This window comes from Symphalangus syndactylus, chromosome 21 (assembly GCF_028878055.3).
Source record: "Symphalangus syndactylus isolate Jambi chromosome 21, NHGRI_mSymSyn1-v2.1_pri, whole genome shotgun sequence".
Classification (NCBI taxonomy): domain Eukaryota; kingdom Metazoa; phylum Chordata; class Mammalia; order Primates; family Hylobatidae; genus Symphalangus; species Symphalangus syndactylus.
Window position 1 is genome coordinate 37,746,418 of NC_072443.2, and position 265,778 is coordinate 38,012,195.

General features: G+C 39.7%; 4 protein-coding genes and 3 pseudogenes across 22 annotated transcripts; 5 read left to right on the top strand and 2 right to left on the bottom strand.

Annotated features, from left to right (window-relative positions):
* Positions 1-449: 449 nt before the first annotated feature.
* Positions 450-72,656, top strand: GRAMD1C (GRAM domain containing 1C). Of its 3 annotated transcripts, XM_055259824.2 has the most exons (15): positions 450-555; positions 1,142-1,237; positions 7,700-7,780; positions 25,883-25,998; positions 29,028-29,160; positions 33,836-33,998; positions 40,802-40,939; positions 55,767-55,885; positions 58,555-58,697; positions 59,473-59,576; positions 61,299-61,475; positions 63,104-63,161; positions 64,907-65,017; positions 65,262-65,367; positions 70,548-72,656. In XM_055259824.2, the coding sequence occupies exons 2-15, from the start codon at positions 1,172-1,174 to the stop codon at positions 70,626-70,628; spliced, it is 1,596 nt and encodes a 531-aa protein (XP_055115799.1). In that variant the 5' UTR covers positions 450-555; positions 1,142-1,171; the 3' UTR covers positions 70,629-72,656. The 3 variants fall into 3 exon arrangements, with proteins under 3 accessions (XP_055115799.1, XP_055115800.1, XP_055115801.1); XM_055259825.2 differs by lacking the exons at positions 450-555; positions 1,142-1,237; positions 7,700-7,780 and adding an exon at positions 15,595-15,868; XM_055259826.2 differs by lacking the exons at positions 450-555; positions 1,142-1,237; positions 7,700-7,780 and adding an exon at positions 22,515-22,677.
* On the top strand, positions 9,847-11,644 carry LOC129471353 (CTD nuclear envelope phosphatase 1-like; annotated as a pseudogene).
* On the top strand, positions 44,207-45,272 carry LOC129471352 (vacuolar protein sorting-associated protein 26A-like; annotated as a pseudogene).
* An 829-nt stretch (positions 72,657-73,485) lies between the features above and the next one.
* Positions 73,486-88,645, top strand: ZDHHC23 (zinc finger DHHC-type palmitoyltransferase 23). Of its 8 annotated transcripts, none has more exons than XM_055259008.2 (6): positions 73,486-73,663; positions 74,263-74,432; positions 79,199-79,909; positions 81,886-82,053; positions 84,031-84,206; positions 85,184-88,645. In XM_055259008.2, the coding sequence occupies exons 2-6, from the start codon at positions 74,272-74,274 to the stop codon at positions 85,204-85,206; spliced, it is 1,239 nt and encodes a 412-aa protein (XP_055114983.1). In that variant the 5' UTR covers positions 73,486-73,663; positions 74,263-74,271; the 3' UTR covers positions 85,207-88,645. The 8 variants fall into 8 exon arrangements, with proteins under 8 accessions (XP_055114983.1, XP_055114979.1, XP_063486176.1 ...); XM_063630106.1 differs by adding an exon at positions 74,157-74,203 and having other exon boundaries at positions 73,530-73,663; positions 74,281-74,432; positions 84,031-88,645; XM_063630107.1 differs by having other exon boundaries at positions 73,594-73,663; positions 74,238-74,432.
* Positions 88,646-89,815: 1,170 nt separating this feature from the next.
* On the bottom strand, positions 89,816-197,334 carry CCDC191 (coiled-coil domain containing 191). Of its 9 annotated transcripts, XM_055259000.2 has the most exons (17): positions 197,098-197,326; positions 194,329-194,367; positions 187,445-187,586; positions 183,559-183,702; positions 177,919-178,097; positions 176,239-176,462; positions 172,959-173,112; positions 160,012-160,202; positions 151,288-151,537; positions 139,964-140,418; positions 139,092-139,201; positions 136,909-136,991; positions 136,050-136,151; positions 106,295-106,438; positions 104,528-104,680; positions 103,847-103,992; positions 89,816-91,022 (listed from the first exon to the last, which is right to left on the bottom strand). In XM_055259000.2, exons 1-17 carry the CDS (start codon positions 197,185-197,187, stop codon positions 90,824-90,826), a joined length of 2,805 nt encoding a protein of 934 aa, XP_055114975.1. In that variant the 5' UTR covers positions 197,188-197,326; the 3' UTR covers positions 89,816-90,823. The 9 variants fall into 9 exon arrangements, with proteins under 9 accessions (XP_055114975.1, XP_055114976.1, XP_063486148.1 ...); XM_055259001.2 differs by lacking the exon at positions 194,329-194,367 and having other exon boundaries at positions 197,098-197,258; XM_063630078.1 differs by lacking the exon at positions 103,847-103,992 and having other exon boundaries at positions 197,098-197,258.
* A 61-nt stretch (positions 197,335-197,395) lies between these two features.
* Positions 197,396-229,362, top strand: QTRT2 (queuine tRNA-ribosyltransferase accessory subunit 2). 2 transcript variants are annotated; one of them, XM_063630104.1, is made up of 10 exons: positions 197,455-197,584; positions 206,645-206,865; positions 207,639-207,694; positions 209,401-209,477; positions 212,048-212,260; positions 218,102-218,301; positions 221,268-221,419; positions 222,735-222,869; positions 224,023-224,140; positions 226,965-229,362. In XM_063630104.1, the coding sequence occupies exons 1-10, from the start codon at positions 197,570-197,572 to the stop codon at positions 227,194-227,196; spliced, it is 1,419 nt and encodes a 472-aa protein (XP_063486174.1). In that variant the 5' UTR covers positions 197,455-197,569; the 3' UTR covers positions 227,197-229,362. The 2 variants fall into 2 exon arrangements, with proteins under 2 accessions (XP_055115534.1, XP_063486174.1); XM_055259559.2 differs by lacking the exon at positions 222,735-222,869 and having other exon boundaries at positions 197,396-197,584.
* A 14,445-nt stretch (positions 229,363-243,807) lies between these two features.
* Positions 243,808-244,302, bottom strand: LOC129471126 (histone H2B type 1-K-like; annotated as a pseudogene).
* Positions 244,303-265,778: the final 21,476 nt, after the last annotated feature.

The window sequence follows — 265,778 nt, forward strand, 5'->3', positions numbered from 1 at the left end:
GTTCCTCAAATGTGCTGTGTTTCTTTCTACCAAGAGGCCTTTGCATGTGCTGTTCCCTTATGATCCTCCTGACCCTTTATTGATCTTTTCATGTTAAAGATCAGTTTTTTTTAGGAGAATCCTTCTTGATACACACTCTCTGCCCTGCCCTCCTCATACGTGCATATGCTCTCATAGCTCTCTCTACACTTGGGTCATTATCATATTTATTTTTGTATTTGTTTATTTTCTGCCTTCCCTGTACCTTGTGTTCCATGAAGGCAAGAGCCATTTCTGCTAATCCTAGTACACAGCAAAATATCTGACATATGGTGTCTAAAGTATATGAAGGAAGGAATGAATGAACCAATGAACAAAAAGTGATGACTTTCCATCTGTTGAAATATAGTATAAGGTCTATTAATTTCTCAGATTTTTATGAATAAGCTGTATCTTATTTTTGTGTACGTAGATTATGCTTGTGCTCTTCAGAGGGACATTTTGCTTCAGGGATGACTATACCTTTCAGAAAACTGGCTATGTTTCTATAGCAACATCTTCAGATGGGAAACTACAGTGAGACATTTTGCATTTGATTTGGTGATACAAATAATTGCATAGAGATATATACAGTTCTTCCAAAAACTGTACTTTAGATGATTCCAAAGTAAATTTATATATATATATATATTTGTGCATCTAAACTAGTGTGCATGTAAATACAAACGTGTTGTATATATAAGTGTATAATATATTTTTCTGATTTAATACATTGAGCTCCAGTATAGTTAGAGAAAGATATTTTAATTGAAAAAAAAGCTCGAACATATATCTTAATGGCTGCCAAAGCCATGTCTTAAGTGACAGACTGTCTGATTTTTGTTTGTTTGTTAATGTGGAACATGAACACCCACATGTCTTTTCAAACTTTGTACTAATGTTAGATATAGGAGTTGTTGGGGGAGAATACTGCAGGGCAAACTGCTTACCCTGTTTTTCTCAGAGAATACAAGCGTGTACTTATTAACTCCTTCAGGTTGAAAAACCTGAAGAATATTCAACTGCAGAGTTGAATATTCTGGATTAGATTGATGGGATACTTGGCATTTTGTATTGTGTATGTTTCTGAAAAATACATTAAAAAATTCTTTTGTGTGTTTAGATTTGTATTGCTTTAAAGAATATAACTTTCATGACCAAGGAGAAAACTGCTCGACTCATCCCAAATGCTATCCAGATAGTTACAGAAAGTGAAAAGGTGAAAAACTTTTCTATCTTTGTTATATTACATAATGTGAAGAAAATCTGCCTCATACTCACCATCAGTGTTGGGAAATTAGGCAGTTCTTCCTGGAGTTAGGAATATCTGATACACATATGTTTAATACTAGAATTCTGTATGTAGTTATATTAGTGGTTAACTTTAAATGACTGCTGACATTTTTTGTACTTTATAGTTTACAGATAACTTTCACTCATATTTTTCATTTCTAGGCAGGGTAACATTAGCACAATGTCCTTATTTCTAAATACTCTAATAATCCTACGAGTATTTTTCAGTCAGTAATAACTGCACAATAGCAACTAATAAAAAATGCTCCTGGTGAACAGAGATTTGGATAGCATACACATAAACACTAACCACTGTATTCTTTTTTTAAAAAATGGCAATTATCTTTAACTGACATAATTTTTGTTCACCTACAATATCTGCCATTTCTTAGTGGGGATATATCAAGAATATTTCTTAACCACCTGTAAAATCGGTTAGGGCCCTGTGTGAGAGACATTAGAAGTGTAGTGATGAGAAAGAAAAAGAAGAAAGAAGGAGAGGAAGGAAAGAAAGAAAAAAAAGGAAAGAGAAAAAAAGGAGAAGTAGGGAGGGAGAAAAAGAGACAGGGAGAGTTTTGGGGGAGGAGGGGAGAGAGAATTAGTACTGTGATATTAAATCTTTGTAATTATACCTTTTAATCTTGTGGCGATTCTTCTAAATTCACTTTAAATTTTATCTTATTCTTTTTTTAGAGATGGGGTCTTGCCATGTTGCACAGGCTAGCCTCGAGCATTTGGGGTCATGCGATCCTCCAACCTTAGCTTCCCAAGTAGCTCGGACTTCTAGTGTGCACCACTGAGCCTGGCTATTTTTATTTTTAAACAGTCTTATCCCTACAGAACACTTCCAAATGCAGTACAAAGAGCTTTTGCTCCTGCACTAATTGAGAATAAATTCTCACCTTGATCCTCCATCACCTTAGATATTCTGGCATGTACTTCCAGCAAAGACATTTTTCTATATAACCACAATATAATTCAACATCAAAAAATTAACACTGATCTGTTACCGCCATTCAGTTCTTAGATCCCATTCAATTTCCATAACTATCCCAATAATATCCTTTATAGCAAACAGACTCAGTTCAGGATTACACATTACATTTAGTTATCATGCTCTTTAATTTCCTGGAAGAGCTTCTTAGTCTTTTCTTGACTTTTATGTCCTTGATACTTTTAAAGATTACAGGTCAGTTATTTTGTAGGATATCCCTCAATTTGTGTTTGTCTGATGTTCCCTTGTGATTAAATTTAGGTTGTGTAATTTTGGAAGAAATACATGGAAATGACGCTCTGCTCTCACCACTGCATCCTATCAGATGGCACATGATTTTAACTTCTACCATTACTGGTGATATTTACTTTGAACATTCGATTAAGGTGGTGTCTGCAGACTTTACTATAATCTATTTTCCTTTGTAGTAATAAGTATTTTGGGGAAAGGCTTTTTTTTTTCAGAGACTGAGTTTTGTTTTTATTGACCAGGCTCAAGTGCAATGGGGCAATCTTCACTTACCGCAACCTCCGCCTCCTGGGTTCAAGCGATTCCCCTGCCTCAGCCTCCCAAGTAGCTGAGATTACAGGCATGCGCCACCATGCCCAGCTTATTTTTTTTGTATTTTTAGCAGAGCTGGGGTTTCACTATTTTGGTCAGGCTGGTCTTGAACTCCTGACCTCAGGCGATCCGCTCACCTTGGCCTCCCAAAGTGCTGGGATTACAGGCGTGAGCCACCACGCCCCGCCTGGGGAAAGGTATTTTGAAACTATGCAGATATACCATTCTTACCATACTTTGAATTTATTCATTCATTTACTTATGTCAGTATGAACTGGTGATTTCTTATCTTATTCAATGAATTATAAGCCATTACTATCATTATTTATTTTGGTGCTCACATTGTCCCAAATTTGGCCAGTGGGAGCCCCTTCAAGCTGGCTCTAGTATCCTTTTGAATATTCTCAGTGTGTTTGAGCATTTACCTATTTTTTTGGCCCAAGATGTTTCAGGCTTTCCCTCCCCCAGCCCTGGGATCAACCACTTCTCCAAGGAGTCCTAGTTTCTTTTAGGAGAGACTGAAAGAAGCCAGTGTGTTCATTGCTATGGGGTTGGGGGAGGGGTATCACTATTTTCAAACCCTTTAAGGGGGTATAATAATGGTGTACATTAACTGTATATGATCACACACACATATGCATAATGCATACACATATATACACTCACTTATACATCTATTTATCCATCTATCCATCCATCCATCCATCTAAAACATAAATTCACATCTGGACCTCCAAGTCCCATCTAACACCACAGAGTTTATTTTTGTTTTCTTCCTTTCCATATTTGTAACTCCCTTCCCTGGCTGTGAGAAACCAGGCTCCCATTATCCTTAATATAGTTACTTATTTAACCACTGGGCCTTTGTATAACCAATCTTCATGTCCACTGCCACCTCTGTCCCACATGGATGCCTCATTGCCTGAGTTGGTTTCTGACACTTAGAATCAGGTTGCTGCCCATCACACCATGACACAGATGCTCTCATCATGTAAAAATTCTCGGCCGGGTGCAGTGGCTCACACCTGTAATCCCAGCACTTTGGGAGGCTGAGGCGGGCGGATCACGAGGTCGGGAGTTCAAGACCAGCCTGGCCAATATGGTGAAACCCCGTCTCTACTAAAAATACAAAAATTAGCTGGGCATGGTGGTGTGCACCTGTAATCCCAGCTATTCAGGAGGCAGAGGCAGAAGAATCGCTTGAACCTGGGAGGTGGAGGTTGCAGTGAGCCAAGACCGTGTCGCTGCACTCCAGCCTGGGCGACAGAGTGAGACTCCGTCTCAAAAACCAGCCAACCAACCGACTCTCTTTATCCTGCTTAGGCTGATACTCCATGCCAAGTTGCTTTACCCTCTGCCAGATTGCCCTCTACAGGGACACGCTTTGTTCCCTGCTTGTGCCAGTTTGTCACTATGTGTGGTTGCTGTCCCCACCCTGCTCAGGCTCTGATACTCCAGCACAAGACCACCTTCATGAGCTCTATAACACTATGCTGCCCTCACCTGCTCTGGTTCTGACATGTCATTGTGGGGCATGCTCATTTGTGGCCACTCTTCACCATGTTTGGTCTTTGACACTTGACACCACACACAAAGCTACCCCTTTACGTGGTCACCCTCCTTGAGCTCTGACTCGTGCTCCTCCTCCATACTTTTTTCACCCCATTCTTGTTCTAATACAGTTCTCCATGTCATCCACATATGTGGAGGCCCTTACTCATTTGGGCTCTGACACTCCACACAGGGGATGACCTCTTCCTTTTTTTTTTTTTTTTTTTTTTTTGAGAGACAGAGTTTCACTCTTGTCAACCAGGCTGGAGTGCAATGGCATGATCTCGGCTCACTGCAACCTCCACCTCCCGGGTTCAAGCAATTCTCCTGCCTCAGCCTCCCAAGTAGCTCAGATTACAGATGCCTGCCACCACGCCTGACTAATTTTTGTATTTTTAGTAGAGACGGGGTTTCACCATGTTGGCCAGGCTGGTCTTGAACTCCTGAGCTCAGGTGATCTGCCTGCCTCAGCCGCCCAAAGTGTTGGGATTACTGGCATGAGCCACTGCGCCCGGCTGGCCTCTTCATTCTTATCTGGTTTTAACCCTCTGCTTTAGGCTACTTTTTTAACCTCTCTTGCCTGCCACACTCCTAGTGTGGATGCCTACTTTTCTCTTTTCCACCAATAGCTTTAGGGCTGAACTGTTTAGGAAGGAAAGAGGAAGACTTAAATATTCTTAGTTTTACAATTAATACATAATATGCCTTTTCATTTTTTTAACAAAATCATCAAACAGTTTCAAAACTAACATCTTCATTCCATACCCATAATCCCCAATTCCATTTTCTTTCTAGAGGCAAATGCTATCAGTTTGGTATATATCTTTTCAGACTTCCTTTCTTTGTATTTACATACAGGTATGCATATATAAATGTATAGTTTTGCTCTTTTTTAAAAAAAGTAAATGTAATCTTACATGTGTTGTTCATTGGCTCTCCTTTTTTTAAAAAAAACAACATTATCTCTTGTCGTTGTAGGTCTGCACATGTAGATAGACCCACCTCTTTTTTAAAAAATGCTGTATGGTGTTTCATAGAATGGATATACCGTGATTTCCTTTACAATTAGTTTCCTTCTAATATTTTGTTATTACAAACAGTGCTGCAGTGAACAGCCTGACCATGCCCTCTTATGCTCATGTGTGACTGTTTCTCACATATGTATTGGAATTTCAGGATCAAGCATTTAAATTTTAATAATGACAATAAGTCAGCATTTACTGAACAGTTACTGTTATCTAGACACTGCTTTAAGCTCTTTACATATATTTTCATATTTAATTCTTATAAAGATCCACTATGATAATTATTCTCATTTTGCAGATGAGAAAACTAAAGAAAAGAAAAGTGAGCCAATTCACAGTACTAACAATAGGTGATAGAACAAGAATGTGAACCCAGTTCACTTAATTGCAGAGACCCTGGTCTTAGCTTCCTCACTATGTTAACTCAATGATTTCATTTTTTCATCATCATGGTAAAAAATTCTGTACTACTAAATATTCACCCCTTTTATGTACTCTATGACTAAAGGAAGGCTAATCATAGAAATTTTAGTTGTTTTGGGTTCTAGAATATGTTCTATGCCGCAGCGATTTAGAGGTATCATTACCCAGAACTCTTCCCAAACTCATAAGAAGGCTATTATTGAATCAAGATTTATTTAATTTAATTTATTTATTTATTATTTTTGTCTGAGATGGAGTCTCGCTCTGTCGCCCAGGCTGGAGTGCAGTGGCGCGATCTTAGCTTGCTGCAACCTTCGCCTCCCGGGTTCAAGCGATTCTCCAGCCTCAGCCTCCCGAGAAGTTGGGACTACAGGCATATGCCACCACCATGCCAGGCTAATTTTTGTATTTTTAGTAGGGATCGGGTTTCACCATGTTGGCCAGGCTGGCCTTGAGCTCCTGACCTCAGGTGATCCACCCACCTCGGCCTCCCGAAATGCTGGGATTACAGGCATGAGCCACCATGCCCAGCCAAATCAAGATTTATTAATATGTTTTTGAAGTTGGATATCTAGCAAGGAATAAAAGAAAGGTAGTAATTTATGTAGATTATCCAGAAAGTTGGGCGTTTTAAGGAGTTGGGAATGTGGTAGTTGTGCATGAGAGTGGATAAAGTTAATACTAAGCTATATAGTACAAGAAGTGGGAATTAGCAAGCATAACACAGTGGTGAAAATGAGATAGACTCGGAGATTTTTAAAATCTATATATCTGAACACAGGGTTGTAAGGTTATTATAATTAGGCAAAACAATTTGGCCTGAGAAAAGGGAATAGGGAACAGCAAGTATTGATTGTTAGATCACATATTATATATATAATTCTATTTGGAAGAGATCCTGCATATATCTTCTTTGTAAAAAGTTTTGCTTTATGAATAATGTATAGCAAAGTTTCAATTTAATGAATTAGAAAATAGCACTCCAAAGTCTTTCTATGAAAAGCATTAGCATCCAAAATATTATTTGTTTGATATTTTACTTAATAAAATAACTTAATCCAGCATAGAACTGAGCTTTCTCCTTCTTAAGGATAACTGCTGAGCCATGAAAGGTCATTAACTAGGGAATTGGAAGAGATAAAACACTGAGAAGACTGTATGTAGTGCTGTCTTATTGCATATTCTTATAAAAGCCTATTTTAAAATATGACTTTGCAAAAATCATTTAAATAAAAATGTAGAATTATAGATTGAAACATGCTACTTTTCTCTTATAGCATTCAAAGAAAAGTGCAGTGTTAGCATGGGTACTTTATAATTAGCAGAGAGAGGTATTTCTGGAGTTTTTAGAAGACCAGGAAAACTGATATAATTAAAAATTAAGATCCTTAAATCTATCCCTGAAGTCCACATGTATTTTTTTCTTATTCCTTTGTGTATACTTGGCTCAAGTGGCAGCCAATTCATATCTCTTTGCAAGGTTCAGAATAAAATAAAGTTTTCATTTTTTCATAATTTTATTTAGATTGATTTCCACAGTTAAACTGATAAACATAAATAGCTACCTATTTCAAGTCCCCATTGCTAGTAAATACTGACAAAATTGTGTTTATTGGAAGATACAATTTGTAAAGACACCTTGTTCATATAGCAACTACCTGTGTTTCTTCTATTATAACAAGAAGTTAAATAAAAATAAAAATAGTATACAAAGTAGGCAGTGTTGACCTACTAGTTTGTTTTAACCATAAGCAAGTCCCCATAGACCTTCATGACAAATAATCTCCTCTTATTTTCCATGACACTAAAATTGTCCTATTATTTTTCTTTGCAGTTTTTCTTCACATCTTTTGGTGCCAGGGATAGAAGTTACCTCAGTATCTTTAGGTTGTGGCAGAATGTATTATTAGATAAGGTAAGTGTTCATACCAGAGGCAGTTGCTTATTTTAAGAACCTCCTAGTGTATTTGTGAATTGAAGAGCTCCTTCTTATTTTTCTTAACTAAATTTGACTAGATAATTGAAATTCTAAGTAGAAACTTCAATCAAAGCAAGATCTATAGTTACAAATTGAGATGTTAATTATAATCCCCAGGATAATCACCAAGAAAATAAATAAAAATAAAAAATAAAAAAAAGCAAAGGAATTAAAATGATACACTAGAAAATATGTTTTTAACACATAGGAAGGCAGTAATGGTGGCGCACAGGGACAAAGATGACACAGGACATATAGAAAACAAACAGCAAAATAGCCATTAAACATAAGTGGATTAAACACTGCAACCAAAAGGCAGAGATAGGCAGAATGAAAAAGTACATGAACCAAGCCAGGCACAGTGTCTCATACCTGTAATCTTAGCACTTTGGGAGTCTGGGGTGAGTGGATTGTCTGGGTAACACGGCAAAACCCTGTCCTACAAAAAATACAAAAATTAGCTGGGTGTGGTGATGCTTACCTGTAGTCCCAGCTACTTGGGAGGCTGAGGTGGGAGGATCACCTGAGCCCGGGAGGTTGAGGCTGTGGTGAGCCATGATCGTGCCACGGCACTCCAGCCCAGGTGACAGAGTGAGATCCTGTTTCAAAAAAAAAAAACAAAAACCATGATCCATCTTATATGCTGTATATAAGAGACAAATTAGATTCAAAGGCACAAATAGATTGAAAGTAAAAGGAAGAAATATGATACACCATGCAAACAGTAACCAAAACAGAAGTGAATGTAGTAATATCAGACAAAATAGACTTTAAGACAAAAATTATTAGAGACAAGGAAGAATAAAGGGTCAATTCATCTGGAATTCATAACAATCATAAACATATATAGACCTTGTACAGAGCCCCAAAATATTTAAAGCAAAAGTTGGCAGAATTGAAGGGAAACAGACAATTCAACAGTAAAACTTGGGGCTGTGTGTGGTGGCTCATGCCTGTAATCCCAGCACTTTGGGAGACTGAGGCAGGCGGATAGCTTGAGTCCAGGAGTTCAGGGCCAGCCTGGGTAACATGGCGAAACGCCATCTCTATTTATTTAATATATAATTAGCAAAAAATGTTGGAGAATTCAATACCCTACTTTCAATGATAGAACAACTAGACAGAAGACCAACAAGGAAATGTAAGACTTGAACACCACTATAGACTAACTAAAAGACATCTATGATGCACTCCACCAAACAGTAGCAGAATATATATATATCCTTTTCACGTGCACATGAAACATTCTCCAGAATAGACGATATGCTAGGTTATAAAACAAGTGTCAGTACATTTAACAGTACTGAAATAATACTAAATACGTTCTCTGAGCACAATGGCATGAAATTAGAAATAAATAACAGAAGGACATTTGGAAAATTCACAGAAAGTGGAAATTAAACAGAATACTTGTAAATAACCAACGGGTGAAAGAAGAAATCATGAGGGAAATTAGCAAATACTTTGAGTTAGAGGAAAACAACAAAATATACCAAAACCTATGGGATGCAGCTAAAGCAGTATTTAGAAGGAAATTTATAACTGTAAACATCTATATTAAAAAAGAATGATAGTGAATCAATAACCTATATTTCTGCCTTAAGAAATTAGAGGCCGGGTGCGGTGGCTCATGCCTGTAATCCCAGCACTTTGGTAGGCCAAGGCGGGTGGATCACGAGGTCAGGAGATCGAGACCATCCTGGCTAACATGTGTTATGGTGAAACCCCGTCTCTACTAAAAATACAAAAAATTAGCCGGGCGTGGTGGCGGGCACCTGTAGTCCCAGCTACTTGGGAGGCTGAGGCAGGAGAAGAAAGGCATGAACCCGGGAGGCGGAGCTTGCAGTGAGCCGAGATCACGCCACGGCACTCCAGCCTGGGCGACAGAGTGAGACTCCGTCTCAAAAAAAAATTAAAGGCGCAGCGGGCCACTCTCCGCTTCCCCCCTCTTCCCCTCCCCCTCCCTTTTCCCTTCCTCCCTTTTGCCTATCCCCCTCCCCCACAGCCCCCTCCCCTAATTATCCTTCCCCTTCCCTCCTGGTCTCGGAGGACCCCATCCTAGCCCGACGTGTCTCGGCCCGCAAACTCCCCGAAGCCGTCGGTGCCACTCCCAGCCCCTGTGGGCCCCCGCGGGCTGCCCACCCCTGTCCCCCAGCTCCCCGTTCCGCTGGGCTTTCCCCTCGCCAGGGGTGGCTTTCTGAACCGCGCGCTCCGTGCCCCTCTCTGCAGCCTCTCCTGCCACTCGGGGCCCCCGTTCCCCCTCCCGTCGGCGGGGGGCTGCCCCCGAGGGGCTGGCGGAGCTGGACCGCGGAGGCCCCGGGGCCGGTGGTGCTGGGGTCATCGGCATGATGTGGACGCAGTGTCTGCTGGGGCTGCGCACTTTCATGGCCTTTGCCGCCAAGCTCTGGAGCTTCTTCATTTACCTTTTGCGGAGGCAGATCCGTATGGTAATTCAGTACCAAACTGTTCGATATGATATCCTCCCGTTATCTCCTGTGTCCCGGCATCGGCTAGCCCAGGTGAAGTGGAAGATCCTGGTGCTGGATCTGGATGAAACACTTATTCACTCCCACCATGATGGGGTCCTGAGGCCCACAGTCCGGCCTGGTACGCCTCCTGACTTCATCCTCAAGGTGGTAATGGACAAACATCCTGTCTGGTTTTTTGTACATAAGAGGCCTCGTGTGGATTTCTTCCTGGAAGTGGTGAGCCAGTGGTACGAGCTGGTCGTGTTTACAGCAAGCATGGAGATCTATGGCTCTGCTGTGGCAGGTAAACTGGACAATAGCAGAAGCATTCTTAAGAGGAGATATTACAGACAGCACTGCACTTTGGAGTTGGGCAGCTAAATCAAGGACCTCTCTGTGGTCCACAGTGACCTCTCCAGCATTGTGATCCTGGATAACTCCCCAGGGGCTTACAGGAGCCATCCAGACAATGCCATCCCCATCAAATCCTGGTTCAGTGACCCCAGTGACATAGCCCTTCTCAAACTGCTCCCGATGCTGGATGCCCTCAGGTTCACCGCTGATGTTCGGTCCGTGCTGAGCCGAAACCTTCACCAACATCGGCTCTGGTGACAGCTGCTCCCCCTCCACCTGAGTTGGAGTAGGGGGGACAGGGAGGGCGAGCTCTTGGGATGCCATCTGATGCACTGACCAATGTGAGGACTGCCTGGGCAAGGTCTGCCCCTCCCACCCCTCTCTGCCCTGGGAGCCCTACACTCCACCTGGAGTCTGGATGGACACATAGGCCGGGGGCTCTGAAGCAGCCTCACTCTTAACTTCGTGTTCACACTGCGTGGAAACCCCAGATTGGGACACGGGCAGAAGCCCAGGAGAGCCGAATCAGCGTTTGTGAAGAGGCAGGACTGGCCAGAGTGACAGACATACGGTGATCCAGGAGGCTCAAAGAGAAGCCAAGTCAACTTTGTTGTGATTTGATTTTTTTAAAAAACTCTTGTACAAAACTGATCTAATTCTTCACTCCTGCTCCAGGGGCTGGGCTGTGGGTGGATACTGGGATTTTGGGCCACTGGATTTTCCCTAAATTTGTTCCCCCTTTACTCTCCTTCTATTTTTCTCTCCTTAGACTCCCTCAGACCTATAACCAGCTTTGTGTCCTTTTTCCTTTCCTCTCTTTTAAACCATGCATTATAACTTTGAAAAAAAAAAAAGGAAATTAGAAAAAGGACAGCAAACTAAATGCAAAGCAAGAAGAAGCAAGGAAATAATAAAGATTATAACAGAAATGAATGAAATAAAGAATAGAAAAATAGACAACAGAACCAAAAGTTGTTTCTTTTTTTTTTTTTGAGACGGAGTCTCACTCTGTCACCAGGCTAGAGTGCTGTGGCCCGATCTCGGCTCACTGCAACCTCCAACTCCCTGGTTCAAGGGATTCTCCTGCCTCAGCCTCCCAAGTAGCTGGGATTATAGGCATGCGCCACCACGCCCAGCTAATTTTTGTATTTTTAGTAGAGATGGGGTTTCACCATATTGGCCAGGATGGTCTCGATCTCCTGATCTCGTGATCCGCCTGCCTTGGCCTCCCAAAGTACTGGGATTACAGGCATGAGCCACCGCTCCCGGCCTTTTTGTTTTTTTTGAGACGGAGTCTCACTCTGTCGCCCAGGCTGGAGTACAGTGGTGGCGCGATCTCAGCTCACCACAACCTCTCTCTCACAGGTGCAAGCGATTCTCCTGCCTCAGCCTCCCAAGTAGCTGGGACTACAGGCACCCGCCACCACGCCCAGCTAATTTTTGGTATTTTTAGTAGAGGTGGGGTTTCACCATATTGGTCAGGCTGGCCGCTAACTCCTGACCTCAGGTGTTTCACCCACCTTGGCCTCCCAAAGTGCTGGGATTACAGGTGTGAACCACCGCACCCAGCCAACAGAACCAAAAGTTGCTTCTTTATAAAAAATGAGGCTGGGCGCCATGGCTCATGCCTGTAATCCTAGCACTTTGGGAGGCCGAGGTGGGTGGGTCACGAGGTCAGGAGATTGAGACCATCCTGGCTAACATGGTGAAACCCTGTCTCTACTAAAAATACAAAAAATTAGCTGGGCATGGTGGCGGGCACCTGTAGTCCCAGCTACTCGGGAGGCTGAGGCAGGAGAATGGCATGAACCTGGGAGGTGGAGCTTGCAGTGAGCCAAGATCACACCACTGCACTCCAGCCTAGGTGAAAGTGCGAGATTCCGTCTCCAAAAAATAAAAAAAAGAAAAAAGAAAATTGACAAACCTTTAGCTAGATCAACCAAGAAAAAAAAGAAGATTAAAACTGTAAAATTCAGGACTGAAAGTGGTGACGATACTACTAACCTTATAAAAATAAGAAAATTATAAGGAAATATTATGAATAATTGTATGCCAACAAATTATTTACCCTAAATGAAATGGATAAGTACTTAGAAAGTCACAAACTACAAAAACTGACTCAAGTAGAAATAGAGAATTTGAATAGACCTATAACAAGAAAAGAGATTGAATTAATGATAAAGAACCTACCACAAAGAAAAGCCCAGGCCCAGGTGGCGTCATTGGTGAACGAACTGTTTACAGTAGAATTAACACCAGTGCTTCACCTAGTATTCTAAAAATAGAGGGAACACTTCACAACTTGATCTATGAGTACAGTATTACCTTGATACCAAAACCAGACATCACCACAAGAAAACTCTGGACCAGTATCCCTTATGAACAATGACACAAAAATCCTCAACAAAATATTAGCAAACCAAATCCAGCAACATATAAAAAGGTTATATACCATTATCAAGTAGAATTTATACAAGTTGAACTCAAAGCAGAGAGTAAAGTGGTAGTTGGCAGGAGTAGGAAGAAATGGGGAGATGTTGGTTAAAGGATACAAAGTTTCATTTATGCAAGATGAATGAGTACTGGAGATCAAATGTGCACCATGCTGACTACAGTTGACAATACTGTGTTGTATACTTGAAATTTGCTAGGAGAGTAGATCTTAAGTTTTTTCACCAGTACAAAAAAAGAAAGAAGGCAAGCAAATGATAACTATATGAGGTAATGGATATGTTAATTAACCTGATTGTGGCGACCACAATGTATATGCATATCAAAACATCAAGTTGTATACCTTAAATATGTACCATTCCTATTTGTTAATTATACTTCAGTAAAGCTGAAAAAAAATTTTTTTTAAATGCAAATGCTGTTGAGGATGTGGAGAAAGTGGATCCCTCAAGTACATTGTTGGAAAGATTGTAAAATGATGCAGCCGCTTTGAAAAACAGTTTGGCAGCTCCTCAAAATGTTTACCATAGATCTGTTCTTACAAAAACTTGTACCCCAACGTTCATAGCAGCATTTATTATTCATAATAGCCAAAAAGTAGAAACAATCCAAATGTCCATCAAGTGATTAATGTATAAATAAAATGTATGGCCTGGTGTGGTGGCTCATGCCAGTCATCCCAGACTTTGGGAGGCTGAGGTGGACAGGTCACCTGAGGTTGGGAGTTCGAGACCAGCCTGACCAATATGGAGGAAACCCCATCTATACTAAAAATACAAATTAGCCGGGCACGGTGGCACATGCCTGTAATCCCAGCTACTCAGGAGGCTGAAGCAGGAGAATCACTTGAACCCGGGAGGCAGAGATTGCAGTGAGCCGAAATCGTGCCATTGCACTCCAGCCTGGGCAGTAAGAGCAAAACTCCATCTAAAAAAAAAGTATATCCACACAATAGAATATCATTCAGTAATAAAATGTAGTGAAGTACTGATACATGCTACAACGTGGATGAGCCTTGAAAACATAATGCTAAGTGAAAGACGCCAGTCACAAAAGAACACATGCTGTAGGATTCTGTTCTTATGAAATGTTTAGAATAGGCAATTTCATAGAAATAGAAATAGTAAAGTTATTGCCAGGAGCAGGGAGTAATGAGAAGTGACAGCTGATGGAGTCAGGTATCTTTCTGGGTTGACAACATGTCCTGAAATTAGCAGTGATGGTTGTTTAACTTTGGATATGTGAAAACTGCCTGAATTGTACACGTAGAGGGATGAATTTTCTGGTATGTGAATTATAGCACAGTAAAGCTGCTATTAAAAGAAATGGTTTAAGGGGAACAGTAGAGATTTCCCGTGGATAAGAAGCCTCTTTTTTTTTTTTTTTTCGAGATGGAGTTTTGCTCTTATTGCCCAGGCTAGAGTGCAATGGCGATCTTGGCTCACCGCAACCTCTGTCTCCTAGGTTCAAGTGATTCTCCTGCGTCAGCCTCCCAAGTAGCTGAGATTACAGGCATGCGCCACCATGCTCGGCTAATTTTGTATTTTTAGTAGAGACAGGGTTTCTCCATGTTGGTCAGGCTGGTCTTGAACTCCCGACTTCAGGTGATCTGCCTGCCTCGGCCTCCCAAAGTACCGGGATTACTGGTGTGAGCCTCCGCCCAGCCAAGAAAGGTTCTTTCTTTGAAGCTGGCAAGTGGGAACTTAGCCTCCTCTCCTCCCTACTCCCCAGCTAAGCACCTCCCTGAAGTGGACACATTTTGGCCTCCAGAGCTCTTTATGTTGAATGGCCTTTTGAACTCAATGGCTGAGGACAGGCTCTCCTAAGCAGTGCCCAACTCAAATGCTTTCACTTTGCTGGAGTGGGGACCCTTGGAGAAGTAGCCTACAAGTCTGAGATGGGGAGGGGGCAGAGGAGAAAAGCAGGTGTGGGTGAGGGGGCTTGCCAAGCCCAGTCTCTCTGACCCATGGTAAGGGAATAGAAGTGACTAGCTTGGAAGCCCCAAGTCCAAGCCCCTGCTGAATGTCTCTGGGTGTTTGGGTGTCCTGCTTCACCAGAGCCACATGCCCTTGCTCCTGTCCTGGGTGATGCTCACAGGACAGGTCCACGGGCAGCAGGTCCTACAGCACACGGCATCTACTACAAGGGCGTGGGGCAATGCATAGCTGTGTGCTGCTCTCAACTCAGCTCTACACTGCCCTTCCAGGTTGCACTTTGGCAAGGAAGCCTCCTTCACCCACTGCAGGCCGGTCACTTTCAGATTCATTGTCATTACCGTGGGGTGCTCTATTCTAGCACTGGCTGAAAACTCCAGTGTTGCCATAGGGACCTGCCTATCCCACCCCTAAATACCAACTTGTTGAGTGCTCAGAATCCATGAGGTGCATTCTCATTCTAGCAAGGTACCAGCGACTTATCACAGCCTATGCTTGGTTATATACTGTATCGAATGTCCTTTCAAAATCACATTCGTGCTTATCACACACATGTGAGTTGGGATATGTCCTTATAAAAACAAATATCTCCAGGGAAGTGACAAAGTTCAGGTTTACAGATGAGCCAAGGGAGAAACTGAGTTCTTCACTTTAATGAAGAAGAAAGCTCTCTGAAGTGAGAAGAAGAAAGGGAATTCCAGGATACTGGAGGCCACCCACCATAGCCAAGAAACACTGCATTTACTGGCTGAAAGTAAAATTTACCCACTTTGAAAAGATCCTGATATTATCTGTGTTTCTAATGCATACACACGGAGGTATCACTATCTTCACAGTAGTTATACCTTTTAAATATTTGGATCATTTGGTTATCTTTAATGTTGAATATGCAATTCTATTTCAAGTGGACACTGTATTCTCATTTTAATAAACAGAATGGTGTCCGTTTCTGCTCTACAAGAAGACAAAAATGTTTAAGCGTATATTATGTATTAACCATTACACAGAACTTGAAGGTGAGATCTCAGTTTCAAAACTATCCTAAATGGAATTTTAAGCACTGTAGAGTTCAACCAGAACAATTTTTACCATGTTAATATCTATAATAACAATAACAGCAGCTCCCATTTATGCAGTATTAGGTGCCAGGCACAGTGCTAGGTATAGTCTTGGTGTTATCTGTAATTTTGTAAGCCTCAGTTCCCTTTTAGTTTTTTAAAGTCATAAAGCCACATTGGTTAGATTTCTTGATCTTGTGTAATACTCTTAAAAAAAGATAAAAAACCCTCCTAAAATTTATAGCATAACTACAAAATTCTATTAAAAAACTTTATAAGTAATTTGAATAATACATTTAATATATATTAAAAATATTTTTGGCCAAGCATGGTGACTCATGCTTGTAATCCCAGCACTTCGGGAGGCTGAGGTGGGAGGATTGCTTGAGGCCACTTCAAGACCAGCCTGGGCAACATAGAGAGACCCCATTTCTAAAAAAAAAAAGTTAAAAAAAATGAGGTAGGTGTGGTGGTGCATGCCTGTAGTCCCAGCTACACAGAAGGCTGAGGTAGTAGGATCACTTGAGCCCAGGAGGTTGAGGCTGCAGTGAGCTGTGACCGTGACACTGCACTCCAGCCTGGTTGATAGAGTGAGACGCTTTCTCAAAAAAGAAAAATTAAGTTCAGAGTATTATATTTGTGTTGCATGTAATTGTGGAATCTAAGTAAAAGTAATTATGTGTTTCTTCTGCTTACTTCTTGCATGAGAAGGCCTTTAAAAAAGCAAATTAATCTAGAAAGTAGATTTTTTATTAAAGTACTATAAAATGATAGTAAAATTATGTTTGTGTGCATTTGTTTTATTTATTTTTCCAGTAAAATAAATCCACAAGACTGAAAGACTTGGAGCCAAATATGTTGTCTTTGAAAAAGAATGTTTTTAAAAGAACCATCTTTTTCTCTTCATAAGACTACTTTGGGCCAGGTGCAGTGCTCACCCCTGTAATCCTAGCACTTTGGGAGGCTGAGGTGGGCTGATCACTTGAGGTTAGGAGTTTGAGACCAGCCTGGCCAACGTGGTGAAACCCTGTCTCTACTAAAAATACAAAAATCAGCTGCGTGTGGTGGCAGCACTTGTAGTCCCAGCTACTCGGGAGGCTGAGGCAGGAGAATTGCTTGAACCTGGGAGGTGGAGGTTGCAGTGAGCTGAGATGGTGCCACTGCATTCCAGCCTGGGCAACAGAGCAAGACTCCATCTCAAAACAAAACAAAATAAAAATAAAAAACTACTTTGATACATTGCTCCAGAAAGGACAGTTTATTTCTAATATTTGACCTGGCGAAACTTAAGTCATCCATGTTTAGACATGAGTTTAAATTGTCACTACAATCATTCGTGACATAATTTATAGCACTTCAGCTTAGTTTGCAGGCTGTGAGTTTAGCTCCCATTCTCTATACAGAACATTGAATATCTGGGGATTTGTGGGGCCAGAGGACAATGGCAGCGCCATTCTTTAATACAAACAATTGATGTTTTCTTGGTCTTTGTAAAGAACTGTGCAGTCATAGTTCAAGATAAGTTTTAGGCCCTTCCCACTCCACTCCTCAGCTCTTTTTCTTCATTTGTGCCAGCCCCCATCCGTGTTCTATACCAGAGCCAAGCACAGTCCTGCTTTGTTTTTGTATGGTCTGCACACAATGACTAGTTTTACATTTTTAAATGGCTGAAAAAAATCAAAAGAATAATATTTCATGACATGTGGCAATTATATGAAATTCAAATTTCAGTGTCCATAAATAAAGTTTTATTGGAACACAGCCATGCTCATTTGTTTATGTATTTCTATGGCTGCCTTTCACACTACAACAGCAGAGTTGAGTAGTTGTGACAGAGACCATATGGCCCAAAAAGCCTAAAATATTTACTATATGGCCCTTTACAGAAACAGTTTGTCGAACCCTGAACAGTACTACAGCCAAAGTTATCTTTTTTTAAAAAAAAAAAAAGCTTGCTTATTTTTGCTTCCTGCTTAATACCCATTGCCCTTGGAATAAAAATCTAAAAATCCCTATAGGGACCACATAATCAAGACCCTTCCCACCTCTCCACCCACATCTTAATATACCCTCTCATTCTTGTCATCTTAAATGTTCTGCTGTTTTTTTTTTTTTTTTTAGTAGGTCTTCAAATGTTCTTTCTGCCAGGAAGTTGTGACCCTCTTATTCTCCACTCTAGTTCTCATTAATAAACCTGAAGTCAGGTTCATTCTTTTCGTTTCCTATAACGTTTTGTATTTCTATAATATGCATTACAGTTACAATTCTTTGTTCTATTTCTGTTCTCCTTGCTTAACTATAAATCCCTTGAAGACAAGGACCATGTCTGTCTTGTTCACTGTTGTATGTCCACTGACAAGTTCAGTCTTTACCACATAGCTGGTTTGGTATACAGTTTGGTTTACCAAGTACAGTCTGAAACTGTCTGGGTTTAGGCCTTTGTCAAAGTAAACATTGCGCTTCTCTTACTCTCAAAAGTGTGCCAGTTTGGACAATAAATTATACATTACGTGTAACAGATGCTCAATAAATACTTTTTGAATGACTCAATTTGGTAGAACTTCAATGATTTGGAGTCCAAATAATTACTACTGTTAACAAGATATTATAAATTCTCTTAGTTCAAGGAAAAGGCAAAGGATAGGGGGAAAACACAGACATTTCTGAAATATTTCAGAAACAGCATTCAGGGCACACCCTAAATTCAATGTATATTTAATTCAATTTCTTTAACCTTCAATATGTACAGTGAGAACATATGATTATCTTGAAACACTAAAGCATCCTCAGTTGCCAAAAGAAATGTTATTTTCTATATACTTGAATTACTAAGAAAATAGGGTTCATATGTAAGGTTATCAGTAGTAACAAGGGTTAAAATTTAAAAGATTTTTTAAATTAAGGCTCAATTAATTATTTCATATTCCTATTGATATTCTTGTATTTATTGCATTTAGGATTACAGATATTAGTAATATAGGCAGGATGTATGCAGAAAATTTACTTTTGTACTGTTGCTTTTTTTTTTTTTTTGAAACAGAGTCTTGCTCTGTCGCCCAGGCTGGAGTGGAATGGCATGATCTCGGCTCACTGCAACCTCCGCCTCCTAGGTTCAAGCGATTCTCCTGCCTCAGCCTCCTGAGTAGCTGGGATTACAGGTGCTTGCCACCACACCCAGCTAATTTTTGTATTTTTCATAGAGGCGGAGTTTCACCATGTTGGCCAGGCTGGTCTCGAACGCCTGACTTCAGGTGATCCGCCTGCCTTGGCCCCCCAAAGTGCTGGGATTACAGACGTGAGCTACCACGCCTGGCCTGTACTGTTTTTATCTTAGCAAGGTAATAGTGGTCTCTCTTGCCAGCACATGGGGGCTATGGGGAGGCTAGCTCTCCTTGGAAATTTAAGAGTATATTCTGAAAGTGAATATTTCAATCCAGAGTCTAATAGAGCAGAAATCTGTACTTATTTTGAATTTTAAGGCTTAAAGAGACAGAATGGCTTTTCATCTTACTCCCAAATAGCAGAAGAAGATAGCATATGTTAGATTCAGGGGTAAAGTAATGAGGGGAGCTTTTTAAATGTATACAGATGTATGCTGTCTAAATTCTGATACATGTCACTCTAGCTTCTATTTTGGGAATCACTAACTAGAAGGTTGACACAGAAGGGTGTGCTATTCCTCAGGTGTGTTGGGGAAGAAGGATTTAAAACAGTTGATTGAAAGTATCAGTGTATAAAAAGAAAGAATATATCGGTCTGAAGAGGACTTGGTCAGACTTAGGCCAAGAACTTAGGAGAGAAAAGTAGAGTTGCAGAGGCAGACTCATCAGTAGAGAACCGTATGGAGATGGGACAGAGATGAATCATCATGCCCCACCAAGGTCACAGTAAATTGTCCCTTAAAGCTGTCTACTTTTGCTCTGATTCCATGCTTGTTGTGCCACGTTCTGATTTCTAATCTGACTTCCAAGGTATTCAGGTGTTCTGGGCGATAGAAGAAAAGATTTCTGATGATCAGAAAGGAATCTTCCCCACTGTGCATTAGTGTATTTCCAACTGAGCTAGTATCAGCTTGTGAGTGTGGCTTATTTAAGTTGGCCTCCCTGAGCCAACTCTAGAATAGTGACAGCTCTGAGGCTTTTCTCTAAATAGTGGTCAGTTTACAAAGCCGATGTCAGCCACTGAGACCTTTTGGAGGAGTGTCATCCAGCTTTCTCCTTTAGCCTGCACAACATTATCAAATCCCCTTGTTCTTCCTTATGTCACTCCCTGAAGATCATTCCTTTTGGAGTTACTGGAATTCCAAAAGTTTTCCAGTAGTGCTATCAATCTAATAAATGCAACATTCAGACCTACCTGGAAAAAAAATGAATGTGAAATTGGTAACTATTTGTCACGTTTGCTATGTAATAGCATGGCAGTATAGAAGTGTTTGTATTATATCATTCCCTCTTTTTTACCTTCTTGGTTGTTGGAACTCCTCTACCTATTTTCCCTTGGTCAGTGAGCCACACCGCCTTCTACCCAGTCACCCAAGCCAGAAACCTGGATGTATCCTGTTTCTTGCCTCTTTGCCAGCCAGCCATGTCTAGTTGGTCACCGAGGTCATCATCATTTCTAGCTTGAACCATTACCAATGTCCTCTAATCTCTTTTTAACACCTGATCTGTCTTTGAGGTTGATGTCAAATAGTAGTGTTTTAAAATCATGTCTTTTAAAATCATAATTCTGAACTCGTTACTTTTCTATATGAAACAACTGGGTGGCTTTTGATATTTTGACAATGTAAAATCCATATTCTTTGGCATGGCGTACAAGGCTCTTCTTGACCTGGCTGCTTCCTCTTTCCCCACTGTATCTCCTCTCCCTGCCTCAGTCTCATGATACACACATGCTCAAGTGATGGGGAACTGGTTTGGCAAGCTGCATCATTCCTCTGGATGCTTGCATTTGACATACATGTGTTCATCCTGTGCTCGTCTTACTTGACCTTTCGGCAGCGTTCGACACCACTGTATACTCCCTCCATTTTGAAATACTTTCTTCCCTTGCCTTTCATGACATTCTTTCTGGAATCTTCTCTTACCTTTCTGGTGTTTCCCTGAATCTTTTTTTGCTGGCCACTCCTCTATTTTCTCTTTGTGTGTTGGGCTTTCCTGAGGCTCAGTTCTAGGTTCTGTTTTTCCCTCTGAAGCCTACTAAATTTAGCTCTGCCCTACATAGCAGTGGTTTGGTATAAGGATTTTTATATTTAGCAAAAATGTGTATAAATATCAAATTGTGGTACAGTTAATGTATATTTTTCTCATAGCTATTTGTTCACTATCGTAAATATATTTGGCTACAATTTTAGTCAATGAGAACTACCATAATAGGCTAAAAGCACTGCCTTTTAGACGGTGGAAGCTGCCCCCATAGTGGGCTTTCTTCATTTGAATGAGTAGTATTTTCAGCATCACTCTACCCTGCCTCATTCTGCCATTATAAAATGATGAGATTTTAGCATCCCTCAAAAGGTTGATCCTTGGAGTTCATCAAGTAGCCTTCGATCTGTTTACACCCATCACTAAATTAAATGGAATGACTAGGTAGAAATTAGGGCAAATTTTGATTCTTTATTTAGAAGAAAAATTTTCTTCTGAGAAATAAATAGGAATTAGTAGATGAAACTGTACTGTTTATTATAGTCCAGATCACTGCCAGGGAATTATTCTAAATACACCAAAGTCAGAAATATTTTCAAAGAAAAGAATTACTGAGTAATCAAAATGTTGCCTTAAACCTTTCAGTGATGAGAGATGTGCTGGGTGCTTAGCAGAATTGTTCCACCTGAACAGCTGGCTCTTCCTGCTATTTCCTTACGTTACATTTACAGCACTCAGAGATAGAATCTTTGGTTGTCATAGAGGATTAATGCAAGAGTCTGACAGGACTACTACATCAGTACTGGAGAAGTGGTATATGAAGAAGTAATCATGACATTCCCAGAATTGCCTAGAAATTACTAGCATGGAGAAGAAAAGTTAACCTGTAATATAGTTAATTTTAAAGATGAGATTAAAATAATATTGCAGTAGCTGTTTTACATCAATTTAGCATAAGCAAGATATTTTTACTTTAATTTTGTTTTTTCTAATCTATGCGTAGAACAGAGAAAATTAGGAACTGTCCCTTTAATAAAACCCTGTTTACCTATCTTCTTCTTGTAGGAGTGGCTTAGGAACCTGTACAGTGAGGTATAACTTCCAATTCTGCATTCTGACCTGCAATCTTGGAAAGAGTGCTGGTACTACAACCAGGAAGTGGCAGATAATGTGCTTTAAACTACATTAGAAAAGCTTCTCGTAGCAAAATTGAGAGATTGAAGCAGTGATTATTTTTACATTGTTGTCATTAAATATTTGGAGCTCTGCTGTGCATAGAGACGGCAACATACTTAGAATACACAGCTTTCTGGGCCAGAAATTGATCTTCTGACTTTTGAGCCTTATCTGATTGCTGCTTGGTTCATCTTTATTTTGTTAAACTACTCTGTAGGCTGAAAGGGAGAGACTCTCCTTGGTTTGCAGGTGGGTGGTCAGCTTGTGTTTAAAATTTAAGTTGTTTTTGAAGACTGCTAAGGTAGATTGTTTTTGCTTCTGATTATTGAAAGAATTATGAATATCAGGCTGGGCATATGTTTGAATGTTTGAATGTTCAACATGGCTGTAAATAACCGCATTTTTATGAAAACTGGACAACTTTGTAGAAAACATCATTTTTAACAAATTGGCAAATCTACAAGATGGTGAATTAAATGAGTTCTATTTTGTTTTCCATTAACCTGTTATATATATATATTAAATTACTAGCTTGAAAAGTATATTGCGAATTACCCTGCTATTAACTTCCTGCTAGTATTTAATACAATATTTAAAACATTTATGTAGTCAAATAAAATTACATTTTTGTTGTTATTATTTTACTAATAAGTTTCATTTCTTTTGCTGTTAGGAAGCTGCCTGAGTATTCATCATTGGTTTATCTTTTTGCTTTAGTCTGCCTTTGGAATAGTTTGATATCTATTATTTAAGAAAAGTTTTTATAAAAGATTAATCTTACATAAGTATATTGAAATATTGCTTGCTTCTTATTATAAAGTTAACCATCCTAGTATAACACTAAAATATTTCAAAGATAATTTCTTTGGAAGAATGAGTTAATTAGTAGTGTGAGTTATTATTGTGAAAAAAAGTTCGCAAATGACTCATTTGGAGTGAAAGTCAGAAAATAAATGTGTATGTTCCTTTAATATCAAGGACAGTGGTTTCTTAATTTTCTCTACCACTAATGGTCCTTTTTATGTTTTTTTCTGTGGACACTGTGCTTCCAAGACTTTGTCTACCAAATAAGGGGTATACATTAAATAATAAATATTAAAACATCACTACTTGTTAGATATATATTATTTCCAGTGAGAATTTATCAGCCTGTGTTTTCCATTGTAGGTTAATATAGTTCAGCTCAAAACAGAGGCTTGCCATTTCACTTAACTTGAATAGCTTTGTTTTAGATAACTAATTGGATATTTTTGACTTTTTGAAATATTATCTGATGATAATATCTGAATTTTCATCATCTGCTCTTGTGGAATCCTGGTAATCTGGGCACAGCAGATTGGGAACTAGTGGTCTAAAGTGCAGACATTTTGTTCTTAATATCTTTGAAGGTCTATGAAATGTAATGAAGGTCATCTAGTATAACATAACAAACAAAGATGCCATAGTTACTAGACAGAGAAGAAAAAAGGAAGAAGAAAAAGGAAGTGGTATTTGTTGTAGGGAACATTGGGGAGGAATTCAAGGCATCTGTGTTTTGGCCCCATCAAGTCTATATTTATCTCTACTATTTCTCAACTTAAAATTTTTACTTCGGTTAGGCTGATAGACTACTGACTTCAAAACAAATGTTACTTATGTTCATGTATTTATTCTGTATTTTTAGTTGGTTTCCGTCTCTTCAACTTTTCCCATTTCTCCATTCCCCTATATTCTTCCTTTAGTTCAGCTGAAAACACTCTCCAATGTGAAGCTTTATCTGATCACACTAATCCACAGTCCTATTTCCTTCCTTTAGACGTTCATATCATGTTGACTCTACCAGTACTTTAGTGCATGATCATATTATATCTTGTCATATAACTTAAGAACATCCCATGTCTCTTCAACTATATTATAAGTTGTTTGAGGGCCAGGAGCTTAACTTCTACATTATGTTTTTATGTTTATTCTCCTTAGCATCTAGTGCAGTAATGCACATTTGTTAGGTACTAAATAAATATCTGTTGAATGAATGAGAGAGATTATCTTACTAACAATTGCTTCAAGCATTATGCTACTTCCTTACACCTTGCTTAAGCATGTAATTAACTATCTGTAATGTTTTTAGACATCAGACCATTGGTTATCATAATATTGTTATTTAATTTTATTTTTCAACTGGAGGCCATTATCCTAAATCATAATAATACTGTTTTTGTTTTGCTAGGTAATGTGTGAGTTTGTTGTATTTGATGATTTCAAAATGGATATGCTGCCTACAAAGAAAGAACAAGCTGGACTTTACTAAAGATAAATTGAAGGAAATATTCTGAAGTCCAGACTGTTGCCTTTTATATATTAGGAAAATTAATTTAAAATTTATTGATATATAAGATTTTAAAGTGGTTAAAATATTCAGATACATTATGGATTAAGAGGACAGGTTCTGAGCTGACAGGACTGAACGGTGATTCAGTGGTCATGGTAGACTGGTTAGATTGCAGAACTAAACTGAAGATCAGAGGCTGGGCACCGTGGCTCACATCTATAATACCAGCATTTTGGGAGGCCGAGGAGGGTGGATCACTTGAGGTCAGGAGTTCCAGACCAGCCTGGCCAACATGGTGAAACCCCATCTCTACTAAAAATACAAAAATTAAGTGGGTGTGGTGGTGCACACCTGTAATCCCAGCCACTCGGGAGGCTGAGGTAGGAGAATCGCTTGAACCTGGGAGGTGAAGGTTGCAGTGAGCTGAGATCGCACCACTGCACTCCAGCCTGGGTGGCACAGTGAGACTCCATCTCAAAAACAAGCAAACAAACTGCAGATCAGTAATTACCAGAAAGCATGAACAAATTATTATTATTATTATTAGTTTGAGATGGAGTCTTGCTCTGTCACCCAGGCTGGAGTGCAGTGGCACAATCTTGGCTCACTGCAACCTCCACCTACCAGATTCAATCGATTCTCCTGCCTCAGCCTCCTGAGTAGCTGAGACTATAAGTGTGCACCACCACGCCCAGCCAATTTTTGTATTATTATTTTTTTTTTTAGTGGAGACCAGGTTTCACCATGTTGGCCAGGATGGTCTCGATCTCTTGACCTCGTGATCTGCCCTCCTCAGCCTCCCAAAGTGCTGGGATTACAGGCGTGAGCCACTGCGCCTGGCCTGAACAAATTATTTTACAGAAAGAAAATTTAAAACATTTTTAACTTCCCATTTACAGTAGTTATTATAATATGTACTTTAAAATCATTTTATCTATTCCTTTTGTGAACTCTGTCAGATAGCTTTTATTAACCCATTTTTCTAGGTATGGAAAATGGAGGTACAGAAAGGTCAAATAACTACCAAAGCCACATATCTAGTCTTTGCACAACAGGTCATTTTGACTTCAAAACTCATGTTTTGAATCACTGTGATATTATATTTTACATTTTCCAATGCTCAGTGTAATTTTTCTGTCATTTTAGAGCCTGACTAGACAAGAATTCTGGCAACTGCTCCAGCAGAACTATGGCACTGAGCTAGGTTTAAATGCTGAGGAGATGGAAAACTTGTCACTGTCGATTGAGAATGTGCAGCCAAGGTACAGCAAAATGTTTTGAAATGTCAAAGTTTATCGATTATTAGTCAAAGCAGAATTATTTTACATTAGACTAATTCTGAATTTCTAGTAATTTATCTTTGGCTGCCATTTGCCCCTCTGTTCTCTGTGGTGGAATGGGGTGAAAGGTGGGGACAGAGAATAGTTTGCTAAATAGGTAAAGCACATATGAGATATATAAGGAAATGTTAGCTATGTCACTTAGAGTATACTTATAAAAGTCTGGTTTTAGTAAGCCTGTTTATTAAGGATCTGGAGAAGTACCTAGTGAAATCTCTGAGTTTATAGATGACAGCAAAGTAAATTATACGGTAGGTGTTTTGAAGGATACAATAATATGATTTTTCCTTAGGAATTCCCTAACATAGTGCTTAGCATGTTGTTGGCACTCCATAAATATTGAATACATTAATGGAAGGAGCATATAGCCTATGGTGGAATGCAAATAATTGTAGAACAAGGTAGGTAATGGTAAGAGCCATAACAGAGTAACAGATAATGTGATAAAGAAATTAAGAGTACAGAGGGACTATTTTTGACTGATGAGGATTCATTTAGGAGAGTGGACATTTTTATTAACCTCTACAAGTAAAAGTGCATTATGTCTAATGGAAATTGAGGCTGTTAGCAATAAAAACAATTAAGGAGAATACATTAAAATTCTATAGCAAACATTATGCTGAGTGAAAAAAGCCAGTCACAAAAGGCCATATATTGTATGATTCCATGTATGTGAAGTGGAGTCTAGAATTGGTAAATTTATAGAGACAGAAAGTAGATGGTAGTTGCCAGGAGCTGATAGGAAGGGAGAATGGGGAGTGACTGCAAGTGGGGACAGCGTTTCTTTGTTGGGGTGATGACAATGTTCTACAATTAGTTAGTGGTGATGGTTGCCCAACTCTGTAACCCACTGAACTGTACACTTTACATGAAGTGAATTTTGTGGTATGTGGATTATATCTTAAAAGCTGTTATTTAGAAATTCTATAGCAAATCTTAAAATGGAAATATTTTGAAAGTCTCAATGTATGTGCAGAAATTTTACTCATCTAGGTAATCTACTTATGCTGATCCAATTTATATCTTTTCAGCTTAGCATCAATATTTTATAGGCTTTTTTACATGGTTGTACATGTATATTTTATTAGCTTTCTGTAAAGTTAAAAATTTCCATTGTATTGCTTTCCTTGAGAAGTTTAGTAGCCTCTTGCCAGCTCTGGATTTGGATAGAAAAGCAATTACTCTAATGCAAAGAGCCTTGGATTATGGTAAACAGGATCTGGATCTTAGTTAGGGTCACCAAACAGCCCAGCAACCTCAGGCTGATCTTTTCATTTTTTTGATTCTCAGTTTGCTCGGCTATGAAATGAGACAGCTGAACTAGATTATCTTTCAGGTCCTTGCCAACTTGAAAAGTTTCTAGTCTTTGAGGAAAGAAAGAATATTTTTGACTAGCTGCTGTTTTCTTCTTCTGGTGATTGAATGCTTTCTTTTTTTTTTTTTTTTTTTTTTTTGAGACGGAGTCTCACTCTGTCACCCAGGCTGGAGCGCAGTGGTGCGATCTTGGCTCACTGCAACCTCCACCTCCTGGGTTCAAGCGATTCTCCTGCCTCAGCCTCCTGAGTAGCTGGGATTATGGTGCCCACCACCACGCCTGGCTACGTTTTGTATTTTCAGTAGAGATGGGGTTTTGCCATGTTGATGAGGCTGGTCTTGAACTCCTGACCTTAAGTGATCCCACCTGCCTCGGCCTCCCAAAGTGCTGGGATTACAGGTGTCAGCCACTGTGCCTGGCCTGAATGCTTTCTTTTTTTCTTTTCTTTTCTTTCTTTTCTTTTCTTTTTTTTTTTGGAGATGGAGTCTCACTCTGTCACCAGGCTGGAGTGCAGTGGCGTGATCTTGGCTCACTGCAACCTCTGCCTCCCGGGTTCAAGCAAGTCTCCTGCCTCAGCCTCCCAAGTAGCTGAGACTTCGGGTGTGTGCCACCATGCCCAGCTAATTTTTGCTTTTTTTTTTTTTTTTTTTTAGCCCAGATGGCATTTCACCATGTTGGCCAGGATGGTCTCGATCCCTTGATCTCATGATCAGCCCGCCTTGGCCTCCCAAAGTGTTGAGATTACAGGCGTGAACAATCATGCCCGGCCTGCCTGAATGCTTTCTAAGAAAGTGTGTGGCAGGATCCTCATTCTCTCTTCTACTTCTTTTCCTGTTCTTCAGTCTCTGAAAGAAGCATATCTGTTTCAAACCTTTATTTCCTCAGTTCTTCCATCTTCTTCCTCTTTATTTGCAATCTCTCCTTCTTTCTTCCTCCTCCTTTCCTCTCTATTTTTCCACATCTCACGTCCATCCTGTTGAGCACTGGAAATTAGATCAGTTGTGCTCCCATTGTATTTAATAGGTTTTCCTTTCTTTTTGCTCCTTGAGAAAGGGAAAGCAGATCCCAGGACATTTATTATAGTCTTGGCCATATGATCATTTGACAGCTGTTTCTTAAACCTTGTTCTTAGGGCTGGGAAGAGTGAGGAGGCAGGAGTGGCCAATGGGCTTAGGCTCAGACATCTTGAGCGTCCGCTTCTGGGAGGGCTTCACCATTTCAGCTGAGACTGAGTCAGAAGGAAGGAGATACAAAACTGCCTTCTTGTGCAGTCTAGTATCTAACTCAAACATCTACTCTGTACCTGTCCAAGCTTTGTGGTTGTACACAAATGAAATTTAAAGGAGCAATTTTCATTTGATTAGTTACTGTTACGGCCATTTGTACTTCGTTAACTTTTTAATGTTTTTGAGATTTATAGAATCTCATGTGAGTGTATCTTGTTTTCAGAAATGATATCAACTTGCATGTAATTTAAGAAGATAGCCTTGTTAAAAGTAAACAATTATTTGTTATATTACAGTAATCCATTTATTATCAAACTGTTTTATCATAGGAAATGACCTCAATAAGGAGGCCAAATCATTTATTTGTGTGGAGGTGACCTTATATTTCTATAATGATGTGTTTCTTACAGAAGTCCAGGAAGAAGCAGCTTGGATGACTCTGGGGAGAGAGATGAAAAATTATCCAAGTCAATCAGTTTTACCAGTGAATCAATTAGTCGGGTTTCAGAAACAGAGTCATTCGATGGAAATTCATCAAAAGGAGTTAGTATATGATATCCCTTTTAAAATATATCTGGTACTGTCATGTCCTAATCAGAATACAAGATAAATAAGGATACAGTATACAAAATGTTAAAAATAAGATATCAGGCTCCTACCTTATTTTAGGAAAAAAGTTTAAAGTCTGTTAAGTAGCAGAGATTATGTTGGAAAATATGTGGTTTTGTTCAGAGCTATATAAAAAGCAGAGCTACCAAGCAGTTTTACCTGGGCATCAGTCTGTAGGGGGATAAATATCATTAAAAGAATAATAAGATGGAGAAATTTGTAAGTAGCAGAATTTTCCCCAGGGTAAGTACTGTGTGTGCTGCAAAGAATCTCTTTTCTTTTTTTTTTTCTTTCTTTCACAGAAGGGAACAGCATGGAGAAAGAATCTGTTTTGAAGGGAGAGATGAGCCCCTGAGCAGCATGCTTGAGGAACAATAGCTGCTTTTTAAGCTTTTTAAGCAGGCAGGTCCAGTTAACTACTAGGCATTATACTCAATTACTTAGTTTCTTCCTTTATTTTCTCAAGTATCATTGTAAGCACATCAGTTTTTTGTTTTTAGTTTTTTGGTTTTTTTCGAGACAAGTCTCGCCCTGTTGCCCAGGCTGGAGTGCAATGGCATGATCTCGGGTCACTGTAATCCAATTGCTTGAATTGGGTTCAAACAATTCTCCTGCCTCAGCCTCCCAAGTAGCTGAGATTACACGCACGTGCCACCACGCCTGGGTAATTTTTTGTATCTTTCGTAGAGATGGGGTTTCATCATGTTGGCTAGGCTGGTCTCGAATCCCTGACCTCATGATCCACCCGCCTTGGCCTCTCAAAGTGCTGGGATCACAGGCATGAGCCACCATGCCCGGCCAACACTTCAGTTTTTTATTCCAATGTGCTTCAATCACTTGCAGTCATTATTTGATTCTCAGTTTGCTCCCTCTGCCAATGGGAGCCCCTTCAAGTTGGTTCCTTTGGCCTTTTGAAATGACAAGTATCTTAATGATGTCTTTTCTTTCTGGCGCAACAATATCTTCTAAGCACATTTTGTATGTTTTCTGCCCCAGACCATTTTCTTAATGAGCCATAGATTTTCTTAGTGAAGAATGGTATTTAGAGACCATATTCTGAGTATGAGGAGTGCTCCTATTGCAGAGCTTTTGTTCTGCTGATTGGGGATGCATGTTTGGGGGCAGAGCTGAATTCCTTTATTTAGAGCAGGGCTTTGGCTTCACATCTTACATCTGCCACTTGCTAACTGTATAAGTTAATTACTTAACCTTTTCTCAACTGTAAAGTGAGGATTATACTTTATAAGGTCTTTTTAAATAAGAGTTAAATGAATTAGTATATATGAAAATGCAGTCATGCTCTGTATAATGTTTTGGTCAGTGATGGACTGCATATGTGGTGGTGGTCTCATAACTTTTTTTTTTTGATACAGAGTTTTGCTCTTGTTGCCCAGGCTGGAGTGCAGTGGTGTGATCTCAGCTCACTGCAGCCTCCGCCTCCCGGGTTCAAGCAATTCTCCTGGCTCAGCCTCCTGAGTAGCTGGGATTACAGGCCTCCGTCACTGTGCCTGGCTAATTTTTAATATTTTTAGTAGAGATGGGGTTTCCCATGTTGGCCAGGCTGGTCTTGAACGCCTAAACTCAGGTGATCCACCTGCCTAAGCCTCCCAAAGTGCTGGGATTACAAGTGTGAGCCACTGCGACCAGCCAGTCCCATAACATTTTAAGGGAGCTGAAAAATTCCTTTGCCTAGTGAGGTACCATCATAACATGGTAATGCAATACGTTGCTCACATATTTGTGGTGATGCTGGTGTAAACAAACCTGTGCTGCCAGGCCTATAAAGGTATAGCACATACAATTATATAAGTACATAATACTTGATAATAAAATAATAAATCATGATTTTAGAGTATAGTCTTTCTACTTCTATATACAAAAAAAGAGTTAACTTTGAAACAGCCTCAGCCAGGTCCTTCAGGCTGAATTCCAGAAGAAAATATTGTTATCATAGGAGATGACAGCTCCATGCATGTTATTCTCGCTGAAGACCTTCTAGTGGTACAAAATGTGAAGGTGGAAGCAGTGATATTCATGATTCTGATCCTGTGTAGGCCTAGGCTAACGTGTTTGTGTCTTAATTTTTAACAAAAAAAGTATAAAAATAACAAAATAAGAAAAAATTAAAAATAGAAAAAAGCTTTTAGAATAAGTATATAAAGAAAGAAAATATTTTTGTACAGCTGTCCAGTGTGTTTGTGGTTTAACCTAAGTATTTTTACAAGAGTCAAAAAGTTTTAAAAAATTTCAAAGTTCATAAAATAAAAATGTTACAGTGAGCTAAGCTTAATTTATTATTGAAAAAACAAATTTTTTTTTGTAAATCTATTGTAGCCTAAGTGTACAATGTTTATAAAGTCTGCAGTAGGGTTCAGTAATGTCCCAGGCCTTCACATTCACTCACTACTCACTCACTGACTCACCCAGAACAACAGAACTCAGTCCTGTAAGCTCCATTCATGGTACAAACAGGTGTACCATTTTCTAAATCTTTTGTACCATGTTTTTACTGTACTTTTGCTATGTTTACATATGTTTAGATACACAAGTACTTCCCACTGTGTTACACTGCCTACAGTATTCAGTAGAGTAACATGCTGTCCAGGTTTATAGACCAGGAGCAATAAGCTATACCATATAGCCTAGGTGTGTAGTAAGCTATACCATCTAAATTTGTTAAGTACACTCTATGACATTGGCACAACAGTAAAATCACCTAATGATACATTTCTCGTAATATATCCCTGTCATCAAAGCAATGTATGACTGTACTTAGAATAGTTTCTAGCACACATTAAGTATCCAATAACCATAAGCTGTTATAATTGAAGGTGAATCTGCCTGTGATCAGTAATGATCCTTTTCCAGCCCTCTCCAAGGAACTTCCAGTATCTCCTCTGAGTAAATGTTGGAAAAACATTGAATGAAAAGATATTTATGTGGAAGGCCAGCATGTTATCAACTTGTTTTTACCAGTCATGCATCTACCTTAGCCTGGTTTTGTGTTTTGGGTTTTTTGCAAAACTTATTCATCTAGAGACCCTTAGTGACTTACTACTGGTGCAAGGGAAGTGAATAACTTAATGCTTTAAGATCGATCATACATTCATTGGTGTTCAGTATAGATGTTTTCAGGTTACGAAATACAAGTAGTATAGAAGTTTAGCCCTTTTTTTTTTCTGTTTGCCTTCAAGAGCCATATGATGAGATTCTCAGATATCTACAAGTATCGTATGTCACTTGCTTTGCCTCATTTTCACTTCTAACAAAGTTGGAAATAACAAAAAGTCAAAAATAACTTTTTTCCAAGAAAATATGTTAAGTTATAGAATTAATACTCTTTGTAAAACTTCATGAAATACAGTAGAGTATACAAAGAAAAGTCATCCAGATACCAACCACTGAAAGATAGTGACTCTTACTTTTCCTATAAATATCTATCTGTATTCTTTATAGTAGGAAATAGAACTTAATTTGCAACAAGAGGAGAAGTGTAAGTGTGGAGCTGTAGAGAAATGTACTCTACTTAGCATCTGTTAAGGGGTCCCTGGTTTAGCTAAATAGGCACGTTGCTTTGTAGTGTGGAACTCCCAAATAAATCAAGTCTTGATTTTAGCAATAATCTCTGCTTGAAGAATCAATCTTCTGACTAGGGTAATATAATCCTTTAATAAATTGTGTCCTGGGTCCCAGTTGTTATTCTGCTATCTGGGTGGCCAGTGGAAACCTGTATCCTCCCTGGAGCTGATTCTGCTACTTAGTGCTTCTCAAGGATCTCATGGGACAGGAAGTAAAGTGCTCTCTTTCATCTGTGTACATACAGAAAATGCAAGAAAATATTCTGCTGTATAGTTTATATAGACTTTTTGTACTATTCCACTAAGTCTGATTATAATACAGTACTATTTTACTTGAATACTAACATAGCAATAGCATCATACTTTAATGCCTAACATTAAATTTATTGTAGAGATGACATCTTCTTTATTAAACCATCCCAGAAAGTATAGATAGCATCATATATTAAATACATTTTAATGCCTAATCTCCTAGTCCCTTTGCAGCAAAGCCAATTGTGTTTTTATGAGTTTGCTATGAAATTAATTTGTTTTAATCTTCTCTCTCCCACTGTACTCATATGTGACTTTTATCTCTCCATTTTCTTTCCATTTCCCCGTTAGGTCTTGAGAGATGGGTGAGTTTTCTTCCTTGAGATGATGGGGCAGGCACTGGCTGGGGAAGCTAACTGGGTTTGGTTCTTCTCCCTTGTCTACCCTGAAGAATGGATTGTTCTATTATTTTTGTCGTTTGTCCCCTTTCCCTTCTCCATAAGTGATTTACATGATCGGTGAAGCTCTTTTTATGTGATGTTTTTCATAAACTTGTTTATTATTGTGTAGGATGACTTTAGAATGGTATATATTATTTACTCATATTTTGTGGACTGACATTTAATAGCATTGGAAATGTGATGCAAGTATAACAAACAAAATGCTGTAAATATTCTTCAAAGCGCAATATTTCTAAGTATCTTTAATATTAAAGTTCTCACTGCAAAATCTAAGCTAAATCTGTGTTTTATTTTGAAACTGGATTGTTTACCTTTTAGGGATTAGGCAAAGAGGAGTCCCAAAATGAGAAACAGACCAAAAAGAGTCTCTTACCAACTTTGGAAAAGAAGTTAACTAGAGTGCCATCAAAGTCACTGGACTTGAATAAAAATGAGTATCTTTCTCTGGACAAAAGCAGCACTTCAGATTCTGTTGATGAAGGTAAATAATTTCTTATGAATTTTATTAAAATTTCAGTTATGTCTTTTTATGTTTATCTTTGTAATAGGGGTGTGCAGATTGAGAATTTAGTTTCATTAGACACAGTCTCACCCTATAAAGAACCAAAAAAAGAATGGGAGCTTATAGAAAATAGGAGAAAGAGGCTGTTAAATCTAACGTATCCCACTGTCTTCAGAAGCCTGGAATCTGAAAAGCTTCTTTGCATTTAGCTTCTAAATGTGGTGTTAATAAAAATCTGTATGCCCATTCTATATACCAGGCAGTGTAATATGCTCACACGTCATAGGTAGAGTGACATATTATTTCATTTAGGCTATCCCTCATTTTCCTGGTAGGGAAAATAAGACCTACAGGAGCTAAATCTAAAATCACGCAGCTAGTTAACGATGCAGAACTTGAGTTAATGACCAGGTGACTCCATCCAGTTTTCTTTTTACTTTACTTCAATACTGCCCGAGTTATTTTCTCTTTTCCTCCTTTTAAAAAAAGACGCCTTAGCAAGGTTTTTCTAAACTTGTTTTGTATATAATTATGAAAGCAAGTAGTTATGGCAGGGATGCATTCTCACATGAATATTAATTTAAATTATTGGGTAGCCTCCAAAAGGAGATAAAGAAGATTCTCAAAAATTCTGGAAAGGAAACCTTTCTCTCTGTAAATGATTTCTTAAAAAGTGTACTTATCAATGTTACTCAGAACAATACTCAAATTTCTTTGTGTGAAGATGCAAGCTTTTGACTGTGGTTATATTTCAGCATAACGAGCTCAGTTTTTGAAAGCAAGAGCATGGAAAGTTCATCATAATTGTTCATGACTTTGATTTGTTTTTACTGTAGTCAATTTCCATTTAATTCTAAAAATTTCCATTTGACTTTAATTCACTTTCAGAGGAACATTCTATATTTGAAATTTATTACAAAGATAAATGATAATAATATTCCATATGGCATTAAAAAAAACTTATTTGGCTGGGCACAGTGGCTCACGCCTGTAATCCCACCACTTTGGGAGGCCGAGGCGGGTGGATCACACGGTCAGGAGTTCAAGACTAGTCTGGTCAACGTAGTGAAACCCTGTCTCTACTAAAAATACAAAAAATTAGCCGGGTGTGGTTGTGTGTGCCTGTAATCCCAGCTACTCGGGAGGCTGAGGCAGGAGAATCTCATGCACCCAGGAGGCAGAGGTTGCAGTGAGCCAAGATCGTGCCACTGCACTCCAGCCTGGGTGACAGTGCAAGACTCCATCTCAAAAAACAAAACAAAACAGAAAATTTACTTGGTTTTAGAGGGCCAACAGCGATTAAGCTTAATCCTAATATGATGATAAAGAGAATCATGACCCAAAGGCCTTCTGAATTTCAAGAGTATTATATTCTAGATGTTTTTCACATTTTGTATTGTAATCCATTTTGTTTTGTATTGTAATCCACGTGTACATGGGATCTAGAGTGGGCTCAACAAATAGCAGTCCTTCTTGACCACCCTGGTGGTAACAAAATTGGGAAAGAAAATGAAGAGCAAGTCAGATAGAGGCCAAAATATCACCTTTTATACTAATAGTAACAAAGTCAGCGGATGTGGGTATGTGTGAAAGATAAGTTGGCTGCTGATGGAGCTGAAGTATGAGGTAGACTTACCTATCAATCACAGGCAATGTTCAACCTCCTCCCCAACTGGAGGGACGATCCCCCCTGGAGGAGAACCAGCTTCTGTGGGCACCTAGATAAAGAGAGAAGGACAGAGGTGTGCCAAGCATACCCAGCATACTCCTTCCACATTTTCTAACTGTATTAGTAGCTCAGGCTGCCATAACAAAATACTACAGATTGGGTAGCTTAAACAACAGAAATTTATTTCATATAATTCTGGAGGATAGAAACCCCAGATCAAGGTTTGGCAGAGTTGGTTTCTGGTGAGAGCTGTCTTCCTGGCTTGCCACCTTCTCACTGTGTCCGCACATAGCCTTTCCTTAGCACATGCTCATGGATAGAGGAGCAAAGTGTGAGGGAGGAGCAGAGCAGGGAACAACAGAGACACACACACACACACACACACACACACACACACACACACACACACGAGAGAGAGAGAGAGAGAGCATACATGAGCAAACTCGCTGGTATTTTTTTTTTTTTTCTTTTTGAGACAGAGTCTGGCTCTGTCTCCCAGGCTGGAGTGCAGTGGTGTGATCTTGGCTCACTGCAATCTCTGCCTCCCGGGTTCAAGCGATTCTTGTGCCTCAGCCTCTGGAACACCTGGAGTAGCTGGGATTACAAACATGCACCACCACGCCCAGCTAATTTTTTGTAATTTTAGTAAACAGGGGGTTTCCTCATATTGACCAGGGTGGTCTTGAACTCCTGGCCTCAACTGATCCTTTAGCCTCGGCCTCCCAGAGTGTTTGGTGTCTCTTCTTATAAGGACACTAATTCTACCAGATCTGGGACCCACCTTATTTAACTTAATTCTTTCTTTTTCTTTCCTACCTTCCTTCCTTTCTCCCTTTCTTTCTTTCTTTCTTTCTTTCTTTCTTTCTTTCTTTCTTTCTTTCTTTCTTTCTTTCTTTCTTTCTTTCTTTCTTTTCCTTTCTTTCTTTTCTTTCTCTTTCTCTTTCTTTTCCTTCCTTCCTTCCTTCCTTCCTGCCTAACTTACTTCCCTCCCTCTCTCCCTCCCTTCCTTCCTTCCCTCCCTCCCTCCCTTCCTTCTCTCCCTCCCTCCCTCCCCTCCCTCCCTCCCTTCCTTCCCTCCCTCCTTCCCTCCCTTCCTTCCTTCCTTCCTTTTCTTTCTTTTCTTTCTTTTTTTTGAGATGGTGTCTTGCTCTGTCCCCCAGGCTGGAGTGCAGTGTGGCGATCTCGGCTCACTGCAACCTCCGCCTCCTGGGTTCACACCATTCTCTTGCCTCAGCCTCCCGAGTAGCTGGGACTACAGGTGCCCACCACCATGCCCAGCTAATTTTTTGTATTTTTAGTAGAGATGGAGTTTCACCATGTTAGCCAGGATGGTCTTGATCTCCTGACCTCGTGATCAGCCCGCCTCGGCCTCCCAAAGTGCTGGGACTACAGGCAAGAGCACCTGGCCAATTAACTTAATTACTTTCTTTAGAGGCCCCATATACAAATACAGCCACACCAGGAGTTAGGGCTTTAACAGAATAATTTGCAGCGAGACAAACATTCAGTCCATAACAATAATCTACTTCCTATGGTTAGAGTGAGTTAAAGGGGTAGAGAGAAGCTGGGAATTACCCTAATTGGGCACCTTTAACTCAGAAGGGTTGAAGAAGAGACATCTCCACTGCATTATATATAATACCCAGCACACAATAATATTGTGTTAGTCAGTGTGAGCCCATTTCCCAACCATTTTATGTAGATGTAAGTTTACTATATTAATGTGTTTTCCTTAATATAAAATTTAATTTTTTAAAACGTATTTTAAAAACTTACAAAATATAGATTGTGTGTGTTATACTGCTTTTAGGTTTGAGAAAGATAAAAGATTTTGGTTTTTCTTGGTTAAGCACGGTGGTCATGCCCGTAATCCCAGTACTTGGAGAGGCCAAGGTGGGAGGATTGCTTGGGCCAGGAGTTTGAGACCAGTCTGGGCAAGACTCACCTCTACAAAAAACAGAAAATTATCTGGGCATGGTGGTGCCTGCCTGTAGTCCTACGTGGGAGGCTGAAGCAGGAGCATCACTTGAGCCCCAGGAGGTCAAGGCTGCAGTGAGCTATGATCACACCATTGCACTCTAGCCTGGGCGACAAAAGAGCCAGATCCTAGCTCTTCAAAAAATAAAAAATAAAAAATAAAAACAAGATTTAATACTTTTTATGTTTCAGTTTTGAGGATAGATGTTATAGACACTATGATTGTGTTACTTTCTTGTAACCATCAATAGGAGAGAGAAAGGGAAAGACAGAGAAAGAAAAAGCAAAAAATGTAATAAAAGTAGTTGTTTAAAGGAAAATTTAGTACAAGTTACTTGAGGCTTGTTGTCATACTTATTAAGTAGGCATTTTAAGGACTCTTTTTCTTAAAATTGTAAGATCCTTGCCATTGAAGTCAGTTTAGTGGGAGACGTTTGGAAAGATGAAGGGTAGCATAGCGACTGCTTTATTAGTGTCCTTACCATTCTTGCTTTAGTATGCAGCTGGGCATGGATTAGTCGTACAGTTTACATGAATTTAGGACTTTAGGAAGATCTACTCTGGCCCCCAGTGGCCAAATAGGTAAGTAGCACCAAAACCAGGATTTTTGTTTTCTCTTTCTCACCTGCTTCTTTTGTAAGAATGGTCCTTCCAAAGTAGTTTCAGCTGGATGTGGTGGCTGGCGCTTATAATCCCAGCATTTTGGAAGGCTGAGCCAGGTGGGTCACCTGAGGTCAAGAGTTCGAGACCAGTCTGGCCAATGTGATGAAAGCCTATCTCTACTAAAAATACAAAAATTAGCCGGGTGTGGTGGCACACACTTTTAATGCCAAGAGTGAGACTCTGTCTCCAAAAAAAAAAAAAAAAAAAAAAAAAAGAATCCTATAAAAGTAACTTATAAGTTGCATAAAGATAACAATAAAACGGATAAAAATTGTACATATCTAGAAATAAAGAATAATAGTGTATAGATTCATTATTGCACATGAGCTCTGATCACACTTTGCTCCTTGCAAAGGCAGTTTGGCTTTATAGCAGTAAGAAGGTATATGTAACATTCAGACCTCTGCTTGGGGAGTTTTATTTAAAGTGTCTGGTGATTTTTTTCTTATTAGATTATCATTAGATAACAAATCAAGTGCTCCTACTGGTTTCCCTAAGCACATTCCAAAATCTTGGACTTGTCATATGTATTAAATGGGTAAAATAATGAATCTGTTTTTTTACTTTTTTAAAGTTGTGAAGTTATGAAGACGGTTGAAGTCAATGAACTGAAGTGACAATTGAAAAGGTCACAAAAAGTAAACCATCCCAGGAGATTGGTGATGTGTGTGTGGGTTTAGAGGGAGTGAGGGAGATTGCAGATCACTTTAAACCAAACATCATTTTATTTAGTGATAGTATGTTGATCTACTATAGTGAGCAGGAGAAAGATAACAAGTCAATAAATCAATAAAAGTATAACTACAAGTCAGGATAGGTTCTGTGAAGGAAATGAACAAGATCAACAGAATCACCTTTAGTTGTTTTCTTCCTTTGTGAATATTTGAATTATTTTTACAGTGAACATATAATAATTCTATGTCAGAAAAAGCTGTTTCCCAGGCCTAATTGGAAAGTTACCTCACAAAGCTTAGCAAAATTGCCTAGTTTTATGATTCATTTCTACGCTGAAGGAGCCATTATTTGAAATTGCAGTAAATAATTTTTGCCTACATAGAGTATTGTTGAAGGGAGAAGCAAATCAATATCTATCTGATATCCATAAGCCCTTTATGCCTCCATCAAAATAGGGAGACACCAATCATTCAATGAGGGATAAATAGCAGTAGCTGGGGATGAAGCCAGAGCTAGAAGAGTTTTTCTGATCCATAGACTATTGCCCTTTGATTTAACCTGACTAATATTGACAGATGCTTTACCCAGATCATTCTTAGAGCTTGATTTCTGAAACATGGGGAGCTTTTGTAGCAATTTTTATTCTGTATCGACGGGGCATCATCCTTGGTCCTGAAATCATTTCAGGACCAATCCTGGTCCTGAAATCATTACAATTTCATATTGGATTGCTTTATGTTACTTGCTCTATTATGCCAGGCTTCTGTTCCTAGGTTTTTTTTTTCTTTTCTTTTCTGTTTGGTTCTTCTAAGTTAAATTCCATCTGGAGGTATAAAATAGATGTTAAGTTTGTGTGCTCTGGAGCTGGAGAGGGTTCAAATTCCAGGTCAGTCACTCACTAGCCATGGAGCCTCGGCAATTATTTCTGTGATTCTGTTTCCTCATCTGGAAATAATGATGATAATACCACTTAGCTCATAGCATTGCATTGAGAATAAGATGAGTCAATACTTGTAAGGTATGTAGCACAATGTCTAACATACAGTAAGCACTATGTGAGTATGGGCTATTTTATATAATATTTCCAGGGCATATGAGAATAGGTGAGCAAGATATTGCTTCTTCATTTGTCACTAGTAGTTTTCAACATCATTATGATTATCAAATTCCCAGAAAAAATGTAATATTTCATTGGGCATTATTTAGCTTTGATGAATACTTTTCAGAAGGATTTCTTAGTTCTTTTAATGTGTGGTGTTGCAAATAGGTTGTGATTACAGTCATTCTTGTCTTTGGGTAGTGAACATTAAGTCAAGTTGAAACATTATTCAGGCTGATAAGCTAAGTGTAGCAGATATTATAGTCATTGATAAATTAATATTTACTGAGTAAATATTAGAGGTAGAAGTTGCTAATTTCTATGTTAGATACTATCTTATGTGTCTCTATATTGTCCTTGTCCCTTTTGAAATATTATTTTGAGTGACATATTATGGCCGTTTGATATCATTCAAGTTAAATATTTCTGTATCTTTTGAGTTTTGACAGTTGAAATATTGATTATATGTAGTTTAGTTAACTATATATTGTTATGCATAGTTATAGGTCATACATATGTATATATTTAATTCCGATTTGGAGTTTTAATAGTGTCCTGGAATGTTCTCCTCATTGTAATCATATTTAAAAATGATTTTATGCACAAAATAAAAAAAGAAAACCCCACAAAACCCTCTAAAGCCTTAAAATAATCTTTCTTTGATTTATTCTCTTTTGGTGTGTGTTTCTGTTTTTCCAGAAAATGTTCCTGAGAAAGATCTTCATGGAAGACTTTTTATCAACCGTATTTTTCATATCAGTGCTGACAGAATGTTTGAATTGCTCTTTACCAGTTCACGCTTTATGCAGAAATTTGCCAGTTCTAGAAATATAATAGGTTAGTCCTTGTGTTCTTACCTAATGATAAATTTGGGAGAATGCTATTATTCTTAGAAGGTTGAGCATACATAAACTGATTTATGTTGTGAGGAGGAAGAATTAGACATGCTTTGATTTTATTTTGACAGTATATAAACTGATATTCAAATGTTTGGTTAAATTCACATGTGAACAGTATAATTATTTAATTAGGCACATGCTTCCAACAATTAAGTTAAGACCTTTTGAAAACTAAAAGTGTATTTATTCATTAAGTTACCAATTCAGTTAGGTTGAACTCAATTCAAAATGGTTTCATGTGAAACAACTGAATTTTGGTGGAGTGTAAATTGCAACAACCACTTTGCCAAAAGGCTTGGCAGTAACTACTAAAGGTATGAATTCTCTGTGACTCAGCAGTTCCACTCCTAGGTATACATTCATCAGAAATGGGTACATTTGTACTCTGAATGATGTACTACAGTGTTCATAGCAACATTATTTATGATGGTCCCAAACTCAAAACAGTTCAAGTGTCCATCAGTAATAGAATGGATGAATAGATTGTGTATATTCCCACAAAAGAATCCTATATAACAATGAAAAAAATACAAAGTACTGATACTTGTAACAATATGAGTAGAACTCACAGATACAATGTTGAGCAAAAGAATCCAGATATGAAAGAGTACATGCTATATAATTTCTTTGTATAAAGATAAAAACCAGGCTGAACAAATTTATAGACATAAAGTCAGCATGGTGGTTACTGTTGTGGAGAGTCAGGTAGGTACAGACTGGGAGGGAGCTTTTGGGATGCTGGTTTAAGTTCTATATCCTGATCGGAGTGGTGGTACATGTATGTATCCCCTTTGTGCAAATCATGGAGCTGTACACTTGAGATTGCAGTATCTATGGACTACTTCAAAGAAAATATATTTTAACAAGTTGCATTTAAGAAACTGGTTAAATTTCTTAATTGGAAATTAATGGTTTAATCCTCATAAGAAGAATTTCATTGATTATGTGTTAAAAAGTTTGATTTTGGGGATGGGTATGGTGGCTCATGCCTGTAATCCCAGCACTTTGGGGGGTTGAGGCGGGTGAATTGCTCGAGCCCAGGAGTTTGAGACCAGCCTGGACCCATCTCTACCAAAAAATACAAAAATTAGCTGGGCATGGTGGTGCACCCCTGTAGTCTCAGCTACTTGGGAGGCTGAGGTGGGAGGGTCTCTTGAGCCTGGGAGTTGGAGGTTGCAGTGAGCTGAGACTGTGCCACTGCACTCCAGCCTGAGTGATAGATTGAGACTCTGTCTCAAAATAAATAAATAAATAAATAAATAAATAAATAAATAAATAAAGTTTGAAACTGAATTTATCCTAAATGTTTTAGATATTTTATTAACTTTGGGAACGCATGATTTAGCCTGCTACATAAAATTAGAATGCAGCAGCAGCAAAGATTCATATAAAGTGAGTCATTTGACATAGTCAAAGAGAAAGTTATTCTATAGTCAATTTTATTTATTTATTTATTTGAGACAGAGTTTTGCTGTGTCACCCAGGCTGGAGTGAAGAGGTGTGATCTCGGCTCACTGCAACCTCTGCCTGCCAGGTTCAAGCGATTCTTGTGCCTCAGCCTCCTGAGTAGCTGGGATTACAGGCATGCGCCACCACGCCTGGATAATTTTTGTATTTTTTTAGTAGAGGGGTTTTGCCGTGTTGGCCATGCTGGTCTCAAACTCCTGGGCTCAAGCAATCTACCCACCTCAGCCTCCCAAAGTACTAGGATTACAGGAATGAGTCACTGCACCCAGCTGCAATTTAGTTTATAATCTAAGTACTTTATTAACCATTAGATATTATTCCTTTATTTGAAACTTTTATGTAAACATAATTTTTTTTTTTTTTTTTTTGAGACAGGGTCTCGCTCTGTCACCCAGGCTGGAGTGCTATGGTGCAATCTCGGCTCACTGCAACCTCCACCTCCTGGGCTCATGCTTGGCTTTTTGTTTGTTTGTTTGTTTTATTTTTGATAGAGACAGGGTCTTGCTGTGTTGCTCCAGGCCAGTCTCAAACTCCTGAGCTCAGGTGATCCACCTGCCTTGGCCTCCCAAAGAGCTGGGATTATGGGCGTGAGCCACCGTGCCTGGCCTAAACATAATTATATATTCATAGATGATATCATTGTTATGAATACTAGGAACCAAAATCAATTTTATTCTTATTATTGATGGTAGAGTAGCAAAGAGATTGCAATCAGTAGCTATTGTCTTGTGATTATATTATGAGTTTTGTAATTTTAAAAAATTGTTTTCTGTTCTTCCAGTTTTGAAAATGTGGGATGCCTGAGATATAAATCTTCCTCTTTACTCAGTAGCTAATATTTAACTTATTATATTTCTTCTGTATCTATTTTGTATTTACTTGTTAGTCATTTCTACCTAGAGAACTTGGTATTTCAGAAGAACTGGATACATTATTTCTCTGAATTTTTTGAGAGAATACCTGTTAATGTTACACTGCCATTTTTATGGCTGAAAAGACCCAGGAGGAATTAGGACATTGTTCTATGCTGGTGATAAATGAAGTTTGTTTTTTGAAAAACAAGTGCATTTGTTTTCTCATATATCTGGCTTCAATATCAATGATTATATCGACTGTCTAATGTTATAAATGGCTTTGCAAAGCAAAGGCTTCCAGCTAATTCTAAATCTAAGCAGTTATAAGTATGTTGCTGGCGAGACCTAGAATTAGTCAGAAGTTTTACTACAGAAGAGAATCTGATCATGACTGCAAAGCATACTGCTATCCTCTGACTTGTTACCTGGTAATCAAAGTTGTATTTCTTTCCTTTTTTGAGACAAGGTCTTGCTCTGTTGCTCAGGCTGGAGTGCAGTGGCGCAATCACAGTTCACTGTAGCCTCGACCTCCTGGCTCAAGTGCTCCTCCTACCTCAGCCTCAGTAGCTGGGACCACAGGTGTGCACCACAATACCCGGCCAATTTTAAAACATTTTTAATAGAGACAAGCGTCTCCCTATGTTGCCCAGGCTGGTCTTGAACTCCTGGCCTCAAATGATCCTCCCACGTCAGCCTCCCAAAGTGCTGGGCAAATGTGAGCTACCACACCTAGGCTGGTATTTCTTGAGATCGAGTTTCAAAGGCTTCTTTTTAAAAATATTAAGAATTTAATGATTTTTAAAAATAATCAATTATTTGTGGATTAAATCTAATTCCAGCACTCAAATGACTACCACTGGATCTAAATTTTCCAATTTGGGGGTCCTGAGCAGAAGGAGCTGGGGCTGAGAGTTCTCCTGAGTGAAGAGGAGTAAAGTAGGGGGGATGTAGTGGCCATGCTGACAATGAGTTTTCTTGAAGGCTTTTTTGGTCCAATTTGTGAGATCGATATTGTCTTTAATGATGGGGAAGCCAGGAAAATGACAGAAATGAAAACTGAAGATGGCAAAGTAGAAAAACACCATCTCTTTATAATGGAGAATCTGTTTCAGGTAAGGTAAACGTAGCCTTTAAGCAACCTGGATAGAGGCTGGAGCACCAAGGAATTAGAATTGAATTTGTAGGTCAAATGGAACTTTACAATGACAAGAGTAATGCTCATGAATTTATAAACCTAATGAAAGAACTAGCCTTACTTGGAGAACTGACTCAGAGAAGAAGTTATGATTCTGTATTTATGCAAGTTGAAAAGCCATATGCATCTGACATCGGTGCCAATGTTCACTTGAGGAATTTTCTTAAAGTGACAATAGTGAGAAGACTGACAGATTTAGTAAAAGAATATGATCTTACTGTTCACCAGCTTGCCACCTGTCCTGATGTTAACAACTGTATTAAGATAGAAGTGGGCATTGAAGATTGTCTACATATATAATTTGAATATAATAAGTCAAAGTATCATTTAAAGCATGTAATTGTTGGAAAAATTTACTTCTTAGTAGTAAGAATAAAAGTACAACATATGGAGTTACAACTGATCAAAAAAGAGATCACAGGAATTGGACCCAGTACCACAGCAGAAACAGAAACAATCACCAAATATGAAATAATAGATGGTGCACCAGTAAAAGGTGAATCAATTCCAATGAGACTATTTTTAGTGGGATATGACCCTACTCCAACAATCAGAGAGATGTGAACAAAAAAGTTTCAGTAAGGTACTTTATGAATTTAGTGTTTGTTGATGAGGAAGACTGAAGGTACTTCAAACAGCAGGAGATCATTTTATGAAGAAAAGCTCCTGAAAAACTGAGGAAACAGAGAAAAAACTTTCACCAGTGATTTGAATCTCCACAATCGCAGGCATCTGCTGAACAGCCTGAAATGTGAACTGAATAGGAGACCAAAAAAAAAAAAAACAAAAAATTCCTGTAAACATTGAGTTAAGTTCAGCAGGTTGAAGATGGTTGCAGCTGTAGAGGGGAGAAAGACCAAAACTCCATATATATTAGTCTTCCTTTATCTTACAGTGCTGCATTTATTTTATGGTATAATGAAATGTTCTTCTTGTATATACATTTTAAAAAATGCTCTCTTTGAAACACTGGAACTTGCTTAAACTGCCTTTTTTTTTACTTCACACTTTGATGATAAGCACTCAGATATGCATCAGCATAAGCATTAAAAATTTTCAGGTGAGAAAAATAAATAAAATTAGGGGGTCTTTTTTTTTATTTTTTTTTTGAGACATAGTCACGCTCTGGTTGCCCAGGCTAGAGTGCATTGGTGCGATCTCGGCTTACTGCAACCTCCGCCTCCTGGGTTCAAGTGATTCTCCTGCTTCAGCCTCCTGAGTAGCTAGGATTACAGGTGCCCACCACCACACCCAGCTAATTTTTTTTGTATTTTTAGTAGAGATGGGGTTTCACCATGTTGGCCAGGCTGGTCTCGAACTGTTGACCTCAGGTGATCCACCTGCCTCGGCCTCCCAAGGTGCTGGGACTACAGCGTGACCCACCGCACCTGGCCAAAATTAGGGGGTCTTTTAAATCTATGTTCTTTTAAATCATTGTTGACAGTTATATGACACTACTTTTTAAATGTTTTTGATCTTTTAGTTTCAAGGGTACATGTGCAGATTTGTTATACAGGTAAATTGTGTGTCATAGGAGTTTGGTGTACAGATTAACTCGTGACCCAAGTAATAAGCACAGTACCCAATAGGTAGTTTTCAGTCCTTACCCTCCTTCCACCCTCCACCCTTAAGTAGGCTCTAGTGTCTACTGTTCCCTTCTTTGTAGCCATGTGTACTCAATGTTTATCTCCCACTTGTAAGTGAAAACATGTGGTATTTAGTTTTCTGTTCCTGCAGTAGTTCGCTCAGGATAATGGCCTCTAGCTCCATACATGTTGCTGCAAAGGGCATGACCTTGTTCTTTTTTATGACTGCATACTATCCCATGGTGTATATGTACCATATTTTCTTTATCCATTCTACCATTGATGGGCATCTAGGTTGATTGCATGTCTTTACTATTGTGAATAGTGCTGTGATGAACATTATTGTGCATTGCATGTCTTTACTATTGTGAATAGTGCTGCGATGAATATACTTGTGCATGTGTCTTTATGGTAGAACAATTTACATTCCTGTGGGTAGATACCCAGTAATGGGATTCCCAGGTCAAATGATAGTCTGTTTTAAGTTCTTTGAGAAGTTGCCAAACTGCTTTCCACAATGGCTGAACTAATTTACACTCCCAGCCACAGTGTACAAGCATTCCTTTTTCTCTGCAACCTCACTAGCATCTGTTATTTTTTGACTTTTTAATAATAGCCATTCTGTCTGGTGTGAGATACTATCTCACTGTGGTTTGATTTGCATTTCTCTAGTGATTAGGGATGTTGAACATTTTTTCATATGCTTGCTGGCCAGATATATGTCTTCTTTTGAAAAGTGTCTGTTCATATCCCTTGCCCACTTTTTTATTGGGTTATTTGGTTTTTTGCTTATTAATTTCTTTAAGCTCCTTATAGATTCTGGATGTTAGAGCATTTTCAGACACATAGTTTGTAATTATTTTCTCCCATTCTGTAGGTTGTCCATTTACTCTCTTGATAGTTTCTTTTGCTGTGCAGACACTCTTTAGTTTAATTATGTCCCATTTGTCAATTTTTTTTGTTATTGCAATTGCTTTTGGTGTCTTCATCATGAAATCTTTGCTAGGGCCTATGTCCAGAATGGTATTTTCTAAATTTTCTCTCTTTTTTTTGTTCTTTTTCGAGACAGGGTCTCACTCTGTCACCCAGGCTGGAGTGCAGTGGCGCAAACATAGCTTACTGCAGCCTCAACCTCCTGGACTCAAGCAATTCTCCTGCCTCAGCCCCCCAAGTAGCTGGACTATAGGTGCACACTACTACACCTGGCTAATTTTTGAATTTTTTTGTAGAGATGAGGTTTCACCATCTTGCCCAGGCTGGTCTTGAACTCCTGAGCTCAAGTGATCCGCCTGCCTCAGTCTCCTAGACTGCTGAGATTACAGGTGTGAACCACCACGCCCTGTCATTCCTAAATTTTCTTCAAGGGTTTTATAGTTTTAAGTTTTACATTTAAGTCTTTAATCCATCTTGAGCTGATTTTTATATATGATGTAAGGAAGGGGGCTAGTTTCAATCTTCTGCATATGGCTAGCCAGTTATCCCAACACCATTTATTGAATAGGGAGTCCTTTTCCCATTGCTTGTTTTTGTCAACTTTGTCAAAGACCAGATGGTTGTAGGTGTGTGGCTTTATTTCTGGGCTCTCTATTCTGTTCTATTGGTCTATGTGTCTGTTTTCATACCAGTACCATGTTGTTTTGGTTACGGTCGTCTTATAGTTTAGCTTGGAGTTCGGTATTGTGATGCCTCCAGCTTCGTTCTTTTTGCTTAGGATCGCTTTGGCTATTGGGCTCTTTTTTGGTTCCATATGAATTTTAGAATAGTTTTTTCCTAATTCTGTGAAGAATGTCATTGGTAGTTTGAGAGGAATAGCATTGAATCTATAAATTGCTTTGGGCAGTATGAACATTTTAACAATATTGATTCTTCCTATCACGAGCATGGAATGTTTTTCCATTTGTGTCATCTCTGATTTATTTGAGCAATATTTTATAATTCTTGTTGTAGAGATCTTTCACCTTCCTGGTTAACTGTAATAGCTATTTTACTTTTTTTTTCTTTTGCTATAATGAATGGGATTGTGGTCTTGACTTGGCCCTCAGCTTGGACGTTGCTGGGTATAGAAATACTATTGATTTTTGTATCCTGAAATTTTGCTGAAGTTGCTTATCAGATCTAGGAGCTTTTGGGCAGACTATGGGGTTTTCTAGGTATAAAAATCGTATCTTCTGCAAATAGATATAGTTTGACTTCCTGTTTGGATGCCTTTTATTTCTTTCCCTTGCCTGATTGTTCTGGTTAGGAATTCCAGTACTATGTTGAATAGAAGTGGTGAGAGTGGGCATCCTTGTTTTGTTCCAGTTCTCAAGGGGAATTGTTCCAGCTTTTGCCTATTCAGTATGATGTTGGCTGTGGGGTTTGTCATAGGTGACTCTTATTATTTTGAGGTATGTGCCTTCAGTGCCTGGTTTGTTGAGGATTTTTAACATGAACAGATGTTGAATTGTATTGAAAGCCTTTCCTGCATCTATTGAGATGATCATGTGGTTTTTGTTTTAAGTTCTGTTTATGTGATGAATCACACTTACTGATTTGCATATGTTGAACCAACCTTGCATCCCAGGAATAAAGCCTACTTGATTGTAGTGAATTAGCTTTTTGATGTGCTGCTGGATTCAGTTTGCTAGTATTTTGTTGAGGATTTTTGCATCAATACTCATCAAACATATTGGCCTAAGGTTTTCTTTTTTTGTTTTTTCTCTGCCAGGTTTTGGTATCAGAATGATGCTGAATGATGCTGGCCTCATAGAATGAGTTAGGGAGAAGTTCTTCCTCCTCAATTTTTTTTGAATAGTTTCAGTAGGAGTGGTACCAACTCTTCTTTACATGTCTGGTAGAATTTGGCTGTGAATCCATGTGGTCCTGGGCTTTTTTTGGTTGATAGGTTTTTAATTACTGGTTCAATTTTCTAACTCATTCTTGGTCTGTACAGGGTTTTAATTTCTTCCTGGCTCAATCTTGGGAGGTTTTATATTTCCAGAAATTTATCCATTTCTTCTAGGTTTTCTAGTTTTTGTGCATAGAGGTGTTCATAATAGTCTCTGGGTGTTGTTTTTTTTTTTTCTGTGGGGTCGGTGGTAATGTTCCCTTTGTCGTTTCTGATTGTGTTTATTTGGATCTTCTCTTTTAAATTAGTCTAGCTAGTGGTCTATTAATCTTATTTATTCTTTCAAAGAGCCAACTTATGGTTTCATTGATCTTTTGTATGGTTTTTCACATCTCAGTTTCATTCTGTTTAGCTCTAATTTTGGTTATTTCTTGTCTTCTGCTAGCTTTGGGGTTGATTTGCTCTAGTTCCTCTAGGTGTGATGTTAGATTGTTATTTCCAGATCTTTCTAACTGTTTCATGTGGATGTTTAGCACTATAAACTTTTAACACTGCTTTAGCTGTGTCCCAGAGATTCTGGTAATTTCTGTCTTTGTTTCATTAGTTTCAAAGAATTTCTTGAGTTCTGCCTTAATTTCATTGTTTACTCAGAAGTCATCAGGAGCAGGTTGTTTAATTTCCATGTAAGTGTATGATTTTTAGTGATCTTCTTAGTATTGATTTCTATTGTTATTGCACTGTGGTCCGAGAGTGTGATTAATATAATTTCGGGTTTTTTGTATTTGCTGAGAATTGTTTAATGGCTGATTGTGTGGTCAATTTTTAGAGTATGTGCCAGGTGCAAATGAGAAGAACATATATTCTGCTGTTTTGGGTTGGAGAGCTCTGTAGATGTCTGCTAGGTCCATTTGGTTAAGTGTCAAGTTCAGGTCACAACTATCTTTGTTAGTTTTCTACCTCAGTGATCTGTCTAATACTGTTAATGGGGTGTTGAAGTCTCCCACTGTTATTGTGTGGTTATCTAAGTCTCTTTGTAGGTCTCTGAGAACTTGTTTCATGAGCTTGGATGCTCCAGTGTTGATTGCATATATACTTGGGATAGTTAAGTCTTCATGTTGAATTGAATGCTTTATCTTTATGTAATGCCCTTATTTGTCTTTTTAAATCATTGTTGGTTTAAGGTCTGTTTTGTCTGAAATTAGAATAGCAATCTCTGCTTTTTTTGTTTTTCATTTGCTTGCCAGATTTTTCTCCACCCCTTTACATTGAGCCTATGGATGCCATTGCATGTGAGATGGGTCTCCTAAAGACAGCATACAGTTGTCTGGGCACGGTGGCTCACGCCTGTAATCCCAGCACTTTGGGAGGCCAAGGCAGGTGGATGACGAGGTCAGGAGATCAAGACCATCCTGGCTAACACGGTGAAAACCCGTCTCTACTAAAAATACAAAAAGTTAGCCAGGCATGGTGGCACGTGCCTGTAGTCCCAGCTACTCAGGAGGCTGAGACAGGAGAATTGCTTGAACTCAGGAGCTGAGATCATGCCACTGCACTCCAGCCTGGGTGACAGAGCAACACTGTGTCTCAAAAAACAAACAAACAAACAAACAAACAAACAGCATACAGTTGGGTCTTATTTATCCGACTTTCCACTGCCTTTTAATTGGGGCATTAAGCCTGTTTACATTCAAGGTTAATATTGATATATGTGGATTTGATCTTGTCATTGTGTTGTTAGCTGGTTATTTTGCAGACTTGATTGTGTATTTGCTTTATAGTGTCAATGGTCTACGTGCTTAAGTGTGTTTTTGTGGCGGCTGCTAACAGTCTTTCATTTCCATGTTTAGTACCACCTTGAAGACCTCTTGTAAGGCAGGTAATGAATTCCCTTAGCATTTGCTTGTCTGAAAATGATCTTATTTCTCCTTCACTTATGAAACTTAGTTTGGCTGGATATGAAATTCTTGGTCTCAGTTTCTTTAAGAATGTTGAATATAGGCCCTCAAGCCCTCAAATATAGAGTTTCTGCTGTTAGCCTGATAGGATTCCCTTTGTAGGTGGCCTGCCCCTTCCCTCTAGCTACCTTTAATATTTTTTGTTTCACGTTGACGTTGGAGAATCTGATGACTAAGTATCTTGGGGATGGTTGTCTTGTATGTATCTCATAGGGGTTCACTGCATTTCCTGCATTTGAATGTTGGCCTCTCTAGTGAGGTTGGGGAAGTTTTTGTGGATGATATTTTCAAATATGTTTTCCAAGTTGCTTGTTTTCTATCCCTGTCTTTCAGGGATGCCAGTGAGGCATAGATTTGGTCTCTTTACATAATCCCATGTTTCTCAGAGGTTTTGTTCTTTTTTATTCTTTTTTCTTTATTTTTGTCTCAGTTAATTTGGAGAACAAGCCCTGTGAGATTCTTTTCTCAGCTCGGTCTATTCTGCTGTTAATACTTGCAATTTGTATTATGAAATTTTTAGAGTGAGTTTTTCAGCGCTATCAGATCAGTATGATTCTTTCTTAAGATGGCCATTTTGTCTTTCAGCTCTTGTATCATTTTATTGTATTCCTTAGATTTCTTGGATTGGGTTTTGAGTTTCTCCTGAATTTCAATGATTTTCATTCCTATCTATATTCTGAATTCTATGTCTGTAATTTCAGCCTGGTTAAGAACCATTGCTGGGGAACTGTTATAATTGTTTGGAGGTAGGAAGACACTCCAGCTTTTTGAGTTGCTAGAGTTCTTGCACTGGTTCTCATCTGTATGGACTGATGTTCCTTTAATCTTTAAAGTTGCTGTCTTTTGGATGGGGTTTTTTTGCTTTGATGCCTGTGGGGGTTTGATTGTGGAATAAGGTGGGTTCAGTTGACCGTCTTCACTTCTGGAAGATTTCAGGGGGCCCAGGCTCAGCTCAGAACTCCTGGACTATGTGTTCTAACTGTGGGGGGCTAGAGTTAGAACACATAGTTTTGTGTGTCCCCAGCTTTGTTCTCTGGCCCTTCAAGGTTAGAAATATGTTGCACTGGAGGGGTGGAGGTGTTCCTGGTCCACTGGCCACAATACTCCAGTGGGGTTGCTGGCCAAAGCAATTCACTGGGGTGGTGGCAGTGGGATCTGTGCTGCTCATGAATGCCAGCAGCCATGATGGCATGGTGGGGTGCTTGTGCATTGGCTGGGGCAGGGGCTCTGGTGGGAACCCTTTGTTTTCATGGGTGTCACCTTTGTTTTCACAGGTGTATACTGGCAAAATATTTTGGTGTTATGTTTTGGGCTGTGATCTAGTAGGTAGTGTTTAAGAGTATTAGCCGGCAGATAGGCTCTTAATTCTGCAGCACAACTCATTTGTGTTTTGGCATGGTTGGTAGTAGTGCTCTGGGGTGCAAAGGGACAGTGATGACCCCCTACCCTGGTCGGCTCTTGGGCCTTGGAGGAGCCCCCTTTGACTGGCTCTGTGCTCACATTTCTTTTGTTGGGGGTTTTGGACCATGGGGCTCTTTTAAGCAGGTGCCATGGTTGGCAGACAGGCCATATGCTTGCCAGGTCAACCGTGCAGCAAGAATTACACTCTGCCCCTCCACTGGCTTGCAAACCTGGGCATCTCACTCTCTCAGTGATCTGACAGGGAGGGCTTCTCCCTCCTTGGACATCATTCAGGCCTGCATGTCCTGCTCAGCTAGGAGCTGTGGGACTGGATGTGGTCACCTATTCTGCTGTCTGGGTACTTCCTAGGGGAACACAGGGTTATGCCTGCCCACATAGTTGAGGCAGAAGTGAGGCCACTGGGCTGGACACTTTAGCAGACATGGCCTATCTGGCTACCAGCAGCAGGGGTGGGTGGGAGTCACCTACCCTGCTATCAGGGTGTTTCCTGGGGCAACAGGAAGCTGTGGCTGCCAGCTGAGTTCAGGCAGAAGTGGGACTGTTGGGCTCAAGGCTAGCACCAAGTCTTGTCTGGCAAGGCAGAGTGAAGCAATCTTACTGCTCCCAGGCAGGACCGTGACCTCTATTGGGGATATGGTACTGGTGTCATTCCGTTCCAGGGACCAAGGCTTGTAGAGGTCCCTATGGACTTCAGAGTTGTCGCCGCAGAAACTCTGGGTGGCTCTCTGCCTCAGTTTAGAAGTGTTGGGGTGGGGCCAGGGGAACCAGGGGAATTCTCCCATTACTAGTCTAACACAGGTCCCTGTGTACAATCCTCCAGGGAGCTCTCACTCACTCATCCTTTCCCATATTGAGGAGTTTTTCCTGGCTCCGTGCCGATCCCAGAGGGGCCGCTGCCCAGCTTTGCTCCTCTCTGCCCTCTGTGTCCCCTTGCTGCCTGGATGGATTCTGACATGGTTTCTTAGATGATCAGCTAGTAGGGTCAGTGTTCACCAACCCTGTTGTTTCCTGTTTGTGAGAGCAGCACACACGAGCAGCTTCTAGTTCACCATCTTGACCTAACCCCCGACACTACCTTTAATTAAAGCTCAGTTTTAAGTCTTTTTACCCAACTTTTACATTTAAAAATATGTAAAGCTTCAGAAAAATTGCATGAATAGTATAATAACATCCATATACCACTTGCCTAGATTCATCAGTTTTTAAATTATGGCAAAATGTACATAAGATAAAATTTACCATTTAACCATTTTTAAGTGGACAGTTCAGTGGCATTAAGCACATTCACGTTATTGTGCAACCATTGCCACCATCCATCTTCAGAACTTTTTAATCTTTCCAAACTGAAATGCTATACCTGTTAAATGATAACGCTCCATTTCTTCCATTCTTGATGATCACCATTCTATTTTCTGTCTCTGTGAATTTGACTACTCGAGGTGCCTTGTGTAAGTGGAATAATACAATGTTTGTCCTTCTGTGACAGACTTAATACACTTAGCATAATGCCTTCCAGGTTCATCCACACTGGGGCATGTATCAGAATGTATTCCTTTTTTAAAGCTGAATAATATTCCATTGCATGCATATACCACATTTTGTTTATCCGTTCATCCATTAATGACATCTGGGTTGTTTACACATGTTAGCTATTGTAAATAATGCCACCATGAGCATTGACATACAACTATCTGTTCAGGTCCCTGCTTCCGGTTCTTTTGGGTATATACCTAGAAATGGAATTGCTACATCATATAGTAATTCAATCTTTACTTTTTTGAGGAGTGGCCATACTATTTTCCATACTGACTGTATCATTTTACATTTCCACAAGCAATGTACAAAGTTTCCAATTTATCCACATCCTTGCCAACACTTATTATTATTTATAATAGCTATCCTAATGGGCATGAACGTTCACCAATTTTAAAACTTTATTACATCAAAGGATTTTTAAAATTCTGCAGTTCCTGCCTTTTATATATCAAAGCGGTTCATGTGTCCTTTTGCATACTAGCCATTTTTCCTACAATTCATTTGAGGTTTTTTTACATTATGATAAGCTTTACTTAGGTATTGGAGGATTGACTATTCCAAGATGATGTTAATTAGGTGATGCTCTGGTAAGCAATACTCAGTAGACCTTATTGGTAACATTGCTGAAACTACAAAGGTAACATTCATGGGAAGACAAATACTTTTGATTTATCCTTGTTGATAGTTGCTTCATTGAGTAGTGTGCAGTTTTAACAGCAGAATTAAATTACATCTTTAAATTTTATTTCTGATTAACAATAGATTGTTTGTATCATTTTCCTGAAACAGGCTGACATATGACCAAAGTAATCTTCTGAAAAGTAATTTATAATTAGTTGTATATCTTCTTTTATATATACCTAAATAAATCATTTTACAGAAAATCCTGGATGATAGACTCTATGGTTTGTGATTTTGCCTTTTTAATTTAGTTATAAGATTTTGCCAGATACTCAAAAGGCAATTTCAGGATCCCTCATTAAATCCTCAGATCTAGCAATATAAAAGAAGTTGAGTAAAATTGGCTGTATTCTAAAGCCTCACTTCCTTCCTTTGATGGTGAGTATAATGGAGTTAGATAAAGGCTCCTATGCTTTAGGATATTGGTGAATAGTAGTCAAACATACTGGTACTTGCCTAAGTCGATTTGTGCTAGGGTATTAGGTGATATAATCATGTCTTTGAATAGAGTTTTTAATGCTTTTATTTATACTTTTTAAGTTTTTGGCTTCCATGAAATGACCTTCACTGTGTTCTAGAACTATATTTCTGTTCAAGTGTGTATTTAATCACTATATTGTCCCTAAGCAAATAAAAGAGAATTTTTACCAGGATCTTGCTATAAACATAGAGATATGATCTTATAGTCTTCTTAAGACAGATTATATAATCATTTATGTTCCATTGCCTTACCATGACTAAAGATTTTAGCAGACAAGCCACTGACATTACATGATTTCTCATAATGTTGACATAATTTCTATGTAAGTTGATATCAAGGTCATATAGTTTCATAATGACAAAAATATTTTAAAGTTTTGTCCTCAATGATGGGAATGTTAAAGTGTTGTTCCGTCTCTGATAAAGCTGGCATCGTTACTTCTCTTCATAGGTACTGAGGACTTTAAAAGGAAGCTTACAGATGAAACAACTTTTAATTTTATCTTCTAATAAAAGGAAAAAGGATATTAATAAACAATTTAGAAATAAATGGATCAGAGATAGGGAATATGCCACATTTAAGGAGAGTGCTTAACATTTAATCTCTCTTTTCTTTAATGTTAAACTTATAATACCCAGTTATAAGGAAGTTAGCACTAGTCAAAATAGAAATTTTAATAATTCAGAAACTCCTTTGATTTCATTTAAAGTCATACTGTTTAAGTTTCTAGAACTAACTCATTTTGTATTTGTTGTTGTTAGATGTAGTATCTACCCCTTGGACTGCAGAACTTGGAGGTGATCAGCTGAGAACCATGACCTACACTATAGTCCTTAATAGTCCACTTACTGGAAAATGCACTGCTGCCACTGAAAAGCAGGTATGTCTGCTTTGTCAGTGTCCAGAAGAGTCATGTGTGGGGGAAGAGAGAAGATGCCTATTATAGTTCACCAATTTACAAGACAGTTTCAATAAACAAATGGCAAGAAAAAAGGGAGGAGAAACTGTTACAGGTTAAAAGAGACTTAAAAGGCATGTGAATCATATCAACCCACTCCTAATTCAAACAAACCACTTGTTAAAAGATATTTATGAGATTTCAGGAATTGTTTTTTATGTATAGTAATGGTATTACAGCTGTGTATTAAAGAAAATAATATTTATTTTAAAAGGGATATATGGAAGAATCCATAAAGAGATATAGTGAAGTATTTATGGATGACATTATATTGATGTCTAGGATTTCCTTTAGAAGTCATCTAGCTGGGCAGAGGATGGTGGTAGGGGCAGGGAATATGGGATGGAGGACAAAGGAAGCAAGACTGGGCAGGAGTTAGTGTTGCTGAAGCTAGTTGATGAGCTCCTGAGGGTCATTATACTTCATTTCTACTCTTTCATATATTCAAATGTTTTTTTTTTTTTTTTTGAGACAAGTCTCAGCTGTTGCCCAGGCTGGAGTGCAGTGGCATAACCTTGGCTCACTGCAAGCTCCGCCTCCCAGGTTCAAGTGATTCTCCTGTCTCAGCCTCCTGAGTAGCTGGGATTACAGGCGCATGCCACCATGCCCGGCTAATTTTTGTATTTTTAGTAGAGACGGGGTTTCACCATGTTGGTCGGGCTGGTCTTGAACTCCTGAACTCATGATCTGCCTGCCTCAGCCTCCCAAAGAAAATATTTTTTTAAAAAGAATACCAGGCCAGTTGTGGTGGCTCATCCCTGGAATACTAGCACTTTGAGAGGCCCAGGTGGGAGGATCACTTGAGACCGTGAGTTTGAGATCAGACTGTGCAACACAGTGACACTTTGTCTTTACAAAAAATAAAATTAACCAGGCATGATGGTGTGTGCCTGTGATCCCACCTACTCGGGAGGCTGAGGCAGGAGGATCGCTTGAGCCCAGGAGTTTGAGGTTACAGCAAGCTATGATATAGCTACTGCACTCTAGCCTGGGCAACAGAGCTAGACCCTGTCTCAAAAATAAAAAAATAAAAATAAAAAAAAAAGACAGAAAAAGGAACACTACTGAAATCTGCTTTACAGAATTGTTTCAAGAGTTAGGGCCCAAATAACTAGATGGCTGCTTTGATACATGGGAAGAGATTGAGTTTTTGAAATTAAATAGTGTATGAGCTATTTAACGCTCTTTATCTGTGACCAGAGTGGCAATGTCTTACAGTGGAGTGTGTGTTTACCCAATTTGTGTTGAGGTATCTGATTTGCAAGTAGTCTGAAAACATCTCTTAACATCTGAACTAGTTGTGCTCTTATAGTTTTGTCCATTATCATTAAAAAGAACGTATTTCCATACCTTTAAAAAATTCTTAAAAGATTATCAAATGTAAGAAAAGTCTGGTATTTTGGTATTGGGGTGGTCTTTGAAAACTTTGGAACCCCCCACCCCCTTAGAGGATAGGTAGAAAAGGTATGGTTAAAATGAGAAAGGTTTGGCCAATGACAATTTAAAATCCTGTTTAGGAAAAGCAGTGTTTTGTTTGGTTACTACCCTCCTTGACGTTTTTGGTGAAGGGTGGTTTTGTTGAACTTTGATTAATTTTGAGGTGGGATCCTTACTTCATTCAATTGATTTTTGAATTGTTCACCTAACAGGAGCACTTAAAACTCTATAAACTTATAATACACATAAAGAGATTATATGGTTTGTCCTCACGCCCAAAAGAAAAAATAATTTGACAATGAAATAAATGACACAGGGGCAGCAAATATGATTTCTGTAAGTCCCTTTCTCTCTTTAAGAGATGCAGTTTCACTCTGTCGCTCAGGCTGGAGTGTAGTAGTGCAATCATAGTTCACTGCAACCTCAAACTCCTGGGCTCGAATGATCTTCCTACCTCATTCTCCCAAGTAGCTAGGACTACAGGCATGTGCCACCAAGCCCAACTAATACTTTCTTCCTTCTTTCTTTCTTTCTTTTTTTTTTGAGACAGAGTCTTGCTGTGTCTCCCAGGCTGGAGCACAGTGAGGCGATCTTGCTCACTGCAACCTCCGCCTCCTGGGTTCAAGTGATTCTCCTGCCTCAGCCTCCCCCCGAGTTGCTGGGATCTACAGGCATGTGCCACCACACCTGGCTAATTTTTGTATATTTAGGAGAGACGGAGTTTTTCCATATTGGCCAGGCTGGTCTTGAACTCCTGGCCACAAATGATCCTCCCACATCAGCTTCCCAAAGTGTTAGGATTACAGGCGTGAGCCACTGCATCTGGCCTAATTTTTTATTTAAAAAATTTTTCTCTGTAGAGGCTGGGTGTTTTTATATTGGCCAGGCTGGTCCCGAATTCCTGACTTTAAGCGATTCTCCCACCTCGGCCACCCAAAGCGCTGGGATTACAGGCATGAGCCACCATACCCGGCCCTCTTTTTCTCAACTTATAGACAACAGAGTCAGCATGTAGGCTCTTTTAGCTTTCTATATAGGTTTCTCATGTCTTTTGTAATTTTTGAGAAGGAATCCTAGTATACATGTTCTAAATTGGCAAGAAGATTCATATATTAACCATATACATACAAACATTTTTTATCTTACTTTTGCAGACACTGTATAAAGACAGTCGGGAAGCACGATTTTATTTGGTAGATTCAGAAGTACTGACACATGATGTCCCCTACCATGATTACTTCTATACCGTGAACACATACTGTATCATCCGATCTTCAAAACAGAAATGCAGGCTAAGGTGAGCTGCTGTAAATGAGTGTGTTAGGATAGGCTAGATTATATCCTGGTAATTTATTAATCCTGAATTCTTAGTAGTAGCTTTACACAACAGTTTTATTTCTTGCTTAAATTACATTTCCAACAAGGGTGAGCAGAGGGGTGGGGCTTCTCACCTAAGGCCCCTGCTTGATGAAGGCTTTGACATCCGGAGCTACGTGATCCAGAATATGTGTTGTTTCAGTTGCCACAGGAAGAGAAAGCTGTAGAACTGTGTTCACAATCCATTGACCAGAACCAGTCATGTGACCTTGTTTAATGGCAAAGGGGCTGGGAGTTTTGGGGAAGTGCTCAGTGAGCAGTTAATTGGCTCTGCTGCAGTGGGAAATGAGAAATGTTGGTGCATTACAGAGAGTGATGGGCCATCATGTACTTGGCCTACTCTGGTTAATGTAGTTACTTTCACCTAGTGTATGACCACTAGAGATTTTTTATACAAGGAATTTAGAAAATTTAGTATTTATTTTGAGCCTTCATTGCTATTTAGATAAATAAAATTTAGGGCTAGAGAAAGGAAATAAGTAAAATGGCAAGTACTTAGAAGGAAAATTTGATGAAATTATTAGCGGCACACATTAATTTTTTAAATAAAAGTTATCAATGAACGCATTTTCTTTTATGATATTAATGACTTTGAATCTTTTTGACTTTCCACTGAATACAATCTTACATTTAATTGTAACATGAATATAACTAAAGTCTGCTCTTTAAATATTCTTTCCTTCTTATTCTACTAGAGTTTCCACAGATTTGAAATACAGAAAACAGCCATGGGGCCTTGTCAAATCTTTAATTGAAAAGAATTCCTGGAGTTCTTTGGAGGACTATTTCAAACAGCTTGGTTTGTAAATTTTTTTATTTATCTATTTTTGTAAAGATGGGATTTATTAACAAAATGGATTGATTCTTCATTTGGATTCATAACAGGAAACTGGTCAATGATGTTGGAACGACTCCCATGAAAGTGGTTCCCCCTGTTCCACTTTTTCTGCCACTCAGGGACTTTCAAAACTTTTAATTTTCATTGGTCAAACACTTAATTTATTTTTTATTTTTTATTTTTTTTTGAGATGGAGTCTTGCTTTGTCGCCCAGGCTGGAGTGCAGTGGTGTGATCTTGGCTCACTGCAACCTCCACCTCGTGAGTTCAAAAAATTTTCCTGCCTCAGCTTCCCAACTAGCTGGGACTACAGGCGCGTGCCACCATGCCCGGCTAATTTTTGTATTATTAATAGAGACGAGGTTTCACCATGTTGGTCAAGCTGGTCTGGAACTCCTGACCTCCTGATCCGCCCGCCCAGCCTTCCAAAGTGCTGGGATTATAGGTGTGAGGCACCACCGTGCCTGGCCGAACAAACACTTACATAATGCTTATTATATCCCAGGCATATATAATAAAGTTCTATGTGCTTTACAGATATTAACTCATTTCATACTCAGAACAACAAGGTATAATTATTATTTTTCATTTTATTAAAAAAGAAAATTGAAACACAGAGAGATTAAGTAAGTTTTATCAAGATCACACAGTTAAGAGCTCTCATACCCCTTTGCCTCTGTAAGGAGCCAAGGAGACTGACTGCATAACCTGATCATAGATATACACCTGTGCTGTCTAAGCTCTGGGGAGTCCTTGGGGCTACCTTCCTTATCAGATGCAGCTTTCCTGGGCTTATGCAGGCCCACTTGGCAATGGTAGTACGTACATGTATGGATTTGGTGGAGATGGGTACTAGAGACTGACTAGGGAAAACGATACGGTGGTTCTGTTTGGATATTTCTTAACATATACATGGGAGAAATATATATATATATACACACACGTGTGTGTGTATATATACGTGTGTGTATATATATACATACACATACACAAGCATAATTTAAGTTTAGTTGAAGAAAAGCTGGTGGTCAGTCAACTCAAGGTAATTTAAGGCTTATCATCTAGTTTGCTGAAAATTTTCCTTGCCTTTCTTCCTTCTCTATTTCATTATTAAATTCTTCATCAGGAGCAGAGAAAAATGAAACTCAAAAATTAGTTTGGCCACTGAATAATTTTCTAATAAAAATTCTGGCAGAGGAAAAGTTTGAAACAAATGCCAAAAATGAGGTTTTTAGGTTGTTTACAGATTTTCTTTGTGGGTGCTTTCTTTCTTGCAAACCCTTGTTGAAAATTAGAACTAGTATATGCTACTCCTTCCTGTAAGGTTGAGAAGTACCATAATCTGTCTTTGAAATCTTTCTAATGATCCAGTGTAAGTGGGTAGCCTGTTGTTTCCATAACTGAAATTATTACATTAATATGTATTAATAACATAGCACATGGCAAATTTGCTCTGATGAGCCCATCATTTATTAATACACATTCTTCCTGGAATAATGAAACCTCATTGTGGGGTCATTGTACTCTCTAAAGCTTTTCATTAAGTGTAAAATTTGAATTTAGGTCATAAGAACCTAAGGATTTCGTTAAAGAAAATTATCAAAAATAACCACCAAAAACCGTTGTATCTTATAGTCGAGGAGCTTTCCCCACTATCTAAAGATTGTTTTTTTTTTTTTCTTAGAATCAGATTTGTTAATTGAAGAATCTATACTAAATCAGGCCGTTGAAGACCCCGGAAAACTTACTGGCCTACGAAGGAGAAGGCGAACATTCAACCGAACAGCAGAAACAGTTCCTAAACTTCCTTCTCAGCATTCCTCTGGAGATGTGGGCTTAGGTGCCAAAGGGGATATTACAGGTAGTTGTCACCTGGTAAACAGAGATGAAAGATTTTTACTTTAGTTATATGAAGCAGAATGTGCCTCTTGTTTGTAAGATATGTCAGGAGGTCTCCTTTTCTTCCCTCCTTTTTTGATAATGTTTATCAAACTCTGATTTCCTTTAAGATAACTAATATATAAGTATAAATGAGCAGTTGCAAAATGGCAAGCATATAACCAATATATTTTATTTGGCACACGTGTCATTTTAAAAATTGGACATTAAACTTTTTATTTATTTATTTTTTCCAGATAGGGTCTCGTTCTGTTGCCCATGTTGTAAGTGGCACAATCATGGCTCAGTGTAACCTCAAGCTCCTGGGCTCAAGTGAACCTCTTGCCTCAGCCTCCCGAGTAGCTGAGATTACAGGTGTGCACCACCACACCTGGCTAAAATTGGACCTTTTTATATAAAAACTCAGATCTGACAGCCCAGCACTGAAATCCCTTCATGGCAGCAGTTGGTTGGAGCATAGTAGTACCTGCCCTGTTAGATTGAGTGTGCCCCAGCTTGCCACAGCCCCCACCACAATCACCACCCTGCCAACTTCTGAACCACTTTGCTCATTTATTTGCTGCCTAGCATTTATAGACATTCAATTTCTACGTTTGAGTGTACTGCTGTCTTAATCCTTATATACTGTCAGGGCCAGCCCAGCAAAATTGCAAAGATAAAATTTGACTTTTACTATCTTCATTCTCAATTTTGAACACATCTTACTTTTAATAACTGCTATTCCCTTCCTCTCAGAGGTATAAAACTGTCATAACTTGTCATCCTCTTACATTATCAGATCTTCCTTTGAGGCTTGTAGCTTAGTGTGACTATGTTTATCCACTATTTAAGATTAATGGTTCTTTAATTTTGGAATTTAAAAGTTTGGGTAACAATGAATAGGTGATAATGTTTTGTTTTGTTTTGTTTTTTAACGAGGGAAGCATTTTATGTAAGCCCAGTTCACATATTATTTGGAGAGATATTTGCTTGTTGATTATTAGCTACTTAGCTATCAAGCACGTTGTATTGAATTGCTTATTTAATTTTAGAGTAATTTGCAATATAGGCCAAATTTTAAGGAGTGCTGAAAGTTTTCTCTTTGTAGATTTGTTTCATATGACTCAGGATGTCAGAAACAAAAAAAGGGGTGCAGGGAATTTACCCTAAATCACTTTTGTCTTTACAAATAATTTTTAAAAGTTCTTTTTCAGTTCTTTTCAAATGAGTATTAAATTTCTGTCAGTTGAGGGCCAGGTGCGGTGGCTCATGCCTGTAATCCCAGTACTTTGAAAGGCCAAGGCGGGTGGATCACCTGAGGTCAGGAGTTCGAGACCAGCCTGACCAACATGGAGAAACCCCGTCTCTACTAAAAATACAAAAATTAGCTGGGCGTGGTGGCACATGCCTGTAATCCCAGCTTCTCAGGAGGCTGAGGCAGGAAAATTGCTTGAACCCGGGAGGCAGAGGTTGCGGTGAGCTGAGATCCTGCCATTGTACTCCAGCCTGGGCAACAAGAGCGAAACTCCATCTCAGAAAAAAAAAAAAAGAATTGGATCAGTTGTAATCACAATTCTCATTCTAATGCAGCCTTTTTCTTGTGATCTACAGGAAAGGAAAAGGAAATGGAAAACTATAACATCACTCTTATTGTGGTAATGAGTATTTTGTAAGTATTTGTTGTGAATGCTTATTTTGCTTGAGTCAGCATTTATCTTTAGTTTCCAAAAGACTTTGTATTTATATATTATTGTGTAGAAATTGCCACTATTTGGCTATTGCCGGCCTACAAAAATAGCAATTTTATAGGTTTCAGATTTTTAGCTTTATATATGATTTTCAGAAGAATTGTTAAATTTGAGGAAATACAAAGTACTCATTCAACAAATGTTTTTATTTTTTAGCTAATCTGATTAATTTCTACCATTACAGGTTTTTATGGGAAGTTCCATAAATTTAAAGGGAATATTTATATATACATGCTGGGGAAGTGCCAATACTACTATTTTACTCTATTTTACTGGACAAATGGTTCTTACATAACTGCTGTGCCTAAGAATCACTTGGGGTGCTTGCTAAAATGCAGATTTCTCGACCCCTGTCTCAGAGATTGATTCACTAATTCTTGAGTAGGCATCAGGAATCAGTATTTTAAAACATACACCCCAGGTTATTCTGATGCAAGTGATATGAGCATTACATGGTGAAAAATACTGGGACAAGGTCTGAATCCCAGGGTATTCTACAGGAGTCCACTCAGCCAGTCATATTTAGAATACTAATATCTACATGGCTCTGTATGAATCTTGAGGCACTCTGTTAGATTTAATTGAATTGGTTCTGACTTAGTGATATATTGAAGGTGATACTTTTTTGGATTGGAGCTTCAATATTAGCTTTTTTTTGTCTAATTATAGATTTCAGAACATAGAAGATGTTTGTTGTTCCTTTGGGCTTTATGGAAGATTTTTATGTTCTGCTTAAATCAGTTTTCTACGACAGTTCTGAATAGCAAATATTATAGGTGTTCTTTTGCATTACTTTACAGAAAATGTTTACTCAAAAGTTGGAATATTAATCTCTATACTATTTTCAATGCCATAATAACTTCAAAGATTGGATTTTCTTGCTACTATCTTAAGTTTTTAAAAATAAATCTTCTTGATGGGTAAAAGTGAATAAAGGCAAGTTAATATTTTAATAGAAAAAGTAAAGAGATATGATGCCACCTATATATTTGCATATATATATATATATATATATGGTATGTAACCATTCACTTGAAAGGCTGCTGTGAAAACCAATACATTAAGTTCATTTAGCATGTAATATTTTACATATGACACCATTAATGTATATTTGGGACTTGATACTTCCTTTGTGCAAGATGAACTAGGATAATTTTTGCTGAATGGTAATTTTTTTTTTTTTTTTGCTGACTTCCACTGGGAATAAGAGGTACATCATGCTCTACCTGAGATCAGCTCCATATTGATCTTCATTTCCTTTTTTGAAAGGCAGCATTATGAGTGTGTAATTGCCTAAGCCAAAGGCACCCAAAAATAGATCCTAAAAGCTTATCTGGTAGATTTCAAAGCTGGTGGTCTCACATCAACACTGACTAGTATTCCTAGCAGAGGGGAGAGATGTCACAGACACCCCAAACCTGTGAGTTAGGATTATTCAAGGATTTGTATTGTCACTCTAATTACCTTCCATCTTTTCCTCAGCCTCCACTTAATACTTACAAGTAATTATTTCATATAGTAAAATAGGGATAATTGATTTAAATAATAACAACAATGAAAAACAGTGTAGACAATATACATTTTTGAAGCTTTTGCATGTATATTCTGCATTAGCAATGCTTTAGGTTGGAAAAGTGTGGATTAACATATAATTTGCTCTGCCTAGTGTGTTGTTATTAGTTTTGTTGAATGTGACACTGTTTCTGAAGCTGTCAAAGATAGAACATGCTGCTCAGTCCTTTTACCGTGTCCGCCTCCAAGAAGAGAAATCTTTAAAGTAAGTCTTTTTCCCCCTGACCTGTATTCACCATATTATTTCAATAATTCTTTAGTTGCAGAAAACTTAATTTCAGTTTCAGAGATTGTGGTCTGCTAACTATCTTGTAGCCATAAACAGCCTGTTTTTGGTTTGTTTAATTTTGTGTTTTGTTTGCAAATTTATGGGGCTCTGATGATTTCTGGAAATGAAAAAAAGATCAGAAGCAATTCTTCAGATTTTGAAGATGGCATTTTTCTTTCAGTTTAGCCTCTGATATGGTGTCAAGGGCAGAAACTATTCAGAAGAATAAAGACCAGGCCCATCGTTTAAAGGGAGTGCTCCGAGACTCCATAGTGATGCTTGAACAGGTAGGCAACTTGATACATCACAGTACTTAGTACCTTCATCCCAGTATGAATCAGTTGCTCTTCTGTGTATGAGAGAATATTTACCCTACTATCGTTTGAAAAAATCCCCCTGCTAGAGCCAACTACCCCTGCCAGTCTCTATTATGCAAGGGTATTACGTTTATTATGTAGTCACTTTTGTTTATTTATTTATTTACAAAATGGGAGTATACAATATACACTGTTGTATATCCTCTTTTTTCAATCAGTAATATATTCCGACGATGTTTCCATATCAGCGTGTATACATCTACTTCATTTTTATTGATCCTTCTAAATAAAATTTGATGCATAATATTAAGCTCTTTTTATAGGAATGGTAGCTATTACATACACTGTCCATTATTTTACTTTTATCTATTAACCATATATCTTGGAGATACTTCCACCTCAGTATATAAAGCACTCCCCCTTAACAGCTGCATAAGATTCAACTATATAAATGTACCATAATTATCTTACTAGTATTTTTACCACTATTGCCAATTATCTTTACAGACATTTAATATTTACAGACATTTAATCCCCTAATTTTCTGTTTATAAATCTCTCAGAATCTTTGTTCACGTAGGTACTCCATTGATGAGGCCTTCTGATGGCTCCAGTCAGGTCCAGTGGCCCTCTATGCCTGGTGCACAGTTATCATCCTGGGGTTCCTATTGTCTGTGTGTGTCTTCTGTTTTCTATATCCTATGTTTTCCTTTCTTAGTTTACTTCTTCCTTTAATGGAGCACATCCAACAGTAGCTTCCTGAGAAAGAGAATTTGGAGGTAAATATTTTAAGAGTTAACCTAACTGAAAATTTTTCATTCTACTTTTTCTCTTGCTTATAAATGGTTTGGTGAGAACTTTGAAGGCATTGCTCCATTATCTTTTGGTTCCAGTATTGCTATTGAGAATTCTGAGGCCATTATCACTCTTGATTCTTTAATCTGGAAACTTATGCCTATAATTCTGGAAGTTTTCTTGAGTCATATAGTTGATTATTTCCTCCCCTCATTTTCTCTCTCCTGACCTTCTACAACTCCTGTTATTCAGATGTCAGCCTTCTGTTGGATGGGTTATGTAATATTCTTACCTTTTCTTTCCATCTCTTAGTCTTTTTGTTCTACTTCTGGGATATTTTATCAATTTTATCTTCAAATTCTTCCATTGAGTTTTTTAGTTTTTGCTAACAAATTTTCAATTTCAAAGAGCTATCATTTTTCTGAATGATTTCTTTTCTTTGTGGTGTTGCAATTTTTTTTTTTTTTTTTTTTTTGAGATGGAATCTCGCTCTGTTGCCCAGTCTGGAGTGCAGTGGCACAATCTCAGCTCACCACCACCTCTGCCTCCCAAGTTCAAGTGATTCTCCTGCCTCAGCCTCCTGAGTAGCTGGGATTACAGGCGCGTGCCACCATGCCTGGCTAATTTTTGTATTTTCAGTAGAGACGGGGTTTCGCCATGTTGGCCAGGCTGGTCTTGAGCTCCTGACCTCAGGTGATCCACTCACTTTGGCCTCCCAAAGTGTTGGGATTAAAGGCATGGGCCACTGTGCCCGACCATCTTTTTTGTTTTTGTTTTTGTTTTTTGAGACAAGAGTCTTACTCTGTCACCCAGCTGGAGTGCAGTGGCATGAACACGGCTCACTGTAGCCTTGACCTCCTGGGCTCAAGCAAACCTCCCAACTCACCCTCCCGTAGCTGGAACTTCAGGCATGAGACACCATGCCCAGCTAATTTTTGCAGTTTTTGTAGAGACAAGGTTTTGCCATGTTGCCCAGTCTGGTCTGAAACTCCTGGGCTCAACAGATCTGCCTGCCTTGGCCTCCCAAAGTGTTGGGATTGCAGGCATGAGCCACTGCCCCCAGCTGCAATTTTTTTTTTTTAATGGCTACAATATCTTTATCTCTCTGAAGATATTACTGATAGTTAACATTTTAAAAATCTTCTTCTGGCATACTCATTTTCCATCAAGATCTTCCCCCATTTTAATTTCTATCTTTAAGGTTAGAGGATTTCTTTAGTGTTTGGTAGCCCTTGATTATCTTCTTGTGTGGATCTGAAGCTCTTAACATATGGATTGGGCTGGTGTACCCCAAACTTCTCTGTAGATCTGGCTGGGCTCTTGGCTGATAAATCCTGGTATCAGCACCTTTGGGTCAGTGTCCACAGAGAAGACTCCTCCAGTCTCCAACCTGGTGGATTTAGGGCTGGCTGCAGCATTTTAGGAGCTGAGCGGAAGAGGGATAGGGGAAGGAAAGGCAGAAAGGATGGTCCCAGGATTCAGTACATACATTTTCATGTATTACCCTTGTTTCTGGTATGTACTGCTATCCTTAACAATGCCTTGGTGTCCCTCAAGCCAGGCAGCCAGAGACCCTCTGTTTTATCCTGCACAGAATATAAAATTCCAGGCTTCTGCCTAGGTAGTAGGAAAGGTCAGATGCCAAAAGTTTCATGCAGTCCTTCTTTTGGCCCTTCCTCTTTATTCTCACTTCCAGAGATTCCTGGTCATTAACACCTGAGCCTTTTGAGGATTCTTTGGGGTTAATTTTGTTGGTTCTCAGCGTTCCCTACTTTTACTTTAGGATTCAGCTTTTCCAGGCCTGCTAAGTCATCCGTCTGCTTTCCAGTTTCCAAAGTTGCATTGCTGTTGTCTCCTTTTCTGTTCTCTTTGCCCTTATAGCTTTATGCCTTTTAAAAAATCTCTTTATTAGTGGGGTTTGAGGGAGCAAAGTTGGATGTGTGTATTTATTCCACTAATTCACTCTTCAGCTCACTCCTGCCTGTTGTTCTTCCCCCATGGTTTCCCCAACTAATATTGCTTGAGCGAAGGTCCCCAGTGACATCTGGCTGGTGAAAAGTATATATCTTTTTTCAGTCTTCATCCTACGGTGTCAGCATTTGACAGAGCTAAACACTTCTTTCTTGAAATGTATCTAATCTTGCTTTCTTTAAAACCATTAAAAAAATATTTTTGTGATATAATTCACATACAGTAAAAGTTTTTATTCACAAGGTTGTGCAACCATCATCACTATCTAATTCCAGAGCATTTTCATAACCCCACAAGAAAATCTGTACACATTAGTAGTTACTTCCCATCCCTCACTCCCCTTGACCCCTGGCACCCACTAATCTAATTTCCATTACTATGGGTGTGCCTATTCTGGACATGTTATATAAATGGAATAATACAATATGTGGTCTATTGAGATTGGCTTCTTTCACTTAGAAAAATGTAAAACTAATTTTTGCTCATTAAAAACATCTCCTTGGGAATGGTGTGAACCCCGGGAGGCGGAGCTTGCAGTGAGCCGAGATTGCGCCACTGCACTCCAGCCTGGGCGACAGAGCGAGACTCCGTCTCAAAAAAAAAAAAAAAAAAAACATCTCCTTGGCCAGGCGCAGCGGCTCACACCTGTAATCCTAGCACTTTGGGAGGCCCAGGCGGGTGGATTGCCTGAGCTCAGGAGTTTGAGACCAGCCCGGGCAACTTGGTGAAACCCCGTCTCTACTAAAATACAAAAAATTAGCCAAGGGTGGTAGCAGGTGCCTGTAGTCCCTGCTACTCGGGAGGCTGAGGCAGGAGAATTGCTTGAACCCAGGAGGCGGAGGTTGCAGTGAGCTGAAATCATGCTACTGCACTCCAGCCTGGGCAAAAGAGCGAGACTTTGTCTCCAAAAAATAAAAATAAATAAAAAATAAAAATATCTCCTCTGCCTGACTTCTTCCTGGCCCAAATGCTCCAGGGCTCTGTTAGATTCTCTTCCCTTCTCTATTATTACTCTCCCTTTAGGTGATCTTATTCACACCCCTAACTTTAAATAACTACATGTTCCAATGACTCCTATCTTACTCCATTTGTGCTACTGTAACAAAATCCTGGAGACTAGGTAATTTATAAAGAACAGAAATTTATTGCTCACAGTTCTGGAGGCTGAGGAGTCCAAGATTAAGGTTCTGGCATGTTTGGTGTCCACCTGGCAGAAGGGACTGAAGGACAAAAAAGGGGACTATTTAGTTCCCTGAAGCTCTTTTATAAGAGCACTAATCCATTCATAAGAGCCGTCATGACCTAATTACCTCCCAGAGGCCACGTCTCTTCATGCTGTTGTACTGGGAATTCAGTTTGAATGTGAATTTTGAAGGGGACACAAATGTTCAGGCAGCAGCAACTCCCAAGTCCGTATCTCTCACCTCTACCTGAGCTCTAGACTTATATAGTCACTTGCCTACTCAGCATCTTCACCTGGATGACTAACGGGATTCCCAAACTGATTATGTCCAAAACAGAAGTCAATTTTCCTCTAATCCAAAACCTAATTCTCTAGTGGGTCTCACTTCAGAAAATGATGCTACCATCCACCAGCTGCTCAAGTAAAAAACTTAATAAAATATCTAAGTATATATTTATGTATGTGATTATTTGTTTTATTAATAGTTCTGGATCCCTGACTAGTCTGTAAGCTCCATGAAGGACAGGACGGTGCCTATTTGGTTCTCCATTGTATATCCAGTGCTTAGAACACTGCCCAACATGTGATAGGCAAGCAACAAATATTTGTTGAATGAATGAATACAAAAAAAGAGTAAGAATTCCTGCTCTTGAGTTGCACACAATTTTCTTGGAGAAATGAGATGTCCAGGTGTATTGTTAATGACAAAAATTACAAAATTCAGTGTCAAAGTGTTAAGTAGTAAGGATAATGCTTTGGGAGTTTATAGGTAGAATGACTGGGGAAAACTACATGAAGAGTGAATATGAGTAAGTTTTAGGTGAAGAATTTGAGGATGAGAGCATGCAAAGGCACTGAAGCAGACTTGAGTGTTTAGGGGATAGTGAGGAGACCACTGCAACTTCAGAAACCTTTTAGGAAAACGAGTCTGTCACTACGCTTAATTTGATTAATGGACCTACTGGGAGGTAGACTATGTAGCAGTAGGAAGAAGTACAATACTCCAGCAAATGGAAAGAACTCTGTAGCAATCATACTGATAGATACCCCAAAGAATCAGGTATTTTGTATTTTACGTTTTATTCGGGCACCAGTATAAACAAAACTATATTGTCACTGTAAATTTTGGGCATAAAAAATAGAAATTTTCAAATCTGATTAGAAAAATTAATCTGATTTTGAAAATTAATTTTGTTTACAGCTGAAGAGCTCACTCATTATGCTACAGAAAACGTTTGATCTACTAAATAAGAATAAGACTGGCATGGCTGTTGAAAGCTAGTGATCTGAAGGACTAAAACCGCAGAGATACTTGGAACTAAAAGAAAATACCTGGAAGAAAACCAGATGAATGAAGGATTTTGGCACAAAACATTTCTATGTTTTTTCATTATTGAGATTTCTAATATGAACACTTCTTTCAGTAACATTTATTTGATAATTAGTTTCTGCTAGCCTTAAGAATCCATCCTGTCACTTCTTATAGATATTTTTAAGCTGTGAATTTCTTCAGTGAACCATGAAATATATTGTAGAACTGAATTTCTCTGATACAAAAAGAAAATGACACACCCTGAATTGAGTGGTATGGTCTCATTTCTACAGTGAAGTCTGATGCTTTGTTAGCACAGAATCAGTACATGTCCAATAGGCTGCTTTCATAACTGAGATAAGACCAAGAGGATAAACAGGACAATATAAGAAGAAACCTCTATGTCATTACTGATTTTAAAGGTTCTGTTTTCAGGCATGTAACATTTCCAGGTTTGTGTACTGTAAATATTATAATGTCTTCATTTATTTAGCATGCAAATTTAATCGTCAAACTTTTTGAATCTGCATGTTGATGATGATTATCAGAAAGGGTCTTCTGCCATGTTGTATCTTTATGAAAGAAATAGTTGTTTTTTCTTTTTTTTTTTTTTTTGAGACGGAGTCTCGCTCTGTCACCCAGGCTGGAATGCAGTGGCGCAATCTCGGCTCACTGCAAGCTCCGCCTCCCGGGTTCACGCCATTCTCCTGCCTCAGCCTCTCCAAGTAGCTGGGACTACAGGCGCCCGCCACCACGCCCGGCTAATTTTTTTGTATTTTTAGTAGAGACGGGGTTTCACCGTGGTCTCGATCTCCTGACCTCGTGATCCGCCCGCCTCGGCCTCCCAAAGTGCTGGGATTACAAGCGTGAGCCACCGCGCCCGGCCAGTTGTTTTTTCTTAAGGTAACTATCAGAGGTGGGATTATCTTGCCTCCTCACTTAAGATACCAACAGTCAAAAGAAAGAACCATCCTCTGAGTTTTAAAAACCAGAAGGTTATGTTAAAATCTGGGCATTTAGTGACAGATCAGATGCATACTTGAACTAAGGTTGGCTTCAGCTTAGCAGTCTTTCATGATGGAAGTGACCCATCTGGTTGAAAATAATTTGTGTATTTTCAGTAACCATGTATGGCTTCCTTCTTTATGTATGTGTGTGACTTGTTTTGGTTGGTAAGTTATAAGCCAGACATAGACTTTAGCTCTGTAATAAAAACTTCTGGGGCACGTATGTCCTAGTACAAGTGTACTGACTCTGAAGTTGTAACTCAGATAAAGCTTTGGCTCTTTCAAAAAGTTTTTATGCATATGTGTCTCCATGCAAGTGGCTCATTAAAATAAGAACTTTGTAAACTGACTTGAAATCAGATATTTTTTCGAGAGTTAGGGAAAGTTGAAGTGTTTTACTGTTTTGTCTCTTGAGCCCTTTCTCTGGGGAAAAAATACATATCCATCTATCTATCTATCTATCTATCTATCTATCTCTCTATCTATCTATCTATCTATAAAATGTATATACATTCTTACTGTTTGAACAACTATTGCCTTTAATTAAATGTTTCATTTTCCCCCAGAGTCCCCAAAGCCACATGGCATTATTATAGTCATTTTTGAGATGCCTGTAGAGAATGAAAGTATTGACTCTGTTAGAGGGAAAATGGGTTTCTCTGGGTGAATTCCAACTAAGCATACCTAGGGGTATCAGTGAACCTACCTGGGTTTGTTTTGCTTTGGTAAGGATTTATGTAGTGTCTGGTTGTGAGCAAGAATGAGTGGATTATAAACTTGAAGATTTCTCTGTTAAAGTCACAAAAATGATCGACAAACAATATTTTTGTGATGTTTCTTTAAAAGTTGTATTTTATGACACACTTCAAGGAAGAGTACCAAAGTAAGTTGCTTTATAAATTAAGACTAAATTCGTATGGATGCAGAATTCAATTAATAAAATTTGAGCCTGTTATGTAAATTGAATATCAATAAAATTAAAAATTTCTGAGTTGTAGTTTTTCTTCTTTTTCTACTTAAAAACAAAACTACAAAGCCTGTGGTAGTGAAACGTGTACATGGGCCTACACTCTTTAAAGAAATTTTGTGCAATAATAAAACCCAGAAAGGACTCTCATCTCAGAGCAGTTTCATCTCAAATACGCAGACGACTGGAACAAAAGTACTAGCGAGGCCTACTGGTCCAATGTAAAGGCTGCTAGCCAGAAGTCATGAAAACGAACAGGTTGCTAAATGAACAGATCCGGCAGCAGTGATGGGCCTTTAAGAGAAGGTCAGCGAAATTGGGGGAGGTACTTGGATAACATTTTGCGGTGGAGAGCTCCCCCACCGCCTGTTGCCGGAGACTGAATGAAGGCTGGCCGCTCCACGGTCTCACGTAGTTCGGAAATCCTCCGGGTTCCCGGGTTTCCCGTATTTCCGTCTCCGCACCTCGCCCGCACCCCGGGGCTCCGGAGGCTGTCCCACCGACGCGCCGCCCGCAGGCACCGGCGGCGCCCGGCTGCCGCCTCTGGGGCGGGGCGGGGCGTGGCGTGGCGGGGCAGGCCGGAGGTGCGGGACCCGCCTTCTGCCCCTGCCTCCTGGATGCGCTCTCGGGAGCCGATTTTCCCCTTCCCCGCGCCAGAGCGGCGGGCCAGGAGGAGGAGCCTCACCCGCGGGGGGGCGTCGGCGCACGTGCGGACAGGCGGGGAACCCCGGCGCCGGGGGCGGGGCACCCGGAAGCGCGCGTGGACCTGGCGCACCGAGCCGGGCGGGCGGAGTGGAGGTTGGGACGGCGCGGGGAGGCGGGCGCGCCGCCCGGGCCGCGGCGGGCTGTGGTCACAGGTGGGCGGCTGCGGCGAGGGAGCGGCCGAGCGGAGCCCGGGTCCCGGAGACTCCTGCCGTCACGCCCGGGGCTCCGCGTAGCCGACTTCGGGAGACGCGTCTGTGCCTCCGGGGAAGCCAACCCACCTCCCCTCCGCCTCTTTGGCTGCAGTTGCACCTCCGGCCAGAGGGCAGGTAACTTCCCTTCCAAGGTCATTCTCCTGGCGGGGTGGTGCGCGAGGCCCGCCCACGTCCTCCGGATTGGCGGGGGCGGGAGAGGCGCACCCCGCAAGGGGCCCGACCAGTTGGGCTGGACGGCGACCCCTGAGCACTGCCAGGGAGCGTGGTGTGTCAGCCGGTGCCAGCGGGCATATGCTTCGCCTTTCCCTGCAGCCCCGAGGCTGTTTCCACCAGCGCCCAGGCTTGGAGCGGAGACCGCTCGGCCCTCCCAGCCTGCACCCGCAGGTGAGCGCAACCGCCCGCGCCCCGGCTGTCCCGGACGCGTGGTCGGCTGTCGCCATAGGAACGGCTGGTGCCCAGACGGCGCCTGCTCAGGCTGGGAAGGGGCGGTGAAGGCAGCTCAGAGCTCCAAGAACCCTGGAGCCCCCTGTGTGGCCAGGCGGAGCCACAGAAGCCTGATGAAAACGGGACCCCCTCCCCCTCTCTCCTCTCATTTTTGATTGCTCAGGCGTTGCAGGTTAAGCAGAGAGAGCGGCGTGGATCTGTTTACGAGATGTAAGTTGTGTTCTTTCCACCTTTACCTTCTGAGGGCTTCTTACGCCTCATGGTGACAGGTGCAAATCATGACACAGAAGGGCAGTATGAAGCCTGTGAAGAAAAAGAAAACCGAAGAACCTGAATTGGAGCCCCTGTGCTGCTGCGAGTACATAGATCGGAATGGGGAAAAGAACCACGTGGCTACTTGTTTGTGTGATTGTCAAGATCTGGATGAAGGGTGTGATCGGTAAGAACAGAGCATTTCTTGACGCTGGCCCCATCACCCTTCTGAGAACTGCCATGTGTACTTTCAGCCTAGCCACCCAGAATGCTAGAATTTGCTCTTGATTCTATTTCCAAGCATCTAAAATGAGAGTTGGCTTCTATGTCAGGTGTGAGGATTTTATAAAGATGGATTACGCAGTAGTGCACAGCTGTCTGTCTGCTCTGTTTTATAGGATATTATTTTTCGTTTAAAGAGAGATGAGGGAGAGAACTGGCAGTTTAAAGGGATAGTAGGCAAGTTAGTATAAAATAAAATGCAAGCCAGCAGAATCTGTAAGTTTAAAATGAACACAATAGTTCCAGAAAGTTCCTGCCTTCTCAGAGGTCTCAGCATTTAGAGACTGACTACTTGGGACTGGGTGGCACCTGACCACAGAGGGCCTTGTGGGTTGAAATTTAATTTTCCTGCTGTTAGTACTGGTCTTGCCCCTTGTTTCTGGGGAGGAATGCCAGCCAGAAGGCATGTATCTCCCCCTGGATTCACAGTTTTCAGTGTGACCAGCAACACTGTCTTGATTGATCATACTGTATTTGGCTTTTATTTTCCAAGTGATGGAAATTACTATCCAAAAAGAGAATTTTTAACATCACTGAAAAAATTTGGTGTCAGACAGTGAATAATCTGGTTTTAATCCATTTTCTGAGTAATTATATATTTAAAAATCATTGTCAATGGAAGTCATAATGTGGGAAGGATAGAGATGTTGGAAACATGCTTTTCCCATTAATAATTATTTCTGGTTAAAAAAGTCATTGCACCTGCCAATTTGTTGACTTAGAGCTTGGTACATTAATACAGCCATGAAAAGCATTCCCTGGGGTCTGCACTCTAGTACCAGCCTTGACTCTTAAAAACTCAGTGAACCCTTTGTCATTCTTACTTGACAGTGTACTGTGTAGTCTTTTTTATGGATGTCTTTGAATGTAGGTTCTTTAGATTTAGTCTAAAATCTATACTGAGAAAATAGAGCACTTTGCACTAATGAGTGGAGAAATGATGCTGTTTCCATAACCACCATCACTCAAGACCGCAGCTCTTCCATTAACCTTGCTAACTCTTCCTCCCTCCTAGCCCTGGAGACCTGGGATGTCCCCTGAGGCATCTCCTCTGCTCTCTCTGTACCCCTCTCCTCTGTGTTTCCACCGTGCCTGCCACTCTGTATGATTCCCAACTAGTTATCTCCCACTCACCTCCAAGTTCTAGTCTTACCTTTAAAAATTGTCTAAAATCAAAGTTACCTTTCCTTAAAGTCTACCTTTTCTTACTAGCCTGTCTTAATTTGTTCAGGCTGCTATGATAAAATAAATACCTGAGACTGGGTAATTTGTAAACAATATACATCTATTGCTCACAGTTCTAGAGGCTCAAAAATCCAAGATCAAGGCACTGGCAGATTCAGTGTCTGGTGAGGGCCCTTTTCTTCATAGATGACACCTTCTTGGTGTGTTATGACATGGCAGAAGGGGTGAATAAACTCCTAGGGCTCTATTATAAGGGCACTAGTCTCATTCATGAGGGCTATGCCTTCATGACCTAATCACCTCCTTAAGGTCTCACCTCTGAATACTATTGCATTGGGAATGAGGTTTCAACATAATGAACTTTGGAGGGACACAGATACTTCCTGGCTCCCTAAAATTTATGTCCTTCTCACATGCAAAATAGATTCATTTCATCCTAATAGCCCCAAAAGTCTTAGCTCATCCCAGTGTCAATTCAGAAGTCTAAGTCCAGAGTCTGATCTGAATATCATCATCCAAATCAGATATGGATGAGTTTCAAGATACGTTTCATCCTGAGACAAGTTCTCCTCCACCTGTGAGCCTGTGAAATCAAACAAGTTAGGTGCTTCCACAATACAATGGTAGGACATGCATAGACTAGACATTCGCATTCCAAAAGGGAACAATAGGAAGAAAGGCGTGTTAGTGACAGGTCCTAACCCAGTGGGGCAAACAATGTTAAGCCTTAATAAGGCTTGAGAATAATCTTGGACTTGATGTCCTGCCTTCTGGACACACTGGGTTGGAGGTTGGGCCCCCAAGGCTCTGGGTGTCCCTGCCACCACAGCTTTGTTGCGCACAGCCCACACTGCAGCTCTCATGGGTTGGAGTGCCTACAGCTGCCTACAGGTACCTCCAGCTCTCCCAGGCTGGAGTTGTATGCTAGTGGCTCTACGGGGCTCTTGGGGGTGACCCTGTCCCCACAGCTCCAAGTAGGCATTGCCTCAGTGGGGTCTCTCTGTAGTGGCCCCACCACACTCACAGCTCCACTGGGCAGTGCCCTAGTGGAGGCTCTCTATGGTGGCCCCACCCCTGTGGCAGTCCTCTGCCTCAGCCCCGAGTCTCTCCAGGGCATCCTTTGAAATCTAGGTGGAGGCAGCCAGGCCTCTACAGCTCTTACACTCTGGATGCCTGCAGCATTCGCACCCTGTGGATGCCACCAAGGTTTACCACCTATGCCCTTCAGAGGGGTGGCCTCTATGGCATACCTAGGCCCAGTGGAGCCACACCTGGAGCTGCCGTGGAGCATGCACCAGAATGTAGGGGGCAGAGACTTCAGATGGCACTCAGCAGTACAACCTGAAGCCCCATGGGTGCCCTGGGCCCTCTTATGAAACCGTCTGCCCTCAAAGTCCTGGCACTTCAGGCTTGTGGTGGGAGCAGCAGCCCCAAGGATCTCCGAATGCCTTCAGGGTCCTTCCATTGTCTTGATGACTGGCACGGGGCTAATCCATACTGATCTCATCCACATCCTTGCTGCTCTCTCCCAAACATGCTTTCTCATTTGTTACAATATAGACAGGCTGAGAATTTTCCAAATTTTTGTTTTACTCCCCTTTTGATTATGAGTTTTGTCTTTAAATTATTTCTCTCTTTGGCCGGGCGCGGTGACTCACGCCTGTAATCCCAGCACTTTGGGAGGCCCAGGCGGGCGGATCACCTGAGGTCAGGAGTTTGAGACCAGCCTGACCAACATGGAGAAACCCTGTCTCTACTAAAAATACAAAATTAGCCAGGCGTGGTGGTGCATGCCTGTAATCTCAGCTACTCAGGAGGCTGAAGTAGGAGAATCGCTTGAACTCCGGAGGTGGAGGTTGCGGTGAGCCGAGATCGCGCCATTGCACTCCAGCCTGGGCAACAAGAGCAAAACTGTCTCAAAAAAAAAAAAAAAAAAAATTTCTCTCTTGCATTTTACCCTAAGCATTTATGAGAAGGCATGCAGCACCCTGAACACTTTGCTTAGAGATTTCTACTGCCAAATATTCAGTTTTATCACTCTTGAGTTCTACTTTCTACCAAACAATAGGACACAAACACAATTCCACTGAGTTCTTTTCCTCTTTATAAGTGGCCAGGATCACCTTTCTTCTAGTTTCCAATAACATGTTTGTCACTTCCATCTGAGATCTTATGAGAATGGCTTTTACTCTCCATATTTCTGCGAGCCTTCTGTTCATTACCTCTTAGGGATTCTCGAAGATTGAGGCTTTCTCTGCAGCTCTCCTCTTCTACCAGAATCACCCTTGATAGTTTGTTCAGATAGTCTAGGATTTTTCCCAGCATGCACTTCCACACTCTTCTAACCTCTACCCATTACCCGGTTCCACAACTGCATCCACATTTTTAGGTATCTATTGTAGCAACATCCTACTTCTCAGTACCAATTTCTGTCCTAGTCTGTTCAGGCTGCTATAACAAAATAACTTAGGCTGGGTAATTTATAAACAATGGATATTTACTGCTCACAGTTCTGGAGGCTGTGAAGTCCAAGATCAAGGCAGCAGCAGATTCAGTGTCTGGTGAGGTCTCCTCAGCTTCATAGATGGCACCTTCTTGCTGTGTCCTCACATGGTGGAAGGAGCAAACAGGCTCCCTTGGATCTCTTTTTTAGAGGCATTAATTCCACTCATCAGGGCTTTGCTCTCATGACCTAATACCCTCCTAAAGGCCCCATCTCTTAATACTCTTGCATTGGGGATTGGGTTTCAGCGTATGAATTTTGGGGGCATAAACATTTAGAACATAGCATAGCCTAAGTGTGCAAAACAGTCAACAAATATTCCGTTCACCAAGTTAAGTGATTTGACTCATACTAGTTTGATCTCCATTCTTCTCTATGTAGCCTCGTCCTTGCAGGACTAGTCTACTCCCTGGGCTCATGCCAGGTATGTGCTGCACACATTTCTTTCCACTGGAAGGCCTGCCTTCCTCCCTCTCCATTCATACACATGCTAGCTGGACATCAAGGTTGAGCCCAGATCCCACCTTTTCCACAAAGACCCCTCTGAAGACTCCACCCAGAAGTATTGACGCTCGTCTGAGCACTCCTTATAATGTCTGATCACAAGAGTTCATTGATTATTGCTGCTTTGTCACTTACCTAATCCTTCTTGAATTCCCATGTTGTCCTCACAACTGGATTGTGATTTGTTTTGAGATTCTTATGACTACAGGTCATAAGATGTAAACATTACTTGCAGCATGTGTCTATACCTATGTATTTGTTTAGGGGAGAAATAATCTTGACTTTAAGTTTTTAGACATCTTGTTCCTATTTTAAAAAATGACGTGAATCTGAAAAGCTTAGTTTATTAGTAAGGAGGTAAAATGCTTGGTCTTTGGTAGCTTTTATCGTTTATCCCGCTGTTTGGCATTCAGTGTTCTGTAGCTTTTAATTCAACAAACCCACATAAAGCCCCTCCTCTTTGTGCTTTTTCTGAATAGATGGATTACATGTAAATCTTTACAGCCAGAGACTTGTGAAAGAATCATGGATACAATTTCTGATCGCCTCCGAATTCCTTGGCTTAGGGGAGCCAAAAAAGTGAACATCAGCATCATCCCTCCACTTGTCCTGCTGCCTGTCTTCCTTCATGTGGCTTCCTGGCATTTCCTCCTGGGGGTGGTGGTTTTGACTTCCCTTCCTGTGCTGGCACTGTGGTACTACTACCTCACTCACAGAAGGAAAGAACAGACCCTGTTTTTCCTGAGCCTTGGACTGTTCTCACTGGGCTACATGTACTATGTGTTCCTGCAGGAAGTGGTCCCCAAAGGGCGTGTGGGTCCCGTTCAGCTGGCTGTTCTTACCTGCGGGTTATTTCTGATACTCTTAGCCTTGCACAGAGCCAAGAAGAATCCAGGCTACCTCAGCAATCTAGCAAGCAGTGACAGATCTCTAAGCAGCAGCCAGCTGGAGTGCCTGAATAGAAAAGGGCAGGAGAAGACCAAAGCGTTCCCTGGGGCAGACATGTCGGGCAGTCTCAACAATCGCACAACAAAGGATGACCCCAAGGGCTCCTCCAGGATGCCGGCTGGAAGCCCCACCAAAGCGAAGGAGGACTGGTGTGCCAAGTGCCAGCTGGTGCGACCAGCCCGGGCATGGCACTGCCGGATATGTGGCATCTGTGTGAGGAGAATGGATCATCATTGTGTCTGGTATGTTGGAAACATTTGGAGACTTGGAAAGTGTAAATTCATGTAAAACTCTGTAGTTACATTTGATCTTCCTTTGTGCTATCCAAAAATTTCTCTCCTTCCCAGCTTTACACCTTGTAGATATTTGTGGGTTGTTGTGATGTTCCCACTTAGTCATCAGTTTTTCGAGTTTCACAAATTTAGTTCCTTCAGTCATTTCCTGAAGGAGAATAACAGAAAACTTGTGGGGTTTTTTTTTCTCAATTTTCTTTTGAACAACTCCTCATTTATCTTCTCCTTTCTAATAGGGAAATATCTACAGTTGAATGATTTTTTAAAAAAGAATTGATCAGAAACAGTATAAGCATATTTCCCTGTGCTATTCCTTTTTAAACATAAAGCTCAAGAAAGTGTACCCCTATTTTTAGGTGACTCTTTTGTCCCCTTGCCATACATACTTAATCGTTTTTTGATGCTACTGATGATTTCCACTTAACATTATTGAATCGAGGCCTTACCAGATAAACTCTCTATTTGATTATTTGCAGAGAAATGGGCTTTTGTACCTGCCAGTTGGCCAGTAACAAACGAAGGTACATAAGGATCCGTAAAATATGAAGTGCAATGTTTAAAGATAATGTTGCAGCTTCACTAAATACATCTAAACTAAAGGGACTATAATTAATTCAGATATGAATGCTGTAAGTAGCATGTTTGCAGGTTTATTGCTCTTCAGACAGTCGTGATCAATGAATTATGCTTTTCGTGTCTAGGATTCTGGTCCTGTAGCATACCTCCTCCTCAGAAGGGGATGCAGGAGAGGGTGAGGGTGCAGAAAAGGCTGAGAGGCATCGGCGTGGGCCTCAAGTGTATGGCTCAAGTGCAGGGCAGCTCTTTTCTGGGTCCGTGTCTTTAGAAGTAAACAGGTGTTTTCATTTTTAGATATTCTACTTCTATGTCTTTACTTATTCGTGAGTGCGTGCGTGTGTGTGTGTGTGTTCCATTTACAAATGCTGGTTTGCAGAGGGCTGTGTGTGTGTCTGTGTGTGTGTGTGTGTTCCATTTACAAATGCTGGTTTGCAGAAGGCTCACCTAACAGCAGATATGTGCCCACCAGAACATCCTGATGTGCAGTGGGTAGAAGGCACTCCCTCTACGTTCTGCCCCACAAATGGCCATGACACAGAACTGTTTTTACCTGCCAAAGAGCCTGCATGTTATCAAGTTGTTCTTCCCCCTGCACTATGTTTCTAACCTCTTTGGATCTTTATATTACTCTTCATATATTTAACATGAATTTTCCCATACTCTGTAATACTTCTGATTTAGCATTTTTAAGTTTTCATAATTCTATTTATCTCCCTTTCTTTAACATGGTAAGGACAATGTTAGATCTCCATAGCCGGGTAATATTGATATTTAGGAAGATTTGTCAGCCAGGTTCTGCTTTTTACTTAGTCTTGTCCTTAAACTGACGATATGATTCCACTTTGCGAAGAGCAGAGAATATAAGACTGCATTCCTCAGGGTGCAAGTTTTTAATTCCCTAAAATTGAAAAATAAGAGAACTTCTTAATAACTGGAACTTAACATTTCCCTATTTAAAACCTTGTCTTGGCTGGGCGCAGTGGCTCATGCCTGTAATCCCAACCCTTTGGGAGGCTAAGGTGGGTGGATCATGAGGTTAGGAGTTCAAGACCAGCCTGGCCAACATGGTGAAACCCCGTCTCTACTCAAAATACAAAAATTAGTTGGGCATGGTGGCGTGTGCCTGTAATCCCAGCTACTTGGGAGGCTGAGGCAGGAGAATAACTTAACTGGGACCCGAGAGGCAGAGGTTGCAGTGAGTCGAGATCACGCCACTGCACTCTAGCCTGAGCTACAGGGCAAGACTCCGTCTCCAGAAAAAAAAAAAAAGCTTTCTTGTTTATTATGTAAGTTATATTGAGGACTCTTAAAAATGTGTTTGCTTTTTTATTTCTCTGTGCTGTTTTGAGGATAAATAGCTGCGTTGGAGAATCAAATCATCAAGCATTTATACTTGCCCTTTTGATCTTCTTGCTCACCTCGGTGTATGGGATCACACTGACCTTGGACACCATTTGTAGAGATAGAAGTGTCTTCACAGCTCTTTTCTATTGTCCTGGAGTTTATGCAAATTACAGGTGAGCAGTGGGTACCATAGTATGGAGGCCCCCTGGGAAGTAATGGGTGTTGCCATTGACAGGGACTGTTACTACTCGTTTAGGAGTTCTCAACCAAAACATAGGCCAGGCTATGGGAATGCTGGGTATCCCTGAAATTGCCAACAAAATTGTGCATTGGTGATGTGTGTTTTTCTAGGGTGCTGTTAAAAGGATTGTTGACCTTTAAAAAGTAATCCCAGCACTTTGGGAGGCGGAGGCGGGCAGATCACGAGGTCAGGAGATCGAGACCATCCTGGCTAACACAGTGAAACCCTGTCTCTACTAAAAAATACAAAAAAAAAAAAAAAAAAAAAAAAAATAAGTGAAGATCTAGGTCTCTACAAACAGGACCAGGCCTCATCAGGAACTTCCAGAGTCAAATGACCACTCATAGGCTCAAAGTAGCAACAGTGAAACTAAAGAAACAAAAACTAGCAGCCCCAGGGCACATATGTGCCTGTTTTGTCATAATGATCAGAAACCTTCTAACTTTACTGCTGCTTTCTGATGCTTTTTAGTCCAATCTTAATTTACTGCTTCTGACCCTTTTGAGATGTGCTCAGCATCTCTATAACCTTGCTTTTCTTTCTAACCTCTCTTGGTTTTTCCTGTTCTACTTTCTTTCTTTTTTTAATCACCACTGATGATTACTGTGATATGTAGGTCAAAATTTCCTTAGGCCCCTTTATAGATTGTGAAGATTTCCAGGCCATGGCAAAAGCTGGGATTCTTCAGCTTCGGCCTCAGCGCCCCCTCCCTGAATGCCGGGGCCCCCCTCTGCCCATGCTCTTTATTCCCTTCCCTTCATCATCGTCTCTGACATAAGTGCTCTGTGGTATCTATGGTTTGGCCCTTTTCTTTCTTCTCACTCTTCATTTTCAGAACAATCCTTGCTTTCTCTAGAAAGTATCCCTTTGCAGCATTTGTTTTTAATAGCCTGTGGACAGATCTCCCCATTGTCATCCTAGAACCAGACACCTGTGGGCATTATTAGAATAGATCGGTCTTCCTCAGAGTAAGTTTCCTTCCTCACTGTGTGGAGAGTGTCTCCAGCATGTGAAATTCTCTGCTAACGCTGCAGGTGAGGCCTGTCCTGAAGCACAGCATGTCTGTGCACTCGGTGGGGAGGCGAGGGAACCAAGGAATACAGTCCTGCCATTGCTTCTCACCCTACTCTGTGCAGGCGATTCACAGCACCTCATCTTTTTGGTTAGGTCCTTGGATTTAATAGTCTTTGAGGTCCCTTCAGCTTTACAAATGAAGATTCTGAATGAACTTATTTCCAACTAACTCTTAATTCGCGAATGTTTGAAAATCATCAAATGGCAGAGGCTAACTGGCAGCCTGTTTTATTAGTGAGCCTGAGAGGAGCTTCCCTGCCTTGTGTGATTGTGTTGGGCTTTAGGAGGGTGAATTTGGAATGTTGCGGTGTTCCTACGTCCAAGTAAGCACAGGGCTGCTGGTGTTGGGAGTCGTCCATCGTCTTTTCATTCCTCAGCACTGGACTGGAAAGAATGGAGATTGGTAACGTTAGCACTGTTCCTCAGCATCCACCTGCAGCTTCCTAGAAGACATTTATAGCAATCCCTTGGTGCCTTTGTTTTCTCATGAGTTAGACATAATTTACGAATTATTTGTTTATTTAACAAACAGCTGTTGAACACTGTTACGTCAGGCAGTGTGCTGGGTATGTGGAGGGTACAAAATGCGAAAAACAGTCCCTGCTATTCTAGTGTAATATACTAGAAAATAGGCACCAGTAATTATAGAATAAACACACACATTCTCCTACTTAAGCAGGTTATTGGCATTCTGAGTATCTTCCAGTTCGGAGGGTTGGGGAAGATGCCAAAGTCTTTAGTAATAAGTAAAAAAATGTGTAAAACGTGAGAATGATGACAGTTTTCTGAATGTGACAAAAATGGCAGCCCTGACCGGCCTTTTCCCCTCTCCCAGCTCGGCTCTGTCCTTCACCTGTGTGTGGTACTCTGTGATCATCACAGCAGGCATGGCCTACATCTTCCTGATCCAGCTGATCAACATCAGCTACAATGTGACTGAGCGGGAAGTCCAGCAGGCCCTCCGACAGAAGACTGGGCGCCGGCTCCTCTGCGGGCTCATCGTGGACACAGGCCAGTACAATAGGGGCTTCCTGCGGAACTGGCACCAGTTCTCCACCCTGGGCACACGTGCATTCCACCACCCTGCTGAGGACATTGTCTGAAGTGCCTTCTGTGTGGCTCTCTGAGGGATGATGGCTCCTCCTTCCGTCTCCCTTCCATTTTACACTTCAGTGTCCATTTTTATCCCCAGTTTCTTAAAGGCATTATAGGGCCATGCTCAGGTTTAGAGACTGGAGTGGGAAGAAGTTAATTTTTCTGACGCCACAACTTAAGAGACTTTTATACTGAAGCAGTAAAAGTAGAGCCATTCCTTTCCAGTCACCTTTTTAATGGACTCAGTTGCCTGAACTTGAGAAGGATGTGGATTGCTAATGCACAAATTGATAGAAGCAATTCCCATCCATTAGTATGGGGGAAAGAGTTTTGGATTAGGATAGTTTATAGTCCCTCTTTGATTCTTAATAGCCATGTGACCCCTAGTTGAGTCACTTTCCCAAGTCTCAGGGTCATCTGCAAAGTGGGGGACTGATGCCTGCCCTGGCTACCTCACAGAGCCGTCATGAGGGTCACGTGAGGGATGATGGATGTGGAAAGCACTAAAAAACAACTCAAGCACCATGGAAATACAAAGTATTAGGAAAATATTATTATGGAAGAAAAACGTTTATTAGAATATTGAAGCCAATATTATTAGGGTAATCAGTTTTCAGCATATACCATGTTGTACAGTTATGAGAATTTCTCCTTCTTAAGTATTAGACATGAACTACTCAGAGAAGATGACCAGCTGGATTGACGCTAAGTTGTCTGATCTTGAAAAGACAGTTGACAACAGTTATAAAGATAATTATTGCTAGTGTAATGTACAGTGGCCATGAGTTTAGGTGATGAGTTCTTCTATTTATTTTTTATAAATTCTGCTTGGGTTTCTTATAAATAACTCCAATAGGCATTCATGTGTTTTTCCTCTTCCCATGTTTCACCAGGTAAGGTGCTAGCACACTTGTGACTGTGGCTGGAAGAGGAGAACAGACACTCCTGTGGGGATGCTTTACTCTCTTTTCTGGTAGGAAGGCTGAGTAACATCAAGGGCTCGATTATTTTCTTCATGTATTTCAAATGCTGTCAGTTATAGCACTAAATTGTGAAAATCAGCCTTCTGGCATTCACATTATTCCGGTATGAACTTTGAGGAGTTGAGTGACATCTTCCCACTTAACTTGCACATTAATTCTCAATTACCCCTCCCTAAATAGCAGTATCTCACTAGGAGAGAAGAAACAGGGTATATGTGGTTTCCACTGTTAATGGATTACTGTTCTTCCCTGGCTCTTCCGACAATAACAAGTTGTTTCTTTAATCATTTCTTAAAACCGAAAATGTATAAAAGATTAAATATGTACAATGGGTTGTTCTGCTGTAGAATTAAGATGAGGGAATTTCAGATGAGGAAAATACCCTTTTGAAATGTTGGTTTTGTACATGTACTGTTTTGCAATCCCAAAGATAATTCATGACTCCTTAAATTTGCCTTGGCTTATAGCTTAACATAGGGAAAATATTGCCAGCATTTTCAGTCATTCTGTGCATGCTGCTTTAGGCAAGAGATGTATATTTGTCGAGAGGAAATATTGCTACTTCCTGCACTTCCACCCTCTGCAGCCAGCACCATCCGTACTGTTGCCATTAATTGGAGCTGTCCTTAAGATGGTCACCATATTATTCAGGCTGTCGTCATTTTCCCCAGAGATGGTTTGTTTAACGAATGATAGGCTCTGTGCCTGGGGATGTTAGCAGACTCTGGGGTTTGTACGGTGATGCCTTCTCCCTGGCCCAGAGCTGAATATTCACCTAGAATTAAAGTTGGATTTGATATAACAAATTTCTTTCTATACAGGTTTTAGATAAGAGAGAGAGTAATAATGTCAAGGATAGCCTATGTGGGCAGAAATTGGTAGTCATGCTTTTGAATGTCAGCTGTAGAGCCAACTCTGATTATCTAGCCATTGATCATACAAATTCATAGAAACATTAGTATAGTCAGGAATTTTATCTTCTTGCCAAATTGTTCACAACATCTCAATGTAATGTGATGTGATGAAGATGAGTAGTACAAAGAGACCAAAGTCATTTGGGAGAATTAGGAATGATGACAATTTTTTTTTAACAACTTACCTCTAGTAGGGTTACTGGGATGAGCCAACTCAGCTTCCTTCCCATGGATAGGAAGGGACTCTGTATATTATTCAGGTTTATTGGCACGAAGATACTTATTTTAAGTTCCTTGAGAACCCATGATGGACAGTTTACAGAATGCTTAAACCCATCAAAAGATCAGTGATTTTGTGTGGGAAAAGCCTTCCCAGGCGTCTGTACCGAAAGGAGGAGCAAACGAGGGGCTAATCCTTGAGCAGTGTTCTGTAGGCTCTGTGACATCTTTGGTTTATAGGATTTTGGAGCCTTTTATGATCTGGAACTATTTGAGGGGTTTCATTATAGGCCTTGGTTCTCTCCAAAGGCCAGATGAGTTTATTGTGGAATCTTTGAAAGGACAAGGCCTCTGTGAATGAATCAGTCCCAGGGAAGCATTTGGTGGTGGCGGCAGTGGAGGATTGCCCTGTGAACCTGTAAATCAGCAGTCTCTTGGGCAGAGGAGCAAGCCCCTCGAACATGATTTCAAACAAGCAGATCCTCTTCTTTCATCTCACGTCCTCAGTCTCTGTTAACGAACATACTGGATGTGGAGTTTAATAAATTACCTACTATCATCTGGCCACTTAGATTATTATCACACCACTATGGACTGTTCCTGGGGGGAGAGGAATAGACCGATTTGAAAGATTCAAGGGAGAAAGAGTTAAGGATCAGGATTGCATGAAAGAGGAAAATCCTTCAATATTTAAAATGTTTCTTACGATACCCACAGAGTACTTTTATGGTTCCAGCCGAGCGTTCCTGAAATGAACTGACCATTAACAGCGCCTCTTTGATAGGTTACCCTGATGCTGCTAAAGTAAAGCCTTAAGTGTGTTTTTGGGACAACGTGCTGCTTATTTCACCTCAGCCACATATGTGTTTGTGTTTAGGATATTGTAAGTCTTTGCTATCTAGGTAGTGTTTTCCTTGGTGAATGAAGTCATTGTTGTCTTCAAGTGTACCATCTGCCTAGCAAAAAATTGCTACAAACTTCCTCTTATGCAGTAGTCCTTGGTACTTCTAATATTTTTAGCAAGAGACAATTTTCTGTACTAGAATCTTCCACTGCCAGAAAACACAGTGCCAGTAAGGTTCTACATACTACTGACCATCTGCTTAATAGACATGTATTTCCTTTGAGTAGGACATTAGCTTTTTATTATAAAGCTCAACTAGTATAAGCAAAAATACAACATCTAGAAGCACAGTTTTAGCCAGGATGTTTAAAAATTAGTTTTGTGAGACTTAAGGGTCTTTTTAACCTAGGTAAGTTTATATGACCTAATTTCATTGTAGCCATATTCTGGTACCTTCCATTTTGAAAAGTAGAGGTTTCTTAAGCAAGCAATGGGATAATAAGAGACTTTTCCTGAGGCACCTGTTTGGAATCTGGTTTTCTCAGCAGCAGCTTGACATGTGCACCCTTTTGTATTAAACACTGCAAAGGTGATGCAGGGGAGCAGGAAAGCCATGCTAAACTCACTACTGAGTACAATTCAGTATGTTCCTGTGGATGTTTGCTGTGACTAATATAAATTTCTTGCAGAATCAGCTACACTTAATTATGTTGCTGATAGACAAGCATCCACGCTTCAGCTGGCACTAAGTGTTTTCATTGTAGGATCAGCAGCAGGTTAAAGACTGAACGGTTAGTGGAGACAAATGTCTTAGAGGCTGTGCGATGTCTAGGTCGGGCTTGTGACTCATTAGTGGCCTAGCCTTCTTGATGGCACCTTGAAAGTGAACTTCTAGAAATTTACATTTAAAAGGCAAAGCTTTAAAAGCAGAGCTAGTCTATTCTAGTTATTGATGCAACTAAAATTCTGTATTTCTTAAGATGGAGCCACTGACGAGATGTCCCATTATAGAGCCTGCAATCTCAGCTCATTGTGATCCTAATGGTCCGGGTGATTGGATGGTTTCAGTTGTTAGGGATTTTGAGTTTTTCATTTTATTGCATATCTGGGTTGGATGTTAGACTAAAGGAAACCCAGGAATATTTACCTGGTGTTACATTTAATATTTAACGTCTAGCAACATCAAGGGGGATTTCTGAAGCCAACTCCGGAGGAGGCTGTGGGCTGCACATTTTGCACTGTTTTTATATACTTGTATTCATATCCTCTTATCACCTCAGACTCAGACACAAGGCCTTTTACATGGAAATTTTACAAATTACTGCCATTTATGTAAAATAATGTCCTGTGACCAAGTTGTTTAAATGGAAAATAAAGTGCTTTCTTTAAGGAAAATAGCTGGTGTTTCTTGGAGTGGCTCCTGAAGTCTTCTGATTTCCGAAAACCCTGCATTATAGCTGTGCTGCCTCTGTGGCTCCCTCGATGTCCCTATCCTGTGGCCCTGTCCCTAGCCCTAAACTGTTATGTTGCCGGTGGCAATTTCTTCAGTTTTGTGGGTCAGGGATACTGCTTGTTGGGGCATTATGTTAACAGTAACATTTTGAAACATACCTTCATGATAGTCCAGCAAAAAACAGCATCAAAACTATTTCCATTGTATCTCTTTAGAAGGCTCTGTATTCGGTAAAAAGTCTAGCTGGCTCCATCGGAATATGGGCTGCTAAAGACTCAATTTCTAGTTGATGTTTGAGGTGAGGCAAAAGTAAGCTAAGATAGAAAACTTAAGCTTCGTGGGATTTATTTATGCTCCTGGCATGTTGACTTAAGGAAGTCAACCTTTCCTTATGTACAGGCTTGGCATTTAAAGAAAACTGGTGGCTGGGTGTGGTGGCTCACCCCTGTAATCTCAGCACTTTGGGAGGCTGAGAGGATCACTTGAGCCCAGGAGTTCAAGACTAGCCTGGGCAACATGGCAAAACTCCATCTCTACGAAAAAAAAAAAAAAAAAAGTTAGCTGGGCATGTAATCCCAGCTATCTGAGAGGCTGAGGTGGGAGGATCGCCTGAGTCTGAGAGGTCCAGGCTTCAGTAAGCCATAATCAGGCCACTGTACCTCCAGCCTGAAGTACAGTGACAGAGTGAGACCCTGTCTCAAAACAAAAAAAACACAAAACAAACAAAATAATAAAATTGGTATTTCATTTCCGGGTGCTAATATCAGCCAATATTTTGTAAATGTACTGTAGTTAGGTTTAAACTGTTAGTGATTTTGATGGAAAGTAAGTGATGTATTATGAATTACTTTTAGTTACATTTTCTTTAGTGGCCATTAATCTTGAAAAACACAGGTTTTTCTTTTTTCTTTTTTTTTTTTTTTTTAATGACAACTGTATAATCCTATTAAAGGAAAAGCTGTGTGGGAACAGGCGTATCGTAGAAGAAATAAAGTTCAATTCAAGGTGTTTGGTCCTATCACACATCCTCCATGACAAAAGTATCTTAAGTCATGTAGCAGGTGGTACAGCTAGATATCCTTTCTAGGAAGTACGAGACAATAACAAGAATATTCACTTAAAAAACCACAGAATTTTATTTTGTCAACTCAAATTTTCAGCACACCAAATAAGGGTAATCATCTCAGGACTGCACAGGACTTTCTCATTTTACAATATGCATTTCTGGACTACTTGAATTTGTTATAATACATGTGTATTTTATAATGAAAAATTATTTTTCTAGCAGGTAATTCTCTAACACAATTCACAGAAGAGAGTATTGTATCAGTCTTTATAGCACCTTAAAAATGAAAACATTCTTTGAATTCAAGATAGGTATCTCAATATCTAGATCAAACTGAGCTGAGCACTAGAAGACAAACTGAGTTTATTATTCAGCGGTTACAGTTGGGAGCATGAACAGATAATGAATTGCTGGACTGTCATGATAGTTATTACCTTTTGGAATTTCCTTCATGCTTATCAAGGTGCATCTCTGGTGCCTCAGTTTCTCTGAAATCAGGATAAGCTGCTATCCTCTGCAGCAGCTGTGTAGAGAACCTTTTCATATACATAGTCTGCCTTCAGGTGGTTAAAATGGACAAGGTCTGGTAGGGTGCCTGTCGCTGATGCTAATGTACTAGAAGACTGAGTGCCTTGGTCTCCTTTCCTTTTCTAAGTACTCACTACTTTTTATTTCTATTTAATTAAGGTCACGTTTATCAACAACTCATGTTAAGCTATATGGACACATTTTTCTTCACAGCTCAGTCAGGCAAACACTTGTCCTTTTTAAAGTTTACTATGCTAAAAATATATAGGATATATTTGAACAGAGGATCTCTAGAATGTTCCTTTGGATGATCCCACTGTGATAAATGCTATAGTGAATGACTAGCAATCCAGGAAAAGTCAAAGAAGGGAATAAAAATTCTCAAAATAATTCCTTTGATCTAAGAAGTAGCTCGTAGAGAATAAACCAGGTGTATGTATGTACGTGTGTGGGTGGGTGGAGATAACACACATACAGACTAGTCGAGCTTCCTGTCCTAAATATTACACTAATCTGGCTCATTGGTTCACCAAAGACTTGTCTTACTCGAGGACCAAGTATCTGATTGCTGGTATAGCTCATGGTCCCTTCCAGGCATCTGGAAGTCTGGAAGAATTTCAACTACCTTCCTACGAAGTTGCTGTCGCCTTTCTTCTTTTACTCTTTCCTCTTTCATAAATTTTACAAACTTCTTCCATGTCCGAAATGTGATCCAGAGGATCCTCCTTTAAGAATAAAGAAAGAAAAAAGTGAAATGCTGAGAAAAAGTTGGCTTTCCATCTGTAGCACATTAAGAACTTTATAAAAATAATTCTTATGTTAATAAAATGCTGTATAAAAGGTGTGGAAATCACAATTGGGATTATGACAGTGTGAAATGCTGTGAAGAAAATAAAGCAACAAAAGGGAATGAGAGTGACTGATAGGTTATTTTTATTTGTATTTTATTTATTTTCTTTGAGGCAAGAGTCTTGCTCTGTCACCTAGGCTAGAGTGCAGTGGTGCAATCTTGGCTCACTGCAACCTCTGCCTCCTGGGTTCAAACGATTCTTGTGCCTCAGCCTCCCAAGTAGCTGGGATTACAGGTGCCCACCACCATGCCTGGCTAATTTTTTTTTTTGTATTTTTATTGGAGACAGGGTTTCACCATGTTGGCCAGGCTGGTCTTGAACTCCTGGCCTCAAGTGATCTGCCTGCCTCGGCCTCCCAAAGTGCTGCGATTACAGGTGTGGGCCACTGTGCCTGGCCAGTTATTTTTATTTTTGATTGAGTGGTCAAGGAAACTGTCTGAGGTGGTGACATTTGAGCAGAGCACCAAATGGCTTCCAGTAATGCAAGCTACGAGGCACACTCCTGAGTTGATCTGATTACAGCATACATATTGTACCCATGCCAGGACCAGTGATGCTGGCAAGGGATTCAGAAACCACAACCCTCAACGCAAAAATGATGGAAAATTGCATGCAGAATGTGCCAAAGTTACAGGCATTGAGGCCTCAGTGCATAGACATATTTTAAAAGCCTGCTGGTAACCTCACCTCCAACAGCAGCAATAACAACAAAGAACCAGTCTTGGAATATTAGTTGAGAAAAAATACCCTAACATCAGGTTCTGGAAACATGGTATGGAAGACTGCTTGTTTGAGTGTCTCCGCTGTCACAGGGAGGCATGCAATGGCCTTTTAGGATTTATTAGTGTCCACCACAGCTGAACACTAGGGGCATCAAGGTAAGCCAGGTACCGTCTGCCCCAGGAGAGGCTGAAACAGGTGACCAGAGTTTCCACATAGTGGGAAGGTACAGCAGTGGAGAGCAGCACAGAGGAATGCCCAGTCCGGTGGTGAGGAGCAGACGTTTTTGAAGATGATGTCTGAACTGAATTTTTGTCAGGCAAAAGGCTTTCCTAGAGGAGTGCACATCTTGAGTAAAGGCAAAGAAGCAAGAATAGCATGCTGTGCTGTGTGTGGAGTTACAGTGTTGAAACGAAGTGCAGAGTAGTTAAGCTTGTATTTTCACAACTATAGGCAGAGATGGGATTTGTTCTGGCCTCTTGACCATCTGAGGAAGTCCCAGAATGTACATCAGTCCTCATTAATTTTATGGCTGTTGGTTAATATTTTTGATAATGTTGATTTTTGTTGGTGGAGGTACTGCTTTAAAAAAAGGCATGGCTGGGTGCGGTGAGTCACACCTGTAATCCTGGCAATTTGGGAGGCCGAGGCAGGTGGCTCATTTGAGGTCAGGAGTTCAAGATCAGCCTGGCCAACATGGTGAAACCCTGTCTCTACTAAAAATACAAAAATTAGCCCGGCATGGTGGCGGGTGCCTGTAATCCCAGCTACTTGGGAGGCTGAGGCACGAGAATCACTTGAACCTGGGAGGTGGAGGTTGCAGTGAGCCAAGATCAAGCCATGGCATTCCAGCCCGGGTAACAGAGTGAGACTCCGTCTCCAAAAAAAAAAAAAAAAAAAGAAAGAAAAAAGAAAAAAAAAGGCTCCAAGGAATGGATTTGCTTCATTGCTTGCTTTTATCCATTCAGTCCACCATTTACAGCTTCCTGTGCTCAGCTGTGGGCACACTCCCAGTCCTTGACCCTGTCTCCCGTTTTCAGCCATTCACTTCTCTCTTCTGGCTACACTCCTGTTTTCTGACTTCTGCATTTTAGCTCCTGCTGTTCTACCCTAACTGAAAAATGTTCTCCCCTTTGGGTGAAATCTTCCTAGATCATCCTTGCCTACATTTCTCTTTCTTTCCCTGAACTCCTAAAACATATTCATGATCACTGGTTTGGCACTTAATAGCATATCTATAGCTATCTTTTTATATTTTTATTGATACATAATATACATATTTAGGGGGTACATGTAATTTTATGCATTCTTATAATGTGTAAAGATCAAATCAGGGCATTTGGGATATCCATCACCTTAAATATTTATCTTTTATTTACCATGGGGACATTCAAGTTACTCTCTTCTGGTTATTTTGAAATGTACAATAGGTTATTATTAACTATAGTCACCCTACTGATCTATTGAACATTAGGCCTTATTGCTTCTATCTAACTGTATATTGTACCCATTAATCAACCTCTCTTCATCCACCTCCCAACCTCTACCCTTTCCAGCCTCTGGTAACCACCAATCTATTCTCTATCTTCATGAGATTCACATTTTTAGCTCTCCCACATGAGTAAGAACATGTGGTATTTGTCTTTCTGTGCTTGACTTATTTCACTTAACACAGTAACCTCCACTTCTATCCATGTTGCTGCAAATGACAGGATTTCATTCTTTTTCATTACTAATATTCCATTTTGTGTATATACCATATTTATGCATTTATCTACTTATGGGTGCTTAGGTTGATTCCATATTTTGGCTATTGTGAACAGTGCTGTAATAATCACGGACATGCAAATATCTCTTGGATATACTGATTTCCTTTCTTTTGGAGATACACCTATTAGTGGAATTGCTGGATCATATGATAGTTCTAATTTTAGTTTTTTCAGGAATCTCCATTCTGTTCTCCATAGTGGCTGTACTAATTTACATTCCCACCAACAGTGTATGAGGGTTTCCCTTTCTCCATATCCTCACCAGCATCTGTTATTCACTGTCTTTGATAAAAGCCATTTTACTGGTATAAAATGATAGCGCATTGTGGTTTTGATTTGGATTTCTCTGATAATTAGTGATGCTGAGCATTTTATCATACACTTTTTGGCCATTTGTATGTCTTTTGAGAAATGTCTATTTAGATCTTTCCCCTCACCTCTTTTTTTTTTTTTAGACGGGGCTTCACTCTGTCGCCCGGGCTGGACTGTAGCAGTGTGATGTTGGCTCACTTCTACCTTCACCTCCTGGACTCAAGAGATTCTTTACACCTCAGCCTCCCGAGTAGCTGGGACTATTGGCACATGTCATGATTCCTGGCTAATTTTTGTTTTTTTTCGTTTTTTTTTTTTTTTTTTTCTTGGTAGAGATGGGGTTTTGCCATGTTGCCCAGGCTGGTCTTGAACTCCTTGATTCAAACTATCCACCCACCTTAGCCTCCCGAAGTGTTGGGATTATAGGTGTGAGCCACTATAATGGCCTTGCCCATTTTTAAATTGGATTATTTGTTTTTTTGCTATTGAGTTGTTTGAGTTCCTTACATATTCTGGTTATTAATCCCTTGTCAGATGGCATTTTAGTCCACTTGTGTTGCTATAAAGGAATACCTGAGGCTGGGTAATTTATTTTAAAAAAGAGGTTTATTTGACTTGCAGTTTTGCCAGCTGTACAAGAAGTATGGCACTAGCATCTGTTTCTAGTGAGGACTTCAGGCTGCTTCCACTCATGATGGAAGGGGAGCTGTCATGTGCAGAGATCCAATGGCAAGAGAGGAAAGCAAAGAAAAAGGGGGAGGGAGGTGCCAGGTTCTTTTTAACAGCCAGCTCTTTGGTAACTAATAGAGTGAGAATGCACTTATTTACAGAGGATGGCATTAAGCAATCCATCTCCATGACCCAAATACCTCCCATTAGACTCCACTTCCGTCCAATGTTGAGAATCAGATTTCAACATGAGGTGTAGGGGACAAACATCCAAACTATACAGACAGTTTGCAAATACTCTCATTCTGTGGGTTATCTCTTCACTTGATTGTTTCTTTTGCTGTGCAGAAACTTTTTAGCTTGATGTAATCCCAGTTGTCTATTTTTGCTCCGGTTGTCTGTGCTTTTGAGGTCTTACACAAAAAATCTTTGGCCAGACCAATGGTCTTGGAGCATTGTCTCAATGTTTTCCTCTAGTAGTTTCATAGTTTCTGGACTTAGATTTAAATCTATAACCCATTTGGATTTGATTTTTGTGTATGGTGATATTGTGTATCATTCTTCTGCATATAGTTATCCTGTTTTTCCAGCACCATTTATTAAAAGACTGTCCTTTCCCCATTTTATGTTCTTGGCACTTTCGTCAAAGATGAGTTGGTTGTAAATGTGTGGATTTAAATCTGGGTTCTCTATTCTATGTCATTGATCTATATGCCTGTTTTTATGCCAGTACCAAGCTGTTTTGGTTACTATAGCTTTGTAGTAAATTTTGAAGTCACGTAGTGTGATACCTAGAGCTTTGTTCTTTTTGCTCAGTGTTGCTTTGGCTATTCAGGGTCTTCTGTGGTTTCATATAAATACTAGGAATTTTTTTTCTATTTCCATGAAGAATGTTGTTGGTATTTTGATAGAGATTGCATTGAATCTGTAAATTGCTTTGGGTAGTATTGCTATCTTAACTGTAATAAGTCTTCCAGTACAGGAGCATGGCATATCTTTCTATGTGTTTGTGTCCTTTTCAATTTCTTTCCTCTGTGTTTTATAGTTTTCAATATATAGCTCTTTCACTTCCTTGGTTAAATTGGTTCCCAGGTATTTTATTTTCTTCATAGCTAATTAAGGTGAGATTGTTTTCTTGATTTCTTTTTCAGATTGTTCACTGTTGGTGTATATATTAATAAATGCTACTGATTTTTGAATGTTGATTTTGTATTCTGCAACTTTACTGAATTTATCAGATCTAACAGTTTTTTTTTGGTGGAGTCTTTAGGTTTTTCTAAGTATAAGATCATGTTATCCATAAACAAGGCTAATTTGGCTTCTTCCTTTTCAGTTTGGATATATATTTTTTAAGACAGTTTCTCTGTCACCCAGGCTGGTCTTGAACTCTTGGCCTCAAGTGATCCTTCCATACTGGCCTCCCAAAGCCCTGGGATTATAGCCATGAGCCATCACATCTGGCCTGGATGCCCTTTATTTTTTTCTCTTGTCTAACTGCTCTGGCAAGGACTTGCAGTATTATATTGAATAAAAGTGCTGAAAGTGGGCATTTTGGTCCTGGCTAGGATGTTGAATTTTTTTTTTATTATACTTCAAGTTTTAGGGTACATGTGTACAACATACAGGTTTGTTACATATGTATACATGTGCCATGTTGGTGTGCTGCACCCATTAACTCGTCATTTAACATTAGGTATATCTCCTAATGCTATCCCTCCCCCCTACCCCCACCCCACAACAGTCCCCGGAGTGTGATGTTCCCCTTCCTGTGTCCATGTGTTCCCATTGTTCAGTTCCCACCTATGAGTGAGAACATGCGGTGTTTGGTTTTTTGTCCTTGCGATAGTTTGCTAAGAATGATGGTTTCCAGCTTCATCCATGTCCCTACAAAGGACATGAACTCATCATTTTTTATGGCTGCATAGTATTCCATGGTGTATATGTGCCACATTTTCTTAATCCAGTCTATCACTGTTGGACATTTGGGTTGGTTCCAAGTCTTTGCTATTGTGAATAGTGCCGCAGTAAACATACGTGTGCATGTGTCTTTATAACAGCATGATTTATAATCCTTTGGGTATATACCCAGTAATGGGATGGCTGGGTCAAATGGTATTTCTAGTTCTAGATCCCTGAAGAATCGCCACACTGACTTCCACAATGGTTGAACTAGTTTACAGTCCCATCAACAGTGTAAAAGTGTTCCTATTTCTCCATATCCTCTCCAGCACCTGTTGTTTCCTGACTTTTTAATGATCACCATTCTAACTGGTGTGAGATGGTATCTCACTGTGGTTTTGATTTGCATTTCTCTGATGGCCAGTGATGATGAGCATTTTTTCATGTGTCTTTTGACTGCATAAATGTCTTCTTTTGAGAAGTGTCTCTTCATACAGGATGTTGAATTTTATTGAATGCCTTTTTTTGACATCTCTTGAAATAATTATATGGTTTTTGTTCTTGGTTCTGTTAATGTGATGTATCATGTTTATTGATTTGCATAAGTTGAACCATCCTTGGATCCCTGGGATGAATCCCACTTGATCATGGTGAATGTGCTTTTCAACGTGTTATTGAATTTGGTTTGCCAGTAGTTGGTTGAAGATTTTGCATTTATGTTCATCAGGGATATGTAGTTCTCTTTTTTCTTACCATGTCCTTGTTTGGTTTTGGTATCAGGCTAATGCTGGCCTGATAGAATAAGTATGGAAGTATTCCCTTCTCTTCAATTTTTTTTTTTTTTTTTGAAGAAATTGAGTAGAATTTGTATTAGTTCTTCTTTAAAGGTTTGGTACAATTTAGCAGTTTGAAGCCATTAGGTCCTGGGCTTTTCTTTGAGGTGAGACTTTTTAATTACAGCTTTAATCTCATTACTCATTAGTGGTTTGTTGAGGTTTTCTGTTTCTTCATTGTTCAATCTTGGTAGGTTGTATCTGTCCAGAAATTTATCCATTTCTTCTGTGTTTTCCAGTTTATTGATGTGTAGGTGTTCATAATAGTCTCTAGTGATTCTTTGTATTTTTGATTTCTTGGTTGTTATGTCTCCTTTTTCATTTCTGATTTTGAGTCAAAAAAGTCTCAATTTCATTTATTTCTGCTTAGATTTATATTATTTCCTTTCTTCTAATAATTTGGGGTTTGGTTTGTTCTTGCTTTTCTATATTTCCTTGAGGAGCATAGTTAACTTATTTTTTTGAAGTCTCTCAGCTTTTTTGATGTAAGTGTTTATTGCTATAAACTTCTCTCTTAAAAGAAGTTACTGCTTTTACTGTAACCCATAGATTTTGATCTATGGTATTTCCATTTTCATTGGTTTCAAGAAATTTTTAAATTTTTTCTTAATTTCTTCATTGACCCATTGGTTGTTCAGAAGCATGTTGTTTAATTTCCTTGTATCTGTGTGGCTTCTGAAATTCCTCTTACTGATTCCTAATTTTATTCTGTTGTGGTCAGAAAAGATACTTGATACGATTTCTGTTTTTTGAATTTGTTGAGAGTTGTTTTGTGGCCTAAGATATGGTCTTATTATGGAGGATGTTCCATGTGCTGATAAAAAGAATGTGTATTCTTCAACAGTTGGATAAAATGTTCTTTAAATGTCAGACCTATTTGGCCTGGTTTCTGGTTTAACTTTGATGTTTCCTTGCTGATTTTCTTTCTGGATAATTTGTCCACTACTGAGAGTGGCGGGTTGAAGTCCCCTATGATTGTATTGCAGCTATCTCTCCCTTTATTGTTTGCTTTATATACTTGGGTGCTTGATGTTGAGTGAACAGATATTTATAATTGTTATATCCTCTTGCTGAATTGACCTCTTTATCATTATATAATGACCTTTTTTATTTCTCTGTATAGTCTTTGACTTGTAATCAGTTTTATCTGATGTAAGTATAGCTATTCCTGCTGTGTTTTTGGTTTCCACTTGCTTGGAATGTCTTTTTCTATCTCTTTCAGTCTATGTATGTCTTTATAGGTGAAGTAGGTGTCTTATAGGCAGCATATAGTTGGATGTTGTTTCTTTATCCATCAGCCACTCTATGTCTTTTAATTGGAGAACTGAGTCCATTTATATTCAGTTATTGATAAGTAAGGACTTACTATGGCAATTTTTTTTCCTTGTTTGCTGGTTGTTTTGTAACTCCTATCTTCCTTTCTTACTGTTTTCCCTTGTGGCAAAACAATTTTCTCAGGTAGTATGTTTTAATTTGTTGCCTTTTCTTTTTAGAAATCCCCCGACATTTTGACTTTTTCTTGTTTTAGTTTCTATGTTTTATATTACCTCTTAGCAGGCTGCTGTAGCTATTATTGTTTTTGCTAGATTTGTCTTTTTAGCTTCATACTAGAGTTATGAGTTGATTACACACCACAATTACAGTATTAGAGTATTCTGGGTTTGTTCATGTAGTTAATTTTATCAGTAGGTTTTCTACTGTCAACTGTTTTCTTTTTGTGTTAGTGTTTTTTTCTTTCAGATTGAAGAACTCCCTTTAACATTTCTTGTAAGATGGGTCTGGTGGTGGTGAATTCTCTCAGCATTTGTTTTTCTGAGAAAAACTTTCTCTATCCTTCATATTTGAAAGATGGCTTTGCTGGATACAGTATTCTTGGATGGCATTTTTTTTTTCTTTTTTTTCTTTCAGCACTTTGAAAATCTCATCCTGTTCTCTCCTGGCCTGTACAGTTTCTGCTGAGAAGTCTGTTGCCAGATGAATTGGAGCTTCATTATATGTTATTTGCCTCTTTTCTCCTATTGCTTTTAGGATCCTCTTTGTCCTTGACGTTTGAGAGTTTAGGTCAAATCTGTTTAGTGTTCTCTGACTTTCCTATACCTGGATATGTCTTTCTCAAGTTTTGGAAAGTTTCCTATTTTTATTTCTTTGGATAAGCTTTCTACCCCTTGGTCTCATTCAAGTCCCACTTCAACACCAATAATTTTTAGATATGATCTTCTGAGGTAATTTTCTATATCTTGTAGGCTGTCTTCATTCCTTTCCTTTCTTTTTTCTTTTCTCTTCTGATAGCGTATTTTCAAGTGGCTTGTCTTTGGGCTCACTAATTCTTTTTTGCTTGATCCATTTGGCTGTTGAAAACATCTAATGATTTTTCAGTTCAGCAAATATATTTCTCAGTTCCAAGATTTGTTTGGCTTTTCAAATCTTTGTTAAATTTATCTGAAAAATTTCGGAATTGCTTTTCTTTGTTATCTTGAAGATCACTGGGTTTCCTTAAAACTGCTATTTTGAGTGTTGGTTAGAGTTTACATATTGCCTTCTCATTAGGGTTAGTCGTCACTGGTTCCTTGCTTTGTCAATTTGGGAAGGTCATGGTTCCCCATTTGCTGGTTTTTTTTCTGTTTTTTTTTTTGTTTGTTTGTTTGTTTGTTTTTTTGGAGATGGAGTCTTGCTCAAGCGCCTAGGCTGGAGTGCAGTGGCACGATCTCAGCTCACTGCAACCTCCACCTCCCAGGTTCAAGCCATTCTCCTGCCTCAGGCTTCCGAGTAGCTGGGACTACAGACGCACACGACCACGCCTGGCTAATTTTTGTATTTTTAGTAGAGATGGGGTTTCACCATGTTGGTCAGGCTGGTGTCGAATTCCTGACCTCAGGTGATCCGCCCACCTTGGCCTCCCAAAGTGCTAGGATGACAGGTGCCCACCATGCCTGGGCAACTCGCTGTTGTTTCTTGTGGATATATGTCTATGCCTTTGCACTAAAGGATTATTTATTTATTTCAGTCTTCTCTGTCTGGCTTGTTTGGTTTTCAGTGGGTATGTTTGATTAGAGATTGTAATTTACCTGTTTAATTTCTTTTTTGTTCTCCTGCTGTGTGGCTGCCTCCTTTTTGGCACTAGATGGTGCTTTAAGCCCTGGTTCATCTTGGCTGTAGTAAACCTTTCTCTAGCTCTCTCAATCTCTTTCTCTCTAATCTTTTATGTTTTCTACCAAATTATGAGCACCAGAGGCCATGTTATTAGGTATTTTTTTATGCTTGGCAAATATGTCTTGATAATTACATGTGGGTATATTGTACAATAAGTATGATTTAGGTCACCAAAGTAAGGGTTCTTAAACTGGGTCCCATAAACTCCTTGACATTTTGTGTAAAGTTGTATGTTATATGCATATATGCATTTTCTGGGGTGTAGGTCTGTGACTTTCATTACTACCTACTTCATGTTCATACTGTGGTTAAGAACTATGGTTACAAGACAGTATCAGACATATTATAAATACTCACCTAGCTCAGCTAGATTTATAAAATTACCTGGAAGTCATACAGGTATAGATATGTAAGATTACAAGTTACGTTCTTATTGAGAATCATCTTTCTCGATGTTATTGCAGCTTAAAGGTCAGGCCTAAGACCAATAGATGTCTCTCTTTCCTTTCATACACAGCTCTTCTATATGGTATTCTTTCATTCATATAAAATTGAATATGAACTTTGAATATCAAGTTTTTAATGTTAAAGCCCCTTTTAAAGACTGGTGACCTTAAATATTAGTGTCATTCCTGCAATAAAGTTCATCTATTCATACATTTACCAAATATTTACTCTGTTACCTATGTACTGAGCACTGTCATATACTGAGAACACAGTAATGAGCAAGATGTGGTGCTTCCACTCTGTTTAACATGTAAACAGTAAATTATATACTTTCAGAGTGTCTTAAGTGCTGTGAAGGAAGTAGGGCAGTTTAATGGATAGACAGTGATGCAAGAAGGGTGGTTAAGGAGGTGACATTTAAGCAGAGAGCTAAATGATGAGATCAGGTTATGTGAAAGCTCTGAAGCAGAAGTGAGCTTTGTTTGTCTGAGGAACATTATAGAAGGCCAGTGGGGCCAGAACATGGGAAACAAAAAGCAAAGTGGGAAGAGATGAAATCACAGCAATGCTTTTATATCAAGTAGGCATTGGCTGAGAATTTGGTTCTTGTTGATTGCATGGATTCCTACACTGATTTCATAACTTCAAATCCTAAATAGGATGACTATCTTACTATTTTATAGTCTAAAAATGAGGCCAGGCATGATGGCTCACACCTGTAATCCTAGCACTTTGGAAGGCCGAGGTGGGCAGATTCCTTGAGGCCAGAGTTCGAGATCAGCCTAGGCAGCATGGTAAAAAACCCTGTCTCTGCTAAAAATACAAAAATTAGCTGGGCATGGCAGTACATGCCTTTAATCCCAGCTACTTGGGAGGCTGAGGCATGAGAATCGCTTGAACCCAGGAGGTGGAGGTTGCAGTGAGCTGAGATCCTAGTACTGCACTCCAGCCTGGGTGACAGAGTAAGACTTTGTCTCAGGGTAAAAAAAAAAAACCACACACACAAAAACAAAAAAGACGAGGGAGAATTAATTAGAAAAACGGGGAGGAAGACTGATGTAGCAAGAAGAGAATATTTTAGGGTCAAAAAACCTAATTTGGAGTTCAGGGAGCAACCTTTTGTTATCTGTATACCTTGACAGTTCACCTACCTGCCTGTTGCTTATTTCTTTGCCTGAAAAATGGAAATAATAACATCTCCCCACACCCAAGTTATTACTGCTATCATCAATCAGATGAGATGGTTTGTGCAAAAGCCCCAAATGAATCTCTCAGCCTGTACACAGTGGCTGAGAAACAGAAAGAAAACAGGCAGGCAAAAAGGATGTTTAATAATAATATATTCACAATGACACTAAACTAAAAAAAAAAAAAAAGGTTAGTTATTATTTTGGGCCAAGCAGTGCATTGAGTGAGTTACTACCGTACCCTGTTTAGTCTTCACAGCAATCCATAAGATAGGTTCTGTTGCTATCCTCATTTTATGAGAGAGGAACAGGGAGGCTTTGAAAGGTTATTTGTTCAGGGTCACATAGATATTGAGTCCTAAACTTCAAACTCTAAAGCTCAATCATTTATTCAAAGGGAAATCCTCTGAATACCCTCACTTATTGCTTATTTGTTTTAATTTAGACAAAACTATAATCAACTTGCTTATCTGTTTTCCACTAATTTCCACTGATTTCCAGTATCTGTGAATTAAACAAGGACAAACAGGTTTTGTTGGAGATAGGCACCCTCATGGCAATAAGATAGGATACACTATTAGAAGGAACAGAAATAAACACCCATGCACAGACATGCAAATAAAAAGAAAACAGCACCAGTCAACATGGTGAAACCCTGTTTCTACTAAAAATACAAAAATTAGCCGGGTGTGGTGGTGTGTGCCTGTAATCCTAGCTACTTGGGGGGCTGAGGCACGAGAATCACTTGAACCCAGGAGGCAGAGGTTGCAGTATCATGCCACTGCACTCCAGCCTGGGCAACAGAGTAATGTTGAGAAAAAGGGCATTTTTCTACACCCACACAACAGTCTTCATACCTCAAAAAAGCTGGAGGCATCACTGAATACACCCGGCACACTAACTGATGCTCATAATGACACCAAATCACCACTCTTAAAGGGAAGTGCATAATGAGATTAAGAACATTCTGTCCAAATGCTTAAAATTAGAAAACAAATATAAAACTTACTTATACAGAATACCTTATTTCTCAAAGACAACTAGATTAAAACATAACCGTATTTTAAATATTAATATGGCACATAGTATGATTCCATATATATAAAGTTCCAAACCAGGAAAAACTACAGTATTGAAGGCTGCATACTTAGGAGAAAAGTAAAAAGAAAAGGAAATGTTCATTGTAAACGTCAGGAGAGTAGTTTAAGAGAGACTTGGGAAGGAGCCTGTGCGACAGCAGTGTTCAACGTTTTGACCTCGGTGGTAACAAAGGGTGTCCACTTTACAGTCATTTGTTAAGCTGTATTTGTATGATTTAAGCACTTTTCTATATTTGTCATACATTTCACAATAAATAATTTTGAAAGAGAAACTGAACTTAAAACTATATATGACTGACTAACAAAGAATACAGTACTTTTGCTTAGGTGTGTTTCATATAGGTCACATCATTTTATTCTCTTGGCAATTTCTGTGAGGTAGAAAGGGCAGGCCTCCTCCTCCTCCCCCTTCTCTTTTTAAAGATGGGAACCCTGGAGTCCCAGGGGGTTTATTACATTGCTGGTGAGCTGGGACTCCCACCCCTGCCTGGTGTTTCCCTGCTCTCCTAGCCCCCAGCTCATCTCTGCAGACACATTGTAGGAGCAGAATATATTGCTGAGCAATTGTGAAGTCAGTCAGAGAGTGAATTTTCCTCACTATCAAAACCTCACCTGTCACTGTGCTCCGCTGCAATCTCATGCTTGCCCTGAGAATCGATCTTCACCTCCCTGACCATATTAAACCAGGCCCTGAAAATCTTCTTCTGAAGAAAATGTACACAAAATTTTCTTACTTCTTCCTGAAGATCAATCATGTACTGGGGATGAAGACAGAAATAAAAGTGAGACCAAAAATATCAGTTGACAAAGAATTAGAGCAAATAAACAGCACAAAAGACAGACAGAATTGAAACAGAAATGAAACAAAAGAAACAAATGACACGAGACACACAAAGAAAAGGATAACCTGGCAGCCAAGAAAATATCCTCTATAATGTATCCTAAAAATGGTAACAAAACACATGAATATAAACAGTTAGAAGATTGAAGGGGTTTCTAAATCACTTGAGCACTGTGAGACAAGAAACAAGAAATGAATATAAAAACAAAAGCTGATGGAATGATAACTTACGGTTTATACACACTCTGTGAAACAAACGCATGCTTAGGATTTTACACTAATAAAACATTGATTTGCCATTTTCACATTTATTTCAAAGCAGTGAATGGGATTGACTACTCTTTTGTTCTTGAAAAAACATAATGACCCTAGACATTCTGGATTCTATTTAGTTTTCTTAAATAGGATTGAGCAATGAGATGTATTTAAGGTACCCTTCCCTATGTCCTTACCTGTAGCCAGCTCCGGATGACTCTCTTAAGCAGTATTTGGGAATAAAATTGATTAGCCTGGGCCATCTTTTTAGCCAGACTTTCCTGACTACGCTGGAACCAGGTCAGCAGATATTTCCTCTGCAGGAACAAAGAGTAATGTTCTTCTGCCACCTGGACAATTTTTTAAATGAGAAATATTATTCCTTAAATTTTAAATCATTTAAACAAACATATCACCTTTGGAAATAATGCTATAAAACACATTTAGGCAGTTGGTAGAGAATAATCTGAAGGTACATGCAGCCTGTGTCCTAAAAGCTTTGACTGTTGACCTATTCTGTGGAGGTTATAGATTCACATCATGCATGGCCTTTCAATGCCAGCTCCCTGAAGACCACAGTTATTTGCTGGTTATGGAAATGGAACAACCAACCTCTAAGCCATTACTTCACTTCCCCTGAGTTTTGGAGTGGGTAGCTGGCAACATTCTCAATTTGCTCTCCTGGAGCTTGGACAGCAACTCCACAACAAACCTCTCTTTCTCATGTCTTAACCACTGTCTAATTGAGGAAATGCCAATACTTCAATTAGTGTTGTGGAATCAGCTGTCACCAGCATTGAAATTTAGACATTATCAATAAACCACAAAACCATCTGATAGAAAATAACATGAATAATTTAATGTCTTTTCAACTGAGTATCATTCTATCAAAATAAACATACAAATCAGAATTTATAGATTTTTAAAAGTAACATATTCTTTTAAGAGGCAGGAGGGGAAAAGCCTTCTCTCTTAGTCCTCTCCAAACAGTGACACATTTTTCTAAGCCTTGTCTAGATATCTGGCACTGTGAATGTGATTGATTCAAGTGAGTCTCTTGGTAGTCATATTTATTGGCCAAAATGACCACCATGGAGGTCTCTGTGGCACCTGAGATTTCTGCCTGTCCTGGACTCAGCAGCCTGAGAGCCAAAAGATGAGATGACATTTTATCTATTTTGAATTTTTAATCATTTAGTTGCATGCACTGGATAAATGTTAGAGAAATTTTAGAAATTTCCATGGTGTCTGATTTCATATATCTCTCTGCAGTAGAGTGAATTACTGTTCTAATAGAATTATACACCCATACCCTTTGCAATGTGATTTCACAGTTCCTCCCTGTAGAGTGGATGGAGCTCCTTCTCTCCTCAATGACTTTGAGCTTGGCCCTATGATTTGCTTTGGCCAATGGAATGTGGACATAATACAAGCAGTGGGTTTACATAATTTGGTTTGGCCTTTTGTAGCTCTGACAGTTGCCAGGTGAAAAGCATGCCCTGAGTAGCTGCTGTAACCAGAATGAGAGGCTTAGGGAGAGACCTGAACTCAATCCACAACTGGCCCACAGACATACGAGTGAGAAATAAATACTCGAGCTGTAAGCCGCTGATATTTGGGGGTTGTTATGCAACTTTATCACAGGCAGAAACCTGACTAATGTACCTTATGGTAATAACTTTTCCCTTACTCAAACTGAGAGAAGCTTCTATTCATCTTACCTTGGGGGGATCTCTAATAAAACATTTCCTCTGATTTTTTCCAACCTATTCAATTACAAAAGTCCTTCTCTACCTTAGAAGACCAAATCAAAAATTGTATCCAGAACAAATATACACATTCAATTAATTTATCTTTCTGGCTTTAAATCACCAAACCCCACCCTCCCCCAAGCTTAACTGGGCATCTATGCTATTTGGAAAAGTCCATTTTCTACTCTAGGGGATAACAGTGGGACACTGCACCTGGATGTTTTGTTTGCTTTGCATTCTCAATCTCTTCCAAGGCTCTAGACCTTTTTTCCTTAGCAAGACCCTTTCATAATGTTCTTTGGCTATTGCTTCCAGCTGCTGGTTCCTCTTAATTCTCTTCTGCTTCTCAAGTTCTTTCTGGAAAAGATTAGAAAGCAAAATGCTATGATCAAAAAACGAATGAATTTCATTTCAATGAAAAGCTAATGATTTAATTTGAACAGGTAACCATTGAATGGTGTGTTAATCATGATAACAGAGCTCTGGATAATAGGGCTTTTTCTTTTTTTTTTTGGATTTTTTATTTTTGCACACAAAACAATAAACATTTTCTAAAAGTACATACAAACAAAAAGATGCATATCAAACATATTAGGAAGGTTGCACATGGGAAGACGGGGAATAGAAATGGGGGGTGGGAATTAAAGAAAATAAATGAGAGAGGGACTTTGTATGGATCCATGATAATAACTCAATCCTCTATTTGACAAAGAAGGAGGAGAAGGAAGAGGAAGAAAAAGAAAGTGGGATAAAGGATCAGAAAGGGAGGAAAATAGAAAAAATTAGAGTATGACTCCAGGGTAGACCTGTTTTGTTGTTGCTGGGTTGGTTGGTTGGTTGGTTTGTCTGTTCTATTTTTCGTATGTTTCGCCATGTTGGCCAGGCGGGTCTCGAACTCCTAGCCTCAAGTGATCAACCCGCCCTGGCCTCCCAGAGTACTGGGACTACAGGCGTGAGCCACCACGTCCAGCCCCCACATTGCTTCTGGCCTCTGTGGTAGACCTCCTGGAAGGGGCGGCCGGGCAGAGGCGCTCCCCACATCCCAGACGGGGTGGCCGGGCAGAGGTGCTCCTCACTTCCCAGACGGGGCGGCCGGGCAGAGACGCTCCTCACTTCCTAGACGGGGTGGTGGCTGGGCAGAGGGGCTCCTCACTTCCCAGACAGGGCAGCCGGGCAGAGGCGCTCCTCACTTCCCAGACAGGGCAGCTGGGCAGAGGCGCTCCTCGCTTCCCAGACGGGGCAGCCGGGCAGAGGCGCTCCTCACTTCTTCCCAGACGGGGCGGCCGGGCAGAGGCGCTCCTCACTTCTTCCCAGACGGGGTGGCCGGGCAGAGGTGCTCCTCACTTCCCAGACGGGGCGGCCAGGCAGAGGCGCTCCTTACTTCCTAGACGGGGTGGCGGCCGGGCAGAGTCGCTCCTCACATCCCAGACGATGGGAGGCCGGGCAGAGGCGCTCCTCACATCCCAGACGATGGACGGCCAGGGAGAGACGTTCCTCACTTCCCAGACAGGGTGGCGGCTGGGCAGAGGCGCTCCTCACCTCCCAGACGGGGCGGCCGGCAGAGGAGCTTCTCACAACCCAGACGATGGGCGGCCAGGCAGACACGCTCCCTACCTCCCAGATGGGGCGCGGCCCGGCAAAGGCTGCAATCCCAGCACCCTGGGAGGCCAAGGCAGGCGGCTCGGAGGCGGAGGCTGCAGCCAGCCAAGACCACGCCACCGCACTCCAGCCCGGGCAACACCGAGCACCAAGTGAGCGAGACTCGGTCTGCAGTCCCAGCACCTCTGGAGGCCGAGGCGGGCAGACCACTCGAGGTCAGGAGCTGGAGACCAGCCTGGCCGATATGGCGAAACCACGCCTCCAGCCAAAGGAGAAAAACCAGGGAGGGGTGGTGGCGCGCGCCGGCAATCCCAGGCAGCCCGCAGGCCGAGGCAGGAGAATCACGGGAGCCGGAAGCACTCCAGCCGACTGTACTCCAGCCTGGGCCACGGAAGGAAGGAGGGAAGGAGGGAGGGAGGGAGGGAGGGAGGGAGGGAGGGAAGGAAGGAAGGAAGGAAGGAAGGAGCTTTTTCTTTAAAAAAAAAAAATAAATAATTCTGCTAAGAGGGTCAGGAGAAGCTGGTCATGAGTCTACAAGAATCAGGGCTATGCATATTCTTGGATTTATTCAGTTCACAGAAATAATTTACCTCTCACCAAGTTACTAAAAGGTAAAACATCTAGTTAGGAGAGCAATCAGGATTTTTCCCCTCATTATATGAAAAACCCAGCCATGCAGCCACTTCATTTAAACTATGGGATAGAGATTTAATGATACTCCATTAAAAGTCTAGAAGAATATTCTTACTACTATTTTTCTTTTTAAGTGAAGAACAGTAAGTCCAGAGGCAAGTTAAAGATAGTTGATCATCATTAAGCTATCTTCCCTCTTCTAAGAAGGAAAAAGATGAACTATTCCTGGTAATACACTGAGAAAAGACACTCCATGACCCTCAAAGAACTGCACCCCTCAGGGGTGTGACCAAGAAAGATGACAAAAACTTAATGATCGACCCTATAGATATCATTATTTCCTTTATTTCCTTTTTCTCTTTTAATAAAAATAGCTTATTGTAAAGGTAAGAGAAAAAGAAATCTACCCAGAAAGGGTGAGTGGGAGCAAGTGACACCTGCCGTGAAAGACACAAGAGCAACAAAGACTGAAGACTGCTTTCATAGTTGTCATCTTTGCAGCATAAATACAAAAACATTTAAGCTGATTTCCTTTACTTCATATGATTTCACATCAGGAAAAGGGCAGTGGTGAACTGGCTGATCCTGACAAGCTACTTAATGTGCCTGAGCCTTCTGTGAGAGAAACATTAGAGAGAGAGCAGCAATGGAACATTTCTAATATGGAAGGAAGAATTGCTCTAATTTTCCAGTACAAACTACCTATTTCTGTATAAGCTCTGAAAAATAAAATGTCCATATTCTCTTAGGCATTAAACCAAAATAAGCTTTATACTCTTTATTCCAGGCACTTGAGATACTTGTTGAATGAAATGGCCAGAGAGAAAATTTACAACAATTTTCTCATGCATAGTAAGAGGAAGCTGAGGGTTAAGTGGGGAGGAAAACAGAAACTGACCCTTTCACATCCACTGAAATGTCAGTGTAGCATTAAGGCAGCAGCTGCTTCTTGCAGACAGACATCTAACGCAGATAATAACCTTTGGAGAAGCCCTCAGGCTCAGACAAAAGAACCTGTTCCCATGCACAGATAAGTTATGGTGTAACTACCCTCCTAGAATAATAACTATTGCTGGTGTTATCGGCTCCAAAAGGAAAATTATTTTCAGGTGAATTGTGGGGAAAACCAGACTTTTTCAAAGTCTATACTTCCATGGAAAAATATAAAGAAAAACGTGAGTTCTGCTTGAGTCAAAATGTATTCTTATACAGCAATTTAATTCAAATATGTATCTCCTCCGTCTATTAAGCGTTCCTCAATAGAACTGGTTTTATTTCATTAATATTACCGCATTTTCAATTTCCTTGTATATAAAATGTCTTTAATAGCACCTGCATCCATGATTTACTGTGAGGATTACATGATATCATGCCGTTTTGAGATGGCACTTATAGTGGGGATCTATGTAGCTAGGGTTTCATAGAACACAGATCACTGAGGCTAAAAAGGGATATAAAATCTGGGCTTCTTTCTGAAATAAATGTGTAGCTTTGTCAGCTAGTATGCTTTAGGAGAAAAGCCAGAAATTACAGCTATGTTAAAAAAAAAGTACAGGGCAATTGACACTGCCCCAAAACTCTTGGCCTTCTGTCCCTTGTACGCTACTCTCCCTTTGTGCTTTAGAATATATTCCTGCTTACCCACTCCTGTAATTTATACTCTGCTCTTCTGCATCATGAATTTCTCCCTCACTACTGGATTATTCCCATCAGTATGCAAATATGTGCCAGTATCTCCCCTCTTCAAAACAAAAACAAAACAAAACAAAAACAAAACAAAAACAGAAACAAAAAATAACTAACAACCATGAGTATAGATGCAGATCTCTTTCTCATGAGCTCCGCATCTATCTCTGATCTCATGAGATCCGCATCTGTACTCATGGTCTCTAGTTCCTCACCTCTTCTCTCCTCAGCCCACAAGAATGAGGCTCCTTTCCTAGCACACCACTGAGAGCCCTGTTGTCTAGGTCATGAATGCTTGCTGGGCTTCCAAATCAAAGAATCACTTATCCGTGCTACTTTTAATTGAACTCGGTAGCATTCAGCCAAATTCACCACTCCCACCACTCCCCTAACAGAAATACTTCTTTCTCTTGGTGTTTTGATTCTCACTAGCTCCTTATCCTCTGAATAGCTATTTATAGGCCTTAGGACTTGATCTTGGACTCTTATTTCTACTCTATCCAGACAATCTCCCAAGTTGATTACAGCTACTTCCAGAGCATTATAAACATTGACTTGTTTTTCACTTCCATACAGTCTTGTTGTCCAGGCTTATATACCCAAGCACATATCTGACATGTTCATTTGGATGTCTAATAGGTATCTCACATTTAACACGCCCCCACTAGACACTGTGGAGGCTGCCTCAACATCCAGGAGCTCAAATATCACCTCCTCAGAGAGGTATTTCCCATACTGCTTCCACCAACTATACCACTCTCTCCCTACCTCTTTAGTCACTACTTTGATTATTGGCCTGTTTTCCCCAACTAGCATAGAAGCTTTCAGATGGCAGGGCTGTTATCTGTCTTCTTCATTGCTACATTCTAACATCTACGTAAATAAATGCTTTACAGATATTTGTTCAGTGTGCAAATATGCTTGATAAGCAATTATGGAAAACTTTAAATCTTGCCTTGTCTTCTCTGATGAAATTATTTTTTCAGCCACAAACTTCAACTGTCCATCAATCAGAAGTATGTATAGCCATAAAAGTTATTGCCTGTTAAGTATAAGCATTTAATAAACATAGAGGGGGGTGTTAAGAAGAGGTTAGATTTTTATTTTCAGAAGGTCACTGTGTGAAACCTCTGAGTGGCCACCTTCCTGTGGCACCCAACATGCTCTTCTGGCAGGGTCATGGGGACACTAAGCTGTAGCCATGTCTTGCCTCTGTACCACCTCTTGCTGAATATAGAGGACAGGTTGGTCATGTGGGCTTATCCCTGAGGAATTCTTCCAGTTCCTTTATCTAAAATGGTGTCATAGCACCCTATACACACATAACTGGGCTTATCTCATAGTATCTCTCCAAAGAAATATATATGATTCCCCCAGAGATTTTCTTTATCATATCAACAGTAGGGTTTTTTATCTACGTCATTAGAAAACATGGTACCTCTGTTGGACAATTTGCTGGTACACTCAATGAGCAAAAAAACCTGTCCAAATAGAAGAGGTTAGGCAGAGTTCAACCAAACACATCTAGGATGCAAATGATTCAGAGAAGTCTCAGAAGGCACTTGTTCAGAAGTGCCACTATCTTTTTGATATCCAGAGGAATAATACTCCTATGGCCTTGGAGGTTGCTTACTGGGAAAAGCTGTATAAAGCATATAAGGAAGTAAAGAATTGCTTGGCAGAACTTGATGCGTAAAAAGGAATAAGACCCATGAAAATCTGAGTGGAGAAGCACAATGTATAGAGCCTCTTTGTCCAGAAGGAAAAGAAGACAATTGCCATGTGCATTTTATATCTAAAGTTGTCCTAAAAGAAGGCTCAAGTATAGCCAGCCTATAGATGCACCTATCTCAATTTAGATAGCTCTAGTCGACTAATGAAATGGAAACTAGTCTATGTGACAAAATCTTCTTATCTATTGCTATGAACTGCAGCTTCTAAAAGGAAAATGTTTGGGCTTGGTATAGTGAGAGAAATAAAATGATCTCTTGGTCAGTAATGTATTTTTCACCATTCCTGTTCTGCATAAGCAGTTTTCTTCCAACAAGGAAAAAGCTGGTCATGCAACAAAGTAATGACTTTTTGTGAACTGATCAGAGATCTCAAGCTACCCCCAAATTTGGAGAGACAGGCATCTTCAGGGAAGCACAGGACCTAAGCATTTGTTTACCTGAGGCAGAAGCCACTGGATACCATATGAGTGAGTAAGACAATTAAACTAGAAATTTTGATGAACTGATGGAGGCAGAGAGTGAGTGGGCCAGCATGAGAAGGTTGAAGCTCCTGGGGATCACAGTCATGGGGGTGCTTCTCATCCCTTTGCAGGCTTTTCTTATTAGAACCCCACCAGGCTCTCACAGAGATCATGGAGAATCCACAGAAAGTTCGCACCATGGTTCTGGCTGGGGAGAGGCACAACAGCAACTGCAAAATCCTCCCAGAGCATTCTTCCTTAGGAAACAAAAGGTTTATCTGTCCTAGCAACCACCCCAGTGCACTGGTAGAATAGCACTGCATCTGAGGGAAGGGCATTCAGGGGATTCTGCCCAGACAAGTCCTCCCTACCTCACATAGGGGTTGGGGAAGCCTTATTCTCCAGAGGGAAGGTCTTTAAGGTCACAGACTGAGACAGTGGTGGATACCCACTGCAGATAAAAGGAAAAAGGGAGGAGAAAAAAGTTCTACCACTGGAGTAGGAACATAAATTATCTGAGTGCTTAAAGCTGTGCATTCCAAACACTGAGACTTAATCAGAGCAGAGAATGCTCCCCATCGTCCACACCCTATCACCACACTTATATAAGCTTCCAATAATAATAGTGGATTACAACTGGGAGAGCTGTAAACAACAGATTCTCTCTGGGGAGCAGCACAAAAGGAAGACCCAAAACCAAAAGAAGAAGCAAAAACAAATTCACTAGAAGACATTAAAGTCTCTGATGTCTACAGCACACAGCAACAGACCTCAACAGCGGTGACCACGGCAACAACAAGCTTCAAACATAGCCCAATTCCTGGCTAAATTAATACAAATCTCCACACTCTAGGCCAATGTGTTGCAGTTTCTATTGCCCTGAACAACAGGTCTGGCCTTCAACAAAAAAATGCAAGGCATACCCAAAGACAAGAAATAAATACACCCTGAAAAGATGAGGCAATCATCAGAACAAGGCTCAGATATGACAGAGATGTTGGAACTATCAGGGAATTTTAAATAACTTCCAAAAATAATGTTAAATGTTTTAATGGAAAAGGTAGACATCATTCCAGATCAGATAGGTAATTTTAACAGAGACATGGAAACTATAAAAAAAATTCAAAATAAAAATGCTAGAAATTTTTAAACACATGGTAATAGAGATAAAGAGGCACTTCAACTGGCTTACTGCTAGAAGATACAGCCAATGAAAGAAACAGCTAACCTGACAATAGGGCAATGGAAATTACACAAACTGAAAGGCAAAAAGAGTGAAAAACATAATAGTGCATCTGAGAGCTGTGGGACAATATGAAACAATATAACACTGGCATAACAAATCCCATAAGGAAAAGAAAAAGAATGGGGCAAGCGAAATAATTTGAAGAAATAATGGTCAAACATATTCCAAAATCAATAACAAAACACAAAATCATATATCCAAGAAGCTTAAGACCACTAAAGCCAAGACCAAACCAACCAACCAACAAACCAACCAACCAACCATACCTAGATATATCATATTCAAACTGCTAAAAATCAAAGACAAAGTCTTGAAGGTAGCTAAAGGGAAAGGCCCACATTACCTACTGTCACGGACTGAATGCTTGTGTCCCCCTAAAATTACTATGTTGAAGCCCTAACCCCTAGTGTGGCTGTATTTGAACACAGGGCCACTCAAGAAAAAAAGATTTTAATCCAGTTTTATCAATAATCACTTTAAAGTTAATGGGTTAAACATAATAGTTAAAAGACTAAGATTATCAGATTAGATGCTAAATCAAGACACAGCTATACGATGTCTATAAGACATTCAATTTTATAAGACATATATGTAAGTCTTTTTTTTTTTTTTTTTTGAGATGGAGTCTCGCTCTGTTGCCCAGGCTGGAGTGCAGTGGCTCGATCTCGGCTCACTGCAAGCTCCGCCTCCCAGGTTCATGCCATTATCCGGCCTCAGCCTCCCAAGTAGCTGGGACTACAGGCACCCGCCACCACACCCAGCTAATTTTTTTGTATTTTTTTAGTAGAGACAGGGTTTCACTGTGTTAGCCAGGATGGTCTCGATCTCCTGACCTCGTGATCCGCCTGCCTCGGCCTCCCAAAGTGCTGATATTACAGGCATGAGCCACTGCCCCTGGCCATGTAAGTCTTTTTAAACATACATGCACCTAAGAACAAACCTTCAAAGTACATGAGGCAAAACCAGATAGATATGAAAGGAGAAATAAATGCCCAAGTTTAGTTAGAAACTTCAATATTCCTACCCATGAGCATGGAATGTTCTTCCATTTGTTTGTATACTCTTTTATTTCATTGAGCAGTGGTTTGTAGTTCTTCTTGAAGAGGTCCTTCACATCCCTTGTAAGTTGGATTCCTAGGTATTTTATTCTCTTTGAAGCAATTGTAAATGGGAGTTCACTCGTGATTTGGCTCTCTGTTTGTCTGTGATTGGTGTACAAGAATGCTTGTGATTTTTGTACATTGATTTTGTATCCTGAGACTTTGCTGAAGTTGCTTATCAGCTTGAGGAGATTTTGGGCTGAGACGATGGGGTTTTCTAGATATACAATCATGCCATCTGCAAACAGGGACAATTTGACTTCCTCTTTTCCTAATTGAATACCCTTTATTTCTTTCTCCTGCCTGATTGCCCTGGCCAGAACTTCCAACATTATGTTGAATAGGAGTGGTGAGAGAGGGCATCCCTGTCTTGTGCCCGTTTTCAAAGGGAATGCTTCCAGTTTTTGCCCATTCAGTATGATATTGGCTGTGGGTTTGTCATAGATAGCTCTTATTATTTTGAGATAAGTCCCATCAATACCTAATTTATTGAGAGTTTTTAGCATGAAGGGTTGTTGAATTTTGTCAAAGGCCTTTTCTGCATCTATTGAGATAATCATGTGGTTTTTGTCTTTGGTTCTGTTTATATGCTGGATTACAATTATTGATTTGAATCAATATCGTGAAAATGGCCATACTGCCCAATGTAATTTATAGATTCAGTGCCATCCCCATCAAGTTACCAATGACTTTCTTCACAGAATTGGAAAAAACTACTTTAAAGTTCATATGGAACCAAAAAAGAGCCCGCATCGCCAAGTCAATCCTAAGCCAAAAGAACAAAGCTGGAGGCACCACGCTACCTGACTTCAAACTATACTACAAGGCTACAGTAACCAAAACAGCATGGTACTGGTACCAAAGCAGAGATATAGACCAATGGAACAGAACAGAGCCCTCAGAAATAATGCCACGTATCTACAACTATCTGATCTTTGACAAACCTGACAAAAACAAGCAATGGGGAAAGGATTCCCTATTTAATAAATGGTGCTGGGAAAACTGGCTAGCCATATATAGAAAGCTGAAACTGGATCCCTTCCTTACACCTTATACAAAAATTAATTCAAGATGGATTAAAGACTTAAATGTTAGACCTAAAACCATAAAAACCCTAGAAGAAAACCTAGGCAATACCATTCAGGACATAGGCATGGGCAAGGACTTCATGTCTAAAACACCAAAAGCAATGGCAACAAAAGCCAAAATTGACAAATGGGATCTAATTAAACTAAAGAGCTTCTGCACAGCAAAAGAAACTACCATCAGAGTGAACAGGCAACCTACAGAATGGGAGAAAATTTTCGCAACCTACTCATCTGACAAAGGGCTAATATCCGGAATCTACAATGAACTCAAACAAATTTACAAGAAAAAAACAAACCCCATGAAAAAGTGGGCAAAGCATATGAACAGACACTTCTCTAAAGAAGACATTTATGCAGCCAAAAAACACATGAAAAAATGCTCATCATCACTGGCCATCAGAGAAATGCAAATCAAAACCACAGTGAGATACCATCTCATACCAGTTAGAATGGCGATCATTAAAAAGTCAGGAAACAACAGGTGCTGGAGAGGATGTGGAGAAATAGGAACACTTTTACACTGTAGGTGGGACTGTAAACTAGTTCAACCATTGTGGAAGTCAGTGTGGCGATTCCTCAGGGATCTAGAACTAGAAATACCATTTGACCCAGCCATCCCATTACTGGGTATATACCCAAAGGATTATAAATCATGCTGTTATAAAGACACATGCACACGTATGTTTATTGCGGCACTATTCACAATAGCAAAGACTTGGAACCAACCCAAATGTCCAACAGTGATAGACTGGATTAAGAAAATGTGGCACATATACACCATGGAATACTATGCAGCCATAAAAAAGGATGAGTTCATGTCCTTTGTAGGGACATGGATGAAACTGGAAATCATCATTCTCAGCAAACTATCACCAGGACAAAAAATCAAACACCGCATGTTCTCACTCATAGGTGGGAACTGAACAATGAGAACACATGGACACAGTAAGTGGAACATCACACACCAGGGCCTGTTGTGGGGTGGGGGGAAGGGGGAGGGATAGCATTAGGAGATATATCTACTGCTAAATGACGAGTTAATGGGTGTAGCACACCAACATGGCACATGTATACATATGTAACAAATCTGCATGTTGTGCACATGTACCCTAAAACTTAAAGTATAATCATAATAAAATTAAAAAAAAAAAGAAACTTCAATATTCCTCTCTCAATAACTGATAGAAGCAGGCACAAAATCAGTAAGAATACAGATATAGATACAGTAAGACACAGTAAGACACACTCAAATAATGTGACTTGGCATTTCTACAGCAGACCAATGGCAGCTTAGTACTGTAGTATTATACATATTCTTCTCAGGTGCACATGGAACATTCACTGAGATAGACAATATTCTGGGTCATAAAGCAAAACTTTACAATTTCATGCAGTGTACATTCTTGGAACATAAGGAAATTAAACTAGAAATTAAAACTAGAAATTAAACTAGTAGAAAGTTATCTGAAAGTCCTCAAATATTTAAAATTTAAAGAATAAACTTCTTAATAACCCATGGGACAATGAGGACATCTCAAGGGAAATTAAAAATATTTTGAACTAAATAAAGATAAAAATATCAAAATATGATAAACAAGTAAAAGAGAGATGGAAATTTACAGCAGTAAATTCACATACTAGAAAAGGAGAGGCCAGGGGTGGAGCCAAGATGGCCGAATAGGAACAGCTCCGGTCTCCAGCTCCCAGCCCCAGCGACACAGAAGACGGGTGATTTCTGCATTTCTGCTTGAGGTACCGGTTTCATCTCACTAGGGAGTGCCTAACAGTGGGTTCAGGACAGTCGGTGAAGCGCACTGTGCGCGAGCCGAAGCAGGGTGAGGCATTGCCTCACTCGGGAAGCGCAAGGGGTCAGGGAGTTCCCTTTCCTAGTCAAAGAAAGGGGAAACAGACGGCACCTGGAATATCGGGTCAGTCCCATCCTAATACTGCGCTTTTCCAACGGGCCTGGAAAACGGCACACTAGGAGATTGTGTCCCGCACCTGGCTCGGAGGGTCCTATGCCCACAGAGTCTTGCTGATTGCTAGCACAGCAGTCTGAGATCACGCTGCAAGGTGGCAACGAGGCTGGGGGAGGGGCGCCCGCCATTGCCCAGGCTTGCTTAGGTAAACAAAGCAGCCAGGAAGCTCGAACTGGGTGGAGCCCACCACAGCTCAAGGAGGCCTGCCTGCCTCTGTAGGCTCCACCTCTGGGGGCAGGGCACAGACAACCAAAAACTCAGTGAGAACCTCCACAGCCTTAAATGTCCCTGTCTGACTGACAGCTTTGAAGAGAGTAGTGGTTCTCCCAGCACGCAGCTGGAGATCTGAGAACGGACAGACTGCCTCCTAAAGTGGGTCCCTCACCCCTGAGCAGCCTAACTGGGAGGCACCCCCCCAGTAGGGACAGACTGACACCTCATTCAACCGGGTACTCCTCTGAGACAAAACTTTCAGAGGAACTATCAGACAGCTGAATTTGTGGTCTCACGAAAATCCGCTGTTCTGCAGCCACCGGTGCTGACACCCAGCCAAACAGGGTCTGGAGTGGACCTCTAGTAAACTCCAACAGTCCTGCAGCTGAGGGTCTTGTCTGGTAGAAGGAAAATTAACAAACAGAAAGGACATCCACACCAAAAACCCATCTGTACATCACCATCATCGAAGACAAAAAGTAGACAAAACCACAAAGATGGGGAAAAAACAGACCAAAAAAACTGGAAACTCTAAAAAACAGAGCACCTCTCCTCCTCCAAAGGAACGCAGTTCCTCACCAGCAACGGAACAAAGCTGGATGGAGGATGACTTTGATGAGTTGAGAGAAGAAGGCTTCAGACGATCAAACTACTCTGAGCTACGAGAGGAAATTCAAAACAATAGCAAAGAAGTTAAAAACTTTGAAAAAAAATTAGAAGAATGGATAACTAGAATAACCAATGGAGAGAAGGGCTTAAAGGAGATGATGGAGCTGAAAGCCAAGTTTCGAGAACTACGCGAAGAATGCAGAAGCCTCAGTAGCAGATGCGATCAACTGGAAGAAAGGGTATCGCTGATAGAAGATGAAATGAATGAAATGAAGAGAGAAGGGAAGTTTAGAGAAAAAAGAATAAAAAGAAATGAACAAAGCCTCCAAGAAATTTGGGACTATGTGAAAAGACCAAACCTACGTCTGATTGGTGTACCTGAAAATAATGGGGAGAATGGAACCAAGTTGGAAAACACTCTGCAAGATATTATCCAGGAGAACTTCCCCAATCTAGCAAGGCAGGCCAGCATTCAGATTCAGGAAATACAGAGAACGCCACAAAGATACTGCTCGAGAAGGGCAACTCCAAGACACAGAATTGTCAGATTCACCAAAGTTGAAATGAAGGAAAAAATGTTAAGGGCAGCCAGAGAGAAAGGTCGGGTTACCCACAAAGGGAAGCCCATCAGACTAACAGCTGATCTCTCAGCAGAAACTCTACAAGCCAGAAGAGAGTGGGGGCCGACATTCAACAGTCGTAAAGAAAAGAATTTTCAACCCAGAATTTCCTATCCCGCCAAACTAAGCTTCATAAGTGAAGGAGAAATAAAATACTTTACAGACAAGCAAACGCTGAGTGATTTTGTCACCACCAGGCCTGTCCTGAAAGAGCTCCTGAAGGAAGCACTAAACATGGAAAGGAACAATCGGTACCAGCCCCTGCAAAAACATGCCAAATTGTAAAGACCATCGAGGCTAGGAAGAAACTATAGCAACTAACGAGCAAAATAACCAACTAACATCATAATGACAGGATCAGATTCACACATAACAATATTCACGTTAAATGTAAATGGGCTAAATGCTCCAATCAAAAGACACAGACTGGCAAACTGGATAAGGAGTCAGGACCCATCAGTGTGCTGTATTCAGGAAACCCATCTCACGTGCAGAGACACACATAGACTCAAAATAAAGGGATGGAGGAAGATCTATCAAGCAACTGGAAAACAAAAAAAGGCAGGGGTTGCAATCCTAGTCTCTGATAAAATAGACTTTAAACCAACAAAGATCAAAAGAGATAAAGAAGGCCATTACATAATGGTAAAGGGATCAATTCAACAAGAAGAGCTAACTATCCTAAATATATATGCACCCAACACAGGAGCACCCAGATTCATAAAGCAAGTCCTCAGTGACCTACAAAGGGACTTAAACTCCCACACAATAATAATGGGAGATTTTAACACCCCACTGTCAGCATTAGACAGATCAACGAGACAGAAAATTAACAAGGATATCCAGGAATTGAACTCAGCTCTACATAAAGTGGACCTAATAGACATCTACAGAACTCTCCACCCCAAATCAACAGAATATACATTTTTTTCAGCACCACACCACACCTATTCCAAAATTGACCACATAGTTGGAAGTAAAGCTCTTCTCAGCAAATGTAAAAGAACAGAGATTATAACAAACTGTCTCTCAGACCACAGTGCAATCAAACTAGAACTCAGGATTAAGAAACTCAGTCAAAACCGCTCAACTACATGGAAACTGAACAACCTGCTCCTGAATGACTATTGGGTACATAATGAAATGAAGGCAGAAATAAAGATGTTCTTTGAAACCAACGAGAACAAAGACACAACATACCAGAATCTCTGGGACACGTTCAAAGCAGTGTGTAGAGGGAAATTTATAGCACTAAATGCCCACAAGAGAAAGCAGGAAAGATCCAAAATTGACACCCTAACATCACAATTAAAAGAACTAGAAAAGCAAGAGCAAACACATTCAAAAGCTAGCAGAAGGCTAGAAATAACTAAAATCAGAGCAGAACTGAAGGAAATAGAGACACAAAAAACCCTTCAAAAAATTAATGAATCCAGGAGCTGGTTTTTTGAAAAGATCAACAAAATTGATCGACCGCTAGCAAGACTAATAAAGAAGAAAAGAGAGAAGAATCAAATAGATGCAATAAAAAACGAAAAAGGGGATATCACCACCGATCCCACAGAAATACAATCTACCATCAGAGAATACTACAAACACCTCTATGCAAATAAACTAGAAAATCTAGAAGAAATGGATAAATTCCTCGACAAATACACCCTCCCAAGACTAAACCAGGAAGAAGTTGAATCTCTGAATAGACCAATAACAGGTTCTGAAATTGTGGCAATAATCAATAGCTTACCAACCAAAAAGAGTCCAGGACCTGATGGATTCACAGCTGAATTCTACCAGAGGTACAAGGAGGAACTGGTACCATTCCTTCTGAAACTATTCCAATCTATAGAAAAAGAGGGAATCCTCCCTAACACATTTTACGAAGCCAGCATCGTCCTGATACCAAAACCTGGCAGAGACATAACCAAAAAAGAGAATTTCAGACCAATATCCTTGATGAACATTGATGCAAAAATCCTCAATAAAATACTGGCAAACCGAATCCAGCAGCACATCAAAAAGCTTATCCACCATGATCAAGTGGGCTTCATCCCTGGGATGCAAGGCTGGTTCAACATACGCAAATCAATAAATGTAATCCAGCATATAAACAGAACCAAAGACAAAAACCACATGATTATCTCAATAGATGCAGAAAAGGCCTTTGACAAAATTCAACAACCCTTCATGGTAAAAACTCTCAATAAATTAGGTATTGATGGGATGTATCTCAAAATAATAAGAGCTATCTACAACAAACCCACAGCCAATATCATACTGAATGGGCAAAAACTGGAAGCATTCCCTCTGAAAACTGGCACAAGACAGGGATGCCCTCTCTCACCGCTCCTATTCAACATAGTGCTGGAAGTTCTGGCCAGAGCAATCAGGCAGGAGAAGGAAATAAAGGGTATTCAATTAGGAAAAGAGGAAGTCAAATTGTCCCTGTTTGCAGATGACATGATTGTATATCTAGAAAACCCCGTTGTCTCAGCCCAAAATCTCCTTAAGCTGATTAGCAACTTCAGCAAAGTCTCAGGATACAAAATTAATGTACAAAAATCACAAGCATTCTTGTACACCAATCACAGACAAACAGAGAGCCAAATCATGAGTGAACTCCCATTCACAATTGCTTCAAAGAGAATAAAATACCTAGGAATCCAACTTACAAGGGATGTGAAGGACCTCTTCAAGGAGAACTACAAACCACTGCTCAATGAAATAAAAGAAGATACAAACAAATGGAAGAACATTCCATGCTCATGGGTTGGAAGAATCAATATCGTGAAAATGGCCATACTGCCCAAGGTAATTTATAGATTCAATGCCATCCCCATCAAGCTACCAATGACTTTCTTCACAGAATTGGAAAAAACTACTTTAAAGTTCATATGGAACCAAAAAAGAGCCCGCATCGCCAAGTCAATCCTAAGCCAAAAGAACAAAGCTGGAGGCATCATGCTACCTGACTTTAAACTCTACTACAAGGCTACAGTAACCAAAACAGCATGGTACTGGTACCACAACAGAGACATAGATCAATGGAACAGAACAGAGCCCTCAGAAATGATGCCGCATAGCTACAACTATCTGATCTTTGACAAACCTGACAAAAACAAGAAATGGGGAAAGGATTCCCTGTTTAATAAATGGTGCTGGGAAAACTGGCTAGCCATATGTAGAAAGCTGCAACTGGATCCCTTCCTTACACCTTATACAAAAATTAATTCAAGATGGATTAAAGACTTATATGTTAGACCTAAAACCATTAAAATCCTACAAGAAAACCTAGGCAATACCATTCAGGACATAGGCGTGGGCAAGGACTTCATGTCTAAAACACCAAAAGCAATGGCAACAAAAGCCAAAATCGACAAATGGGATCTCATTAAACTAAAGAGCTTCTGCACAGCAAAAGAAACTATCATCAGAGTGAACAGGCAACCTACACGACGGGAGAAAATTTTTGCAACCTACTCATCTGACAAAGGGCTAATATCCAGAATCTACAATGAACTCAAACAAATTTACAAGAAAAAAACAAACAACCCCATCAAAAAGTGGGCAGAGGACATGAACAGACACTTCTCAAAAGAAGACATTTATGCAGCCAAAAAACACATGAAGAAATGCTCATCATCACTGGCCATCAGAGAAATGCAAATCAAAACCACAGTGAGATACCATCTCACACCAGTTAGAATGGCCATCATTAAAAAATCAGGAAACAACAGGTGCTGGAGAGGATGTGGAGAAATAGGAACACTTTTACACTGTTGGTGGGACTGTAAACTAGTTCAACCATTGTGGAAGTCAGTGTGGCGATTCCTCAGGGATCTAGAACTGGAAATACCATTTGACCCAGCCATCCCATTACTGGGTATATACCCAAAGGACTATAAATCATGCTGCTATAAAGACACATGCACACGTATGTTTATTGCGGCACTATTCACAATAGCAAAGAGTTGGAACCAACCCAAATGTCCAACAACGATAGACTGGATTAAGAAAATGTGGCACATATACACCATGGAATACTATGCAGCCATAAAAAATGATGAGTTCGTGTCCTTTGTAGGGACATGGATGAAACTGGAAAACATCATTCTCAGTAAACTATTGCAAGGACAAAAAACCAAACACCGCATGTTCTCACTCATAGGTGGGAATTGAACAATGAGAACTCATGGACACAGGAAGGGGAACATCACGCTCCGGGGACTGTTGTGGGGTGGGGGGAGGGGGGAGGGACAGCATTAGGAGATACACCTAATGCTAAATGACGAGTTAATGGGTGCAGGAAATCAACATGGCACATGGATACATATGTAACAAACCTGCACATTGTGCACATGTACCCTAAAACCCTAAAGTATAATAAAAAATAAAAAATAAAAAAAAATAAAAATAATTTAAAAAAAAAAAAAAAAAAAAAGAAAAGGAGAGGCCAGGCATGGTGGCTCATGCCTGTAATCTTACTACTTTGGGAGGCCAAGGCGGGAGGATCTCTTGAGACCAGGAACTTAAGACCAGCCTGGACAACATAGTGAGACCCCCATCTCTACAAAAAATTTAAAAAATTAGTTGGACATGGTGGTGCATGCCTGTAGTCTCAGCTACTCAGGAGGCTGCGGTGAGAGGATTGCTTGAGCCCAGGAGTTTGAGGTTATAGTGAGCTATGATCACACCACTGCATTCCTGCCTGGGCAACAGAACAAGGCCTCGTCTCTAAAGAAAGAAAGAAAGAAAAAGAGAAAGATCTGAAATCAATAATTGAAGTTTATATCTTAGGAAACTAGAAGAAGAGAACAAAATCTTAAGGAAGGAGGAGGACAGAAATAAAAATTAAAGCAGAAATCAATGAAATTGAAAAGAGGAAAACAACAAAGAAAACCAGTGAAACCAAAAGTTAGTTTTTGAAAAGAAATAAAATTGATAAAACTGATATCCAGTTAAACTAGGAAAGAGAGAAGATATATATCATCAATATCAAAATTTAAAGAGCAGACATCAATACTGATCTCATAGATATTAAAAAGGTCGTAAGAGAATACTATGACCTCTATTCCAAAAGACTTGAAAACTTAGATTAAATGCTCAAATTTCCTGAAATATACAAACTACCAAGTTTTACTCAAGAAGAAAAAAAGAACTGAATAGCTCAATATCTATTAAAGAAATAGAATATGTTATTTTAAATCATTTTAAAAAAGAAAACTCCGGGTAAGGGATAAAAGACTATAAATTAGGTTCCGTGTATATTGCTCAGGTGATGGGTGCACCTAAACCTCACATATCCCCACCAAAGAATTTACTCATGTAACCAAATACCACCTGTTCCCCCAAAACCTACAGAAATAAAAAAATTAATATAAAATAATAAAAAAAGAAAACTCCAGGCCCAGTGGTTTCACCAGTGAATTCTACCAAACATTTTAGAGAGAAATAACACCAACTTTACATACTCTCTTTCAAAAAATAAAAAAGGGTATACTTCCCCCATTTTATGAGGCTAACCATTATCCTAATACCACAACAAGACAAACATAATATAAAAAGAAGGAAATGCAGGCTGGGTGTAGTGGTGCATGCTTAGAATCCCAGCTACTCAGGAGGCTGGGGCAAGATAATTTGAACCCAAGTGTTCAAGACTAGCCTGCACAACATAGTGAGAAAGCACCTCAAAAAAAAAAAAAAAGGCCAGATGTGGTGGCTCATGCCTGTAATCCCAGCACTTTGAGAGATTGAGGTGGGCGGATCACAAGGTTAAAAGTTCAAGGCCAGCCTGGCCAACATGGTGAAACCCCGTCTTTACTAAAAATACAAAAATTAGCTGGGTGTGGTGGCGCATGCCTCTAATCCCAGCTACTCAGGAGGCCAAGGCAGGAGAATCACTTGAACCCAGGAGGTGGAGGTTACAGTGAGCTGAGATCGCGCCACTGCACTCCAGCCTGGGCAACAGAGTGAGACTCCATCAAAAAAAAAAAAAAAAAAAAACAAACAAACCCCCCAAAAACCAAATTCTTAACAAAATACCAGCACATGAAATCTAACAATATATAAAAATAACACACATGACCAACTGGAGTTCATCTCAGGAAGGCAAGGATAATTTTACATTGGAAAACCAATTAATGTAGTTTACTGTATTAGTAGAGGAATTAAGAAAACTGCATGATCATATCAAAGATGCAGAAAAAGCTTTCAGTGAAATTTGTAATAAACACTCTCAGCAATCTAGGAATAAATGAAAATTTCCTTCATGTAATAAAAGGCATTCATGAAAAACCTACAGCAAACATCATACTTAATGGTGAGATACTGAATGCTTTCCCCCTAGATCTGAAACAAGGCAAGGATGTCTTCTCTCACCATGCCCATTCCATCTCATATTGGAAGTCCTAACTAATGCAATAAGGCAAGATAAATAAGTAAAAGGCATGCAGATTGGAAAGGAAGAAATAATATTGCATTTATTAGTAGACAACCTGTTTACCTAGAATATTCCAAATAATTTATAAAAATACTTCTGGAACCAAAAAGTGAGTTTAGCAAGATTGCAGGATACAACATCAACATACTAAAATGAATTATGTTCCCATATTAGCAATGAATAAATGGAATATGAAAGTTTAAAAAAAACATGATTTATAATAGTTCCCCAAAAATGCAGTAGTTAGGTACAAATCTAACAAAATATAAGATGTGAGGAAAGCTATAAAACAATGATGAAAGAAATCAAAGATATAAATAAATGGAGAAAAGACATCAGCAAGATGGTGGAATAGCAGCTTTCTACCATCATATCCCCACAGAAGCACTGATTTTGACAAGTACCCATGGATGAGTGTACCTTTGTGGAAGTCCGGAAGTCCAGCAGTGAAGTTCCAGCACATCACTGGACACACTGAAGAAGGTAAGAATAGTTTCACTTTATCTAGGTCACCCCTCCCCCAATGCAGCATAGTTTAATGCCAAGAGAGACCCCCACAGCCTGTGATTCCTCCCATGGAGGAAAGTGAGAGGAGAGCGAGTAAGCATTCAGCTCCCTCAGCTGTGTAGGATGCTGCCCAAGAGGCCCACTTCTTTCTTACCTTACCCAGATTACTGAGGTAATCAGCATAGCTGAGTGGTTCGAGGAGGCTGGGAACAGAGAAGAAAGGCCACAGACCTTACTAACCAATAAACAACCAAATGAAGAAAGGCCACAGACCCTATAACCAATAAACAACCAAATGAAGAAAGGCCACAGACCCTATAACCAATAAACAAACAAATAAGGAGATTGAATGAGTAATTTAAAAATCTAACAAAGAAAAACCCAGGACTTCATTGGTGAATTGTATCAAACATTTAAACGGGGACTGTTGTGGGGTGGGGGAAGGGGGGAGGGATAGCATTAGGAGATATACCTAATGCTAAATGACGAGTTAATGGGTGCAGCACACCAACATGGCACATGTATACATCTGTAACAAACCTGCACGTTGTGCACATGTACCCTAAAACTTAAAGTATAATAATAATAAAAAAAAGAATTAATGCCAATTCTTTTCAAACTCTTCCAACAAAACTGAAGAGAAAGGAACACTTCCACACTCATTTTATGAGGCCAGCATTCCCCTGATACTAAAGGCAGACAAGGATACTACAAAAAAAATTATAGGCCAATATACCTGATGAACATAAATGCAAAAATCCTGAACAAAATAGTAGCAACCTCCTTGAACCCGGGAGGTGGAGGTTACAGTGAGCTGAGATCACGCCATTGCACTCCAGCCTGGGCAACAGAGTGAGACTCCATCAAAAAGAAAAAAAGAAAAACAAACCCCCCAAAAACCAAATTCTTAACAAAATACCAGCACATGAAATCTAACAATATAACAATATATAAAAATAACACACCATGACCAAGTGGAGTTCATCTCAGGAAGGCAAAGATAATTTTACATTGGAAAACCAATCAATGTAGTTTACCGTATTAGTAGAGGAATTAAGAAAACTACATGATCATATCAAAGATGCGGAAAAAGCTTTCAGTACACTATGATCAAGTAAGAGTTATCCCTAGGATGCAAGGATGGTTCAATATGCACAAATCAATAAATGTGATATACCATATTAACATAATGAAGGATAAAAATAATATGATCATCTCAACAGATGCAGAAAAGCATTTGACAAAACTCAACATCCTTGCATGATAAAAAAAAATTTCAGTAGGCTGGGTCACCCCTGTGACCCAGGTGTGGTGGCTCATGCCTGTAATCCAGCACTTTGAGAGGCTGAGGCAGGAGGATCACTTGAGCCCAGGAGTTTGGGACCAGCCTGGGTAACATAGTGACACCTGGACTCTATGATTCATACGGAAAGTCAAATGAACTAGAATAGCCAAAACATTCTGAAGAAGAAAAATAGAGTAGCAGAATTCACAATGCCTATAAAGCTACAGTAATCAAAGACAGTATTACTTGCAAAGGAATAGACATAAAGAAACAACAGAAAAGAACAGAGAGCCCAGAAATAGATCCACACAATATGGTCAACTGATTTTTGGCAAAGGTATAAAAATAATTTAATGGAGAAAAGATAGTCTTCTCAACAAATGATACTGGAACAACTGAAAGTCTATATAAAAAATAAATTACAGTATACCTCACAACTTATATTAAAATTAACTCCAAATGGGCTGGGCATGGTGGCTCATGCCTATAATCCCAGTACTGCACTTTGGGAGGCTGAGGTGGATGGATCACTTGAGGTCAGGAGTTTGAGACCAGCCTGGACAACCTGGTGAAGCTACGTCTCTACTAAAAATACAAAAATTAGCTGGGCATGGTGGCGTGTGCCTGTAGTCTCAGCTACTTGGGAGGCTGAGGTGGGAGAATCGCTTGAACCTGGGAGGTGGAAGTTGCAGTGAGCCGAGATCGTGCCACTGCACTCCAGCCTGGGTGACAGTGAGACCCTGTCTCAGAAAAAAAAAAGAAAAGAAAAAAAAAATTAACTCCAAATAGACCACAGACCTAAATATAAAATGTAAAACTTTGTGGAGGAAAAACTGAAAATCTGAATGACTTTGAGTTTGGTGATTAGTTCTGGATACAACACCAACAGCACAATCCATGAAAGAAAAAAGTGGTAAGGTTGACTTTATTAAAATTTAACACTTTCCTCTGTGAAAGACATTGTTAAGTGAATTAAAGTACAAGCCTTAGACTGGAAGAAAATATTTGCAAATCACATATCTAACAAAGGACTTGGTCCAGAATGTATGAAGAACTTTTGAAACCCAACAATAAGTAAACAAAAAATGGACAAAAGATCTGAACAGATACTTCATCATAGAAGATATATGGATATCAAGTAAAGATATGAAAGGATTCTTAGCATTATTTGTTGTTAGGGAAATGCAAATAAACACCACAATGATATATTACTACACACCTATTAGAACATATTAAACCCCCCAAACTGATAATGCAAATGCTGATGAGGATGTGCAACAAAAAGACCTTTCATTTATCGTTGGTAGGAACACAAAATGGTGCAGCCTCTTTGGAATAGAATTTGGCAATTACCTATAAACTTAAACATTGACTTACCACACTACCTAGCAATCACATTCCTAAGTATTTACCTAAGTGAATTGAAAACTTAAAAAATTAAATTTTTTTTTTTTTTTTTTTTTAGAAACAAGGTCTTGCTTTGTCAATCAGGCTGGAGTGCAGTAGCAAAATAATAGCTCACTGCAACTTCGAACTCCTGAGCTCAAGGATCCTCCCACCTCAGCCTCCCAAGTAGCTGGGACTACAGGTGCATGCCACCACACCTGGCTAATTTCTTTTATTTTGTAGAGACAAGGTCTCACTATGTTGCCCAGGCTGGTATCAACTTGGGCTCAAGAAATCCTCCCATCTCAGCCTTCCAAAGTGCTGGGATTACAGGTGTGAACACCTGACTGAACTGAAAACTTACGAGTCCAAACAAAAACCTGTATGTAAATGTTTCTAGCAACTTTATTCATAATTGCCAGAAACTGGAAGCAATATCAACAGAGGAATAGATAACTTCCATATGCAGATGAAATTCTATTGGAATACTATTTGATGATAAAAAGGACCGAGCTTTTGACTCCTGCAACAAAATGGATGAATCATACATGCATTTTACCAAGTGAAAAAAGCAACACTGTATGAATCCACTGATATGACTTCTGGAAAAGGCAAAACACATAGGGATAGAAAACAAATCCGTGTTTGCCAGGGGTTAGGGGCTGGCGGATGTCCCACTGGGTACAATGTTCAGTATTTGAGTGATGGGTACACTAAAGCCCAGACTTCAGCACTCCACAATACATCCATGTAACAAAACTGCATTTATACCCCCTAAATCTATAAAAATTAAAAAATGAGGGGTATACAGAGGAAGTTGTACCATGAAGGAACTGCTTTTTATAATACTCTGCATTTGTTAAAAGCCATAGCACTGTACATTACCAAGAGTGAACTTTAAAGTAGAAAAACAACAAAATCAACCAGAATGTCAGGGATTCCAGGATGGAATGTACCCTGTGACAAATGAATCTGACTGTATTAAAAACAAATGACAAAACTGTACTCAAGGAGCTGGGGAAAATAGGTGCTGACCTAGGGAAAAATAGGAGCTGACCTAAGTAACCTAAAACTTATTTTAGTAGAATGATTTGTATTGCTTTGGGTATATACCTAGTAATGGGACTGCTGGGTCAAATGGTATTTCTGGTTCTAGATCCTTGAGGAATCGCCACCACTGTCTTCCACAATGGTTGAACTAGTTTATGTTCCCACCATCGGTGTAAAAGTGTTCCTATTTCTCCACAGTCTCACCAGCATCTATTGTTTCTTGACTTTACTAATCGCTATTCTGACTAGCGTGAGATGGAATCTCATTGTGGTTTTGATTTGCATTTCTCTAATGATCAGTGATGATGAGCTTTTTTTTTCATATGTTTTTTGGCTGCATAAATGTCTTATTTTGAGAAGTGTCTGTTCATATCCTTTGCCCACTTTTTGATGCAACTGTTTGTTTTTTTCTTGTACATTTAAGTTCTTTATAGATTTCGGATATTAGACCTTTGTCAGATGGATAGATTGCAAAAATTTTCTCCCTTTCTGTAGGTTCCTGTTCACTTTTATGATAGTTTCTTTTGCTGTGCAGAAGCTCTTTAGTTTAATTAGATCCCATTTGTCAATTTTGGCTTTTGTTGCAATTGCTTTTGGTGTCTTTGCCCATGCCTATATCCTGAATGGTATTGCCTAAATTTTCTTCTAGGGTTTTTATGGTTTTGGGTTTTACATTTAAATCTTTAATCCATCTTGAGTTAATTTTTGTATAAGGTGTAAGGAAGGGGTCCAGTTTCAGTTGTCTGCATAGGCTAGTCAGTTTTCCAAGCACCATTTATTAAATAGGGAATCCTTTCCCCATTGCTTGTTTTTATCAGGTTTGTTAAAGATCAGATGGTTGTAGATGTGTGGTGTTACTTCTGAGGTCTCTGTTCTGTTCCATTGGTCTACATGTCTGTTTTAGTACTAGCACCATGCTGTTTTGGTTACTGTAGCCTTGTAGTATAGTTTGAAGTCGGGTAGGATGATGCCTCCAGCTAAAGACTCATGTACATATATATTTATTGCAGCACTATTTACAATAGCAAAGACTTGGAACCAAAACAAATAACCGTCAATGATAGACTGGATAAAGAAAATGTGGTACATATACACCATGGAATGCTATGCAGCCATAAGAAAGAATGAGATTATGTCCTTTGCAGGGACATGGATGAAGCTGGAAGCCATCATCCTCGGCAAACTAATACAGGAACAGAAAACCAAAAACTGCATGTTCTCACTCATAAGTGGGAGTTGAACAATGAGAACACATGGACACAGGGAGAGGAACAACACACACTGGGGCCTGTCGGGGGATGGGGAGCAAGGGGAGAGAGAGCATTAGGACAAATACCTAATGCATGCCGGGCTTAAAACCTAGATGATGGGTTGATAGGGGGTTGATAGGTGCAGCAAACCACCATGGCACATGTATAACTATGTAACAAACCTGCATGTTCTGCACATGTATCCTGGATTTTAATTGGAAACCATAAGGTTAAAGATAAATGGAACTGTACATAAACACTGTACTGTATTTGGTAATTTTTTTCTCGTTGGGGTTTGGGTAATCAGTTCTGAAACTGCTTTACATCTATCCTGGGGTTGAACAAATAAGTAAATAGATGAATTGTGGGAGCCAGGTTTCATGCTGTCAGAGGGCATTTACAAATAAGCAAGAAGGGAAGCATAGGATAAACCCTCTAGTGCTGGATTAGAGCCAGAAACATCATTATGAACTCATATTTAGGTAGAGTTACACATACATATATGTACATATACACACAGAGATGGATAGATACAGAATGATTACAGATAGGTATGTATACATAGCATAGCATACATATATTACCTACCTCCAACTGCCAAGGTCCTAGAATTAGTGACACCCCAGTAGCAATTAGACCCTCAGTACTTAGATCTTGCTTTCCAAATACCATTTATAACTAAGAACCCTCAGAGAAATGGCTTATTCATGAGGGCAGGGCAATGAAAAAATAAAAGATGAATACCATCAGAAAGTAAAGTGCCCAAAAAACACAAAATAACGGGGGCATGTCAAAGGGACAATAGGAGCCAACCTTGAAGAGCTCCCAGTGGCCAAAGCTGAAACAATTTGAGCAACAAAATAAATAACATAGTGTTTTTAATAACCCAAAGTATAAAATAAACATACAGTCATATGCTACATAATGATATTTGGGTCAATGAAAAACTGAATGTATCAAGGTGGCCCTATAAGGTTATAATGGAGCTGAAAAATTCCTATTGCCCAGTGATACTATGGCTGTTCTAATTCATAGTGCCACACACTACTCAAGCAGTTGTGGTAAAGCTAGTATAAACAAACTTACTGTGCTGCCAGTCATATAAAAGTGGCCGGGCGCGGTGGCTCAAGCCTGTAATCCCAGCACTTTGGGAGGCCGAGGCGGGCGGATCACGAGGTCAGGAGATCGAGACCATCCTGGCTAACACGGTGAAACCCCATCTCTACTAAAAATACAAAAAATTAGCCAGGCGTGTTGGCGGGTGCCTGTAGTCCCAGCTACTCGGGAGGCTGAGGCAGGAGAATGGCGTGAACCCAGGAGGCGGAGCTTGCAATGGGCCGAGATCGCGCCACTGCACTCCAGCCTGGGGGACAGAGAAAGACTTCGTCTCAAAAAAAAAAAAAAAAAAAAAAGTATAGCATATACAATTATGTGAAGTACATAATACTTGAGAACGACACTATACTTTTTATCATTATTTTAGATTGTACTCCTTATTAAAAAAAAAGTTGGCTGGGTGTGGTAGCTCATGCCTATAATCCCAGCACTTTGAGAGGCCGAGGCAGGCGGATCACCTGACGTCAGGAGTTCGAGACCAGCCTGACCCACATAGAGAAACCCCGTCTCTACTAAAAATACAAAAATTAGCCAGGCGTGGTGGTGCATGACTGTAATCCCAGCTACTCGGGAGGCTGAGGAAGAAGAATCACTTGAACTCGGGAGGCGGAGGTTGCAGTGAGCTGAGATCGCACCACTGCACACCAGCCTGGGCAACAAGAGTGAAACTCTGCCTCAAAAAAAAAAAAAAAAAAAAAAAAAGTTAACTATAAAACAGCCTCAGGCAGGTCCTTCAAGAGGTATTCAAGAAGAAAGCATCGCTATCATAGGAGATGACAGCTCCACCGGTGTTATTGCCCTTGAAGACCTTTCAGTGGAACAAACTGTGGAGGTGGAAGACTGTGATACTGATGATCCTGACCCCCTGAGATAGCCCAATGGGCTCATAAACAAAATGGCCATGGTGGCAGAAATAGAGGTTATGCATGGGCTCAGGAACATGGACTTCCATGGGCTCAGGAACATGGACTTCCACTCACCAGCTGACCTGGCTAAAGGCACTGCCGAGTACCCAATCTGCCAGCAGCAGAGACTAACAATGAGTCCCTGATGTGGCACCATTCCCCAGGGTGGTCAGGAAGCTACCCGGTGGCAGGTTAATTACAGTGAGCTGCTTCCATTAAGGAAGGGATAATAGTTTGTTTTTACTGGAACAGACACTCTATCTAGATATGGATTTGCTTTCCCTGCATGCAATGATTCTACTAAAACTACCATCTGTGGACTTACAGATGCACTTTATCTACTGTCATAGTATTCCACACACCATTGCTTCTGACCAAAGAACTCATTTCACAGCAAAGAAGTATAGCAATGGGCCCATGCTCATGGAATTCACTGGCCTTACTATGTTCCCTACCATCCAGAACCAGGTGGATTGATCGAACAATGGAATAGCCCTTTGAAGACTTAGTTATAGCACCAGCTAGGTGGCAATACCTTGCATGGCTGGGGAAGGTTCTTCAGAAGTCCGTACATGCTCTTAATCAGTATCCAATACATGGCATGGTTTTGCTGATAGCCAGGATTCAAGGGCCCAGGAATCAAGGGATGCAAATGAGAATGGTACACTATTACCCCTAGTAATACCACTAGCAAAATTCTGGCTTACTGTTCCCACGACTTTATGCTTTACTAGCCTAGAGGTCTTAGTTCCAGAGGGAAGAATGCTTTTACCAAGAGACATAATGATTCCACTTAACTGCAAGTTGACTGCTACCTGGCCACTTTGGGCTCCTTGTGTCACTGAATCAACAGGCAAAGAAGGGAGTTATGGGGCTAGCTTGGGGTGACTGATCCTTCCTGCCAAGGGGAAACTGAACTACTACTCTACATGAAGGTAAGGAAGAATACATTTGGAATACAGGAGATTTGTTAGGGTGTCTCTTAGTATTAACATTGTCCTGTAATTAGAGTAAATGAAAAACTACAACCTAATCCAGGCAGGACTATGAATGTTGCTGTGACTTTAGGAATGAAGGTTTGGGTCACCTGTTGGGTAGGGAATCACAAGCAGCTGAGGTGCTTGCTGAAGGCAAGGGGAATATGGAGGGGTAGTGGAAGAAGGTATTTATAAATACCAGTTATGACCATGTAACCAGTTGTAGAAACAAAAACTGTAAGTGTCATGAGTATTTTCTCATTTTGCTATGAATACATTTGTGCATTTTCTTTCCTCTTATTCTTTTATAATGTAACTTTCTATCATAGTATTTAAGTTGCTAATATTATATCATTTATGCTATTTAAGTTATTTAAGTATTTAAGTTATGGGATATCATGGAGAAGAGTAAATATCACACAAGGACTTTACTTCCTCTTCTAAGGAATGGTTTAGTATGTTTTTAGTTGTATGCTGGATAGTTGTATCATGTTAGGTGGAATTATGATCATGCTATTGTCTTTATTTGCAGATTAACTATGGTTTAAGGAGATATGCATGGGTGCCGTGTTGACAAGGGGTGGACTTGTGATGGCTAATTTTATGTGTCAACTTGACTATACCAAGGGGTGCTAGATTAAACATTATTTTTGGATGTGTCCTTAAGGATGTCTCTCGATAAGATTAGCATTTGAGTTGGTGGCCTTAGTAAAGTAGATTGCCCTCACTAATGTTGGTGGGCATTATCCAATCTGCTGAGAGCCTGAATAGAACTTTCAAAAAGGAGGAGGAAGGAAGAATTTGCCCCATTTTGCTTCCTGCCTCCCATCTGGAGCTGGGATATTGGTATTCTCTTGCTCTTTGACTGAGATTTATGCCATCAACTCCCCTGATTCTGAGCCTTCAGACTTGAACTGGAATTACACCACTGGGTTTCTTGGGTCTCCAGATGGCAGATGGCAGATCATGAGACTTCTCAGCTTCCATAATTGTGTGAGCCAGTTTCTCAAAATAAGTCTCCCTCTGTCTATATGTCCTGCTGGTTCTCTTTTTCTGGAGAATCCTGACTAATACAATTCTCTATTCAAATTTCCTTTTCATGAAAATGCCTCTAATTTCTCCAAATTCTTCATGAAACATACCTTATATGACTTTCTTGATCTCTCTCTCTCTCTTTTTTTCTTAGAGATGGTCTTACTTTGCTGCCCAGGTTGGAGTTCAGTGGCACAATGACAGCTCACTGCTGCCTCGAACTCCTGGGCTCAAGGATTACTCCTGCCTTAGCCTCCCAAGTAGCTGGTGATTATAGGCAGGTGTCACTGCGCCCAGAGGATTAAAATTTTTTTGGTTGAGACAGGGTCTTACCATCTTGCCCAGGCTAGTCTCAAACTCCTGGGCTCAAGCAATCCTCCCACCTCAGCCTCCCAAAAGTGCTGGGATTACAGGTGTGAGCCACCACATCTGGCCCCCTGATCTCTTTTGGTCTATGTAGCGCATGATGGCAAATACTCTACAACAGTGTCTCTGACAGGTTTGTATTTTTAGGCCTTATCTTCCCAAGCAGAATTTAATAACCTTAGAGTAAGAGCTTTTTCTCTTATTTCTTCTGTGTGTATTATCACTTCTTCTTCCATTTGTTCATTCATTTATTCACTCATTAAACACAAATCTGCTGGGTGCCAATACAATAGTGAACAACACCAGACTGTTCCCTTAACTCTTACAGAGATTACAGTTTAGTTGGGGATGTAGAAATGAATAAAACAGCCATAAAACAAATGCACAATGATAAGTGTCAATAATGTTCTGAAGGGAAGATACTTGATGAGAGTCCACAAAGGGGTACCCAACCTAATTCTGAGTGGAGAGGAGGGTGGGCAGGGCAGGAAAGGCTAATCTGGACAAAGTTCTGTTTTAGCTGAGATCTGAAGAATGAGTAGCTTTTCACAAAATAAGATAGAGAAAAGAAGTGAGGGTGAGAGAAGAGTATTCCAGATAGAAGTTCTGGGTTAAAGAAGGTGCACAGGGCCACAGTATCACACACAGCAAGCCTCAAGATACAGGGACTGACCAAATAGACAATACTAACCATTTTCTTCAGTCTCTTCTCTTCTCGTTTTCTTTCAAGCTGTGCCTCCTTTTCTTCTGCCTCCCTTTTCTGACGTTCCTCCTCTTGGGCCTTTAACTGGGCCTGATTGAGATTAGAACGCAGAAAAATCAGAACCCTCAATTTGAACAGAAATGTGATCTTTTATGTTTAGGATAGTCAAGTGTCTACCAAAGTGCCTGTCCTATCTCTAGAAGAAGTCTGCACTTTGTGATAAAAGTAGAAAAGTCAATCAACCTGTCATCAGTTATGTAACTTAAAAGTTTCTACAGAAGAATCTTTTTCTACTTGAGAAGGTAAGACTGATCATAAATAAGATCACCAATTTTTCATTAAAAAATGATTACTTTTTAGTTCTTACTGTCATCTGTGAAAAACTAACTCCAAGTTAGAAACAGTTTAGGGGGAAAAAGGTTTTCTTTCATTTCACCAGAAAACCCCCAATTGTTGGAAATGTTTATTTTTTCTTGGTAGTTACAAAATTTACTTCAGATAGTCTAGGTCAAAACTTTGGAAAATAAGAACTATCCCCCTTTGCAAATTCAGTAGGTCAGACATCTACCTATAATACACTAATCTTGGTTATGTGTAAATCTTCTAATGTGCTGGCTCTCATCAACTTTTATAACATTTTCTTCCTGCTGTGTTAATGATGTTGATGTTTCTGTCCCCCTTATTTTCCTAAAACTGTCACAGAATTCAGGCCAGTAGGCCAAAAAACCATTTCCAAAGTTGATGTAACTCTATTGTCTCAAGAGTTCTGAAAAAGCAAGGTTTCATTTTTTAAGAAAGACCTAGACAAATCCTTTTTTTGACTCAGTTTGCATTTTGAATCTATTACCAATTTTTCTTCTTGTTGTTTTTTCTTCTTCTCTGCCAAGATCCGCCTACGTTCAGCTCGTTGAATTGCTCTCTCTTCCATAGCTAGAAAATAGTAACAGAGTTCTAATATCTTTTATATTGAAAAAATATGAGGAACACTGCAAGAGAAATATCTCCATTTCATAGTAAAATTTAGTGTTATTATTAGGGTTTTCTTGTAAGTTGAATGTTCACAATCTCAGAAAATATATAGAGATAAATAGAACTTATATATGCTACAGGTTAAAGACCTACTATCCCATCCTCAGCAATGAGGAACAATTTATAAATTAATTATTTTGTTTACATTTTTATTAAAATAATTGTTTACTGATTTATAATGTGCCTTGATGATAGACTTTTAGTATATGAAACTCAGAAACCAGAATTCTAATTTGATTATATGTTTGATGAATGCAGAAAACTTTAATTATATCTAACAAGTACTTTGAGAGTAGAATTGTTCCTCAAATCCTATTGAATCTGTTAATTTTTCTTAAGTCACTGTATATATATCTGTATATATAAGAACAACAACAAACAAACTAAAGTTTGGGGTCACGATGAATATATTTGAATCTAGTTTTAAGGCCTGGATATACAGATGGGCAGGAAATGGAATTGTACCAGGCATTTGGAGAACTGGCATCTGAACGAATTTGAGTGTCAGACTCCTGTTCTTGACAGTCTAATAAATATCGATCCAAAAGAAACAAATGTGCAAGATGGCCTGATAATATGACTCTATAATCAGTTGGGGCTTTCATAGGAAGGGGGGCATGGATGGGAGGAGTATCAAGTTCTGCTTACCTAAGTCAGCCAATAGTTACTTTCAGTTCCTTGTGCCATATTTTAGAGGAAAGAATTTAAGTCCAAGTTTTAAGAATTAATAAACAAAAAACTCACCAGGCTATTTCTTACAGATATTAAGTGTCTGCTGTGCTGAAAAAGAATGGCAGTGCCACAGATGGCGAGAGTGAAATTGTCTCTAAGAAGGCAGAAATAGATTAGGGGATTAAAGTAAGGGACCCCTAAGAAGCAGAGTCTCTGGTAATATGCCCTTTGCCCATCTTTTCTAGATCTAATCATTAAAAGACTACTTGAAAGTAGACTGGGCTTCTGAAATAGGTAACTGCTTGACCAAACAATAATTTTAAAAAAATAATCACACTTAACCGGGCATTTCCTGACCAAGCTTAATGATAGGCAAAGACAGCATAAATTGCTGTCCTGGCAGATAGTTAATGCAAAGACTGCCAATTTCTTCATTAATAGGAATTGACTACAGGCACAGCATCTTTCATTTGTAATTACTTGTTAAACCAGCAATCTTGTCACAGGTAAAAAATCAAATTTACAAACCACAATATAATTGTCAAAGTGCCGACCACCACATGCAAACATATGTACAGTGAAGGACTAAGCATATAGTAAAAACAATTAGCAGATTCACTAGGTGGGTTCTGAAGAATGCTTCTATTCGTATAGTTTAGTTTAAATAAGGGTTTCTGGCCAGATGCAGTGGTTCATGCCTATAATCCCAACACTTAGGGAGGTTGAGGTGGGAGGACTGCTTGAGGCCAGGAGTTTGAGACCAGCCTGGACAACACAGGAAGACCCTGCCTGTACCAAATAAATAAATAAGTGTCTCTAGGTACATCAAAAATGTTAGCAAATTAAGATATCTGGTTTGTAGGTTTTATTACTAAAATCCTATCAAGTTATAACATTATAAAATGATATAACTTATCTTGGATTACTGTAAACTGATCAAATTTGAACATTAACAAAGTACGATGACAGGTGACCTTTATCAGTGTTTGTCCTTGGCAGTTACTCAGAGTTTTCTCATTTGTGTAATTATCCCTTTTTTTTTCACAATCCAAATCTCAAATTACAGAAAAATGATACACCTTTCAGCTATGTTTTTTTGTGTGTGTGTTGGCTGAGAATGCCAAAAAGGTTGGCAAAAGGGGCAGGAAAAAAGTAGTGGGGCTCTCTGGTGTACTCCACTCCTCACATGTCTACCGTTCTGAGATTTTTGATGTCAGGTTCTGCCAAGTCTCAAAACCTCAAGAGTTGCCAGAATTCAGTACCAGTGTACACATTCTACTCTAGGAGAGAAGGTAACAACCACCAAGGCCACCACCGAGACAGCCCTGCCTTTTAGTATGGGATGCGGTGTCATCAATTGCTTTGGTTTCCTTTTGAGTCCAGAAACAGAATTTCGGGAGTCACTTCTGCCTTCAGTCCCAGGGGAAGCAACAGGTGAACTAGGGAAAAAATAAAGGAAAAGAATTTAGACTACTAACCAGTTTCCTTCAAAGTCCTTTGACCTGAGATGCTCAAAGCCTTTTACAGACCTTAATGAATCCCTACTCTCTGAGATAACTACATATTATATCCACTCCATAAATGTGTGTAATGAGGTATGGAAAGGTTGTGTGATCGGCATGAGTCTACACAGTGAGTCAGGTACTCTAACTCCCATCCTAATGCTTCAAATCCATAGGTGTCACCACATCTTATCCTACCATTTACCACATACAATGAGTATGTCTCAAGCACATATGAAACCATCTTACATGGCTTTTGAGAAACTTGGGCTTTTATTTGAGGCTCAAAGATGTTTTGTTTTATCCCTAACAACTACAAATTTAAGCTAGGAAATAAGCCAGCCCAGGGGCTGTTCCATGTGGACCTGATGTTGTCTGACTTGGCTTCTCAGCACTTAACATAGCTAGAAACCCAGAAATAGAGCAAGATAGCATTTTTCTCTTTAACTGGCATAGTAACAGAGATCCTCAAAGGCAGCCATGACCCAAATGCTAACTGTATAACTGGATCCTTACAGGCATCCTTGACTATCTATGCCTGTCATATGCTAGTCATAACATAGGCTTCTTTGCTTTGAGAGCGCAAAATCAAGGAAAAGGAAAGATCATGGAGCTCAGAAGCAGGGCAAAGAAGCTCAGGATCCCAAAGTGAAAAACCCCTTAAAATGAGTCCAGAGAGTTCTGATAGAACAGATATACTTCACAAGCATCTGGCAAGTTCTTGGTTCCTCTTCTCTGGGCTTTGACAGCAGGTGGCTCTGTGCGTCTGTGACTGCTGAGGCACGCTCTGCTGCCCACTGAGCCTCTGCCAGCCGCTGGTTTTTCTTCAGCTCGATAATTGTTTTCTGCTGTTCCTGAAGTTTCTTCTTTTGCTTCTCAATCAGCTGTTGCTGGAAGACATGGCGGCTGTGGAAATGACCCAAGCAAAGTGGTTCTGCTTTCTGGCTGGTAGTTCCGAGTGTCTCATTGCTGCCAGGCTGTTGAGAGGGTTCAGCACCCAGGGTCTTGTGCTGCTTATTGCCAGGTGCACTCAAAGAGACATTCTGAAGGGAACCCTGCAAGTTGCCTGTTGTTGTTCTTCCTAGGGGAGGACTGAGCATACAACCACTGCTTCCCAAGGGAGGCTTTTCCCACAAAGGGGGCACAGCAGTCTCCTGAGAGAGAGAAACATGTTATAGCTCAACTATTTAAAGGACTGTGCTGATGAAATCCAACATTCATGAGGTCAGTATTGTTTTGTTTAATGGCACAACTGCCATGTATTGCAGGTAAAGGTGGTCTGTGCTCCTGGCCTGGCTACCTCAGAAGCCACCACTCTTAAAACATGCATTGCTGCTCACCATGAAAACTGGGAGAGTGGCCGGCTGTGGTGGCTCACGCCTGTAATCCCAGCACGTTGGGAGGCCGAGGTGGGCAGATCACTTGAGGTCAGGAGATTGAGACCAGCCTGGCCAACATGGTGAAACCCTGTCTCTACTAAAGGTACAAAAGTTGGCCGGGCATGGTGGTACGCACCTGTAATCCCAGCTACTCGGGAGGCTGAAGCAGGAGAATCACTTGAACCCGGGAAGCGGAGGTTGCAGTGGGCCGAGATCGTGCTACTGCACTCCAGCCTGGGCAACACAGCGAGACTCTGGCTCAAAGAAAAGAAAACTGGGAGAGTGGCTACAGCTGTATGAACCATTGCCACGGGCCAGGACATTCGCAATAGCAAAAATGTTGTCTTATAAATTTCTAATTTGGACAGTTCATTTGTGAATTAGGCAAGGTTACTCCAGTTATATATATATATAAAAAACAGGAATTTAATATGCATAAATTGACTCTGAATTTTAGTGGAAATTTGAAGATATTGTGGCAAAGGATATATTCTTTCTCAAGAATGTTTGAAAGCCAAAGAATATCTTTACAAATGAATAATATATCTCTGTTCTTTCAATGCCTCTCCTGACACTAGTAAATTAATCATATCCCATAGTATAGGATATTTATTTATTTCAGCATCAAGGTCCCATTAAAGCCTAGCTAACCGTCTCCAGCTATTCCTGAACTATCTATGGGTGGGAAATATTTGGAAGGTCACGATCATTGGGCAAATATCTGCATTACATAAGAATAATGTTACCTAATAATATTTTGTATTAGCATATCACTAGTTTTCAAAGCTTTATTACATAAATCCCATTTAATAGACTGAGGTACCATAATCAATTACAAGTTCTATACAGAGGGGAAGGAAACAAGAATTTTTATTCAGAAACAGCTATCTTGGCCAAAATAATGTCTTATTAAAATGTCTCTTCTAGAATGGTTTGATTCCATGTTCTAAGGTCTAAGTTTTTGATTCTGCCATCTGCAGTGGCTTAAAGAGAAAAATGCTATGAGCTATCTAAATATTAGAAGCTTCTTGTTCTAACAGGACGCCATCCTTAGGGCGTGAAAAATATTTTTCACGATTATAGAAATGCTTTCCATAGACTCAACTGAAATGAAAGATGTGATATATGGAAACTCTGACATGTTAAACACTTTTAAAAGTAACCTTTTATTTCAGTAATGTCAGTGAACACTTATTCATGAGAACACCTGCTTAAGCAATTTAGCATCAAGCAGGGTATATGTTTTAGGTTCTTTTAAACTTGGTAGTAATGACACCTTATTAACCTAGCAAGACTGTGTCAAAGCCCTGAGTAAAGCGACAGGATTTCTTTTGGATCATGGTAACTTTTTAACTTGAAAATAAAGAACATGAAGGAAACGCTTAGTGGTACAGATTGTACTTAATAGAGCAGGAGTGAATGGTCTGACTTAATTAGAGAAAATCACCTATTAGCTAACTGATAATTTTGGAAAAATTCAAGGTACAGTTTGTGTGTTCTTAGTACATGAGTTTCTATGACTGTATAATTAATGAGCATCTAACTAAAGATTTTATATTTTCACTTGTTCATGTTTTGCTGTACACTCTGGAAAAAGATTAGTTTACTTAGTCTCTACAGGGTCTATTGTAGCCCTCTATTATCATTTGCTCCATTTTTAACAATACTATCCTTTTTTGATAAAGTCTTTTGTTCTTGATTTCAGAGATTTGGAGGCTTTTGTTACCTTGAGTCTAAATATATATATATATACACACACACATATATATATATACACACATATATGTGTATATATATGTATATATATGTGTGTGTGTATATATATATATAGTAATTTTTCTGTTTTGCACAGGTAAAAAATACTTTCTGCTGACTTTTTTTTTTCATTTAAGAACAGTGGCACTTTGTAAGGTAAAAGGTTCCATACAGCTGTTTCTTAAGATAGAAGTCTGTCTTGGGTCTCAATGGAGACAAAATTATCTGCCATAAAGGTAAATACATTGCCCAGGGGAAGGGACCAAAATGTTATACATAAGTCCCAACAAGCATCTTCCTGATCCCCCCTTTCTGAGAGAATAAGCTTAAATTAAAACCAGCCTACTTGCTAGCAATAATTAGGGTAAAAAGCAAGGCTGGGGACCCTCCAGTGCACAATTTAATTTCACATGTCTGAATTAAGTACTTAACAGCATTATGTGGAGGGTGGAGGTGAGGGGGTAGAAGATCTTCTCCACAAGGTTTTCTAAACATGACAAGAGCAGTGATAAAAGAAGAAGCCGACAGGATTGACTTTATAAAAACTTAACAACTGTGTATAGTACCAAACACCATAACTAAACCAAAAAGATAAATGACAAAATGGAAAAAATGTTTGCAATATATAATAATAAAAGCATCAATAGTCTTAAAATATAAAGAACTCTTATAAATAAGAGAAAGATATCAAATAGAAAAATGGACAAAGGGCATGAAGAGACAAGTCACTATATATCTGTATCTTTCTACATCCATATATAGATATATATACAGTCATGCATTGCTGAATAATGGGGATTTGTTCTGAGAAATAGGTGATTTTGTTGTGTAAGCACTGTACAGTGTACTTATACAAACAAGGATGGTATAGTCTACTGCACATCTAGGCTATATGGTATAGCCAATTGCCCCTAGTCTACAAACCAGGGCAGGATGTTACTGTACGGAATACTGTAGGCAACTGTAACACATGGGAAGTATTTGCATATCTAAACATAGAAAAGGTACAGTAAAAACAGTATACAAGATAAAAAATGGTACATCTGTATGGGGGCACTTACCCTGATTGGCACTTGCAGGACTGGAAGTTGCTCTGGATGAATGAATGTGAAGGCCTAGGACATTATTATACACTAGTGCAGACTTCACAGACATTGTATACTTAGGCTACACTAAATTTATTAGAATTTTTTTCTTCAGTGATGAATTAACCCTAGCTTACTGTAACTTTCTATTTTATAAACTTTTAAATTATTAACTTTTTGACTCTTTTATAAAGTAACAGCTTAGTAGCTGGGATTACGGGGTGGAGCCAAGATGGCCGAATAGGAACAGCTCCGGTCTCCAGCTCCCAGCCCCAGCGACACAGAAGACGGGTGATTTCTGCATTTCTGCTTGAGGTACCGGTTTCATCTCACTAGGGAGTGCCTAACAGTGGGTTCAGGACAGTCGGTGAAGCGCACTGTGCGCGAGCCGAAGCAGGGCGAGGCATTGCCTCACTCGGGAAGCACAAGGGGTCAGGGAGTTCCCTTTCCTAGTCAAAGAAAGGGGAAACAGACGGCACCTGGAATATCGGGTCAGTCCCGTCCTAATACTGCGCTTTTCCAACGGGCCTGGAAAACGGCACACTAGGAGATTGTGTCCCGCACCTGGCTCGGAGGGTCCTATGCCCACAGAGTCTTGCTGATTGCTAGCACAGCAGTCTGAGATCACCCTGCAAGGCGGCAACGAGGCTGGGGGAGGGGCGCCCGCCATTGCCCAGGCTTGCTTAGGTAAACAAAGCAGCCAGGAAGCTCGAACTGGGTGGAGCCCACCACAGCTCAAGGAGGCCTGCCTGCCTCTGTAGGCTCCACCTCTGGGGGCAGGGCACAGACAACCAAAAAGTCAGCGAGAACCTCCACAGCCTTAAATGTCCCTGTCTGACTGACAGCTTTGAAGAGAGTAGTGGTTCTCCCAGCACGCAGCTGGTGATCTGAGAACGGACAGACTGCCTCCTAAAGTGGGTCCCTCACCCCTGAGCAGCCTAACTGGGAGGCACCCCCCCAGTGGGACAGACTGACACCTCATTCAACCGGGTACTCCTCTGAGACAAAACTTTCAGAGGAACTATCAGACAGCTGAATTTGTGGTCTCACGAAAATCCGCCGTTCTGCAGCCACCGGTGCTGACACCCAGCCAAACAGGGTCTGGAGTGGACCTCTAGTAAACTCCAACAGACCTGCAGCTGAGGGTCTTGTCTGGTAGAAGGAAAATTAACAAACAGAAAGGACATCCACACCAAAAACCCATCTGTACATCACCATCATCGAAGACAAAAAGTAGACAAAACCACAAAGATGGGGAAAAAACAGACCAAAAAAACTGGAAACTCTAAAAAACAGAGCACCTCTCCTCCTCCAAAGGAACGCAGTTCCTCACCAGCAACGGAACAAAGCTGGATGGAGGATGACTTTGATGAGTTGAGAGAAGAAGGCTTCAGACGATCAAACTACTCTGAGCTACGAGAGGAAATTCAAAACAATAGCAAAGAAGTTAAAAACTTTGAAAAAAAATTAGAAGAATGGATAACTAGAATAACCAATGGAGAGAAGGGCTTAAAGGAGATGATGGAGCTGAAAGCCAAGTTTCGAGAACTACGCGAAGAATGCAGAAGCCTCAGTAGCAGATGCGATCAACTGGAAGAAAGGGTATCGCTGATAGAAGATGAAATGAATGAAATGAAGAGAGAAGGGAAGTTTAGAGAAAAAAGAATAAAAAGAAATGAACAAAGCCTCCAAGAAATTTGGGACTATGTGAAAAGACCAAACCTACGTCTGATTGGTGTACCTGAAAATAATGGGGAGAATGGAACCAAGTTGGAAAACACTCTGCAAGATATTATCCAGGAGAACTTCCCCAATCTAGCAAGGCAGGCCAGCATTCAGATTCAGGAAATACAGAGAACGCCACAAAGATACTGCTCGAGAAGGGCAACTCCAAGACACAGAATTGTCAGATTCACCAAAGTTGAAATGAAGGAAAAAATGTTAAGGGCAGCCAGAGAGAAAGGTCGGGTTACCCACAAAGGGAAGCCCATCAGACTAACAGCTGATCTCTCAGCAGAAACTCTACAAGCCAGAAGAGAGTGGGGGCCGATATTCAACATTCTTAAAGAAAAGAATTTTCAACCCAGAATTTCCTATCCCGCCAAACTAAGCTTCATAAGTGAAGGAGAAATAAAATACTTTACAGACAAGCAAACGCTGAGTGATTTTGTCACCACCAGGCCTGCCCTAAAAGAGCTCCTGAAAGAAGCACTAAACATGGAAAGGAACAACCGGTACCAGCCCCTGCAAAAACATGCCAAATTGTAAAGACCATCGAGGCTAGGAAGAAACTATAGCAACTAACAAGCAAAATAACCAACTAACATCATGACAGGATCAGATTCACACGTAACAATATTCACGTTAAATGTAAATGGGCTAAATGCTCCAATCAAAAGACACAGACTGGCAAACTGGATAAGGAGTCAGGACCCATCAGTGTGCTGTATTCAGGAAACCCATCTCACGTGCAGAGACACACATAGACTCAAAATAAAGGGATGGAGGAAGATCTATCAAGCAACTGGAAAACAAAAAAAGGCAGGGGTTGCAATCCTAGTCTCTGATAAAATAGACTTTAAACCAACAAAGATCAAAAGAGACAAAGAAGGCCATTACATAATGGTAAAGGGATCAATTCAACAAGAAGAGCTAACTATCCTAAATATATATGCACCCAACACAGGAGCACCCAGATTCATAAAGCAAGTCCTCAGTGACCTACAAAGGGACTTAAACTCCCACACAATAATAATGGGAGATTTTAACACCCCACTGTCAGCATTAGACAGATCAACGAGACAGAAAGTTAACAAGGATATCCAGGAATTGAACTCAGCTCTACATAAAGTGGACCTAATAGACATCTACAGAACTCTCCACCCCAAATCAACAGAATATACATTTTTTTCAGCACCACACCACACCTATTCCAAAATTGACCACATAGTTGGAAGTAAAGCTCTTCTCAGCAAATGTAAAAGAACAGAGATTATAACAAACTGTCTCTCAGACCACAGTGCAATCAAACTAGAACTCAGGATTAAGAAACTCACTCAAAACCGCTCAACTACATGGAAACTGAACAACCTGCTCCTGAATGACTATTGGGTACATAATGAAATGAAGGCAGAAATAAAGATGTTCTTTGAAACCAACGAGAAAAAGACACAACATACCAGAATCTCTGGGACACGTTCAAAGCAGTGTGTAGAGGGAAATTTATAGCACTAAATGCCCACAAGAGAAAGCAGGAAAGATCCAAAATTGACACCCTAACATCACAATTAAAAGAACTAGAAAAGCAAGAGCAAACACATTCAAAAGCTAGCAGAAGGCTAGAAATAACTAAAATCAGAGCAGAACTGAAGGAAATAGAGACACAAAAAACCCTTCAAAAAATTAATGAATCTAGGAGCTGGTTTTTTGAAAAGATCAACAAAATTGATGGACCGCTAGCAAGACTAATAAAGAAGAAAAGAGAGAATAATCAAATAGATGCAATAAAAAACGAAAAAGGGGATATCACCACCGATCCCACAGAAATACAATCTACCATCAGAGAATACTACAAACACCTCTATGCAAATAAACTAGAAAATCTAGAAGAAATGGATAAATTCCTCGACAAATACACCCTCCCAAGACTAAACCAGGAAGAAGTTGAATCTCTGAATAGACCAATAACAGGTTCTGAAATTGTGGCAATAATCAATAGCTTACCAACCAAAAAGAGTCCAGGACCTGATGGATTCACAGCTGAATTCTACCAGAGGTACAAGGAGGAACTGGTACCATTCCTTCTGAAACTATTATAATCGATAGAAAAAGAGGGAATCCTCCCTAACACATTTTACGAAGCCAGCATCGTCCTGATACCAAAACCTGGCAGAGACATAACCAAAAAAGAGAATTTCAGACCAATATCCTTGATGAACATTGATGCAAAAATCCTCAATAAAATACTGGCAAACCGAATCCAGCAGCACATCAAAAAGCTTATCCACCATGATCAAGTGGGCTTCATCCCTGGGATGCAAGGCTGGTTCAACATACGCAAATCAATAAATGTAATCCAGCATATAAACAGAACCAAAGACAAAAACCACATGATTATCTCAATAGATGCAGAAAAGGCCTTTGACAAAATTCAACAACCCTTCATGCTAAAAACTCTCAATAAATTAGGTATTGATGGGACGTATCTCAAAATAATAAGAGCTATCTACAACAAACCCACAGCCAATATCATACTGAATGGGCAAAAACTGGAAGCATTCCCTCTGAAAACTGGCACAAGACAGGGATGCCCTCTCTCACCGCTACTATTCAACATAGTGCTGGAAGTTCTGGCCAGAGCAATCAGGCAGGAGAAGGAAATAAAGGGTATTCAATTAGGAAAAGAGGAAGTCAAATTGTCCCTGTTTGCAGATGACATGATTGTATATCTAGAAAACCCCATTGTCTCAGCCCAAAATCTCCTTAAGCTGATTAGCAACTTCAGCAAAGTCTCAGGATACAAAATTAATGTACAAAAATCACAAGCATTCTTGTACACCAATAACAGACAAACAGAGAGCCAAATCATGAGTGAACTCCCATTCACAATTGCTTCAAAGAGAATAAAATACCTAGGAATCCAACTTACCAGGGATGTGAAGGACCTCTTCAAGGAGAACTACAAACCACTGCTCAATGAAATAAAAGAGGATACAAACAAATGGAAGAACATTCCATGCTCATGGGTTGGAAGAATCAATATCGTGAAAATGGCCATACTGCCCAAGGTAATTTATAGATTCAATGCCATCCCCATCAAGCTACCAATGACTTTCTTCACAGAATTGGAAAAAACTACTTTAAAGTTCATATGGAACCAAAAAAGAGCCCGCATCGCCAAGTCAATCCTAAGCCAAAAGAACAAAGCTGGAGGCATCACGCTACCCGACTTTAAACTCTACTACAAGGCTACAGTAACCAAAACAGCATGGTACTGGTACCACAACAGAGACATAGATCAATGGAACAGAACAGAGCCCTCAGAAATGATGCCGCATAGCTACAACTATCTGATCTTTGACAAACCTGACAAAAACAAGAAATGGGGAAAGGATTCCCTATTTAATAAATGGTGCTGGGAAAACTGGCTAGCCATATGTAGAAAGCTGCAACTGGATCCCTTCCTTACACCTTATACAAAAATTAATTCAAGATGGATTAAAGACTTATATGTTAGACCTAAAACCATTAAAATCCTACAAGAAAACCTAGGCAATACCATTCAGGACATAGGCGTGGGCAAGGACTTCATGTCTAAAACACCAAAAGCAATGGCAACAAAAGCCAAAATCGACAAATGGGATCTCATTAAACTAAAGAGCTTCTGCACAGCAAAAGAAACTATCATCAGAGTGAACAGGCAACCTACACAATGGGAGAAAATGTTTGCAACCTACTCATCTGACAAAGGGCTAATATCCAGAATCTACAATGAACTCAAACAAATTTACAAGAAAAAAACAAACAACCCCATCAAAAAGTGGGCAGAGGACATGAACAGACACTTCTCAAAAGAAGACATTTATGCAGCCAAAAAACACATGAAGAAATGCTCATCATCACTGGCCATCAGAGAAATGCAAATCAAAACCACAGTGAGATACCATCTCACACCAGTTAGAATGGCCATCATTAAAAAATCAGGAAACAACAGGTGCTGGAGAGGATGTGGAGAAATAGGAACACTTTTACACTGTTGGTGGGACTGTAAACTAGTTCAACCATTGTGGAAGTCAGTGTGGCGATTCCTCAGGGATCTCGAACTAGAAATACCATTTGACCCAGCCATCCCATTACTGGGTATATACCCAAAGGACTATAAATCATGCTGCTATAAAGACACATGCACACGTATGTTTATTGCGGCACTATTCACAATAGCAAAGAGTTGGAACCAACCCAAATGTCCAACAACGATAGACTGGATTAAGAAAATGTGGCACATATACACCATGGAATACTATGCAGCCATAAAAAATGATGAGTTCGTGTCCTTTGTAGGGACATGGATGAAACTGGAAAACATCATTCTCAGTAAACTATCGCAAGGACAAAAAACCAAACACCGCATGTTCTCACTCATAGGTGGGAATTGAACAATGAGAACTCATGGACACAGGAAGGGGAACATCACGCTCCGGGGACTGTTGTGGGGTGGGGGGAGGGGGGAGGGACAGCATTAGGAGATACACCTAATGCTAAATGACGAATTAATGGGTGCAGGAAATCAACATGGCACATGGATACATATGTAACAAACCTGCACATTGTGCACATGTACCCTAAAACCCTAAAGTATAATGAAAAAAAAAAAAAAAATTAACAGCTTAAAACACAAACATTGCACAGCTGTACAAAAATATTTTCCTTCTTTATATACTTATTCCATAAGCTTTTTTTCTATTTTTAAAGTGGTTGTTTTTTAAAAAAATTTTAAAACACATTTTTGTTAAAAACTAAGATACAAACACACATATTAGCCTAGAACTACACAGGGTCAAGATATCAAGAAGTCACTAAGCAAGAGGAACTTTTCAGCTCCATTATAATCTTATGGGACCACCACTGTGCATGTGGTCAGTCATTCGCCAAAACATTGCTATGTGGTGCACAAGTGTATATTCAATATAAAAATGTTTAACCTTACTAGTAATCAAAGAAATACAAATGTTGAAGCAATAATAAAATGAAAATAGAACATGCATTCCATTTTTAGGTATTATCCTAAGTAAAGCATTATGTATATGTACAGATTTAGCTACTAGGATGTTCACTGAAGCATTGTTTACAATGGAGGAAAACTGGAAACAACTTAAATTCCAGTAATAGAGGAGCTAAACAAATTCCAGCTTATGGTTCATTACAGAATATCATGTAGCCATTACAAAATGGTGGCACAGAATACTAGTCCTCAGACAGGGTATATATATTACGTCCACTTGCGGAACTTAAAAAAAAAGAGGTGCCCCACAACCAAAAATTCTGTTTTAGTAGATGTGATTCTGAGGTATACTCTCAGTTGAGAACTACTATTGCAGAAGTGTATGTAATGACAGAAAATGCTCATGTTATATTGTGAAAACGCAATTTTTTTTTTTAGAAAAACAGTAAGTATTAGTATTAAGAAGAAAAAAAACATGGCCTTCCTTTTCCTGAATTTTGGCAGACTAGAGTTCCTCAATGGCCTGACTAAAGAAAACTTAAAAGCTAAATAAAATATTGAGATAAATTTGCATATGCTTAAAGACTAGATGGCTATACTTTAACATGTTATTAGTGATTATCTACAGATGACAGAATTATAGGATGTTTTTCTCTGTGATTTTCTATCAAATTGCTACAATTAGTACATATGACTTTTCTGATTAGAAAAAGAAAAATTTTAAATTTCCCCTCTTGTAAGTCACAAACTCATTTAGAAAGGAAATGTCTGATGATCACAAAGAGGAGTTCAAGTTATAGACAGTGCCTTACCTGTCTGTTCCTAAACGAATATTTCACTTAGTTGTTTTAAATGCCCTTTCAATATTAAATCCCTACTAACTTCCAATGATGCCAAAGTTTATATATGATTATAAAAAGAAGATTCAATTCACGGAAATAAACACTGCCTGAAAGGTAGTGCATTGAGGCAGCTCTAATCTTTCGATAGCCTAGACGAGGCAATCTGACAATGACTGACATACCAGCTATAAAAGCACAAACCTCAAATGCAAGTGTTTACTAAGCAGGAAAAACAACGTACCTGTCCATTTCTTACTGGTGGACCCACCATGGCTGTTGCCTCCTCGGGTAGACTGATGCCTGATGACCCACTGGCACTGAGTTTCCCCAGTGATGCTGCCTTCAGCAGTGCATCCATCTTCTTCCTAGTTTCCTCTTTTGTGAGAGCCAGCTCTCTCTTCAGGAGCTCGGCGCCATGCCAATGCTGCCATTCTGTAAAGCAGTGTCGGAGAACTTGTTTCCGGTTATACTCAGTGGCCAGTTGTTGTTTTCTAAGCAACAAAGCACTTCCATTAAAATAAACCATTTACAGTTTGTTAATTGATAATATGAATAAAACATAAGTCCAAAAAGGTTCTAGAAATGCTCCATCTTAGCTCTCGCTTAACATTTTATATTAAGCTAAATGAAATTGCTTTATAAATTCCCCAGTGCAAAGGATCTCCTCATAGAAGGTGTCAGCACTTCAACAGATTACCTTCAAGAAGAAAGAGGAACTGTTCTGTTCTCTCATGTCACAAGGGCATGTTACATTTTTTTGATTACCATAGTTTCTGAAAGCTTTTGGAGGGGAAAGAGCAAAAAGAAGAGGTACATAAGTAACGACTTTAAAAAGATGAATGCATGAGGGAGAGAGAGGTTCAGCTATGCACGAAAATTTTAAAAAGACAGGTTTAGGAGAAAGAGAAAGCAACACAATTATAACACTTAACAAGTTAAATTGTCAATAATTTAAGTAAAAGGCTCACAAAAATCAAAGTAAAACTCTGAGGATTGATCTTGCGCAAGAAGAACTGGTCAGGGAAAGGACTGCTAAAGAGAAGGACTCATTTACCAAACCCTTGAACTGAATGCATGTCTGCCCCAAGAAGGTACTTGCTAAGCACTAGATGTGTGAAGGGCAAAGGCAAGGCCCCTGGTCTCATGGAACTCATTTATTTTCTAGACCTTCCTAAGGAAGAGCTCACTTTGATTCCTGGAAACTTTATAAATGTTAGGGAATATGACTGAGGGGAGGTTGGGATGTGGTGTTACTGCCAGCCACATTTTCTTCCCAATGGGAATCTCCATTAGGAGATTTGGTGGCAGTCAGTTGAGAATTCAAACATAGAGGTCTTAGATCTATCTATAAGTGAATGGTTATTATCCTGAAGAAGTTAGCTGTGAGTGTGGAACTTATATGTGGTATCAGGGATCAGCTTTGAGGTTCAAAATATAATACTGTTTAGACACACACTGGATTGTATCTTGGAAAGGTGACTCATATAAGTTCTCCATCATACTGTTTGCATATCCATTTCTGTTAAACATACATAATGCTTAACTCTCCTCATGGACTCTTTGGGGTCATATCAAGCAAATCATGAAGTTCTTAACTCAGTGAGTCAGGAGACCATTTCTACAGTTCTTAAATGTTCATATGACTTTTAAACCTTTTTTTGACTGCAACCTACAGTAAGAAAAAATGTCACATTGTGACTCAATATACAAGTATATGTGTGTGTGTGTTTGTGTGTGTGTGTGTAAAAGTTTCACCAAATATTTACCCTCACCACAACAGATATACTCTGATATTTCTAATCTATTCTATATTTCTTTTAAAAATAAGCAACCCTGCTAACAGCATATTTCATTATATTTAATTGTTTCCATCTAATGCATTGATAGGTACTCAATAAATACTTAGAAATTCACTTACTGATGGTTTTTGTAATAAAAGTATAATATAGGTGGTAATAAATATTTACATATGTTTTACTTTTATGAAAACAAATATCTGAGACTGAATAATCTTGAAATAAAAATTTTAGAAGAAATAACAATAAATCAGATAGCAACACAGATAAGAACAAAGCTCCAAAAATCAGTGTATAAATAGTGAACAAAAAAACCCTGTAACATTTTATTCAAGTGAGTAAAAATCATAAATTTCTACAGGATAGAAGATGTACATTGCTGTGTCTGATTAATGTGAAATTCAATTTCCATCAATCTGCTCTGGAAGGAGGAGTGTAAAATTTACCTGATGTATTAATTTCCTATTTTTACAGCACTAACAGCCAAAAGCAGCACTGGGGTTTTGACTGTCAAGGAGATTATTTGGGCACTATGAAAAGTCAAGGAGAAAAACACTTCTGTAAATATAACAAGACTAAAAAAGTAAGAAAATGAGTAAAAAAAATGCATGTTCAATATAGGGCTTAAAGCCCACTCTATAATGGTTGTGTGGGGATATGAAAATGTAGTTGGCCAGGCGCAGTGGCTGATGCCTGTAATTGCAGGAATTTGGGAGGCTGAGGTGAGCGGATCACTTGAGCCCAGGAGTTTGAGACTTGGGCCACATAGTGAAACTTCATCCCTACAAAAAATATAAAAATTAGCTGGGCGTGGTGGTGAGTGCCTGTAGTCCCAGCTACTTGGGAGGCTGAAGTGGGAGGATCACCTGAGCCTGGGAAGTGGAAATTGCAGTGAGCCGAGATTGTGCCACTGCACTCCAGCCTGGGCAACAGAGTGAGACCCTGTGTCACAGAAAAAAAAAAAAAAAGTAAAAAAGAAAAAACAGAAAATGTAGTTACAATATCTGTATTTGTGGTTTGAGGCAGAAAGGAGAAGCACAGAAGCTAGAGATCCAGAGACAAGGATAGTTCCACTACTGTTCTCTTGCACCTCACTTCAGTAGAGTGACAATGTTGCACATAAGCCAATTTCTATACTTTCTAAAAGGTAACACTAAAACATAAATATTTCTAAAAGTGAAAAATCACTTGAATTTCTTAAACCTTAGTCAGATGCAACTTACTCTGGTATGCTCACCTAAAGAAATGGTTTCAGACATAGGTGCCAGATAATCATAAATGGAAGGGCAGAGTTCCCTTATGAAACATAGCCTATCCCAATTTCCTTGCAATCTGAAATCAGGGAATTTCTAGCCAGAGTATATAAATTGATCATCACAATGATATATAACTGCATGCATAGAAAAGCAGTCTCTGCTTATCAAAGAATATAAAATACAAAAGGTTTGAATAGGAATTTAAGTATGAACCTTGCTGCCCAGGATGAACACTCAATGATACTGGGTGACTGGTGCATGTTTTGGAACTTACAAGTCAGAAGAAGAATGCTAACTAGATATGGGACACTGGGACAGCAATTGAGTTTCTCAGCCCCAGATTCATCCTCAAAAACAGTGTCAGTAAGCCCTATTATGCTGCCTATCCTACAAGAGTTTTTTTCTGAGAATCAATTCAATTTAAAACAACCCTGAAAATATAGAATAAAATTGACATGTAAGGTAATACCCGCTGTCTTAGGACAAGACTACTAGATATCTGCAACATGTCTTGAACGTTTTAAAAGCAAATGAAAAATGATACATAATCACAAGCTGGTGATCTGATTGAGTGCTGTAATCTGATGCAGAACATAAAAAAGCAGTGACATGAACAGTGACATTTGGGATGAGCAGGTTCAGCAGGAATAGGAATGAATAAGCTCATGCATTCAATAATGTGCCAGGTACCCCCAGGGACAAAATGGAAGATAAAAAGTGTTTTAAAAAGTTTTAAAGTTTTTATTCTTCTTATTATTATTATTATACTTTAAGTTTTAGGGTACATGTGCACAATGTGCAGGTTTGTTACATATGTATCCATGTGCCATGTTGGTGTGCTGCACCCATTAACTCGTCATTTAGCATTAGGTATATCTCCTAATGCTGTCCCTCCCACCTCTCCCCACCCCACAACAGTCCCCAGAGTGTGATGTTCTCCTTCCTGTGTCCATGTGTTCTCATTGTTCAATTCCCACCTATGAGTGAGAACATGTGGTGTTTGGTTTTTTGTCCTTGCAATAGTTTACTGAGAATGATGGTTTCCAGTTTCATCCATGTCCCTACAAAGGACATGAACTCATCCTTTTTTATGGCTGCATAGTATTCCATGGTGTATATGTGCCACATTTTCGTAATCCAGTCTATTGTTGATGGACATTTGGGTTGGTTCCAAGTCTTTGCTATTGTGAATAGTGCCGCAATAAACATACGTGTGCATGTGTCTTTATAGCAGCATGATTTATAGTCCTTTGGGTATATACCCAGTAATGAAATGGCTGGGTCAAATGGTATTTCTAGTTCTAGATCCCTGAGGAATCGCCACACTGACTTCCACAATGGTTGAACTAGTTTACAGTCCCACCAACAGTGTAAAAGTGTTCCTATTTCTCCACATCCTCTCCAGCACCTGTTGTTTCCTGACTTTTTAATGATCACCATTCTAACTGGTGTGGGATGGTATCTCATTGTGGTTTTGATTTGCATTTCTCTGATGGCCAGTGACGATGAGCATTTTTTCATGTGTTTTTTGGCTGCATAAATGTCTTCTTTTGAGACGTGTCTGTTCATGTCAGCCAGGCTATGAAAGCCTTGTCCTCTGCCTCTGTGGTAGAGAGATCAGGAGCTTTACCAGGTGAAGATACCATGCGGCTTCTGGCTGCTCACCTGCATACCCACGTGAGCAGAGGGGACAATTGAACATGATTAACAGGCACACTCCGTAAATGATTTCCAAAAGAACACTGAAATCCAGAGTACTGGAAATGAGAATATCTGACGGCCTATTTTCAATTCAGCCTCACTTCTCCTCCCCACCTCCAGGTGAGCCTGGCGTGTTCACCCTGACCTGTTCCTACACAAGCCTGCCTAGCCACATTCTGCCTCTTTCAGAAGGTGGGGCCCATGAATTTCTATTTCTAGAAGGCTCCCCAGGGGATCATAATGAAGGTGGGACCCATGAATTTCTATTTCTAGAAAGCTCCCCAGGGGATCATAATGAAGGATATCATTCATGTGTATATCACTCCTAAGTATTTATCTTATGGTGTCTTCTGTTGCAATTGTGTTAAATATTTGGGTACAATTTTAACTTCCCCATTTAGATAAAAAAACTCCTAGAAGGCAATAATGTTTAATATTTTTGTTCCCCCATCCTATCCCCAGGACTTAGGAGAGGATCTAGTATACAGTAAACATCAGTAAAGCTGGTTGACTGAATGAATTTATCCCAATCAAACAGTATGAATGAATGAACGAACAAACGAATGAGATGGTCTGAAGAATGCCAAAGGGCCAGTTTTTCTCACTGGCCTGCCACAGTACCCTCAAATCTCTGTCACTCCCACTTTGGGCACTGTTTCCAGACAGTGCCTGTTAAAACAAACAAACAAAAATGTCCCAGGAGGGATAACATATCAAGTGAGAATTACAGTAACAAAGAACGAAGGGCTTGAGGGACAAAGGGAAGAGATAAAAGCATGTTCCAGGAAAGGCCCAGAGCACTGGTGCAAGAGAGGGCAGGATTAAAGGCTGTGGAGGTTAATACAGAGAAGGGCAGAGATGCGCTCCAGGAAAGAATTGAGAAATCTGGGAAGCGGGGCTCAGGGACGACTGGCAGAAGATTTTTAAAAAATTTTTATTTTAATTTATCCATAGTTATTGGGGTAGAGGTGGTATTCACTTACATGAGTAAGTTTTTAAGTAGTGATTTGTGAGATTTTGGTGCAGATGTTGAAAACAAACCCTGTTTCTTTCCAATTTTGTCTGGGGCTAGCTGTAAATGTAGACAGAAAGGGGGAGAGGAGGAATGGAAGATCTGGAACCAACTTTCAGAAATGAACACACTAAGGAAATTGAATATACAGTTCAAATTTCAATACCACCATGTCAAAGGGTCTAATTTAGTGTGTGTACTAGAATTTTGTTGTATTACTAAGTGAATCCTCAGGGTTTGGAAATATTTGTTCATGTTGAAGCTGCGTCACAATATTGTTAGGAAATTTTATAACATTATTACCATAACTTCTTTTAAAATAATAAAGATGAACAAAAATAGAGTAACCACAATTCCTATTAGGAAAAGCAAGATGCATTTTTAGAAGAGATAAGTGGATGAATCCTTGGATTGCGAGTGAGACTCAGCACAGGCTCAACAAGGAAAGATGGTTGCTAAATTATGAATACTAAAAAGAGAGAGATTTGTGGTTGCTTCAGGGAGAAAGTGGGAAGAACAGAAAGAAAATGGGGGAAAGAAAAAAGCCCACAAGTCTGGGCCCTTCATGGCGGACAGGCCAGTGAGCGGAAATTCGAGGTGGCAAACACACACGTCAGTGAGGGGAGCTAGAGGATGAGGAAAACAACTGACATTTAAATAACGAACATAATAAGTAATTTCAATGTCCAGGTGAGTGAACCACAGAATCACCTGCGTTTTGTCAATCTGGTCAGAGCTAAGTTTCTATAATGAGCAACCATGATAATAAATGCTCTCTCCTATCCCTGAACTGTCTATTTAGAAAGTATGCTTCAAAACCTTATCAAGTTAAATTGCAGGAAAGGAAGCAACTGAGTTCTTCATTTGTTCCCTGACTTGCTTATTATTCAACAAGTATGGATTTGGTGTCCATTGAGGCTGCTCTTTGCTTTGTGCCCTTCAGTCATTTACTGTCTCTGGGCCTTACTTTTATCATCTGTAAAATGAGGGGCTGGATCAGATGATCCTTGAGGTGCCTTCCTGCTCTGGGGTTTTTTTTTGCTCTAAAGCTTTATAGTAAAAAATTATTATAAGTTAAATGTTTTCTAACTCTGGCAGTTAAAAACTGTTTAGTATCCATTCTAAACATTTAAAAATAGTCACCTGAAAATAATTCACAGATACAAGACAAAAAGTTCTGAGAAGATCTTTTTTAAAAAATTGGCACATTATGCTATTATGAAATCCCTATTTAGTGCTTTTATATTTAAACAGTTTAATTGGAACAGAATCTTAAATTTTCCAGATTTTCCTTATACAAGTTTCTTCTAGCATGTAAATCTCATAGGCCACTTTTAACTTCAACATCCAAGTGTCTACTCATTTTATGCCTGCACTCACATTGCATCCACTTTACAACCCATTTCCCTTCTTTATCCAACAAATCCTGCCAGCTATTCCTTTCTGAGTAAGCTATCATCCTAATTCCTTGTATCAATCACCAGGTCCTGAGATTTTAGAAACAAACTATGGGAGAGTTTTCTGTGTTGGCCTCTATTTTTTTCACCAAAGATTTCTCCCAGCATATAATAGGAAAGGGAAATTGACTAGGTCACCCTCCTGCTTAAAAAACCTTCAAGGATTCACTTTTTTTTTTCTTTTTTTTTAACCAAAGATACCTTAACTCCATGTCCTGGCATTCAAGGCTATTCAGAAGTTGATGTACTTGACAACCACATGCTTGATAATCTCCCCCCAATCCAGATGGCTATGCTTCATGCCATCATCCCAGTCTCCCCATCTCTACCTAGGAACATCCTATTGACCATGAAGAGCTCAGATCAAGACCCATCTTCTTGACAATGCCTTTCCTGGCACTCTTTAGGAATCTCCTTAGCCACAGCTACACATTCTTGCCACATTCTCAGCAGCAGATGGAGATGTATTATTCAGTTTACAATACTACTCAACACCTGTACAGTCTCTAGATGTTGTTTTGTCCATTCAACTGTGAGCTCTTTGAGGACAAGAGGCCATGCACCAGTCTCCAGGCCTGATGCTATCACAGGATTGCACAACTTTAAGAGGCACCATGCCCTTCTATGTAACAATACTTACATTTATCATTCATGTGATTTTTCATCCTGAATGAATGACAGAACTGCCAGTAGAGAAGTGATTACTTATAAAAACATGAATTTCTCCCCAACCCCTAAGTAAACAAATGGTTCCTTCACATGGACACAGAGAGGGCAACAGCACACACCAGGGCCTGTTGAGGGGTGGAGGATGAGGGAAGGAAACTTAGAGGATGGGTCAATAGGTGCAGCGAACCACCATGGCACACGTATACCTATGTAACAAACCTGCACATTCTGCACATCATTTATCACTTTTTTTAGAAGAAATAATGAAAAACAAACAACCAAATGGTTCGTTTTACATCTGTGATTTTGATTCAAGAATGCAAACTTGAACTTGTAAATAATAATAAGAAAATTATTTGATTTTAAGATGATAGAATAAAGAAAGCCTCATTTGAAGACAGAATTCTGTGTCATTCACAAACATAAGAAGGAGCTGTTATAAAGGTGACAAAAAACCTCTAAATAAGGTGTGGAACAAAAGATGGTAGAGTGGGAGGAATCACTTTTGGCAGGTTGGCCCTCCCAGATGGATGTTCTCTGTGTCCTTAATTAACATTTTATGTGCAGACAGTGATTTCTATGAATGAGAATTATTGGCATATAAGCCAAACACCCTCTTTTGAATTGTAAGATGGTCCAGGGTACAATGCTACTACACCAGAATGCAAGGGAAAATCCTAATACTTGCTTCCATTAAAGAAAGATCATGTACAATGTATTTTATTTATTTCATTTCATTTCATTTTATTGGAGACAGGGTCTCACTATGTTCCCCAGGCTGGTCTAGAACTCCTAGGCTCAAGTGATCCTTCTGCCTTAGCCTTCTGAGTAGCTGGGATTATAGGCACACCCCACTGCTCCCAGCTAGCATATTTAAATAATTTTGTTTACTTATAATTTTCAGTTAAAATTTTCTAGTTTGAGATGTAACATAGAAAAACTGTGATTACCATATTTTATAAGTGGTTAAGATTATTCTAGTTGGCATGTGTAAAGTTTATTTGTGGGTTCTTCAGGAGGGAAATATCCTAGATAAACATACTACAAGGATTTTCACAATACAAATAATGATACCTGTTTTCTTCCCCAAGATCATTTTCCAAGGCTTGAGTCTCCCGCTCCAACTTCTGGAATCTTGTGTAGTCTCGCCAGGCCCGCAGGACCTTCAGCTGAATCTTCCAGTCAGACAGGGTCCCAGCTTTCCCCAGCTTAATCCTATGATCAAGAATCAGCTTATGCCAGGCAGCGAAATACCGTTTTTGACACTGCAGCAGAAATATTAGGAAAATCACCACCCATCAGCACTAGTGTTTCTAATATCTAACACTGACAGCCCTCTCCTCAGATTTTCCCCTCACACTTTTTAAAAACAAATATAGGAACTGTTGTCTTAATGGAAAGGAAGAGACAAAGCGCAATTCCTTTATGCTAATAATGACAAGGAATATTCAATCATGCAAATGAGGCATTCTCAGCCTCACAACTTAAACTAAAATACTTCATTGTCATTGTAAGCCATGAGTCCCACGGGGAGCTGGAATAAGTCACATCTATGACATGAACCAAGGGGCTTGTTTGAGAAGCTTGAAAACTTGTTTCCAACATGACTCCCCCTGCCAGGTGTCTTGGAGCTCAAAATACCAACCATTTAATTCATTACCGTTTCTGACACACTAGTGTCCACACAAGTGAACAGGGGAGATTCCATGAAGATGGGATGGAGTCTCTGGTTCCTGAGAATAAGACAGCTATAAACAACAAAATCAGCTGGGCTACTACCACTGACCACTTTAGGGCTTTGGTGAGTCTAGAGAGACTAGATGATCAGGCTGCCTATAATCTTCCAGTACATGCACTTGACAGCAAATTAGACAAGGTCTACTGATCCTAAGGATGTCCCCACAGCAGTACTTTACTCATGATCCTAGTCTAAGAAAATCACTGAGACCTAGTCCTTGCTTATATCTTCTCTCTTTTCAGCAAACTTTACATTCCTTCTAGATCAAATTACTTTCAGCTTTTGGCCTTGACACCAACCATGCCGTTTCATAGTTTCCTATGTTCCTATTAGGTTGGTGCAAAAGTAATTGCGGTTTTTGCCATTGCTTTTCATAGCCAAAAACGGCAATAACTTTTGCACCAACCTAATACTAATTTCTCTGTCCCTCTTTTCTGCCTTCTTTCTGCCTAACTACAGTAGTCACCTCTCTCAGGAAGCCCTCCTGTTACCAATCCCTCTACCCAAATGTAACTGCCCATCCACTGTGTTCCTATAGCAATCTATGCTTTCTTCAGCCAAAACACCCAACACACTATATTGTAATCACCAGTTTATCTTTTTCTCCTAGACTGTGAGCCTCCTGAGAGAAGGGAATAGGTCTCATAAATGGGAATGGTAAATCTGACAGTGGCACTGAGTGTGGGGATCATTAAAACAAAAACTAACCTCATAGAAAGTGACTTCATGGGAAGTATGGGGGATTTGCCAGTTTCAAGGATTTGCCAGATTTATCAGGCAAATATTTACTGCTTCTTTCTCTATAAAAATACTTAAGTTTCTTCATTTCAGCATTTACTAAGCAGCCATCACTGTGTTTCAATTTGGGGACTCTGCACAAAATTGTTTGATATGACCTCTACTTCTGAGAGTTTATCGGGAAAGAGGATGTATCAATGAAAAGACCAATAATATAAGAAAGCATCTACTAGAATTCTTAGAAATTGTCTATTTGGCCAGAAATGTTTTCCAAACAGGGTATTAGTTTATATTCTTGTTTAGACAAACTAAACAATATTCTTCATTATAATTTCTCATTAGGAGAAATCATGGCAAACTTTAAAAAGCCCTCTCCATATGTCAAATAAGGCACATGTTCTAGACCTTCACCTTAGATCTTTTGGAGAGGATGAAAGGGAGGAAGGGAGAGAGGAAGGAAAGGAGATTTGCTGAATACTGGATACTCTTTCAGTTGTAATAGGGAGAAGAGATACAGCTGCCAAGTTGAGGGGTATGCCTTTGCATCATTTGTTTACCTGTTCCACAAAATACAGTATGAAAAAAAAATGGTGTTAACTTGTGTGCCATGGTCGAAAGAAAATGTTCTGTGTCTGTTTACCAAATCCCTTTAAGAGATTCCTCTTGAATGACTTGGTAAAATATTCTATGTGTAGCTATCTCTAATTTTAACTTCAGGATTATTTCAAATGAAGAAATAGTACAAACATAATCCATCTTGATAATAATAACACTATTAATAGTATCCTTTGATTTTAACAATCCTTTTGTTTGTAAAGTTCAAAGCATCTTACGTGTATTATTTTTATTAATTTGTAAACCATCATTATAAAATAAAGATTGTAGATATTATTATGATTTACTTCACCAAGCTAAAACTTCAAGTAGAGAAAGGTTTAATGACTAAAATCACAAGTAAAGAGTTAGTGTTACACCTAAGGCTGAAACTGAAACATTCCAGCATCCTGATGACTCTAATCTATTAAGCAAAAACATCTCTCCTGAAAAAGAAAGGCACATTTTTTGCTGCTTTTATAGTGAAAGAAAACTGTATACATAACTTACCGTGGTAGAAAAGCATTGGTTAGGAACATATCTGAATGTAGGAGGGGAAATTTTGAGTTTATAAATTCTATAGTCAATATGTTTCTTTAAAAATACTTATGTTGAGACTTTGAGACCAAAATGATCAGTTTTAAAGGCCTATAATTCAGGTTCACCACACAGAAGCTAACAAGAGCAAAGTGACAAACCTGTATGGCAACTACTTTCTTGAAACTGACTTGCTATTGGTTTTTTCCCTGCTTGCTCAAAAAAAGCAATCCCATTAAAATTTAAATTAAAAAAATAAAGTGTGAATCAAGAATAGCTGCATAGTTATTCTTGATTCATAGCAAACATTATCCAGGTATACAGGAGTCCCATAAATGTGTTCGAAGGAAATATTTGGGAAAGGAATATACTCAGTTCCATTTTCTCTGGAAAAAGATGCTAGTTCTGTTTTTATTTAGAAGGGTGGCATACTTCCACAGACCTGAACTATTTATTCTTTCTATTCCTCCCTCCCCCCAGCTTACTTCCTGATGCTCCCAGGCATGCTTCTCCTCGTTACTTTTCTATACTTTGGAACTACAATAGTGCTCTATCCCTTTGCTTTTTAAAACAAGATGTATGATTTAAAACCACAACTGGGTTGTTCTGTTTAAGCCAGGAGAACTTAAGTTTTAACTAGCCAGGTAACTAGTCTGATTTCCCTCCATTTATTTCCCAGTTCATTTATTTTTGTACCATGTTTTTATTTCTGATAGATTTTCAAATATAGTCAGGCACTCTTTTCCTAACTTCCATCATCTCTTTATCATAGTTGTGGTAATAATTAAGGCTTGATATAGGTAAATAAAATACAGAAAGTCACTGAAGGAAGAACTGTTCCTAAGTAACCTATCTATAACAATTTCTAAAATAAAATACTACCTGGTGAAATTTAGAAACTTTTAAAGTGAAATGGTGTCCTCCTCACAAAATCTTCCACAATACATCATTTGGTTGTTAAGGATTCCACTGAAGAGAAGAAATGACAGCTCGCCCTGCTAAATTTATTACCTGCACTGGAGTTGCCCTCGTTCTGTTAGCCAGAAAAGCTCTTCCCTGAAGTGTAATCACGCTACTGTCACTATGAATGATTGACGTTAGGTGGAACAGCAATTTGCTATCTAATCTTCATTGTAATTCTAACCCTGTCACTAGAGATGCTTGTTCTGATTAATGAAGTGGGTAACTCATCAAAATTCCTCAACCATTTCTCTTTTGTCAGAAAGCTCAGTGATAATTGCATCAAAATTCTCCGTCATGGAAAAATAAACAATGAATTGTTAAGAGGACAAAAATGTCAACAAGTTCACAATTTATTTTTGCTGAATGGAACTAACTTTGGTGTAACTAATGGTCTAGGGCAGTTGGCGAAGGCTGGAATGTCAGGAAGAAAGCTACATTCTACACCCAGGCCCCTAAGTGACTCCTTGCTGTTCTCAGGCCAAAAGAAGAGAAACTCTATTGCTACAAAAGGGAGCAATCCCCAACTTCTCTTTTCCTTTGCGGGCTACTGTGGCTGGGCAGAAGACCCCACAGATGCTACAAAGTCCCTGGGGATTAGAGAGGTAGTTTTAAGTTGAAATGAGGAAGGAGAAAAAAATTAATAAAAAATGGGGATCCTTTCAACATAGTGTTGGAAGTTCTGGCCAGGGCAATCAGGCAGGAGAAGGAAATAAAGGATATTCAATTAGGAAAAGAGGAAGTCAAATTGTCCCTGTTTGCAGATGACATGATAGTATATCTAGAAAACCCCGTCGTCTCAGCCCAAAATCTCCTTAAGCTGATAAGCAACTTCAGCAAAGTCTCAGGATACAAAATCAATGTGCAAAAATCACAAGCATTCTTATACACCAATAACAGACAAACAGAGAGCCAAATCATGAGTGAACTCCCATTCACAATTGCTTCAAAGAGAATAAAATACCTAGGAATCCAACTTACAAGGGATGTGAAGGACCTCCTCAAGGAGAATTACAAACCACTGCTCAATGAAATAAAAGAGGATACAAACAAATGGAAGAACATTCCATGCTCATGGGTAGGAAGGATCAATATCATGAAAATGGCCATACTGCCCAAGGTAATTTATAGATTCAGTGCCATCCCCATCAAGTTACCAATGACTTTCTTCACAGAATTGGAAAAAACTAAAGTTCATATGGAACCAAAAAAGAGCCCACATTGCCAAGTCAATCCTAAGCCAAAAGAACAAGGCTGGAGGCATCTTGCTACCTGACTTCAAACTATACTACAAGGCTACAGTAACCAAAACAGCATGGTACTGGTACCAAAACAGAGATATAGACCAATGGAACAGAACAGAGCCCTCAGAAATAATGCCACATATCTACAACTATCTGATCTTTGACAAACCTGACAAAAACAAGAAATGGGGAAAAGATTCCCTGTTTAATAAATGGTGCTGGGAAAACTGGCTAGCCATATATAGAAAGCTGAAATTGGATCCCTTCCTTACACCTTATACAAAAATTCATTCAAGATGGATTAAAGACTTAAATGTTAGACCTAAAACCATAAAAACTCTAGAAGAAAACCTAGGCAATACCATTCAGGACATAGGCATGGGCAAGGACTTCATGTCTAAAACACCAAAAGCAATGGCAACAAAAGCCAAAATTGACAAATGGGATCTAATTAAACTAAAGAGCTTCTGCACAGCAAAAGAAACTACCATCAGAGTGAACAGGCAACCTACAGGATGGGAGAAAATTTTTGCAATCTACTCATCTGACAAAGGGCTAATATCCAGAATCTACAATGAACTCAAACAAATTTACAAGAAAAAAACAAACAACCCCATCAAAAAGTGGGCAAAGCATATGAACAGACACTTCTCAAAAGAAGACATTTATGCAGCCAAAAAAACACATGAAAAAATGCTCATCATCACTGGCCATCAGAGAAATGCAAATCAATACCACAATGAGATATCATCTCACACCAGTTAGAATGGCGATCATTAAAAAGTCAGGAAATAACAGGTGCTGGAAAGGATGTAGAGAAACAGAACACTTTTACACTGTTGGTGGGACTGTAAACTAGTTCAACCATTGTGGAAGTCAGTGTGGCGATTCCTCAGGGATCTAGAACTAGAAATACCATTTGACCCAGCCATCCCATTACCGGGTATATACCCAAAGGATTATAAATCATGCTGCTATAAAGACACATGCACACGTATGTTTATTGTGGCACTATTCACAATAGCAAAGACTTGGAACCAACCCAAATGTCCAACAATGATAGATTGGATTAAGAAAATGTGGCACATATACACCATGGAATACTATGCAGCCATAAAAAATGATGAGTTAATGTCCTTTGTAGGGACATGGATGAAGCTGGAAACCATCATTCTCAGCAAACTATCACAAGGACAAAAAACCAAACACCGCATGTTCTCACTCATAGGTGGGAATTGAACAATGAGAACACATGGACACAGGAAGGGGAACATCACACACCAGGGGCTGTTGTGGGGTAGGGGAGCAGGGAGGGATAGCATTAGGAGATATACCTAATGTTAAATGATGAGTTAATGGGTGCAGCACACCAACATGGCACATGTATACATATGTAACAAACCTGCACGTTGTGCACATGTACCCTAAAACTTAAAGTATAATAAAAAAAATGGGGATCTTTGTCATGGCAAAATAAATCTCCAGTAGGAAGTGCAGTATTGAATTCTGCAATGGAAAAGCAATACCCCATGACCCATCCGATTCCTGATTTTCGTAATTTTACCCCAAAGAAAAGAGAGGAAATCATGGTAATCCCCAACCCCAACTATATATGCTCATAACTAATAGCATTAGAGAAAATACATTCAGTTCCCAGAACACAGTGCTAAGACCTGAACTTGGTGCTGGGTTCCATGGAAAAGCCTAGAGGCCTAAACTTTGACAACCACTGCCATGTGAAATGCTACCCCGGCTATAGGCAAAAAAACTACATCTGTTATATCCTGGAAGATGTGATGCTCATTTTACTTCTATATTAAATTTTTTTCTCCTTCCTCATTTCAACTTACAAAAAAAAAAAAAAAAAAACCCAAACCCTATCACTGTTCTAAAAGCAGAACCAAAGAATAAACCTTTACCCCACTTTGAAAATTATCAACAGTCTGCCAATCTTATTTCATCTCTCCTTCCACCAACTTTTTTTCTGAAGTATTTAAAAATAAATCACAGATACCGCATATTGTATCACGTTATCCATAAATGTGTCAATATATACCCCTTACATAAGGCCATTTTGTAAATTCTTAATTCTGCTAAAAAGTTTCAATTGATAATATTGCTGTAATTATCTAATAGTTACATTGTTTCACTCTAGAAATAGAATTTCAAGAAGCAATTCCTTAGTCTCACCAAATAGTAAATGCTTAACCAATAAAATTCTCTGGGTTCTTTACAGAAGAATGACCACAATGCAGCCTATCACCTGAACACTCATGAGTTCTCGTGACCTCAAGTCCGGAGAAAAGGCAGACCTACGGCTCCCTATCACCTTCTCTTTGCCTTCTTTCTTCATGTCCCTTAGAGACCTTCTTCCCCATCTCTACCAAAATCCCTGTTACCTGCCCACCCTTCATCCTTGGCCACACCCATACACACAAACTATGCCAAGAACCCAGCTTACTTCAGAATATATCAGACAAATGCTTGATTCACCTCCAGGATACTGTGATAGTAAGACAATGACGTGATGTCTTTCATTCCTCACCCACATGGCTCTCAAGATCCTTATAATATTCATCTGAAATGTCTAGTGTTTAGGGGGGAAATATTCTACTCTATACAATTTTAGGGAAGGGACTTCATTTGTGCCAAAGTCTCTTTTTTCAATTTTTAAAAATCAAAATGTAATCAGTACTTTTTTTGAAAGACAAAAAAAAATATATTTAAAAATAGGGACCTCTGTAATAAAAAAGACTTCATGGAACTTTGAAATGCAAAACACTAGCACAATATTTAGGTAAATTGGCCCTCACTGTCCCCTCTGTGAGAATGGGACATCTGGGTTACTTACAGGGTCAGGAAAGAAAGAACATAACAAACAATTTCTTTACCAAAACTGATAACATTTTAGATGGAAAATTCCTACAGAGTTGGCTACATAAAGTAAAATATAATGATGCTTTAAACCCCTCCCAAGACATATACCACACATTGCCCCTGGCAATAAACCTAGAGGGGAGAGTTACATGAATCCCAGTAATCTTCGTATGTGTGCTGGCATTTCTCTTTTTCTGTCGTTTTATTTCTAAAGAGGCTTTTCCTTTATTTCCCTCCCCTAACATAAGAAAACATTGCTGAGAGGATGGCTGCTATGTGTCAGCTCAGAAATGGTTTTGCCTCAGTGGTGTGTAGGCAGTCCTGATAAAACTAAGATCTTTGGAAAGGAATCATGGTATATAAATGAGATATTTAACTACAGTTTTTGTCATTCTGTCAGAGAAAAACTCCAGGCTTCTTTTCCATATATAGTATCCCTATATTTCCTTGGTTTAGTTTGAGGTGGACTTTTGGAAGGTGCTGTGCCACAAGCATAACTTTAATGATGATTTCTTAGGATCATTATTATTTTATTCTTTAACAGAAAAATCCAACCAAATAAGCAAACTAAAACCTTCCCCCAAATAATTAAGATGTAGGTTAGTGTCACCCATATTTTATCTTTCTCTTCAGTTTTCACAAGCAGCAAAGATCATAGAGTTTCTAATCTTATTAAGAAAACCAAAATGTATTTCAGAATAGGATGAGAATTAAGAAGGCCATTTTCCAAATAGTATAAGAGTTTCATAGTTAATCCTTTGTTGTTTCTGCTAATTAGCAGTGACACATGGATTGCTGAATCTCCCCCAAGAGATTTCACTGTAAGATCAAAGAGAAAATGGGATAGGCTGGAAGTAGAAAGCTTCTACACAAAAAACAAATGTTTCTGACAAGACATGAAATGTGTAGAAAAGATGCATCAATAGTGTTGCATCTGAACTTGTGTTTTGATAAGACAGCCTGCACTGTTTCTCTCAGTCTCCTATTAAATAATGTGGCCCAAATAAGATGTTAAGAGATACTCTGGGAGGAACAGATAAAATCCAGAATCAGGCCGGGTGCGGTGGCTCATGCCTGTAATCCCAATGCTTTGGGAGGCCAAGGTGGGCGGATCACGAGGTCAGGAGATTGAGAACAGCCTGGCCAACATGGTGAAACTCCGTCTCTACTACAGATACAAAAAATTAGCTGGGCGTGGTGGCGTGTGCCTGTAATCCCAGCTACTCGGAGGCTGAGGCAGGAAAATTGTTTGAACCTAGGAGGCGGAGGTTGCAGTGTGCCAAGATTGTGCCATTGCACTCCAGCCTGGGTAACAGGGCAAGACTCTGTCTCAAAAAAAAAAAAAAAAAAAAAATCCAGAATTAAAGCACAAACAATTACAGGAATTAAAGCACAAACAATTACCTAAACTATAGCAACTCCGAAAAACAGATTCTTTAAAGTCTTCCTGCAAATACTCTACACAGCTGTTTCTACAGGGTTTGTACCAGTGAAACATTCTGAGGGTGCTGACAAGAGCTTCCAGTTATCAAGTCACTCCCTGCAAGGCAGCTAGGCATTTTCCTGTTTTCATCCTGTGGTCATACCTAGGCTGCTGAGTATCCAAGTTTCATTACTCAAGGCAGCTTTAGGCTCCTTTAGAGCCGAACGTTAACTGGGACCGAGATAATGAGCCCAGAAGGCTTGCTTATGCCTGTGGCCTTTACTGGAGGACTGTCCTATCTACAACCAAGTCTATGTAAGAGCCCACGGAGGCTGGTAGATGTATTTTTACCATGTTATCCCCAAATACGCTGGGGAAAATCTAGAGATCTACTAACCATATTACAAATGAATAACATAATTACACTGAAAAGGGAGGGGAAGAAAAGAACCCACCTAAGTAACTTTGGAAAACAATATTTTGACTGAATACTATAAAGCTAAAACCAAAAATAACTGTAAAATATTTTGCTTTAGTGAATTTATTCCCATTGTGGTATGGGTTAGCAATTCTGAAACTTTTTTGTTTTTTTTTTTTTAATCGAGATGGAGTCTTGCTCTGTTGCCCAGGCTGGAGTGCGGTGGCGTGATCTCGGCTCACTGCAAGCTCTGCCTCCCGGGTTCACGCCATTCTCCTGCTTCAGCCTCCCGAGTAGCTGGGAATACAGGTGCCCGCCACCATGCCTGGCTAATTTTTTGTATTTTTAGTAGAGATGGGGTTTCACCGTGTTAGCCAGGATGGTCTTGATCTCCTGACCTCGTGATCCATCCTCTTCGGCCTCCCAAAGTGCTGGATTACAGGCTTGAGCCACCATGCCCGGCCTCTAAAACTATTTTTATAGTGTACTAGGATTACCCTAATAAGTAAATATAATAGAGATAATGAGAGCCAGGTTTCTCAGTGTCAGAGAAAGAAGTTACAAGTGAGCGAGATGGAAAGACTACACTGAAACGTGTGGTGCTGGATTATCCTTGACAATATTATTATAAATTCAGTTATTTTATATATATTTATATATACATATATATGTAGATTCATAAATACAGAAGTCAGTTACAAATAAGGAAAGGGAGAAGAATAACATGACCCTTGTGTTGCTGAACTCATGGATTTTAATATGTATACAGATAGACACAGAAATAAATGTAATATGTGTGTATGTTAGTACACATACATACATACACACATATATCTATGTATATATCTATATATATTATAGCTCTGTCTGCTGAGAAGGCCTAGAAAAAAATGACACTCCAGTAGCAGTGAACACACTTAGTGCCTAGATCTTAGTTTCCAAAGACCGTTTTTCCAACAAAAGGAATCAAAGTTCCATGTAGAAGTGGTTGATTCTAGGGTGAGGGCAGGTAAAACACAAGATAAGCATAAAGTATTTTGTGGTGCCAACAAAAAAGGAAGTGTCCAAAATAGGATGGAAGCATGTTGAAAGAACAAAGGAGCCAACTTGATAGGTTTCCCAATAGACACGTTGAAACAATCTGAATAACCAAGTAAACAACAACAATATTAGATTATGACCTATAGAATAAAATAAGTATCAGTGAGCTCATACTGAATAAAATAAACAATTGCATAAATGAATGAATATATAAATACACACATACATACATATAAACATAGCTGAAGGAGAAGGGACTGTTTTCCTTCTAGAAGAATTTCAATTAAGTATAGAAGAAATGAGGGAAATGCAAAATTACCATTAGACAAATATAACATTAACAATTGTTGCAGGCAAGAGCCACCAATGGATGTTAACCTTAATGGATGACAGTTTACAGAGAAACAAATATTTTCATAGCTTCATAGTATCTCCTGAAAGACAAGGAGAAGGAAAAACAGCAACTCTACAATGGAGAAACTCAGCACACACCCTTAACCAAGTGATCGAAGTTAACATCAGTAATTATGTCCTCCTTGTTAGGATATACAGAGAAGGGCACAGTATCACATCTTATAGCATTCTTACCAAAAATGCATAACCTTAAGCAAGGGGGAGAAAACATAAAAAAACCCAAAACGAGAGACAATTCTACAAAATACCTGACCAGTTCTCTTCAGAAATGGCAAGATCATAAAATACAAGGAAAGACTAAAGAAATGTCACAGACAGGAGGAGACTAAGGAGATGTAATAAATAAATGCAGTGTGAAATCATGGATTGAGTCCTGGAACAGAGAAAGAACATTAGTGGAAAAACTGGTGATATTCTCATAGGGTCTATGGTTTAGTTAATGGTATTTAATGGCAGTGTACCAATGCTAATTTCCTAGTTTTGATAATTATACTATGCTTATGTAAAATGTTAACATTGTGAAAAGTTGGGTGAAGGTTATTCAGAAACTCTGCACTATTTTTGCAGCTTTTCCATGTCAAATATTTTAAAACTAAGTAATCTGTTTTAGATGGGCCACTAGTTTTGTAAAACTCTGCATATGTGTTCTAACATTCATATTTGGCAGTTCCATCTAAAATATATATGATTGTACAGTGGACTTCAATACAATTTAAACATTTTTAGAAAACACATCTTATTTGTCTCTAATTCGTTGGGAAATATATCATGGTATTTTTTCCTTATGTCTTCTCAAGATGACTCCCTGAATACTCGTTTCTCTTCTTATTTTCTCTTTGAAATCTGAACTGTTATTATATAGGAGGAATACTAATTCCATCTGTCTCATGAAGAATGCAGAATCTAAGTCTTTGCTAACTTTTCTCAAAATGTTAACTCCAAGTCTTACATTTCTCCCTACTACATTTCCTTCTGTTTTCCTGAAGCCAAAACTCTGACCAAATTTTTGTTGGTTAATAACTGAGTAATTACAACCTCTTATCAGTTCAAAATATCACCATCAAATATGTCTATCATTTTTAAAAAATCACTTTGACTACTTTACTTTTTCCTTCATATCTTTGTTATCCGTATCATATTCAAACTCCTGTTACTGATTTCCAGGACCTTTGTAAGTCTATCCCTACATTTACCAAGCTCCCTCAGTATCTTCCTAACATTCTCTTTTCTCTTGCTAAATCCATTCATTCAGGTATTTACTCAATTAACTTTCTCTGAATTTCAGCAATGCCTAAGGCCCTGGGGCGGGTGTTGTAGGATATGTAAAATATACATATTTATCTTTTCTCATCTAACCCTCTCATTTACAAATCTGCCCAGTCAGTCCTTTTACCTGAAATGTTATAATCCCGAAATTCATACTTTTATCAATCCCACTTTATTGAAGAAAACTGCTTAAGTAACCTGAAGAGGATATTCACTTTTATATTAAAAATCAGCAAGTCATTTTTACAAAAAGCTAAAGTGAAAGAAAGGGAGAAAAGGTAAAATAAAATATAGACCATTAAAAAGAAAAGCACAGGTATAAGCGTATCATTGCTTTAGGATCAGAGCTACTAAAAGGCAAGTAACCAGTTCTTGTATCTTCTGAATAATCCAGAACACAATGGTCCTTACAACTGTCAAAGTGGAAGCCAAGATTTCAAAAACTGCCAGAGAGCTACCTTAGCTTAAGGTTAATAATAGTTAAATGCTATTCTGAAGAGGTAATTTAGGAAGAAGTCCACAATTTACCCCCCTCACCCCAGTAATTTCCCAGGATCCCACTAGAGTATATAAAGAACAGCCTCAGAACAGGGGATTTGTGTACTGCCCTTCGTACCAGGTCAGCTGGGCACAAAGAACAAATGGCGTGGGCAGTTTTGGTATTTGTGATGAGGTTCAACTGGACTTAGTTTTTATTTTATCCCATCTCTGATGGAGCTCTTTGTCATTTATACTACAGAATGCTGAGTAAAGAGACATTGCAATTCCCACCTGTTGATTTTCTTTGAAAGTTTGGATTAATACTTCTTTCAATTTCCTTTTTCTTTCTTTTGCCATTTTTTCCTCATCCAGAAGAATGTGAGTACTTTGAAACATGACTTTTTCTGAACTATTTTGAGAATTCTCTTCTTGCCTTTTCTTCTCTCTATTAATAACAATTTAAAAATACATGTATATTTACAATAGATTTAACAATGAGCAATTACAACCTACTGTAGCAGAATAAACACTGAATTCTCCTTCGGAATACACATATTTTTAGATCTGGCTCTAAAACTACATAGTAGGGTAATTTTTTTGGAGACTTATTTTATTCCTTTATAAAATACAGATTAAATGAAATAAAATTGGTATAAAGTACTTTGAAAAGTAGAAAGTCTTATAGATACTTTAGTATTTTTATTGAGTTGAACACTGAGCCATACTTTGATCAAAATTTGAGAGTTAACAACTACAAGATAGTCTCTAATACAGACATAAATTATCTCCCATATAACAAGAAAAAAAGGATTCTCAGGAAAGGAATGAGATTCTTACTAAAAGGCCTCTTATAAGGTTACTAGAAAGAGGAATAACAAAAGAATCAGGTGTTATTGAGTAAGGAGGGAATGGAATCTAGAATAATTTTAAAATAGCTGAAAAGAGAAAAAAATAGAATTTAAAAAGGAAAAGGCCTTTAGGCAAGTAACCAGAATTATTTTAGTAACTTTGTTGCTCATCTTTCTGAGCATCCTCTTTTTCGCCCACCTATCTATTCTTCCTCATCAGGCCATCCCTCTTTCGCTCACCAATTCAAACAAGCTCATAGCTATGGCCTTCTTACTGTAGTGCATTTAACTGCACAGGTATATGTATGTGTATAAAGTATATATTATTAATGATGTGGTAAACATAGCACCCAGTCAGGAATCAGAATTCATGAGCTCTGGCCACAAACCAGCTAGTCACCTATCTTTCTTGAATTTTTACTTCACAGTTGTGGAAACTAAAATGGAGAAAGATGCAGAATACCCTACCCCTTCTCTCATTCATTCTCATATACGATACAGAGGGTACACAGTGTTATGTGGTATTATTGGTGATGTTAACCTTCATCACTTGGTTAAGGTGGCTTCTCCAGTATAGAGTTATTATTTTTCCCTTTGAAATTAATAAGCATCTTGAAAGAGATAACTTTAAAACTAGGCAATGAGGCAGATTTAAGATAGCTTACAAATAGGTTTAAAAGGCCTATCAACAATAAAAATGTTATTGACTTTTTCCAAACTATGAATGCCATAACAATGTTATTACATGGTTATAGACAGGTGATAGTGATTGTCAAAGAAATACAGTTCTAATACCATGAATCTGATTTTTAAAAATAACATTAGAATATATATCTGTTTTAAAGGAAATATCTGCTCATTGTGAAAAACTGGAGAAGTATAAAAGCCATCCATATTAGTTTTTTTTTTTTTTTCTGTTTGCGATGGAGTCTCACTCACTCTGTCACTCAGGCTGGAGTGCAGTGGCACGATCTCGGCTCACTGCAACCTCCGCCTCCTGGGTTCAGGCGATTCTCCTGCCTCAGCCTCCAGAGTAGCTGGGGTTACAGGTGTGTGCCACCATGTCCATAAAAGCCATCCATATTTCTACTCAGAAGAAAAGTCAGTCCTGTTTCATTGTACAGCCATGACTTAGCAATTTCTCCAATATTTACAAAAGTCTGTTATTATAAATAATGTTGTTTAAATTATCTTTCTGCACAAATCTTTGTCTGGGTTTCTGATAATTTTCTTAGGGCAGTTTTCCTAAGGCTGTAATTCCTAGGTCAAGGGATAATACTATTTTATGGCTCTTGTTGTTTATTGCCAAATTGCTTTCTGCAAAGTTTAAATCAGTTCATCCACCTAGAAGTAGAACATATTACCTATCTCACTGTAACCATGGATAAGATCTTAACTTTTAAAAGAAATGACTGGTCAGTGAACATTTATTGAGTGCCCACTGTGAGCAGAGCATCCTACTACCATTAAACGTTACTTGTTTTCACAATTTATTTTAGGTCAACCTAGTTTTTCCAGGGCTTGGGAGCAATCTGAAAAGCAAGGCTGACCTTAGAAAGAACTCACTAAAACACCAGTGATTGCTTTTTGAAAGGAATGGCATCTGGAGGAAGCCTCAGCCTGGCACTTGAAGAAGTAAAGCACATGTCCACTGCTGAGCCGTTTTAAATTGGGTAGAATAAGAGCAATCAAGAACATAGGGAGGAAAGCTGTGTAGGCTGATGGGGGTGGAAGGGATTATCTAATAGGTTTTTGTGGCCTCTCAGTTTGAGTAGTCAGACACTTCAGTCATGTTGTTCCAAGGCTTTTGCAGTTCCTGCATCGGTGCTGTTTCTCTGAATAAATACGTTAGTTATTTCACTTATGAAGCTCACTTTCTGCATGAGGGTGTATAATAGCACTACATCCTGTGAGGACTATTTTCATCTTCCGCTTATGTCAGATATTCTTTTTCTTTATCAATGGTAGTAAGGCAGTGGTGACTTTCCATATGATTATCAGAAAATAAGACACACAATTCACAACAGGGTAAGACACAATTACTGAACATGTTCAACCTTAAAAATATTATCTAACTAAAGAAATGCAAACTAATCAATATAATACCTATTCAAAGTGTAAAAATATTGAAAATGATGATACTCCCCAAGGCTGAGAAGAGTATGATAAACTGGCCTGCTGCTGATGATACAGTAAACAAGCACAACCCATTTTGAAAGCAATTTGGCAATGTTTCAAGAGTCAGAAAAAGACCTGTGTCATTTAACTCAGAAATTATGCTCCTAAGAATTTATTCTAAGAATATAATTCAAAAGAGTGAAAAAACTCTATGCTTAAAGATGCTCATTGCAATATTATAATGGTGAAAAATCCAAAATAGCTGAAATGTTTACCAGTATGGGGAGGTGGTCATTACATAAATTATGGTATAGGAACTCAATGGAGTAATATACACACCCCAGGACTCCAGGCAATGTGTTAATTACAACAAGCAGAATTACAAATTAAATGTACTTTATGGTTATAATTAAGTATGGAAAGGGACCATGTCAGGAGGAACATGAAAACATGAAATTAGTTAATTTGTTAGGATGGTAGAATAGTGAGTGATTTCTCTTTTATGTTTTGTTATTGCAATGTTTGTGCACTTTAAAAACTTCAGAGCATTTCTAAAATGACTGCTTAAACAGAGAAACCCCACAGTGCTTATCACACTGGCTTACATTTTCCATGCTTCTTTCACAGTGCGTCTCCTCTCAATTATCTCCCTCCGCAGCTTCACCATCGCCCTTTGAATCTCCTCTTCCTCTTTCTTGGCCTCTAGAGCCTTCCTTTTCTTCTCTTCTTGCACCAGACACTGAGCCTCCAAGAAGGCCGATTTTTTCAGGGTCTTTTCTATTCTCTGGTACTCCAGTTCTTTCTCACGTCTTAAGCGATTTTCTTTTACCTTAAAGCAAATATAATAAAGATGAAGTGTGGCCTTTCAAGTAGAAAGGGATATGAGAAGCCTTACAATACATTTTGAAGTTCAGAATACAACCAGTTTGAAATATTCTGGCCCAGAACTCCACTGTTTATTGGTAGGATAGGAGGAATTCATCTGTTTACTGGGTAAAGACCAATATAACATTTTAGATGAAGTCAGATGAAGATGACTCAAATAATCTGGGAATGATCCACATCACAGAAAAGTTGAGAATCTAATGAGTCAGATCCCAAGTTCTGGATTCTCATTTAGTAATGATTTCTCACTTGTAAGATTGTCCAAGGTGTACATTACTGCTTTTATTATACTTAGGTCATGTCTGCATTCTAATTTAAGAAAGAACAGAACTTTTTTGGAAGCCACACTGTGAATGATAGAACAGTGATTTATTGCCTTTAGGAACACCATAACCCTTTATTCATTTCTATTATTATTATGTAAATATAGCAGTGATTCTGGATCATATTTGGAAATCAAAAACATGAAAAAGCACATTCATTTTTTTCAAACCTATTAATCCTTTAGAGGGCTTGAGTAGCTATGAATTAAGGAAAGGTCCTTTCCTTCCTGCTTCACCTAACTTTACTCTTATCTTACTCTCTAATTGTGGTAAGTCTTCTGATAAGACAGACAATGACTATATAGCTTATTGAACCTTCTCTTCTCCCTTTTGTCATAAATCTAAACTAGAATCATACTTCTATCCATTTCTCTAACATCCCCAGTGCTGATTACCTATACCTTGATTGAATAATTCAAAGCAGTTATTTCCAAATTCGGCAATCAGAAATTTAGTGTTATACAAAGATGGCACACACACGTACAGATATTAATTCCGGTTCAGTCTTAGTTCTGGATTCCCTGGCACTCCTTTAGAAAGTGTTGAGACACCAGACTTTTTTGCAAGAACCTACTATTCCCTTTGGAGAAAAGAAAGTTCTCACATGCTTTTCTAATTCAAAACAGCTGAACTTGATTCAATTCAGATCTGTCTTCCATTTTAAGTTATAATAAAAAAGAGTGAATTTCAATTGTCTGGAAAAGAATTATCCTGTAACATTCTCAAGAATACTAATAATATTAATGTTACAATTTGAAAACCAAACTCAAGCACACACAATCTACGTGTTTATAATAGGAAGTACCACATTCAAACTAATAAGGTTTATCTCAATAATCTTGGTCAAAATCAATTATTCTTTTTTTTGGCTATTTCTTAAATAAATAGTTTCCTACCCTAAGTTTATGAGAATTATTTTTCTTCTGAAGTTCTTATATTTTATTTTTATTCTCCCTAACCAAACCACAGATGGCACCGTTTTTCATAATAAAGCCTATGTCTTTATTTAAGCTTATTAAATGTGTTACACAAAGACTGCTTCCTGTTATCCATTTTAATTTTGTTTTTCCCTCCCACCTGCTTATGTCTCATCTCCATGGTAAGACGAGGATCCTTCTGCTGCTTCTTGTCTTGGTTTTCCTTCCTTCCAAGATCTTCCATCATTGCAGAATCTACCACATTTTTATGGAGCAGATGGTCTATAAATTTTTGAACGGTGGTACTTTCCTCTTCTTCCTCCAAATAGCCACATAAATCTGGGGGAAACAGAACAACAAAAAAGGGAAATTTTTTAAAAAATTAATTTTAATATTATATTCATATTTACGTAAAGAATCCTAGTACAATAAAAATACAAAGCTGCGAGTGTTCAATAAACAGTAACTGATAATGGCAACTGACTGAGTATAGCCCTCAGCAATTACCTTCAACTAAGAGTAAAAAAGCTCCACTTACCAAGAATTGCCCTCACTCAAGTCACTAAAGAGTCCTTCACTGCCAAATCTAAAAGATTTCAATCTAAACAACCTTGAGAACTTCAATCTAAACAATCTTGACAGCTCTACTGCTTTTTTACAAAAAAGAAAAAAGCTTTATTGTGGTATAATTGACATATAATGAACTGCAAATATTTAAAGTCTATGATAAATTTTGACATATGCATATGCTAGTAAAACCATCACCACAGTCAAGGTAATGAACATATCCATCAGCCCCAAAAGGGTCCTCATGCTGATTTGTAATCTCTTCCTTTCACTCCTCCCCTTGCCCTCCACTGTGCTCCAAGTAAGCACAGACCTGCTGCCATTTTCCAGAATTTTATATAAATTAAATCATACACGTATATACATTGTATCTTTTCTGACCTAGCTTCTTTCACTCAGCACAATTATTTTGAGATTCATTCATGTTGTGTGTATCAATAGTTTATCACTTTCTATTGCTGAGCAGTTTTCCACCATATGAATACACCACAATGTTTATTCATTCATTTGTTGATAGACATTTGAATTGTTTCCAGGTTTTGGCTATTGCAAATAAAGGTGTTATGAACATCTGTGTACAGTCATCCCTCCATATCTCTGGGGGATTGGTTCCAGGACCTCCCGAGAATACCAAAATCCAAAGATGTTCAAAAATCTGTGATATCAAATGGTGTTGCATTTGCATATAAACTATATCCATCCTTATACTCTAGATCATCCTAGATTACTTATGATACCCAATACAATGTAAATGCTATGTTAATACTTGTTATATGTATTGTTTAGGGAATAATGCCAAGAAAAAAGCTGTACATGTACGGTACAGATGGAATTATTTTTTCCCAAATATTTTTCATCCACGGTTGGTTGAGTCCACAAATGCAGAACCCACAAAACATAGGCTTTCTTTTCTGTTGGGAAAATGTGTAGGAGTGGAACGATTGGATCATATTATAGCTAAATGCTTACCTTTTCAAGAAACTATCAAACTGTTGTCCAAAGTGGTTAAACAACTTTACATTCCCACCAGCAGTGTAGAAGTATTCCAATTTCTCCACATCCTTATCAATACTCGGTATGGTCAGTCTTTCAAATTTAAGCCATTTTAAGATATGTAGAGGTAACTCATTGTAGTTTTAATTTTCACTTTTCTAATGACTAATGTTACTGAACATCTTCCTTGATTATGTTTTGTAGTTGTTCCAAAGATTATTGATAGTGGGGTAATGAAGTCTCTAACTACAGTCATGTGTCAAATAACAACACTTCCATCGACAATGGACTGTGTATATGAAGGTGGCCCCATAAGATTATAACGGAGCTGAAAAACTATTGCCTAGTGATGTTGTAGCCATCATAATGTCAGAGCACAATGCATTACTCATGTGTTTGTGGTGATGCTGGTATAAACGAAACAACTACACTAACAGTCGTATAAAAGTATAGCACATGTACCACATTTTCTTTATCCAGTTTATCACTGATGGGCACTTGGGTTGATTCCATGTCTTTGCTATTGTGAAGAGTGTGTGCTGCAATGAACATACACCTGCATGTATCTTTATAATAGAATGATTTCTATTCCTTTGGGTATATACCCAGTAATGGTATTGCTGGACCAAATGGTATTTCTGCTTCTAGATCTTTGAGGAATACTATGCAGCCATAAAAAGGAATGAGATCATGTCCTTTGCAGAGGTATGGATAGAGCTGGAAGCCATTATCCTCAGCAAACTAATACAGGAACAGAAAACCAAACACTGCATGTTCTCACTTATAAGTGGGAGCTGAATGATGAGAACACATGGACACAGTGGGAAGAACAACACACACTGAGGCCTGTCATGGGTGGCAGGGGGAGGAAGAGCATCAGGAAGAATAGGACGCCGGGCTTAATACCTAGGTGATGGGTTGATCTGTGCAGCAAACCACCATGGCACATGTCTACCTATGTAACAAACCTGTACATCCTGCACATATACCCTGGAGTTAAAATAAAAGTTAAAATAAAGCACCCTCAAAAAATCTTAGGAATACTACACAAAAAAAGTATAGCATGTACAATTATATACAATACATAATACTTAATAATGATAATAACAACTATGTTACTGGTTTATGTATATACTATACTTTTATCATTATCTTAGAGTCTATTCCTACTTATTAGAAAAAAAAATTGGGCTGGGCACAGTGGCTCACACCTGTAATCCCACCACTTTGAGAGGCTGAAATGGGAGGATTGCTCGAGCCCAGGAGTTCGAGACCAGCCTGAGAAGCAAAGCAAGACCCTGTCGCTATTAAAAGAGGAAAAAAAAATTAGCTGGGTGTGGTAGCACACACCTGTAGTTTCAGCTACTAGGGAGGCTGAGGCTGGAGGATTTCTTGAACCCAGGAGTTCAAGGCTGCAGTGAGCTATGATCACTACTGCACAAGAGAGGGAGATCCTGTCTTACAACAAAACAAAACAAAAAAGGTTAACTGTAAAATAGCCTCAGGCAGGTCTTTTGGGCGTATCCAGATGAGGGTAATATTATCACAAGAGATGACAGCTACACACGTGTTATTGCCCCTGAAGACCTTCTAGTGAGACAAGATGTGGAGAAGACAGTGATATTGATGATCCTGGTCCTGCGTAGGCCTAAGCTAATGTGTGTGTGTGTGTGTGTCTTAGTTTTTTAACAAGAAAAAAAATTAAAATTTCAGAAATAGAAAAAAGTATATAGAATATACAAAAATTTTGAGTGTTTGTTTTGACCTAAGTGTTACAAAAGAGTCAAAATGTTAGAAAAAATTCAAAATTTATAAAGTAAAATAGTTATAGTAAGGTCAATTTATTATTGAAGAAAGAAAAATATGTTTTTATAAATTCAGTGTACCCTAAGTATACAGTGTTTTAAGTCTACAGTAGCGTATTTTAATATCCTAGGGCTTCACATTTACTCACAACTCACTCATTGACTAACCCAGAGCAGCTTCCTGCCCTGCAAACTCTATTCATGGTATACCCTGTACAGGTGTCCCATTTTTTACCTTTTATGTACTGCATATTTACTGTACCTTTTTTTGGTTGGATATGTTTAGACACCCAAATACTTACCACTGTGTTCCATTACCTGTAGTATTAAGCAGCATGCAGTACAGGTTTGTGGCCTAGGAGTAATAGTCTATCTCACATAGCTTAGGTGTGTAGTAGGCTCTACCATCCAGGTTTGTGTAAGTACACTCTATAATGTTCACACAATGACAAAATCACCTAATAATGCATTATCCTTTTCCTTTCAACCTATTTGTACTTTAAATTGAACATATGTCTCTTGTAGATAGCATACAGATTTTTAATCCATTCTGCCAATCTCTGCATTTGGACTGGAGTGTTTAATTAAATGCATTTATATTTAATGTAATTCCTGATAAAGCTTACACTTATCATTTTGGTATTTGTTTTCTACATGTCTTATGTAAATGGCCTTTATCAAGTTGAAGAATTTCTCTTGCATTACTAGTTTGCTGAGAAGTGTTTTTCAGGAATGTATGTTAGATTTTGTTAAGTGCTTTTTCTGTGTCTATTGAGATAATATGTTAATTAACATTTTTGGTAAACATCCTTTTTAATGGTTACATAAATATTTGTTCAATATTTCAATTAAAAAAAAAACTCTACCAGCATACGATGATTGAGGCCTGGCATGATACTAGATGATATCAACCAATCTAAGTAAAGGGACATAATTAGATCTATTAGTACTATATCAAAAGAAGTAACAGTTTCATTAGATTCCATATATTTGCTTCAGAACAAATATGAAGTACTGAAGTACCACACTTTAATAATGACATTAATAAACTAGAAAATATCCAGAAGGCAGCAACGAGGATGATAAGATCTAGAAACCATGTGGTATAAAAAAATTGTTGAGAGTACTGGTGCTATTTAATCTGGAAACATAGAACTATATGAGTGGTCAATATGGTAACAACTCCTACAAAAAATAAAACATTCTTGAGAGAGAACATGTTATTTTTGTTGTACCACAGGGTAAAATGTTACCGAAGTCAAAATCTTAATTCTCCTAACTAAGGGAAACTTCTATGAGGATTAGAGCCTCACTGCGGTTGAATGGGCTCCTCCCAAAGTGCAGGCTCCCAATCCCAGGAGGTGTTCAGGCAGAGGATATATCACTACAAGTTAGGGACACTGTAGAATGATCTCTATCTGGGTTGGGGAGGAGGGTAGATCAGACTACCTAGTCTTGAAGGATTCTTCTAATTTTACAAGCTGATAGTTTTGTGATCCTCAAGCTGGGGATTTTGCAGAGTCCTAAACAAGGAGAATGATGTCAGGTGAATTCACCAAGGGTATCTGAGTCATGTATGGGGAGCTGCCCCACCGTTACCATGACTATCCCTATGCTCAGGGAAAAAATACTCAGACCCTTGAGTGTACTAGATAAACCCTTACACGTCAGCCATCTAACTTGTCTGACACTGGCTCTGTGCACAGTAGTGGTTTTTCTCTCCTCTGGAAGAAAAAAAAAAAACTAGAAAAGTAATAACCTCCCTTATAAGTAATAAATAACAGATAAATAAGAAGCATTTTATAAATATAAAAATTACATATGAGTACTTAAATGTAGTCTTCATCAAACAGTCCAATGATATATGAGGAAGAGGCACTTTGAAACAGCATTAATTGCTATTCTAATCATAAGCAGAATTATAAGTAAGTTGGCCCTCCCTATCTGCAGATGCCACATTCTTGGATTCAACCAACTGCAGTTCAAAAATATTTGAAAAAAATTTAAAATGATACAACAATAAAAAATAATAAACATTTTAAAATACAGTATAACAACTATTTACATAGAATTTGTACTGTATTAGGTATTGTAAGTGGTCTAGAGATGATTTAAAGTATGCGAGAGGATATGCACAGGACTAGAGCATATGAGGAGTTTGGTGTCTGTGGGGGCTGGGGTCCTGGAACTAATTCCTCACAGTTAGTTAGGGATAACTGTAATAGAATATTTTAATTTTTAAAAACACCATGAATTTACTGAAGATATAGCATAAGAAATTTACATTTAACCATGATAAATTAAAACCAATAATAAAAACTAAACAAAACACAGAAAAGTTAAATATGTGTCATTTGTTATTCAAAATAATTATAAAGCCTTCTTAGACACATTCACTAGATGTTAAAACTTAGAACAATCCGATAAGTTCTTACCATCAAACTTGTCATATTTCAAATGGCCATTGGCTTCCGGCATAATAGTGACACTTGACACGGTCTTTTTAGCATCATCTTCTTCCTCGCTTGCTAATTCTTGCTTAAGTTTGGTGTCTAACCAGTCATTGACCAGCTCCTGAGCTATAATAAAACAAACACATTTTAAATATTTCAGTTACTTCAGAGATTTTCTTTATTCACTGTTTTCATTTATTCAATAAATATTAATTGAGTACCTATCGTGTCAAGTACTGTTCTAGACACTGGAATACAACAGTGAACAAAACTGGAAAAATAAGCCCTAGCATCATGAAACTTACATTCCAATTGGGGAAGAGAGACAATAAGTAAATAAGAGAAAAGGCAGGGACAGGAAGACATGGAAGATGGGTGTTGCAGTTTTAAATTGGGAGGTAAAAGAAAGCTTCACTGAGAAAAAGATACTTGAGCAAAGAAGGGAAGAAAGAGAAGTGAGGATCTATAAGGTAATATTATTCTCTGCAGAGGGAAAGCAAATGAAGAGGTCCTGTGCAGGAGTATCTACAGTGTTGGAAAAACAGCAAGGAGGACAGTGTGGTCAAAGAGAAGTGAGTGAGGAGACAGCAGGAGATGAGGTTGGAGGGGTAATGTGCAGATCAGGTTTAGGGGAGTGTTTAGGGCAATGATTATCAACCAGGTGCAATCTTGCCCCCCAGTGGACTTATGCCAATGTCTAGAGCCACTGTGTGTTGTCATAACTGGAGGAAGCAATACTACTGTCTAGTAGTTAGTGGCCAGGGATGCTGCTAAACATTTGCAATTCACAGGACAGCCCCCACAAAAATTCTCTAGCCCAAAATGTCAATAGTCCTGAGGCTGAAATTCCCTTGCTTAGAGTATTGACACTATTCTAGCTATTTTGGCTTTTACTCTGAGTGCAATGGGAAGCCACAGGAGACATGTGAGCAGAGAGGCGATATATTTTAAGAGAATTACTTTGACTATTAAGTTAAAATAAACTATAGGGGACAAGCATGGAGGTAGGGAACACGAATTGGGAAACAAGTACAATAATCCAGAAGAGAGGTGATGGTGGCCTGAACCTGGGAGTGGAGGTATTAACAATGGTCAGATTCTAGAAAAGAATGTTTTGAGGTGGAGTTGACATGACTTGCTAATGGACTGGATATGGGACATGAGAGAAAGAAATCTATGAGGTTGTTGGCTTAAGCAACTGCAAGGATGGTGATGCCACTTACTGAGATGGGGAAGGCCAAGGATAGCAGCAGGCTTGAGGAGGAAGATCAGGAGTTTGGTCCCAGACATGTTAGATTTGAGATGTTTAGGAGACATCCAAAAAGGGATGTCAAATATGATATTGGCTACAATACTCTGGATTTCAAGGGAGAGGTCCAAGCTGAAGAAATAAATGTGGACATTTTCAGCATGCAGACTGTATTTAAAATCATAGAAGTGGATGAAATTACCAAAGGAGGAAGGTAGACAGAGAAGAGGTTCAAGGACTGAGTGCTGAGGAACTCCAGGATTTAGGGGTTGAAGAGATAAGGTGGAACCAGGAAAGCTGACTAGGCCATTGAGGTAGGAGAAAAATCAAAGAGTGTGATATCCTAAAAGCTAACCTCCATTTGGATTTCTTTCTTAATGCTATTGAGAAAATCTCCTGAAATTATTTAGGTATGGGGAAAATGCCTGCTTTAGCGTAACTTTCATCACTGTTATTACTATCAAACAGCTCTTTTGTCTATGTTCTCATTACCTTTATCATTATTATGATCATTATTGCATAGTTAGTTCTTAGGGAATGGGGTGTTTATATTAAATGATCCCAAGAGGCATTTAATACAGATAAAATAGGAAAAAATAAATCAGAGTAATATAAACGAAGTGTTAAAAGCATACTAGCAACAAATGCCATTGGCTTTCAGGGGAAGGTAGAGAAATGGAGAAGATATTTACTGAGTAGCCCTTGCGTACGATAATTCAAACATTTATGTGTATAATAATTTATATGCAAAATAATTCACATCTACTAAATGACATGTATTTGTAAATGGGGATTTACTGGGAAGTGCCCCCCAAAAACAAATAAAACTTCCCTTGGAGGGGTTAAACTGTAGAAATACCTTGTGTTAGACCACATGAGAAGTATACAAACTACCTTAAAGCACAGATTTTCAAAGTATGTTCCTCAAAACACTACTTTTGTAGAATATTAGTATAGTTGATGAGAGGAGAAAAAAATGATATAAACCTTTGAAAACCATGTTCTATCCATTGGTGTTCTATCCATACACCGAACCATGTTCCTAATGTGAATCACTAGTTTCTCAGGATAATACACAGATTTCAGGATAAAAAGAGGTTCATGGTCTAGGCAGCATGGGAAATGAGGCAAGTGAACATTTCTTTTTAACTGCAGGACTTCTCAGAACCCTTAACAGGCTAAAGTATATTGTGTATCTCTATTGGCAGGGTGGGAGGTGGGGTGGGCAAGATCAGCCAAGCCAATTTCAGAATCAATCTCCTTTCTTTAGCTCCAGTACTATCAACCACTCTAAACCACTCACCATTACTGCTCACCCAGACTGCCACCAACAGCCTCCCACTGGTTGCCCTTTTCTCTCTTTTTCTCCCCTATAATCCATTCTTCCTATATTTAATTAATTAATTAATTTATTTATTGAGATGGAGTCTCGCTCTGTCACCCAGGCTGTAGTGCAGTGGGAAGATCTCGGCTCACTGCAACCTCCACCTCCCGAATTCAAGTGATTCTCCTGCTTCAGCCTCCCAAGTAGCTGGGATTACAGGCACCCACCACCACGCCCTGCTAAATCCTTCATGTATTTTATAAACTGTCATATTACTCCTCTGCTTAAAACCCTTCAATTCTATCCTGTCATACTCAGTAAAATCTAGATTCTTTCCCCAGGCTTGGAAAGCCCTATGTGACATGCCTTCTCCTCACTCCCGCCAGCTTCTCTCTGTGGGGAAGCTCCAGCCACACGGGTCTTCCTGCAGCACACCATACCCATCTGTACTTCATGCTCCCTTTCCATCTGCCTGGATGCTTCCCCCATCACATTGTTCAGCTGATTCCTTGCTCCTTGCTGACTCAGGTCTGAACTTGAATGACTTATTACTACTGGATCACTGTAAAGTTTCCTTTATTCCCACAGGAAATGTATATTTCATGAAACCAAGGGCTTTGTCTCTCTTCTTCATAACCAGTACTTCCAGTGCCTACAACTGTACCTAGCACAGAGTATATGTGTGTTGAATAAATGAAGAAATAAATGGAATAACTGGAGACATGAGCCATCCAAATGGAAGTTGGCTTGTAGGACGTCACACTCTTGACTTTCCATCTACCACAGTGGCCTCCCTTTCTCAGTCTCCTTTGTTGGTCCTTCCTGTTTCCTTCTATACCTAAATGGTAAGAGTTCCCCAGAGCATCAGTAATGAAAATACCAAATTCCAGCAGAGTAAACGCTTCTGGGACGTAGGAAGGTTAGATTGTTTTTAGGGTCTCTTTATCAGGAATAAAACTGATTTATAGACTATAGTCAAATTATCTATATAATATCTGATCAAATTAACATGCTACCATCTTTGTCACAGAACTAATATCTTACAGCATTCACCAATTAGCTGTTGTATCAGACTACCTCTGGATGTGGTCCTAATTTGGGAAACAAAATGAGGCTTAAGTATATCCTTACTTGTAATATTGGAGTTAATTCCAGAGTAAAATCGCTTCAGGGGAGTAGAAAGAAAGGGAAATTAAGAACAAGAGTAAGAAAAACTTCCATTCTCTACTTTGAAATGCATCATGGGTTATGCTTTAAGAATTGTTAACATCGCAGAAGCAAATGCATTCTCTTACCTTCTGCATAGATTTCATCATGATCCTCTATTTGCTCAGATGTTTTCAAATCTGTGATTTGGCCCCAGGGACTTCTAGGTAAATCTGAATTTCTAGTAAAAAATGCATTTGACACTGCAAACTCTGAGGCTTTCTCCACTCTCTTCAATATAACAGAAAAAAAAAAATCCATAAAGATGACAACAAATTTGTTCAGTTAGAGAATTTCTCTCCTACTCAAGAAACTGATTTTCTACCACCTACTAAGATTCGTTCATTTTTCCATTTTTGGAGAAACTCTTTAGGTTTAAACATCTACCCCCAAATATTCTGGGGGGTTTCATATATAATATTAAATTAATTGCAGTATTTTACCAAGTTCTAACAGATGTTCACAATTTTGATATTTGAATAAAAGTTATTAAGATTTAGATAACTTTTGTTTAGGGCATTAGTGATAGGATCCTGAGACATGGATATTTTATTTTAAATAAAAATACTATATTTTATTAGTTTTCATGCCCTTAGGACTTGCATATGAGTATGAACCAGAGGTAGAATAACCACGCTTCAGCAAATTAGTACTCCTGAAGGAAACCTCCCATCTCATATTAGGCATTCATATATTAGGTTCAATAAAATTGGGATAAACAGAGTCACTGAACGGTAGCCATCTAGAATGTTTTAACTCAACAGCAAGAGTCTAGTAAAAACATGACCAAATTTGCAGGACTGGGGGAAGAAATAGCAGAAGTGGACAAACTGCCTTAGCGTTTTTATTTACCTGCACAGAATAAAAACACTTATATTCGGCTGGGTGCAGTGGCTCATGCCTGTAATCATAGCACTTTGGAAGGCCAAAATGAGAGCACTGCCTAAGCTCAGGAATTTGAGACCAGCCTGGGGAACATAGTGAGACTCCAACTCTAGTTAAAAAATAAAAAATTAGCCGGGCGTGGTTGTGCACACCTATAATCCTAGCTACTTCAGAGGCTGAGGTGGGAGGAATCGCTTGAGCCCAGAGGGTTGGGACCACAGTGAGCTGTGTTCATGCCACTGCACTCCTGCCTGGGTGACAAAGTGAGACTGTGTCTCAAAATAAATAAATTTAATTAAATAAATTTTAAAGCTGGGCACGGTGGCTCATGCTGTAATCCTAGCACTTTGGGAGGCCGAGGCGGGTGGATCACTTGAGGTCAGGAGTTCAAGACCAGCCTGGCCAACATGGTGAAACCCTGTCTCTACTAAAAACACAAAAAATTAGCTGGGCGTGGTGGTGGGCGCCTGTATTCCCAGCTACTCGGGAGGCTGAGGAAGGAGAATGGCGTGAACCCAGGAGGTGGAGGTTGCGGTGAGCCGAGATCGCGCCACTGCACTCCAGCCTGGGGGACAGAGAGAGACTCCGTCTCAAAAAAAAAAAAAAAAAAAAAAAGAAAACTTTGGCGTCCTTAATCCAATCTATCTCTCTTTCTCACCCCACATATAACTGATCAGGACATCTGTTGAGTCTATCTTTAAAATATATACAGAATCTGACCCCTTTCCATCACCTCCATTGCTACCATGTTGGTCCAAGGCACAACAATTTCCTGACAGGTTTTCTGGAATAGCCTCTCACCACAGCAGTGAATGACTCCTTTAAAATGAAAGCCACATAATGTATGTCACAACTCTACTCAAAAGCCTTCAGTGGCTCCTGATCTCAATCAGAATTAATGTCAAAGTCCTTATAATGTGCTTCCAGGTCCTGCCACGCAGCGCTTTGTGAGCTTTCCAAGCCCCTCACTACTCTTCCCTTTGCTCATTCTACTTCAGCCACATGGACCTCCTTGCTTGTTCCTCCTCAAATATGCTCAGTGTGTTCCCAGCTTAGGGCCTTTGTACTTGCTTCCCCTCTGCCTGAACTGCTCTCCTACAGATACCCATAGGCCTCCTTCCTTCACCTCCTGAAGCCTTTGCTCAAATGTCACCTTCCCAGTAAGGCCTTCTTTGACTACCCTATATGAAACTGTAAACACTCTCTTTCAGCTCTCCTTCTCCCCATCCGCTGCTCTGATTGTCTCTATAGTACTTACCATCTTATATATTTAATCACTTATTGTCTCCCTCAGGTAGAATGTTGGCAGGAATTCTTATCTTCTTCTCAAGGAGAACTTGGCACCAAGAACATTGCTTGGCACTCAACAGGTGCCCAATAAATATTTGTTAAAGGAATGAATACATGAAAACTTTATTCAGAAAAGCTGTACTTTCCAATATTTATATTGTCACCTGTCCTATTCCGAAAATGACTTTTCCTCCTGCCCTTTATGGAAAGACTGGTGGAACCTCTGCCAAAACTTGCCATGGGCTTTTCCATCCAAATTCTTGTGTGTTTCATACATTAGCTTTAAGTCAGACAAAAGCAGAGGAATAAAGTTGAAAAGTGAAGGGTAATTTGAAAAAGATGGAGAAAACAGAACATAAGGCAAAGATATGAGCCAGAAGAAAACATGATCTCATGAGAGTTAGAGTCAAGAAAATATCATTCACTCCTTATGAAGTCACTTGGTAGAGACTTATTTTCCCATATTATTTCTGATAGCCTCTGATGCATGCAAATTTATGTTGGTAGCATATGTCATGTATTGGATTTATGGTTGGTACATGGTCTTTCCTTTAGGCTCTTAAATTCTGAGATAGAAAGATGAATTTTGCATATACTGTATGTGTTTGTATATGCACATGTGTAAATAATGTACAAATAAATTGATCAACTTTAGTGTTTTAAAAACCCACAAACAAAAAATTAACAACAACAGATTTGTAGACTTGACTTAGTTCCTCAGGCCTTGAGTGAAAGAAATAATTATGTATTATGTGTCATCCTATCTGAGTTGGAATTTGTACAGGTTCTTAACAGAGGAGGGTAGAGAGGTTGGGAGAGAAGAGGAGAAAGACTGAAGGATAAAGAAGGATAGAGTCTGGTACTGACAAGGAAATAAAGACAAATGTTCGCTTGGCTTTAACAAGGCAAGTGTTTGAGATATCACTTAAAATGAAGATTTCAGGAGAAAGAACTACTGGATGATACTAAGGACTATACATAATCTCTATATTTGTTTGTGTTAAGACATTACATCCTTAAGTTTCTTTTTCAAAATAAATATGTAAGACATAGGAGAGAGCTACCCTATATTTAAGCAAAACATTTTGGCAATTTAACAACTTATTCTTCCAGCAAGTCCTGATTGAAGGCTAGCTCTGTTCCCAGCACTGGAGTGGGCATTAAGTGGAAACAGAAATAAAAGTTTCTGTTCTTAAAAAGCTCGCTTTTTTTGTTTGTTTTTGGTTTCCTATATCATGTGTGCAATAAACAACTCAAGGACAGTTCTGAAGCAATGCAGGGTGATTTAAGAAAAACTAAACACCTTCAAAAGTGTATCATAGTAACTATGTTATATATAAACATATTACTTGCAAAGGAACTATCTCAGTTATTCCTACGATCTTATAAATGCTCAATATGTGTTCCTTGTGTCCCACAGCAGACATCAATCCCATGGTCCACTACAGATCCTTTGTAACCTATCAACATGGATGGCAGAGACAGCAGTTACAATGTCATCCTTCATTTCCTCAAAACCAGTGGATACAAACATGAGCTTCTTGACATACTGCATGCTCATATATAATAAATAGTTCTGTGAGTAATAAATTTTTGAAGCTACCCATTCTTTTCTAATCACTTTGTACAAATGCAAATGCTTGAGGCTGTATCTGTGTATATAAATGCCAAAATAATTCTAGGCGAAAGAGTAGTACAAAGTGGGATTAGGAGGTGGAGGTAGGTAAGGGGGATTTGTCTACTTAGAAGGGCATCTCAAGTTGAGCTGCAAGGGAAAGATCTGGATTGGCCTCTCAGAGAGGATGAGTATTCCAGGCTGAGGGATCGACATGAGTCAAAGCAAAAGGAACACCTGTCTGATGGAGTGGAAGGAGACTGGCTTGATTGGCGTCATGGAGGATCCGTATAGGGACTGCTACAGATAAATTGATATTATAGGTTGATTGCTAGAGGGCTGTCAATACTCATCTGGAATTTATAGAGTTTCGTCTGATGGCACATTGAATAACTGATGATTGGAGAGTAGGGAAATGATTTGATTAAAATGTTTAGAAAGCTCAATCAAGTTACAGGATGCACTGGAGTAAGATGAGTTAGTCCATCTCATCAAGATGAGGATAAATTGTAAATCATGGTGGACTGTTGCATTTTGAGTGAGTTGCTGCAGGACTCACAGTTTTACCCAACCATCTATCTGATTCTAGGTGATTTCAATGTCCCTGAAGATGAATCACCAACATCTCAGCCTTGAGGTTTGGTTGTTCTTCTGTATTCCAACAGCTTTCCCCTCAATTCCACTTCAGCAACCTACTGACATGGTGACCCCGAACCATGTTACAAAGCATGGTTCACAACATTTTCCATTGCTCAAACCAAACTGATAACCCCTTCTCCAACATCAACCTCTGATCCATCTCCCTGTTTCATTCTCCCTGCTCCTATGACACTGATGTTGGACCTAACCAAGTCTTCTAGTCACTGTACACCTCCCTCTTCTAACTTAAGTCCTTGAAAGGGTTCCTTCCTTTCCTACTCAGTGTGGATATGCAGCTACTATCTTACTGCATCCTCAAACCCCCTGTTCCTTGGCTGTTCCAGTGAAAACCTCCAAGTCTGGATCAATCTGATCTACCAATTTTTAGTACCATAAAATATTATGGGCTGGGCATGGTGGCTCATGCCTGTAATCACTTTGGGAGGCTGAGCCCACCAGATTGCTTGAGCCCAGGAGTTTGAGACCAGCCTGGGCAACATAGTGAGAACCCATCTCTATTTAAAATATATATTTAAAAATTAATTATGGTTAACTGCTTCAGCCATGTCCCCAGTGTCACTGAGAAATCTTCCTTTTCTGTTCTGAAGAGAGGCCTTTCTCAATTTTTACTATGCTCCATACCCTTTCCATATATTCTCCCCTTCTTTCACATAAAGAGGTCTCAGCTGATTTTGAAAGGGTGGTCCACTCAAGTGGACTTTGAAGTCTCAGGTCCAGAGGTTATAACTGTTTAGGGTACACCCAGAGTTAGCAATGAAACAAGAAAAGAAGACAGAGAAGTGAACAAGGAAGTATTAGAAGCAGCAGGAAAAAAACAGTTACAAAAAGACCATGGAGGAGAGGATTTCTAGAATAAAGAAGTGGTAACTATGTCAATGTAATCTGAAAAAATTTGAGGACTATCAAAAGACTACTGGATTTGGTCAGGAGGTCATTTATGACAACAGTTTCTGTGGAATGGTAAGAAATCAGGACACAGGAGAATAACTGTGGACACAAGAGGACAAGAAAAATACAAAGGCAAGGAGTCCAAGTCATGTATCCAAAACATTAGATAAGAAAAAGAAATCGTTCAGGAATCAGAATAGATTACAGGATCAAATAAAGACATTGATTTTTTTCAAGACAGGAGATTTGATGACATAATGGAGACAGCCAATGCAGAAGTGTTAGAGGAATGATAAAAGATGTTAAAAATTGAGTCAAGCTGGCTGAAAACTATACAAAAATGGACAATGTCACAAATTCGAGCAAAATTTTATCTTCCTGTTTTAGTTAAATCTTTGCCTCTGAAGAGATGGTAACTAACTGTGTGACTAAGCCCTGCAGGGACTTGGCACTGGGACTCTCAACACTCACATGCAAGCTAGTCTTACTAGATATTGAGGAGTGGCCTTCCTAGAGACTAGCATTCATGATGGTAGATCCATTTTAGTCGTCTTCTAAGTTAGGCTTTCTGCAGTAGCCAGGAAAATTCCCCTGACCCCATTTAAATTAGTGCCTCTCACCACATACTTCCATTATATCTTTAATTCTCTCATGAGCTTTAGGTAAGTTGTTTATTCTCCACTGGACTGTAAACCCTGGGAGGGCAGGGGCTGTACCTGCTCTGTTTTAGCTCCAACACCCAACGCAGTGGGCTAGTACTTAGTAGGCACTCAAATACCAGCTGAATAAATAAATGGTTAAAAATTATTACATCTGGCCTAGGATCTATTACATCTATCTAGGATCTGGTGCTTATGATGCATGTCAATTTAGATGAGTAATCACTCTTCAAAATACTGTCAGAATGGTCTTTTCCCGGGAAAATGCTGCATGATTTTGAAACATGTGGTACACGATGAATTGAATATGGCAAGTTGCCAAACTGACACGCAGAAGCACACACCTGAAATGATTTAATGGCACTTTCAAATTAAATGGTACTCGGACTCAAAAATACATATCTCAGGCCTGGAAGAGATGTCAGAGGTTATCTAACACAATCTCCCCTTCACTGAATCCTCAAACATATTGTTCATTAGCCTAACATTAAGTGACCATTTAGAGTCCATTAAAATAGCTTCAGTGGTAGAAAACACATCTCTATAAGAATGCCCAGTCCACTTTTGGATGGACTAGTCATTAGAAAATTCTTATTTGTGATGCACATGTAGTTTTCACCCATTAGTCCCTATGTCATTGTAACTACAGTGCAGTCTTTCCAACATCTGAGGAAGGCCACCATATCCTCTCCCAAGGCTTCTTTTCACAACTCCTTTAATCCTCTTCATGTGATACTCATGGCATTTGAAACGATGTCTACACACCTGTTTTCTTGTCATTCCTACTCAAATGGTTTCATGAGAGGTAACAGAATTATGAAAAAAATACTAAAAAGTATAAAATTAAGGCAACTTACATAGTCATATGGGAATAAAAATAGCAGAGTATGTGCAAAGTGGAGATCTATTCATGTTTCTTTTCCATCTGATTATGCTTGACTCTTCTCTTTTCATTCTAAATTTGAAATATCCTTACCTTTATCCAGTGTTCCACATTGTCAGGACCAAAAGCAGGCTGTAGATAACATATATAGGATATTAATATGCAGCAATATCTTTATCAACTTTGCCATTTAAATCTATCCTTCTGACTAAAGCATATGGAACAGTGTCCTTTATTATTTCCCCAAAGCATTTCATTACAAAGTTCAGCATGATTAGCAATAGAAGACACAGAATAGCAGTATGAGGAGAAAACATGAAGCCTTCCTGGGACATTGATTGTTTTTATTTCTTGTCTAGGCCCACCTTGAGATTGTGATTTAATTGGTCTGGGATAGGACCCTGGCACTGCTATTTTTTTAAACCTCCTTAGGGTTAAGAGTCAAGATATAGAAATGCTAAATATAAAGCTACTCATTAAAAAAAAAGCACTGATTAATTAGCCAGATTATCCAACTAATCTTTAGCTTAAAGAAGGGTGTGTTCCTCTCCTTACTCCTTTCATAAGGAGCCTGTAGCAAGAGACTTTCTCATCTTACCTAGATCAGGGATCTTCTTTGGCCCAATAAAAACTGAATGTTAATTAATCTGACTTATACTGTTTTATAAAGCAGAAAATATAAATTTCCACCCAGATCAGTCAGGTATTAATCTGAAATTAGAAGTGAAACCATCAGGGTATTTCCTTTCTTCACTCTCTGTAACTCCCAGAAGCTTGGAGAATTCCCTCTAATAGTCACTTAACAAATAGAGTTATCTTCTTTGCCAAAAATGCAGGTATGTTTTGGCCGGGAGCAGTGGCTCATGCCTGTAATCCCAGCACTTTGGGAGGCCAAGGCGGGCAGATCACGAGGTCAAGAGATCAAGACCATCCTGGCTAACACGGTGAAACCCGGTCTCTACTAAAAAAAAAAAAAAAAAATACAAAAAATTAGCCAGGCATGGTGGCGGGTGCCTGTAGTCCCAGCTACTCGGGAGGCTGAGGTAGGAGAATGGCGTGAACCCGGGAGGCAGAGCTTGCAGTGAGCCAAGATGGAGCCACTGCACTCCAACCTGGGCGACAGAGCGAGACTCCGTCTCAAAAACAAACAAACAACAACAACAAAAACTGGGGAATGGGGCGAGGGTTAATCAATCTGACTTTTACTGTTTTACAAAGCAGAAAATATAAATTTCCACCCAGATCAGTCAGGTATTAATCTGAAATTAGAAGTAAAACTAGCAGGACATTTCCTTTCTTCACTCTCTGTAACTCCCAGAGGCTTGCAGAATTCCCTCTAATAGTCACTTAACAAATAGAGTTATCTTCTTCACTAAAAATTCAGGTGTGTTTTTAAAATAAGGGGATATGCTGATGATTTGTCATTGGAGCACTAAATCTCTTTTAGTTTGGCGTTCCCAGTTCATGAATTGCTTCTTACTCAAATATGCTCTTTAAAATAGTAATAATAATAATAAAATAAGGGGATATCTAAACTAGCATACTGACACAGGGAGGTGGGAAAAATATAATACTCTTTCACTTACCTAACACTTTACCTTCAAAGCATCTTACTGATAACTAATTAACGCACCTGTACTGCTTAATAATTTTGTCACTGCAACAAAGAAAGAGCTGATCCAATTAAAACACAACTGAACTTGAAGAAGCCCTATGTTTTTACCTTTTTTTCTCTAGGCAGTAATAATGAGCACTAGCAGCAAAAATCCTTCCTTTTGGAGTCCTAAGAAATTATTCTAAATTTTTACCTTTCATCATCAAGTCCATATCCATAACCTATTTTGGATCCAATACATTATGCAACTGATGTATTGAAATAGCAGCAGCCTCAGTTTCTAAGTCTCCCTGATGCTCCAGTCTGTGCCCTCTAGTATCTAGGGCAACATATTTGTCATGTGGAATATGTCCATTGCATTTAGCTAGTAAATTTAGAATACATCGCAAGAAGAATTGCCTGGGGCCCTCACAAAGGCCACATACATCTACAGAATATTATTTAGGAAACTTAAGAGTGAAAACAGCTGGTGAAACTGCTCTGTAGCTGAAAGCTGAGAAGCTTCTCCATTTTAGTACTCTCATTTTGATTTTAAGCATCTTTTTGGGGACTGTTAAAAAGGTAGTCTGTGGAAAGCACACACGGTGCACCTGTGACTTTGCACATGCCACATATGTTTCAAGTTTAAAATGGGGTTATCAGTTTTTTCTTATCTTCAGGTGCTAATGCATCCAAATGGGTGATACGGAGAGAATCTATTTTTTGAAAGTCGGTTGAATTTAGAAATTCCTATGTGAATCAAGTATTAATGTATTCAATATCCATTTGCACTCCTGAGTTTATTTAGATACTTTACGTAAAAGTGGAAGGGGAGGAATATAGGCAGGGTATTTAATGTGAAGCTCTCCCCCGTTAATAAAGATCAATTACCCCAAGATTTGCCAAAAAAAAAAAAAAGAGAGAGAGAAAAAGAAAGAAATGTGCGAGAAGTTTCCTAAAATTTAAGGTAGGGGAAACGGAGTTTGCAAACTCCTTTCACCCCGATGGGCATTAGCAGACACCTCCGGTTTTAGAAGAGCGTTACAAACAGTTCTTCCACGATGCTGCCCATCAAAGCCGTAATGTGCCCAGACCCCACAGCTCCTAGAGTACTTCACTCAGGGCAATGCTGGCTTTGGGGCGGTCAAGGCAGGGGCGTGTCAGCTAAGGATGAGGACGCAGGAAGCACAGAGGGGCCGCGACTGGCTTCCTGACTGCGCCGCGCCTTGGGAAAGTCCCCGCCCTCCAAAGCTGTCGATTGGGATCACCTGGGGACTCGGCTTCCTTGTGAACCGTTTCCAGCGATTCAGCCCCATCCTTTTCTTTGAGGAGGACCTTCCCTGAGGCGCCAGTAGCATTTTCCAAGTTCGAGCCCGAACCTCGGCCAAAGCTGCAGCAACCGCTCTTCTGCCCGGGCTGCTTCCGGGTCACGCTGGGAATTGTAGTTCCTCTGCCCTCAAGGAAAGCAGGCGTAGAACGCCGTCGAACCACCACTCCCACGAGGCTCTGCGCAGGACGCTCGGGTTTGCTCAGTTACCATAGCAACGGCAGAGATCCCTCGCTCTCGCCGTCATCAAGGCTCGCTTTAATGTCGGCTTTGCTTTTTTCTGGCGCCCAGTGATGACGCAGTATTCCCTGATTGGCTCTGCATTGGAGGCAGTGATTTTGGGGCAGAGAATTTTGCAACACGTGGTAGTGAACTGTGAGGAGTTTGAGGGGTCTGAAGACTAAAAGAATCGAATGGTTTGTTGGCAGGTAAGTGCCCCTTTGCCCTGCTGGTGTGGGAGCTGCTAGAGATGGATGAGTCACGTCGCGTCCAGACGCTTCCTGGTTGTGTTGCAGTAACGGTGATTGTACTCCCGCCATGTCTCCTCTCCTTCCCTTTTCAGGGTCTCCTGGTGGATTGGTTTCTCTAAGTTCAGATTCTTATAAATCGTGTGAGCGTTGCCGACATCTCTGAGATAAAAGGGCCCCTTTCGACTAGCCTCTGTTGAAAGGTAGTTTTCAGGAAGTTTTTATTCCGAACTGCCCATGGGAGGGTGGGACCGTCTTCAATCTCTGAGTGAGGTGCCTAGGGAGGTCTGGGGCCATGGAGATGGCCCATGGAGCAAAGGTAAATCCAGACTTCGTGGCTTAGCCGAGGTGTTTCCAGAGACAGCCCATTTAGGGGTGATAAATGGGCTTATAAAGCAGAGTAAAGATTTAGAACGGGAGTTTTGGATTCAGCTACTTTGTGCTATATGACCTTAGGCAACTTGTTTAATAACTCAGAGACCCTGTTTTCTCATGCAAAATGGGGACGATAATACCTGAATCACTGGCGTGTTGTAATGATTAAAAATAAATGTGTGTGAAGCATTCTGCCAGGAAATGTAAACTAAAGTTGATTTGAAATTGGTGAAAATGAAGTTAGGGAAGCTATGCCCTCGGACTATTGCAGCGATCCTAGGACCAGCTCTGTAACTGGTCTATCTGAAAGGCAGTTGAATGAATTGTGTTCATACAAACTATGCAGTATCACGAAGTAGTTTTTTTCAAAAGGGTAAGTTAGCTTTATGTCTCTTCTTCAGGAAAGACGTCTAATGTTTATTCTTGAGAGAAAAGCAAATTGCAGAGAAGTGCATATATTATAGTATGTTTCCATTTTTGTAAAAGCAAACCCTGACCAAAACACTCCCTCCCATATGCAAGTATGTTTAAATATTTGTATGAGAATGGAGAAAGATTGCTGAGATTGGGAGGATGGATTAGAGGCGGGAGGGAGAAAGGGAAAAAAAAAAGAACACTATAGCAGAATGGAAACTATGATTATAATGTGCTTGTGGACCAGATGGAACTTCTAATAAGCTCCCAGCCTATTAGAGTACAGCGTTGAAAACTAAACTTCAATAATTAAAGTCCTTGCCCTGCCACTTACCAGCTGGTGATTTGATCAGCCTCAGTTTATCATCCATAAAATGCAGATAATAATGGCATCTATATTATGCATTTGATATGAGGATTAATGGAGTGAATATATAAAGAACAGTGCTTAATACATAGTAAATACCCAATAAATGTTAGTTGCTATTATTGTCTTTCTATATGTGAAATTAATTTAACTTTTATTGTGATTACTGACATTTGGAATTCTTCCATCTTATTTTGTGTTTTCTATTTGTTTTTTTGGTCTCTTTTCCTTTCTTGCCTTTTATTAGGTTAATTCATTTTTCTTTATCTTCCCACTTCCTCTCCAGTGAGTTTGGAAATTATGCATTCTGTCATTAATCGTTTAACAGTTACTTCTGAATTTTTAACACACATACTCAACAAAGTTTAACGTGGTCATTATCTCTCTCCCCCTACCAAATGGTGTAAGGATTTCTGAATGCCTTGGAAAAATCTTCAGTTACTGTTTTCTAGAATTGTAGCGTTCTTCATTTCTTTTTTTTTTTTTTGAGACAGAGTCTTGCTTTGTTACCCAGGCTGGAGTGCAGTGGCATGATTTTGGCTCACTGCAACCTCTGCCTCCTGGGTTCAAGTGATTCTCCTGTCTCAGCCTCTGGAGTAGCTGGGATTACAGGCGTGTGCTGCCACACCTGGCTGATTTTTGTGTTTTTAGTAGAGACAGGGTTTCGCCATGTTGGCCAGGCTGGTCTCGAACTCCTGACCTTAGGTGATCCTCCCACTTCGGACTCCCAGAGTGCTGGGATTACAGGCGTGAGCCACTGTGCCCGGCCAGCGTTCTTCATTTCTGTGTGTCATTTCTGAGTCAGCTCAATGCACCACATTGTTTAAAAGTCCTTCAGTCATTTTTCTATGCATATACTATCATTATAGAAAGTGTACATGTGTTGGGGAGAGGGGTAAGAGATGCTGATGTGTACTTATATATACAGCTTTCCTTTCACAAAAAATATGGCCATCTTTTGCCTTAGGAAATTTTGGACATTTCCATGGCAGTATGTAGAGAATCCAGCTAGGAAACATTTAAAAATCCCTTCTCTCTTGATAAATGAAGAGTGGAGGTGGTGGGTCGCACTGGAAGTGTTAGGACAGGTACGGTGTTGCCAGAAGTGCAGGGAATCTTTGTTAGTCCTTGTAAAGGTACAGATCCACTGACAGCCTGTCATTTGTCTTTATACTCTTAATGGTTTTTCCTTAAGACTTTCCCTGGAATGCCATCTGTGACACCAGAAATATGAGAACAGACCCACAACAAGTGAAAAGGGAAGGGATCATGATAAAGGCAAATAAAAACTAGTTAATATTTTGGAGACTGTTGATCTGTTTCTTGAACTTTCCTTGGGAAAAAGGAAATAATCACTCTCAAAGCATGTTTTTAAAAATATGTACATGAATATGTATATGTGTGTGTACTATTTTATTATTTCATAGTAACAACTTATTGTATTTGAGCCTCTAGAAAAGAAGTGTAATTATAAAAAACATTTACCATAATCTGAACAATGAATGAAGAAAGGAAGACTTGGGTCTTCTAGCTCTGGACAAAATTCCATTTTTTTAAAAAAAATGTTGATTTCCAGCTGAAGTATAGTACATTCTCTGATGTTTTCCTCAGATTTTAAAATATTTGCATTCATCCCCACAAAACAGAATCACTGACAATGGCAGTTTATTCTAATACTTTTTCTTAAACCCAGTCATCTGCTTTTGCTTCCTTATTTTTCTCTTCGGTAACATGTTGAGTTACTGTGATTAGGGTGGAACTTTTATGAAGCCCCAAACAACAGAAGTGAGTATGTAGCACCAAAATCGTTCACTGTAGAGAAAGCCAAGTGGGTATTTCTCTCCAGCTGGCTGAGTGGGTTCAGTATTCTAAGCTGAGGATTTTGAATTTCATCCTCAAAGTTATTTGGGATTAAAGCGTTATATCACAGGAGAGACCATCTCTGCCTCTAAGAACATGGTGGCCAATGTCCTTTAGAGTTACAAAGGACCTCTAATTAGAGACTTTCAGTTAAGAATTAAGAAAGTTGTTTCTTCAGTTGAGGAAAGAGTGGGAAGGGGAGATGAGAGGGAACTGGAGATGAGAAGGAAGAGAGAAGATGCCTTCAGGACTGAGTGGATGATTAATCACACTTGAGACTCGTTTGTTAAAAGATGGGAACTTCTAGAATATGTTCATTCTTTCCTCACACAAGGATGAAACTAAGAAGTCTTTGAGAGAAAGGTAAGTCTTGGAAGCCAATGGTCTGGGCTTCCAGGTCTGGCTGCCTCTATACTCTTAGAGAATCCTTGTGTCCAACTTTGGAGAATCTGAGATTGGTTGTTTGGTAATCTTCGCTTATCTGTGGGGAATATGTTCCAAGACCCCTTGTGGATGCTGGAAACTGCAAATGGTTCCAAACCCCAGATAGATAGATAGATAGATAGATAGATAGATAGATAGATAGATAGATGATAGATTAGATAGATAGATAGATTAGATAGATAAGATAGATACATAATACATAGATAGATACATAATACATAGATTAGATAGATAGATACATAATACATAGATAGATAGATAGATTAGATAGATAGATAGATAGATTAGATAGATAGATACATAATACATACATACATCCAAACCCTAGATAGATAGACAGACAATAGACAGTGTGATGTTTCCTATCTGTACATACCTATAATAAAGCTTAATTTATTAATTAGGCACAGTAGTAGATCTTAGTCACCTCAGCAAACAGTCTTTTTTCTCTTCCTAGTTGGAGAACTTTAACCTTTTCTCATAAGGGGTCACTTTATGGCATCCCTTTGGCATATCCGTATTGCCAGCATCACAACTCTTGTGCTGTGGGGCCAGTCGTAAGTAAAATAAGGGTAACTTGAACATAAGCACTGCAATACAGTGACAGTTGATCTGATCTATGAGACAGCTCCTAAGTAACTAAGGGGCGAGTAGCATCTACAGTATGAAGATGCTGGGCAAAGAGATGATTCACGTCCTGGGTGGAACAGAGCAAAATGGCAGGAAATTTCATTATCCTACTCAGAATGGCATGCAATTTCAAACTTATGTTTATTTCAGGAATTTTCCATTTAATATGTTTGGACCTCGGATGTCCATGGGTAACTGAAACTGTGGAAAACAGAACTGCGAATGGGGGTACTGTATTAAGAGAACCAATGGGTTTCCTTTTAGTTGCCTTTATGTACCTTCTTCTTCCCATTCTGATTCTATGCTTGCATGGCATATTTGGCTTCATGTATTGCATTCTATAGGGCAAACATGCCACTGACTGGTCCACTTTGCTTTTTTCGATTCTCAGAGTAAATAATTGTGCATACTGATTTTGTTGTTTAGTCTCTGAGGTTGATAGGTTTGAGCCTGACCCTGAGTGATGGCTCTGTGCTGGGTATATAGGAAAGATCAGGCTTAGCTTACCAGGCAGAAGCCTAAATCCCTTACCAGTGGCCAGCCAGCCCTCCAAGTAGTACAAGACTGTAAGGCACTGGAGGGAGCAGCAGCAGGTGGCTAATCTTTGAGCCCCTGTGTAATTCTGTTGGCACAGGTTAAAGAACTTGACAGCTGCTTTCTTTTATCTCTTTTCTTTCTCTTTCTCTTTCTCTTTCTTTTCTTCTTTTTTGTTTTTAAGACAGGATCTCCCTCTGTTGCCCAGGCTGGAGTGCCAGTGGCGTGATCATGGCTCACTGCAATCTCTGCCTCCCTGGCTCAAGGGATCCTCCTACCTCAGATTCCCAAGTAGCTAGGACTACAGGTGCATGCCACCATTCCTGGCTAGTTTTTGTATTTTTTGTAGAGACAGGGTTTCATTGTGTTGCCCAGGCTGCTCTTGAACTGGGCTCAAGCGATCTGCCCACCTCGGCCTCCAGAACTGCTGGGATTACAGGCGTGACCCAACGCGCCCAACCAAAAGCCACTCTTTTTATGACTTTTCACAGTGTGTTCTAGGGGAAAAAAACAAAAAGATGTTTCATAGATTTCGCATACACTTTTGAAAAATCCTATTATTTTAAGTGGTCATGGTATGCTGCAGGATATTCTAAAAAAAAAAAAAAAAAAAATCTGAATGCGTCTCCTAGCATGTTAAATTTACTGTCACTTAAAAACCATAATTGGCTTGGTGCAGTGGCTCAGGCCTGTAATCCCAACACTTTGGGAGGTCAAGGCAGGAGGATCACTTGAGCCCAGGAGTTTGAGACCAGCCTGGGCAATGTAGTGAGACTCCATCTCTACAAAAAAATTTTTTTTAATTAGTTAGGTGCAGTGGTTGGGCACCTGTGGTCTCAGCTACTTAGCAGGCTGAGGTGGGAAGGGTACTTGAGCCTGGGATATCAAGGCTACAGTGAGCCATGATTACACAACTGCACTCCAGCCTGGGCAATAGAGTGAGTGAGACCTTGTCTCAAAAAAAAAAAAGAAAAAAGAGACAGAATAAAAAGAGTACAGGCCTTTTGCAGGAGGCCTAGGTTCTAGACAAGCCTATGACTAAGCAGGCCTAGTCTCAGACTCATTACAATAAAATGGCAGAAGGGGTGATGTGGTGATGAGGAATTCCCAGGTAGGGGTCTCTGGTAGTAATGGAACTCTATAAACTATTTTCAGTATTTCTAAAGTCTGATGGTAATTATACAATACTGGGATATTAAGCACAGTTTTACTAAAGCAATGGGGTTTGTTGTTTTTACCTGGAATTGAGTTAACACAGCATGGAAAAGCAGATTATCTCATGCTTATCAGAAGCTTTGGTTGTCAGTCATTTGTGTCATTTATTAATAAACTGGAGAAACGAGAGCATAGATTTGATGAGGAGAGATAATAAAAGTAACATTCTAGAATCCTATACTTCATTTTTCGAACGTATTAGTTTTACCCAATGAAGGTTCTTCGTGCCTTTATATGAATTTAATTTAAAAAACACTGTTCATGTGTGTACATTTAAACTCTTTACATACTTTACACAGCTCAGATGAGAGTATTTTTGGAGTAAGACAGAATTTTTGGAGGAGCCAGCAAGTTCCTGTCTTTAGCCCTTTCTGAAATAGCTTCAGGCAACACAGTTTCTTCCGTTCTCAGACTTATGTGATAGTAGGAAATGCGTAAGTTACTGCAGCATTTAAAAATTCTGGTCTGTTAAATTTTCATTAGTTCTTATTTATGTTTCAAGAAATCTAGTGTTCCATATTGGTTGATTTCAATATTCAGTCAGAACAACAGGTGTTGATTCATGAAGCTTTGAAGTACATTTCTCATCTTTGTGCTTCCGCCTGCTTCAATTCTCCAGAGCTACTTAGATTACAAAATGCTGTCTTAAATTTCACGTTAGAGCTCTGTTGGTTTAAAATATAAAATACATTTTTATCACTTGAAAGCAATATTATCTGATAAATAAGGCTTACGATTCTTTTATATTTTCTAGAGTATGCCTTTAAGTATAGTTTTATAGTTTTTTAAAATGAACCTTCTTGTTTTAGCAGTTTTAATGTGTAACAACAAGGTATGTAAAAAAATGGCTTTTATACTGTTTATTAAAATATAACCTTTTTTTCCTTACCAGTCCCCATTTATGTGGGTTCTAATGACACTTATGTTTCTATCTTTGTGATAACTTGAAATAATGATATTATAGTTATAGAAAATTGACCAGGCTTTCATCAAACACTTACATTAATTTTTATAATTTGTGTTTAGCATAAAATCTCTTCTTAGACCATAAAGTAGTTACTCTTTTTTTTTAAGAAAGTAGTTATTCTTATGTCTAAGATTCTAATGACAAAGATGGCTATTTTATTTAAATTTAAGAATTTATGTCTCCTAAAAAAAGTAATGTTTTTATTCTTGAATATATTTAACTAATGATAGATATGTCTTATTTATTTGGTGACATTTTAGCAATGGTTGACTTGCAGAGTATGGTATGGTATAATGCTTAAGAAAATGGGATCTGGCCGGGCAAAAGTGGCTCATGCTTGTTACCCCAGCACTTTGGGAGGCTGAGGTGGGCGGATCACCTGAGGTCAGGAGTTCTAGACCAGCCTGGCCAACATGGTAAAACCCCATCTCTACTACAAATACAAAAATCAACTGGGCATGGCAGCACACACCTGTAATCTCAACTACTTGGGAGGCTGAGGCAGGGGAATCTCTTGAACCCGGGAAGCAGAGGTTATAGTGAGCTGAGATCACGCCACTCACTGCACTCCAGCCTGGGTGACAGAGCGAGATTCTGTGTCCAAAAAAAAGAAAAGAAAAGAAAATTGGATCCTCTCTGATAGCTCATTTATCAACTAATAAAACTGGGCCTGGCCCAGTTTTTAAGAATTCCAGAAGATATGGTACTTGCTGTAGAGATGTAATGAAGTATTTGTAAAATGTTGGTATGTCTGGTGACATTTAGCAGACGATGTGTGTGCTTATCAAGTTCTGTAGTGCATTTTAAAAGTGGAACCCAGTATTTTGCTTCACTGAATACTAAATCATTTAGGAGCACCCAACAAATAATTTCTGATTTTTTTTCCCTGTATATCTATAGAAGTTAGAAAGTGTATCTTTATTTTTTTTCTTTAAACACATATTAGTCTTTCCCAGTTATAAAAGTAATGACACATTGCTTATGGATTGCGTGTGTGCTCCACACGGTTTCTCACTTCTGTTTGGATACCATATAAGAACAAATTGGGAAATAATCCCACCTCAGAGATCTGTTTATCTTTTGACATTTATTTTTCCATATATTTTCATAAACACCAGGATGCTGTTTTCTTCACTTAACAGCATTATTAGGAAAAATTGCTATATTGCTTAGCATTCCCTCAAATTGGAGAAAGAAAAAATGGATTATATCAATAATCAGTATGGCCTAAGCAGTGTTACTGTTCTCTGTATACATTTTCTTTTTTTTTTTTTTTTTTTCTGTGAATGTTTTTTTTTTTTTTTATTATTATACTTTAGGTTTTAGGGTACATGTGCACAATGTGCAGGTTTGTTACATATGTATCCATGTGCCATGTTGATTTCCTGCACCCATTAACTCGTCATTTAGCATTAGGTATATCTCCTAATGCTGTCCCTCCCCCCTCCCCCCCCCCAACCCACAACAGTCCCCGGAGTGTGATGTTCTCCTTCCTGTGTCCATGAGTTCTCATTGTTCAATTCCCACCTATGAGTGAGAACATGCGGTGTTTGGTTTTTTGTCCTTGCGATAGTTTACTGAGAATGATGTTTTCCAGTTTCATCCATGTCCCTACAAAGGACACGAACTCATCATTTTTTATGGCTGCATAGTATTCCGTGGTGTATATGTGCCACATTTTCTTAATCCAGTCTATCGTTGTTGGACATTTGGGTTGGTTCCAACTCTTTGCTATTGTGAATAGTGCCGCAATAAACATACGTGTGCATGTGTCTTTATAGCAGCATGATTTATAGTCCTTTGGGTATATACCCAGTAATGGGATGGCTGGGTCAAATGGTATTTCTAGTTCGAGATCCCTGTATACATTTTCAAGGCTGAGAGAGCCGTGGCTTCGTGGCATTCTTTCCATGATTAGTCTTTCTAATTCTGTTCTTTCATTTGTTCGGTTTTCATCAGCTCAGACAAAAATTCCATGACTAAATTTAAAATTAGTTGATGCCAATATATTGTTCTGGGACCTTAGGGAAGGTATCTTATTCTCTTTATGTCTTTTCCCATTCCCCCATTCCTGATATCTACAAAAATGTTTAGACTGGAAGCAGTAATAAGCATGCTATCATTCATTTTCTTGAAGATTTTTTTTTTTTTGCAAAATGCTTGGCCTTTAGATATTGTGAAGCTCCTTCTATACTTAATGCTCTTTTCTTGACAGGACCTAGAAGAATCCCTTAGGATGAAGCTGAGTCTTACTAAGATAGTTAATGGCTGTCGCCTAGGAAAAATAAAAAACCTGGGCAAAACAAGGGACCACACCATGGATATTCCAGGCTGCCTTCTGTACACCAAGACTGGCTCCGCCCCACACCTCACCCATCACACGCTGCATAATATCCACGGGGTTCCTGCCATGGCTCAGCTTACGCTGTCATCCCTGTAAGTATTAGAACTGATGATTCAAGTATCAACTCTGGCAGCAGCTTAGTTACCTTAGGTGCAAAAAAGAGAAAGTTTTTTTTTGTTCATATATATAATTTGTTGATTTTCATAATGAAATCAGAAGAGAGGTTTCAAATATTATACATCTTCTGGCCCTAATCTGGAAGCCACAGGCCAGACCTATATGTTAGATCTGCTTCACTTTTCCTCCAAACCTACAGTCCCATACTGCCATATCGCCACTGCTCCCAGGGGTGACAGGGTGGGGAATGCTCTGTGAGAGCTACACTTGGAGTTCAGGAGCTGTTATCATGCACCAGCCTCAAAAGTTTTTTCTGCCTTTGCACATATACTTGCTAATACTACTTTATGGAAACAGAACTAAAGAAGTTAGATCATTTTGTGTAATGTATATACTGACTTTATACTTAATTGAAAAGCCTACTATATGACCAATTAATATAATACTCTGCAGTGTTGTGTTAACAACAGAGATTTTAAAGGGGCAAGAGAAGGAAGAAAATTCAAGTATTGTGAAGGAGTTGATCTTTGCCAGTTTCACGTCTCACAGAACCACTAGCAAGTTGAAGGCCTTCGTTCTGGCTAATGAACCTAGCATAATTAGTTAGAACTCTTGAATAATGGTGTAATTCAAGACAACATTTACCATGATGTAACTTATTTGGGTGAGGAGAAGAGGGCTCCAGTTGTACAGAGTATTTATAGAATGACACATTATTATGTTACGTATTTTTCTGTTTTGCTTACAGAGCAGAACATCATGAAGTCTTGACAGAATATAAAGAAGGAGTTGGAAAGTTTATAGGTAAAAATTAAGTTATTTATATGTGCCTTGTGATGTGTTAATTTGGAGTTTGGAGGTGCTGTTGCCTCTTTGATCTTTCATTCATATGTTTATTTATTCATAATTTTAATAAGTATTTTTTGAACATCTAAGAGCCAGCCATTGGCAAGTCAATACCGAATAGGAAACAGTTGCTGCTTTCATGGAATTTGGAGCTTAGCTGGGATAAAGATAGAGAATTCTAGTAAAAATTGTGGTTACTGCTTTACAGGATTAGGGATATGTATGGATATCATGACAGGCCAGAGGGCAGAGCATATAACCTGCTCTGGCGTATATGTGCAAGGTGGTCAGAATAAAGAAAGGATTCTTTTTTTTAAGCCTGCATAAAAACCCAGAGAAAGGATTCTTGAGAGAGAAGATGAGGGGCATTTTAGCTGGGTCAAGGAAGAGTAAAAGTTACCCAGGTTAGGAATGGGAGCCCAGACAGGTGTGGGGCAGATGCTCCAGGCACTGAGTATCTGACTCAGCAGTGAGAACTTTCATGGGGCATGCGTGAGCTCCAAAGTAGTCTCATCGTACTTGAACCTCAAACATGCAGGGGAGGATGAAGCATTTGTATATGGCTGTATTCTGATATGTTAATATATTATCCTTTATCCCAGAAATAGGATTTTACATGCAGATGTATGCATCTATTTATTTATAGGAAAAGCTTAGCAGTGACAGCTAGAACACCAGTTCTTCTGTACACCACTTTCTCCTAACGCTTCTTCCGATATCTAGGACTCACTTGAATGAAAATCCTGTTTCCATTGGTTATTCAGTCCTCTGCTTCTGAGAGCAACTGCATGATGTCCTGTTGGTTATCACAAAGCCCTGTATTTTAGTAGAGGAATTTATGGAATATCATTCTCCTTGACCTGAGCCCAATTTTAATAACCAGCTTTAAAGTGTACAAGCGTATAATTAAATGAAAATAGCTAATGTAAGCTTTCTAGAGATAATTGTAATAATTGAAATTATGGAAAATAAAGTGAAAAAACTGCAGAGGTTTTAAACTTGCTTTATTTGTTTTTGTCTTTTTTCAGCGGAATCCTGTTTTGTTTTCCTTAATGAAAATGTGGGCTAGCATATGATATTTAAGCGCGTGGTTTACTAAACTTTTTTTGCATTTTTAAAAAAATGATTGTCTTTTTGACTGAAGAACTTAAGAAACTGTCATTGTGAATCAATGAAACTTACTAAGAATGAGATCCATTTGCAGCATCCTATAGCTTCTCTAAAATTCTGCCCCTAGGGACCCATGATATTACTGAGATTTATTACTAGTGAGATCACTTTGTGGCCGTATCATTTTATCTTTCCGGTAGCTAGTTCCCCTTGGATGGTACCTGGAATAAGCATATTTGATAGTAAATTCTTTAAGTAAAATCAAATGAGATCAACGTGTCACCACTTTCATTGTATATTGTGCTTTAAGATACATCTTGCCTTTGTAGCAGCTCAGTACCTATTAGACATGAACCTTTATATTTCTTTCTTTAGATTAGTAATCTTTTTATACATATTGATAGGCCTCCTATAATTCCAAGTTCAGATACGACCTATTGACAGTGTTTAGAGTTGCTTTATTCAGAGTACACATTGTGAAGCTGTTCCCTGCTATAATACAGTGTCATTGTTGATGTAAGCACTTTCAAGCGTTCTTTTTTGTGTTTATACAGGCATGCCAGAATCACTCTTGTACTGCTCCCTGCACGATCCAGTCAGCCCCTGCCCAGCTGGTTATGTAACAAGCAAGGTATGTTTTCAGAAGGGTCTCCAAGGCTGCAGCTTTGTCCCAGGAAGTCAGCCTATGGTGTATCCCTCAGATGCTCAGATCCCACTGTCTGGGATGATCCCTTATACCTTTTCCTTATTTCGATAATTATAGTGGGATGGGATGGTTTATAAGAGTTAGAATAGGGCTGCCTAAGGATGAGGTTAAGATGAAGAACATTGTATCCTCAGCATTTTCATTGTTGCAAAAAAATTTGAGGGTAGAGGAGGGTCAAATACATGCCAAAAAAAGAAATTGCTATGATAGGGGAAAACAATAGTCTTTTGGCGCCATGCTTTGTCGGATTTTTAACAACTTCAGGAAGAGTGGGGAAAGTTGCTGATAAGTATTATCACATGTATAACTATATATAGTAGAACCTCAATATAATACTGTCTGCTGGGTCTATAGCCAGAGATTTTGTCTAGTGAAGAGCAGTATCAAAAGCACCTCATTAAAAGTGTTCAGCTGAGAGGTGGCCCCATTGGCATTATCCCTGAGGACAGCGTTCTGGCAAGGCTTCAGTGTGTACTGCTGCTTTACAAACGCAAATACTTTCCCTGCACTCACTTTATTAATGTCAGCAATATTTGTTAATTGTGCCCCTCAGAACACTGTTTTTACTCATTCTCCTGTTTTAAGCTTCTATTTATTTTGTAGTTTGAATTCTAGAGAAACTACTTTGGCTGGGTATGGTGGCTCATGCCTGTAATCCCAGCACTTTGGTAGGCCAAGGTGGGTGGATGGCTTGAGCTCAGGAGTTCGAGACCAGCCTGTCCAACATGGCAAAACCTCATCTCTACTAAAAATACAAAAATTAGCCAGGTGTGGTGGCACACGCCTGTAATCCCAGCTACTTGGGAGGCTGAGGCAAGAGAATCACTTGAACCTGTGAGGCAGAGGTGGCAGTGAGCCAAAATCGCACCAATGCATTGCATTCTAGCCTGGGTGACAGAGCAAGACTCTGTCTCAAAAAAAAAAAAAGAGGAAAAGAAAATACTTTGACTTCCATTATCTACCCAAATTGTAAGGGAGAGAGGAATCATTTAACCAGTAATTCTGATGCCTTAGTACAAAATAAAACGACTATATGTTCGCCCGCCATCTATGTCCTTGTTGATCTAAGAAGAGGGATGCTGTAGGGTAACCAAAGATAGAATTTTTTTTCCTTTTTTTTAGCTTTTATTTTTGTTTTGGGGGTACATGTAAACATTGTTACATAGGTAAATTTGTGTCATGGGGGTTTGTTGTACAGATTATTTCATCACTGAGGTATTAAGCCTAGTATCCAGTAGTTACCTTTTCTCCTTCTCCCTCCTTTCACCCTCCACCCCCAAGTAGACCCCAATGTCTGTTGTTCCCTTCTTTGTATCCATGTGTTCTCATCATTTAGCTCCCATTTATAAGTGAGAACATGTGGTATTTGATTTTCTGTTCCTGCATTAGTTTGCTAGGGACAATGGCCTCCAGTTCCATCTGTGTTCGTGCAAAAGACATGACCTCATTCTTTTTTTATGGCTGCATAATATCTCATGGTATATATGTACCACATTTTCTTTATCCAATCTATCGTTGATGGACATTTAGGTTGATTGCATGTCTTTGCTATTGTGAATAGTGCTGCAGTGTACATTTGCGTGCATGTGTCCTTATGGTGGAATGATTTATATTGCTCTGGGTATATGCCCAGTAATGGGATTGCTGGGTTGAATGGTAGTTTTGCTTTTAGCTCAAAGATAGAATATTACTAATGTATATTCTCGTGAACTAGGAGATTTAAGTCTTTAATTCTATGTCTAACTCAGTCTAGTAAACACTAGATATTAAAAATGTATAGGGCCCTGGACTGTGCTTTTGGGATACAAACATGAATTGGGATACTCTAGTCAGACAAAAAAGGAATGGTGTAATAAGTGCTATCATTTCTATAAAGAAATAAATACAAATTGATGTAAAAGCGTAGAGGAGTGAGTGATCGATTATGTCCAGGAAGTTTGGAAATCAGATGAATATGTGAACTCAGTGTCTCAATGGACACATAGTATTTTGTCAGGCAAAGAAGTAGAAGTTCCAACACCTAGAAATAATAAATACTTGAGGTGATGGATACTCAAATACTCTGACATGATTATTACACTTGCTCTATGTGTAAGATGTCTCACACGTACCCCATAAAATTATACAAATATGTATCAATAAAAAAAGTTAAAAAGAAATATGGGACTCTCAGTCAAAAGGAACAGTGGGATCAAAGTCTGTGGTATATTCAGGAACAGCAAGGGTTAGGTAGGGGTGGGGTAGGTGGGATAGGGCAGAACAGAAGATGTTAGAAAAGTATAACAAAGAATTCTTGGGGGGTAGCTCAAAAGTTGTCTTATATGACCATTGAAGGATTCTCTAAGCTATAAGATCCTATTACCCACCATGTCTGGATATTGAAATGTCACCATCCCTGCAGTTGTAAAGAAGAATTATTGCTTTATCATTTTAATTATTTTATTTTTATTTGCATTTTACTCTTGCTAATTCCTCATCATTTTGCTCCATGGCAGTCTGTGTCTGTGTGGAGTGTTGCTGGACGAGTGGAAATGACTGTTTCCAAGTTCATGGCAATTCAGCAGGCCCTTCAGCCAGACTGGTTCCAGTGCCTCTCCGATGGAGAAGTATCTTGTAAGGAAGCAACTTCCATAAAAAGGGTCAGAAAGTCTGTTGACCGATCACTTCTTTTCTTGGATAACTGTCTGCGGCTGCAGGAAGAGTCAGAGGTAAGGCTGTACCACTAACCACTCCTTTCTCTTGACACTCTTGCCTCCCTTACATTCTGTGATACCACCTTTTCTGTTCTTCCTCCTACTGCTGTGCTCTTCACTTCTTTGTCTATTTTACTCTCTATTTTTATTTTCTTTTTGAACCCTAAGTCTTATTGTTCTCTAGGTTTCTATCTTAGGTTTCTCTTTTCATCCCATTCTATATGTTGTTCCTGGGCAGCCTTCCCTTAGTTTTAATTGCTGAATAATTCTAAAATTGTATATACTATCAAGATCATTCTACTTAGCTTCAGAATTACATAATTACTGGGCTATAGGTAGGTTATGTCGCTAGAATATCCCTCAAACTCAGAAGTGACCGGATTCATCATTTTATGTCCACAAACCTGTTCTTCCTTTTGCTCTTCCTCAATACTTTATCTCCATTTATGGTATCCACCAAGCTCATCAGCCCAGAAATTTGAGCTTCTCTTTTTCTTTTTCTTTTTCTTTTTTGAGTCTCACTCTTGCCCAGGCTGGAGTGCAGTGGTGCGATCTCAGCTCGCTGCAACCTCTGCCTCCCAGGTTCAAGGGATTCTCCAGCCTCAGCCTCCTGTATAGCTGGTATTACAGGCATGCACCATCACACCTGGCTAATTTTTGTATTTTTAGTAGAGACGGGGTTTCACCATGTTGGCCAGGCTGGTCTCGAACTTTTGACCTTAGGTGATCTGCCCACCTCAGCCTCCCAAAGTGCTGGGATTACAGGCTTGAGCCACTGTGCCTGGCCAAGAAATTTGAGCTTTTCAAGACTCCTTTTTTTCATTCACACTTAGTATCCAACTGTTCACTCTTCCTTGATTCCATTTGCCTAAATATGTCTAGAATCTCCCCCTCCTTATCGCCACCTTAAGCCATAACTGCATCATCTCTTACGTATGTAATTACCTTTGAATTCTTCTCTCTGCCTCCATTCTCATTTTTATCCAATCCATCTTTCAGCCCTGTTATCCAAAAGATCTTTGTAAAGCACAAACATGAGCTCCTTGCCCACTTCCCTAAAAGAATTTAATGACTCTCCACTTCAACTCTTACATGGCATGGACAGCCTGCTGTGATGTGGCCTCTGCCTACTCCTCCAGCTCACTATGGGCTACTTTCTCCTGTGACTTGCACTCTGGCCTTTCTGAGTTGCTTGGAATTCCTTGAGGCATTAGCTTGTTTCATTCTGTACACGGATTTCCTTCTGGACTGTTTCTTGTTTCTGCTTTTCTTATCTCTAGCTATATTCCCTCTTTTATTTCCACATCAGGCTCATTTCATTCCATCTATCATTCTTTTTTTTTTTTTTCTTTTGAGACAGTCTCATTCTGTTGCTCAGGCTATCAGGCTAGAGTGCAGTGGGGCAGTCTTGGCTCATTGCAGCCTTCAACTCCAGGTTCAAGCGATTCTCCTGCCTCAGCCTCCCAAGTAGCTGGGATTACAGGCATGCACCACCGTGCCTGGCTAATTTTTGTATTTTTAGCTGAGATGAGGTTTCACCATGTTGGTCAGACTGGTCTTGAACTGATCTTAGGTGATCCACCCACCTTAGGCTCCCAACGTGCCATGTGTCATTCTGTAGAACTGGTTCCTGATCTTTCCAGGGAATTCAGTTCATCCTTTGCTACCCCTTTAATTAGTATGTAGCTATATTTTAGCCCCAATCACATTGTATTTCAATGATTTCTTTATGCGTTTGTCTTTATTAAGCTGTGGCCTCTTTAAGTTCAATTTCTGTGTATAAATTGGGTATCTTCATCATGCAGCAGAATGCCTTTCCTGTCTTATTCACTGGTTCCTCTTATTCTGAATGCCCTTCAATATTGAAGCTCTCCAAGATTCGGTTTTTGGCTTTCTTTTTCTTCTCCATATATTACCTGGGTTAGGGATGGCGAATGGGTTTCATCCGACACATAGTAAGCCCTCAGTAAATGTTTGCTGATGGTGAATGGTTATGATGGGGTGAGGAAGATGAAGCTGTAGTGGTAAATCAGGGATACTGACAGCAGAGTTAATAAAGTTGGAAAAGGATTCAGGGAACAGTAGAGATGAGGGAACAGAAGATAGTGATCAGAGGAGAGAAGTTTAATATCTGAGATCAAGTATGTGGAGTAATCCTGAGTGATGATCACATCCCACTATGGCAAGCACATTGAGTTTGAGGAACATCATTATATTGAATTTAGCACCAAAAATATAATTTGGCTAATAAAGTTAATATAAATGAAATAATTAGAGGAAACGTAGTTATTCTGAATAGAATTCACAGTATATGTAACAGGAGTTTGGTGTGGGGACATTGCTGTGGGTCTGGGCAGTTAGTGTTGGTGGCTTGCTAGTAATTGTTTTGAGCCAGTCATTATCCTTGTAGGACTAGTAATGTTTGGGTAAGTAGAAAGCAGGACAGGGGGTGTGACAAAGATGATTATTAGAAAGGTCAGATGAGCCTCAAGTCCTTCATCTGTGTTGTTGCAGTCAGCCTCATCATTTCGTATTACTTCTGCATATTTGTGGGGGTTTTTTTGTTTTGTTTTGTTTGTTTTTTTGAGATGGAGTTTTGTTCTTGTCGCCCAGGCTGGAGTGCAGTGGTGTGATCTCAGCTCACTGCAACCTCTGCCTCCCAGGTTCAAGCGATTCTCCTGCGTCAACTTCCTCAGTAGCTAAGACTACAGGTCCACACCCGGCTAATTTCTGTATTTTTGGTAGAGATGGGGTTTCACTGTGTTGGCCAGGCTAGTCATGAACCCTTGACCTTGTGATTCGCCTGCCTCAGCCTCCCAGAATGCTGGGATTATAGACGTGAGTCACCGCTCCCGGCCTTACTTCTGCATATTTATTGGTCAAATGCGTAGTCCCTCTCCATACCCTTTATTATTATCTTGACATGCTTATTAATAGTGCCCCCCCATTCTTCCATTTTAGATAATAAATTATATGACTGTGCTTCTTACACCCAGGAAAGGGAGTTTCCCGAATAGTCATGCTAGTCATATAAGCAGGCAGGCCTATGTAACTCTGTGCTTTGTGTATCTGCATACATCTTTTCCTGTGATTCCCTCCCTGTCTTATTGACTGGCTCCTCTTATTCTGAGTGCCCTTCAATATTGAAGCTCTCCAAGATTCGGTTTTTGGCTTTCTTTTCTTCTCCATATATTACCTGAGTTAAGGATGGCGAATGGTTTCATCCGAGGTGGTCGGGTGCAGCAAGAAGAGAGTCATCTGTTGGTCACATCTGTTGTGGAATCAGGAGTAGAGGGTGGTAGCATCATGCCAAGTGTCTGCCATTCTAGCCTGGGCATTCATGTTTATATCACACATAGCCTTATCTTTAGGTTCATTTAGATTCAGTGGCTGAATTAAGATTGCCATTTGGATGTCCTGCTGATTCCTCAAATTCAGAACACACAGAACAGTAATCATCTTGCTTCATCCACTGTTTTTCTAGGAGTCCCTGCCTTTTGCTCTTATCACCATCTCCCTGGACTTGCAAAACGGGAGCCAGGAGTCATTTGAGACTTTGCCTTTATCCTCTCCTTGGACAACTAATTACTCAAGTTATGTTGATCCTACTTCCTGATGAGGTTTCAAGTTTTATCTTTCCTCTTCATCCACACTGCCGCTGCCTTAGTCCAGGTCATCTCATCTTTCACCTGGATCATTAAAGTTGTCTGCTATTCCGTTCTTTAATCGTACTCACCCTTAATTTATTCTTCACACGGCAGCCAAAGTGTTCTTTCTAGAGGAATAGTCTGATTATGTCCCTCCTGCTTCAACTAAGGAGTGAAATTCTCTCTTCACAGTGTTCCAGGCCTCCTCTCCATCCCTTTCTTCTACTGGAGAGCCATTGTTGATTTGTATATTTTCTTGCAAAACTTATTTTTTGCAATTACATACACATAATTAGTACATAGATATACATGGCTCTATTACATGAGTATGATCATAGATTCAGCAATTTGCTTGTTTTTCATTTAACAATATCCTGAAACTCTTTCTCTATAAATGCATATATTGCTATATCTACTGCATTCTTTTTAAACAGCTGCATAGGAAGGCATACTGTGTATATATTATGATTTACGTAAGCCTTTATGGATAAACATTTAGATTGTTTCCAGTTTTTCATTATTCTAAACATCTTTGTAAATAAACCTTGGCACATGTGAATGAGTATAGGAGAGACTGTTAGAAGTGGAATTTTAGGATCCATAGATAAAAGCATGGACATTTCGGTAAGTGCTGTCCACTTTTCTTCCTAAGAGGTTGAACTGATTTTTACTCTGTGTTTATCAGGGTATGTAAGTACCGTTTCCCTTACAGTTTCACCTCTACTATGTTGTTATCTATGTTTTAACCTTTTTGTTATTATATGGATGAAAATGGTATCTCGTTGTTTCCAATTTTGCATTACCTTACTAATGAGGTTTAGTAGTTCTTCATATGTGTATAGGGCATTCACATTTATTTTTTTGAATTTTATATTTACATATTGTACCTAGATTTCTATGAGGTTGTCATTCATTTCTTTAGAGTATTTGTTGGAGCTCATTTTATGCTGTAGATATTTAAATATTCCTCCAAAGAGTAAGTTCTCCTTTGCCTTTGTTAATGGCATAGAGAAGTTTTACTGATTTTTTTTTTTTTTTTTTTGAGACAGACCCTTGCCCTGTCATCCAGGCTGGAGTGCAGTGGCGTAATCTCAGCTCAACGCAGCCTCCTCCTCCTGGGCGCAAGCAATTCTCCCACCTCAGCCTCCCGAGTAGCTGGGACTACAGGTGCATGCCACCACACGTGGCTGATTTTTGTATTTTTAGTAGAGATGGGGTTTCGCAATGTTGGCCAGGCTGGTCTTGAACTCCTGACCTCAAGTGATCCACCTGCCTCGGCCTCCATGGCTGAGGGATTACAGACATGAGCCACCATGCCTGGCAAGTTTTTGTACTCAAACTTGTCAACCTTTTCCTGTAAGTTTTAGCTTGTTTAGGAAGGCATTCCTTACCCCAAGATTGTAAAAATACTCAATATATTCTTCTAAAACTTGTGTAACCATATTTTTTTATGTTTAGCTATTAGGTCCACTGAATTTGTTTTTAAATAGGATGGTGTGTAGTAGTGGTCTTTATTTTATTGGTTTGTGAGTAGATAGTCAGTTGTCTCAACAGTTTCTAAGTTCCTAAAGTTATCTCTAGCTACGAGACTTGGAGGTAGTCTAAAGCAGGCCTGGATAGTCATTACACAAATTAAAACTCTTCTTTTGTCCTTTTCCTCTTGTACCTGTTTAGTGTACATTTTATTTATTTATTTATTTTTCTTGAAGCAAGGTCTCACTCTGTTACCCTGGATGGAATGCAGTGGCACAGTTTCAGCTTACTGCAACCTTCACCTCCTGGGCTCAAGCCATCTTCCCACCTCAGCCTCCCGAATATCTGGGGCTACAGGCACAAGCCACCGTGCCCAGCTAATTTTGTTTTTTTATTTTTTGTCAAGACGAGGTCTCGCTATGTTGCCCAGGCTGGTCTTGAAATCCTGGGCTCAAGTGATCCTCCTGCCTCGGCCTCCCAAAGTGCTGGGATTACAGGCCTGAGCCACCGCACCTGATCTAATTTAATCTAAGCCAGAACAAGACTGCATATATTGAATACATCTTCAGAGCCCTAAAGGTTCTTAGGGAGGAGGGAGCATCATCCCCTTTAATGCTTCAACTATAGCAGCTTCACTGAGGTCTCTTCTATACATTGGACTTCCATGTAAGGTTCATTTAAACAAAGGTCTCATACTGAAAATGGTTTAAAAACATATCATCCTTTCTTACGTCAGGTTCTTCAGAAGAGTGTGATCATTGGAGTGATTGAAGGTGGAGATGTGATGGAAGAGAGGCTGAGGTCAGCACGAGAGACAGCCAAGCGGCCCGTGGGTGGCTTCCTTCTGGATGGTTTTCAAGGAAATCCAACAACCCTGGAGACTAGACTATGCTTGCTGTCATCAGTCACTGCAGAGCTACCGGAGGACAAGCCAAGGCCAGTGTTCAGTTAGGACACAGGCTGGCCTCATGGGATGCAGGACAGGAGTGCTGGCCGATTGTATATTACATAGTGTCTGTGCATGGGCATGCCTTTGATGTTTTGATTATGTCCTTTCTGGGTTGAGTCTGCCGAGGTGCTGAGGCAGACTGTAAGGGGAGTTTCCATCAAGACTGTCCTGGCCTTGATTTCAGAATGTAGAGCAGAGGATAATTGCCATTTGAATTATGTTATTTGATCCTCCTAAGTGAGAGCAAGTATTACACTGTTTCCCCTCATTCTTGTGCCAATTACAAATATTGTTGTTTCTTCATTATAACATGGTACCTGGAGACCAAGTGTAAAGTCACATGGAACTCTGGTTTAAATCAAGGAAAGTTGAGGACAGATCTGGGATGACTAGTGAGAAGATGAGCTCCACCAACAAGAACTTAAGAAGCTCTTAGATTTGAGGCCGGTAGTGAGTGGTGTCAATTTTTGAAATTGAGGGGACTGACAACACTAGTAGGATTGGTTCTTACATTTCCATAAATTGCAGGATTCACCTTGTGCCGGTAAGAAAAGACGATCTGCAAGATTTGAAGCCACAAATTCTGAGTTTCTGAAGGCAGCTGATGTCGTATTAGGCTACCCACATTTTTTTAATGGTTTGTTATCTTAATGTGAATATTCATGCTTTTTTCCTGCATGTATATTAAGAAGTTTGGTTGTGGGGTGCTGCTCTGTAGTCCTCTAGAGCTGTTGGATAATATATCATATGTGTAATTTTACTACTTTTTTTTTTTTTTTTGAGACGGAGTTTTGCTCTTGTTGCCCAGGCTGGAGTTCAATGGCATGATCTTGGCTCACTGCAACCTCCGCCTCCCGGGGTCAAGTGATTCTCCTGTCTCAGCCTCCCGAGTAGCTGGGATTACAGGCGTGCACCACCATGCCCAGCTAGTTTTGTATTTTTAGTGGAGACAGGGTTTCTCCACTGGTCAGGCTGGTCTCGAACTCCCAACCTCAGGTGATCCGCCTGCCTTGGCCTCCCAAAGTGCTGGGATTACAGGAGCGATTTTACTACTTTTTTAAAGATCCAGGTACAACTTGGAGGAAAGCATATGAATCTTACATACAGCTCGATTAATTTTCACATGTCTACACTTGTGTAAACACTACCCAGAACAAGGTATTTCCATCACCTCAGCCAGCCTTTGATCCCCAATTTTAACCTAGTTCTTTTGTGTTCATTGCTCCCTCTCCTGTACTTGTTTCACTCTGGTGCACATAACACTTCAGCACTAGTATTTCTAGACATTTTCTGGACGTCTTCATGTTAAGTGCTCACAGATGTCTGTTACTGAATTTGAAAGCTGGATTGTTTTTCTTTCTGTAAGTGTGTAGAAATGCCAGCTTCAGTTGGATAGGAGTTCTAAAACATTACATTACTTGAAGGAAACTGTAGTCAGGAAAACCAGCATATATTTATAAGAGTTCTGCTTATTTAATATTACATGAGCCTTTTTTTTTGCATTTCTGTGCCAGTTCATGGAAAGGGGATATAGGTAGAAAAACAAACATAAAAAAGAGCAGCAGCCAGCCAGCCCTGATTTAGTGCATCTCCACATCTGTTTTCATGGAGTGGCAAAACCTGGCTGAGTGCCATTAATAGTCTCAGAATGCCTTACCTATTACAAGTTGAGTATCCTTTATCCAAAATGCTAGGGACCAGAAGTGCTTGAGATTTTGGATTTTTTCAGATCTTGGAATATTTGCAGAGTACATACTGGTTGGGCATCCCTAATTTGAAAGTCCAAAATCCAAAATTCTCCAGTGAGCATTTCCTTTCAGTGTCATGTTGGTGCTCAAAAAGTTTCAGATTTTGGAGCATTTTGGATTTCAGATTTTCGGATTAAGGATGCTCAACCTGTACCTTGGAAAACACCATCTTATTCCACAATGCAGACTTTTTATTAATGGAGAAAATATAAAGAAAGCCAACTAGATTCTTAGATCCTATGGCCAGAGGTGAAATCCTGACAGCAAGAGTTGCTTTGTAAATTAACTTATGAGGGATATAATAGATTAAAATGTCTTTATTGCACCAATTATGAAAAATTATTATGGGCAAAATACAGTTAAAACAAGCAAAATATTTCAGCAAGAAATAAAGTGCACAGCTTTGCACTCCTAAAAAATCTATATAGTGTATAGAAGATAGGCTATAAAGGGCTATAAAGTTTAGTTTATGACCAGGGAGGTTGTTCAGAAAGGATGATAGTTGAAAGGAAACTAACCTTTATTGAACTTCTCTCTGGGATCAGAAACTATACTATGGGCTGGGTGTGGTGGCTCACACCTGTAATCCCAGCAGTTTGGGAGACCAAGGTGGGCAGATCACCTGAGGTCAGGAGTTCAGGACCAGCCTGGCCAACATGGTGAAACCACATCTCTACTAAAAATATAAAAATTGGCTGGGCGTGGTGGCAGGCGCCTGTAATCCCAGCTGCTAGGGAGGCTGAGGCAGGAGAATTGCTCCTGGAAGGTGGAGGTTGCAGTGAGTCGAGTTTGCGCCATTGCACTCCAGCCTGGGCAACAAGAGCGAGACTCCCTCTCAAAAAACAAAAAAAAAAAACTGTGCTTTTTCAAATATCTCATTAATCTTCACAACAATTCTGTGGGGGTATATATTATTTGCTCTTGTTTTTAAGATTAGAAAACTAAAACTCAGAGAAGTTAAGTAATCTTTCCAAAGTGACACAGCAAATACATAAATGACAGAGCTAGGATTCAAGCCCCAGTTTTTCTGGCTCCAAAGCCATATAAGCTTTCTGCTACATGTTGCTGTCCACTGCCTGCCACTCTAACCATGATTAGTGTTTTTCATTATTATTATTTTTTTAGTGCCTTGTTCATTAAAAGGACTTTCTGATTTCCTTCCTTGCATTGTCCTCATGTCACTGTTCTTGTTGTTACTTTTACAGGCTCATATCTGGTGTTAGTCGGCCAGATGAGGTGCTCGAGTGTATTGAAAGAGGAGTAGACTTATTTGAGAGTTTTTTCCCTTATCAAGTAACAGAGCGGGGATGTGCCCTGACTTTCAGGTTTGATTACCAGCCGAATCCTGAAGAGACACGTAAGTCTTTTGAAGTTTATCTCTTATCCTTAAGTTTCTTCCATTTCCTATTAATTTTTGGCTTGAGTCACAAGACAGAAATATGTATATATAAAGCCAGTCTTTTACAAAACTACATTTCTGTTTCTTATCTGTGTGCTCTGGCATGTTGGCACACAAATCCAGGTACTTAATACTATACATGTAGCTCATCAATATTAGGATGTGATTTTACAGTGAAAAGAACCAAGAAAAACAAAACCTCCTCTGTTAACAGCCTGAAAAAAGAACATTCAGAGTGAATTGTGATGAAAATCATAAGAAAACCTTTGAACTGCTTGGTAAAAGTTAACTTGTTTTCTCACAAAAGAGTTTTTGTCTTTGCTTTGCAAACCCTATGCTATTAAAATACAGGGAGACTCACGATCCTCTGGTCCTGGTGTTACTTCTTGCATTTTTTTTTTTTTAATATACCAAGCTTTGAAAGCTGTTTTCTCTGCTAATGTTGCTTTGAAGGACTGCCATTTTCTTTTATTGTTTAGTTATCCAGAAGTTAAGAAAGTCAGTTTCGGATTCTAATACTTAACTGGAGGTAGAAAAGGAGCTAGGACACAGACTTTGGGCTGGAGTTGCTTGAAGTAGGTTTTCAGGAGAGTGTGTCCTGCCCAGTCTTCCCTCTGGCTTTCAGAAATGACCTTTCCTTTCCTTTTCCTGCTGTCCTTGGAACTTTTCCTTAACCACATCAACCTTACATTTGAATAGGACCAGAAACTTCCTTAAAGGTTCATTTTATTCCTCACAGGTAACTAAAATTTCATTCAGATGTTATACTTTTATGAAGCAACTTAACCATTAATCTAAGTGGAATTACTCCTGGAAACAAAATAAATCAAGTTGATAAAATTCTTAAATATATAGGAGGTCAATTTTACTGTCCTTTTAGACAGACCAGAATATAATGTATGTGGATAGGTATCCATTAACACTATAAATTTTCACATCTTCATTTACAAACTGAATTATTTCCACCAGAACAGGGGTAACTGTTAGTCATTCAGTACCAGGAATATGCAGAGCTCTAAAAAGAACCTGATTTGAGTTCTCTGTAATGAACAAGGTCATTTTTGGCCAGAGAAAGCCAAGTTTCTTCATGATTAGGAAAAAGGAAATAGTTTGAATGTTTAAACAAAGTATTATTAACTCTGTGTGTGTAGTAAATTAAAGTCCTTTGCCAGTTACATAGTGAAAATTCCAAAGAAATTACTTGGCAGCAATTCTCCCAAATGACAAGAGTTTTCCGAAATGTCAGGCCTTAAAAATTTTTTTTTTTTTTCAGAAATAGGGTCTCACTCTGTTATCCAGGCTGGAGTGCAGTGGTGTGATTATGGCTCACTGCAACCTCAAACTCCTGAAAAAAGAACATTCAAAGTGAATTATGATGAAAATTATAAGAAAACCTTTGAACTGCTTGGTAAAGTTTAATTTATTTAACTTTAATGGGCACAAGCCATCCTCCCACCTCAGCCTCCCAAGAAGCTGGGACTACAGGTGCATGGCACCATGCTCGGCTAATTTTTAAATTTTTTGCAGAGACAGGATCTTGCTGTGTTGCCCAGGCTGGTCGTGCACTCCTGACCTCAGGCGATCCTCCTGCCTTAGCCTCCCAAAGTGCTGAGATTATAGGCGCGAGCCACTGCAGCCAGCTGAGGGCTTCATTATGGTTTCCCACACCAGCATGCAAATTTATGGGAACAAAATTATAATAGCTCTGTGCCCAGTGCTCAGGTCGCTTCTCTTATTCCTTTGACCTTGATAAAATTACCCTCTTAAGACCACCTGTTCTTCTCCTGGGACCAACACTGAGGTTTGTTATCATTTGTTCCCAAAATACCCCTTAACTACTTGTCCCTGTTCCAGGCAGTTGGCTTTTTGTAGAGTAGCTGGTGTTTCTTTTGCTGTGCAAGGAATGTTTCTTCTTAAAGCAGAGAAGGGAACAATTCAGGTTGCCATTTGATTCTGTGTAGTCTGGGTTCCCCAGAGGGCCAGAGTCTCCATATAGAATACATACATTAAAACCATGTTCTACTTCAACCTATTTGGAATATAGGTAGTTCAAAGCCCATTTTATTTGCATGTACATTATGATAAGGGATAGTGATAACCCCACCAAACACACACACACACACGCACACACACAACCAACTGTTAACTTTTGTTGGTTTATTTATTTATTTTGCCCAGGCTGGTCGTGTACTCCTGACCTCAGGCAATCCTCCTGCCTTAGCTTCCCAAAGTTTTGGGATTATAGGCATGAGCCATCACGCCTGGCCACCAATGTTTTTAAATTATTTCTTGATGGTACGGTTATATGTTATATACTTATAACTATAATTTGCTTAGATATTATTGAATCTCTAAATTGTTTTGGTGTTGTAGATAAGAGGACAGCGACCATCTTGGAGCATATTGCTGTTTTCCTTTTCTTGTGTGATTTCCTTAAGATAAATTCTCAGGAGTGAAATTACAGAGTCAAAGATCATGAAATAATAACTAAAATAAAATATTTCCAATGGCCACTTCTTACCTGATCATCATTCAAGGCTTTTTGTTGGTTTGTCCTTCAGTACTACAACAAAATGGAACACAAGAAGAAATAAAATGTATGGATCAAATAAAGAAAATTGAAACAACTGGTTGCAACCAAGAAATAACATCATTTGAAATTAATCTGAAGGAAAAAAAGTAAGAAATTTTTAAAAGTTTGGATTTTGCTTTCTGACTTCTGAATTTTAGTCTGTTTTAAAAGTTTATGGGACAATTCTCAATTTATGATTTCATAAAATATTAATAGTTGGGTATTATTTAGGCCTTCTCAAATTCGGTTTCAAAAAAAACTCTTTATTTTCTTCAGATGAATTGGTAGACTTTGTCTTGTCAGAAGACTAGAGCCAGGTAATGATTGCTTTAGAAAAGCTGACAGAAAGATTAGACCAAATCCATTGTTTGGCGTCTTTTATTCCTTTAGCGCATAATAAGGAGTTCAAGATAAAGCACAACATCGTTTTAAATTGTAGGGTGCTTAAGCCATCTTTGTTAGATACAGGCTATAAATCTTACATAAAATATTTATCTTTATAAAGAACAAGTTAAGAACAGATTGAATTGAATATCCCTTCTTCAAAATGCTTGGAACCAGAAGTGTTTCCGATTTCTTTTCTTTGTTGTTGTTGTTGTTGTTGCTGTTGCTGTTGTTGTTGTATTTGAGAACATTTGCATTATACTTACCTGGCTGAACATCCCTCATCTGAAATCTGAAATGCTCCAGTGAGCAGTTCCTTTGAGCATCATGTTAGTGCTCAAAAAGTTCTGAATTTTGGAGCATTTCACATTTTAGATTTTCATATTAGGAATACTGAACCCGTGTCTTATAATTTTTGTATTTGGCCAAAAGTGGTAATCATCAGTGAACCAGTGAGTGATTTTTCTTTGACTCTGATGCACTCACTTTAGTGCTGGGGTGGGTTTTTTGTCTTATGTAAAGGAAGGCCCTATGGCTTGTGACTTATGTCTATCTAGTGGTAGTACAGACTTGAGAGTTTATGAAAGAATGTGAAAAGCTGTGTTCTTACCCATATTCTGTTGGGACTCCTTTAATTGTAGGTCAGAAATGGTGATGTCTACCGCATTTGACTTCTTAAAAAACAGCCAAGGAGATAGATTTGTTTTTGTCTTTCTTTTACCCTTTTTTTTCTGTCATCCACTGGCTCTCAAAAGATTTATTTATGTTTTTAAAATTTTAGGATAATATAAATGGTTACTACTAAAATTCCCTTTATGTCATAGATTTAATTGGAAATCGTACTATTATAATTGGCACTAGACTTCTAAGTTTTTGAGATTTGTAGACAAATTCTAGCACTGCTCTTGACTGTGTGACTTTGGTCTGGTCAATTCACTTTTTTCTTTTTTTTTTTCTTTTTGAGACAGAGTCTAGCTCTGTCGCCCAGGCCAGAGTGCAGTGGCACGATCTCGGCTCACTGCAACCTCCGCCTCCTGGGTTCAAGCAATTCTCCTGCGTCAGCCTCCCAAGTAGCTGGGATTACAGGCATGCACCACCATGCCTGGCTAATTTTTGTATTTTTAGTAGAGACGGGGTTTCACCATGTTGGCCAGTCAGGGCTTGAACTCCTGACCTCAATCCACTTATTTTTAATAGTTGATTAAAGGTAACACCTGGCCAGGCATGGTAGCTCACATCTGTAATCCTAGCACTTTGGGAGGCTGAGGATGGAGGATCACTTGAGCCCAGGAGTTCAAGACCAGCCTGAACAACATAGCAAGATCCTGTCTCTAAAACAGATTATCCGGGTGTGGTGGGAGGCTGAGGTAGGAGGTTGCTTGAGCCCAGGAGTCCGAGGCTGCAGCATGCTATGATTGTGCCACTGCACTGCACTCCAGCCTGGGTGACAGAGCAAGACCCTGTCTCAAAAAAAAAAAGTTAACACCTATGCAGTGCTTAGGCTTAGTATGTGCCCAGCAGTGTCCAAGTCCTTTTACTATACTAATTCATTTCATCTTTGTAACAACTGTCTGAGATAGGCACTGTTATTACCTTTGGTTCATGGATGAGAAACAAGTCACAGAGAGATGTTAAGTGACTTGCCCAAGTGAGTTGTGAAGTCAGGAGTCAAATTCATGCAGGGTAGCTCCAGGACCCTCCCTCTCAACCCCCGTAGTTATCTTCATCTGTAGAATGACAATAAAAATAGTTATCTCCAAGAATGAATGCGAAGGTTAAATGAGACAGTGTATGTGAAAGTATTTGGTAAACTGCAAAAAGCTGTGTAAGTAGAAGTCTACCGTGTCTTTTGATAATAATTCTGGTGGTAAGTGGGAAAGAAGTGTCACTCACTTCTCTAAGTGTCCAACACTTAGAAGTGTTTCCTAACATTGTGTGCTTTTACTATGTGATTAGTAATACTCAACATGAGTGAGCGACCACATGAATTTCTTCTGATGCTCCTTTGTAACCCCAGACTCGGAGTTTGCATCAGTCAGAGAAAAACTCCAGGGTCTCCCTGACTCGTGTTCTTTGTTAACTTTTTTTTTTTTCTTTTTTGAGACGGAGTCTCACTCTGTTGCCCAGGCTGGAGTGCAGTGGCACGATCTCGGCTCACCACAACCTCTGCCTCCCGGGTTCAAGCGATTCTCCCGCCTCAGCCTCCCGAGTAGCTGGGACTACAGGCACGCGCCACCATGCTTGGCTAATTTTTGTATTTTTAGTAGAGATGGGGTTTTGCCATATTGGCCAGGCTGGTCTTGAACTCCTGACCTCGTGATCCACCTGCCCTGGCCTCTGAAAATGCTGGGATTACAGGCGTGAGCCACCACACCCGGCCCTTTGTTAATTTTTAACCATATTGCCATTTTAAGCAGCTGCACAGCACTGAACGTTTGCCAGTGATGTTGTTAACCACTGGTAACTTTACCGGCAGAATAGATAGCTGAGGTTGTGGATTTCTTGTATTCCATACTTTCTAGAATGTCACTGTGCCTTCTTTCTTAGGTACCAGGAGGACTTTAACCCGCTGGTGAGAGGATGTTCCTGTTACTGCTGTAAGAATCACACTCGGGCATACATCCACCATCTGCTGGTGACCAATGAGCTGCTGGCCGGAGTCCTGCTTATGATGCACAACTTTGAACACTACTTTGGGTTTTTCCATTCCATCCGGGAAGCACTAAAAAGTGACAAACTGGCACAGTTGAAAGAGCTCATCCACAGGCAAGCATCTTGAGATCTTGCAAATACAAGTCTTACTCCACACTGAGCCTGTACCACTGTTGTAACATGGGAAGACGTGAAGAAGAAATAATCTGAGCTTTAATTATTTATATTTGGACATAAGGTCTGCTAAAATGAAGAATATCTGTACCAAACTGCTCACATGAGGGTGAAGAGATTTCTTCAAAAGACTTAAATGACCTGGATTGATCGGAGAGAATTGAACTGTGACCTTTAAAACTTCTAGACTAATTCTTTTAGTTGATAGAGATTCATTTAGTCAAAGACAAAAGCTTTAACTGTGAGGGCACAACATTGAAGTGGGAGTGATTAGATTCTGAGGGACCAGTGAATTGGATTGAGGCTTGAGGGGAAATGGTGTGAGACGCATGGCCTCTGGACATATGCCTGTTGATTTGAGAAGAAATCTGGCTGGTTTGAGGGTTTCCTTTAGTTCACCCTCATACTCTCAGGAGACTCTTTTGGATACTTTTGTCTTCCACCCTGCCCTGGCAATGCAGCCAATCAGAAATGGCTCTTGTGACTTAACCGGGCTTGGATGTCTCTGGAATGTGGAGCTTGAACATTGCTTCTGTGATCATCTGTCCCAGGTCACACTCCTTCATTTGACCACATGGCCTATTTGCAACTTCTTTTTACAGCCAATGTAATTGCCTGTTGGAGCCAAAAGTTTGCCCAGCTGCTTTCATCTGGTTGTACAGATCCATTGTGGTCTGCCTTCCAGGCTCATTAGTAGTCTACGTAATAACTGAAGCCTTATCTCTTGTGAAGATTCATTCTCAATGTGTTCACTTGGACAGAGCCCTGCCTGGCCTAACAATTAGAGGATTAGTCTCCATCCTGCTCAGATATGACTCCTGGGCAATTCACTTAACTTCTCCATGGCTGTTTCCTGCTGAATAAATAGGGACAGGTATAATGGATAGGAATGAATGAACTTTTAAGATACTGTCTAGCTCTAAAATTTGAAGAACAAAAAGTTTTAGATTAGAATCATAGCCTTAATAGCCCTAATTGTCATCCTGGGAGACAGGCAACAGTAGAGATATTTGAGAGCCTAAAGAGAGGTTTGGCCTGTGGGTTTTTAAATGGTTATTGAATTGGTATCAGGAGATCCTGAGGCTAGTAGGGGAAGGTAATTCTTTCTAAGTTATCTCTATGTTTTTCAAGTTTTCTGTAAGGAACACACATACACCCACATGCACACACCATAGTTTTTATACAGACAGCAATAACAAAACCAAAAAGATGCCCCTTTTTTTGTAGGGGTAAGAAATACATTTGTTTTATACTTCTATGCTATATTTTGCTGTTCAAAATTTAGTGGGCATTACTTAATATTGTTTCTCATTATTTTGTGGCTGCTGTATGTTTTATGTGTTGGGAGCCCACTGTATTAGGCCATTCTTGTATTGCTATAAAGAAATACCTGAGACTGGGTAATTTGTAAAGAAAAGAGGTTTAATTGGCTCATGGCTTTGCAGGCTTTACAGGAAGCATGGTACTGGCATCTGCTTGGTTTCTGGGGAGGCCTCAGGAAGCTTACAATCATGGCAGAAGGTGAAGGGGGAGCAGGCACATCACATGACAAAAGCAGGAGCAAGACTCAGAGCAAGGAGTCACTTATCACCATGGGGATGGCCCAAGCCATTCATGAGGGATCCACCTTTGTGTTCCAAACACCTCCCACCAGGCCCCACCTCCAGCACTGGGGATTACTTTTCAACTTGAGATTTGGGTGGGGACAAATAGTCAAATTATATTACCCATCTATATGGTTTTCTTTTTCTTAGTATGGGAATGTCCATGAATAAATTCATGGGCATCCTCATAACTCTTCTATGAATGGCAAGGGGTACTTACGGAAAACAGTTTTCCAAGGATCTGATTGTTTTGAAATGTGTTGGATTGGACTTGTTCAAATGTTCATATTTTTGTTCAATGCTAAATGCATCGTTAGTGGAGTAGTGGTAAATATTCCAGAATCCATATGAAATTCATGAGTTTATTTATGTCTAAAACATTGAAAACTGTGTCCAATATTGTTCAGTTTCCTGGGTCTTTTTCTTATTAGTGCATTTGAGAAAAATATTCCTTTCCTTTATTGTAGTAAATCTATTAAAGGCAATAGCCAATAAAACATTTTTAATTTAAAAAATTTACTGTGTTTGGCTTTCTGTAAATGTAGTAGGTCTGTTAAACAAAATATTAAATTTTCATAGTACCAAAAATGTTCTAGAGATTTCTCATTGGAAGAAAAAAATGTTTATCTGTATTCATTGTTTTGAGAGCATCCATGATAAGTGTAAAATCCAAAAAGGAGATATTTAATTATATACATTATGAAGATTCCCTTATCTGTCTGTATTAGTCTATTCTTGTGTTTCTGTAAAGAAATACCAGAGGCTGGGTAATTTATAAGGGAAAGAGGTTTGTTTGGCTCACAGTTCTACAGGCTGTACAGGAAGCATGGCACCAGCATCTGCTCCTGGTGAGGGCTTCAGGAAGCTTACAATTGTGGTAGAAGGCAAAGGGGAAGCCGGTGTATCACATGGTGAGAGAATGAGGAGGTCCCAGACTCAAACAACCAGATCTCATGTGAACTGAGGGAGAATGCACTCATCTCCAAGGAGATGGTGTTAAGCCATTCACGAGAGGTGTACCCAGATACCTCCCGCCAGGCCCCACCTTCAATACTGGGGATTACATTTACCATGAGATTTGGAGGGGACAAACATCCAAACCGTATCACTTATCTCTTTAAGTTATATAATTACGAGCCTTAAGGCCATGCTAGCACATAATAAAAATAATAATCACAATCTATGGGGGATTTTAAATGTGCCAGGCATCTTGGTAAATGCTTTTCGTATATAACTATTGACTCTTCGAGCATGGCTGTGAGGTGTTGCTATTGTCATATGGGCTATATGTGCTAGTGCTAGTTATTCCCTACTGGAAAAGCTGAAGCCACCTATTTAAGAACTGAATTTTAAGAGGGTTGAGTAGCCTGCCTGAGTGCCTACCAGATATTTCAGGAAAGTTAAATAGTTAGCCTAAAGGCCTACCACTACCCAGCTCCCAGGTAGACTCTAGCTCCACCTGACTTAAACTCAATGGTTATCCACTGTACTAAATAAATTCTTATTTTGACTTGCTTCTGGTTTGAGGGAGCTAAGAGAATCAGGGACTGCAGAGAGGGGCCTCCTGGCCTTGGGGTATTGGATGCTTTAGGAGCTTTGCTGCAACTTGGCCTTGGCTTCAGCTTTTCCAGTAGGGAATAGCTAGCACTAGCACATGTCCTGTGGTACCATGCTGGTATTTGTAGGTGTTCAACATGGGTTGCCATTCCACATCCTCAAATTTCTCCCTCCTTCCCAGTTTGGGACTGTAACCACACCCTGAATGGTGTTGAAATGTTTGAGTACTGTGATTAGTTCAGGTGGACTCAGGTAATCAACTGGAGTTTGAGGTTTCTTACATATTTTGGGGGAGGTTTATTTTATTACTCCTTGGAATGAAGGGAAAATAAAACATTTTTTAAGCAAATACTTGTGTAATGAAAGCACTTTAATAAAAATTTCAAACAAAGACCATCAAAGGGTCAAGGCTAGAATGGAAAGCAACTATCTTATCCAGGGTGTTTTTTCTGTAGAGGCAGCTTGGAGCTCAGTAAGAAACCACAGAGTTAAATGATTACCCTGTGCCTTCCTGATTAGGAACAGGCTGCTCTCTGCAGTTTGATTAGTCTTGCTTGTAACTATGGGATTATAGCTTATTAAAACTGACAGTGCTGTGTAGGGCAGGGAGCCTGGAAGGTCAAACTTCCATGCTGAGCCAGCCACCAGCAAGGCTCTGCCTTTACCTAAAAGTTTGGTATAATTGGCATTCATTTTAATATCCTTTTTAATCTCTTCACTTTCTTTTCAACCTTTGTGTCTCTTACTAATTTTACACCTTTTCTTTCCTTGTTTCTTCACGAGGTTCCCTGATCTGTGAGCACAAAACCCAAAAACAGTGGGCAAAGAATGAAACAAGCCCAGTGTAAGCAATGTGAATTAGCATACTCGTGTACTCTTATTCCTCCCGAAAATCCTGCTTCATGCCCCTAGTTCAGGTGTAAATACACAGCATCTTGCCCCCGCCTCCACCACCTTTTATTCTCAAAAGTGCTGGCCAACTTAAATGGTCACCCTAATGTGAGGGGTAGAGATGATCAAACTAGAGAACAGGTGTTCCGGCTAAATGGGACAGCTGATACCAACCTCCAGCTAATTGCTGCTGTGGCTCCAGTGCTGCCAGATATTTCAGTCTTTCAGGAGAAGCCAAAAATCTGGGTTTTCAGGTGAAATTTCACAATTTTTAAATGCTGGGTCAATTTTGAAACAATATTCTGCTAGCCAAACAAAACGTGGGGGTGCCTAGTTTGCAACCTCTGGCTTAAAATCTGGAAGAAGGGCTTTGGTATCTTTAGCATTTAAAAATTTCTCAACAACTGATTGCAATATACAGAAAACATATCTGTAGTTTCTAGTTTCTGCAGCTGTTTACAGATTCCTACATTAAGGGAGCCCATGTCGTCCCATCTCCTTCGCAGGATCCCCAGATAACTCCCAGAACCATTCTAAATCTGCCAGAAGGGAAGGTATGCAGACTCTTATTCAACCTATTTTATGGATGAGAAATTTTAAGCCTGGAGAAGAAAGACTAGCAGTTGGCTGTGTCTTTCCTCTTGGGAGTGTCTTAGTTCAAGCTGCTATAACAAAATACCATAGACTGGGTGGCTCAAAACAAAGGAAATTTATTTTTCACAGTTCTGGAGGCTGGAAGTCTGAGATGAGGGAGCCAGCACGGTTGAATTCTAGTAGGGGCCCTCTCCCTGGTCGCAGACTGCTGTTGTCTTTTCGTATCTCCACGTGGTGGGAAGAAGGGTAGAGAGCACCCTGGAATCTCTTTTATAAGGGCACTAATCCCACTCACGAGGACTCCACCCCCATGATCTAAATTACCTTCCAAAGGCCCCACCTCTGAATACCATCACATTGGGGTTAGGATTTAAACATAAACTTTTTTCTTTTTTTTTTTTTTTTTTTTTTTTTGAGATGGAGTCTCACTCTGTTATGCTGGCTGGAGTGTAGTGGCATGATCTCAGCTCACTGCAAACTCTGCCTCCTGGGTTCAAGTAATTCTCCTGGCTCAGCCTCCTGAGTAGCTGGGATTACAGGCGCCCGCCACCTCGCCCAGCTAATTTTTGTATTCTTAATAGAGATGGGGTTTCACCATGTTGGTCAGGCTGGTCTCAAACTCCTGACCTCGTGATCCACCCGCCTTGAGGCCTCCCAAAGTGCTGGGATTACAGGCGTGAGCCACCATGCCCAGCCTTCAACATAAACATTTTGTGGGGACACAAACATTCAGTCCATAACAAGGAATTTAAACATGCACGCATTTCTTTCTAATTAGCATTTTGGCATTCCTAAATCTCACCACCTATTTTCTGTGGGGCCTGTGCCCTTCTAGGGTCAGCATCGATTTCCCAGTATTCACTTTACAGTGGTTCCTTCTGGCCTCACAGGACCAGCTGGTACAGGACATAAGATAAGAGCTCTTACTGCACCTTCCAGCATTAATAGCAATAGTCCTGGATGACACCATGAAATCTCAATTACTGTTTGTCAAGTGAATGAATATTCTCAGAGTAGTTGAGGCATTCTCTTCGTTATTTTGGCCAGCTGAGTGCTGGTTAGAAGTGACTTGCACAGCACTATATGGTAGGACCTATGTGAATGTCAGTGGTGGTTTTATGTCACTTTATGCAAGGCAAGCTCCCGGTGACCTGACACATTTTTGGTTTTTCGGATGTTTTTTTTTCTGTTACTTGGTACCATTATCATCTTTTAATGCTGGCCTCAAAGCAATTTCCCCTGCTCTGACGAGAGGAACTCAGAGTGAACTTTCCTTTTGTTCTCATTCCTCACAATCTACTTTGAGACCAGGTCGGAGTTGCCAAGGAGTTCAAACGGCCGATGCTTCCCAGTGTGATTCAGAGGGATTCGTGCGTCCTTTCTGCACACTCTTCCTAATGCTCACCTCTCTCCCTGAACTGCTCTCACCTGCTGTCGGCTCCTTTGTCTGCGAAACACATTTTCTCTTATTATCACCTTGTTCCCTGCCTGCCTTGGATGGTTTCAGCTTGTCTCTTAACATCAAGATGTTGCTATTAACAGTCTTCTCTTTCTTAACAGCTTAGAGTGACTTCCTTTTATTCAGTCCTTTTCCTTTTCCCTCCCAAACCACGTAATCATCTCTTTCAGCCTCAAATAAAAGTTGTATAACCATTTCATAACCACTGCTTTAGAGTTGCTATCAAAAAGGCACAAGAAGGAGGGCATAAAAGTAAGGGGAGAGAAATCAAAAGGAGAGGAGGTGAGGGATACTCCAATAATTGAGAAACAGGGCGTGTGTGCATCTTCAGAATTCTCCTTTGTTGATTAGCCCTCGAGACTGACCATAGCAAGCTCAGTGGTCTGGTGAAATTTTCCTCTAATTTTTATGGACAGATGGGAAGCCGTTCTCCCCTCTGAGGCTCTGTTTTCCTTCCAAATAGTTAAAATATTTTCTTTGAACTCTCCCAGAATCATTTATTTTTGTCATAAATCCATTCACAGAATCCAGTTACATAACAGATATGAGTTTTCCACACCCCCAAAAAGCTAAAATATTTACTCACATTTTCCAGCATTTTCCATTTTCTACTCATTTATTTTTTAGTTTAACAAAACTTAAATAACATTTCCATCACAATTCTATTTATTGTTCCCCCACAATGCTAGCTGAAAATACCAACTGGAAAAGTACTCCATTCCCACATAGTAACTGCACTTCAAAAGACAAGAGAGTGACAAAGTATGTCCAATTTTTTCTTTTTTACACTTGAACTGATTATGGTTAGACTCTCTAGTTTTACATTGTTTTTTGTAGAAGGTTCAGTCATGTTGAAAAAGTCAGTTCCACTTTATATTTTTTCCACCTAAACATTCACCTATTACCACAAATCCAACATGTCTAAAACCAAATTTACTATCTTCCTTCAGTCAGACTAGTTCTGCACTTCAACTTCCTTGCACCTGGCTTCCAGCCAAATCAGCTGGAAACCTGACTCCTTGGATGAATGAAGTAATATATAGAAGGGTTGGGTATAAGGCATTTCAAGGAGGATCAACATGACTTGGTGACTGACTCAGAGGAGGCAGTTAAGGCCTGACTCAAGGAAGATTACCACCCATCCTGCCCCTCACCTCCTCCTTGTCCTCCTCAGCTCCACTCTCTTCCTCCTGTACCAAGGCTAAACTGGCAGCCTGAATTTCTAGGGCCGCCATAATCTGAACCTAACCAATTGCCGCGGACTTTTCCACTTTTCCTAAATGGTCATATCCTAATCCTACCCATTCTCAAGGTCCAGCCTAAGAACAAAATCTTCCATAAAAACTTGCTTTTCTAGAATTCTAGAGTCTCAAGATTGGAAGAGGAGAGGATTCTATTCTGATTTCCTTTGTTCATAAAGGCACCAGCAACCAGTGCTCTAGGCATCTGATTTAATCAGTGCTTCAGTTCTGTGAGCCTCATCTTCCAACCAGACTATCAGCTCTGTAAGGGAAAGATAATCCCTCAGCATTTGCCGTGTCTGCACCCTCACTCCTGCCCCACTGAAATCAAGGGGGAATGTGTGATTAATTTTCTTCTCATCATGTGTCTATAGTATGTTCTCTACTTCTCCATCTTTAACACATCACTTTATCTGTTTCTTTTTTCATTATAATTTGTTCAATTCTGTCTATGCCTTATCCATTACCTTCTTTTTTATTTTTATTTTTATTTTTTTAAGATGGAGTCTCGCTCTGTCGCCAGGCTGGAGTGCAGTGGCGTGTTCCCGGCTCACTGGAAACTCCGCCTCCCAGATTCAAGTGATTTTCCTGCCTCAGCCTCCCGAGTAGCTGGGACCACAGGTGCATGATACCATGCCCGGCTAATTTTTCGTATTTTTTTTTTTTAGTAGAGATAGGGTTTCACCGTGTTAACCAGGATGCTCTCGATCTCCTGACCTCACGATCCGTCCATTACTTTCTTTATTGCTCATGGCAACCCTCTGAGGTTGACATTATCTTTTCCAATTTACAGAGGAGAAATTGGGCTGTGTGTGATAGCTCATGCCTTAATTCCAGCACTTTGAGAGGCCAAAGTGGGAGGATCACTCGAGGCCAGGAGTGTGAGACAAGCCTGGGCAACAAAGTGAGACCTCTATCTCTACAAAAAATAAAAAATAACTAGCTGGGCATGGTGGTACACACCTGTAGTCCTGGCTACTCTGGAAACCAAGGAGGGACGATCACTCCAGCCTAGGAGTTTGAGGCTGCAGTGAGCCATGAACCCCAGCCTCAGCAACAGAGAAAGACTGCCTCAAAAAAAAAAAAAAAAAAAAAAGACACAAAGCAAGGGATCCAGGATTTGAACTCTGAACTCAGCAATATGACTCAAAAGCCCAGGATTTTCCCCATTTTACCCTCGACCTCCCTAAATTGTGTTTTTCTTATGCAAAGCATCTGCTCTCCTTCAAGAACAACGACCAAAAATAGGTAGAGGCAGCCGGGAGTGGTGGCTCACGCCTGTAATCCCAGTACTTTGGTAGGCTGAGGTGGGCAGATCACAAGGTCAGGAGATCGAGACCATCCTGGCTAACACAGTGAAACCCCGTCTCTACTAAAAATACAAAAACAAAATTAGCCAGGCGTGGTGGCGGGCGCCTGTAGTCCCAGCTACTTTGGAGGCTGAGCTGGGAGAATGGCACGAACCCGGGAGGTGGAGCTTGCAGTGAGCCGAGATTGCACCACTGCACTCCAGCCTGGGCGACACAGCAAAACTCTGTCTCAAAAAAAAAAAAAAAAAAAAGTAGGTGGAGGCCTATCCCAAACTGAACTTTTGTGTGGGTGATCATCACCTCTCCTATTTGCCCTCTGGGCTACCCCCATAATTACTCCCTGGTATTAAGGATTGGTAAGTTGGGATGACTTATTAACTATTCCTCTTTCTATTTGTGGTCTCAGAAATCTGAACTACATTTTAATGATAAGAGGGCTGAGGAGTGACCCAGAGATAGTAATTTTGTTTTGGTTAAAATCTCACACATTTGCATATAAATGAAAAAGCAAAAGGACATTTAAATCGTAGAAAGGGAAAAAAATAGCTTAGTCTTTCTCTTTGTCAGAAAGAAGCTTCTTTGGTGACACATAGTGTATGATTTTAGAGCCAGAAGGAATGTTACAAATTATCTATCCAACCCCTTCATTTGACAGAGGCAGAACCCAGGCCCAGACAGTGTGTGACTAACCCAAGGTCCAACAGGAAATGAGAGGCAAGGCTGGAACTAGAGTCTAGGTTTCCTTTTTCCACCCCAGTTCTTCTCTGGGTCCTTATCTCTTGTTCTGCCTCTATTCAGCCTCTTTGGTAACTTGTACCTCACAAACTAGGTGTGGTACAGACATTGTTGTTGCTACTCTGACAGTGACTATAGCCTTTCTGGCTGCTGGGATAACAGTGATTCTAGAACACAGAGACCATTCTGTTTGTAGATACATTTTAGGAGACTTCATTATTATGACTGTGGATATAATGGAATTTGGCAAAAGATGTCTCAAACCCAGCTCAGAAAGATATATAGATCAAGCCCTTTCCAATATATTATGCCATTTATAATTCCCTCCCTGGCCTATGCCCCTCCTATAATTATACTTTTATAATTTTTGTTGGTTGCTGGTTTTTATCAGAAGAGGGGAGGAAGTGAGCATGTTCCAGGGCCTCATCAGGAGATCCTGTCTTTTTCTCATAGGTCCTTGATAGTCTATGGAATTTGTCCCAGCCAATAAGCACATACAACCCAATCTTAATCAGGGACTTCCCAATATATTGGTACCAAGGATTTTGCTCATTTGTGTACGTCTTCCCCATCCTAATTCTCTGATACCTACAATTCACTTATTCACCTAGTCAAGAAAAATTAATCCACTGCCAACTAAGTGTCAAGTGCTCTCCAGACACTGGATTAAATGACAAAAACCCTACTTGCCTTCTTGCAATTTATAGACCAGGAGCAAACTCCAAAATTACGTATATTTTGCATAGAGTTAGAAAGCTTCACTTTACTCATGTAGTCTGTCAAATCAAAGTCCAGCCACAAAAGAACTGACCTAGTGTAACCACCCAACGGGTTCTCCTTGCCCACTGCCCAGAGAGAGCTGATTTAAGACAGGGGAATTGGAATAGAGAAAGAGTTTAATTCATGCAGAGCCTGCTGAATGGAACCAGAGTTCTGTTACTCAAATCAGTCTCCCCCAAAATTTGGAGACTTGGGTTTTTAAAGGATAATTTGGCAGGTAGGGGACCAGGGAGTGGGGATCACTGATTGGTTGGGTCAGAGATGAAATCATATGGGGTCAAAGTGGATTCTTCTTACTGTCTCCTTTTCCTAGGTGGGATTGCAGAGCTGGTTGAGCCAGATTACTGGTCTGGGTGGCACCAGTTGGTGCATCAGAGTACAAGGTCTGAAAAATATCTTGAGCACCAGTCTTAGGTTTTATAATAGTGATGTTATCCCTAGGAGCAACTGGGGAGGTTTAGAATCTTGTGGTGTCTAGCCGCATGACTCCTAAACCATAATTTCTAATCTTGTGGCTAGTTAGTCTTGCAAAGGCAGCCTGGTCCCCAAGCGAGAAGAGGGTTTGTTTTGGGAAAGGGCTGTTATTATCTTTGTTTTAAAGTTAAACTATAAACTAAGTTTCTCCCAAAGTTAGTTCAGCCTTATGCCCAGGAATGAACAGGGGCAGCTTGGTGGTTAGAAGCAAGATGGAGTCAGTTAGGTCAGATATCTTGCACTGTCATAATTCTCCCACTGTCTTAATTTTGCAAAGGCTGTTTCACTAAGAGATGACTGACAGAAGGTGGAAAATCACCACATGAAAATATCTATGGATAAAGAAAATCAAAATGTTAGTGGTTTACATTTCATTATCTATTCATTATTAAGGAAAGAACTACAGACCAAATTAATGAGTTGAATTTGCCTCTTAGCTAACTCCCTTGATTAGCTCAACACTAATTCTGTTTGAGTGTTCTTCTTCCTTCCCTCCCTCCTTTCCTTCCTCCCTTCCTTCCTCCCTTCCTCTCTCTCTTTCTTTTCTTTTCTTTTGAGACAGTTTTGCTCTTGTTGCCCAGGCTGGAGTGCAATGGCATGATCTTGGCTCACCGCAACCACCGCCTCCCAGGTTCAAGCAATTCTCCTGCCTCAGCCTCCTGAGTAGCTGGGATTACAGGCATGAGCCATCACGCCTGGCTAATTTTTTTTTGTATTTTTAGTAGAGACGGGGTTTCTCCATTGTTGGCCAGGCTGGTCTCAAACTCCTGACCTCAGGTGATCCGCCCACCTCGGCCTCCCAGAGTGCTGGGATTACAGGCATGAGCCACTGCACCTGGCCTCTCTTTCTCTTCTTTCTTGAGACAGGATCTTGCTCTGTTGCCCACGATGGAGTGCAGTGGAATGATCTTGGCTCACTGCAACCTCCACCTCCCGGGCTCAAGGTAATCCTCCCACCCCAAGCTTCCCAGGAGCTGGGACTACAGGCAAGTGCCACCACAAGATGGGGTTTTGCCATGTTGCCCAGGCTGATCTTGAACTCCTGAGCTCAAGTGATCCACCTGCCTCAGCATCCCAAAGTGCTGGCACTACAGGCGTGAGCCACTGCACCCCGCCCTGAGAGTTCTGCATCTTAAGGTTCCCAACAAATCTATAAATGCCCTAGAAGTATGGTTGTTCCCATTTTATATTTGAGGAAACAGGGATGAAACAGTCAAGTAACTGTTTTAAATAATTCTAGGCTGGGCACAGTGGCTCATAGCCAGGAGTTTGAGACCAGCCCAGGCAGTATGGGGAGACCATGTCTCCATAAAATAATAATAATAATAATAATAATAATAATAATATTAAAAATAGGGAGTTTCAGAGCCTACTCTGGCTCAAGAGGCTGCCTGATAAAATAACCAAATAAATAAAATAAAATCACTTTGACTTCAGGAATATCTGCTTGAAGAGCCTGTGCTATTATTTCCGTTCTCCTTCCCTTCTCACTCACTGTCACCTGGGGGCCAGGGTAAGACACTGCAATGAATATAAAAACAATATAACCTCCTTACTCTTAATAAATGTGTTTCTACAGTCATGTCCTGATTTTGTTGATATATTTTATTTATTTATTTATTTTTGAGACAGTCTTGTTCTGTTGCCCAGGCTGGAGTACAGTGGTGCAATCTCAGCACACTATAAACTCCATCTCCCAGGTTCAAGTGATTCTCCCACCTCAACCTCCCTGGTAGCTGGGTCTACAGGTGCATGCCACTATGCCCAGCTAATTATTGTATTTTTAGTAGAGGTGGGGTTTTGCCATGTTGGCCAGGCTGGTTTCGAACTCCTGACCTCAAGTGATCCACCCATCTCAGCCTCCCAAAATACTGGGATTACAGGCATAATAGAGCCACTGCACCCAGCCATGTCCTGATTTTATTAACACAATTTTGGGAAAAGTGATTTAATCTTGACATCTAAGAAGATAATCAGGGGAGTAGAGACCTTTCCTAATGACATCGCATTTACTAAAAACCTTTTTGGAGCAACATTTGGAAATAGAGTTCAGGAAAGGAACTCAGACTGGGCAGTACATTCGGTTGAGTAATTCTAATGATAGCATTGTATATATGCTTTAAATTTTAGAAAATAACAAAGTCATTTAAATCCATGTCTCAGCTGGGTGCAGTGACTCACACCTGTAATCCCAGCACTTTAGCAAAGGCTGAGGCAGGAGGATCCCTTGAGGCCAGGAGTTTGAGACCAGCCTGGGCAACAAAGGTAAACCACATATATACAAAAAATTTAAAAATTGGCCTGGTGAGGTGGCATGCACCTCTAGTCCCAGCTACTTAGGAGGCTGAATTGGGAAGATTGCTTGAGCTAAGGAGTTGGAGGTTGCAGTGAGCCATGATCACACTATTGCATTCTAGCCGGAGTGACAGAGCAAGACTGTCTCAAAAATCAATTGAGGCCAGGTATGGTGGCTCATGCTTGTAATCCCAGCACTTTGGGAGGCCAAGGCAGGAGGATTGCTTGAGCCCAGAAGTTCAAGGCCAGCCTGGGCAACATAGCAAGACCTTGTCTCTATTAATTTTTTTTAAATTAAAAAAAAAGCCATGTTTTATGAGGAGGTCAGGCTTGACTTACTGGAGTTTTTTTTAAAAATGTGATTTTGAAGTCAGTGACAAGATCCTAGCTAAGAAGGCACATTTGAAGTGTTCATTTGGAGATTTTCAAAGCTGTCATTTTGTACTGTTCACCAATTTGGATGCTCAATATTTGTGGAATGGATAGTCTATCCATTCAACATGTATTGCCTCTTACTATGCCCCACATTTTTTGGATGGTGGAGATTCAAAGGTGAAAATGTCAAGGTTTTTGCTTTTGAAATCACAGCTTAGTAGATTAAATAAATACTTCATTACAAAACAGCATAATAATCACTTTGCTAGTGGAATATACAAAGAACTATGGTATGAAAAGGTGAAAGTCTTTCTCACCTTGTTTTCTCAACTAAAATAAGAATATTCCGGTTGATAAATAGGAATCTACTGTACTTATGGGGACAAGGGTAAAAAAAAAAACACTTGACTTGGTACTTTAAAACACAATATATAGGATGCAATGCCTATAATCCCAGAGCTTTGAGAGGCTGAAGCAGGAGAATCTCCTGATGCCAGGAGTTTGATACCAGTCTTAGCAACAAAGTAAGACCCCATTCCTACCACCCCCCCGCCAAAAAACATAGCTGGATGCTTGTAGTCCAGCTACAATACAAAAAAATAGGCTCATGCTTGTAGTCCAACCTACTCAGGAGGCTGAGGTGGGAGAATTGCTTGAACCCAGGAATTCTAGGCTACAGTGAGCTATGATCATGCCACTGTACTCCAGTCTGGACTACTGAGTGAGACCCTGGCTCTCAATAAAAAAGGTGCATAGAGCTTTGCTTTACCAAGGGAAGAAAATTCCAGGCCTCTAATAAAATGGCCTGAAAATTCCTCCCAGATCTGACCATGTTCTTCCCACAGTGCCCTTTTCCCTCTCTGATTATCTTTCCATCATTCATCCCATTATTCACAATTTGCTGACTGACTAGTCTATGGGAGTAATACAAAAGAAAGGATCATTGCTTTCTCTGATAAAACAAAATGCAGACTTCCGAAGTTTAGTACCAGAAAGAAAGTGATATTCCATGAGGGAATGGTTAACTGATCACAGTAGCTCGGTCTTCTCACTCTGAGTGTTAACTTCCCTTTGGGAGGTTTCATATTTGGGTTAGTGCCATCTCCACCATACTAGCTTCTCCCCTAGGAACACTCTGATTCAAGCTGGGTTGGAAACATTTGTTTTCTTCCCTGAGAGCAGCTGAAATCTCTTCATTTTTTTTCATATAACTGAGTAGATTTACAGCCACAGTCTTTTTTTTTTTTTTTCTCAGCAGTAGGGTGGCAGAAATATTGCCCACTATTGGACATCTGCTTCACAGTCAGAGGAAGCATTCTAGCCATTGTTATGACCTCCCCTTGGGTCAGAAGTGATTGACAGTAATAACAGCTAATCCTAATTCCCTTATCTCATTTGTAGTGGGTTCGATGAACAAGACCCTCTCTATTCTTCAACAGTAACATTAAACAGCAAGCTGGTGTCATTTTCTTAGTTTCAACCAATCAGCTCATAGCCAATCTTGTGTCTTCTGCATTCTTATTCACTTCCCATACAGACATCACTGGATTATTTTGATGCAAATCCTAGATGTTATATAATCTCATTCATAAATATTTCAATATGCATCTAAAAGACAAGGGCTCTCTTTAAAAACTTAAACACAGTACTGTTATTATACCTGAAAAGAAATAAGCTCTCACTATAACCAAATATTCTGACGGTATTCACATTTCCTCCATCATCTCATAATTTTTTTTCTGTTAGTTTGTTTGAATCAGCATCCATGTGGCTACTCAGTGCTTGAAATGCAACTAGTCTCAACTGTGATGTGCTGATAATGTAAAAATACAACACATTTCCAAAACTTAACAGAAAAAATATAAAATATTAATTATTTTTACACTGATTATAATCAATCAATTGTAATTTCAATGCTTCAATCATAATTTCAGTGATTTTTGAATATGTTAGATTCAATAAAAATATATAAAAATTGTTTTCACCTATTCATTTTTACTTTTTTAATGAGGCTAGTAGAAAACTTAAAATTATACATGTGGTTTGCATTATATTTCTGTTGGATAATGCTAATCTAAAGGATTGAGCAGGTTCAGGTTTGTTTTTTTTTGCAAGACTGTTTCATAGGTGATGATGTGTTATTCTATCTGGAAGTACACAATGGTGGGCCATCTTTTTTGTGCTAAGATTGATCAGTGGTCCAGGTATTACAGCCGGATACATCCATGTTAAGTACATCATCAACTTTTCATCCAATGATTGAACATTTATTTTTAATATATTTGATATCATTCTATTTCCTGGTTTGTATACTGATACTTAAAAGCCTTCCATTTATAATTTTCCATTTAATGAAAATTCCATATGAATATTATTTCAAATATACTATAGATCTCTACATATGCTTTGGACTAATGTTCTCCAACATAACTTTCTGTGATGAAGGAAATGTTCCACATGTGCACTGATCAATATAGTAGCCATGTGTAACTACTGAGTACTTAAAATGTGTCTAGAGCAACTGAGGAAAAGATTTTAATTTTAATTAATTAAATCTAGATTTAAATAACCATATGCGGCCAATGGCCACTGTATTGGACAACAGCTCTAAACTCACTAGCCTTCAGACTTTCATTAAAAGCTTGAACTAACGTACTTTTTTCCCTTCTTGGAACCTTCATACATATTCTTTGCTTTGCATGGAACAATATTCCCCAGACTCATTTCAAGGAAATCTCATTTCTATCCTAGAGGCCTCTCTTACTTCCTCAGATTTGTCTCCTACTTTCTCAGAGTGATCTTCCCTGGCTCTTCAATCTACAGTAACTTAGTGTTTCCTGTTATTTTTTTCTCATGAAAGCCTCCTTGTTTAATATTGACCCAATTTGGAATCATAATTATACACTCATGTGTGTGCATATTTATTTAATGTTTGTCTTTACTTTTTTTTTTTAAGAGAAAAGGCATACAAATTTATTAATGTACAGGGCTGGGGACCACAGAATGATTACCCCAACCCCTCAGTGGGTTACAGAAGATTATATATCCTTTCTCAGAGGCAAAAGAGGAGATGGGTAATGTAGACAATTCTTTGAGGAACAGTAAATGATTATTAGGGAGAAGGGATGGACCAGAGAGACAGAAATTGACTTGTAAATGATTCTCTTTGCAATCTGAATGAGACCAAGAGGGCAGTTTCATCTTGTGGAAGAGTCCATCCAGGTGTGGTTGCATTCTTCAGTCTTCCGGAGCAGATAATGGGGTAACAGAAGGCAATTGTGCTTCTTTTGGTAAGAAGCATTTTTTGTCAGATCAGGAAATTCCAGAGAAAGTCCCTCCTTGGCAAGTTTACTTAGCGCTGGTATACTTGGTGATGGCCTTGGTGCCCTCGGACACGGCGTGCTTGGCCACCTCCCTGGGCAGCAGCAGGCGCATTGCCGTCTGGATCTCCCTGGAGGTGATGGTCCAGCGCTTGTTGTAATGCGCTAGGCGGGAAGCCTCGCCCGCGATGCGCTCGAAGATGTCTTTGACGAAGGAGTTCATGATCCCCACGGCCTTAGAGGAGATGCCGGTGCAGGGGTGGACCTACTTCGGCACCTTGTATAAGTACACAGAGTAGCTCGCCTTGCGGCTGCGCTTGCGCTTCTTGCCGTCCTTCTTCTGCGCCTTAGTCACGTCCTTCTTGGAGCCCTTATTGGGAGCAGGCGCGGACTTTGCTGGCTCTGGCATGTCAAGGGCGAACTACAGGTCGAGGTGAACTAACAGCAGCTCGAGAAAACGGGAAGTAATTTAATGTTTGTCTTTACTACCAAACTGTAAGCTTCATGAGATTAGGACCATATTTGCAGCATTCATTATTATGTTTCTGGGACCCAGCACAATGACTATCACATATTAAGACTTCAATAAACAAAGGAAAAGTAGCGCATAGGGCTGCAGCCGCAGATCTCCTGGGCCCTGGGTCTGGGAGCAGACAGTGGCATCTGACACTTCATATCCCTTAAAGAAGACAAAATGTATTCTATGACAGATAAGGAACCAGAGCCAGGGACTAGAGTGGGACTCCCTGACTTGTTAGAGGCGGTTGGGAAAAATGGCCTTGACTATCTTCCTAAGCAGAGGTGGGCAAACTATGCACCCCAGCCCAAATCCAGCCCTCTGCCTGTTTTGGTAAATAAAGTTTTATTGTTTTATTGGAACACAGTTACATACTTTTTTTTTTTCTTTTTTGAGACAGAGTTTCTCTCTGCTGCCCAGGCTAGAGTGCAATGGCACGATCTCGGCTCACTGCAACCTCTGCCTTCCCCGTTCAAGTGATTCTCGTGCCTCAGCCTCCTGAGTAGCTGGGATTACAGGTGTGTGCCACCACACCTGGATAATTTTTGTATTTTTAATAGAGATGGGGTTTCACCATGTTGGCTAGGCTGATCTCGAACTCCCAACTTCAGGTGATCCACTCACCTCAGCCTTCCAAAGTGCTGAGATTACAGACATGAGCCCCCATATCTGGCCAGAACACAGCTACTTTCATTCTTTTACATATTGTCTATGGCTGCTTTTGCGCTACAACAGCAGAGTTTTAGTACACGCATGCACTGCATAACAATGTCTCAGTCAATGACAGACTGCATATATGGCAGTGGTCTCGTAAGATTATAATGGAGCTGAAAAATTCCTATTGCCTAGTTATGTCATAGCTATCATAACATTATAGTGCAACACATTACTCATGTGTTTGTGGTGATGCTAGTATAAACAAACCTATTCCACTGCTAGTCATATAAAAGTATAGCACATGCAATATGAACAGTACATAATACTTGATAATTATTATAGATGACTATGTTACTGACTTATGTATTGACTATACTATACTTTTTGTTAGAGTGTGCTAATTTTACTGATAAAAAAATGTTAACTGTAAAACAGCCTCAGGCAACTCCTTCAGGAGGTATTTCAGAAGAAGGCATTGTTATCACAGGAGATGACAGCTCCATGCATGTTATTGTCCCTGAAGACCTTCCAGTGGGACAAGCTGTGGAGGTGGAAGACAGTGATATGGATGATCCTGACCCTGTGTAGGCCAAGGCTAATGTATGTGTTTGTGTCTAGTTTTTAACAAAAAAGTTTTAACAAGTAATAACTAAACTAAAAAAAATTTAAATAGAAAAAAAGCTTATAGAATAAGTATATAAAGAAAGAAAATATTTTTGTCCAGCTGTCCAGTGTGTTAAAAAGTATCAGTAAGCTAAGGTTAACTTATCATTGAAGAAATAAACATAAAAATGTTTTTATAAATTTAGTGTAGCCTAAATGTGCAGTGTTTATAAAGTCCACAACCTACAGTCTACAGTAGTATACAGTAATGTCCTAGGCCTCCATATGCATTCATCGTTCACTCATTGACTTACAGCAACTTCCAGTCCTGCAAACTCCATTCATAGCAAGTGCCCTAAACAGGTGTACCATTTTAAAAGGTACAGTAAAAACATAGTATAAAAGGTTTTTAGGACACTAATATAATGATTTTTTTTTTTTTTTTTTTGAGACAGAGTCTCGCTCTGTCACCAGGCTGGAGTGCAGTGGCGCGATCTTGGCTCACTGCAAACTCTGCCTCCTGGGTTCACGCCATTCTTCTGCCTCAGCCTCCCTAGTAGCTGGGACTACAGGCGTGCACCACCATGCACATTTCACACTGATCTCTGCCCTCATCTTCTTGTGGCATTCTCTCTCTTCTCTCTTTCTCTGTCTCTGTGTGTGCATGTGTGTCTGTCTGCAAACTTCCCCTTTTTATAAGAACACCAGTCAGATTATATTAATGCCTACTATAATGACCTCATTTTAACTTGATTACCTCTATCTCCAAATAATGCCATATTCTGAGGTATTGGGGGTTAGGGCTTCAAGATATTTTTTTAGTAGAGGGGATAGAATTTAACTCATAATGATGAAACAAACTCTAATCTATATAAAATTGAAGACTGAATTAGAAAGATGAAGAGAGTATTGAGAAATTCACCCAAAATATACCCCAGAGGGACAAAGATGTGTGTGTGTGTGTTTGTGTGTATTTATTCTGAATACATAGATGTGTATTTGTTTATTTATCTATTTACTTCAGTTAAGATACGTGAAGGATAGATTGAAAGGTCCCAACATTTCAGCATATCTAATAGTTTTATTGTAGAAGGCATTGGTGGCTGCCTACCCAGTTGCCATTGCTTTTTCTTCATCCTTAATAGCAGAACCTTGATTTTTCTTTTCAGGAAGACAATGTGCCTAACTAAAAATGCTTAATTTCCCAGCCTCTCTTTCAACAAAGATAGTCATGTGACCAGTTCTAGACAGGTAGTAGCAGAAGTTCCTAGGCTGACCATTCTTTTCTTAGTACAAAGTCAAAGTCCCATTAGGAGAAAGTGCTTCACCCCATAGCGGTTTGCCCACTGCCCCTGACCTTAAGATAGAAGTCCCAGTTGATTTTTATAGAATAATTTCACAAACCTTCAAAAAACAGATAATCTCTACCTTTCAAAAAATAGTGAGGGTGTTCTCACTCATAGGTGGGAATTGAACAATGAGAACACTTGGACACAGGAAGGGGAACATCACACACCGGGGCCTGTTGTGGGGTGAGGGGAGGGGGGAGGGATAGCATTAGGAGATATACCTAATGTAAATGACGAGTTAATGGGTGCAATACACCAACATGTCACATGTATACATACGTAACAAACCTGCATGTTGTGCACATGTATCCTAGAACTTAAAGTATAATTTAAAAAAAAGAAAAAGAAAAATAGTGAGGAAAAGCACTCAATTCATTTTATGAGGTTATTATACTTGTGTAACAAAGCCATTAAAAAAAGACCAGTATTTCTCATAAATACAGATTTAAACATTCTAAATAAAATGTGTGTGTGTATATGTATGTACATTATATATATATATATATATACATACATTATTTATATATATATATTTCCCCCTCACCCCATGGCCAAGATTAATTGATCCCAAGAATAACATACAATCAATTAAGAGGAAAAAATATGGTCAATGTAATAGATACAGAAAATAGAAAGCATGTTTGATAAACCTTTATGCATTCTCATATTTATTCATTTAAGGGGAAAAAGTAGCAGAATTAGTGTTAGGAGTAGCAAGTTGCTATTACATAAAGTGTTCCTTTTATAGATGACATTTGAGTAGAAGAGGTGAAAGAAGTAAGAGAGCCAGCCATGCTGATATCTGGGGGAAGAATGTTAGGAATATAGACTTTAAGATGGAAGCATGGGTAAGGCTTTTCAATTTATGTAGAAATAAACAACCAAACTCTTAGCACCTATGGATAGAAGACAATACTCTTAACTGCACGAGAAGTATCTATCAAAATCTTACAAACATTAATGATGAAACTTTATTACACTATATTGGCACAACCATTCTACATTCTACGAGAATGTAGACCTACGAGACAATGCAATAAGATGAGAAATAATGGAAGGTATAAAACTTACAAAGACATTCCAAAGCAGACCTTATTTGCAGTCAACATATTTGACTACATAGGAAATCTAAGAGAATCTACACGAGTTAATCAGAAAGTCATTGAATGCTGCTGGATCCAAGATCAACATAAAAAAATGTATTTCTATATACCAGTAATAAGCAAATTGCAATTGTAATAGATAATGGTATATCATCAACAATGGCAATAAAACCGTAAATTGTTTAGGAACAAATCATACCGTTTAGATTAGCAACTTAAGTAGTTAATTTAAAAGATTGAATACAATGTGGATAAATGGGAACTTTCATATACTGGGAATGGGAAAGTAAATTAATGCAACTGCTTTGGAGAATGCGTTAGTCCATTTTCTTGTTGCTATAAAGGAATACCTGAGATTGGGTTAATTTTTTTTTTTTTTATAGAAGAGATTTTATTTGGCTCATGTTTCTGCAGGCTGTCCAAGAAGTGTGGTGCCAGCATCTGCTTCTGGTCACAGGCTCAGGAAGATTTCAATCATGGAAGAAGGTAAAGGCGGAGCCAGTGCATCATATGGTGAGAGAGGGAGCAAGAGAGATGGGGGGGACAGCCCAGCATGGTGGCTCACGTCTGTAATCCCAATGCTTTGGGAGGCCAAGGTGGGCGGATCACTTGAGGCCTGGAATTCCAGACCAGCCTGTCCAACATGGTGAAACCCGGTCTCTACTAAAAATACAAAAATTAGCCAGGTGTGACGGCGCACGCTTGTAATCCCACTTGCATGGGTGGCTGAGGCAGGAGAATTGCTTGAGCAGGAGGCAGAGGTTGCAGTAAGCTGAGATCGCGCCACTGCACTGCAACCTGGGTGACAGAGCGATTCTCCCTCTCTAAAGAGAGATGGGGGGAAGTGCCACACTCTTTTAAACAACCAGAACTCAGAGGGGGGACCTCACTGATCACCAAGCATATGGCACTAAGCCATTCATGAGGGATCCACCCCCATGCACACAGTTCACAATGCTCACTAGCCTGCTGCTCACCTCCTGCTGTGCAGACCCATTCCTAACAGGCCATGGACCAGTAGGGGTCCATGGCCCAGGGATTGGGGACCCCTGTTCTATAGAATGTTCAGCACACATGCAAGGATACATATGCAAAAATATTCATTGTAGCTTTTCAAAACAATAAAGATTTGATAACAAAGTAAATGATTATCCACAGGAAAATACTATGGTTGTGTAACAAATAAAATAAATAAATGAACTACACTTACATGTCTCAATCTATGTGATAAAAGCAAGTTTCACATAAAAAAGAATAGTGCTTAATATAAAGTTTAAAAGCATGAAATCCAATATTATAGAGATACATGTGTATGTAACAAAACATAAAGTACGACGAAAAGGGGTAAACATTTGGCCGGGTGCAGTGGCTCACACCTCTAATCCCAGCACTTTGGGAGACCAAGGCAGGTGGATCATGAAGTCAGGAGTCTGAGACCAGCCTGACCAACATGGTGAAACCCCATCTCTACTAAAAAAAAAAAAAAAAAAAAAAAAAAAGCTACAAAAATTGGCTGGGCGAGGTGGCAGGTGCCTGTAATCCCAGCTGCTCAGGAGGCTGAGGCAGGAGAATCGCTTGAACCCTGGTGGCAGAGGTTGCTGTGATCCAAGATCGTGCCACTGCACTCCAGCCTGGGCAACAGAGTGAGACTCCATCTTAAAAAAAAAAAAAAGGGTAAACATTTAATGCCAGAAAGGGACTTCTTATGGGCATGGGAGGAGGAAAGTGTTATAGGAGTTTAAGTGTATTTGTAAAGTATCCCTTCTTTTAAAAGATCTGAAATGACCAAATGTTAATGTTTGATAAAGCTATTAGATACAGGTATTCTTGTAAGTATTCTGAGTGTTTGATGTATTTTATAATATTTTCAAAAGTGAGATGATCTTCCAGGAAGCTGACATTTTTTATCTCATGGACCACATCCAGTGTTGCAGAACTTAGAGTTTCTGCCCAGGGAGTACTCCAATTCTCTCTCAGTTCTCTATCTCCCCTTTGGGAATTAGTTTGGTCAAATCTGTGTAATCACCAGGGAAGCACAACAAAAGCCAGCTATTTATTTGTTCTCCCTATGGCTTTTTTTTTTTTTTCCCCCTAACATGAATTAAAACTCATGTTCTGGTTTCTATCCCCATGACATTGCTCATCAATTGACATTATTAAACAAATACTTCAAGAACTTTGAAATTTCTCTTACATTTCCTCAGGGTGTGGTGATAATTGTGAGTGGAAAGACAGTGAGATAGGATTACCCGGCAAGCTTTTGTTTTCTTCTTGATTGAAAGGATTTACTCCTCTTTTTAGCTTCTCGTTGAATCGTTTCTTTCTAATAAGTATCTCACAGCTTTTCTCTCTCTTTTTCTAAAGCACAATTTAATTTATTTGTATCCGATAAAGCATTTTTTAAACGTCCTTTCTATGTCTACTCCACATAGAACAACTTTACTCATCTCACAGAACCTTTGTGTCCTCGTTTTACCTTCCTTTGCAACTCTTGAGCAAGCCCCGCCCTTATCTCCACTCCCTCCATCTTGGTCTCCCAGATGTCTTTGTCCTTATAATTTCAAAAGTGAAACAAATCAGTTAAGACGACAGTAATATTTTTATCTCTTGAAAACCCATTTCCTTGGCCTCTCCTTTCTCCTTGTTTGGGTGGGAATAGGACAATTTTTGATTTAAAAAACTCAGAGTTCCCAGCTCAAAATCCTCCAATACATGAACAGAAAGTATTTCAGTTCAACAAAAGCAGAGCCTGGGAGAGAAACCCAGGGGGTTTACACCAATACTGGAAGGAGGCAGGAAACAAGCAGAGGGGAAAAAGACAGAAGGAAAGTGAAGGGGGGAAGGAGAGTAAGTGACAAAGGAGGAAAAGGTGTGAAACAATTTGCTCCTAGTTTATCTTTATGAAAATTCCTCTTTGAAAATGAGATAAAGAAGTAATTATTTGCATCACAAATTAACTCTTCACTTTAAAAAAGTAGTTACCACAGGTGTGATTCTGCAATGTGAGACTTTAGAAAAGAACATGACTTGGGAGAGGTGGGAGATTTAAACAATAAAATCCTGATTATAATATAATAGGAAATAATTCCAATGATAAAGGGGCAGACAGCTAAAGAAGGAGGTGGTTATACAGGGAGCTCTCTGCAGAGCTCAGGCTTTGAAAAGGACATGAACAGAAGGCAAAGGGAGGGGATTATAGATAAGCTTGAACACAAAAGACTATCATGAACCTTCAAGAACAGAATAAAGGAGGCTAAAGTCAGCAATCAGCTGAGCTTTACAAAAAAGCGCTAAAGGCTGCATTACTTAGAGTAAAGAGAAGCACAAACATGGAGCAACCTGCTCTTTGAGGAAGTAAGGTAGTGTAATGTTAACAGAAGTTCAGCAGTGCTTACTTTTTTCTAGTGTTCATTTTGCTTCTGTCTTCTCCTAGGTGCAAAAAGTAGTTGTAACTGACGTTTCTCTCAGAGAGAGACTGTATTTGTGCAGAAGGAGCACACTGATATTATCCCACTAGGGAAAGGGACAGAGATCCCCAGAGTCTCAGCCTCAAAGATAGGAGAAGACTTAAGAGCTCCCTGGCCACATTTGAGAGAAAGATGGTGAGAAGCAAGTATAGGAGAGACAAAACCAGGAAGACAGTGATCTACCACACCCCCTCTTCCCTGATCTGCTCAAATCTTGTGTAATTCTTCTAAAACTTGTTAATTGCTTGGTGTGAGTGAATTTCCCATGGAAACAGAAGATGAAACTCAGCTTGGCTCCCTAGGGCACATGGTGAAAATGAAAGCCAACTTTCAGATTAAGGAGCCAAAGGAAAGAGACATAAGGATATACAACCTTCAATTTTTTGTTTGTTTATTTGTTTTGAGACAGTCTTGCTCTGTCACCTAGACTGGAGTGCAGGGTGCAATCTTGGCTTACTGCAACCTCTGCCTCCCGGGTTCAAGTGATTCTCCTGCCTCAGCCTCCTGAGTAGCTGGGACTATACGCACATACCATTGTGCCTGGCTAATTTTTGTATTTTTAGTAAAGATGGGGTTTCACCATGTTGGCCAGGCTGGTCTCGAACTCCTGACCTCAAGCGATCCACCCGTCTCAGCCTCCCAAACTGTTGGGATTACAGGTGTGAGCCACTGCCCCTAGTCTACCACCTTCTATTTTGAAAGGAAGATGCAATAAGAATTGAAGTCCCACTTAGGTGAGAAAATTAAGAGAACATGAAACCTCTCTAAGTGGATTTAAGTTTCTAGAGCTAGAGGAACTAAATGCTAGGAAATTGAAATAATACGCAGTATCCGAGACCCTCTGTCAATAATCTGTTGGGAATTACAGCAAATGGGAGAGGTGCCTGAAGGCTGAAAACTTTTCACAAAGGGGAACAGAATAGATACTATCAACTAGAGATCAATAAACAAGCATTGACATCTATTCCACTGCAAATGATTAATTCAAGACTAAGCCAATCATGGTATTTCATTCACCTTACTAGGATGGATTGCTGCTGTGATTTAATCCTGGTTAATAAGATACAAGGGGGAGTTCTGCGAGTATTGGACTAGGAAATGACATGAGGAGGAGTGGTTCTTCAGTTACTGAACATTGTTGTGTCACATATGACTCCTAGAATGGCTCCATCATTACTTATGGAGGTGAAGGGTGGGGAGCCAGCTCGAGAGCAAAGCAAACCTCTGGAGTTAGCAAACAGGGGAGATGGAAAGAGCTTAAATCTGTGATGACTCTGCTAAACCTCTGAATCTGCCAGTCTGAAGCTCATACTTCATATAGACTTCTTCATGAGTGAGTAAAATAATCCTCATTGTTGAAGAAAATCTGAGACAGGGTTTTCTGATATTTGGGGCAAAGACACATTCTAACTGATACAATGATATATTTGGCTGCAAGAGTATGTGATATTCTATGCAAGTCCTACAAATAGCGTCTGACACTGACTCTGACCCTTAGGATTTAGGCCTCAGTGTTTTTTCAATAACATGACAACATTCCCTTTAATATATTCTTCCATTTGAAGATAATTCAAATCTCAAGGGAAGTCTAAGACAGTAGCTATTGTAATTAAAATTCAGTGACTAAGCAGGCTGGAATGCTAGGATAAAACCAACAAGTCGAATAGATGATGAATACAAGATCCAGCATTGGTTCCAAAAATCTACATCTAAAGTTCAAGACCAGGCATGGTGGCTCATGCCTGTAATGTCAGCACTTTAGGAGGCTGAGGCCGAGGGGAGGGGATCATCTTGAGGCCATGAGTTCGAGACCAGCCTGACTAACATAGTGAAACCATGTCTCTACTAAAGAATACAAAAATTAGCCAGGTGTGGTAGCACCCACCTGTAATCCCAGCTACTCAGGAGGCTGAGGCAGGAGAATCACTTGAACCTGGGTGGAGGAGGTTGCAATGAGCTGAGATCATGCCACTGCACTTCAGTCTGGGTGACAGAGCGAGACTCTGTCTCAAAACAAACAAACAAACAAAATTAGAAAAGTTCAAGACTTGATTTAATAGAACTTTAGCGGAAAACATCTGAGAATTTTAGTTGAGCACATGTAGCAGATGTTATAGTCTACTGCCTATAGTCTTACATCAAAACTAAGGCAGTTATTCCCCCAGCTGAGGGGAGTGTTGGTGGCTTATGACCAGTGGCTCTCAGCTAAGTCCCTGTCCAGGACTGGTTCTTAGCTGAAGAGAACCATCACTCTTAGGTTGTGCCTCCTCCCTGGAGACAGATACTTCTTATAACTCAGTAATATGGGCATATGAAAGCCTGTTTTGTATGCCTAAGGGCAGGACAAGTTTGAAGGGCTATCCCAGATCCAGAGACCCCTGTGGGATCTGCCAAAGTTCTTGTTACAACTGACTCAGAGTCCCACTCCTCTTCTGCCCAGTCTTCCTTTATCCTACATGAGTGTTGATCCTCAAGTTCCAATAAACTTTCTGCATGTGAATCTCCAACTCAGAGTTTGTGTTTGTTAGGGACCCATGTCATCATGGACCTCCTGTTGGAGTGAGATCATATGGGAGCCAGTTAGTACATGTAACATTGGCCTAAGTGTGACTCATGGTGGGTCGTTTTCTTAGTTCCCAAATGTGTAAATTCCAATTTATAATTGGGATGGACATATGTGGCAGTTGGCTGAATCATCGTTGTGTGCTTGACCCTGGAGAACTAGTGTAATGGGGAAGGCCAAGTGGGAGCTTCTGAAACTTCCCGTCAAGGCAAGATAATAAATTTTAAAAATGAGGGTAGGTGGCATGACAGAAATTAGAGTGACCATTGAAGATCTAAGGAATTCAGGGCTGATGGTCTCCACTAATGTATCAGTCTGTCCCCTCCAAACCCTGGAAGATGACAGTAGACTGCCACACAGTCAACTAAGTGGTAGCCCCTAATTGCAGCTGTGGTGCCAGATGTGATGTCTTTAACATGGCCTCAAGTATGTACTATGAGACCATCAATCTGGTGTGTTTATGTGTTATTTCCATCCCTATCAATAAGGAAGATCAGAAATATATTCACTTGGGAAGAACAAAAGTTTACATTTACCATCTTGCCTCAGGACTATACAGATTCTCCCATCTGCGGACATAATACAGTCCAAAGGAAGCTGGACCACATGGACATTTTGCAGAACTTCTCATTAGTTTGCTACATCTGTAACATCATATTAATCAGACCAAGTGAACAACAAGCGGCAAGTGCTTTGGAAGCCTTGGCTAGACACATATACTCCGAAGGGTGGGAGATTTTTAAAAATACTATAAAGATTCAGAGACTTTCCACATTAGTAAAATTTTTAGAGGTCCAATAGGCTGGGATATGCTGAGATATGCACTTCAAAGTAAAGGAAAAATTATTGTAACTTGCATTTCCCATAACTAAGAAGGAAACCCAGCACCAATAAGCATCTTCTGGTTCTGAAAGCAGCACATTTCACACTCAGAGACACTACTGTAGCACATACACCAGCTGAGAAACATGAGTCTACCAGATTTGGGGAGAGCCCAGAGCAGGAAAGGGCTCTGCAGCAGGACCAGGCAGTAGTGCAAGCTGCTCTGTCAAATGATGATTTTGGTCACATGATGTGGTAGAGCCTACAATATAGGAGCTATCATTGATAGAGAAAGTCTGGGTTTTATGGCAGGCCTCAATAGGCAAACACAAATAGATGCCTAGGATTCAGAAGCAAGACAAACTATTTGCAGCAGAGAACTATACGCTTAGATAAATATTCCTGGTGCCCTACTGCTTCCTAGTAGGAACACAGCACCCAACTATGGGATGCCAAGGGTCCACACAGCAAGGACTGCCCACTGCAAGTCCTGACAGACCCCCAAATCATGAAGGCAGGCAGGCCTACCAACAATTGTAAGGAAGGAAACGATACGTTTGGGATCAGGCATTAGCAGAGCCAGAGAGAACAAATAAGTTGCACACATATGTGATCCAGACTCCTAGGTCATCCACCACGTTTGCACTGATGCCCCACCCTTAGCTCACACTTATGGCAGCATGGGGTGAGGGCAAAAGCTGAGTTTGATTTATGGACGGATAAGATTGGAATGTAGTAGCAAGCTAAAAATAGACTATTGCTATATAACAGGGCTATATGCTCAGCGTGTCCCAGAAAAATAGGGATGAGGGAAATTCTTCCTAGTGGATAAAGCATCAGACGGTGCCTTTTTCAAGAGAAATACTCTGAGATAAGATATGTATCACTTATAGGCAGTAGTGAATGATTTGGGCAGTTGACTCTATACAACCTGGGAAGTAGAATGTCTTAGCCAGTTGATGTCAGCCAGCTCCTATCAGTGCTGGCACAATAGGCACATTAATGGACCATGGGTAAGGAATGGAGACACCATCCTAAAAAGACTAATTGACTTTATTTGTCTTTTCTTTCTTTCTTTCTTTTTTTTTTTTTGAGAAGGAGTTTCACTCTTGTCACCCAGGCTGGAGTGCAATGGCGCCATCTCAGCTCACTGCAACCTCCGTCTCCCGGGTTCAAGTGATTCTCCTCTGTCAGCCTCCCAAGTAACTGGGATTACAGGCGCCTGCCACCAAGCCCTGATAACTTTTGAATTTTTAGTAGAGATGGGGTTTCACCATGTTGGCCAGGCTGGTCTCTAACTCCTGACCTCAGGTGATCTGCCGGCCTTGGCCTCCCAAAGTGCTGGGATTACAGGTTGAACTACAGTGACTGGCCTAATTGACTTTCTTAATCAGGAGAAGATAGCTCTTCTCTTACATGATAGCAACAGAAAAGAATACTCCCTTGCCTAATTTTGATGGTAAATGGATAAGTACAACGACCATGATTGAGAAACAGTGGTGGCGATGGAAGCTATTTGTAGGCCCAACAACACAGGCTCTCACTTGCTAAGGTTGATCTGATTACTGCCACTGCTGAAGATCAGCCTGACAGCAACAGATACCATCACTGAGTCCCCAGTACAGCTCCATCCCTCAAGACCAACCAGCTTCTTAACGGCAAATTTATTAAAATGGGTTCTTTCCACCATGTGATTCCACCCTGTGATTTTGATACGCATTGACACTTATCTTTCCTATTCATACAACTTCAGCTAGACAGTGTCTATGTAGCATTTGATCCTCTGAAACAGGATCCTGCCAAACATTGCACTGGACTAAAGTAACTGCTTATGTTAATGGAAGTATGGCTGTGTGGACATGACAATGTGATCCACAGCTCCTATTACACACCACGCCTTTCTGAAGTTTCCAGCTTAATGGAATGTAGAACAGCTTTTTATTTTTTTATTTTTTCATTATTTATTTATTTATTTATTTATTTTTTATGATACTTTAAGTTCTAGGGTACATGTGCACAACGTGCAGGTTTGTTACACATGTATACATGTGCCATGCTGGTGTGCTGCACACATTAACTCCTCATTTATATTAGGTATATCTCCTAATGCTATCCCTCCCCCCCTACCCCCACCTCACGACAGGCCCCGGTGTGTGATGTTCCCCTTCCTGTGTCCAAACGTTCTCATTGTTCAATTACCACCTTTGAGTGAGAACATGTGGTGTTTGGTTTTTTGTCCTTGTGATAGTTTGCTGAGAATGATGGTTTGCAGCTTCATCCATGTCCTTACAAAGGACATGGACTCATCCTTTTTTATGGCTGCATAGTATTCCATGGTGTATATGTGCCACATTTTCTTAATCCAGTCTATCATTGATGGACATTTGGGTTGGTTCCAAGTCTTTGCTATTGTGAATATTGCCACAATAAACATACCTGTGCATGTGTCTTTATAGCAGCATGTTTTATAATCCTTTGGGTATATACCCAGTAATGGGATGGCTGGGTCAAATGATATTTCTAGTTCTAGATCCTTGAGGAATCACCACACTGTCTTCCACAATGGTTGAATTAGTTTACAGTCCCACCAACAGTGTAAAAGTGTTCCTATTTCTCCACATCCTCTCCAGCACCTGTTTTTTCCTGACTTTTTAATGATCGCCATTCTAACTGGTGTGAGATGGTATCTCATTGTGGTTTTGATTTGCATTTCTCTGATGGCCAGTGGTGATGAGCAGTTTTTAATGTGTCTGTTGGCTGCATAAATGTCTTCTTTTGAGAAGTGTCAGAACAGCTTTTTAAATGCACAACTGAGGCATCAGCTTGGAGATCATACTTTCTGATGATAAGATACCAGCTTTCAGACAACAGTATACACTCTAAATCAATGATCACTGTATGTGCTGACCTGATCAATAGAATACACGGATCTGGGAAATAAGCTTTCTTGTGTCTTTTCTTATAAAGACACTAATCCTATCAAGTAAGGACTCCACTCTTATGATGACCTTATTTAACCTTAATTACTTCCTTATAGGCCTTAACTCCAAATACAGTCGCATTGGGGGTTATGGATTCAACATATGAATTTTGGAAAGCTCTTCTTTTCTCAGAATTGTCTTTGCTGAAAATCAATTTACCATAAATATAAGGAGTTGTTTCTGGACTGTCAATTCTGTTCCATTGGTCTATATGTCTTCTTACTGCAAATACCATACTGTTGATAACTGCGGCTTTATAGTTAGTTTTGAAATCAAGGATTAAACATTCTCCAACTCCTTTCTTCCCACGCATGGAAAACCACCGATCTCTTTTCTGTCTCTACAGATTTACCTATTCTAGGTACTTTTCTTTTTAAACAGTGTCTTTTGGCTATTCTAGGTCTTTTGTACTTCTATGTAAATTTTACAATCTGCTTGTCAGTTTGTGATAAAAAAGGCTGGTGGAATTTTGAAAGGGACTGTGTTGTCTATATATCAATTTGTAGAAAGTTGCCATCTTAACATATTGAGTTTTCAAATCTCAGAACATAGAATGTTAGAGGTCCCTGTTCTTTTTTAATTTTAAATTTCTTTTCATAATTTAAACATTTTTTCTATTGAGGTAAAGTTCACATAGATAAAATTAACTATTTTAAAGTGAACAATTAAGTGGCATTTATTACGTTCACAATATCGTACAACAACTACCTCTATCTAGTTCCAAAATATTTTCATCACCACAAAAGAAAACTGTGTACCCATCAAACAGTTACTCCTCTTTCCTTTTTCTCCCATCCTCGGACACCACAGTCTTCTTTCTGTCTCTATGGATTTACCTGTTACTCTGAATATTTCATATAAATGAAGTCATACAACATGTGACCTTTGTGTCTGACTTCTTTCATTAGCACAGTGAGTGTCTTCAAGGTTCATTCACATTGTAGCATGTATCAACTTTATTCCTTTTGATGACCAAATGATATCCCATTATATGTATATACCACAATTTGTTTATTCATTGATGAATATTTGAATTCTTTCTACCTTTTGGCTATTGTGAATAGTGCTTCTATGAATATTTGTGTACAAGTACTCATTTGAATACTTGTTTTTAATTATTTGTGGTATATAACTAGAAATGGAATTGCTGGGTCATATAGTAATGCTATGTTTAACCTTTTGAGGTAAAGGTCCTTGTTCCCATATGTCCTCTAGGGCATAAAAATCCCATTAAGCTCTAAGTTATGGTTTCCACCTAGTCATTTGGAGCTCCTCATGCCAGGAGACAAACAACCAAGTGATGGAGCATCATGGAAATGATAATTAAATCTTGATCTTCAGGAGAAGGTAGGAATGTTGTACCGTGGGAACATGGAAGAATGCATTTCGTACTTGGGTGATGCACTGAGGTGTCTCTTTACATCTCTTTGCCTAATTTTGATGGTAAATGGATAAAATGCAGCAACCATAACTTGAGAAAGCCACCATGTCTCTCAGAGTCACTCCACCACTGTGATGGCTAATTTTAGTTATCAACTAGACTGAATTAAGGGATACCTAGATAGCTGGTAAAGTATTATTTCTGGTATGTCTGTGAAGGAATTTCCGGAAGAGATTGGCATTTGAATCAGTAGTAAGAAAGATTCCTTTTTACCCAGTGTGGACAGGAACCAGCCAATCAACTGGGGATCCAGATAGAACAAAAAGGCAGAAGAAAGGTGAATTTGCTTGCTTTCTTTTCTGGAGCTGGGACACGCATATTCTCCTGTCCTTGGACATCAGAACTCCAGGTTCTCTGACCTTCAAACTATGGCATTGCAAACGTGGTTTCCTAGGTTCTCAGGCCTTGGGCCTTAGGCCCAGAGTTATACCATCAGCTCTCATGGTTCTCAGGCCTTTGAACTTGGACTGAGCTAAGCTACCAGATTCTCTGGATTTACAGTTTACAAATGGTGTATTGTGGGACTTCTTAGCCTCCATAATTGTGTGAATCGATTTCCACTGTAAATCCCCTCTCATGTATCTATATCTACACATATCCTATTGGTTCTGTTTCTCTGGAAAACCCTGACTAATACAACCACCTAGACCAGTAGAGTGCAAGTTAATAGTGAGGAGAATCTGGACTAGATCATAGAAAAGGGTGATGATGAGAATTACTTTGGCTCTAAGACCAGCTGCTGTGACAGAGCCTACAGTTTGTCCCACTAACCTTCCCCAGGAAGAGATACCAGCTAGATTCCTGATAAAGCTGTTTCTAGCATTTATTGTTTGAAGAAACTAGAGCCAAGTGGCATATAGTGTAGACTACAGTGGATGCTGTGATGTGCTACCAAGATCTTACTGAGGAATTTGTTCCCCCAGTTGTTGGGAGTGTTGACAGCCAAACGCTTTCAATTGAAGAGAGCTTCTTTGTCTAAGCACGCCTTCTGCCAGAGGCAGCCCCCATTTAATAACTGTCTGGGGCCATAAATACCCCGCCCTCTACAGAGCTCCCTGTGGGATTGTCTGAGTTCTCTGTGTGACTGCATTATAGGACAACTCTTTCCTGTGCTGGAATCTACTTCCTTCACTCTCCTATAGGTGTTGATCCCTAAGGCATACCTCATTAAACTTATCCATTCTGCATGCAAATCTCCTTCCTTCTCAGAGTTTCAATGAGCCCCAAAAAGTCAATGCAATTTGAGTTGGGTCATTAAAAATTGAATATTCTAATCATGGGAAATAATGAGTTCATGGCACTCTGAACTGGTTACACAATATTTAGAGGATTGTGTCCTATTTGGGGTCTATTATTATTATTATTATTATTTGAGATGGAGTCTTGCTCTGTCACCCCAGCTGGAGTGCAGTGGCGCTATCTCAGCTCACTGCCAGTTCTGCCTCCCAGGTTCATGCCATTCTCCTGCCTCAGCCTCCCAAGTAGCTGGGACTACAGGCACCCACCACCATGCCCAGCTAATTTTTTGTATTTTTAGTAGAGACGGGGCTTCACCATGTTAGCCAGGATGGTCTCGATCTCCTGAACTCATGATCTACCCACCTCAGCTTCCCAAAGTGCTGGGATTACAGGCATAAGCCACCGCGCCTGGCCTGGGGTCTAGTATTTTAAGACAAACTAATAACATGGCTACATCCAAAGAAAAGCAACCAAGATGGATAGTGTAAGAAAATATTACGTGAAGTAGAGGTAAAGCAATGGAAGCTTTGGAGAACTGTTTTAATCCCACAAATACTGCAATGGGGAGGAAAGAATAGAGATTTCTGTGCTAGAGGAGAGAATAGGAACCAAAAGGTGGATTTTATAAGGCAGCAGATTTTGCTTTAATGAAGAGAGGAATTTCCTAAAGGATGACCTGTCATGTGTCTTAGGAAGAAGTGAGCCAGCTTCTTAACACAGCTAGATGATCATGGATCAGAGATGTTCTAGAGAGAATTTCTGCAATTACTAGCAGACCGGGCTCAAGTCTCTTCCAACTCTCAAATCCAATGATTGTAGGTTGTGATAAATTACAGGCTTCTTGAAAGTCTTTCATATGGAGTCTTATGGAATCTGTCCAAGCATAATACAAGACTCAATTATATCAGTTTTTCTTAAAGAGAAAAAATACTCCCATCACCATTAGTCAGTCTGGAATGGTGCTGCATGAAATAGGATAAATACATGATTTTCCTTTTTCACTTTCCCCACCTCCAATGAGTTTGCTATTAAATTCCTTTTTTAAGACCCAGAGAAGCAACAGATTGTCTTTGTACAGGTTTACTTTTTATTAGTAAACATATTTACAGGTTTTTAGGGCTCAGAAGATAATTCATGTCCTTCTAGAATTATCTTTAGCCTGTCTTATCATAGCCTTAGGAATCCAGACTTGCCATATTTACTGATAAGAAAGTTGAGCTTTAGTAAGTTTACAGACTTGACCCAGGCCATCAAAGAGACTACCTGCCGATGCTGGAAGCTGACATCTTGTATTCTGAATGAAACAGCCTTTGCACATTTCCCCTAGTCATCCAAATTCCAAGTTCTCTTACCTGTCATACCACCCTCACTATATTTTATGGGTTGAATTCTATCTGCCAAAAAGTTGCTGAGGTCCTAATGCCCGGTCTTTGATCCTGTGTTGAAATAGGGACTTTGCAGATGTAATCAAGTTAAGGTAAGGTCATATTGGATTAGGGTAGACCCTTGTGATTAGCCTCCAGAACGGTGAGAGAATAAGTTTCTGTTGTTTTAAGCCACCCAGTTTGTGGCACTTTGTTATGGCAACCCTAGGAAACTAACACACCATATCCAAGGCATTGCACCCAGGCAGGAAGAGATGGAGTAAGAGGAAGGGGTATCAGGCTCAGATTTCACAAGGGACAAAGACAGAAAGTCTTGAAGAATAGATGTGTTCTGCTCCTCATTTTCTGGCCAGAAAAGGAACAGAGTACCCAGGTTAGCCTTTAGCAAGCAAGTATCTGCCACCATCAGCCTGGGTATTAGAGCATAACATACTTGTGCACTGGACTGTGTAAGCAGGAGAAGGTGCCCTGTTAGGTACTATCCATTTTTCTAACAATCAGACTACAAAGTCAGCCAAGTATCCTGGGCACGTATAGGGAATAAAAGACAAGAGAAAAATCAGATTTTATGTGAGAGGTTGAAAACACTATGCCAAGTAAATAGGCTCTGGGTGGGCTGTGAACTAGATAGATATGATAAGAGTAGTTGCTTAGGGTGAAAATAATAATAAGAGTACCAATGATAATAATAATCTCTTACATTTGTTAGGGCTTTACAGTTGACAAAACACTTCTGCTATGGTTTGAATGTTTGTGTCACCTCCAAAATTCATGTTGAAACTTAATCTCCAATGCAACAGTATTAAGAGGTGGGACCTTCAGGAAGTGATTAGGACATGAGGGCTTTGCCTTCATGGGTGGGATTAGCTTCTTATAAAAGGGCTATAGGGATCTACCTGTGCCTTTTGCCCTCTGCCCTTTTACCACACGAGGACACAGAGTTTACCCCCTTAGGAGGACTCAGTAACAAGGTGGCATCTTAAAAGCAGAGACCAGGCCCTCACCAGACACTGAACCTGCCAGCACCTTGATCTTAGATTTCCCAGCCTCCAGAACTGTGAGAAAATAAACTTCCATTATTTATAAATTTCCCAGTCTGTAGTATTTTGTTACAGCAGCAAGAATAGACTAAGACAGCTTTTAATATGTGATTTTTATCTAATCGTCAAATGTTCTAGTAAGGAAGATCGGGCCGTGGCCGGGCGCGGTGGCTCACACCTGTAATCCCAGCACTTTGGGAGGACAAGGTGGGTGGATCACCTGAGAACAGGAGTTCAAGACCAGTCTGACCAACAAGGTGAAATCCCATCTCTACTAAAAATACAAAAAAAAAAAAAAAAAAAAAAGGATCGGGCCTTCAGGTCACCATTTTACTAAACTGAAGCTCATGGAGGTTAAACCACTTGCCCAAAGTAACTTGTCTGTGCTAGCACTAGAATGCCAGTCTTTGACTCATTTCTGTTCATTTTCTTTCCCACAGGGTGGTCAGAACCACCCTGGGTTCAGCCCAGCTCTCTCTCTGGGACACATGTATCCTCGGAGGCCTATAGCCACCACTCACTCCTCTCAGTGCCCTGCAGACTAACACAAAGCAGGGAGTCAATGCACAATAATGGAGATGGGGTGATTAACTGAGGTGAGGGTGGGTGGAACAAGAGGTCCCAGGTCTTGTGCTTGGCACGAACTCTCTGGTTCTGCCTCTGCCAATGTGTGCTGCAGACAGCTAAGCTGACACTGGCATCACCTGCACTGAGTCTCTGTGTCATGAGGTAGTCATGGAAACTCACTCCTTCCTAAGGTAATGAGGAGACAATTAGGTAGAAAGGAGAAATCGAGTTAATTGCTTGTCATCCCCTCTCTGCTCTCTGTGTATTTATTCAAATTAAGCTTTTTCAGTTTTCTAGTGTCAGCAGATACCAATGATCAGAGCACAGGCCTGGGAGCCAGGACCTCCAGGAAACAGCCAGTTCTGCATGAATCACTTGCCCTTCCTGCCTCTTTGTTTAGTCCTGACCCAAGCATTCAGGAAAACAAATCTCTTTGCCTGACCTCCCTTGGCTTCTGACCCAAAGTCTCTGAACTGACTTAATTTTAACCATTTCTGGCTCCACATCCATTCAGCTAGTCATTCCTCTTCTTTTAGAGAAAAAGGGAGGAATTCAAATTAAATTCTACATTTGTGGAAATCCAATGTAACTCAGAGAGATGTAGTTAAATAAATCAGTGATGGATGTTTTGTGGTGTGTATTGTCCGCATGGATGGTAGAGGAGGCAAGACCTAGAGGTCATTTGTGAGTAGGGTCCCCATAGGCTTAGCTGCCACTTGAGCATAGCAGGAAAAGATCCGCCAAGATCACACCCTTTCCTTCCCTGTCCTTTCCCTAGGGTCTCTTCTCTACAGCAAGATGGAATTATTTGAAATTCCTTTCTTGGTCCTTGCTTCTACTTATCTTTAGCTCTTCAGAGGTCTGCTCTGTCTAGAACGCCTTTCCTACTTTTTGTTACATCTCAACCCTGACAATACTTGTCCAAGAAGCCTTTTCAAGGCTGAATATGGGGCTTCCAAGTACATGAATTTCAAGAATTCATGGGTTTCCAAACACCATGAATTCTCTTTTTTATAGACAACAAGGAGTTCATCACTGTACACCTAAATTCTACTGTGGGCTAGAAGCTTCTGGGGGCAGGAACCATGTCTTCTTTTTTTTTTCGAGATGGAGTTTCACTGTTGTTGCCCAGGCTGGAGTACAATGGTGTGAACTTGGCTCACTGCAACCTCCGCCTCCTGGGCTCAAGTGATTCTCCTCTGTCAGCCTCCCGAGTAGCTGGGATTACAGGTGCTTGCCACCACGCTCGGCTAATTTTTGTAATTTTAGTAGAGACGAGGTTTCACCATGTTGGCTAGGCTGGTCTTGAACACCTGGCCTCAGGTGATCCACTCTCCTTGGCCTCCCAAAGTGCTGGGATTACAGGCGTGAGCCACTGCGCCAAGCCAGCCATGTCTTTTTTGATGATGTTTCCCAGTGCTAAGCACAATGCCTGACACATAGAAGGTGATCAATCAATATTTACTGAATAAGTGATTGATTTAGTAAATGAGTAATGGATGGAGTATTAGAGGATTGTGTCCTGGAAGAAGAAAATACTTACGTAAGGTCTTGAGTTCAATGTTGGTTGTAATCTATGTGGATTTCCATGCTATTTGCATTTTACCCAAATAGTGTGAGCAACTGTGAGACTTCTTTGGGATCCAGAATAGATCTGCCCCAAGAATTCCGCTCTGCTTCATTCAGGCCAACCTCTCTCCTGGAATTTTTGGCCATGCTGGCTCTGAAGGTAGTGAGCTCTGAGAGTAAGTGTGTGGGTTCATGTGGGGACTGTAGGGGCAGAGGAGGTAGAATGAGGAGTCTCAGGATGAAGAGGCTGAAGTGCTAGCTTGGAGATTTGTTTGGGATTCCTGTCGGAAGCTCTTCCTGGATCAGAAGAAAATGCTGGGAAAAAGATGTTGTCTAGAATTAGGGATAATAGACACTATCTAGAAAAGGGATGGCTCGCAGTTTAATGGTGGAGGTGACAATATAACTTTCACTTTGTATCCGCATGAAGTTTACCATTTTTATAGGGCCCTTAGGAATGCAGCAAAATAGAAAGAGTACAGAACTAGGATTCAGCACATTTGAGTGCCAGGCTGTCATTAACCAGCTAGGGGACAACACTTCTGGGCCTCAGTTCCCTTTTCTGTAAATGAAGAAGAGGGCAGACCCAAATACGCT

Excerpts from the sequence above, each read along its gene's own strand:
- QTRT2 (XM_063630104.1), top strand. Across the intron at positions 209,478-212,047 it reads CTGGTTATGTAACAAGCAAG|TCTGTGTCTGTGTGGAGTGT; the intron begins GTATGTTTTCAG and ends GCTCCATGGCAG. Across the intron at positions 218,302-221,267 it reads CTACCGGAGGACAAGCCAAG|GCTCATATCTGGTGTTAGTC; the intron begins GCCAGTGTTCAG and ends TTACTTTTACAG.
- ZDHHC23 (XM_055259004.2), top strand. The coding sequence starts at position 74,272 with ATGACACAGAAGGGCAGTATGAAGCCTGTGAAGAAAAAGAAAACCGAA. Across the intron at positions 79,910-81,885 it reads ATGGATCATCATTGTGTCTG|GATAAATAGCTGCGTTGGAG; the intron begins GTATGTTGGAAA and ends TGCTGTTTTGAG. Across the intron at positions 82,054-84,030 it reads GGAGTTTATGCAAATTACAG|CTCGGCTCTGTCCTTCACCT; the intron begins GTGAGCAGTGGG and ends CCCCTCTCCCAG.
- GRAMD1C (XM_055259824.2), top strand. The coding sequence starts at position 1,172 with ATGACCAAGGAGAAAACTGCTCGACTCATCCCAAATGCTATCCAGATA. Across the intron at positions 59,577-61,298 it reads GGACTATTTCAAACAGCTTG|AATCAGATTTGTTAATTGAA; the intron begins GTTTGTAAATTT and ends TTTTTTTCTTAG. Across the intron at positions 61,476-63,103 it reads TGCCAAAGGGGATATTACAG|GAAAGGAAAAGGAAATGGAA; the intron begins GTAGTTGTCACC and ends TGTGATCTACAG.
- CCDC191 (XM_055259000.2), bottom strand. The coding sequence starts at position 197,187 with ATGCTACTGGCGCCTCAGGGAAGGTCCTCCTCAAAGAAAAGGATGGGG. Across the intron at positions 140,419-151,287 it reads CACCAGTAAGAAATGGACAG|GAGACTGCTGTGCCCCCTTT; the intron begins GTACGTTGTTTT and ends TCTCTCTCTCAG. Across the intron at positions 136,992-139,091 it reads ACCGCATCCCATACTAAAAG|CTATGGAAGAGAGAGCAATT; the intron begins GCAGGGCTGTCT and ends ACTATTTTCTAG.